The sequence below is a fragment of the Antechinus flavipes genome, chromosome 3 (genome assembly GCF_016432865.1).
Source record: "Antechinus flavipes isolate AdamAnt ecotype Samford, QLD, Australia chromosome 3, AdamAnt_v2, whole genome shotgun sequence".
NCBI classification, from domain to species: Eukaryota; Metazoa; Chordata; class Mammalia; order Dasyuromorphia; family Dasyuridae; genus Antechinus; species Antechinus flavipes.
Window position 1 is genome coordinate 394,882,406 of NC_067400.1, and position 269,287 is coordinate 395,151,692.

At 34.2% G+C, this 269,287-nt stretch overlaps 2 protein-coding genes across 3 annotated transcripts; both read left to right on the plus strand.

The window, feature by feature from the left end:
- The first annotated feature begins 66,252 nt into the window (after window positions 1–66,252).
- Window positions 66,253–196,651, plus strand: STAT4 (signal transducer and activator of transcription 4). The gene is made up of 22 exons (XM_051985988.1): window positions 66,253–66,380; window positions 67,567–67,711; window positions 123,958–124,056; window positions 131,636–131,728; window positions 138,688–138,766; window positions 141,340–141,425; window positions 146,604–146,755; window positions 149,970–150,128; window positions 150,867–150,959; window positions 156,657–156,716; window positions 157,057–157,074; window positions 157,165–157,258; window positions 160,122–160,166; window positions 173,419–173,502; window positions 176,378–176,476; window positions 181,415–181,550; window positions 184,335–184,387; window positions 184,871–184,965; window positions 185,266–185,402; window positions 185,792–185,983; window positions 187,118–187,184; window positions 187,848–196,651. The coding sequence occupies exons 1-22, from the start codon at window positions 66,253–66,255 to the stop codon at window positions 187,990–187,992; spliced, it is 2,259 nt and encodes a 752-aa protein (XP_051841948.1). The 3' UTR covers window positions 187,993–196,651.
- A 10,762-nt stretch (window positions 196,652–207,413) lies between these two features.
- On the plus strand, window positions 207,414–262,619 carry STAT1 (signal transducer and activator of transcription 1). 2 transcript variants are annotated; one of them, XM_051985989.1, is made up of 24 exons: window positions 207,414–207,618; window positions 212,139–212,267; window positions 215,798–215,942; window positions 219,358–219,456; window positions 222,204–222,293; window positions 224,093–224,171; window positions 225,299–225,390; window positions 226,374–226,525; window positions 230,704–230,862; window positions 231,394–231,486; window positions 232,519–232,578; window positions 234,766–234,795; window positions 234,897–234,990; window positions 238,701–238,742; window positions 241,137–241,220; window positions 242,307–242,405; window positions 243,045–243,180; window positions 245,473–245,525; window positions 246,486–246,580; window positions 249,762–249,901; window positions 253,200–253,385; window positions 256,578–256,653; window positions 257,718–257,820; window positions 260,762–261,283. In XM_051985989.1, exons 2-24 carry the CDS (start codon window positions 212,140–212,142, stop codon window positions 260,792–260,794), a joined length of 2,268 nt encoding a protein of 755 aa, XP_051841949.1. In that variant the 5' UTR covers window positions 207,414–207,618; window position 212,139; the 3' UTR covers window positions 260,795–261,283. The 2 variants fall into 2 exon arrangements, with proteins under 2 accessions (XP_051841949.1, XP_051841950.1); XM_051985990.1 differs by lacking the exon at window positions 260,762–261,283 and adding an exon at window positions 261,290–262,619 and having other exon boundaries at window positions 207,416–207,618.
- The last annotated feature ends 6,668 nt before the right edge of the window (window positions 262,620–269,287 follow it).

Here is a 269,287-nt window from a genome sequence, read left to right on the forward strand (position 1 = left end):
ATCAAATTATTGAGAATGCAGAGAGAAAATTACGGTCTCTTTCAGTTACCTTTCCCTATGCCAAATTGGGATAAGGCCAACTTGCTCTACAGAGCTTAGAATATTTTTGATATATTTGATCAAGCACAGTGTTTATGTGAATCAGAAGTATTCCCTTGCTTAGTCTTCAAATGGAATTACTCTCCCTGCTTGTTAGAGGATTGTTGACTTACTTAGTTTCAAGGACATTGCAGGCTTGATATCACATCCTGTCATGGTATTTTCCAAATGACTTGTCTCAAAGCAGTAGGGTTATAACAGTATGGAATTTCCAGACTGTTAGACTAGTAAGAGCTTGGAATTGAAAAGCTAGCCTTTGTTTGGAAAAAGGATCAAGAAATTCAGCTCTTTAAAATAAGGAAGAGAAACACTTGATTAGACCAGAATTATAAAGTGAGGTCTTCCAAATAGTAATTATCCTAGCTCCTATCTTATTTTACTTCAAATCCTATTTCCTCTATAAAGCCCTTTGGCTACTACATATATCTATTTCACAATTAGTTTCTTGTCCCTCTATCCTTTTGCTATCCACAGACTAATGGAATCAAACTCAAGTAGAAAAAGGAATCATTAAATTGTATGTAAGAATCCCTTTGGGCTGGACACTGATTTTAAAAAACACAGATTGGCATTATCTATGTTATATTGTATTTTAATTTATTTTGCTAATTATTCCTCAATCGACTGTGCTCAGGAGTATTGCAGCTGCATGGGACCTCAGACTTAGGTCTTTGTAGACAATTCCACATAGAAAAGATTGTGTCTGATTCCTTTTGCATCCCCATAAAGAACTAAGAAATTCCCTTATTAACGCCTAGAAAAAAGACCCAGTTGATATTCCCTAGTTTTGGCTCAACATTAGAAGGATCAAAAATATGACAAAAAAAGGGGAATTATAAGATGAGAGACAATTCATGATTATAGGAAATTCATATCTATATGATTTATTGACATTACATAAATGATGTATCCCAGGGTGATTTGCCATTTCCTTCTCCAGCTCATTTTACAAATGAGGGAATTAAGGCAAATAGGGTTATGTGACTTGCCGGGGTCACATATCTAGTTAGTGTCTGAGGCCACATTTGAACTCAGACTCTCCTGACTCCAGAGTTGACATTCTATCCACTGCACCACCGAATTGCATACACCAAAAAACAATAAGAAAAGAGACAATTCACACTTATAGGAAAACTCGTCTGTCTTTGATTTATTGATATTAAAATAAATTCTATTGAGAGGATTTATGCCAGTGTTTGCAGATACTGAGTTCCTTTTGTACTGGTCTCAAGCTATGCCACAGAATATGAGTTCTCTTCAGGAGCTACACAGCTCTGACAGCACAAAGTGTCCTAAGTGATTCCTGAATTTTGAAATTTACATTTTTTATACTTAGGAGGACAAAAGGAACAAATCCAGGTACCTAAGATAAGTGAATTTCAACATTTTTGAATAGAGCAGTCAAGAATAATCTAGATGAGAGAACATAACAGGGGTTGATAAAAATTCCTTTGCATCATAGATTCATATAATTCATTCTAGCTATTCTGCTTATGTATCCCCACCTTCCTTTTCTTTCTGTGAAAATGGGTCTAGTCTAACTATATTGCCTCAAGGGTTCTGTTATACCAGTTGAGAGAGGTTTACTTAAAAACCAGTAAAAACAAAAACCATGTCTTTCCAAGAGAATTGCAGAATAAGATTTTAAAGTTAATTTAAAAAATAAGATAGGCAAAATAATTTGCAAGAGTAAGTTAGTAAAAAAATTTTCAATTTTCCCAACTTTCCCCCAAAATGCATTTATTCATCTTTTTTTAAAATTTGACTTGTATCTTAGTCTATCACAAGTGACTCACTTATGGCTAAAATAATGGTTGATATTCAGAGTCGGCAGAATCCAAATCATTAATACATATTCGTATTAGTCTTCTTTGTTAGTAAAATCAGTCTAAAGGATTGATTCTCTTATCTCAAGAGATGGCAAACATCAATCTTAAAAAATAAAAATCTTTGTGCTCATAAAAGAATACTAGACCAAGATTCAGGAAAACTATTTTGATTCCAGTCTTGAACCTGATTCCAGCCAATTTCAGAACTTGGTGAATCAGTTTCTTCATCTGTCAAATGAAGAAGTTGAATGAAATTATCTGTGAGGTGTCTTGTACCTCTAAGCATTCTATGATTTTATAAAGTCATATTCATGGATTTAGAGCTAGAATGGACCTCAGAGAAATTCTAGTCCATGAACCTCATTTATACATGAAGACTCTGTAGCCCAGAAATGTTAAAGGCCTTGTCCAAGGTTGGGCAGGTGGCAAGGGAGAGAAGCTGAATTTGAAGGCAGATGTTAGGGCTCCAAATCTATGCATCCATCTATATCCAGTTTATATAGGCACCCTGTTTCAAACTTACCAAATGGACTATGTTCCAGGAATTAATTTTTTTAAATAGCATTTTATTTGTCCAAATGCATGTAAAGATAATTTTCAACATTAACCTTTGCAAAATCTTGTATTTCAATTTTTTCTTCCTCTCTTTTCTTTTGCCCCTCCCACCTCCCCAAGATAGCAAGCAATCCTATGTAGATTAAACATGTGCGATTGTTTTAAATATATTTCCATATTTGTCATGTTGCACAAGAAAATTCAGATCAAAAGGGGAAAAAACATAGGAAAGAAGAAAAAAACAAGCAAGCAAGCAACAATAAAAAGTTGAAAATACTTTGCTTTTTTTTAATTAAAAATTTTTTTTCAAAACATATGCATGGACAATTCTTCAACATTAGCCTTGCAAAACCTTGTGTCCCAATTTCCCTCCCCTTCCCCCATGCTCTCACCTAAATGGCAAGTAGTCCAATACATGTTAAACATGGAAGAAATATGTGTTAAATCCAATGTATGCATATATATTTATACAATTATCTTGCTGCACAAAAAATCAAAACAAACCAGTTAAAAAAAAAAAAGGAGAGAGAGAGAAGCAAAATAAGATTGTGAAACACACTCAGTTCCCACGGTCCTCTCTCTGGGTGTAGATGGCTCTCTTCATGACTGAACAATTGGAACTGTTTTGAATCATCTCATTGTTGAAGAGAGCCACATCCATCAGAATTGATCATATCATATAATATTGTTGTTGAAGTATATAATGACCTCTTGGTTCTGCTCATTTCATTTAGCATCAGTTCATGTAAGTCTCCCCAGGCCTTTCTGAAATCATCCTGCTGGTCGTTTCTTACCAAACAATAATATTCCATAATATTCATATATCATAACTTATTCAGCCATTATCCAATTGATGGGCATCCACTCAGTTTCTGCCACAAACATTTTGGCACATACAGGTCCCTTTCCCTTCTTTAAAATCTCGTTAGGATATAAGCCCAGTAGTAACACTGCTGGGTAAAAGGATGGGCACAGTTTGATAACTTTTTGAGCATGGTTCCAAACTGTTCTCCAGAATGGCTGGATGTGTTCACAATTCTACCAACAATGTATCAGTGTCCCAGTTTTCCCACATCCCCTCCAATATTCCGCATTATCTTTTCCTGTCATTTTAGTCAATTTGAGAGGTGAAAATGCTATGCTTTGATCCACATTCAGTCTCCATAGTTCTCTGTCTGGATGCAGATATCTCTTTTCATCACAAGTCTATTAGAATTGCCTTGAATCATCTCACTGTTTAAAGAGCCAAGTTCATCACATAATCTTGTTTCTGTGAACAGTGCTCTCTTGGTTCTGCTCACTTCAGTCAGCATCAATTCATGTAAGTCTTTCCAAGCTTTTCTGAAATCAGCCTGCTTCCAGGAATTAATTTTTAATTTGCATCTTTAGAATTCAGAATAATTTTATCTCAGAAATGATACATTATGAGTAGGAATTGGTTTCACTACATAATTTCATCAAATAAAATATTTAAATATTTTATATCTAAAATAAAGTAGACAGAAACAAATTATGAAAGAATATCTGTTATAAGCATTTCTGAAAAAAGTATGACATCCATAATCTTTAAAGAATTGAGATATATTTATAAAAAGTAAGCTCCAAATGTCAATAGAAAAGTAATCAAAAGAGATGAACAAACAACAAAGAAAGAAGCAAAAATTATCAGTAACTAATGTTAGTCAGATTACATTAATTACACACCTACTATGTTCCAGACAGTTATATATATATTAAACATAGAGAATACAAATACAGGGGAAAGACAGTCCCTTTCCAGTCTGATGGAGAAGACAACATTCAAACGATTCTGGAAATACAAGATATATACAGGATAGATGATGGTTAGTTTTATAGGAAAGGCCATAATATTAAGAAGGACTAGAAAAGGTTTCTTGTAGGGGACTTAGTAGTTACTTGAAGGAATCCAGAAACTCCAGGAGGTGGAAATGAGGAAATAAAGTATTCTAGACATGGAGAATTGCCAGTGAAAACACCAAGAGGTAGGAAATGAAGCATTTTATTTGAAGAATAACAGTAAGGAGTTCAATGTCACTGGATCACTGAGCTCTCAGAAAGGAATAAAGTGTAAGAAGGTTGCAAAGATATGAAGAAGCTGGATTATGAAGGGCTTTAAAAACCAGAAGACATTATTTTTGATCCTAGAGGTAATAGAAAGTCACTGAAATGAGGAAAGGTTTAAATTTTTTAATAACCAGACATATGCTAATACTTAAAGGAGTTCTGATTTTATCTCTCTCCACAGGGAACAAAATTTGGTAGATAAAATCCAAGGAGTTGCCCAAGGCACATAAAGGTTAAATGACTTGTTCAGGACCACATAGCTCATTAAGTACAGTCAGTTCTGCCATACTGTGATATATGAGTTCCCTAAAAGCATTGAACTATGCAATATTGAACAATAAAAACCATGGGCTTATGGAAAATATGGGCTTGGTGTGCAGTGCTCAAAAAATTTAGTCAGCAACATACTAAAAAAATAGAAAGGTAATAAAAAAATACATAAAATTTAAAATAAATAATGTACACTTTTGTGGTCCTAGACTGATGTTCAACCTGTGCTTGAGTTCTGGCAAAGTCTAGAGCAAATTGGGCAAATCCAAATTCAAATCTTGGCCATTAATGTTGTATGTATGTGTGCATGTATGTATATGTCCACAGCATCCCCTCTCTTATTATGCCAGAAGATAATAAATATTACACTTTGACTTCACAAAGATTTGACTTTGCTTATGAAAGGCCTTGCAACTTCTAGGTTATTATGAAGTAGTATAGCTTTCTGCATTCCTGATGCTTGTGGCTGAAGAAATCAAGTATCTACAAACTAAAAATTCACATTATGCTCAGATTTTTTTTAAGGTATCAGTTATATTCAATCAAATTCATATTTTCAAGATAAATATTCTATCAGAACTGATTTATTAAATTTGGGATTTGAACACAGATCTTATTTATTCCAAGCCCAGCTCTGTGCTATGATACCTGTAATAATTAGAGAATTTCAAAAAAAAATTTTTTTTAAATCTTAGATATTATCTCCATCAAATAGTGGTTGTGTTTTCATATAGATTTCTTTTGTACGGAGGTTAGACTAGATGGTCACTGAAGTCCCTTCCAAATCTAAAATTTTCTGATTACCTGATTTATGATTCTGTAAACTGGCAAAGATAATTTAAAATGACATAATTCAGTGCCTGGTAGGGCTGTGGAAAATCAGGTATACTGTTACATTGCTGGCAGCGTGGTGAACTAGAATAATATTTTTAGAAAGCAAAATAGAATTACATAATAAAAGTTATAGAACTATCCATACTTTTTGAACTTTTGATTCTATCACTAGGATTTAACCAACAATAAAAGAACAAACTATAAATAACAAATAGAATCCTCTTATTTATTTGTTTATTTTCTTATTTGTGTCTTTAGGTGTTTTTTAATAAAACCTTTTTCAGAGGCTCTTTCTTGCCACAAGTGCCCAGGTATACTTTAGAGAACTCTACTTTGACATGGCCAGCATACAGGAAGTTAGAATCTGACATTCCTACAGGGGTACCCATTACATTCCTCTTTAAGTCTTCAGTTCACTTGCTAAGTTGGTCCGTGCTTATTGAACATCTGACCCAATGAGATTTATGTCCTCATGATAGTTGCTTATAACATAAAAAACAAGAACACATTAAATTCAACAAAAGCTAACAACTTGATGGAATAAACTAATAGACTGCAAAGTAAAAAGTGAAAATACTATAGAATCGACTTTTTTCTTTCTTACATAGTCAAATAGATAACAAGACATTTTAAAACAAATTCCTTTATAAGAAAGAACTTCAGCATACATATTGAAATCTCTCAAATCTCTGGGCATACCCTTGATCTTTGAAATGTTTTACTTCTGTATTTATGAACTCTAAAATTTAATAATTTGATTATAATTTCATGTCAAATCTTCTTCTTGCAACCCCAGCCCTATTGTTTATCCTTATGGTGGGTGGGTGGGGGAGGGAATAATACTTTGAAATATTCTTTTCCAAGTTCTTTTCCAAGCCATCATCCTTGCATGGGCTATATTTTCTTCCCTTCTCCACCTTGACTTCTTAGTGAACCAGTTCAACTCTACACCATTTTTTTTTCTCCCATTATCCTTGCAAGCCCTTTTATTGCCAATTTTATCCTATCAAGCTTCAGACTTTCAAAATTCAAATCATCCAATACCTTTGTCCATACTCACATGCAGCTGAAAGATGCTAGGGAAAAAAAATAAAACTGTGCTGACTGGGAACATTGAAAATATATATTACACCATATAAATTTCAGGAAGACAGTTTTCTGTACCTTTCTATACCACTCACTACAAATCCTTTTCCAGCCTTTTTCATTCCTTCTCAAATTTCTCAAAAGCTCTCCTTCTCCAACTCTCCACACTGCGTATTATGCCTCATATTTGACTTTAAAAAAAGTGAGACCATTCCTTGAAAGCTCCCTCTTCTCTCATTCTCTTCATCCCCTATTGTTCTCATTCCTTCCACCACTATCTTCTTCACCCTTAGCTCTCATCAGGAAGTGGTTCTTTTCTTTGCTATGGCAAACCCTTCTCTATGTACAAGGGATCCCATTCCAATCTATCTTCTTCAATAGATTGTTTCCCTTATCATCCCCACTCTTCCATTTGTCTTCTGTTTCTCCTTGTCTGCTGTTGTCTTCCCTACTACTTACAACCTTCTATGTCTCCCCATCTTCAAAACTCCCTCACCTTTTCCATTCATCTCCTCTAATTATCTATCATTCCATATCTTTTTCCTTCGATGATTCAACTCTTTAAGAAAGCTGCTCCTTCTTCCTTTCCTCTCACTCTCATCTTACCTCTCTATGGTCTGACCTTCAATTTCAAGATTCAACTGACATTGCTCTTTTTAAAGTTACCAATGATCTCTCAAATGCCGAATCTAAGGACCTTTCTCATTCCTCCTCTTTGCAGCTTTTGAACACCTTCTTTTTGATCATCTCTTCTGTCATCTTACATGAACTGATGATAAGTGAAGTGAATAGAACCAAAAAAACATTGTACACAGCCACAAAAGATGTGATCAACTATGATGGATGTGGCTGTTTTTAGCAATGAGGAGATTCAGGCCAATTCCATAGAGTTGTGAAGACAGAGAGCCATCTGCATTCAGAAAGAAGACTGAGAACTTGAATGTGGATCACAACATAGTATTTTCACTTTTTTGTTTGCTTTTTTTTTTCTTTCTCACTTTTTTTTCTCTTTTTGATCTGATCTTTTTGTGTAGAAAGATCCCTCTCTTGGGAAAGAGAAAGAGAAAATTTTGGAACACAAGGTTTTATACATATCTTTGCATATGTTTTGAAAATAAAAAGGTATTATTAAAAATTTAAAAATAGATAAACAGATAATCTTTTCTCTCTAGGTTTTTATCACACTGCTCTTTTTTGATTCTCCTTCTCCTTCTCTGCTTACTTTCTCAGTTTCCTTTGCTGAATCTTCCCATAAGTCAGGGTTTCTTAAATTTTTTCCACTTAACAATCTCTTTTTGCCAGAGAAATTTTTACATGATCCCAGATATATTGATATATAAAATTGGTATCCAAATCAAACATTTACTGATAATAAGTCATGATTTTATGACCTCGTATATTCAGTTACAAGATCTCATATAGGATTGTGACCCACAATTTAAGAAGATGGACTTTAGATCAAGCCCAACAAAAATGGGCTCTCTTTAATACTCTCTTCTCTTGTCCTTCTGTCTTAGTTTACTTGTAATCTCATCAATTCCTATGGACTCAGTCTTCATCTTTAAGCTGATGGTTCTCATATCTAATTATTTAGTCAATAAACATTTATTATATATGCAGCCATAAATTTTCTTCTAATCTTTAGACTTGAATTTCCAACTATTGACATCTTAAACTGAATACAGACAGCTTAAATTCATAAGGTCCTAAATTGAATTCATTACCTTTCTCCTCAAACAGCCCATTTTCCCTAATTTCCTTATTTCTGTTAATGACACCACCATCATCCCAGGCACTTAGCCAGAGTTACAACCTAAATGTTATGTTTGGCTCCTTACTCTCTCATCCTCCTCCCCCATATCTAATCTATTGCTTTTATTTTCATAATATCTTTTATATAAACACCCTTCTTTTCTCTGTTATTATCAACTTCCTGATGTAGGCCCTTATCAGCAAACTGAAATAGCCCTCTGATTTGTCTCTTTGGAGAGAGCGCTGGGTTTTCAATCAGGAAGAATCATCTTCCTGAGTTCAAATCTTACTTCAGACACTTAATAATTACATGACCATGGGCAAGGCTCTTAACCCTTTTTGCTTCAGTTTCCTCATCTATAAAATGCACTGGAGAAGGGAATGACAAACCATTTGAATATTTTTTCCAAGAAAACCCCAAATGGGGTCATGGAGAGTCAGACATAATTGAAAAATGATTAAATGATAACAATAAATTCCCACTCCAGTTCCTCCTCCACTCAGCTTTCAAATTGATCTTCCTAAAACACAGGTCTGATCTATTCAATAAAATCCAGTATTTTCCCTTTTTTTTAGATCAAAAATAAAATCTTTTCTGTGGCATTCAATGCCCTTCATAACCTGGGTTCTTATTAGCTTTCCAGGTAATTGTGAGAAATTGAATGAGATCATATTTGCTCCTGGTACATAGCAGACGCTATATAAATACTTGCCCTTTACCTCTTATAGTATGCTCCCCCAACCCTCTATTTTGCAGTACATTTACACTGCCCTTCTTGTTCTTCCTCACACAACATACTCAATTCCTCAATTCCAGAAATTTTTGCTGTCTGTCCCACATACTTAGAATTCTTCATCTCTGCTTCTTGTCTTCAATGGATTCCTGCAAATCTCCCTTTTACAATTACCTTCCATTTAACCTGTATTTGGCTTGTTTGCATGTTGTCTCTCTCATTAGACTGTAAGACCTTGAAAGTATTTATTGTCTCACTCCCCATCTCCCCCTCCTTTTTTTTTTTATCCTCAGCTGTTAGCACAGTGCTTGGAATCTAATAGTCACTTAATAAATGTAGAAAATAAATGATTGACTGACATAGTTGAGAGTGCTTTTAACTGACCTGGCTCACTTTGATTGCACTTGGAATTTGGGAGGGAATGGTATTGTTGTTCAGTCGTTTGTCATGTCCAACTCATTCTTCATCACCCCATTTGGGGCTTTCATGGCAAAGATTGGAATAGTTTTCCATTTCCTTCTCCGTCTCATTTTGTAGGTGAGGAAACTGTCAAACAGAATTAAAGATCACATAGCTAATAAATAATTGAGCTGGATTTAAATTCAGGTATTTCTGATTCCAGTCAGGGCTCTCTACCCACTGAACTATAGATGCTGATCCCCTTTTCCCCAAGAAAGAGGAGCACTTCAAGTGGAGAAAAGTCTCTAAATAATCCTCAGCCCTTCCATTTCTTCTACTCTTAGTGGAATCAAAAAGTTGCCTATTCCATTAAGAAGAAAGTAAGTAAGGTTAGCAATAGAACTGAACCCTAAGAGATAACTAAATAAGGAAATACGGGGAATGCCAAGTGAGCAAGGAATATGAGTCCTTGGAACAATAAATTTATTTGAGAGAGAAAGATAAGAACTAAGATATTTCCATAAGATAGAAATGAAAGGTGGAGGACCTGATATTTATATAGGCTTCTTAGTTGGAATATAATATAGTGTAGTATAATATTGTGTGGTATAATATAGTGAAAAGAATATTGGATCAGGAACCTGGGTTTGAATTGGGGCTATATTACTTATTGCCTAAGCTCCTTTGGACAAGTAATTTAACCTTTGTGTATTTCAATTTTCTCCTTGGTAAAATATGAGAGGTAGACTAAATAAACCATTGCTTAGTTCATTCAATTGTTTGTTTACAGTTTTTTATTGCTAGAAACTATGGATAACAATTAAGGAAAATAAGAATCAGGGAAAATGAACCTTGGTCAAGGTCACAAACTAATAAGGGTCAGAGCCAGTTTATTTTCCTTTCATTTAACCATATGATATTTATTAAGTGCCTACTATGTGACAGATGCTGGGAATACAAAGATGAAAAAAATTACAAAATCCCTGCCCTTAAGAAGCTTACATTTGTTGATAGTGGGAGGGTGACTAGGTTATATACACAGGTCAAGATTAATACAAGCTCCAGAATGATACAGAAGCAATGGAGAAATATAGTTAAAGGAAACTAAAAAAGTTGGATGAAGATATTACTTTTGGAGCTAAGGAAAGGGAAATTCAGGGAAGGCTACATGGAAGGAGTGGTACTTTCATTGAACTTAAAAGGAAGAGAAGGATTCTGAAATGAGATAAGGAGGACATGTATTCCCTTGTATGGTCAGATGATTTATTTGAATGACTTAAAAAGGTACTTGTAGAGCTCTGGGGTCAGCTAGTCATTAAATTTATCCACAAGACAGGGTATGTGAAGATGATTAGTGTGAACAAAGACTGGAAAGGTAAGATTGGAGCTAGATTGTAGAGGGTTTTAAATTCCAGGAGTTGTAGTTTGTAGTTCTTTTTTTTGTCAAAATAGCACATTTCTTGCTGTAGTGTGATAGAGATGGGTGTGGGAAAAGGACCATTCCCATAGTATTGGTAGGAATTATCTGCCATTGTTACTGTTTCGTGCAAAATATTTTTCAATTGTGTGTTAGAACCTTGAAAGAACTACTTCCTTTGTAATACTTCCAGCTATTCTGGAGAGCGATTTGGAACTATGCTCAAAAGTTATCATACTGTACATACCTTTTGATCCAGCAGTGTTACTACTGGGCTTATATCCCAAAGAGATTTTAAAGAAGGAAAGGGATCTGTATGTGCAAAAATGTTTGTGGCAGCCCTCTTTGTAGTGTCCAGAAACTGAAAATGAGTGGATGCCCATCAATTGGAGAATGTCTGAATAAATTGTGGTATATGAATATTATGGAATATTATTGTTCTGTAAGAAATGACCAGCAGGGTGATTTTAGAGAGGCCTGGAGAGACTGGCATGAACTGATGCTGAGTGAAACGAGCAGGACCAGACGATCATTATATACTTCAACAACAATACTATATGATGATCAATTCTGATGGACATGGCCATTTTCAGCAATGAGATGAACCAAATCAGTTCCAATAGAGCAGTAATGAATTGAACCAACTACACCCAGCGAAAAAACTCTGGGAGATGAGTATGAACCACTACATAGAATTCCCAATCCCTCTATTTTTGTCCGCCTGCATTTATTTCCTTCACAGGTTAATTGTACAATATTTCTGAGTCCGATTCTTTTTGTACAGAAAAATAACGGTTTGGACATGTATACATATATTGTATTTAAGTTATACTTTAACATATTTAACATGTATTGGTCAACCTGCCATCTGGGGGAAGGGGGAGGGAGAAGGAAGGGAAAAATTGGAACAAAAGGTTTTACAATTGTCAATGCTGAAAAATTACCCATGCATATATCTTGTAAATAAAAAGCTATAATAAAAAATTTTAAACAAGAACTACTTCCTAGAAGAGAAAGAGGACAAATCAGCTGAATAATATTGGTTAACAGAACTTTATTTATTTATTCACTAAACTCAGAACCTGATCTTCTTAGTTTTGTCAATGGCTGTCCTACAAGATAGAAGTTTCCTTTAAATAGGCACTGGATGTATTCTTGGTCAATCCCAGGACTAGACTTTGACCAGAGGGAGAAATAGAACATGTGGAGGGAACCTCAAAGAGGGAATATATAAGGAAAGAAAATTTAAGGAAAAGGATAGCTTAAGACTATGGACGACAAGGCTACTAGAGTAGAGGAGGTCCAGGTGCCAAATGAGGGTAATAAAAAGTAGATGATGTTTATAAATCACTTTATTAACATCTGCCTAATCTTTATATGAATGATGTCATTTGAACATTCCCAGCCATTTCTGCTTTGGCCAGAAGGTTTTTCCCCTTTTCCCCAGATTCATTCATTTATTTATTTATATAAAAAATTTTAGACTAGATGAAAGAGAAGATTTTTTTCCAGGATTGCTACCTAGCCTCAATCACTGAATAGGTGCGGCCCCAGTCAAACTGAGACCTGTTGAAGACCTTAGTTTAAAAAGACTGAGGTCTCCCATTGCACCAGGACTATTTCCAGTCCTCTTGATTTATATCTGGCCACTGGATCCAGATGGGTCTGAAGGGGAAAGTGAGACAGATGAGCTTGCACAGTCCTCCCTCCCTACTTTAAATCCAACTCTCTTGTTATTCTCTCTACTGATGCAGATTATTAACAGTTTTATAATTTACAGAATTAGAGAGTTAGTACTCTGGGGAGCTAAGAGATTAAATGATTTGCAAATGACCCCACAATTAGTATGAGTCAGAATCAAGATATAAAGTGAGTTGTCCTAACTAAAGCAGACTCTCTATTCACTATGTCACATTGTTTTGAGGTAGGTGAGAGAGCATATCATGAAAAAAATGAGTTTCACAAGTTGGTCCACAGAGACACAACTTTGAGAGGTGGGATCTGAATTGAGGTCTTTAATTTTCTGCTTTGCCTGAAAAGCTGAACTAATTGTAACAACGGGCTAGAAAATGTGTTTTAGATAAATCCTCTTACACAGAGGTAAGGATCAATGGGGCTAAAGGTATGGAAATCTCCAGGGAAGGAAGTGGGATACTTCAAGATCACTAAAAGACGTCCTCAATCCTAGGGAGGCAAATCTTCAAAGTTTACATAGAAAACAACCTTTCTAGTTCAAGGAGCCAGGCATGAGATTAGGCTTCTAAAGGGTTCACAGCCATTGGGAAGGCTTTTGTTCCAATGTAAAAATGGTAAAGGGATTTTTCTAGTTTGGAAGTGTTAATTTAGATCCAAAGAGGAGTTTATTGCATTACCCTAATACCTTAATTTGTTTCGTCTCTTTAGAGTCTCCAGTTAAATAACATGGTCTTCCTTTTTTGGTATTTTTTCAAATACATCAGATAAAGAATCTATTGTTTTCAGTATTAACTAACTCCTCTAATTCTTCTTGTTCCTTTTACTCCCAACTAGAAACTTTGACAGAAATTGCTAATTTGGGGGCACAGGGCAAGAACAAACTTGTTTCATTTTTGTCTCCTAATTTGGCCATTAAATATTTGTTTGTTGAATTTAGTTGAACTTGCATCCCCTTCTCTAGGAAAATGGCAGGTGAGAGGTCAAGGCTGTGTGAGAAAGAGTAATGTCAATGGAAAACCAGTAGAAGAACTTAATGATCATTAGTTCTTTTAGAAGAAATGTAAGGTCAGGTCAGTAAATAGATGAAGAGAAAAGTGAATTTCCTGCAAACAAAATTTCCTACAAAAATTTCTTGCAAGTTAATAAATCATTATACCTGAAAGGACTTAGAAATCATTTTGTCCAATACACATTTAATTTTGTTTTTAAAATGTTTTACTGATGCTTTTTATATTTCTACCAGTTATCTTGCAATAACATATAACCTCTATAGAAATTCTCCTTATAATTAATCAATTAATAATTATTTATTAAGGGCCTACTATGTACTAGGCACTGTAGTACGTGATGGAAAAAAAACATTACAATAATAGTACATAATTAACCAACCTCAAAGGACTCTCACTTCAGTAAGGTGGTCCTTTTTGTTCTTTCCTAATTAATTCCTTATCTCACACCTCTCAAAAGATATTCTAAATATGCTCTTCCTTCCTCAGGTATCCCATATCTCCTACTTCACTTAGCTGAATATATTCCTCTTTTTCAGTACTCCTCATCTCAAAATCCTTTAACATTTTCTCTTACTTTCTTTTCCTTCCTCCCCCCCACAAATAACCTTTCCCCTGCCAATGTCAACCTTTCTACATAGATGTTTGATATCATCTCCTCCCTACTTTTCAAAAACTTTTACCTTCACCTGAACAGAAAGTATTGCTGCCTCTAATAACCTCCTAACCATATGATTGCTCCTTCTCAGCCTTCTTTGCTGGTTTATCATATATCTCATATCTTCTAACCATAGCTCTTTCCAAAGATTCAATTCTAGGTCCTGTTCTCTTCGCTGTATTTTCTCTTAGTCAATTCATCAACTCCCATGGGCTTACCTATTGTTTCTGTGCAGCATGTACTCTTCCCTCTTCCTCATGTACTATATATATATATATAAATTAAAATCAATTATATATATATAGACATCTGTTGTATACATATATTCATACATGTGTACACATATACAAATAAGTATGTGTACATATCTACACAGCATTAATGTGACATTTCAAGTTTCTCCAGAGCTTCATTCTCAAATCCCTAAATACCTAATAGACATTTTAAGCAGTATGTTCCAGAGAGACATCTTAAACTCAAAATGTCTAAAATGAACTTATTATTTTTATAAATCAACCCCTCTCTTACACTTCCCTCTTTCAAAGGTACCATCATTTTCCCATTTTCCTAGATTTGTAACTTTTTTCCCCACATTACATATCCAACCAAATGCCAAATCTTATTTTTTCCATTACAACATCTTTTGCATCTGACCCCCATCTCTTCACTTCCATAGTCCCAGCAAAGTTCATGTCCCAGGAAAGTTATTGCAACATCTCCCTAATTTGTCTCTGTCCTATAAGACGCTCGCCACTGCAGTCCATCCTACATTTATTTTCTTGTTATTAGTCACCTGAGTCATGTCCAATACATAATGATCCCATTTGGGATTTTCTTGGTAAGAAGTTGTTTGCCATTTCCTTCTCCATCTTAAAAACTATTGCTATAATAATTTTCCTTAAGAGCAACTGCTATGGCTTCCTATTGCTTCTAAATAAAATATAATTTTTTTTGGTTTAGCTTTTAAAGTCCTATAAGCCTGGCACCAGCTTATCTTTCTAGCTTCATTGAATATTTCTCCTCCTCCTGTGCTCTTCAATACAGACAAACTGAACTTCCCCATAGCCCTTAATCATGACACTCCAACTCAAGTCTCCATGCTTTTGCATGGTCTTCCCACTTTCCTGAAAAGCATTACTGCCTTAACCCTATCTCAGATTCCCTCTCTTCTTTTAAGATGTATCTTGAGTGCCTTCTGCATGTAGCCTTTCCTACTCTCCCTTACTGGCAGTGACCTTCCTCCCAAATTTCACTGGATGAAACTATTTTATACTGAAGTTTTAATAGCTTACAATATACTATGACTTTTGGGACACACTATACTTGCATTTATCAACTTTATATTTATGCCATATAATTTACATAGGTACTTGACTACCTTCATCAGGATGTAAAATCTTTGTGAGCAGGGATAATTCATTCATCACCAGCACTTAGTACAGTGACTGGCATATAGTAGAAGCTTCAAAGTTACTTGCTGATGGATTTTCAAAATACTTGACACAATTGTCATATGACATCTGATCGTGCATGTGATAATTTTATACCAATTATATATCATCTCTCTATCAAAAAAAGAGTAGTAGGTTTCATCATTCATCCCTTGGAACCCAGATTGATAATTACATTTAATAAGATTCCTGTCTATTAGCATTGCTTTTCATTTATGCTATTACAATTATTTTGTATATTATATATCTGGTTCTTTTTTATATATTCTTATATTTCTCTGAATTCCTTATATCCATCATTTCTTACAGTGCAATAATATTCAATCACAGTAATATGACACTCTTTGTTCCACTATTGTCCAACTAATAGGCATCCACTTTGATTCTCCAAAGTCATCAACATCCAGGGGCAAGACAAAAGTCAGGACATGGAAATGGCCTGGGATGCAATGGATGACCTTGACATCTTAGGTGTCTGATCAAGCTCTTAGTGCTCCACAGAGCCTAGTTGTGTCACCTTCCTGGCCATTGAAACAAATTGTTCTCATTTCCCATTCTATCACCATGTGCTTGGGTAGACATTCTCCTACCTCCGTAATGGGTTTGAGGCCTTCTGGTTACCTTCAGTCTGGTATAGCCTGTTTGTTCAGTTTTATTGTGGTGTGGATACTGTGCTTGCTACAGCTATGGGGAGCCAACGATGAATGAGCAGCCCTGGAAAGTGATTGGCAGCCTTTACATTAGAGCTGCTGGTCCTCCCTGAACATACATCCCTTGAGAATGGCAAAAGCTGATCAGATGACTGATTCTCAGTGATCAGTAGCACTGATTTAATAGCTCTTTTTATTAGACACATCTTTTTGTGATAAGTCTTTAAAAAAGAAAAAAATAAGTCCAAAATATAGAGGACCACAGATATTGGGGAACTCTGACAAAAGTATACTTGAAGCAAAGATACTTATAGCAAGATATATTTACTCAGTGTGATTGATGAGATAATGATTCTCTAGTTCATATATACTTAGTATGATATGGTGATGCAATGGTTCTACAGTTGGCACATGCTCAGTGTGTTGTAGTGATGTAATTGTAGGAAGGTATATAAGGGCTGAGAGGACTTGAAATAAGCAGTCTTGAGTGAATGTGTGTTTGAGCATGATCTCAGACTCAGACTCCAGACTCCATCTTTGACCATCCTCGTGGTGGCTCTCCTGCCTTTATCACTCCTCTACCTAAGACCAAGGCTCGTGTAGAGATCCTCCAGAAAGTAGTCTGGACACTACCTCAAAAGGCAAGAAAACAGGAAACTTCATTCAACAGAAAATTTATTCAACAGCTTTTATTCATGCATGTACCAAATGCTTACTTTGGTCTTTAGAATTTTTGGCATGGTTCAAATATTAGTTTTGATTCTGCCACTAAAAAGAATGTGACTTTAAGAAGTTTATCAGCAAAGTTTTATTAGCATCTACTATGCGCCAGACTTTTTGATAAATACAGAGGGAAATAGAATACTATTTAAAACAAGTCCTAAAGGAACTTATAGTCCCTAGAAAGGAATATAATACAGAAATATATGATAATCACATAAGAGAAGTATAAACAAAAGAGCATTAAAGATTTCAAGAGATGCTCAAGGGTCATATAACCAGCCATATTGAGTTCTTCATTTCTCTAAAAGGAGAAATTTAACTATGCAATGGTTAAACCCCTTAATAGTCACAACAAACATCAAGGTAATTGGATCAAAGCCATATCCCTTATGTAATCTGCGTTCTCAATCAGTACGTAGATTCTCTGCACATATGAATGCTATTCATTTGCCAAATATGAGACAATCTGTACCTTAGATACACATCCAAATTTTTATCTCCTCTTTTTCTTATATATTATTCCCAAGGAAATTGAAAATAAAGCTTATTTTAGAATTCCCTCACCTCTAATCTAATATGATCATAGTTTAAGAACTGGAAGTAGCTTTAGAGGCCATCTGGGCTACCACCCTTATTATATAGATGAGAAAACTGTGGCCCAGAGAGATAAAAAGGCTTGTTCAAGGTCACATAAGTAGTAAATCACAAAGACAATTTCTATCATTTCTACCAACACTAAATTAATACTCTTTCTACTGGGCTGTATGTTTGTTGTTTAGTCATTTTTCAGTCATTTCTGATTCCTTATGATTCATTTAGGGTTTGGGGGTTTTCTTGGCAAAAATACTGATGTGGTTTGGTATTTCCTTCTCTTGCTCATCTTACAAATGAGGAAACTGAGGCAACTGGGTTAAGTGATTTGCCCAGAATCATACAGATAGGTAGTATCTAAGGCCAGATTTGAACTCAGGAAGAAGACTCTTCCTGGCTTCAGGCCCAGCGTTCTGTCCACTGTATCACCTAACCACTATATATATATATAATATATTAATGCATATACAAATAGCACGGCATTTGAAACTGATATGAGTAAAGGAAGTTGAGGGTCTTCATCAGTTTATAGAGAGTAAATTTAAAAGCTGTGTATTTGGGGCGAATTGCTTAACCCCAACTGCCTCGCCAAAAAAGGAAAAAGAAAAAAATATATATTTATTGGCTGTTTTGCTGTGGTCAAGTGCTTTAAACTTTCTAAGTCTCAGTTTCCTCATCTGTAAATTAGAGATTTGACAATACCTCTAGTTCTTACCTTAGAAAATTGTGAGCATTGTACCTATCTCCCAAGGTCTGTTGTGAGCATAAAATGAGATAATAATTATAAAACACTTTGCAAACCACATGTAAAGTACTATATAATATAATTAAGCCCATTCTTAACTTAAAGAAAAAATTCTGGCCAGAAACACAGACATATATATTCATGTATATTTATATATATACACAAATACACAAATTAATTTAGTTTATTAATGTGAGCTCATCTCTGTCCCTGGGCTAAAACAATTCAAACATTTTGAGTAACAGACCCAGAGAGAATCATGGTAGGAAATAATTCAAACATGAGGTCTGATTTACAATTTAGAAATGGTACGGGCTAAAGAAATGTGTTTCTAGTAAGAGCTGGGATGAGTCACACAAATGAGGAAATGGTACTGAGAGGGGTAGATTTGCTTGAATGCAAGGATTATTATTCATAGGTTTTTTTCTATGTTCATATCCCTTGTGAATGATTACATTTTCCTCAGATCCACATTATTCTAGGCAGAGATGTTCCATAGTTGGTCTATGTCTATGTAATAAGACATACTGGATTTTGAAATTTTCTAAAGGAGTTTTATTATGTAAGTATCCATTTTGGTTACCAAATTCATAGACAGTAATCTTTTCATTTCTCTGGCAACCTCCACTAATTGAAACACAGATGAAAATAGGAAAAAATTCAAAGAGGTCTCTAAGTCACCAAAGTAGATGTCACCAGAATCCATTCATTTTATTTTAGTGAAGAAACAATCACTTAGATTCTAGTATCTTTTTTTTTTATATATACAATTTTCTAACAAACATGATTATAGAGTTGTTTACCATCTCAATCTAGAATAAATGAGCATTTTTAAACACCTGTTGTGTACCATCCATTGTGTTCAATACTGGAAATACAAATACAAAAGTGAAACAGTTCCTGTTCTTAAGGAACACCTTTGAATTTTTCCATAATCCTTGAAAGAAACAGATAGTAAAAGTCATAGGTAGTGTTTCTTTCAAGAATATCACAGTTTCAGCATGACCCCAAATGAACAAAAACGCCTTTTTAAATATCCACTATACTTTCTCTTTAAGAAGACAGAGAAGCATGTGATACACATTTAGGAAGGTTTCTATTCATACGTAGAAGGTATAACAAATTTTTAGCATGAAAGTGGTATAGTTCATTTATGTAGAAATCTCATTTAATGTAGAATGTTGAATTAATGAAGTATTATTATATAGAGTTTGACTAAAATAAAAATATAACAAATTTTCCCTTAAACAATTTCCACCCTTGGGTATTTTGTTTTACTTAACCATTTTTTTCAGTTGCTATGTATTTTTTCCCAGAAAAATCCATATGAGGAACATGAAGGTTTCTGTGATTGTACAGAACAGGACAGTACTGAAAGTGAATAATAGGTATGGGAATTGAAAATAGCAAATGGAGAGGGAACTTAGATCCCTACCTGCTCCCTCCTTTCCTGCAAGGTTTAAATATTTCTATTCAAAACATATAGAATTCTCACTTCAGTGATTTCTTATAGAAATGGGTGGGGAAAGAAAAGGATTTACAATGTAAATCTTCGAATGAGCCATAAAGGCATTTTGTTCTCTAATCCAAACTCAAGCAAATGGAAAAACCCATCCAGGAAAACGGCCATCTGCCATTTTCCAAACAAAGGTAAAAACTACAGCTAGATAAGCAATGGAAGTCAGACTTAAAGAAGAAAGACTTGAAGGAATCTTCAACATTCTTCTCTCACATACACATAACACTAGGAATTCTCCCTTTATTTTTCTGAGTTCTTAAATCTGTATTTGGGAAACTTTCAATGTACCAATAAATTTGGTGCAAAAATTTGGTCATGCCTAAGAATTGAGATGAAGAAAATATAAACCAGAATAGTCTCCCAAATTTCACACTCCTTTCGAATTTTGGAGCTAAATAGTGCAGTAGACACAAACCTAGAATCAGGAAAACAGCATCAAAAATACCACCAGACATTTTCTAGATAAGTGATTAAGTCACTTAGTCTTTGCTTCATCAATTTCCTCATCTATAAAGTGGGGGTAATACTATCTCCCTCCGAGGTTGTTGTGAGGATCAAATGAGATAATAATTGTAAAGTGCACAGTGCCTAGCACACAGTAAGCACTACAAAAATATTAACTATTGTCACCATCATCATTATTAATATTATTTATAAGAATGGCATTTACCTCCCAGGATTATTGTGAGGATAAGATAAGATATTTGTAAAGTTCTTTGTAAACATTATTGATGATGATATAAAACCAGTTATTAATCCAAAACACAAGGTTTTGCAAAGAAAGAAAAGTGAGGGGAATAGAAAATGCATGAAAGAAAAAGAGCTAGAGGATTTAAAAGACAATAAGGAATAGTTCATAAAAGCACCAACAGTTTGTATTTGTACAATATTTGAAAAGTATATTTACATCCTTTAATACATAAAGGTAAAATCAACAGATCTTGGCAAAAGATTGAATAAGAGGTGGGGAGGAGGGCTAAGAGACAGAGAGGAGTTTAGGATGACTTCTTGATTGAGAGCCTAGAGGAGTATCAAGGATTTAGGACTATGGATTAGAATAGATGGCTGTCAAGGTCCCTTGCACTTCTCAGATTCTGTGATTCTGAGACTAAATAATTTCTGAGGAGTTGCTGAACTCCATCACTAGAGTAAGTTTCCACGCACAGATGCAATCACAAGTTAAAGCCAGGGGAAAAAAATTTTTTTTTAAACTGAGGGAACCTCTCAGAGAAGGTGCTGGTTTAGTAGTTACTCTCTGAGCTATAGATTTCTACTCTTTTTGGTTCTGGCAATTTGTGTGTTCTAAGAAGAGACAAAGAAGATGTGAATGGGAAGGAGAGGATAGGGACCTCTATCTTTTAAGTCGGTATTTGCCTCTCCTGGCAAACACTGGAAGACAGTTGAGAGCCCAAGATAGTCCAGAATCCAAAACAATCTAACCCTCGTTAAGCTGGTACAATTGTGTTATATTGAAGACATATAGTAATAATTTCAATTTTCTACTTGTGCCTTAAGGACTAGTAGCCTTTCAAGCTTAGGGCTGAAGTTCTAACAGTTACCACACAGATGTTTTCTCTGTGGGCCAGTTTGGGGGCTTGTTCACTGTCAATGTAACTACATCACATTAATAACCCCACAGAGACACTGCTTCTTTCATGTATAGCAAGGCAAAGAGGCACTTTCTTGCTCTATTTTCCTTCCTCATAAAGTAATGATTATGTCAAAGGGCTGTCACTTAATAACAGCCAAATCAACAACACATGTCCACAAGGCTGCCTTTCTTGTTTGTCAGCAAATTTAATGCTTTAAAAGGTACTTCTAGAGAGTACTGCATTCTATTCAAAAACCAATGAATATTCTTAAAGAGTCTGTTCTCTTTCTCCCCTCAAAGAGAATTCAAAGGCACATGTGGCCTTCTCAAAAGTAAACCAGCTAATTTAAACCTAATTTATTCATTTTTTTTAGAGGATGGGAAATAGCTATTCTAAGAGTTGTTTTGTTTTCAATTTTCCATATAAGCATGGTCCAAATTTGAAAATTGGCTATTTAATCAATTACCAAATCCTTCTATTCTTCCTTCTGGCATGTCTCTTGCATCCATCTTTTCCTATTTACATAGGTACAATTAACTTTCATCTACACACCATCCATTATCTCTTCTCTGGATTATTGCAGCTGCATCTTTCTTGCAACCTTCTTTTCTTATCTCATTCATCCTTCATTTTATACAGAGTTACTACTTTCCTCATGTATTGCTGTACTAATGCCAGGGCCATTACTTTGAACTTAGTTTCTATAGATTTGCTATTTACTTTTCGGTGCACGTATTGTGTCTCTTTGTGTTCCCTGATTCCCCTCCCCAGTACGATGTTATCTCCTTGAAGGGAGTTTTATTTTTGTCTCTGTATCCTCAGCACCTGGCACAGTGCCTGACACATTGTAGTTACTTAATAAATGTTTATTGAAAGAACACCAGTGTGACTTGGGTAAATTACCTCCTTAAGTTTCAGTTTACTCATATTTAAAATTGAAGAGATCGCACAAAATAATGTCTGAGGTTTCTTCTGAACCTACATACATTATCTTACTTATCTTGTGAATGTACTCACTCACAATTAACTGCTACATTTCTTTAAAGCATCTAGGACAAGACTGATGAGTGCTCCTTATGATGAAGCTGATGGAAGATCACAATGTATCTATCTCTTTTCCAGGCTCTGCCTTTCATATGTCCTCCAATGGGGGGTTATACAACATGCTGGAAGGCTTTCTTTTAATATTGTCTTTTATATCTCTTTTATGTCTTTTTAATGTCTTTTAATATTCTCCTGATATCAGTGCAGCCCTCAGGCTACCCAATTGTCCTCCCTTGCTCTCACTAAGTGAATGGCCCAAATACTTTGGGAATATGAAGGTTCCTGGATGATACTCTTTGTAGTGGATACAATGTTTTGTGTATAAATTATCATTGGTTAGGTGCTGCAGACAGACTGCTTATAACTCAACATGCATCTCAGCACTGCCCCTCATGTCACCCACTATTTTGCTTCTTTGGATATCAAAGTGTTCCAAGATTCTTTGTCATATGGAATCAGTAGAAGAAGAATGATGTTATAAGATATAATTGTTAAAGTTTGGGATTTTTGGAGGTGTTGCAAAATTTCCCAGATGAAATTTAGCTTATTCCCTTTTTCCTATTCACTTCTGGACCCAGTTCATTGCTCATCTACTGGAGCAAGGCAAATGTACTAATATTTCTTTGGTCTGGAGCTGGGATTTCCTAGTTAGAAGGGACTCCCTGTGGGAACTGTATCTACTGATGCAACTCTGTACTATGAGTCTTAGTTACTTTGAGTAAGAGCTTAAATGAGTTTGTCTAAAGTAAAGTATGACGAGTTCAGATCTCTGTGCAGCCATGATCAACTCTCTCTCTACATCGGCTAACAAAAATGACTCAGCCTTGCCTTTTTAAATTTGCACCAATTATACCTTTCATTGTCACATCTTTGTCTGAGTGGACTTGCCACTGTCTCCAGGCTGATATTCATAATGTCTCCTGTAACAGAATCTGGTTTCTGTCTTTATTTTGCCTATGTGTCATTATACACAATGGTAATACTTTCCCCCTAGTTTTTATAACTTTATCTTCATGATTTCCTTTTCTTTAAGTTTTCTCATTACTTTAATAAACATTTTCCTTCTTTTCATTCCTCACAGGCTCACATTGTCTATTGTATGAGTTGCTTTGGACACTTGTATGCCACATGTGTAAGCCTTACCATTGTTCAGTATCATTGTATCAATTTACCATTGTCCTATAAATTTATGCCCATTCTTTCCACAGCTACCCTTTGTATCTGTGGGAGAAATTGTGCAGCTATTGTTCTTACTGTGAGCTATTTGTGTTTAGTCACTGATTATTAAAGCTAAACTCATTGTGGAGAGGGGAGGTGTTGTGCTTATGGATATAGTTTTAGGAGTGCAGACTAAATTTGGGAAAATAATATTAGCCACCCTTTAGGGAACTCAAAATGAAACATGTGAGGGAAGAACTGGAAAAGTAACTCTGGAAGGATATGTATTCTATATGTTTATGATAATTAAAATAAGTGAATACATGGAGAAATAAATAAAAAATTTAATAATATTTTCTTCACCCTTTCTATTGTTAAATTTGAATTTATTGTTGACTTGAAGATACTACCACTTTCCCAAAACTGGCAGTTTCAATTTTTTGTCACAACACAACTGTGAGAATTGAAAGAAATCTTAGAAATCATTTAGTCTAATCCCCTCTTTAAATTGATAAGAAAATCTTAGTACTAAGAACTTACTTGCTTAAAGTGATGCCTAAAATTATAAAGCCAGCAGATGACATAAATCGGATTTAAATGCAAGGTCAATGACTCAAGTTCAATGCTCCTAATTCACCCTTGAAGACATTTTTAAATGGTTTATGCATAAGAGGAGGAGGCCTTTATTAGTAATGTCCTCCCTGCATCTGTCTTTTCCCCATCAAAAAAAAAAAAAAGTAACAAATATGTTAACTGATGGTCAAGACAACTAATGGAATTGGAGGACTTTGAGCTACCTTCAAACTTTCCATAACACTAACCAGAGCTTTTGAGTCTCAACATTGTAGATGACCTCTAGGGTAGTTTGTGTTAACTTTGTCCCATGTGGAGTGACATGGGGACCCAGATGTGAGCCCTTTGGTCAAGGAAGATAAAACAACAGTTTTTGGATATCTTGGATATCAAAAGCATTTCTTTTAGAGGAAGAATCCGAAGACTCTTGCTTCTTACTTTTAATTTCCTTACCATTGTTTTTATCTGCTTTTTACTTTGCTGAAAAAAATTTAAACTAACTTTTGGATTACTTTTTACCTGGAACTTGTGGGGAGTTTTATTAATGGGGTAGTTTATCTAAACCCTCTGGCTCTGAGTGATCTATTGCACCAGATGTGAAAACACCACTAAGGGACAATAAAGAGAAAAAAAAACCCATCAACCCAGTTTTGAAATGTTTGAAATAATTTATTTTAAATTACCAAAGAAGCTCAGGGAAAATGGAAAAAATAGTGTTTTATAGCTTGGGGATGTGAACTACACAATACTGATAAAATATGAAGTTAAAATAAATTACAATAAAATAATGTATACTGCAGTCTCATATTATGAAATCAGAAATGACTATTGCTTTGTGTTTATTTTAATATGGAAAAGGCTTTTCTGGTGGAGAGGGAAGCTGCATGAGAGACATTTTGTAGCAAGGTCAAGTGAAGGAGAATACATGTCACAACTTCTTGAGTTAAGATTTTTCTGCTTAATTAATTTAGTCTTGAAGTTCTATTTAGGGTGCAGCTCAGATACTATCTTTTTAACTGACCCATCAACTGTTGCAGCCCTCCTTCCTGAATGACCTTATATAGACCTACCTATAAAGGTTTGTATTTTTAATTTTACATTTCATATGTTATATGTGCATATACATTGTATGTATGTATAACATGCATACATACACTCACATATGTTCTCATATTTCCCAGTAGAATGTAATTTTATTGCAAGTAAGAATTGTCTGCATAAAGTATACATTTTGTAATTTTTTTTATATAGCTTTTTATTTACAAGTTATATGCATGGGTAATTTTACAGCATTGACAATTGCCAAACCTTTTGTTCCAATTTTTCCCCTCCTTCCCCCCACCCTCTCCCCGCAATGGCAGGTTGACCAATACATAAATATGTTAAAGTATAACATTTTGTAATTTTTGTTGAGAGGTTGATGCTTTACCTTTGAAAGTAGCCCAATTCCAGAACTATTTGAAGAGCAGTTAGTCATTCCACTCTTTACACACTGTTGATGCTAGAGGAAATCTATCGCTCAGTAACAGTTAGTTGTGTCTTTAGCTTTCAATAGAGAATCAAGTTCTTTTCATCAAAAGCATTTTTTAACTCAAAACAATACCTTTCATGGAACTGAAATGAACATCAAAATCTGTCAGAGAGTCGCAGAGAGTTTGGGTAGTTTTCTTTAAAAAGAAAATACAAATAATGCTTATGATAGAATTTAAAATGTATGTTCCTATAAACTACAGTGGACACTTAAATAGCCCTTGGTGATTTCTTCCAGCTGAGTGGCTGAAGTCTTGTCTTTTTTTTTTTTTTTTTAATTTGGGAGGGGAAAGAGGGTGATCCAATTTTAGCAAAATTGTAATTGATTTTCCTGGGAATCTGGTAATTGACTCTGGCATTTCAGCAAGCTTCTGAAGTATAAGTCACCCAAGAGACCACAGTCTTCAGAAATTACAACCTCCTTACCACCAAAAGAAAAAAAAAAAAAAGATCTAGCTGGATTATGTTTCTCCAGATTGAAAAGCACTATAGCAAATTACTAATCTTTCTCATTTTCAAAATGAAGTCAATGGAACTCTATTAACACCATGACTGGCTAAGGAGTAATTCTCCTTCAAGACTCCAGCATCTGTTGTTTATAAGAACCATTGTAGGAATATCTGGCAGGGCCCAACCTTGTCCACAGTTTGAAACAAGTTTTTTTACTTTCATTGCTGAGGTGGCACTTTTACCTAGGAACACCTAAATATTTTTGTGGGGTTCTACAGACACTGAATTTTATTTTCATTTGTTTCCCTTTCTTACATAGCAATTTATCTAAGTTTGTGTGTGTGTGTGTGTGTGTGTGTGACCGGGGACAAACATAGTGAAGAAAATTTGTCAGGTAGAAAAGTTAGCATTTCCCTCCCTTAACCCTCAATTTAAAGCTGTCTCCAGATTCAATGTTTGATGTGCATCCAAACCAGAAGTGAAAACTCTCCCTTTGGCAGGATGCACCCATAGCAAGTGCCCAGACACCCCATGGTTGGCACTCACTCATGGAAATTTTAAGCCAGATAATCACAGTTTCCTCCCACGTAACTAGGGCAGCTATTCAAAGGATATTGGTGCCAGACTAATTTAAGAATTGATAGGAAACACATTTTAGCAATAAAAAAAAATGAGCTTCCCAGCCAGGAAATAAAAACAAGAAGTGGCTTTCCCTAGTATAGCCAAATGGAACATGGAATAAAGTGTGGATACAGCACACAGGGCCTCAGCTCACTGTTATTGAAAATAGGAATGCTGGAGGGTCTGGTTTCATATCCCCCCTTTTAATCTTTCAGCAGGACAAATCTGCAGGTGCCACCTGCGACCAAGAAGGTTGATTATCTCAATTTGGAGCAAGATCATTAACGGTAGGAATCTGCATGATTCTGCCAAACCTGGAATTCTGCCCAAGATTTTCACCACATTCTTTTATCAACATTTCCATTTTCAGCAGGTAGTTCTGCTCTAGATTCATGGCAATCTGCAAGATAGCTTCCTTACCAGCCATTCTAAGAACAGTAGGAATGGCTATTTTTTCCAATAGAGTTGCAGATGTAAAGAGAATGGAGAGGTCATTCTGAGTCAGCCCTTGAAAGTAGTTAAAAGAGAATATTCAGAACTTCAAAAAAAGGATGTGGACCAATCATAGAGGCTCACCTTTGCTGGTATTTGTTTCTTGTCTATAGACCGCATTTTCACGCCAAAAAGAGAAAACCTTGTTTCTGAAAATAGAGTTTTTTAATACCCACCTTTGATGAATTGAGAAAAAATACTGCTATTTTCTAAGGAATATGGGCAGAGCTATTACTTTCTATAGCATTGTATAATATTGAAAATAGATCTAGGGGGAGCTGGATTTGAATTCCACCTCAGTCACTTACTTGCTGTGACCTTAATGCTAGTGATTTCCTTCTAAGTTTGTCTCTGGTCATATTTGTTTTATATATATATATATATATATATAACATTTATATATATATGTACATATGTATAGGAAACACCCATTTAAACACATATACATACACTTATACATGACCTACAATTGTATCCAAATTATCATGAATAGGTATATACATATATATGTATATATACATATATTATAAATATGCATACATATACTTATATAATCCATAATCTATATATTATACATAGGAAACATATATATATATATGTTTTTGTATACATACATATGTATTCCCTCTAAGATTGTCTCTAGTTTCTTATATATAGATATATGATCCATATATGTATACACAGTACATATATGTGCACATAGACATGCACGTATCCTGACATGTATGTACCCTGACACATGCATGTTAATGTCTATATACCTATATGTGATACATTGGAGAAATTCTTAGAGGGAAGTCTATAGCATTAAGGTCAGTGTTAGTAGGTGTATTCATGTATATATACACATACACACATATATCTAGTTTACTTCTAATTGTTTGAATGTTACCTCTGTTATACTATGAGCTTCTTGAGAGCAGTGTCTGTGTTGCTTTTGCCTTTCTTCTTATCCCCAGTGCTTAGCACAGTGCCTGGTACATAGTAGGATCTTAATAAATTCTTTTTGACTTGATTTGACTCTCTGTGATCATGAGTGAGACAACCTCTCTAGGCTTCAGTTCCCTCATCTGTAAAATAAGAGTTAGACAGGGTGACCTCCAGAGTGCCAAATGCTCTAAATCTCTGATCTATAATCCTATGTCATTACCTCAAATAGAACAGCATATTTGTGAGATATCTGTTAGGGGAATAAACCTGAAATGCCCTTTAGACTTACCTTAAAACCGCATTACATATAAGATGAGAAAAAAGATTCTGGGGAAGAGCTAAAGACCAGATTTCCTGCCCAGAAAGATGGTAGATTAGTTGCTCCCTACAAAATTTCTCAGACATCCAACCAGCAAACAAAGAAATTAAGAGCCAGATGTAGTAGTAGAGTAACAGAACTAATCCTCCAGATAAGAAGATAAAATAGTCCTAAGAATGATGGTAGGAAAAAGTACACATTTTGTGCCTCCACATATCTCCAGAAATAAGCAAGAACTATATTGCATATTGGGAGTGATGGAATCTTTAGATTCTCAATTGTTTTCCATGATTCTGTAGAAAGGACATGGATTCTGTTCAGTCCTATGAAGACAAGGAGAATAGAGAAAAAAAATCTAAAAGCAGGCCTGGACAGGCTAATTATATGAGGCATGAGGGAAAAATAGATTGAAAGCTGAACTGGGACCAGTCCTGAGGTTAGTAGTCCATAGGTTTCTCAATGATTCCTGGGCTTTTGTGACTGCCCAAACACGCCTATCCTTCCCATCCTGTCTGCCTCCCATCCCCACCTCACCTCTTTGAAGCAGCTGATGGCTTACTAGATACAAGCGAAAGTGGTTATTTTTGCAGGCAGATTGTATAGAAGTAACAAGGATCTTCTAAAAAAATTTTTTTAATTTGAATGTCATAATGAAAAGAAATAGTACAAGAAAACTCTTCAGAAAGAAAATAAAACATCTATTGAGAAACTTTACATATCACTGCCAAGAAAGAAATCTCATGTTTCAAATTCCTTGACATGTAGAAATTAAATCATTTCAATAACAACCAATTAATATTTTTAATTGTCAGGAGAAAAACATCCTTATATAAAAGATTAGTCTGTAACTTAGAATCTTAGAAAATTTCTGTGTCACTGCATTTAGTGACTTGCCTATGCTTATATAATTTGCACATAAGAGAGAGGACTTGAACCCAGAATTCTCTGGCTACAATTTTTTGGTTGCTGTTGTTCAGGAACCCCATTTGGAGTTTTCTTGGCAAAGATACTGGATTTCCTTCTCTAGCTCCTTTTACAGATGAGAAAATTGAGGCAAAGAGGATTAAATGATTTGCTCAGGGTCACACAAATAATAAGTGTGTGAGGTCAGATTTGAACTTAGGAAGATGAGTCTCCTGACACTAGATTTGGTCCTATCCACTGTCCACTGACTGTGCCATCTGGCTGCCTCTCTATCTACAATGCAAGCTTTTTATCGCCTGTGCTATACTGACATTTAGAAATGACCTGCAAATCAACTGGCAAATCAAGATTTCCTAGAACTATGGTTTGTATCCTGAGTGATTGATTCTGAGTGAGATGAGCTGTCACAAAGAAAAGTTCAGGAGAGGAGTGAAGCCTATAGGTTGCATTCAAAGAAAGCAATCATAGCTATCTCTTTAGTAGTAAGATGCTGAATTATTTCTTTCTATGTATCCATTGGTATTATCATCCAGAAGTAGTTCAAATAAAGACCTCACCAATAGCACATTTAGCCAATCTCCATATATTCTGCAAAGGATTTGCTAGTATAAATGTCTGTCCCTTTTTGGACTAGCAAACAATAGAATATGAAGGCAAGTAAGAGAAACATTGAGATGTAAGGGTATTATTCTTTCAGATTTGAGTGGATAATTTTGCACTTTGTCAAAGATATAAGACTCTGAGTGGACTCATTTGTATCTTGTAAAAGGATATGAGGCTTCAAGTAACTGATTTGCATATGAAAAGGCCAGGAAAGAAGCTGAGGTTCAAACAGAGACAATGCATTTCCACAGATTGCCTCTGAAACCTTTCCTTATTCACTCAGTTTTGTGGATTGTCAAAAGAAAATCAGAATTTTTAACAATTGGGGAATTGAACCTCAGAAGAAAATCAGAAAATTTAACAATTTGGGAATTGAACCTGATTATTACCTAATCCTCAGAGATGAATATTTGGGAATTATACTAATCACCATAATTTAGGATGAGTTATTTCACTGAAAAAGGCCCTGGACTAGGGAGTTATCAAAAAGAAAGATCCATTTCTCACCTCCTACTTGGGAGACTATGAGCCTCACAGTTGAGATCTTAAAAGTATTAAACTAGGGAAAGCCTCTAACAGTATTAGGGTAAGAATCCTTGATTTTTCTGAAGGAAAAAGTAGGTACTCTCCTTTCCCACTTCCATAAGAATTGCAACTAGATTAAAATGGAGGTAGTGAAAATTACAGCTCTTTATTGAGTCCAAAATAATCCGTCTGAGATGTCTTTTCATCTGAAACATTGTACTTTTTGAGGAGGAAGTCCAGCTTAAGAGTAGAACAAGAAGAGATATCAAGAATTTTAAAAAGTGGAAGGAGTTTGGAGCCCTGTAGTTTCACAGATGTGGGTTGCCTTAACCATATGTATTCTTTACATTTGTGTAATACTGCTAGCATTTTCTAAGTTTTTACTCCATCTTCCCCTGAATGAATGGTATATGTAATTGTGAGATAATGCATCTTGGGTGTGCAGAGGGACTATTTTGTGACTTGTTATTTGTCATTTTCAAAAAAAAATGCCTTTGCTTTGGAAATAATTGTATTTGTTGCTTGCTTGTTAATGGGAAGCACATCAATGGGGGCTTATGATCTATAGTCTTAGGAGTATGTATATGTACCCCTAGATCTCCAGATAGCAACTTCCTTCTGGGGCTCTGATCCATAAGTATGACTACAAGTTGGGAGAGTATTTCATTCTAATGACAGGAATCATTATTACTGTTGAGTATTTTGTATCTTCCTCAGCACTGTTCATGGTTAGGATTGAATCAAACTCAATTTCTTCTTCAGTCCTCTAGACAACATGAGTTGATAATTAATTTCTAAAATTATGAAATTAGACCTGTCACACCCAGTTCTTTGCATACTTGCTAGGAAGACCATGACTGGTAGTGGGAAATAGGGCAGTAATCATACTTCAGAATCCTCATTGAGTATGGAGCAAAAAAAGGACAGAAAATATAAAGGCAAAGGGTGAAAAGGGTACAGAGTATGATAGGGTAGGGACAGAGGATAAAATGGTGAAGGCAGGCAGGGTGAAGAAAAGCATGGGAGTGAATGACTCACATAACTTTAGATTGACTTTGGGAGCATTCATGTAGTATAACCCTGAGGGCTTGGGGAAGGAGCTTAAATTCTCATTTTATAGGATTTGAGAGGGGGTAACAGACTACCTCTGAACAATATCATCTTGAATTAACTGTGCCATTTTGGAAGTAGTTCATTAACATATCATATCATCTCAAAGCCGTCAGTAAAACTTTAAAGTTAATATGTCTACATCATCTCAAAATTATCAGTCTCTTTTGGTGTTCTATATAGATATCTATTGGTCTGAGATTTACAAATCATAAGACCAAAAAGATAGCATGTATCTAGATGGCTCCTTATGATTCAGCACATACTATTAGCATATGAATATGGGTTAATATATGATACATTGTAAATTATGTTTCTTAAATCTTTTGAACAGTTTGTGATTTCCAGGTTCCCCCTTTCAATCTTATTTCCTGATGTTGCCTTTTAATTTTAGCTACTTAGAAACTTTCTTTAAAAACAACAACAGAGGGACAGAGCCAAAATGGCTGAGAGTAGACAGGTCTTTGAAATCTTTCTGGCTTCCTCAGATCAACATCAGATCAAGCCTCTGAAAAGATTTTGGAGTGACAGAATCCCCAAATATTTTGAGTATAACAAATTTACAGCACAAGACATTTTGGAAGAACTAAAGTAAAGATGTCTCAATCAGGCAGAGGGCAGAATGGAGTGGGGAACAGCCTTGCATAGGCACAGGTGCAGCACAGTGTAGAGAAGCCTAGGGTAGAGAGACCAGGGTGGGCTGGGGGAATCTAGTGGGAGGTTCTTAGCCAAAATACAGCAGAATTTGCTACTCTGTCCTGGTTCATAAGCCAGTGGATCAACTTAGCTGTTGGACTTCTAACATACTACAGAAGGCAAATAGTGAGCCCTGAATCCCAGCATAACAAGCAGAATTTAGCCATACCCAGTCAGCATGGGAAGGAAGCTGGCAACATGGGCCCCAAGGCAGCATGAAGCCATAGTGGCTTGTAGAGGAAGCTTGGGACAATCTCCCCCTTTGCCCTAAGAAGAGATTTCAACCTTTAAAAATGAGCAAAAAATCAAAAAGAGCTTTGACCATAGATAGCTTTTATATAGACAGGGACTTCAAAGTCTGAGGTCACTAACGGCAAAATGACTCCAAATGAAGCCTCAAAGAGTGATATAAGTTGGTCTCCAACTCAAAAGATTCTCTTGGAAGAATTCAAAAAAGGATCTTAAAAGATTTTGAAGAAAAATGGGGAAAGGAAATGAAAGCTTTGAAAAAGGAAACACAGAAATTGTCTGAAGAAAACATCTTCTTAAAAAATAGTTTTGGTGAAATGGAAAAAGAAAATAATTCCTTGTAGAACAGAATTTGCTAAATGGAAAAAAATTCAGTGGACAAAATAACAAAAAATAAAACCCAATTCATTTAAAAACAACAACTATATTTACTAGAATGGGGGGAGAGAAAGTGGTGGTCCAAGGGATCAGAACAAGATACAATTTTAATAAATAGCAATTGTAAGGGGATTAGAAAAGTTGTGACTCTACCCAGCTCAAAAATTTGAAAACTAGGTAACTTTAAAACCTCAGTTAAAATCCAGTCTCATGAGCTTACTAGCTGTGTTACCTTGGGCAGATTTAACCTCTGTTTTACCTCAGTTTCCTCATTTATAAAATGAGAATTATAGGAGTACCTACCTCTCAAGGTTGTTGTGAGGATCAAATAAGATAATATTTTAAAGCACTTAGATTAGCACATAGCAAGCACCATATAAGTGTTATCTATTTTTATTTTATTTATCAATTTACTTTTATTTCTTTATTTATATGTATATTTATAAATGTATCTTTATATTTATTTATGTGTATTTAGAAATTTATTTTTATTATTAGTTATGCCTTTATCACTTAATGTATTAGCATTAAGGATTTGGATAGTAAAGTATTTCAAGTATCTTAAAATTTAATGGAATATGATTGGAAAGCATACAAATTATAAAGACATGATCACAAGTATAAAAATGATTTTCTAGTGACAGTATTAGAGAAATGAGTTTGTATGATTGTGAATTTTGGCATTGTGAAAAGAGTGCTGAATTTAGTTTAAGAAGATCTGAGTTTATATTTGTGGTCATATGAAAAGGTGCTCCAAATTACTACTGATCAGAGAAATACAAATTAAGACAACTCTGAAATACCACTACACACTTGTCAGATTGGATAAGATGACAGAAAAAGATAATGATGAATGTTGGAGGGGATGCAGGAAAACTGGGACACTGATACATTGTTGGTGGAGTTGTGAACAGATCCAGCCATTTTGGAGAGCAATCTGGAACTATGCTCAAAAAGTTATCAAACTGTGCATATCCTTTGATCCAGCACTGTTTCTACTGGGCTCACATCCCAAAGAGATCTTAAAGGAGGGAAAGGGACCCACTTGTGCAAAAATATTTGTGGCAGTCCTTTTTGTAGTAGCAAAAATCTGTAAACTGAATGGATGCCCATCAATTGGAAAATGGCTAAATAAGTTGGGGTATATGAAAGTTATGGAATATTATTGTTTTGTAAGAAATGACCAGCAGGATCATTTCAGAAAGGTCTGGAGAGACTTACATGAACTGATGCTGAGTGAAATGAGCAGAACCAGGAGATCGCTATACACAGCAACAACAAGACTAAATAACGATCAATTCTGATGGGGGTGGTTCTCTTCAACAATGAAATGATTCAAACCAATTCCAATTGTTCAATGATATAGAGCCATCTACACCCAGAGAGAGGACTGTGGGAACTAAGTGTGGATCACAACATAGCATTCTCACTCTTTCTGTTGTTGCTTGCTTGCATTTTGTTTTCTTTCCCAGTTTTTTTTTTCTTCCTTCTTGATCCGATTTTTCTTGTGCAGCAAGATAACTGTGTAAATATGTATACATATATTGGTTTAACATATATTTTAACATATTTAACATGTATTGGACTACCTGCCATCTAGGGGAGGGGATGGGAAGAAGAAAGGGATAATTTGGAACAGAATGCTTTGCAAGGGTCAATGTTGAAAAATTACCCATCCATATGTTTTGTAAATAAAAGACTTTAATAAAAAATAAAAAAAGAAGATCCGAGTTTGAATGACAGCTCCTCTACTTATTACATGTACAACACTGGACAAACCACTACAGCTAAGTGGTGCAGTTTGTAGAGTGTGGGACCTAAAATCAGGAAAAGCTGAGTTCAAATCCTGTCTCAGACACTTGCTAGTTATGTAATCCTGGTTAAACTACTTAATCTCTGCTTTATAAAATGGAAATAACAAAAAAGAAAATAAATAAAAATAAAATGGGAATAATTGTCATTATTTCCCAGGCCTGTGGTGAGAATGAAATAAAATAATTTACCTAAAATCCTTTGCAAACCTTAAGAAACAATATGAATTCTAGCTACTATTATTAACCTTTCATTGTTCCATTTCCTCATCTGTAAAATGAAAGTATTGAGCTAGGTGACTGTCAATGACTCAGACTAATGCTAAAACTCAAGTCTGATGATGTTACTCCTTCCGTAATAAAATACAAATAACCTCTAGGATTAAATATGAAATTCTTTATTTGGCAATCAAAGCCTTCCTAAACTGGTCAGTCCCTCCCCCAGTACCAACATTCCAGTCTTCTCACTTACCTCTGCATGGTTTTAAACTAACCACATTGGCCCAGGGTTGCTGTCCCTTGAATGAGATTCCTCTTCCTGACTACAGGAATTTCTACTGTCTGTCCCCCATTCACAGAATGTTCTTCCTCCTCATTTGTCTTCCCTTTGTTTCCCTCAGATCTCAGTTAAAATTCCATCTGCAATAGCAAACTTTATTAATTCTAATGCCTTCTCTTTTATGGACTATTGCCAATCTAACCTGTATATACCTTATTTGTATATGGCTGTTTGCATGTTGTCTACCATATTTGATTATAAATTCCTTGAGAGTAGAGATTGTAAAGACAATCTTTACCTTTGAGTCAACAGTGCTTAGCCTAGTGCTTGGTCCATAGGGAATGCTTCATATTTATTGACTGCTCTGTAGCCAATAGATATAAGTTTAAATTCTGGCTCAGCAATTTATGCCTGACACCTTGAGCAAATTAATGAATTCCTTTTGAACCTCCATTTTCTCATCTCTAAAATAGGAAAATTATAATTAGATTATCTTAAAGATAATTTCTAATCTTAAGTCAATGCTTTTGTGCCTGGGTCTAGCTAGCAATGATGAACTGATAACCCTTTAAGTTTACCATATGTATTTGAATTTTTTTTAAAGAGAATTTATATTAATCTAAATGAATTTCTTTTTCTTGGTTAGTTGTTTCCAACTCTTCATAACCCCATTTGGGGTTTTCTTGGCAAAGATATTGAAGTGGTTTGCCATATCCTTCTCTAGCTCATTTATTTCTAAATCAACGGATTTTCTAACTGAAAACTTGTTTCACAGTGGCTAACATAATAGGAGCTTCTATAAGGAAATGACAAGAAATGAATGTAAGGGATGTTTGTTTATAGAAATTATTTATAAATCTCATATTTCTAAGTTGGGAACTGGCTATAGGCAAGCACAAGAAGTTTGATATTCTCATATTTTGAATCTTAAAGTGACACAGATTTTTTAAAAGTAAAAGGCAAGGTGGTAATATAACTGCCTTATTCTAAGAGACACAAGTCACTCAAAAGACCTCCAAAATACATTTTAGATAACCCAGTAATGAAGTATAAGAACACTCAAAATTAATTATTTTTACATAGAAATATGTCCAGAAAAGGGTAGCTAAATGGCATATTAAATAGAATACCAGATTTGAATTTAGGAAAACCAAAATTCAAATCCAGCCCCAGACACTTATTGGCTGAGAAGTCACTTTACTCTGTTTGCCTCAGTTTCCTCATTTGTAAAATAATCTAGAGCAGGAAGTGGTAAATCTGTCCAGTATCTTTATGAAGAAAACCCAGTACCAATACCAAAGAGTCAGATATGACTGAAAAATGACTGAACAACAAATACCCAGAAAAAAATGGCGACCTTTGACAGGTTTTTAATTGTAAGTTTCATTTCTTTTGGCAATGCTATGTAATTAAATGAATTTTTTTCAAAAGAGAAAGCATAGTAGCATTTATAGCCACTGTGAAATTCAGATCATTAACTTGGAATTCTTCAGTGAATAAGAATGATTCATGGACACTCCAGCAGCTTCAGAACATTTTCCATAATCCTTGTAACTTTCAATGAATTAAAAAAAAAACCCAACCTGTTGAAACTTGAATTATGTGATAAACTTTTTATCCAGTCTCATGATTCCCACTTGAGTCACTTTTGGTGTGAAATGGAAGGGAAAAGTAGGAAGTAGTTGTTCTGGGCCAGCGAAAAGAAGAAAGACAAGACTGGGCAACACATTTTCTACTACATCATTTTAAATTGAAGAAAAAAAGGAAACTAATCTCATAAGCTAGCACAGGACTGCTTTGTATGGGTGAAGAGATTCCAAGATATATTTTTAGTCTCGAATATATTTTTCCATGATACATCCAAGAATCTGAATTCAGCCAATTTAACCATTGATAAACATAAATCAGGAAAACTCAGGGAGGTCCAGTAAGAACCACTTATATATTCCAGACTGGAAAGTATTAACATTCATTGTGTTCAGGAAAGTTCACACAAGTCACTCCTTCTGGAGTATGTTTTGGGAAGGGGTTGCCAGAAAAACAAAAATGCCATCAAAGGACTGATTTTGTGTTTTGATTGTTATGCCATAAGATGCTTCTCTTCATCCTCCTTGGAGGGAACCATCTTTCCCCAACCACCTCTGCCATTTCCTGTGTTTGTCCCAATGCTGTCAGAAGCAGAGAGCCTAGTTACCAATCAAACCCCAGTTGGAGCTGTCTCCTACCAGACTTGTGTTTTTAATTTTGAGACCCACTATAAAGTTGTTCTTTCAAGCTGGGAAGGTATTGTTTGCCCGCCAATTCTACCTCCTACTTGGCCTGTTAAAAGTATTGAAAACAAGGACAAAGCAATGGGGCTGACCAAGGCCAAGGCAATTCTTTTTGGAAGGAGAGGTGAATAAGGAACAGTAGGAATGGGAATGGTTAGATGAAATTGGCTGCTCATATATTGGGGAAACATATGGAATTTACATCATTGAGAAATACTTTCTCATCAACATAGAAAAAGAAAAAAGGGGAAGGAAGGAGAGAAGAATTTATATAGCACCTACTATGTGCCGAGTGCTGTGCTTAGCACTGTACAAATATCTCAGTTATCCTAACAATGATCTTGTGGGGTAGTTGCCATTATTATCCTCATTTTATAGTTGAGGAAACTGAGGCAAAGAGGATAAGTGACTTGCCAGAATTACATGGATATTAACTGTCTAAGGCTAGATTTGAATTCAGGTCTTTCTGATGCCAGGCCTGATGCTCTATCCCTTGCACCACCTATTTGTTATATAATATCTGATCTGAGATTGATCAATTTCTGATACATCTTGGTGGGAAAGGTAGCTGATGAATGTGAAATAACAAGTTTACCGAATAGTCGTAATCTCAAGGCTAGAAATTGGAAGACACCATTTAGTAATCCACCCCTCCTCTTTCTTCTAAAACTGCTCAGACCAGAACAAAGTCTCATTAAACAACATCTCTTCTGTTCTCTTTCCCATGCAATATCAATTATCAGCCTTAATTGGATCTTAACTATTGCCCGGAAATTCTAATCTATTCTTATTGAGTAAGATTCCCAATCACATTACCTATACTATCTCTTCTTTCCTTAAGCCATCATCCATATCCCTATTTCCTTCTCCCATACCCTCTACTTATGACCAATCTGCTGATTTACTAAGATATCCCTGTTTCCCCTACTCCTTTATTCAAAACTTCTCAGCATCATTATTTATTGTTCTTCTCTCCCTCCCTTCTTCCTTCTCTTTATCCTTCCCTCTTTCCCTCCCTCTTCCCCTCCATCCTTCCCTCCCTCCCTCCCTCTTCCCCTCCTTTCTTCCCTCCTTTCCTCCTTCCCTCCATCTCTCCCTCCCTCCTTTCTTCTTTTCTTTCCTCCATCCCTCCTTCCTTTCCTCCCTCCCTCTTTACCTCCTTCCTTCCCTCCCTTCTTCCTTTCCTCCTTCCCTTTTTATCTCCTTCTTTCCTTCCTTCCCTCCTTCATTCTCTCCTTCTTCCTCTCTCTCCTTCCTTCCTTCTTTTCCTCCCTCCCTCCCTCCTTCCTTCTTTCCTTTCATCTCCTCTCTTTTTCTCTCCTTCTTTCTTTTCCATCCTTTTTCCTCCCTTATTTCCTTCCTTCCTTCCTTTGTTTCTTCCCTCATTTCTAGAGAAAGAGATATTCCTATTCCTTGCTAAGACACTCTCCATAACCTTGACCCCATCCCTCTCATCTCCTCCAAGTGCTTATTCCCACAATTATCCCATTTCTTTTATACATCTTCAATCTTTTTCCTTCTATACTGATTCTTATATAATATATGCATATATAAAATATATGATACATGTAGACATGTATATATATATAGTGTGTGTATACATACATATACATAGCATATTGATTCCTGTGCACATAAGAGAGATAGAGACAGAAAAGACACAGAGATAGAGATAGAGACAGAGACAGATAAAAAGAGATGGAGAGAGACAGAAAGAAAGAGAGAAGGACAGAAAGAGACAGAGATTGGAAAAGTGAGTGTAGGTAAGCAAAAGAATGAGAACAAGGCATTGAAGCTGGCCAAAGGATTGTCCCACCTCTGTCCTTCCTAGCCAGCTGCAGTGCTGGCTTTGCCCTTCACTTGCTCCTTCCTCTACGTCCTTCTAGATCTAGAAGCACAAAAAGCACATCATTCATTGCTCTTGAAAAGATATGTCAGTCTATTGCCCTGTGTCCTGGCTCATCATCCCTGTGATATTTTTCAGACTAAAATATCTCTCCCTGGCTACCACTCCCTTACTTGTATCTGTGTTATTTCCCTCATTGGATTGTAAGGATTTTAAAGGCAGGAACTGTCTCTTATAGTAGATACTTAATAAATATTTCATTTATTATACATTATTGTATTATTTTATTTATTTATATGTATTATATATAGACATATGTATATATTTATATATAAATACATATGTATTTATTTATTATACAGTACTGTATTATTATACATTAATGTATTCATAAGAATTCTAAATATTCAATTTAACTTCTTGAAATTGGCCTTCCATCCCGATTTATAATGATGATAGCATTATGTAGTACCTACTTTGGGCTAGGCACTGCTAAATTCTTTATAAATACTATCTCATTTGATCCTCACAATAAGGTAGGTGCTACAATTACCATCATTTATAGCTAAAGCAAACTCAAACATTAAAAAAAAATTTACCCTTTATAAGAGTACTACTTAAAGAATAAATATTATCCTTTATTCTTGCTAACATATATTTGGGATGTTTTCCTATTTTCTTTGTCTTGGGCAATAGAATTCAAGATCATTAGTCATTGGAAAGTCAAACCAAACAATTTATTCAGATAGAGAAACTGATCCATCCCTATGCTAATAGCATCTCTCCATCGATAAAAGTTAGTTCAGGACTTATCACCCATTCTGATGTGAAAGGCAGAATTGTTTTGCTTCTTTTTAAAGCAAACACCTAAAATACTCTATAAGTACAACAGAATACTAAAAGAGATTGTATGTGAAGCCATACATCTCTATTTTCTATTTCTTAAGTTTTTAAAATATAAAATATATTCCATATATTTTCAAAATTTTCCTTCTCATTTGTTCTTCCTTCCAAACATTCTTCTATTCTCTTCTGAACAAAGAAATTCCGTGTTCCCAGTGTTCCTGGAAATGAGAAGGGTGACAAATCTTGTGGTATCTCCAGAAATTCCAAAGAGTTATTAAAAACAACTAGGAGAGCATCATTTGGGGCGGGGGGACAGAAATCATCCCATAGAAACTTTCCTTAGAATCTTTCTATCCACAAATGTTTCCTAATGGACAGATTGCTTGAGATGCCTCAGATTAAGACTGAAAGAATTACCTCTTAAGCATTTCCTTTTCCTCACCACTGAGAGTATTTTTCTGGGTATTGACAACATCTGAATGGATAGTTTAGGAGTACTGACTGCCTGCATCACTTGTCATATTTACCAGGCTGTTGTGATGTCCCAAGGCCTAATCAATGTGTGTGAAGCCCAGAATTTACTCCTTTGCAATGCAACATGCATTTTCCCAAAGCAGTTGCTAAGAGCAGGCAGCTGTGAGAAAACATGATAAGAGTACTTATTAATAACAAGCTTTCATCAGGGATATGATCACAAGGCCTTCCATTGTCTGTGACCTGTTCAGGCGTATTTTTCTCCTTCTCCCGTTTAATATGCTCATCTTCATTGTTGACAATGGATAATAGATAAATATTTGGCTCCCATAGTTTTGGACATCAAACATCTATCTCACAAATAAACACAGATTCTATTTTTGAGAGCTTCATAACTACATATACTATTTATTTATCCCTTGAGGTTGGAAGTATATGTGAGCTTGTGGTATAAGAAATAAAATAACACTGAGATGAAGGTCTGGAGCAACTAGGCAGCACAGTGGATAAAAAAAACACCAGCCCTGGAGCCTGAAAGATTGAAGTTCAAAGTTGGCTTAAGACATTTGCTAACTGTGTAACTCTATTTACCTCAGTTTCCTTATCTATAAAATGATGTGGAGAAGGAAATGGCAGACCATTCCCATATCTTTGCCAAGAAAACCCCAAATCTGGATCATGAAGATTTGGACACAACCAAAATGACAACAGCAATTATGTCTACCCTTGTCCACACAGAACAAAAGAGAGCAACTCTGTGGTCACTAATTAATCTGGTCACTTTGGACAGATGGTCCAAGAAATCCTAGAGGGGAAAAAACCCTTTCATCTTAAGGATTTAAAATTTAGTGCAACTTGTTGGCAGAATGATAGAAAGACCTGAGTTCAAATCCTAATTTAGATGTTTATTGGCTCTGTGATCACTCAACCTCTCTGACCCTCAGTTTTTTCAACTATGAAATGGAATAGTATTAGGACCTACTTCCCTAGGTTATGAATATAAAATGAGATAATATTTCTAAAGGACTTGATAGACTTTAATGCATGATGTAATGCTAGCTATTATTGTTAATAAGTATTTGGAAATAATGAAGTTATTCTGGAATAAGAAAGTACCTTTAATTATTGAAGAAATCAAAGCACAAAAGTGAGAACCCTAGTGTTTCAGCTGTGCTATTCAATAAACCCAGTCAGGTGAATAACTAATCCTGAGACAATAGTCCTTTCTGGGCCAGAGTTTATACAAATACAATACCTGGCTAGGTTCTTACCTCCCTGAACTGAAGGATTCTCCAGGACCTTTCCAGCACTGTCTTATGCATCTGGCACAGCCGGGACGGGGTTTTGTCTATGGGAACCTACCCTGAGGTCTTTGCACAGGCATCATTTACAAGCACTAATTGCTTTCTACCAAATGACTCTTAGACCTACCCAACTGGCCTCCTGGCAATGCCTTCATTCTGTGTGGTTATCTCTGGACATGGATGAAAATAGAAGCACTATTGCTGAAGCTCATGTTTAAGGAATTAAGTAGGGCATGGGTGCAGCCAAGTAAAACAGATTTGGTGATTTGTCAATATTACTAGTGGAGACAATGAAGTCAGTGTAGTTCTACTACCAGGCCCTTGGCCTGAAATGAAGTGTGAGATTCTTTATCTAGGGATTGCGCCTTTTGCTGGCAGCACTGGTAGACTGGATGATCTAATCAGTCTTTCCCCTTTTCCAACAACTGTATATGATCTATTGTTCTGATGGTTAGGCAATTTCCAGTGGTCTTCTCTAGGGATAGTTTAGAAGGATGAAAATGCAAAAAGGGGATGGGGGGTGGACACAGCCTTGCCCGATGATGTCAGCTTCTGTTTTTTGTTTAAATATTTTTAACAGGATATCCCCGTTCAGCCAGACAGCTTGTTTACAATGGGGTAGTGTCCAGAGGTGGCTTTTAGCCATTGTACAGAGCCTGGAACAGGACAATACAGTTATAGTACAAGTTACTACTATGCAGTGAGTGATGTCAAAGTTTCATGTTACATCTGATTAACTGACTGGCTCTAGTATTGCAAAACATGCTGAGATTATTTGCCCTGAAAAATATCTGTAGAGTGACTACCACCTGAGAAGAAGCTTGAATAAATAGCTTTTAGGTATATCACAAGAGATCCTGACATGCAGAATTGTGAAAGTGATTTTCATTATGTCAGGTATATTTGGGGTTTGGAAGCTTTCCTATAACCAATAGATGGGGATGAGGTTCTGACATCTAAGGTGTAATGGAGATTATCATAAATACAGTAGGAAGACAACTAGGCTGAGCCCTTAGGTTTGGCTCATTCACTTTTAAGGAGAATTATGCGATATCATTGCCTATATAGCACTTTACCAAAGGATAGGTGTTCTTGTAATAGGAGATTTAATAAGAAGAGGCTCACATATCAGCACCATGAAAGACTCCAAAGGGGAATAATGTACAAAGTAAATTCATTACACAGATGCTTACTAAATATAACTGGTCTATTCACTTTAGCTTATTAACTTCTCATTCCTCAAAAATTTTCTCCTGCTTATAAAAACTTAAACTAGCTTAGTAGTACATTTATCTCTTCCACATCACGGGGGTCAGGGCATGGGTGCCTCTGTGATCTGGAAAATCCAGTTAAAAGTTTTTGACTCTTTTTACCATAAAAGTCTGAATTATTATGGTATTTAAAAATTCATGTTTCTAACCTTTTTCTGTATTGTTTGTTGGCCTTTATGTATTGTCTGTAGTTCCCTAAAATTCCCCCAAATTTCCATTTAATTTTTTATACTGATCACTGATATATCAAAACCTTAATGGAGAATGTTGCAATGTGGAAGGAATAATAGTACTATCTCAATGTACCATTAAATTTGTGACTTCTAGATGGAGTCATTATTTTCTCTACCTTCTATGCACCCCAGGCTAAAGCAAGATGTTTCTCTGTTCCCAATTCTGTTTTGGTATGTCTGTTTCTGCCTCCCTCTATCTGTCTCTGTCTCTGTCTACCTATTTTTCTTCTAAATCTAAGCTTTACTCAGATCTCTACATGTATTAGAATTCATCACATAACAAGGATTAGCAGCTTTCTAAATGAAGGGAAATAGATAAAAATGAAAAGAGAAAAAACAAAGGGAAGGGAAATAGTTCATTGGAATAAAAAGCAACCAGTGCTGGTGTTGCTAACTACAAAAGCAGAAAACAGCTTTTTCTAATTCTAATTTGTTAACCCTCGTGGGAAAAGAGACACAAAAATTAGAATAGTTGGGTGTTATGAGAAGCTGCTTTTTTCCCCCAAGTCAGGGGATATCAGAGATGGTGGAGAAGAGGATTGACTAAGGAACATTTGAATTAGCTCATCGACTATCACTTTCATCCTCTCAGTAATCACTTGACTTCTTCACAATCCTTCTGGCACAGAAGCAACAGTAGCATTGACTAATACCTGTCAAAGTTTTAGAAAGAAAGGAGAAAATCTACTCTGAAATCCAGTGAGGTTGTTATTAGAACTTGGCTTGCCCGTATGGCTCCAAGATGTTAAGACCAATTCTCAAACTCTCGAACTCCAGGCTCTCCAACTAATTCCTTCTGATTGTATACTCCACCCTCCTCAATTCCCAAGTACTCCCAGAATTCCAAATTTACATAGTCACAAGTGTACATTCTGTTTCAGTCTCTCTTTCCCATCGTAATCCAGCAATTACAATTAGTAACATCTTTTCTAAGGCAGCTGAAGAAGAAATACATAGTTTCAAATTCTGATGCTTACTAGATATGTAACCCTAGACAAATCATAACCTTTCTGGGTCTCAGTTTCCTCATCTGCAAAATGGGGTTGGAAATGTACTTGGTTCTGGACACCAGTGCCATAAAGCAACATTAGAGAGAGCTATCCTCGTATAGGAGCCACATTATGGAAAGAATTCCTAAGGCTCTAAATTTGTCAATCTCATGTGATCTTCTAGCTCTGTCATTTCCCATTTTAGTATTACAGATATATATGCTGAAAGATTAAGACCAAGTCTTCATATCCAAATTGAACTGGGTGACTAAAGCAAAGATCTGCACAATTCAAACAAATATAAAAATGCACTTAAGACTAGAATAGCAAAATAATTGAGGCGGAACCAACCTTTATATATTTTTTCCTTAAGTGAATGCTTCAGTTCTCAATTCTGTCAGAGCCCTTCTTAATCTACCCCTCCCATCTTCCCAGTTGTTTTACATTTAATGTACTGCGATGTTGGAATCCTTACTAACTGCTAAGTAATTAGAGTTGATCTAATCTTACAAGAAGTTGTTTTGGCCAGAACCTGAAACAAGGTACTAAGTAGAACTAATCAAGACAAGGCTGGTGCTCCACCCACTCTATCACACTGTCTCCTTGATGAAGGACTGCTGTGGGTGCTTCTTTCGTAGCAAAAACTGATATTTCCAAGGGTTTTTGAGTTACTCTCTCAACTACATTGGATAAAGCCAGTTCAACTTCTCTCAAGGTCTCTTGAGCTTCTTTTGTAAGCCGGCGTGGTGAATTTAAAGCAGTGTCTCCCCTTAAAATGTCATATAGGGGTTGCAATTGATTGGTAGTTAAACCTAATACTGGACGCATCCATTGGATATCTCCTATTAATTTTTGGAAATCATTTAAGGTGTTCAACCTCTCTGTTCTTAAAGACAGTTTTTGTAGTGTAAGTGCCTTAGGATATATTTCATATCCTAAATATTGAAAAGGAGCATGTCTTTGAATTTTTTCTGTAGCGATATGAAGTTTGTAGTATCTTAGTGTTTCTATGGTTTTTTGTAGACATGCTTCTAGAATTTGTTCCTCCGGTGCACATCCCAATATATCATCCATATAATGTAATAGCATAACTTTTGGAAATGCTTTTCTTATTGGAGCAAGAGCAGCAGCAACATACATTTGACACATAGTGGGGCTGTTCTTCATACCCTGTGGCAAAACCGTCCATTCATATCTTTTATAAGGCTCAGCTAAATTGACCTCCAAACATTTTGAACACTTTTGTGCACAGTATAAGATTCTACACACTACTGGCATACCTTTCAATCCTCAAGGTCAAGCAATAGTAGAAAGAAGAAACAGAGACATTAAGACACTCCTCCAAAAACAAAAGAAAGGAGGAGCCACGGGTAACCCTAGAGAACTTCTAAATTTAGTTCTCTATACCATTAATTTTTTAATCTTTGATAAAGATGCACTGGCTCCAGCAGACAGGTTTTATAACCCACCAGAAGAGCAGTGTCCAGTGCGAGCAGCTCCACTATCTTTAGATAATCGCCAGGTGATGTGGAGAGACCCAGAAAGTGGTGAATGGAAGGGACCAGATAGACTAACTGCTTGGGGGAGAGGATTTGCTTGCATCTCTACAGGTGGAGAAGGAATCAGATGGGTGCCTACGAGCCGCATTCGCCTTGTCCATCGCAGAAAGATGGAGCAGACGCTTGAAACAAAGGAGAAGACCCAAGAAATATCGGGTGGTTCTGTTGCTGATTGTGCTCATAAGAATTATTAGATTCCTGGCACATGAACTAATGGACAATGGAATCCTATTGGACTGTTTCTAGGACTTATGGACATGTGTAAATTTTCAGATTGATTCTTGTTATTTGTTACATTACTACTAGCCTGTGTTATATTGCTATGTGCTCATGTAAATTATGTATAATGCCTCCCATATTGATGGATTTATGTATACCATGTATATCTGTTACAAAGTTCTGGCCCATATTGATGGATTTATGTGTACCCCCTCAGAAACCCCCTATGTTTTAAAACAAAAGAAAGGGGGAGATGTTGGAATCCTTACTAACTGCTAAGTAATTAGAGTTGATCTAATCTTACAAGAAGTTGTTTTGGCCAGAACCTGAAACAAGGTACTAAGTAGAACTAATCAAGACACTGCCCAATATATACTCTTCAATCCAGGACACTAGGCTGTTCTATGAACAAAACACTCCCATTTTTCAGCTCTGGAAATTCTCTCTGGCTGCCACTATGCCTGAAATGTTCTCCCTTTCCCAGGAGGTCCCTAGTTTCCTTCAAATCCCAATTAAATTCTCACCTTCTACAGGAATCCTTCCCAACTCTTCTTAATTCCAATGTCTTCTCTCAATTATTTCTTATTCATCCCTTATATAGCTCGCTGTACACACACACACACACACACACACACACACACACACACACACATTTTGCATATCATCTCCCCTCTTAGATTATAATTTCCTTGAAGTCAGAGATTATTTTTTGCCATGTTTCATATCCCTTGTGCTTAGCACAATGGTTCATACATTGTTGGGGCTTAATGAGTGTTTATTGAATTAATGAATTGAATGTCAATTCATATAGCAAACATACAGCAAATTCATTTGCTCAAGCAATGAGAAATGAAGCCTTTTGTCCCCTTGAAACCAATCACTGAAATGTAACCCTCTCAGGCCATCAGATAACACTTATTACCAAATGCCTTTCATACATGGCTTGTCCCACATCCCGAATGTTGCAACTTCAGCTCAATCACAGGGGATACTGGAAGACATCCTCCTAGAACTCTACAGCATAACACAGTATTTGAAGAATTCGGTGACTGTATTAAGACAGGACTGCAGTTTCATACTGACAGGAACAAATTACTCCCTGTAGCCGAAATATAGACAGAAATATTCAATTCTTTGAAAGGCCAAATGAGTTGACAAGTTTGGAATTTAGGAATTCTTTCCATGTGTCTCCTATATGAGGAGGGCTCCCTCTAGTGGTCCATTATAACACTGATGTGTAGAAACAATGAGGAAAGCTCAGGTGAATGGAGCAGTTTATTTAGTGGGTAAGTGAGAAATGCAACGTGCCCATCATATTTAGATTACATAAATTGGGTTTTTCCCACTGTTCATATGCAGCATAGAAAGATCTTGGAAATTCATAATTAATGGTCAATTTATATAAAGACAGGTAGTAATAATAATAATGTAGTATTTATCAAGATATTTAAAGGCTAGTAAGAACATAGGATAATAGAATGAAATTAGAAGGGATCTTAGGTGTCATCTAAGACCCAGAGCCCATCACCAGGAGCCAGAGATGGAGCCCACTGGACTGGCATGAGATTTCTTGGAAAGTACCAGCCTAACTCCTGATGGTCCAATAAATAAATCAGTTTAAGTATTCACTAAGTACCACAGTCTTCCAGCTATTGTGCTAGGTGCTAGGGATACACACAATTTCCATTCATAAGGAGCTTACATTCCAATGGGGGAGAGTTACATAGAGATAAATAGATATAGATCATATGCATGTATGCATAAATATATAATATATAGAGAGATAATTTATATAAAGTGAATAAATACAAAATAGATTGAGGAGAATTTTAGCAAGTCAAAAAATTAGGAAGGCTTCATGTAGAAGATGGTTTTTGACCTATATGTTGAAAGGAGGAAGGATTCTATTAGGTAGAGCTGAGAAGGGAGCTAATTGGGTCACAGCCAAAGCAAAGGTTAGAGATTGGAGATGGGATTCCATGCAAGAGGAAAAGAAAAAAGACTTAATTTTCCAACAGACATAGAGGCTTATAGGTTACCCTAGGTACTAGATAGGTGTAATTGTTCACTCCCCTTTGATGAGAAAAGATACACAAACCATAATATTTCTGGTAGGATAGAAGATCACCAGGCTTTCCTATCTGCCTTGCTGCTGTGCCTTATGCAACACTGGGTCTTTCTATCCAAATTAGAGCTGAACTTTCCTCTCTATGATCTCTCAAAATTGAATCTAATCTCTTTAAGAATAGAAACTGTTTCCTCTTTCTATCATATTTGCAAAACTTAGCCCAGTATTTGACACATAAAAATACTTAATAAATGCTTTTCCATACCATTATTTCTAATCCAACCCTCCCATTTTACAGATTTGAAAGCTGAGAACTTAAAAATCCAGCAATTTGCTTGAGGTCACACAACTAGTAAATGGTAAAATGAAATTTAAATCTAAGTCCTCTGGCTCCCAATATAGTTCTTTTCCCTCTATTCTAAATTGCTTTAGATCTTCAAACTAAGTTTGTGTTAAAAATAAACCATCTCTTTATCAGACAAGTTTGTCAAAGATGCCTTTATTTTGGAAAGAAATACCTTTTCAAGTGAATACAGAATTCATGCAAAGTACCATAGTTGAAAAATAAACAAATGAAAAAGAACCCAGTACCATAACTGATAAAAGGATAGATTTGGAATCAGGAAAACCTGAAATTTCACATTTACTAGTCATGTATCTGCAGCTAAGTTAAACTTCTCTGAGCTTCAGTTTCCTCATCTGAAAGATGGAGACAATAATACCTGTGATACCTACCTCATAGGGAAAAATAAATGGGACAATGTATACAAAACACTTTTTGGCTCTAGATCAATGTCAATTATCAACAGGAACATCAGCAGAATTGACTAGTTATCCAAAACTCATGTAAACAGGATAACCTTTCTTACATCTGCAGTTTGTTACAGGGTGCAATAAGAAAAGTTGGGGAGGGTGGAGGGAGATAGGGAGGAGATTGTTTCTGGGCTGAGTAACCATGGGTCTTGTCTATATATGGAATAATAGGTTCACTCATTCCTCTGTTGACATTTTTTCATTGCTTCAGATATTTGTTACAGGTGTTTTCTTTCCCCTTTCATGCTTTTTTATTTTTTTGGCCTGAGGTATCAAATACCAAATGCATGAGATACTGATAAGGCCTTTTCCTGTCAAAAGTTGTTTTGCCAATCCTCAGAATGTTTTCAAGGTCAGAGTATGGCATGAAAGACTATGGTTTGACCTTCTGATGGTAAAACAAAATATAAAACCACAGCTTTAACCAACAAGCTGTATACAGCTTGCTATCTATTTAAAAAGAAAGTACAAGCTACCAAGACAAACTGTATTTACTTAGTAAACACTTGTAAACTCATAAAAATTTTTTTTAAAAAGTTGGGGGAAGTTGTTTAGGGTTTTCTTTTCGGGAGGGTGGAGGTTGGTCCAGATCTATGATTTTATGTATGTAGGGGAGGAAAAACTTTGTCCTTCAATGTGCAGACCCATAATTAATAATAATAGGTAGCATTTACATGACACATTTGTAAAGCAATTTTTTGTTGTTTAATCTTACTGTTTATAATCCCCTTCAAAGTTTTCTTGGAAAAGATATTGGAATGGTTGACCATTTTCTTTTCTAATTCATTATATAAATGAGAAAACTGAGGTAAATAGAAGTAAAGTAATCTGTCCAGAGTCACATAGCAAATTAAGTGTCTGAGAAAGAATTTAAACTCAGTTCTTCTTGTCTCCAAATCCAGCACTTAATCTAACAAGACACCTTGCTGCTTCAGATTTTGGAGATCTACTTAGGTCCCTCTAACCCTAAGTGACTTGCTTATGGTCATACAAATGTATGACATGTATCAGAGGCTAAACTTGAATCTGGAATCTCTTGACTCAAAAGGCAGGTTCACTTTTTTATTGTACAATATTGCCTCCCTCTCCTTTTCCTTTTCCTAATCTTTCTTCCATCTATTCTTTCCTTCCTTCTTCCTACAATACTTGCACACATATTTTCCCCTTTTAATAGAAATTGGTAGATTTATTTAAATATCCAATGGCATAAACTTAAGTGGACATTTGGCTAAAAATAAAAAATGTTTAAAAATTATTGAGTATAATGATGAAATCCTCAAGAATGCTGTTTGTATTCCATAGATGCCAAAGCTCCACTTCATCATTTGCCTGTGCTCCCAGACCTTGCAGCCCAGCTCCTGTTCCCAGCTTAATACTGCCCTTCTTTGCCCTGTGTTGAGTAAGTATATGTATTGGCCTACTATAAATATGTAAATTGCCTAGAAATAGACAGTTAATCCTACATAGCCCCTGTGTCTCACACACTCCATCTCTGATCTGGAAAATCAGGACCTGATCAGGGCAAGTCAATAAACAGTCAATAAGTTCCTACAATAATCATTCTGGTATGGTCAGACAGGCCTCCTCTCTATACTTAAGACACCATGATTATTTTTATGTCTCTCTCTATGTGCCTATCTCCTCTGCTTTCCCTTATTCTGCTCCTGCTTCTCTTTCCTCTTCTCCTTTCCTCATAGAAATCCTAACTGGAACCTTATATGCTTTAATAACAACATAATAACAATAATCAATATTATTATTAGCATTTATGTAGCACTTTAAGGTTTATAAAGAGCTTTACATATATTACCTCATGTTAACTCATAATAACTCTGTGAGGGAAGTGCTCTTATCCCTACTTTAAGGGGAGGAAACCTCTGAGAGAGGTTTAAATGAATTGCTTAGGGTCATATAACTAGTAAAACTCTCTGAACTAGAATTTGAACTCAAGTCTTCCTGATTCTCAGTCTAACATTCTTCCTATTATATTACTTGGTTGTCTAACATCTCTGGTCTTGTGTTTCCCAATACAAATTATACTGCAGATCAGCAAAGCATGCGTTCTCCAAAGCAGACTTATTCTGCCCTTCATAGTATATTTTCTAGAGATCTTGAGCTAGGGTAGGAGCAGCAAGACTGAGTAGGTAGGAGGAAGAGGAAGAAATAGAAGAAAAGAAAGAGTGGGGGAAAGGAAAGAAAGAAGAAAAAATGAAGAGGAGAAGAAAGAGAAAGAAGAAAAGAAAAAGGAAGAAAAAGAAAAAGGAAGGAGGAAGAAAAAAAGAAAAAGAAAGAGAAGATGAAAATAGAAAAAGAAGGAAGAAAGAGAAAAAGGAAAAAGAAAAAAGAAGGAAGAAGGAAGAGGAGGAGAAAGAGGAGGAAGAAGAAATGAAGAAGAGGAAGGGAAAGAAAGATGAGGAGGAGAACGAAGAGGAAGATTAGATGTTTAAATGGATCATTTTTGAGAAGGATTCTGGGAGTTTGTTCTAGAAAGCCAAATCCAGCCACGTTTTTCTGGCACCTGTTCTCAAAGGGCATCTTGGACACTGCCAACTTGGGCAGCTTGGGCACTGCCAACTTTGGCAGCCTCTAACAAGCTGGAAAAGCATTACCCATAGTGTTGGCAGTGTACTGTCTGTCTTTTGTCAGAGGAGCAGTCTAACTAAGTTTTTGAGCCTCAGTGCCAAACTGGCTGCAGGATGAAAAATTTCTTTAGTCACAGCAACTTTCCAAGATCATCTGTTAAGTTAAAATGTTAATATGTAATAATTCACATTCACATAGCATTTTTAAGGCTGAGTGCCTTTGTCACCATAACACTGTAGGAAGTAGGTGGTACAAGTATCATTTGTCCATTTTACTGATGAGAAAACTTCCATCTCTAAGAAGTTATGTAACTTATCTATGATCACTCAGTCATTGTATGCCTAAAGTGACAGTCAAGTCTCCTGATTCCAAGTTAAAAACTCTAGTCACCACAACATTCTCTCTCCGATTTTCCGGTCTCCCATAATTCAGACCTGCTAAAGCGAATAGGGCAAAGCTCAGAGGTATTCTCTAGATTGCTGACTTGGAGACAAATCGTCATTATTACCCTAGTCCTGTTAATGTATCTGTACCTTAAGGGCTCTGGCAGTTTGCAGGATAACCCCTATATATGGCTCTTGTCATGGTCTAGGATATCTGGGAAAATACAAACAAAAATGTGGGTAGGGTGTGTGCATGCAAGAATGTACCCATGTTCCCATATCTTGTGGACAAAAGAACTTCACTTTTCTTTTGAGCCAAACCTCCCAAAAACCTATGTGGCTTCCAAAGTGTGATAACTTTGGTTCTAGGTCAGTGAGCTTCCAATGTATAGAATTTTAAAAATTTGAAAATTTTATACATCTTATGGGGTGTATTGAGACTAAGGGTTATGCCCAACCATTCTGGAGAGCAATCTGGAATTATGTCCAAAAAGTTATCAAAATGTGCATACCCTTTGATCCAGCAGTGCTACTACTGGGCTTATATCCCAAAAAGATACTAAAAAAGGGAAAGGGACCTGTATGTGCCAAAATGTTTGTGGCAGCCTGTTTGTAGTGGCTAGAAACTGGAAAATGAATGGATGCCCATCAATTGGAGAATGGCTGGGTAAATTGTGGTATATGAATGTTATGGAATATTATTGTTCTGTAAGAAATGACCAGCAGGATGAATACAGAGAGGCCTGGAGAGACTTACATGAACTGATGCTAAGTGAAATGAGCAGAACCAGGAGATCATTATACACTTCGACAACGATATTGTATGAGGATGTATTCTGATGGAAGTGGATTTCTTTGACAAAGAGACCTAACTGAGTTTCAGTAGATAAATGATGGACAGAAACAGCTACACCCAAAGAAAGAACACTGGGAAACGAATATGAACTATTTGCATTTTTGATTTTCTTCCCGAGTTGTTTTTACCTTCTGAATCCAATTCTCCAACAACAAGTGCAACAAGAGAACTCTTCGGTTCTGCAAACATATATTGTATCTAGGATATACTGCAACATATCTAACATATATAGGACTGCTTGCCATCTTGGGGAGGGGATGGAGGGAGGGAGGAGAAAAATCAAAACATAAGCGAGTGCAAGGGATAATGTTGTAAAAAATTAGCATGGATTCTGTCAATATAAAGTTATTATTAAATAAAATAAAATTTAAAAAAAAAAGAGACTAAGGGTTATGATAACCAATGGGCATAGAAGCAAACAGGAGAGATAGGAAGAATGATAGCCTTATGAAGACAATAGACTAACTAAGTGGCACAGTGGCTAGAATTCAGGACCCGGAGTCAGGCAAATCTGAGTTTAAATCTGGCCTCAGTCACTTACTGGTTGTGTGACCTTGGCCAAGCCTCTTATCCTGTTGGCCTTAGTTTCCTAATCAGTAAAATGACCTGGAGAAGAAAATGACAAATTATCCCAGCGTCTTTGCCAAGAAAACCCCAAATGGAGTTACAAAGTATTGGATATAACTGAAATGACTGTACAACAACATGAAGACACTACTGAGGGCACCACTATGAGATGCAGAGTCAAAATAGTAAAGGGAGTAGAGCAGTGGAGACATGGGCAAACATTAAGATATTTTTCTTATAGTTTCCAAATGAGACATCAGGACTGTCAAGTCCTGCTTGCTGAGAGATGCAACATTGTGTCAAGAAGCCAACCCTCTCAAATTTAGGGCTGTGATGAGACAGTAGGGAAACCTACCAGTAGATGCACTGTTGAATTTTTAACAGCCAGCTGGGAAGAGAGATTGTACTCAGGCTACAGTTTTAAATTTAATCTGTATCATCAGCACTTTCTTAAATTGAGACAATCAACAAAACAATAAATCCATCTCTGATCTATAGCTCATTTCTGCCATGTAAATGATCACAGTTAAAATATAACAATCTTTCCAAAAAGCCAGTATGAGCTGACAGCAGTAATATCCCTGGCTTACACTACTAGATTAGTGTACTTGTATCTAATTCTACCATTAGTGAACTATAATTACTTCTTCTCTTACTATATTAGGGAGAAAAAAAATGCTTCATTCAAAAAATGAAAGATGTTTGTTTTCTGGGGGTGAGGGTAAGGAGTGACAGCCATTTGAGAATAGATTCTGAAAACCTTTAATTTTTTATCCAATTTCTTGTCATTATTTTGCTATTCTGTTTTAATTAAATGCCTTTGACTTGAATATATAGACCATCTGTCTTAGGTTGGCATAAAGATACACCAGTGGGAACGGAGGTATGAATTAGAATGGATGAAGATCTAAATTGGTCATGGCTGAAAGACAGGGACATGTGGGAATCTTAAGCTATACAAATTCTGTGAAAGCACCCAGGTAAACAGATTTTCCAATATTCTGCTGCTGTGACACTTAGGGGGTCTCTCCCTTCAATTCAATTCAATAGAATTTACTGGGTGCTAAGCACTAAATATAAAAAGAAAAACAAAACAAAACAAAATTGAATGAGCATTTTCCCTCAGGGACTTTACATTCTACTTGTTCTGTTGTCTGCTCTTCTGGGGACTGCCAGCTCTGTAGAATGTTATTTAGAAATTTTTAATTTAGCTTTTTCCCAGAAAGCTTTGAAAGAGGAAGACTAGTGAGTATCCTAGTTAGATTCCTGCCCCACAGCTCAATTATCTGACTTCGATTTGATAATCAGGAGCAGCTGGAACAGCACTGGGGGAGAGGGGCTCTCTTACCCATAACTAGATTGGGAAACAGTTGCCTACTTGGAGTGGTTTAAGAAGCACCTCAAGGAAAGGATTTGGGGCAGATGGCAGAGTAGCTCCCCAAATTTTCTCCATAGGAAAAAGAAACAGAACATTGCCTCAGAAGGATTGTAGAGCAGTGGAAATAAACAAAAGTCAGTATAAAGCAGCTGTTTTCCTAAATCAGCCTAAGAAGACTACAGTAAAGACCTGATCTCCAGGGCACAAGTAGAATTTATTTTGTTAAAAAAAAAAAAAAAAAGCAGGGATAATAATCATGATCTCAGAACAAAGTTAAAGCTACAAGAGATTTAATCAAAAGTGAAAAATGGGGAAACTAAAGCGTCCATCATATTATTCCATATTTTTTAGACCATTTAAAATAACTAAACAGTATAAAATATCTGAGAGTATACCTAGAAAAACGGACACAGGAACTATGTGAACATAAACACTAAGTTAGATCTAAATAAGTGAAATAATATTTATCGTTCATGAGTGAAAAACTTCCCTGACAATCTCTCAAAATGTGATTGGATTGAAATATTGCTGTGGAGTAGGAAATGATGAGCTGGTTGATTTAGAAAAACATGGAAAGATTTGGACTTGTGAAAGAAGATACTATCCACTATCAGAGAAACAGATGACAAATGTAAATAAACACAGCATGATCTTACATAAATGTGTATGAGTTTATATGTGTATATATGTGTTTATAGATTTCTCTCTATGTGTGTATGTGTGTATATATATATATATATACATACACACATATATCTCTATCTATCTAATCTCTATGTTTAATTGAATCCTGGTCCGAGGTGGGATAGAGGAATAAAGTAAAAAGTGTAATAGAGAAAATCCATGAGGAAGCAAAAAAAAAAGTCAAAAACTGGACAGCTTTGAAAATACGGTGCAGTATTTATTATGTAAATTTATATATTTATGTCATGGAATGGAAATTTACTGTTTTATATTGAATCCTTTCTTAGATTCTGCTATGGACATGGTAATTTTTTTCTTATTTTGTATTTAAGTTTAAAATAAATTTAAATATGTAAATCAGTAAAATTCTTCATTTTTATTTAGGAAAACATTTCTTAAAAGGGTTATTTATGTAATATGTAATAAGTTTCTTTTTATTTTTAAGAAGTACCACAAAATTTACTTTCCCTCAGTTTTTTTGCCAATATTTCCCTCTGAATTGCTCTTCCCCGATCTACCTAGTTTGAAATTTCCAATCTTAAAAATATTTCTTTAAGAAATATATGAGACACAAGCTAATGTGTGTATATTATCTGTAGAATATCAATGCTGATTTTAATCATTTCAAACTGAGTATCGACCAATGCAAATAAATTATCATAAAGAGAAAACCAAAAGAGAAGCATTTCTCCACCAATCAAGTGACTGAAAAATGCAGAAATTATAAAACTTCATCATACTTAACTTTTTTTAAGCATTTAATTGGGGCCACTAGGTGGCGCAGTGGATAGAGCACTAGCCCTAAAGTTAGAAGGGCCTGAGTTCAAATGTGTCTTAGACACTTAACACTTCCTACCTGTGTGAGATGGGCAAGTCACTTAAACCCAATTGCCTCAGGGGAAAAAAAAAGCCATTTAATTTAGTAGGCTTAAATGCAGCCTTAAAAATCTTGCTCCAATAAACTGCCTCCCAAGCTCATATCAAAATTATACAATATTCCTGGAAAGATATAACAATAGAAATATATTTATTTTATTTACAAAGGAAAATGCTTCATGATTTCCTGCTTGGCTGTTCATCTAGGCTTCATCATTGCTCCAGAAATTCATTTTCCAGCAAGAAGATGAGATATAATAAACAACTTATAGGGGCAAGGAAGAAATTACTTTTTGGATCAATGGATAATGGAAGAATGCAAGACTTAACAACTGATAGAAAGAATTACACAAGATAGGTAAAATGGACAGTTTTGATTTTGTAAAATTTAAAAATAAAAGTTAGAAGTAACAAAAATCAATATAGAAGGGAGATAACTAGAAGAAATATTTGCAGCACATTTTTCTGATAAGATTTCATCTATAAGATATATGATTCATATTTATAAGCAGAATTATTCCCCAATTATTAAATTGTCAAATAATATGATCAGGCAGTTTTCAAAAGAAGAAACAAAAGTTATCTTACAAACTATAAGAAAAAAATATGCACTGATCTTTATTAATAAGAGAAATGCAAATCAAAGCAAATCTGAATTTGCATTTAATAATCATTAGAAAGCCAAAATTAACTTTAAAAAAGAACAATGATAAATTTTATTTTGGGAAACTGTGGGAAAACAGGCGTATTAATATGTTCTTAGTGGAAACGTTAACTGACTTAGCCATTCTTGAAGTAAATTTTTCTAGAAAGTTACTAAACTTAGACTTAATAATACTACTAGTTGAGCTATGCCCTAAAAAGACTTAAAACAAGTAAATAAAAACAAACAGAAAATCCACATATACAAAAATATTTATAGCAACTCTTTTTTTGTTATGGCAAAGAACTTAGAACTGAGAATGCCCATAAATTTGGGAAATGGATAAACACATTTTGTTAAATGAACATGATTGAATAGTATTGTGTGAGCAAGGATCAAATGAATATCAAATTAGAATAAAGAATAAAAATGAGAAATGACATTGAATGTGATTATAACTCTGACCTACCATATTCAAACGAGCTGTCAATCCTGAAAAATGTTCAATTATCCTTATTTCCTACAAAATTATAACCAACAAAGAATAAGCATGATAATGTGAAAACTAAGACTCAAATGGGTACCTTAGCCAGCAAATACTTTTAGCAATCATATGAAATAGTTTTTTCAAAACATCTGGTTCTGAGTACTTATCAAATATAAAGGCAATAAAGAGTATGTTGAAATAAGCACTGAAAATCAATTCAGATATAAAGCATCAACAAATAAATCAATATAGGATAAGAATAAAGTTTGATCACTAAGAACATTTAAAAATACATATAACACTCCAATACATTACATAGAATGTTCATGAAGGATTCATAGAAAAACATAGACAAGAATTGAATTAGATCATAAAATGTTTTAGTGAAGATAGACTGAGACAAGTTTTGAATTGCCTCAGTGGAAGTATTCCCATATTGATAAAATCATGACTCCATCAAAATGGCTTTAATCCTGTTTCTGTTATGTGATCTTGGTCAAGTTGCCTAACATCTCTGTGCCTCTGTTTACTCATCTAATTAATATTAATATCAGTATCAATCAATATTAGTATTATAATAGTTTTTAAAATAGTGGGAATGAAAAGCCTGCAGAAAAGTTGACATAAGCTGCATTATACCAAATGAGATCATATGCATAAAGCGCTTGGCAAACCTTAGAATACAATATAAGTGCTATCATCATCATCATCATCATTATTATTCCAAGAGCATTCATTGATGAATTTGTCAGGAAAATAAGATTAGTAAACATAGAATTGAGCATATTTTCATAAGGACTTATTTATATCATAGAGACAATGGAACCATTATATCTCAATCTTATTGACATCCTGGGCCCCAATATAGAAGAAAAAGACAAAGTTTGGAAAAGCATATGGTATAATCTAAGTTAGAGAGCATTATGGAAAGAATACTGAACTTGGAGTGGTGTAGTTGGGGCTGGATCTAGGTTTGGAGCTTTGCTAGCATGGTCTGCACCAGGACTGCAGGCTGGACTCCCACTCGGTGTCACCTTTTCTGCTGCCCTTCTAAGTTGTCTTCAGCTGGAAAATTTCTACTCCATCTTTTTGGGTGTTCTGATGCTCTAAATTTTGTTTAGAGTCATTATTTAAAGGAATTTGGAGCAATTTGGGGGAAAGGTTGAGCAAGTTTCTACCTTTACTCTCCCATCTTGGCTCTGCCTCCAGACTGAACTTGGAGTGAGGAAAAGCTGAATTCAAATCTTGATTCAAACCTTTCTTTGCACGTAGTTTTAAGATGCATGTAAATCTTAAGCTGGTAATCTAATTTCTCTTTGCCTTATTTTCTTCATCTGTAAAACAAGGGAGTTTGGATTAAATGATTTTTAACTTCAACTCTTCCTTCTTTGATCTATAAGTATACAAGAAAATGATCCATTCTAGAGACAACACAATCTTGAAAACATTGAGGAATTATTTTGCAAATAAGTGAACTAGAGGAGAGGTAGCTATCAAAGAAGAGAGAAAATGTCAGATGACATTAGTATAAAAAAGTGAACAAAAGGGCATCAATAGCATATATGCCTACTTTCTCATCTTTATAAAATCTTTGAGAGAAAGTTCTATATGGTTAGGGAAAAGGGAGATTTTCTTGGTGAAAATAGGAGAAGGAAATTGTCAGGACCTAAATTTTCCAGTAGACAATATGTTTAGAGTCAAACAACTCCCTCAGAGAAAATAAGATCCTTCAGTTTATTTTTGTGGATTACTTATTTAGATGAAAAAAGTATGGATACAGTTACTTTTGAAGAATAAATGGATTGTATTGACTAAATCAGAATATGCATATCAAATACAGAGTTGAGTGAAGAAAAGGAAAAAGTTAGTGAACTAGAGTGAAAATACAGGAAATTACTGGTATATGGTTTTAGGTAAGGCCCAAGTCAACTGGTCAATCAATAAATATTTATTATGCTCCTATGTGTGTATAGCACTGGGAATACAGGAAAAGGCAAGTTATTCCCTGATCTCAAGGAGCTCATAGGCTAATGGGAGGAAACAGCATTAAAACAACTATATAAAGATAACATATATACAGTATATAATGGAGATAATTGACAGATTATCATGAAAGGAAATGGAAAAGTCTGCTTATTGAAGGTAGAATTTTATCTGGGACTTCAGAAAAGTAAAAAAAGAAAAGAAGTGGAGATGAGGAGGAAAAACATTCCATATGTAGGGAGAGTCAGAAGTGAAAGAATAGTTTATTCATTAATGAATTGGTTTGCTTTTCTCAGAAGCACTATTAGGACATTTCTAATTATATCATGAATCTACACATAATATCTATATATTATGTGTCTACTTCTGAAAGAACATATCAGTGCAATGAATAACAGAAAATCATTTATAACATATTCCACATCCTAACGCTATTAGGCTGTTTTGGGGACAAAATCCAGAAATAAACAATCCAAAGATAAGAATACTTCATAAAATATTTAAACTATCAGGAAGACCCTTAGAAAACCATTATCAAATAGCTGCTTTGTCCCTACAGAGTTTAATTTTCTCTCCATCTAGGAAAAACTGCTGGAAATGTATATTAGGCCAGAAAATATACATCATAAGATTTTTACATTTATGCCTATATCCATGAGTCATGAAGAAAAACTTTCCAGAAGAGCAAAGAGAATATTGTTCAGTTTAATTTATAATAAATGCTTGTTGAGTTATAGCAAATAGAAAGATAGAGCATACAATGAGCAGCACCCATATTCTGGCATTACTATGTTTATCCATATTTAAATATATTAATTTAACTTTTGCTCACTAAGGAATTAGTTTTTCTAATGCAATATTCTAAATCTAGTCATCTGTGAGGCAGCATGAGACAGTGGAGAGGAGTTGGGGAAAATCTCAGTTGAAGTCCTGATGCACACTAGCTGTATGTCTCTGGACAAGTCGTTTAATTTTTCTGTAATCCAAGCAATCCTCAGTGATTACAAATTGCAGAGCACTTAGGTATTTACATTAGTAGAGGTAATGGTACCTACACTAATGAAATCACAAGTCTAGACTTTTTCCTTTACTAAAGTTTCACTCATTCTTCAAAATGCATGGACATGACTGGACTTTGGAAGGTCATGCCAATAAATTGCAAGTTTAGCCAAGTCTTACTGAATTGGAAAGACTTCAGAAATATTGTGTGGAAACGCCTGGTCTGAGGTGGAGCTTCTAGTTGAAGGAACAGCCATTTGCTGATGGTTAAGGGTTTGAGCTACATTGGTTAAGGTGTGTATATGTGGAATGAGGAAGAGAAACCTAGTTGAAATATCTGTACCAATAAAATCACAGATCCTCAGAATGTTGAAATAACATATCCTCCAGACTAAAAAATTAATGAAGTGCTTTTTGACTCTTAAATTCTTTATTTTTTTAAAATAACTTTTTATTGACAGAACCCATGCCAGGGTAATTTTTTATAGCATTATTCCTTGCACTCACTTCTGTTCCGATTTTTCCCCTCCCTCCCTCCACCTTCTTCCCCAGATGGCAAGCAGTCCTTTACATGTTAAATATGTCACAGTATATCCTAGATACAATATATGTGTGCAGAACCGAACAGTTCTCTTGTTGCACAGGAAGAATTGGATTCAGAAGATAAAAATAACCCGGGAAGAAAAACAAAAATGCAAGCAGTTTATATTCATTTCCCAGTTTGTTTTTTTGGGAGGGTATAGCTGCTTCTGTCCATCCTTGATCAATTGAAACTGAATTAGCTCTCTTTATCGAAGAGATCCACTTCCATCAAAATACATCCTCAAACAGTATCGTTATTGAGGTATATAATGATCTCCTGGTTCTGCTCATTTCACTTAGCATCAGTTCATGTAAGTCTCGCCTTGACTCTTAAATTCAAGGATTCTGTGATCCTTGAGAAGAAGTAAGAATTTGTTAAGCTCCTTGGAGTTAAGAACCTATAATGTTTCTCAGTTGGCAATGGGGAAAGCATGTCTTTTTGCCATCTATGAGGACTCTATTTAATAGAATCAGAAATTCAAAAAAAATTGTTATTGGGCATCTACCATATTCAATATACCATGCTAAGAGAAGTTAGCATGCAAAGTCTACAAGATATGACTGCTATCCATAAGGGCTTTCAATTAAGTAAGTATACTGGACAGAGCACTGGATTTGTAGTCTAAGGACTTGGATTCAAATCCCTGCTACATACATATATACTGTCCATGTGACTCTAGGAAAATCAGTCTTCTTCCATGGCTCAATTTACTCATCTGTAAAATTAGAAGAAAAATTCAGCTTAAAGTCCTATAATACTAAAAAACTGAGATAATGAGTTATGTGCTTCTACCAGAAATGAGGGTAGTTATCATCATCACCATCACCATTTTTAACTTATTTAGTGGAGTTTAGATAGAACTGGTTCAAGGAAAAATTGTTGTCTTGCTATTATCAAAAATTATAATCATCAGCTAATATTTCTCTTTTTTTCTACTATGAAACCTTAAAAGAGTTATTATCTATACTCTTCTTTTGGAAATAATCACATACTACCTTGTACAGTTATCCATTATTTTTATGTTGTCTTAACTAAATTATAAATTCCTTGAAGGCAGGGACTGGCTGCTGGGTAAGAATTATGCCTGCCTTCCTTCCTTCCTGCCTTCCTACCTTATACCTTTCTTTCTTTCCTTTCTCTCTTTTTTCATATTGGGTCTCTCTATTTTGCCCTGCCTGGAAAAAAGGAACTACACAACCCAATCTCACTGCTGATCAGCATTGGATCTGTGACCTGTTCTATATCTAACCTGGACTATTTGACCCCTCCGTAAGTAGTCTGGTTCCCTGTCCTATCCTGCTCTTCATTAAACTTAGTACCAAACTTAGTACAGACACTGGATAAGCTCAAATCTTTCTGTAGCTCAGAACTCCCATACTCAAGGAAACCACCAGCCTCAGCATTCTTAGCAGGGTTTATAGATGGATACCACCATACTCAGCCAGAATTTCCCTTTCCCTTTGTCTGGGATATTAGTATTTTATTGGAGAACTCTTAGAAACTTGCTTCAGGTTAGTGAAATTTGTAGTGAAATATATAAGAATGGGCAACTAAGAGGAAATATGGTGGAGCCGAGAGGGGAAAAACATGTAACATACTTAGCTCTAAAGGGGAAGTCATTTAACCTTCCTAGTACTCAATTTCCCTATTTGTAAATAGAGGGATTGAACTAGATGAGGTCTGATCTGTAATATGTTTGTCAAGAAGGGGTGTCCCCTAATGTTATACATATCATTCTAGAAAGACATAGATATGGATTGGGGGGAGGGGGAGAGAAGGAGAGAAGTATATTTGTAAGGTCACATGTCCAGTATCTTAGGAAGACATGATGGAAAAGTGAAAAGAGAATTGGTTTTAGAATCAGAGGGTCTGGGTTCAAATCCCTTTTCTCATGATTACTGCTAGTCTCTTGATCTCTGAACTTCATTTAGCTCCTGAAGTCTCTCCTAGCTTCAGCTCTTAAAAATTTGGCTGCTTCCTCTAAGCAATGATCATGTTCTGTGTGAATGGCCCCCCAAGATTACCATTTGATGTTCTAAAATCCTGAAGTAGTAACCTGGTGAGTTGAAAATGACTCGATACCTTGGCTCCCAGTGCACCCTTAGCATCTTATTCTGATTCCAAAGGAATCAGGGGAGTCTGCTTCTGGAAATATAAGAAGTCATTTATGCTTGGATAACAGCAAGACAGTAAACTGCCCTCAATGGCAAGGAAGTAAATGAGAAAACTCCCCTTTGAGCAGCCTCCTTGTCCCTTCTCCAGACTACAGGTAGAGCATAAGACTACATTATGTGGGAGAGAAGAGAAAGAGCTGAGCAATAGCACCTTCTAAGCCTGACTAAATTTCTGCATTTGAGCATTTCTAGAAAAAAGAGTGGGTGAGAGCAGAACATAAGTAAAGTCCCAGAACCTTCAATTGTGACGTACAGGAAAGCCTCAAGTGGGAGGAGCAATGTAAATCTCTTTATTGAAGGAGCAGGAGCAACAGCGACTTCAGCCCAGAGAGTGAGTGTGGTAAGAGTTCCTCAGTCATCTGTCCCTGTGCACCAACTGGGATTGGAGTCAAGGGGAACTGGGAGAGAGAGAACGGAGTAAGTACTTCAGCGACTATTATCATGTTGTTTCTCAAGAGGAGGAGTTGGGGAGTGAAGAAAAGGCTCAGAGATGACCTGCCTACCAAGAGTAGGGGCCCGAATTAGCAGAGCCTGCCTTTATAGAATGCAGACATGGATGTTTTGGAGAAAGTGCTTTCTACATCTGCTGCTGCCCTTTGGCTTTGATGGGAAGGAGAGAATGGTAGAGTTGTGCCCAAACTTCCATATGAGAATCTGACTTCTCTTTCTAGGAGAGAGAGAAAATATACATTCTTCCATCTGGAGGAAGGTGTGGAACCAGTGGTCAGGGGGACTCTGCCTTAACTCCATAGAAAATTGTCATTATCTTAGTCCTCCATGGTATCATATAAGGTTCATAGGAGAGAGAGAATGGAGTCTATTGTCTTTATTTTCAGCTGCTGCTGAAGGGTGGCGCTTTTTTTATTCTCAGCTGGTTGCTCAGGGGCTAGGATTCAAACTTACTAGGAAGACACAATCAGTGACCACCAGAATTCCTGCCTTGTTATATAGTACATATTTGGTTCATTAAGGCCATGGGATATAATAGTAAAGTGGAAATAGTACTGGGTTTAGAATTTGAAGACCTGGCTTCAGAAACTGGATCTATTAGTTACTATCTATGCAAAAGATGGTTTCTAAGGGCCCTCACTGATAGCTCTAATTCTATGGTCCTATGTTCTATCGTGTATATGGAGCATCTTTAAAAGAAAACCACTAAGGCAGCTACAACTCTTGCCTGATTTTGCCTCAAATGCTGGAGAACCAGGTGGGAAAATCATCATTTCCTTTCTTGAGAAATACAGACAGAACTTCAACTTAGATCTTCCTGGCTTTGAGACTATTCATTATACCATTATATACCATTATACCATTCTCTACTCACTATACTATTCTATCTCTCCTATTTTTAAAGATACTAAATTTTAAATAGAATTTAAGTATAGAAATGCATCCAGATATATTTTAAAAAGAACAACTTGGAAGATTATGCCAAATGATAATACAAAGTATTAAATCAAAATGAAAATAGTCACCATACATTTTGGTATATGGAGAATTGAAGTAAATAATAGCAGTGAAAATATTTAGATAAAATGAACTGACAATTTAAAGGAAAAACAAGAACAAGGAAATTCTTCATAAAACTCAGACTTAGATGGGGGAGACAAAGAAAAAAAAAATACCCAGCTGCTTGTTGGATAGAATTTGATCACTTTCAAAGAGTTTAAAATCATACAGTGGGAAAAAACAGATAACTATAAAATTGATATAAGTTTATATCAGTAAAGACAATAATTTTAAATGTAAGAGGATATTAGATGGTTGATTTTAATCGCTGAAAACTTCCTGGAGAAGTTGGTAATTAAACTTCAAATTGAAGGCAGGGAAGGATGTGGTTTGAGGGCCAATAGATGAAGGCTGTTCCATGAATTTGGGTTGACTTAGGTAAAGAATCGTTTTAAAGGCTTAAGCAGACCATTCATATCTCTGTATTGAAAATATTCCTATCTAAACAAAGGAGTGAAAATGAAAAAGACTGCTGCCAAAAATAAGGATGTATGACTCTTTTCAAAATTGGGGGGTGGGGAGGAAGTAATGTGTCTCAATATTGTCAAAACTCAATCAATTAATATACATTTATCAAGCATTTGTTATATGCCAGGCACAATGCTAACATCTGGAAATACAAAAGAGGCAATGGACAGTTCTTGTCCCTAAGGAGTTTATAATCTAAAGGAGGAAACAATATATACAATACAATCCATATACAGGATAAATAGTAAACAATGAACAGAGAGAAAGTGTAGAATTAAGAGGGATTGGGAATGGCTTCTTGTAAAAGATGACATTCTAGTTGGAACTTAAAGGAAGCCAAGGAAGATAGTAAGTGGAGTTGAAGAAGGAGATTATTACAAACCTGGGGGAGAGCCAGAAAAAAAAAAAAAGGCCTTGATCCAAAATTCAAATTAAAAGATTTAAATAAAATTCTATTTACTCCCCAATTCTTTTTGAGGGGTTATTTTAAAGTTGTTTGGAAGAAAATTAGGTAGATCTATGACTATATTCTGCCATCTTGGTTCCACCTCTAACAAAATTCTATTTTCATTCTCTTTTAGATTATGTCTCAGTGGAATCAAGTTCAACAACTGGAAATCAAGTTTTTGGAGCAAGTAGATCAATTCTATGATGATACTTTCCCCATGGAAGTTCGACATCTTCTGGCCCAGTGGATTGAAGGCCAAGATTGGTAGGTTCAAACATATTTGTAGTTTTTAGAAACTGATACCTAAATGCTTTGGTCTGTTCATGGACTGTGAAAATGTAGTTTGTTCCAAGATGTAGTTTGTTGCACCTTTTCAAGCTTCTTAAAAAAATACTTATTTAGAATGTGATATATTGTCTTTTGAAAGTTTCACCCAACATGAACAGAAATTTAATAGTAATAAGATTTCCATTGTTTTAATTTCCAAAGCAAAATTGAATAATACCTTAGTGGTTTGCTTTCTGAATAGCTGAAGAATGAAACAAATGTTTTTTATTGTTGGGCACAAATGATTTGTTTGATAAGAAACTTGATAAGAAAATCAGATACTTTCTCATAAAGTACATGATTTTCCTAAAATCTGGTGCCTTCTTGGGGGGATTCTAAAAAGCAAATTTCACCTAAGTATAATTTTTGTTGTTGTTCAATTGCTTTCAGTCATGCCCAGTTCTCCATGGCCCCAATTGAGATTTTCTTAGTAAAGATACTGGATTGCTTTGCCATTTTGTTTTCCAGCTCATTTTACAGATGAGGAAACTGAGTCAAACAGGGTTGAATGAATTGCCCTGGGACACATAGCTAGCAAAATTTTTGAGGCTAGATTTGAATTCAGGTCTTCCTGACTCCAGACCTGGTATACTATCTCCTGCCCCAACTATAGCTAGCTAATTAGCAAAATACAGCACATCCTTTGAAAAAGCAAGAGTAGATCTTCATCAAATGAAAGAAAAGAAAAAATAATTTTTGGAAAAAGTGGTCAATGACTTGACATACTTTTCCCCAAAACTACTTAAGATTCTTAATATTGATTCACTGATTTTTTAATTTGCCTAGGGAAATAATTGTTTAAGAAGCCATGATTCTTATCCATCCTTAGTACATTATTATGCTAGTTGGGCTTATATCACATCCTTGATGTCAGGTGCTATAATACTTTATATAACGGTCTAGTGGCATTGATGGTCTGCTGTGGTGTTAACATAAACAAGAGATAATCAAATATAGTTAAATATTTTTTCCACTTGATATGAAATTTAAAATTCTATGAAAGGCAAGGAGCTAAGCAAATGAATTTTTCAAAAAGAGTTGATGTTTTCCTGTTGTACCAAGCACTCTATGCAAACTTAATCATAGCTAAATAATATCTAATAGTAACATCCTTTTTTAACAGGGAAGCAGCTTCAAACAATGAGACCATGGCAACAATTCTCTTACAAAACCTGCTACTGCAACTGGATGAGCAATTGGGTCGGGTTGCCCAAGAGAAGAACCTGCTCTTGATACATAATTTAAAAAGAATCAGGAAATTGCTTCAGGTGAGAGCATCTGTCCTACTTTCCTTGATAAGTGTTTGGATTAAGTGTTTTTGTAAGTTTAAAAGTCAGAAATGGTATTTTGAATGGAATTTTACTGGGATCCCATGTATATAACACACACATGGTTTGGCACGTGGCTTCCATTTTTTACATTTATTTTATTGGTTTAATTTGTTGTGGACCTAGTTTATGGCATGTGACGATAGCTAGCTAGATAGCATTGACCTGAGGTAGCACAAGGCCTAGGATAAAATAAAGTTAATATTTTCTATATTAACAGAGAGAGCTGGGGGGAAAAAATGATTCGAGGTAGAATAATGCTGTCATATGCTTATTTAGAACTTAAATAATACCTAAAGATTTATAAAATTCTTTAGAACTCTTTAGAAATATTATTTCCTCATTTGAACCTCACAGCTGTCCTGGGAGAAAGATGCTATTATACTCCATTTTACAGATGAGGAAGACAAGGCAGATAGATGTTAAGTAATTTGTTCAGGGCCACATACCTGGGAAGTATCTGAGGCTGAAGATCTACAAGGATTATTATTACCAATTCCTTTCATTGTCAAGGAGAGGAGAGTCCCTAAACTTTGACTCTTAACATCATGGTTTTGGATGTGTGTGTTGAAAGGCCAGTTAGACAATCTTTAAAGGAAACTAAGGATTTTATAAGGTATAAAAGAGGAGGGTGTTCCAGGCACAGAGAGCCTGGGAAAAGACAGGGAGGGAGATGAATGTTCTATACAGAACAACAAATAGACCAGTTTGGCTGGAATCACACAAACACCAATAACGACACCACCAAAAACAACTAGTATTTATATAGCACTTACTCTGTGCTAGGCATTATATTAGGCCTTTATAAATATTATGTTATTTGATCATCACTTGATTATGGTCATAGAGCTAATAAAGGTCTAGTGTAGAATTTGCACTGAGGTTTTCCTGACTTTTAGGTCAGAGCCACCTAGCTTAATATATCCTGTGCTAGTGCTCAAGAACTTGAATTGATTTCTTTATAACTCCCAAATAAATTCTTTGCCTGGAATTTATCACCTTTTCTAATCTAATTTCACCCTGTTTTCCCCCTACTTAACATTGTTTCAGCTCTATTCTGGTAGGTCTGCTCACTGTTCTCTAACCACTGTGCCATCCATCATTCCTATCTTTGAACCCGTGTTGTTCCCCAGTCTGGAATGTCCTCCCTTCTTCATCCTACATATCATAAGCATCATTCAAAATCCAACTCTTGTGTTACCTCATCCTTGAAATCTTTCCTAGCTTCAGTAACCAGAAGGGGTCCCCAGTGCTGTCACAAACTGAGCCCAAGCTCATAGTGACATAAAAAAGCATCCTAAAATGAGGAGGTGGAGATGTTTCCTCATGGTAAAAAAAAAGGGACCCCAATATATAGAGAAACTAACTGTGGGGAGGACCTCTCTTTCCTCTCCAGAGAAATTCTCTCCAGAGAACCTATCATTTGGTAGATAACTATTTTAGCTAATTCTTGTAAATCATAACAACTATAGCTAACATTTATAGAGCTCACTAAACTTTACAAAGAGAAGGAAACAGCAAAGTATTTTTGCCAGAAAACCCCATATGGGGTAATGAAGAGTCAGACATGACTGTATGACTGAACAATAAAATTTACAAAACATTGAGAAGTAGTTATTATTCTCATTTTACCAAAGAAGAAACTGAGATTGGAAAAGATCATATGATACCACATTCTGGGAGTATAAAGGTATATAAATGTGTATATAGTATATAAAATCCCTAAGTTTCATGATTTTAGTTAGTAAAGGAGAAGGACCTTTGGTATATCTTTGTCTCCGTTATTAAGTATCTGAGGTGAGATTTGAACTCAGGGCTTCAAGTCCAACTCTTAGCTAGTGCAACACCTAAATATCTATGTCCTAATCTAGTTATTGAATTCCACTGGGCATCAAAGAACCTGATATTTGATGGAGTAGAACTGAAGAGATAACCAACCCCCCAAAACAATCCAATCCATATTTTGTGGGAGGGGGCTAAAAGAGATATGCCATTTTAGAACTGGAAGAAACCTTAGAAATAAGGTATCCAAATTCTTACTTTAACATATAAGAAAAGTGAAACTGTAGGAAAAAAGCTAGCTTCTCAAGTTCACAATGAAAGATTCATTCAACTCTTAATGAAATTAAGTCTGAGTTAAGGCCAAATGGAGCCTGAATTTCATAAACTGACATGACTTTTAGAATTGGAAGGAATTTTATAAGCCATCTTATTCAACTTCATTATTTTACACAGGAGAAAACAGAGGTTCAGAGTTACTGTCAGAAGAGAAATTAGAACTCTTCCCCATACTTCTCATGCAGGCTCTTTTAGTCAGATTATTAAAATTCATCAACTCCTTTCACCACATTCTGGAAGTATAAAGCTATAAAAAGCCTATTCTTGTTTAAAGTCCTTCATCTCATGACTTAAACCAACAAGCTAAACAGGGAGAAGGATCTTGGGTATACCTTGGTCTCTATCCTCATCTCTATTGGCTACTCTGTTTTGGGGGGGGAAAGTTTAAGCAGTAAAGTTCTACATTTTCATGAAGAGAAAAATTCCAGGGACAGAGGAAACTGATTTATTTTAATAAAAGGTCCATGATTCTAGACTCAAGGGACGAATCCTATCCCTACCTTGCTGCCTGGATTTATCCAAACCAAGATAGATCATACTTAGGTGATGGGAAATTTGAGTTTTCCCCCTTTCCTAATTACTCTCCACAGGCAAAAGATCCCACTCTAAGGATGACCCGTAACACTTCCAAATAGGCTCTTATTCCTGCCCCCATGCAGTGAAACATGAGAAATCAGAAAACAAAACAAAGAAAGATAGGCAACAAGATTGAAATTGCAAAGTTTTCTAGTAAGTTAGAGACACTTTCTCTGCTTTCTTTCCTCCCTATTCTGGCCCCATCATAGGTGAGTAAGGTAAAGGAACGTGGAATATGGTGGAGTTCTAGTTCATTGCTATGTTCCCATCTCTCCCCAGACAGTGAGTTCTAAAAAGTAGCCTTTGGGAAACCACTTTCTCACTGAAGAGCTAGGGTTTGGGACCTGAAATGGAGCATCTTTCTATCTCACGGCTGAATCAGAATTTGGATCTATTCAGTTTAGGTAGTCTATGGCACTAACTCCCTCATACGGCTCCACCTCCATCCCAAAACCATTTTCTACCCTCATACAACAAAGCCACACCACATCACTAGGTCCCACCTCTGCTTGCTCAGAAGGACACATTTGCTGTTCTGTGGTCCTTTAAAGCCTCCAAATGAGGCAAATTTCTCACTCTGGGGCCCAACTCTGTGTGCTAGTACAATTTTATTCTTCACACTTTCTTTCAAACTCCAATTGAATTTGTAGCCAGTGCCACAAAATTTAATATTTGAATCATCTACTGGGTATTAATTTTGCTCCTCAAACTAGACCGTAAACTGCTAGAGGGTAGAGACCCACTTCTTTTTCATCTCTTAAAAGGTTTTTGTTGGCAGGAGATTTGCTTTTTCTCTGGTAATTCTGGAGATCTTGTATCATAAAAGAGAATTTTAAAATTAGCACAGTGCCTGGTACAAAGTAGATGTTTGATAAATATTTATTGACTGATGAAGTAATTTATACAAATAAGTATGATTTTCCCTTTATCAAAACATTAAAGAGCTTTTCTTTCTCTGATTTGTATTCTTTTATCACTTGGGGTTTTAAGCACAGTGTTAACTGCTCCCAGCAAAAACAACAAAAAATGGCATATAATATTGTTTTGGGGGATTGAAAATAAACAAATCTAGAATGTATTTATTTTTCTTCTTAGGAAGGTTATGCATTTTTCTCAGTATTACTAAGTCACTGAATAAACAATTGTATTGTTTAATGCCCTGTAGTTCATGTGTTTTCCTTGGGGTGGATTAGCATGAAGGTCTATGTATTTTATAGTGCCAACTATTATTTAAATGAATTATTTTTAAAAAGCAATGTTGTAAATATTAGTCAGACTTTAATTATCTTAATTCTGATCTTTTAAGGCAAAAAGAGTTCTCCTTTTTTGGGGGATAAGGGGGTAAGGCAATTGGGGTTGGAAGCTGGATTTGAACTCAAGTCCTCCTGAATCCAGGACCAGTGCTCTATCCATAAACATTTCTACCTTTAAGATAATCTCTGAGTATCTCTATTACAAAGACATTATGCTTCATAAATATGAAAACAGATGCTCAATCACTTTTTTAATGAAAAACTATGTAGAATTACTGTTATAGTTTAAAAGGGGCTTTCATCATTCAAATTGGTTGCTGATCATGTAACTTGAATTATTCAGGCATTTTTCTTCTATAAATCCTTTCAACAATGAATCTTAGATACAAATCAATCTGGGATCCCATGAATTGAATTATTCACTTTGACCAATCTGCTTTCTAGGCTTTTTTCTGACTAGTGACTTCCCTGGTTTCCTTTTAAGTCCTACTTAAATCCTACGATCTATCCAAACCCCGCTTAATTCTCATGCCTTCACTCTTTTAATTATTTCCTATTCCTCTGGCATATAGTTTTGTTGGTATATATTTGGTTGTATATTGTCTTAGATTGTAAGCTTCTTAAGGACAGGGACTCTCTTTTGCTCCCTTTTGTATCTCTAACACTTAGCACAGTACCTGCTAAGTGCTTAGTAAATGTTTATTGATTGGTTAGGAAGATCTTCAGTTCAGTTCAAAAACTTGGAGGGAACATGACAAAACAATTTAAAATCATTAATGACAATTCTCAGAACACTTTTAATTCCTAATAATCTTCTAGCTTATGATATTAAATAACTTCACTAGCACTTTGAGGTTTGCAATATATTAGAGGTAGAAATAATCTTTTTATTTGATTTACACTACAACTGAAGTAATTTCATAGAGATGTTATCTTTATTGTACAGGTGAAGAAACTGAGACTCAGGTTCTTTCTCATGTTCTTATAACTGGTAATGTCAAAAGTGGGATTCAAAGTAAAGTCTCCCCTATATCCAAGTATAGCATTTTTTTTCTTTTATGTCATTCATCTTGCTTCTCATAGAACTGTGTGTAGTTTTAAATCTGCTAAGTTGTATGTTCAATAGAATGAAAACTCCTTGAGAACAGGGTCTTTTAAAAACAACAGTAGCAACAAATAAAACAACAATTCTTTGGAGCAGCTAGATAGAATAGTGGCTAGGGCATCAGTCCTGGAGTCAGGAGGACCTGAGCTCAAAACAGGTCCCAGACAGTTAACATTTAATACCTGTGTGACCCGGGGCGGGTTACTTAACCCAATTTGCCTCACCAAAAAAAGAAAAAAGATGACAAATAATCATTCTTTGTATCCCCAATACTTAACACAGGAGATGCTTAATAAAAACTTGTTGGATTGGTTTAAGTAAGCACTTCAGTCAGTCAACAAGCATTTGTCAAGTGCTCATATCACTAGGCTCAAATACAAACTCTTCTGTTCAGATTTAAAGCCCTTTACTATTTGGCTACCTTGCCAGTTTCATTACACATCACCCCCTTCAAACAATGCTATCTAAAATGGCCTCCATGGCTAATTCTTATAGGTGACATTACCTTTCCTAGATCTCTGCCTTTGAATGTTTTTTGTACTGTGTGACACCAGTTTTAATAGTTTCACTAAAGGTGCTGTCCCCGAAGGAATGCATTAACTCCTCATCTTGGTCTCTTAAAATCCCCAGCTGTCTTCATTGTTCAGTTAAGTGACTTACAGAAAGCCTTTCCTGTTCTACTCCCCCAACCTCCCAAGGTATTAATGCCTACTCCTACTGAGTCTACAAATACTAGCAATACTAGCAATACTAAGTAGACTAGGTAGTTTTAAGCATTAGAGTTCCCCGCCTTTAGTTCATTTAATTAAAGTGTGATTGCTTAATATTATAGACGGTTTCATTAAATTCTAGTTGTATTATATTAAATTTGAGTGTTAAACATTACTTTTTGACATAATATAACATATAAAAATTTATGCTACATAATAAAAATATGTAACAGGACTATGCTGATGAATGTTTAACAACTAGCTCTCCAAAACCACAAGACATACTTTTTTTATTATAGCTTTTTATTGACAAAACATATGCATGGGTAAATTTTCAACATTGACTCTTCTGTTCCAACTTTTCCCCTCCTCCCCCATATTCCCCTGCCTAGATGACAGGTAGTCCATACATGTTAAAAATGTTAAAAGTATATGTTAAATTCAATATATGTATACCTATTTATACAGTTAAGACACACTTCAAAGACTAATCAACATTAACATTTTTTTCATCACTTCCTTAAGTTAAGAAACTACTTATAAAATAATAAACCAAACCTTGATTTGTAGTGATTGCCAATTTCCAACGTATAAATGCTTACACTGAAAATTTAACAGTTACTGAGTCCAGAACATCCTTGAAATACAGGCATACACACACACACACACACACACACACACACACACACACACACACAAACACACATATGCATGCATGCATACATACATAACATTAAAAATACTTCTTTAAAGTTATTTAGGACTTTAGATGACACCTTTTGACTCCTTTCTACAAAGCTAGAGGCTTTAGTCTTCAATATGATATTTAAGGCTAAGGGGACTATGCTGAATCTTGCATATGTCACATGTCATCAATTTATAGCTAAATGAAGCTGAATCATTGCTCAAGAGACTCCCAACAAGATGTATTTTTTAGTGTTTCCATGATAAGAAATTATAGCTTGGGTAATGGTCTTTCTATACTCATTAACAACCTTTTCTTTAAAAAAAAAAAAAAGGAAGAGAAAAACAAACAAACCCTCCATTCATTAGAACACGTGATTTATGGAGCAGTGTATTAGTTAGTTCTGTGGTTAGTAACCACAAGCAAAAGTCAAATCAAGAAGACCATCAGGAAAAACTTAAAAGGAAGGGAGAAACAATAGAAAAAAATCTCTCTATTAATATCTTGATTTCTTTCTGTAAAGACATTTTTGATTGACTGAAAATAAGAGCTGATTATTTGAAAGTAGAAATGTTTTGCTTCTGCTCAAGCCTGTAACTCACCAGCTGATTTTGAGTTCATTACCTCTCGTAGGATGCTTAATATGACAAACAATAATGCTGAAATTTGATAAAGTGGAGAATTTAAAGACACGTTGCCTTTGCAATTTTATACTGTTCTCTAAAGGTAAGAGAAGAGGGGGGAAGTTGGTCTGAATAAGTCTGACTTACTAAGAGTACTTCTGACCTTAGCTTCTTACTCAAACAACTTTCTCAGTTCACTCCTCTTCCTTCCCTTCTGCACACCACACACAAAAAGAATTATGGGGCCTGACCTCAACATAAGACTTAAAAATTATTTCATTTAGCCTCTTTGTATTAACCCTCAGAGAGCATTGTGTTGAAGGCTTAGTTCAATTCTAGTTTATTAGAAAGTATATGGGTGACAACCACATGAAAACCAATTTTTTTTACCAAAAGTTCCTATAAACCTCAAATGATTTTCTTTGTGATGATAGATTCATACTTTTACCAATAATGCAAGACATATCTCTATTTTTGTTTTGTGTACAGTTTCTTCTCATCACACTTCATTTTGATCATTAAATACTTCTTTATTTCCAGAAAGAACAATGAAATCAGACTTATCTACAACATAAGTCATTCAAAATCAGTTCTCTCAAGAAAATCTCCTTATTTCTATACACCCCCCCTCAAAAAAAATGATTATAACAGGTTTCTTTACTATGTTAATTTTCATCTGGAAAGCAAATTTCTCAGATTTAAAAATAATTTTTCTTTTATTTGGGATGGAGTTTATCCATCTAATTGGAGAGCTTCTTCTCTCTACCACAAAAATAGCAGGTAGATTAAATCCACAAAGAGTCACCTAGCTGGAAAATACACCCAAGATTCCTCCTGATTTGAAAGCTCGGGTTTCACTTTCCCAAGTCTGAACTTTCAAATAACTAGCTACAGTGGACTTGAGTTTCCCAGGAAACACTGATATTTTACATCTTTCAGAAAATGCTGGAATTTGAAAGGATGTCACCTGAACTTTAAAAAAAGAAAAGAAAACAGTACGGCTAGAAAGGTCTACTTTATCTGTGGTCATGAGGCCCATGTAAATATCATCCACATGGCAGCTCTTATTTGTGTTCCAGGTGTCTCCTGACTCCTGTCTGGATCTCCTGCCTATGATTTCCACCCTATGACACCTATTAACAAAATCCAAAAGAATGACTTGGGCCACCTCAGTCACAATGTGCATTGAAGAAACTGCTCAATCACTACCATTTTAATGTGGTGGACTGGGAGTTTGACACTTCTAATCTAGCTGAATTTGGGCAAGCCTCTGCATTTGCTTTTTTCATTGGGAAAATGGGGAAGTTTGCACAGATGATAGTTATAGTTATGGTCCCTTCATTTCCAATTTAACATGATAATTTTATCAGACAACTTTTCTTAAGATCAGTATTTTAGATTATCATTTAGGAGAGGAATTCTGGATGTGGCCTAGTAAAAAAGAAGTCAAGCATAGAAAGTCTTGAAATAGAAGTCATAGGGGGTTGAGGCAGCTAAAGGACAAGATAAAGGGACTGGTACTTGGGGAAAGGAGAAGAAAGAAAGGTGCTAAGAGCATATTTTTTGGAACCAATCTTGAATTTATCTCCACTGAGGGGCATCATGGTATTAGTTTAAATTCAGTTTCTAATCCTTACTAGTTGTGTGGTCTTTAACTTCCCAGAATATGTTTTCTCATTTACAAATTGAGGTTGATGTTTGCAATACTCACAAGATTGCTACGAAGGCAATTCTTCACATACTTTCAAGACCAACATAAATGTGAATTGCTAGTATTATCAATAGTGAACCAATTGAATTCTACATATCAATCTGTGACCTATCATAAAGCAAGAAACTCCTGGTTAGTTTGAAGTTCACAGAAAAATTATCATTTTATCACACCTTCCCATAGGGAAGAAGTACAGATTAAAGTCTACCATTGCTTGAAACAGTTTAATAGAATTAGTTTGGGGCAAGTACTAAGCTGATACTTAATTGTTATTGTTCAGTTGTTTCAGCTATGGATGCATCTTTGTGATCCAAGCTGAGGTTTCCTTGGCAGAGATGCTGAAGTGGTTTATCATTTTCTTCTCTAGATCATTTTACAGATGAGGAAACTGAGGCATACAGGATTAAGTGATTTGCCTAGGGTCACACAGCTAGTGTCTGAAGGTAGATTTGAACTCAGGAAGATGTCTTCCTAACTCCTCCTTCTTCAAAAGCCAGTAAAACACCATTTTCTGTATGAAACTTCCCCTAGTAAGAGGTAATCTCTTTTCCTTATCAGATATCATATGATTTTATCCCTCTTACTTAATTTGTATTATATTTATACATATTATCTTTCCTCCTGCATTACACAGGGAAGAAGATTGGCTTGTTTACTTTTTTATCCTTCTTCATGACTGCTACAGCATATTGCATGTAATAAGTTATATGTAATTTATTAAATTAAAGTTAAAATAATTTAAATTAAATTAATATGTTAAAATTTATTAAACATTTATTTATTGAATATTTATTGAGTAAATGAGTGAATGAATGTAACCTATTAACTATCCCTGAAAACTTCATGTTATCTACAGAAGTGAGAAGTATACTATTGTAGACATGTCTTTATAGATAGTAAGTTTGTGAGAAGGCCTACAATGATTATCCCCTTAACAATAATTTATGTTTTTTGTTTTGTTTTTTTAGTTTGATAATAGCTTTTTTATTTTTAAAATATATGTAAAGATAGTTTTCAACATTTGCTCTTGCAAAACCTTGTGTTCCAAATTTTTCTCCCTCCTCTAGACAGAAAATAATCCCATATAGGTTAAACATGTTCAATATTAATTTATTACCACATCTCTTCTTAACATCTGGAGCTCAAAAGTAATTAGGGACATGAGCTGCTTGCTTAATAAACTGGGGAAAACCTCCTTTCTCCCAAGCAATTGCTCATTCTTATATAGCTTAACATTACTAATCTTCTAGACTTGAATTACTCATGATATAATCTATTTTCAGGACAACAATTAATAACACAGGCATAAATAATTATTTACAATATTGTAATTGAGAGAAAGATCACAGTCAGTCACCTCTCATCTCACTTCTACTCTTGAGTTCTTTGCAGTTTGGAAACACAGTCCTACCATTTAGGTTCCGTGAGTATTGACTAAAGTTTCTCCAGAATCATCTTCTTAATTATTCACAATATAGTATCATATTTCCCCTTTATATTTCCTTTCTATTTACCTTTCAGGAAATGAATTCTTTCTGTTCTCTCATAGTCTTTCTCCAACCACAGAAGAAAGTCTTTTCACAGATATCAACTAAAATCAAACTTCTTAACCAAATAATTAAAACTCCATTTTTTTTACAGATAGCAATTAAAACTCAACTCACAGATTCCTCAAAGATTGCATTTAGAATTCATATTCTCCTCAGACTCCTTAAGGAACAGGAGTTACATTTTTTACTGTTCAAGATGCCATAGATCCTTAAAGAGACAATAACATTTAACTTATCTCTGTAGGAGAGGTTACTGAAACTGGATTTGCACTTACTAATATCTTCAGTTGAGAATAGTTTTTTGCACTTAGTAATGTTTTATTTTTTCCAATTACATGTAAAGATAGTTTTCAACATTCATTTTTGTAAGATTTTGAGTTTCAAATTTTTCTCCTTCCTTCCTTCTTTCACCCCTCCCCAAAACAGCAAGCAATCTAATATAGGCTATACAAGTACAAACATGCTATACATATTTCCATATTAGTCATGGTGTGAAAGAAGAATTGAAACAAAAGGGAAAAACCATAAGAAAGAAAAAAACAAATTTTAAAAAGTGAATATAGTGTGCTTCAATCTTCATTCATTACTTTCTCTGGATATGAATGGCATTTTCCATCACAAGTCTTTGGAATTCTCTTGGAATTGCTGAAAAGAGATAAGTGTATGACAGTCGATCATCACATAATGTTACTGTTGCTGTGTACAATGTTCTTCTAGTTCTGCTTACTTTACTCAGCATCAATTCATTTAAGTCTTTCCAGGTTTTTCTGTACATGCATGCTCATCATTTCTTATAAAACAATAATATTCCATAACATTCATATAACACAATTTATTTAGTCATTCCCCAATTGATAAGAATCTCCTCAATTTCCAGTTCTTTGTCTCCACAAAAGATTCAGCTGAGTTTTTGATGAGAAAGAGCATTATGATAGAGCTCCCACTAAAAATCTCCTTTTAGAGAAGAAAAGCTGTAGTGTAGTTGTTTAGGCAGTTATATCATCTAATTATATTATCCTCCTACCCACCATATCTTTTCTTTGTCTACAAAACCATCATGAAACATTTTGCCAAATGCTTTCTATGTCTTCTCTTCTCCAATTTCATGATATCTACTGTGTATAATACAGTTCCATAGTCACTAAGAATATGGTTTAAAAATGACACAATATTTGTCTTGAAGGAATTTGTAATGTAATAAGGAGAGTATAACATTTACACAAAAAAGTATGAGAAGTTTTTTATACTTATTTAGATAAGGGCAAAGGTAAGATCTAGACATGAGGCTATTAAAAAATTGTAGGGATCACAAATTGCTTTCAAATGTTATGCAGAGGTAGAACAAAAAAAAGTGTCATGGAAGAGGTAGTACTTGAACAAAACTTAGAAGAAAGAGGATTTCAACATGTAAACAAGTAGAGGAAGAGCATTCTATTCATGAAGAACAGCTTATATAAATTCATGGAGCCAGGACCAGATCAGGGATAATCTATTAATTCAATTTGGTTGTAACACATAGCTCAAGAACACCAGAGAGTTGGAAGGCAGGGTTAGAACCAGATATGAAACTTTTATTTCATGACTAACAGCATCAAGAAACCACTGAAAGTTTTTGAACAAGGGATTGACAGTTACATTATTTTGACAACCACATAAAGGATGGATTTCAAAGGAAACAGAAATTCCAGGTAGGAGACTATTACAGTAGGTTAAGTGAGAGGCAAACATGTAAACCGAGAAGAAGGCATGAGTGAAAGATATTGTGGAGAACCAACCAAAGATATTGTGGGAAAGTGACTGAACATGGGCGATAAGGAAAATGAAAGAGTCAAAAATGATTCTAATCTTTATGATAGAGAGGACAGTGGTGCTATCAATAGAAATAAGGGTGTTGTAAGTAGAAGCTTGTATGGAAAGAGAGGATGAGCTTAGTTTGAAATGTATTTCATTAGGTACAAAGGATTTTAGGGCAGAGATGCCTTAGATTGCATTGGAAATACAGCTCTGGGATCACAGGGGAGAAATTAAGTCTGAGTTTATAGATTTGATAGATGTTAACATGGGAGTAATAACTGAATCCAAGGAAATAGATGTAATCAAATAGCAAAGAGTATGGATTGCAGGGGAAAAAAGCCAAAGCCAAAGATGAAATTAGTTGTTATTTGTTCTAAGGACTCTCTACTCATTGCCTTTCCCTATAACACATAAGCTTCTTGAAAACTGGCACTATTTCAAATGTTTTTATGTTTCCAGAGTATTACAGAATATCTGGCATATAGTATATACTTAATAAATGCTTCCTGATTGACTGGCAGTGGTGCCAAGTGGATCCCAGGAATCTTCCCATTCCTAAATGCTGACCAGCTATTTATTTGATAATACATTGAAAACTGTGCTAAAATTTGGAACTATGCCCAAAGAACTATCAAACTGTGCATACCCTTTGCACAGTGTTTCTACTGGTTCGTATCCCAAAGAGATCATAAAAAAGGGGGAAAGGACCCACATGTACAAAAATGTTTGTAGCAGCTCTTTTTTATAGTGGCTAGAAACTGAGGGGAGGTTCATCATTTGGGGAATGGCTGAATAAGTTATGATGAATGGAATGGAATATTATTGTTCTATAAGAAATAATCAGCAGGATGATTTCAGAAAATCCTGGAGAAATTTGATGAACTGATGCTATATGAAGTGAGTAGAACCAAGAAACATTGTGCACAGCAATAACAAGAGTATGTGATGATCATCTGTGATGGACTTGGCTCTTTTCCGCAATGCAGGGATTCAGGCCAATTCCAATAGAGTTGTGATAAAGAGAGCTATCTGCATGTAGAGAGAGGATTATGGGAACTGAATGTGGATCACAACATAGTATTTTCACCTTTTTTTTGTTGTTGTTTGCTTGCTTATTTTTTCTCTCATATTTTTTCCTTTTTGATCTGATTTTTCTTGTGCAACACGAACAATGTGAAAATGCATTTAGAAGAATTGCACATATTTAGCTTATACTGTATTACTTGCTGTCTAGAGAAGGGGACAGTTGGGGAGAAGGGAGAAAAACATGGAACACAAAGTTCTACAAGGGTGAATGTTGAAAACTATCTTTGCATTTATTTTGAAAAAAATCTATTATAATTTTTTTAAAAGAGAAGAAAAAATGTGCCAAAAATCACTCTTTAGCTTTTTTTGAAAATTGGGGGAAAAAAAACATCATTTACCCATTTCTAATTTTCTAGCAGCTCTTCTATTCTTAATGAATCTCTTCTATCATCCACAAATCTTACGGCAATCCACAAATCTTTGATGGCAATTAAATGAGCAATCTGAAGATTCATCATCCCAATTTTTGATCCACCAGACCTAGAATTTATTTTAGGTTTTCCTTATAAATTGGATGGTAAATTTACCATCCTCTGACTTACTTGCAGCTTTAAATCCTCCTTAAGCAAAGTAACAGTGATTATATCTTTTAACACTGGCCTATTTACTTGAAGCAATAAACCTGTCCCAGCCTTGTTAAGACCTACCTAATATATAATATACATATATGAAATATAATATAATATATCATGCTTATTATCTTTAGCATTTAAAAAATATTCTGCTCATTTCAAGATTTATGCACCATTATATGTCTGTACCACCTTTTCTCTTTCTGTTCTTCCTTGTGCACAAATCCCTCATTCTATCCTTTGAATGTGTCTTTTCAGCTCTGAGTTCAATGAAGAATAACAGTTATAATAGTCTTTTTAGATGCCTCCCATTTTTCTGCCTCACTGGAATTATATCCAATCATATTATTAGAACTTCACTTCTGAGAGTCATTCATTCTCTCTTTAGTCATCTTTTAACAAATGGAGAATGGTTGGACTAGACCTGTAAGGTAGCTTTCTGCTCTAAATCTATTATCCAATGATCTTGTAATTTCAGCACATATTACTATTTCTTTGAACTCTTTGAAAACTGCGTAGGGTACAAATCTGACTATGTCAAGCACTCCTCCTTGACAACTATATACTATAAAATAATATGATCACTTTCCCCAAAATTTCCTACTTTTTCTTTACCAATCATTTCTTCCTGATCTAAATTGAGTCCAAAATAGTGTCCTACTAGTTGCAAATTTTTGGAAAGGAACTTATTTATCAGATGTTCTATTTACAGAAGAATAAGACCTCTGAAAAATATACTATTAGTTAGAAGTCCCTTGATACTATAATATCTTGCTTTTCTATCAATTTACAATGGAAAAAAATTATCCATATTCTGCATTTAACTAGACAATTTATACTAAACTACAATAAGGATATCAGTTGTTTTTCTCTTCTTTAATTCTTAACTAAATATGCTTTTCTAATAACCTCTGATTATTAGAATACATAAGCATATATTTCTTAACATATAATATTACTTTGATATCCATTCTATGAAATCTGTTGACTTTGAACAAAATGCATAGCTCTTTTCCTGTATTCTAGCCACAGTTCCTACTGAATCTCAGTAATGCTACTGAAATCATAGTTATCTCTTCATGTTAAACTTTGGAGTTCATATTATTTCTTTTTTTTCTTGAGGCAATTGGGGTTAAGTGATTTGCCCAGAGTCACACAGCTAGGAAATATTAAGTGTCTGAGATCAAATTTGAACTCAGGTCCTCCTGACTTCAGGGCTGGAACTCTATGCACAGTGCTACCTAGCTGCCCCAAATACGAGTTTCTTTTCTTTTTTTCTTTCTTTCTTTCTTTCTTTTTTTCTTTCTTTCTTTCTTTCTTTCTTTCTTTTTTTTCTTTTTTTTTTTTTTGCTGAGGCAATTGGGGTTAAGTGACTTGCCCAAGGTCACACAGTTAGGAAGTGTTAAGTCATGTTATTTCTTACCTTGGACTTTGTGCCTTGATATATTGAATTTTTGGTAATAAGTGTTGTTCTTACCTTACCAGTTCATTCTTCTTGGAATTAGAAGTCACTTCCTCTTTTTCCATTCTTCTTCCTGCGCCATATCTGATATTTCTCATTTTATGTTTTTTTTTTTTAGTTTAGCTGATCATTTCCCTCCTACCTTTCTGCTTCCATTAATGTTCTTGAATAATCAAGTCTCTAGTCAAACCAGTTCTATTCGGTCTTCATGGGATAGATTCTATCCTAGCCAGGAATTCATCAGTTTGGTACTTTAGTCATGGTTCAAAAAAAAAAAAAATAAAATCTTATTTATAGGCATCAGGAAAATTATTGGAACAACTGTGACTCTTGAGTATTTCTTACCCCCATATTCAATCTGTCACCAAGGCCTATTGATTTAACCTTTGCAACATCTCTGGAACAAACCCTTTCTCTCCTCTAACACTGTCACACTGTGGTGCAGACCCTCATTATTTCATGCCTGGATTCTTATAATAACCTGCTAATGGGTCTGCTTGATTCAACTTTCTCTCTACTCCAATCCATCCTTCATTCAACAGTCAAAGTAATTTTCCTAAACTGTAGGTCATATCATGTTCTTCATCCTTACTCCCAACCTACTCAATAAACCACTGTTGCTCCCTATTATTTCCAGGATTAAATATAAAATGGTCTGCTTGTTATATGAATGGTTATTCAAAGCCTTTTATAGCCTAGCTCACTCTACCTTTCCAATCTTTTTTCACCTTATTACTCAACATTTACTCTTCAGTCCAGTTTCTGGTTGTTCCACAAACAAGTCACTCTACCTTTCAACTCTGAGATTTTTCTCTGGCTATCCTTCATATCTAAAATTTTCTCCCAACTTTTCCTTGACTGCTGATCTTCCTTGCTTCCTTTAAATTCAAACTAAAATTCCACTATACACAAGCAGCCTTCCCTAACCTCTCTTAATACTTATACTTTCCCTCTGTTAATTACCAATATTCATCCTAAATGTAGCTTACTTTTTAGATATTTGTTTACATATTGTCTCTCCCATTAGATTGTAAACTCGTAATTTCTGCCTCTTTTGGTAACTCCAGTGCTTAGCACAATATATGGTAGGTGCCTAATAAATATTTATTGATTGATTTCATGTTAAAGTACTCAAATAGAATGACAATCTTTTGTGGTTCCCCTTGGAAATATATATTGTTAACTACCATGTTTTTGTCACAATTTTATATCATTGGTAACCTGTTTGTGTATTTTCATAGGTTGCTATATGTCACTTAAATTTTTTTTAAATTTTGATATATTTTATTTTGTTAAAAATTTCCAAATTACATAAAAATTTTAATATTAATTTAAAAAATTTTTAATTTCAAATTATTTTTCTCCCTCCATATTACTCCTCCCTATTCATTGAGATGACAAGCAATAATATGCCAATTATGTAAAGTCGCATAAAACATATTTTTTATTAGCCCATTGCAAAAGAAAAACAAAGAAAGTGAAAAAAGTGCTTCAATCTGCACTCAGAGTTGACTAATTCTCTCTCTGGAGACAGACACCCTTTTCCACCATGGGTCTACTTGTCTTGGATCATCTTGAGCAGAGTAACCATTTTTTCACAATTATTTTTACAATATGTTACTTTAAAGCTGGCCTTTTTATTATTATTCCCAATTATTTTACTGTTATTGCCAAGGGATTATGACATATTGCTTCTTTCTTTGACGATTCATGCCCCTTTTCTATAAGAAGAGTCAAATTTATGTTGATATTTGTCATATCTAGATTATTGAGAAGTCAAATTTTATTATCCTCACTTTTCTCCTGTGTCATATTTTTTCTACCTGTTAACTCCCTTGATCTCTATTATGATTTCTATTTTTCCTGATTTTCTCAGACACAAGTGATTAGCAATTAGCATGAGAATACTAATTTCTCAGCTATGCAATCACTGGATACACTTTGCTGATTGCAGACCTTCTTACTAGAATATAAATCCCAACTGCTTCAGAACTGGTTCGCTATGTATTGACTCCATCACAATTCTCCTTTTTAAGTTTAAGCCCTTCATTCTATTGGTTAGTCTTCAGTGGTATCCAAGAATAATTAGTCTCTAATCCCTGTAAAATGCTTTGCCATGTGATGGAATACTTATTAAATATTGGGGGGTTTTAGCCTTATACATAGGAGTTTGGGCTGCTATATATTCCCTGTAGGCAAACCATTAAAGAGTTCATGTACAAGGGAAAGAATTCTGGATCTGGAATGAGAAGACTCAAGTTTGAATTCAGTTTTTACCATTTACTGATTCTGTGACCAAGTAATTTAATTTCTCTGGGACTCAAGTCTCTTCATCTCTAAAATGGGATGGTGGAACAAGATGATAAGTTAGGGTCACTTCTAGTTCTAAATCTATGATGCTACAACCTGTTGAAATACATCTAGATTATATAAACAAGCCATTAGAGCAGGATTTCTTTCCCCTTTTTGCTTCTTGTACTCCTTTGGCACTTTGGTGAAGACTATAGACCCCTTATCAAAAATATTTTTAAATGCATAAAACAAAATACAATGAATTACAAAGCAAACCATAGAGAAATAGAATTTTCAAAATATTTTATGATCAAGTTCTTTCATCCAAGGTTGAGAACCCAAGTATTTGAGGTTTTTCCTTGGAGGAATAAGCCATTTAAGTAATCAACTAACAAATATTTAATAAAAGACAAATCACTGCAATGATGCTTATTACATTAAAAATCAAAGTAAACTTATAAAAAGAATACTCAATAGCAACTGCCTCCAAACAACTATTTAATGAATTGAGGAAGAACAACGAATACCAAAAAAGCACCAAATTCATCTTTAATGTGACATAAATGTGGATGGGTAAGAAATTACTATCTCAAACAATCCTTCAGCTCTAAGAAATGGATTTGTTCTTTGGGAAAAGAAGTTTCAGGTTATTAGGATTGGCAGACATAGTTGCCAAAACTGATTAGCATTTTGCTCCCCGTTTTTTAACATTTCTATTTAAAGTTTTGAATTCCAAATTTTATCCCTCCCTCCCTGCTTCCCTCACCTTCCCCCTCTCTAAGAGAACAAGTAATCAGATGTTATATATGTGCAATTATGCAAAATATTTCCATATTTATCATTTTGTATACATAGACTTGAACAAAAGGAAAAATGCAAGAAAGTGAAAAATAACATGCTTTAATCTGTATTCAATCAATCTAATTTCTTCCTGTAGAGGTGGATTGTATGCTTCATCATTAGTTCTTTGAAATTGTCTTGGATTGATTTTAGTACCTCCCTGCTTTCAATTCTGGGATACCCTGACTAATTAGCATTCAAAAACTTAAAATTTTTGGACATATCACACACACACACACACACACACACACACACTCCATTGCCACAGCTTCAATTAGATATGAAACACTGACCATTTTCATATTCTTGCTACTCTTAAGACTACTCACTTGTCTATTAATGTAAAGGGATATCAAAGTGTATCTGTCTATAGCAGAGGTCCTTGTTTCAGATGTAACAGTTTTATTAGGAGCACTAGTGACTTGAACGTAAAGTTTTTATTTTGTTCTTATGATGCTAGATTATAGATTGAGCACTGAAATTATCTTGTTCAGCCTCCTACTTTTACAAGTAAGAAAATGGAGGTTTAAGAGGAAAAGTGATGCTCTTAAGGTCACAAAACTATTGAGTGTCAGAACCAGAATTTGAACTCATATCTATCTCCTGATTTTGGGACAGCTAGATGGAATGGTCAATAAAATGCTAGTCCTAGAATCAGGGAGACTCATCTTCCTAAGTTCAAATCTGCCTCAGACATTTACTAGCTGTGTGACTCTGGGAAAGTCACTTAATCCTGTTTGACTCAGTTTCTTTACCTGTAAAATGAGCTGGAGAAGGAAATGGCAAACTACTCTCATACCCTTTCCAAGAAATCCAAATTGAGTCATGAAAAGTCAGCTGAAATAGCCGAACAGCAGCAGCATCTGCCTTCAAATATGTGTGTGTGTAAATGGCTGAGTTCCTTGAAGGCAAGGATTAGTTTTGCCTTCTAAAAGGCAAAACTTTTAGAAGTTTTTTCCCTTAGTATTCCTAGGTTATAGCATAGTGTCTGGAATAAAGTAGATGTATCATAAAAGTTTGTTAAGTAGAGGTAAATTAATGTGAAAGAATATTTATGTTGGAGGTTATGGTGCTAGTTCCCATTAGTATTTACTTTGGATTTCTAATAAATGCTCTGATGAAAAATATGTGGGTTATGGAAACAAAAGTCATTCAACCGAGAGTTAAGTTGTTACTTCCTGTTAAGCTCTATGGAGGAGGTGAGACTAGAAGAGTAAGAAAGAAACTGTTCTGAAACAATAAAATGCTTCCTTTTATTGTACTATATGTATCTATGAATACATTGTACCTATATGTGTATCTTAGATGTTGTGCGTGTGTGGGTATGTAATATGATACATAAGATAAGTAAAAGTATTTTCTAATCTGAAACTACTTAGTAATTCAAAGAGATACTATTGTATGAACATATATATACAGATGTAGGTGTGCATATAAATGATACGGTATCTAAGCAACTCTTTAACAATGAACTATAAATGAGTGTATTTGTGTGTTATGTATGTAAATTTTTACAAAGAAAACATCAACAAAACATCCATTTATTTTTTTAGATGAAATGACAGGACATACTTGTCACATAGATATTATTTCTTTTCCCAAGATACTAGGGTATAAATGTTTTGCGTAGTATGTTCAATTCTGTTAAATATATATATGTGCAATTTAAAGAAATAGTATTGATGCTTGAAGATTAAGGGTTTTCTTTATAGCTATTATGATACAGTTGGAGAAACTGAGGCAGAAAAGTGATCTTGGTTATGAAAACATTCTGGCTCAGACTGTTTTAGAACAATAGTTTTCCAAGGACTATACTTTCTCCCAGGTCACAGTTTTATTTTCTTTTCTTTTGTTTTGTTTTTAAGAAGTAATGTATTTTAAGCCACAAAGGTGATCAGTTGTCATCTTTGGGGGTGCTTCTTATCTTGACAGAAAAGGAGAAGCATTATCAACATTAAAATGGTTAAAAAATATTATCTAGATAGGCATCTGTTTTTTATTTTAAAAGACTGTTATATGTCTAATACTCTTAAAACCAATTGGCCTTTTCCAGTTTAGATCAATGACTAATCACAGACTAGAAGGGAAGAATGTGGAGAGTTTTTTGAAGAAAAAAAAGTGAAAATCGGGTGAATAGTATAGGGCATGCATTGTGTCCATGTATAATTCCTTTTCAAAAAATTTGGGGGAAGAAGGGGTGAAAGTCAAATGCAAAAGTGGAGCTGATAGCACCTAATTACATCTCCACACCTGGTTATGTTGCTATCAGTCTCAGGTTTGTTTTTTAAGCTAGTTTTCAACTGTTATACAAGACTGTAGTTCTAAAAATAAACATTTTAAGCATTCTATCAGTCTTCAATATACTGACCTAACTGCATTCTCTTCTTTCTGTTTTTTTTTTTTTGGTTGCATTTTTAAAAGTTTTGAAATGTATATGCCAATAATTACTTTGAATAAATTTCATTATATTCAATTAATCCGAATTCACTTTTCCTTTTTTTTGAAGATAATCTCTTAATGTTTGTTCCATCACTTCAGTAATCATTTTCAATAATATTTGCTGACCATTTATTCCTTGTGTAACTGCTAATTTCTGATAAATGATTTTAATTTCCTCTGCCACACTATTGACTTTTTCATGTCTTTAGTTTTTATAATCATAGTTTTCAAGTCATAGTTTTTTAATAATTTTTGATGAAACTTTTTATTATTCCAATATATGTAAAAATTAAAATTTAACAAGATATGCTCATAGTTGGTAGCTATCAATTAATTTGTTTTAAAATTAATCACTGATTTATTATCAAATACAATACTTTGAGAAATTCAATAAAAGCCTAAATGAAAAAGTAAGTTAGTAAAAAGCAAACACAAAGAAAGGAAGACCAGGCATCTATTTTTCCACAAAGGTTGGATTTTGGCATCTATAAATTTCATGAATTAATTATGTTATCTAACCTTTACTCATGCATATTAGATATTTAAAACCAAATTAGTTCAGGATGGAGTATGTATTGAAGATTCTCCTTTAGAAGCTTGACTGATGTTGAAATGATTTTTAGAATTATTTTAGTACTCAGAGCAGTCTTCTTCTTATAAGAACAATTACATATATAAACCCACCTCCCTGAAGCTCTTCACCATTTTAGAAGGCTTCATTGTTAATCTAACTTTGTAAATTCTCAATTATTTTGTCACACTATCAGCACACTCTCAAAAGATGCACCAACAAATAAGGTCAAGAAAAGCAACAAATCTTTTTAAAAGCTAGCAGAATCTGTATAAATATGTCATCAAGCTCTAGATAAGTGTGGAAAAGATTTTCATGTCATCAATATAAATGCATTAATTATTCACTGATATGGTTTTGTTACTGTCTTCAAAAATCTTTTGAATCTCCAAATTGCCTTAAAAAGCAACATTCAAACTCTTTTTCCCAGTACTGGATGCACTTCATAGACAGGTGCCTAAGATTATCTTTCTAATCATGTTTATATTAAGTCCTTTTATATACTTTATACTCCAGATGACTTGGATTATTCTCTTTTCCAAAACATACCCAGTAATTTCCTACCATCTTTCCAATGCATTAATATGCATTATAATTTACTGTACATATATTTTAAATTGAACTACACCATAAACATTGTAATGACAGAAATCATGTTCCTTGTGCCAAGATACAACTGAAGTGTTATTCAGACTAAAAAAAGGAGAGATACATTTTCAGTTTCTGCTTCCATTCTTCCTGAGTAACAACAAAATTGTATCTATGGCTAGTGTACATGAGGCTCTTTCTAGAGGCCCCTCCTGAAGGAACTTCAAGGTCATTATGGTAACCAGTAGGGCAGCAAGGTTTTGTTTGGCAGTGGCAAAAATGAGCCATAGATTATATATGAGATATATTTATCTACACATATATAAATATGGATATTAATATATGGATATATATGTATTTGTTTATGTATATAAATATGTTTTATATAAATATATAATATATATTTTATATATATGTATGTATATATTTATCTATATCCCATCTATATCTAACTACTCACTTGAGAAGTCAGTCTATTTATATCCATTTGTGGAAGAGTCTTTGGGCAAATCATTCCAATTGTGGAAAAATATAAAATGCCATTCAGGATGAATAAAATGTCAGAACACTGTAAAAAAGAGTTGTGAAGGATACAAATGTGAAGTTATCCTCATTTTTGTTGAACTCATTCAATGTCACAATGAATTCAGCTATCTTATAATCAGGCTTTGAGAACTTGGTTTAAATGATTTAGGAAGATATAAAACAAAGCAAAGAGTACAAACATTCACTCTTTAGATGAGAACTATTTTTAAAAATTTGTTATTTATGCTGTTTTCAAAAAATCAGAGCCAGCAATCCCCATAGACTATGTTTATCCACCAGTGGGCCAGTTTCTGTATACCTAGATGATGTTAAGAAGAAAGCAAAGATGATGGCAATGTTAAAAAAACCCAAACACCCAGCTATATTCACTCCCATCCCTTCTTTTTGAGATGTAATGACTGCAGGGGGTGGTTGCAGGAAAAAAAATAAAAGTTTGAGAAAGAGGGGAGGAGGAGGAACTACTGAAGGAAGAAAAGACAACATGATTAAATCTCTTAGTTTTCTCACTTCTCTTCTCTACTTGTTCCAGTAATCATTGTTTATCTATCTATACCTATTGTGACTTGATGTAAGGAAAAATTGAACAAATTTTCATAAAATACATGAAAACTCCTTTGTATTTTCTTTTAAGAGCATTTACAATCTTAGTAAGTTGACAATATTTTTCATTGCGTGAGCACTTCTCTAGATAGCAGGTGTTATCTTTGATAAGTCCAAAATAAAGCATAGCCAATCTTTGGTGACTTTCCATTGGAAACCAAGCAGTTTCTCTATACCAAGTGGAAAAAAAAAGATAATTGTGGTGGGAAAAAAGGCAGTTTTATTTTTCAGAAGTGGAAAATTAAATGAAAATAAATTGTGCTGCCAAGGAACCTTTATTAAAATTTTAAGGAAATGTCCTCAAAGTATTAAAAATTTGGGTGGTTTCCATTAGTGAATAGAATAGATAATGCTTTGATTGTGACCTTTTAGTTGATACTAACCTGTATTACAGCTAACCACAGAATTTTAATGTGACTTTTTCTCACAGTTTTCTTTGTTTGCTTTCTCCTCTCCACCCAACTATTGCTGATCAACATTTTCTTTTTCTTAAATAATTTTTACAAACATTTATTATATCTCCCTTCCACTGTCCCCTTCCAACTGAAAAATTAAAAAGAAAATAAAAAATAAAACCACCAGAAAAATTATTTATCATCTAGCAAAACAAATTCTCACATTTCCCATGTTCAAAAAATATATCTCATGCATTTTAAATCAATTCCCTCTGGCAGGGGTCTGTAATATGTTTTATCATCAATCCTCCAGACTGGTGAGTTTAATGAATAATGACTGGTGAGTCATTATTCAGGATTCAAAGTTGTTTTTCTTCATAATGTTGTCATTATATAGGTGGTTCTAATTCTGATCACTTAACTTTGTATCAATTCATAGATGTCTCAATTTCCTTTGAAACTGTCTATTTCATCATTTCTTATAGCGAAATAATATTTCGTTAATTCAACTATGATGATTTCTTTAGCCATTCCCTAATAGATGGATATCCATATTTTCTTTTCTGAAGAAAAAAATAATAGCATCTGTTCTTAGGATTGAAGCACAGAACCCTAATTTTTTTCTGCCTCTTTAATGATTTTCCTACTTCCACCTCTACCCCATCACCTGAACCTTATTTCTTTATATCTTTGAGTCCTAAATCTGTGATTTGACTATCCTAAGGAGGGGGGTGGAAATGTATACATCAGTACATTTCTGAACCTCCCTCTTTTTTTTAAAAATTTTTTTCTGAACCTCCCTCTTAAAAAATCATCAGTAAATGTGCATAAATTTCAGTATATTTTCCCTAAAGAGCTTACATTATCCCCAAAAGGAGAGATACTACACTGGTGATTTCATTGGAATGAGGAACTTCCAAGTTAGGAAATTCCCTCTACTGATGCAGGTCAACACTTTTGTTGCAGCTTATAGAGATCTCTAGAATGCAAAATTATAAGTAATTTGTCCAGGATCACATAGCCAGTATGTGTCAGACTCAGAATTTGAACCAAAATCTTTTTAGTCTTAGAGCAAACTTTCTATCCACTAAGCAATATTGTCCCTCTTCGTAAATCAAAGAATATGAAGAGTTACTCAGTTCAATAACATCTACCATGTAGATGGTAAGCAAAATTTAGATAAGAAATAATCTCTACCTGCATGAAGCTCACACTTAATCTATGGCATAAATATCAGCCACAAATACTAAATAATAAATAATAAATGCACTAGATTTAAAGATGAACTGACATGATATTCTAGAGAGCATATCAACATTTTAATTTCTAGAATATTATTTTAAAAATATTTTGTTTTTTATATCCTCTTCATTTCCAAATATATTTCCTCAACTTCCCAGAGAACCATACTTTGAGAAAAAGAGACAGAGAGAAAGAGAGAAAGCAGGCAGGCAGGCAGGAAGGAAGGAAGGAAGGAAGGAGGGAAGGAAAGAAGGAAGGAAGAAAGGAAAGAAAGAAGGAAGGAAGGGAAGGAGAAAGGGAGGGAGGAAGGGAAGAAGGAAAAAAAGAGAAAAACACTCGACAAAACTAGCCAAGATATTCTAGGAATCTGATATTATAAGCAATGTGCCACATTGCAAAGAAAGGAGAAAGGTTCATTTCTTCATGTCTTTAAAAATGTTTGGTTAGTATAATTAGTGTTTAGTTTAGTTTCTTGTTATTTCCATTTATGTGATTGTAGGCATTTATGCCTATTCTTTTTCCTGTTTCTCTACTTTGCATCAGTTCATGCTTCTCTGTGTTCTTTATTTTTATCAGTTCTTATATTAATATTTCATTATATTCATATGCCAAAATCTATTCAGCTACTCCTCAATCAGTAAATACATACTTTGTTTCTACTTCTTTGGTACCATAAAAGGTGCAGCTCTATTTTGGTGAATATGAAGCCTTCTTGGTTTTTTATCTCTTGAGATTTATGCATTATATAGTGAGATCTCTGGTTTAAAGGTAATGGATATTTTAGTCATTTTCTAAATAAAATTTCAACAAAATGACTAGACTGAGTCACAGCTATGAAAGTATATTATTACTCCTGTCTTTCCATAGCTCCTCCAAAATTGACAATTCTCATCTTTGCCAATTGGCTGGTAGGATGAAATCACAGAATTTTGATTTGAATTTCTTCTATTTTGATTTGGAGCAATATTTTTATAATATCATTAATTTGTAATTCTACTGAAAACTATTCATATTCACTGACCACATATGTCCATTGAAAAATGCTCTTGGTTTTTACATTTCTTCTAGCAAACTATATATTTTGGATAACAGATCCTTATTAGAAAGATTTGATGTAGACATTTTTCCCAATTAACATCTTGCTTCCTTATAATTGTGTCAGTTTTGTGATTAAGAGATTTTTATTTTCATATCATCAGTTATCAAATTTGCCTTAAGAGATTTGGAGAAAAAAAAATAAGGCTGTATTGTAGATGCCAATCGGAATGACCTTAATTTGATTACTATACATAAAGGCAAGAAAGATATAACAGGACTGACAGATACTGCTGTATCTGTTCTTCTCTCCTGAATTCCAAAAGGGCCAGCAGAATACGCAAACTTTTCAACTCATATATGGAAGATGATGTCCAGCAGTATGTTCTGAGAAAGCCCATTAAAAAAGAGGATCAAAAACCTAGGAACAAGGCTCCTAAAATTCAGCCACTAGTACTCCCTCTATTTTGCAGCACAACTGTAGGTACATTACTTTGAAGAAATAGTGGAATATGTTAAACTTTTTATTAGGAGAAGAAAGGAGATCAAAGAAAAAATGACAAGAACAAATCATTAAGGGATGTAGAATGTCTTCCCTGGGAGCTTCTATCATTAAAACTGAATACAAACAAAAATAAAATTTCTAAATGTATTAGAAATAAATAATTTGATCAAATTATAAAAAAGAAAGAAAGGGTTATGGGATATGGGGCCTTTGAGGTGAGCTAGAGAGAATAAGTTAGAAGCAGGTTTGATGTAATGAAGACCTAGATATAACTCATGCCTCTAATGAATCTTAGCTCTGTGATCATGGACAAATCACTTAATCTCAGATTGCCCCAGACAATTCTCTAAACCTAAGTTATGGACAAGTGATGATTTGTTTTGGTGTAAGAAATCTCCACATTGGGATTTCTCCACATTGATGAAATTACAGGAACCAAAATAAACAGATAAACTAAAAACATGAGTATGAATTTGTCAAAGAGGAAATGAAGACATTCTAAGAACAGACAATATTTTGAGCAAGGATAGAAATAGGAAAGTATAATTTTTATGCATACGTAGGTGGTTTGGTATATTTTTGGAATGATATTTTTTTCAAGTACACATAAAAGCAATTTTAACATTAATTAAAAAAAAATTTTGAGCACCAAATTATCTCCCTGCCTTCCTTCCTTGAGATGTGTAATCATGCAAAACATATTTCCATATTGTCCAAAACACAGCTATGATGCATTTTATGGGTTTAACTCCATCTTGTTTTCCTATTACTTCCTACTGTATCTAAGATCCCTAGTATCATGTGTGCTTAATGAACAATAATAACAGATTTCTGAGATCATGGAAATTACCCTTTTTATAATATGTGGGCATTCATCAAAAAAGATGATGTCTAAAGACATTCTGGGACTTCCCCATGTAATAAATATTTCCTGAAAAAGTAGGGTTTTTGTTTCCCTTCCTGTGTCTATTCCTAAGAGCAGAAGAAAGGAGGAGGAGAGATAACAATCTAAAATAAAAAAATAGCAAATCAGTTATGACAAGAATACTTCCTCTTGCCCTACATAAGCACTAGTCTATCCTACAGAATGGCCTATTGTGAACCTAATTTTAAAGACCATCAGAAAAAGCAACCACTTTTGAGAGAAACTCCCAGATGGTAGAACTTTGCTAAAAATAATGCTACTGTTTAATAATATTGGTTTAATTATGAGGATTCATACTCCTGAGAGGGGCTTAACTAGACAGAGTGAAAAAGCGCTAGATATCTTCAAGCCTAATAGTGTTTTATACATGAAGAAATGAGATCAGAGAGATGCCGAGTTTGCCAAATTATTTGATAAAGCACCAGGAGTTATATTTTAATTTTCTGATTCCCAATACTCTTTTTTTAAAAAAAAAAGTTTCTAATCAATTTTCTTGGCTAAACCATTCCCTCTCAGTTTTCCAGACGGAATTTATCCATAAGTTTATGTTCAGGTACTACCACACTTCTCCACCTATGGATGATTAGGATGCCTATAGAATCCTTAGACAGTATCTCAAAATGCTTTACCAATATCCACAAATACTTCAGAGAGGTATAACTATGAGGGACAATCTCATATGCATGTCAAAACATGAAAGCACAGAAGTACTAAACTCCATGGCAACGATCACAGGTCTAATGAATAGCCAGATGAGAATCAAGATTATTTCAAGATCTTTTCTAAGTCACATAAGAATTTCACTATCCTTAGAAGTCTTAACTAAGACTATCCTCCCTCTTCTGTGGATGTCAATCTCTTGAAAGGTTGACAAGATTCATTCATTTATTGGATCATAGATTCAATGCTGAAAAGAAATCTAAAGATGTTTTTGTCCATCTGTTTTACTCTACATTTGAGAAAGCTAAGGTCTAAGGCATTATGTGACTGACCAAAATCATTGAGATGGTGCCAAAATTTCAACCTAATCCAAGACTCTTTCCACTATAATGTACTTTATATTCCTTAATTTGATAAGAATTTTTAAGTACCTACTGTGTGCCAAGTACTGAAATATAAAAAGGAAATACTTTCTGGTCTCATTCGAGTAGATAACCATAGCTTTGCTCCAGTTTTTAAGATGGGATTTAACCAGACTTGTTAAACCCATGTTGGAGGAATTGCTAATAGCCCAGGGTAGATGGATTATATAATGTATAAAGAGAATAAGATGCAAGAATGTTAAAAGTAAGAAATGACTTAATATTAAAAACTTTATATGCCTAATAAAGCTATTTGATCATGGAAGTAACAAACAAGCAGCAAGGGTCCTTGTGGAAGAGTGAGGTGGACATGAACAATTGACATATCACGAGAGACCAATTATTTATTGCCTATTATAATAGTTGGTGTGAGAAATGCTGAAAATCTATACTAAAGTAGTAGCAGTATGAATGAAGAGAGAGATGGAAAGAAGTGGAAACAGAAATGATAAGATCTGGAAACTGATTGGATATAAGGATAACCATGAGATTATAAACCTGGGTGAATAGGAAAATAGTTCTCTCTTAGGTGGTACTTAGATAGAAGGCCAGGTCTGGAGTCTTTCTGACCTCATCTTCCTGAGTTCAAATCTGATCTCAAACACTTACTTGCTATGTGACTCTGGGAAAGAAACTTAATCCTGTTTGCCTTGGTTTCCTTGTCTGTAAAATGAGCAGAAGAAGAAAATGGCAGACCAGTCCAATATCCTTGTTAAGAAAATCAAAAATGGGGTCATGAAGACTTGGAGACAAATGAAAATGAATGAATAACAGCCACAAATTCTCTGTTTCAAAAGAAATAAAGGGAACATGGAGAAAAGATGTTCCATTTTTGATATTAAACTTTAAATACTAATTTGAAGGTCACATGGAGAGAGGTCTAGCAGGCAGTTGATAAGAGTAGAATTCAGGAGAAAATTTAAGATGTGATATGTAGATTTGGGAGTCACCTATATAAAGAAGATGACTGAACAAGGAAAGTTAAAGACACAACCAAAAAAGAAAAAAAGAAAAAAAAAGAAATGATCCTGGACAGAGCCTTTGAGAGCATCAATTAGTAGACTGGAGATAGATGATAAGGCAGAGAAAGAGATTCAAGAGTAATGAAATGGATGAGAGAGAGAGAGAGAGAGAGAGAGAGAGAGAGAGAGAGAGAGAGAGAGAGAGAGGCAAGAATGGTACATAAATCAAAAGAGGAAAAAGTATTCATGAGGAATAAGTAGTCAAATATGTCAAACATTGCAGAAAAGATTAATATAATAAGAAGTGAGACAGAGTCATTAGATTTGGCAATCAAGAGCCAAAGGCAAGTTATCATTGATAACTTTAGAGAAAGCAATAAAGTAGCATAATAGAAGCTAAAGAAAGCTAGATTAACAGGGGCTGAGAAGTGAGTGGGAGTTGAGAAAATGGAAGCAATAAATACACTTTCTAAGAGTTTGACTGTGAAAGGGGGAAGAAATATAAGGCAATAATTTGAATGGATAGCAGAGTCAAAGGAAGGTTTCTTAAAGACAGGGTAGACATGAGTATATTTATAGATAATGAGGAAAAAGCCAGTAGATCCGAATGTTTATTCTTTGTTTTTCAAAGAGAAACAATGACATGACAGAGTCAGAATAGATTGAAGACAATCAATAAAGAGGAGTAATCATCGAGACAAACTCCCTAAGGAATGGAAGGGGATAGTTGGGGGGAAAAAAAATTCAAATGGGTTCAAGTGGAAGAATTGGTTTTAGGAAGAAGACAGATCATCTTCTTTTCTTTAGAGACTGACCAAAGGAAAAAATGAAAGGAGAAGGATATAGTAGAGTTTTGATATGTTCTAATGCATAATGGATGTTTGTATTGTGCTTTACATAGATGGTTTCATTTGATCCTCGCATCAACCTGCTGAGGTGAGCAGTGGTATTATTATGGCCATTTTACTGCTAAGGAAGCTGAAGCTCAGAGAAGCTTAAATGATTTCTTAGTAGTCAGTTAATAAATGGCAGCAACAAAATTTGAACTCAAGTTTTCTACCTTCAGAAACAGTGTTCTCTCTACTATTTTGTAACTTATGTTTTTGTTCTACTTTAGTCGTTCATTCATGTTCAACTCTTCAAGACATCATTTAGAGTTTTCTTGCCAGAGATAGTAGACTAATTTGCTGTTTCCTTCTCCAGCTCATTTTACAGATGAGGAACTGAGGCAAACAGTGTCAAGTCACTTTTCCAGAGTCATGCAGCTAATAAATGTCTGAAGATGGATTTGAACTCAGTTCTTCCTGACTCTAGGCATGAAGTTCTTTCAAATCTGGTTCTGTGTCACTTAGCTGTCCTGATTTTAATGAGTACTCATTTAAAAACAACACTAGACAAAGTAAGTTACTATCTGATACAAATATACATGTAACTGGAAACTATTATCATTAGCTATTTTATAAAAAAACAGTCAAAGCTAATAGTTTCCAGTTACATGTATATTTGTATTTTTACATGTAATTTACATATAATAAAATACATGTATTGTTTATAAAAAAAAACTAGAGCTAAATTAAGTCAAGATTTTTAATACTTCAGTAGAGCAATTCTCTTTCATTCATAAAGGTCCATTTTCCATAATTCTTCTCCCTATCTTCTTTTAGTACTCTACTAGGGACTGACCAATCTACTAGGAATTCCTTGTATTTCCTTGACATAATGAAGATCCTGCTTTCCTTTTCTTATGCCCCACTTTTGCTTACATAGCTAGTTTATTTTCTTTTTTGCAACTCATATTTAGATAATACAGTTAAAATGACATCGTGATGTTTTAGACTGATGAAACTGACTACTAAACTCAATATATTTTTCCATCTTTATAATATGTCATAAAATCATATTATATACTAAAACTCAGTTTATTCAGAACAAAACTGGAGAAGGTATAGCTAGACAACAATTGGTGTGAAAAAAATTGAGAGTTTTAGTGAGCTACAAATTCCATATAACTCAAGATTGTGACATGAGAAACAAAAAGGTTAAAAGAAATCTTAAGGACAAGGATAGTGTCCAGATAATTACATTATGTTCTGCCTTGAACACAAAGAGAACTTGTTATTCAATTTGGATCACCACATTTTGGGAAAGATAGGGTACACTACTTCCATACGAGTGGACCAGAAAAGTGAGAAACTTGAAAATTATAATATATAATAATCAGTTAAAGGAATTCTTGATGTTTAATTTGGAGTAGCAAAAGCTTTCAGGAGACAGATTAGATACTCTCAAATACGTGAAAAAACCTGCATATAAAAGAGGGATTAGCTTTATTCTGCTTACCCTCAAAGGATATAACTAGTAGCAATAGGTAGAAGTTACAGAGAAGTATATTAGTTTTCAAATTGGGAAAAATTAACAAAGTTATTAAGAAGTAAAAAGGTTTTCTTTGGGAGGTAGTAGGTTCACTTTGATCACCTTTCTTGATCTGAAAGTCAGTGTTTCTATGGAAATATTTCTAAAATGTATTATATATTTTATTTCCTTCTCAAAAAAGAGAATTCTCTGCATGTTTTAGTCTTTTATTGAATTAGGATTATTATCCAATCCCACAATCATTTATTAAACAACTACTATATTCAAGGATCTTTGCCTACCCTGGGGATATAAGAACAAAAACAAAAAAGATTTTTGACTTCAAGGAACTCATATTCTCTTAGGAGGTAAAGATGTAGTTAATTATCTAAGGAATGAAAGCACCAATAATTAAGGTAGTTAGGTGCTGCAGTGGATAGAGTGTTGAAGGCCAGGAGTCATTCATCTCTCTGAGTTCAAATCTGGCCTTAAACATTTATTAGCCATGTGATTCTGGGCAAGATACTTAATGTTGTTTGCCTTAGTTTTCCTCATCTGCAAAATGAACTGAAGAAGAAAACAGCAAACCACTCCAGTATCTTTGCCAAGAAAATCCCAAATGGGATCACAGAGTTAGACACAACTGAATGCAGAAGCACTAATAATTGAGACATTTGTAAAGACTTCTCACATGACAGTCTATAAAGAAACCAGTATTTCTAAGAAGTAAAGATGAGGAGGGAGTGGAAATCAGGCAATGGGAACAAAAGGTGGGATGGAACCTGGAGAAGTAAGCAGGCCAGTTTGACTGAAAAGTTGAGTGTATGATAGAGACTAACATGAACTATGTCTGGAAAGGTAAACTTGAACAAATATGGAGGGCTTTAAATTACTAGCTAAGGATGGTATTTTATCCCAGTGCCTAAAAGATGTCACTGAATCTTTTTAAAGGAGAGGAGTAGCACATTTTGACTTATGTTTAAGAAAGATTATTTTGGCAACTTTATCAAATACAGATTTGAGAAAGGAAATACTCGAACAGTAGCTAGAAGGCTGTAGCCATAATTCAGATGAAAGGTCAGGAAGGCTTATATTAAGGGTTGTAGCTATGTGAATGAAGGGAATGGATATTGATGTAATGTTTGTTGTGGGAGTAGAAAGGATGCCTGCTAGGTTGGAAATCTAAGGAAGGATGATTGTGCTCTCAACAAAAATACATTTTAGGAAACTATATTAAGTTCTCTCTTGGGCATGGTGACTTTAAGTTACCTATGGGACATTTTATTGTAGATTTTGCACGATAAGTAGGTAATAATATATCGGATTTTAGGAGCTAAAATAGGCCTAGGTGTAAAAGTCTGTGAGTTATTTAAATAGAGATGATATTTTAATCCATAGGAGCAGGTGAAATCATCAGAGAAAATAAAAAAGAAGAGAGAGAAGAACAAAAAATCCAGGAAAAGAACTTTAAGGGGCACCCACAATTACAAGTCAGGACATGGAAGATGATCTAGCAAAAGGAGAATGAAAAAAAAGCAGTCAGGCAAGTATGAGGAAAACCAAAGAAAGCAGTCACAAAAATTTATGGAGGAGAATGTATCTAAGAAAAGAAGGGGGGATGGGGGGAAGCCATTAGATTTTTAAAATGAAGAAATTGATAAACTTGGCAAAAGCAGATTCAGTTGACTCTTGAAATAAGAAAATGATATATTAAGCCCTAGGGGTTTATTGAGATAAACAGAACTCTTTACCATTACATTCATTAATGGTATCATTTGATCAAATTTTTATAGCTTCTTTTTGTAATTTTGTCTCTTACCTTGTAACTGTGACTTCCCATCTGCTTTCAGTGTATCTGCACTTCCTTATTGTCTCTAACTTAAAATTTTTTGTGGTATGGGTCTAGATCTTAGGAAACCAACATGGCAAAAATCATATTTGATATTAGTGTAAATAAGCTAATTTATTTCCTATGATTAAGGTACAGGAGTTTGAATGCATAAATTTTTAGGCATCTATTTTGATTGCTTAGCAGCCTTTATTTTTGATGTCTTTGTACTGTTATGTTTATAGTATGATGTTTTATAATTCATTTTTTCAGCCAAAATAAACAGACTTCTGACCTGATTAGTGAGAGTCTCTATATTAAATGAATCAAAAATAAAATTTATTTATCTTGGAGGAAAAATATTATTTTACAGATGAGCCAGCCAAGAGGTGAAAAGAATAAACTTTTGCTCTGGCTCTAGATTAACTAGTGTTTCAAAACTTGATCGGTTTTAAGCTGCTGGGTTTTTTATTTTGCAGGGATAGTCTTGTGTCATGGCTGTGGAAAGTTACTGTGACTATGAGTGACAATGTATAAAGTTTAAAATAAAAAGTACAAATGTGAGTTATTTGTGAAAAGAATCTTTTTAGAAAAAAATCCTATAAATTGTGAGGATTTTAAAGATTCATTTGGAGTTCTTCTTCAATAAATTTTTCCTCTCCCTGGATTTATGTTTTTAGGTTATTCTATCCCAACAGTGGAAGTAGTGTGTAAGGTTAACCTGACCGCAATGCTTGAATCTATTATTAAAGAGGGCCCTGTGTTGATAAGTCCATAAAAAGACCTCCTCTGCCCCCCAATTTCCTCCAGTACATGAGTGTTTGAAAAATGCTAATCTGAGGGAGGGCTTGCTTTGAAATTTTTTCTTGAGGACTCAGAATTTAAATCTATACCACTGGTCTGTGATGTTGAAGATTTAAACTCATTATCTTGACTTTGGAAATAATTATTAAAAATCTAAAAAAAATTGTTTTCCATAATTATAGCTTGTGATTTGGACTTGTAATGGCATTTGAGTAAAAGTAATAAAAATTCTAATCTGACCTTCTCGAGATCTGATTTTTCCCCCAATTTTTTATTATTTTTACATTTTTCTTACTCATTACTCCCCTCTATGTACTCCAGCAATACTAACTCACTTATTGTTGCTCACATATGACATCCAGTCTCTTTGTTTTTGACTAAATCTTTTGCCTAAAATGCTCCTCCTATTCCATAACTTCCACTCTTGAGAATTTCTTTAGAACCAGTATAAATGTCACTTTCTATCAAAGCCTTTCCTGAGCCCCTAAGAAGCTAGTGCTTTTCATGCTAAAATTATTTTCCATCTTCTCTGCATGTATCTTATATTTATCTATTCATGTACTTTTTTTAAAACAAGGAAAGATTTTTTCCCCTTTCTGTCCCCAGAGTTTAGTGCATAAAAAGTGTTTAATAAATGTTTCTTGATTAAAGGTAGTGTCTGGGAGACTAGGTTTTCATGTTAACAACAGTGATTTCATATCATTTTATGTCGAATATCGAGTATTATTTTATATCAAATGATTGCATTTATCTTATATCAAGATAAAGAAAATATTAAACTTTGTTATTTTATTTAGTTATTTTTATTTTAATTATTTAGCTAGTTTGGTTACTTATTTTTAATGATTTTATTAATATATTTTATTTTATCTATATTACCAAAGAATCTCTTCATCACTCAGAGCCATCCTTCTAACAAAGAATAAAATATGCTTAAAACCCAGCAAAAATAGTCAATGCATCGAAAAAGTTTGACATTAGGTACATTGTTACATACTTTATTTGGATTTATGAAAAAGGCAAGCACATGCCTTCTCATCTTTTATTTGGGGTCAATTTTAATCATAATTTCATAGCATTCAGTTTTGATGGTCTCATTGCTGTTCTTTTCATTTTGTTTATTGCAGTCATTGTATATGTTGTTTTCCTGGTTTTGCTCATATAAGTCTATTTGAGTTTCCCTGAATTTCTCATATTCATTGTTTCTTTTAAAGTATTAATATTACATTATACTAGTGTAAAACTGTTTAGCCATTGTGAAATTGATGGGCATCTACTTTATTTCCAGTTCTGTGGCCACAAAAAAGAGCTGATATAAATGTTTTGGTGTAAAAGAGACCTTTGTTTTTCATCACTGATCTATTGGGGATACATGCCCAGAAGTGTGACTAAGTGAAATGCCTGCATTTGAGACATTTCATCCACTTTCTTAGTATAATTCCAAATTGCTTTTTAAGATACTTGACTATGTCCATGTTTTATCATCTTTGCCAATTTGTTAAGTGAAAAATAGAACTTCAGAAATGGTTTAATTTGCATTTCTTTTATTTTTACTGATTTAAAACATTCTTTTATATGATATTACTGATTTGAATTCTTTTTTGAGAATTATTTATTCATTTGACATATATATCTATTAGGAAATGGCTTTTGGCTTATATGCAAGTTGTTTCTAAAGTCTTAGTATTATGTCTTACTATTAAGATTTTTGGGTCACCCTCTTTCTTTTATTTGTCTCTATATATTAAATATCAGACCTTTATAAAAATGTGTTTATCAATCAATCACTTCCTTTCTTCACCTAGTAGTAATTTTATTTTTGAAGGAGCTTTTCAATCATCTGTAATTAAATGATCAATTTTACCTTTTGCTATCACCTCTAACCTTTATTTAGTTAAAAATTTTATTGGTTAAGAATCACATCCACTTATGTGAAAAGCATATGGCATTATTTTTTTCTCATTTTTTATTTTCTAACCTTAAATATTAAATATCCTTTATGGTATCTCATTTTAAAAATAATTTCTATTATAAAGATTATCTGAGGAAGCACCAGAATTTTGCTATTATAAATACATATTGGTGTATTATACTTCAGGTACACCATAGTAAAATCATAATTTTGGAAAGAGTTTTCAAAAATTACTTGGTCTACCTAAATTCTATTGGGCCTATAAAGTTGGGTTTGACACTAACTTTTTATTCCAAATAATCCCAATTCCTCTTAGCCACCTGCCCTCATTCTACTGTACCCCTAAGCATTCAGAATATGGAGAAAATATAATTCTCAATTTCCTGTCACAAAATGAACCATTTGTCATAGGAGTATATGGAGAACCTTACCATCTATAGAGAATCTGTGCATAGGATAATTGTGACACGGAGAAGTACTTTTGGCAATAATAACAACAATGATAATAATAATTAGATTTACATAGCACTTTAAAGTTTGTGTTTTACAAATATTAATTCGTGTCTTCTTTAAAAAATTTTGGTTAATGATGCTATGTGTGATCTCTTTCAGTTGGAATAAATATTCCCTTCTTTGAAGTATTGCTATATTGATACGTGCACCTTAAAAATTTCATCACTATTAGCATGAAATCAAATCTGCCTACCTTTCCAGTTTCACCCATTTAAATGTTATTTCAATTCCCTCTTGAATTGTGTGATGTGTCTCCTTTCTCTCCTTCCCTCCTTCCCTTCTTCTCTCCCTCCCTCCCTATTCCATCTCTCCCTCTTCCACATTGCTTGCAATAAAGTTTTGCATCGAAATGATTCCTGTTGTTTTACTTGTTATCCTCAGCAAGTTATGATTGAGATTATGATTGAGATAATAGAAATCCAAATATGGTTTTCCCACAGTATCATCAATGATGAAAACAAATCCCCATAAAAATTAGATTTGACAATTTTGTTTTAAGCTTAAATTATGGCCAAAGGCATGCAATAGATTACAAGAATGCATAGGAAAAAAAATAAAACAGAACCTGCCTTCAAAGAGTTTGCACTTTAGTTAGGTGGAAAACAGTAATGGACATAGATAAGCAAATACAGAAATATTTTTAAATGGAATATGCACTATCACTATATAAAAATAAAAGTGAATGAGAATGATCAAGAATTCTGATGAGGACTTAATGCAAGGGGGCTTAACCATTTTTTGTGTTTCAGACTCCTTTGGTAGTTTAGTGATATCAATAAAGACCCCTTTTCAAAATACTATTTTTAAATGAATGAAATAAAATACAAAAGATCACAAAGAACCCAGTTATAATGAAATAAAGCTGTATTTTCCCATCTAAGTTCATAGACCTCCCGACAGTGGATCCCATGTTAAAACTCTTGTGTTTTATGAAGGAGTCCCTCCTGGGAGAATATAGAGGTCCCCTATTTATCCTTGATTTTCACCACTGGGATCTAATCCTCCAGTATATAGCCATGAATAGGTTAAGTCCTTGTTAGGGAACCCAGTTTACATCTAAGGAAAGGCAAATGGACCATCCAAAGTCCCTAGGAAAAATAATCCTTTAAAGAGCTGGAGAATAACTTGCTGAGAATAATAAGTAAAACAACAGGAATCAGTTCGATGCAAAATTTTATTGCAAGCAATATGGAAGAGGCGGGGGGAGGGAGGGAGGGAAAGAAGACGCGAAGGAGGGAAGGAGAGAAAGGAGACACATCACACAATTCAAGTATACATACTAACATGAGAGTATAACTCAAATGATGTCAGGGCTGCTTTGGAGAGACACATGTCCTTTCATCAGGAAAAGGGCATTCCAACAGGAAGACATGCTTCTGGTGAAGGGAGGGTGAATTCTAAAGTACCTATTCTCATACTCTGATTTTGGATGGCTTCTTTTGACTTGACTGATTTGTATGTCAGGGTTTAGGGCAACATTTTATTTGGGGAGTTTGTTATCAGGGAGAAAAAACAAGCTGGTGATAGACAAAATATTATTTGAGGGGCACAGTTGTACTAACTTTCAAAAAATGCATCTGTCAGTATTTTTTCATCAGTATGTTCTATAAGCTTCCAGTCTTTATTGAGGACAGATTGTCATGATGACCTAAAAACCTTTCAGGTCTAATCTTATAACAATGGTTTCCTTATATAGATTCTATAAACTACAACTTGTCTTAAGAGGAGATTATCATAATTATCTCAAGACCATTAGACCCAATCTTATAATACCCTAACTTAGAGGGAATGACTTAAAAATTATTTTGATTCTTGACACATTGAAATGAATTAATTGAAATATAAATAGCTATCAAGTAAGTTTAATTGAATGTATCAATAATCAACATTAGTCTTTTGGCCAAACATTAAAAACAAACAGTAATTTTAATGGGAAGGTAGCATCAAGAAAGGCTTTCTTTAAGAGGTGGTGCTGAAATAGAATCCTGAAGACAACTAGGGATTAACTCCATGATGGGGAATTGTATATGGTGAAGACTTCAGCCATAGGAGACAGCCTGGGCAAAGACAGAGAGAACATAAATGGAATGTTATGAGCGAAGACCAGCAAGTAGGACACTTTTGCTGGATCATAAAATCCTTCCTCAAAAGATGTAGTTCTCTGTGTGACACATAACACAGATGGAATTCTTTGCATATCGTATATTATTTAAACTTGTCATACTCCTAATCTTTGACCTTGTAGATATTGTAGGTCTCATCAGGAGTTGATGTCACAACATCACAAGTTGTGAACATACTCCCAGACAAGAAGATCATTTTTTAATTCACATACCCATCATTACCACATTCAATCACTACTAAATATTTAAGGATCCAAATCAACATTGCCCTTATTGTTGAAGTTTATTCAATCTGCCAAGGACAACAGTACTAAGTGATGCTGATACAGAATTGTTAAATGAGGAAATCCACTCTTGGATAAACTCCAAGCCATAAATTACCTAGAAAAGAACTTCCAATTTGAAAATTGCTAGAAAAATTAAAAAGTAGTCTATCAGAAATTAGGTTAGACCAACATCTTACACTACATCCCATAATAAATTAAAAATGGACATGTGACATCAATATTAAAGATCATATCATTACAAATTCAGAGAAAATCAGATATATAACTTTCACAGATGTTGAAAAGTAGTTAAAAAGGAGTTGATAATCAGACTTTTTCTAGTTGCACTGGATGAATCCAAATCACCTGATTCAGATGAGCCATATCTTAATATTAAAAGAAATAGCAAAAGTGACTACAAAGTCATTATCATTGATGGCTGAAAAAAAATGTCAACAAAAGAAAAGATGTTATGGTTATTTTGTTATTCAGTCATGTCTTGCAACCCCATTTAAAGTTTTGTTGGCAAAGTGGTTTGCCTTTTTTAATCTCTAGCTCATTTTACAGATTAGAAAAGTGAGGAAAACAGGAATAAGTGACTTGCTCAGGGTCACATTAACAAGCATCTGAGGTTGGATTTGAACTTAGAAAGTTCAATCTTCTTTACTCCAAGCCCAGCACTTTATCCACAGTGCCACCCTGTGGCCTGTTAAAACTAGTTAAAACTAGTTAAACTAGGCCCTAGATATGAAGACAGAAAAGAACAAATTTTGTCCTAATTTTCAAGAGTGAATTTTCCTAATTAAAAATAATGAATTCTATAGATTATAGACAAATAAGCATGACTTCAATTCCTCACAAATCTATAAACTGTATCATTAAAGAGATGTTTAATAAACATACAAAAGGATAGTAGTGTTTGCAAAGTCACTTAAAAACTAATCATTAAAGGATCAACATCCATTGAGCCTCCAATGGATTGTTCTATTTTACATTTTTATTAATAATTTGAATGAAAGTATATCTGGCATGTTTATCAAAATTTCAGATTATACACAGTGGAGAAGAATAGATAGCACACTGGATAAGAGAGGGAAAATATAAAAATCTGTTGGCAGGCTAGATCCAAATTCAATCAAATAAAACTCAAGAGGGACAAATGGAAAGCCATATCTTTAAGTTTAAAAAAAAAAACAGTTTAAATAATACAAGATGGGAAAGGCATAGTTCATCTGAAAAAGATCTCGAGGTCTTAGTGAACTGCAAGAGCAGTCACTAAAACTAGTGTGCTCTAAGTGTCCTCCATTGAGAGGCATTAACATTCAGGAATAAGGAAGTGATAGAATTTTTATACTCTGTTTTAGTTAAATCACATCTGGAGTAGTTAATTTAGTTCAAGACACTTAATTTTTAAAATGACATTGAAAACCAGAAGCATATTGGGAAGATAACCAGGATAATAAAGAATCTAAAGTTCATATCTGTGAAAATCAGCTAAAGCATTCAGAGGTATTTAGCTTGGAGAAGACTTGGGACAGCAACAGACAAGATACCTGTCCTCAGGTCTAGAGTAGAAGGATAAAGCAGAAAAAGGAACAACATAAAAAGTCACAAAAAAGAAAGCAAAGGAAAAGAATAAACCTTAATGTAGCACCTATTTGTACCAGACACTGGACTAAGCATATCTCTTTTGATCTCTTTGATCCTACAATGTAGGTACTTATTATTATCCTCCTTTTATAAGGAAAAAATGATGCAAATAGAGCTTAAGCCAACCTCAGGTTCACACAGCTAGTAAGTGTCTGAGGCTGGATTTTAATAATAACAGCTAACGTTTGTATAGCGTCTCCTATGTGTCAAGCACTTCAGAAATATCTCATTTGATCTTCATTATAACCCGAGGAGATTGTGGTATAATTTTTATCTCCATTTGGTGGTTGAAGAAAGTAAAGCAAACAGGAATAAACAATTTGACCAAAGTAACATAGTAAGTGTTCAGATTCATATTTAAAGTCAGGTTTTCCAGTTACCTGACTCACCACTCTAACCTTAGGACCGCCAACTACCATTAAGAAGAAAAATTTAGTCTTACAATAAGGAAATTTTCCCTAATAATATGAACTATCTAAAAGTGACATGGCTGTTTTAGCAAGTGGTATCTCTTTCACTGGAAGTATTTTTTTTTTTGAGGTAATTGGAGTTAAGTGACTTGCCTAGGGTCACAAAACTAAGTGTTAAGTGCCTGGGAATGAATTTGAATTTAGATCTTCCCCATTGCAGGTCTGGTGCTCTATCCACTGTGCCACCTAGCAACCCACATTGGAAGTTTTTAAACAGAAGTGAGATGACTACTTATTTGGAGATTTAGTGATGTCTTAGAGGGATTTTTTTTTTTTTAGGTATGGATTAGAGTAGATAGCCTTTGGCATCTGTTCTAACTCTGAAATTCTATTATTCTACACTCTTCTATTTATCCTTCTTAGTTGGTATTCATTTTTCTCTAGCTAATCAATGTTCTTACTGCATATAGAAAATTGATTCTGAAATGGCATCCACTGTAACTGGTCATTTTCTATCAAAATTGCATCAATTTCTCTTTTTTTGTTACCTTTTTCAGTACTCATATCTGTCACTTTCTGAATCTCCTGTTAAATAAAGTATTGTCTAATTGTCTAACTTTCGTCTTTTCTCCTTTTTAACCCTGAACCATTTTTAACCTAGTATCCAACAAGAACCATTATTAATTAATTTGAGGAAGATTACCCTCCAAGCAAAACTGTGGCAGCAGACAGAATTTATCTTAAGGACCTTGTCTTTTGGGTTTTATTAAATTTGTGGCCACTAATATTCATAGATTTGTGTGCTCTAGTTCCTTAGGATGATGATTCTCTAACTTGTTGGTCTATATAGAACTTTTAGAGGGATTAAGACTTCATGAAATCGATTCCTCTTTGTTATAAAGAGGAAATGCTCTGTAGCTGAAAAAGTGATTTTTTTCTCTCTCCTTTCAACTTCCATAGCATCTTTTGTATACCTCTCCTATGCCTTGCCTTGTTTCATATTTCACTATTTGTGAGTATGTCATCTGCCCTGCTAAATCATAAGCTTCTTGATGGTAAGATCCATATCTTAGTTATATCACAAGCTCCTATAACTCAGTGAGTCTAGCACAGTGCCTTGAATATAGTAGATGCTCAATATGTATTTATTTAACCCCAGTGTAAGTATTTCTTGTGATAAGAATGTTACTGCCTTATAAAGATGCACATTTCATTTATGTTTGGTTTTAATTATTAGATTTTTCTGATATAAATTGTGTTGGAAGCAGTTGTTCAAAGATATTGCATAGCTTTTTGATGAGTTTTCTAGATTCATTCCTGATGAGTAGAGTTGGTTTCTTTAATAGAATTTCATGGATTCCCATCCTTCCTCACCCCAATAACTAAAGACATTCTAAAAACATTAATTAGCCAATTATGTGCAAGGTATTAGAGAGATTAAGATAAAGTATTGATATCTTGAAATTTACTACTAGAAAGTTTACAGCATGTATATGGTGATAGGGAAAAAAGAGATGCTAATGAAGTGCTATAAAAATTAGATAAAAGAGAATAATTTCATCTGATCTAAGCCTGAAAGAAAAAGAAGGATTTTTACAAACTCATATAAAGAAGGAACATGTTCCAGACATTGGGATAATGAGTAAATTGGGTTAAAAAAATAGTATCAAATGAGGTTGGACAGGTAAGTTGGAATTAGACTGTAGAGAGCTTTAAATTCCTGGATAAAGACATTGTGATTACAGTTTTATGATCTGGTTTTGTTCTTTTTTATATAGTTCTTCATTCAGGCCACTTAAGTAGTTGTCTATCTACTGTGAATTGAAAAGCACTGAATTGAAGGGCATTGCAGGGTTAGTTTGCTATGTAGTACCTGGCTTTCCTACCATTATTTTCAAAGTCTATGACTTCTAGAACAAATACACTAAAAACAGTAGAGTTGGGCATAGAAGATGTTATCAAAAATATTGTTATTGATCTTGTAATACTGAGTTGCTACTACCACCCAAATGCTCTTCCGTTCTCTGTGATCAAGACCTTGAGCTTCTAGAAGCATGTTCTGGCACATTAGACTTCACCAGGGAAACATGGAATATAAAAACAAAAAAACAAAAAAAAAGAAAACTGTCCAGTTGTTGCTGCAATTCCTAGGGTGGTTAAAAATAATTCAGAAAAAAATGAGAATATATGAATGTAATAGAACACTACTGTGGCATAAAAAATGAGGAAGGAGATGATTTCTATAAAACCAAGGAAGATGTGTATGAATTGATACAGAGTGAAATGATTGACTCAGAAAAATAATTTATACCATAATAATATGACAAAAACCAAACAACTTTAAAAAAAATTTAAGAACTCTGATCAGTGCATTTGGATCAGCCTTGATTCCAGAGAAGTATGGATAAAGAATATTACCCATATACCTATTAACAAAGAGATGATCAACCAAATATGCAAAATGAGATCACAGGTTTAGACATAGTCAGTGAGGGTATTATTTTGCATGACTATGTCTGTTTGTTTCAAGATTTTGTTTTTGCTTTTCTTTTTTCCCAATAGATAGTAAGAGAAGGTTTAATGAAAAAACAAGTTTAATAATTAAATAAACTTTAATTTCAAAAAAAGAAAAAATTAAAGTAGCGTAGGAAAATTGAAATAAGTAAAAACATTGTAAGGAGATTAAAAATAATCAGTAGGAGGTAAAGAGGTTATCTCAGGACCTCTGACACATAATGCTTGGAGCTATATTGTATTCACACGTTGTAAAGTAAAAATGAGGGCATATTGTCTCTGTCTGCTCTCCTCTTCTTCAACCAATTTTTCCCATACCAATTTGCAAATAGCCTATCCCCCAAAATCTCTAAAAAAATACATATGTAACCCAAGAAGTATAACAGAACGGACCATTAGAATCCAATAATACATTGGTATGGATTGATTCACCAAATTAGCTAGCTTTCAGTTACTGAAGTCTTGAGAGGATCAGACAAATTTTGATAGAAACCAGGAGGAACAAAAAGATCCTAGATCTAAATTACTGCAATGAAGGATGTTGTACAGTCATGGGCATCATAAGGATAAGAGTTAACAAGATGGGCTGCCAATGTTAAACTCAACAGAATTTCCATGGGAACATTCCTGGTTAAAGCTAATACACTTTTAAAAATAAATTCATGACTTGCATTAGGATCCATTCATATAGTTAACAATGGACAACCTAGAAATTATATCTGTTTTTTTTTTTAGTCTAAACACCATTTTTAAATGCTTTTCTTTAGTGCTTACTTTAGTGATCAGAACTATAGAATATTTTGGAGCCAAATATAGGAAACCTCTTATCTGATCTAAAAATCCTGAATTTGTTGAAGTGCTCTTCAATTTCCTTTTCTTTGTGTATATAGACAAATATATATATACAATATATATACAAAGAAAATTATATAGATAATTTTGACACTTCCTCAAGAGTTCAAATTTCTGATTTAGTGTATTTGATGGGGGGAGACATAACATTTGGGGATGTTTTAGAGACTATCCGCATAAATACCAAGACCCCTCAGATCATACTTTTATTCTGCAATTGAGAGAAGTTTGATTTACTAAGAAAATGAAAAGGAATGAAGAGGTTTTATTGTCAAATGGAACTTAAATAAATTATATTAGTGATTGTACCTTTTGAATAATACACGAGGAAAGGAAACATAAAGAATAATGTAGCTCTTTTATTCATTCTTGTAGAATTTATTTTATAATTACAACTCAATGTACTGATTCATTGTGTTTTCAGGATATTAAACTGCTTGAGAATTAGTCTTCCATATGCTATTATTTTTAAACACTTACAATTGATACCATTAATTGGGGGAGTTCTAGACCAGCTCAAACTGACTTGCCAATTGTTAAATTTTCAAGGTAAACATTTATACCTTGAAAATAGGCAAATGCTTGAAGTATTGTTTTGATGATTGTCTAGATTTAAGAAAATGATGGAGAAAATGTTATAATGCAAATTGAAAAATGTGTCCTGTGTACATTTTTACAGTCTTGTTGAACATTCAACAGCATGCTACTTCCATTAAAATCATATTGTGACATATGAAATAGAATATATTTCCTTAGTTTAACAAGAATGCATCAGGACCATTACCTACTCCTGCAAAGGAAAAACAAAATTATTGCTACCAGGGTCAGTGATGGCTCCCTGCTCTCATTAAAAGAACATAAAATAGTGACTCAGAAATCTGGGTTTTATTTCTAGATAGTCCATTAACTCCTTACATGACAGTCAAGTCATGTCTTTCCCATGTATCTTCCTAACTCAAAGAGATGTTGTGACTATGTAAGCTACACTGACAAAAATAAAAAAAGTGATTTCCAGAAATTTGAGATATCCTTCAAGTATGGTAATATTCTATTATTTTTTCCAAGGGTCTTCATGAAATGTAACATGGGAGTTAAGAGCCACCATCAGAAGCAAAATTTTCGTTGTTATGGCAACTCTTTATCTTCCACTGGAAGTTACAGAGTGCCGAATGGAAGACAAATCTAACTGTTTTCTTAGTTCTTCTAGGTTAGTAATTCCCAATTTTGATTTGGTGATAATCACTGGGAATTGATAACTTATCTTCATGATATGTCTCAACTTTTCATTGATGTTCAATTTTTTTTTCTGTAAAAGCTAAAGGCATTCACTTTGGAAAATCTGGGTATTTGAGAAGACACACATGTATATGATTATAATATACTATAAATACATATATATTTATCTTTATTTCAGCAAGACTTTTGAAAAACTCTTTCATGATATCATTATGGAAAAAGAAAAATGTGTAAAATGAGCTGGAGAAAGAAATGACAAACTACTCTAAGATCTTTGCTAAGAAAATCCCCCAAAAGGTCATGAAGAAGTAGACAAGACTGAAATGTTTGAACAACAATAAAAGAATTGCATACCACAGATAGCAGGGCTTTGCTTTTGGTTAAGAGAGTATTTGCTAATGCATCAATATCAACAGCACTGGAAGTTACTAGGGACAAGCCCTATCCATCTTGTTCCTTATTTTCATTAATTACTTGAATGAAGATATAAAAAGCTTGCTTCTCAGTGGTACTGATGACAGGAAGCTGGAGGGAAAGACAGATTCAGGGCTTAAAAACATCTTAGCAGGCACAAATATAGTGGTGTCTACTGCAATCTAATGGCTATTCAACCATAACTAACTTAGAAAAGTTTGAAAGATAGAACTGACTATGAATGTAAGAATGTAAGCTCCTTGAGAGTAAGGACGATTTAATTTTTGTCTTTGTATCTTCATTATCTAGCACACAATAGGCATTTATTCAATAATAAATAATAAATGCTGATGATTTACTGATTGATTCATGCAACCTGCCTAAATTATGTATGTGCCCATATGGATCTGAATGCCTGAATTTTATAAACTCTTTGTAGAACAGTCTGTGGGGTTTGCCTAAATGATTAAGTTTTTAGTAATAAAGCAATGCCTAGGTTAAGGAATCAGAGAGTTGATGGATGAGTGAGATTGACAAAATTTATTTTGTTATCTACTATATAAAATTTATATGGCACACAATTTCTCCATCTTTTAGTGGTTGCTGTGTTATTGTGACCAAGAATGATTCATTAATTACTTGATGGCCAAAATCATGCTAGCGAGCTTCTCCAAACAGTTTGAAAGGCAAAGTAGCATGGAAAATAGAATATAGCATCAGGAAGACATGAAAATGAATTCTATGATCCTCATAAAACTGATGGAGTCCATCAGTGATCCAATATTCATATCTTTTCCAGCTAAACTGGACCTGTCAGAGCCTCACTCTATTGACATTTATAGAAACATAAGAACCTATGGTCATCTTTTATTAACAGACTCTTAGGCTGAATTGATAGCAGCATAGTGTCCAAGTCATGGGCACTAGAATATTGTGTTCCATTTCAAGTGCCATATTTCAAGAGAAATTGCTGTCCAAGTAGAATGTGTCCTCAAAGTGTTAGCTCTATTTCAGTTCCTCTATAAATCTACAATTCCATAATCTGTTCTCCCTCCTTTCAGGACATGGTTGGATCATAGATCTAGATCTGTTAAAGATCATCAATCCAATCTTCATTTTCCTCATGTGGAAAATGAGAATCAGAGTTGTTGACATCACATGGAAATTAACAGGAAAATCTGGGATTCCAAGTGTAGCTCTAAGAGCATTGCTGTTTCTACTGCAATATTATGTATGAGATGGCAACAATTTTCAAAACTAAATACATCTCATAATTAAAGGTAGGATTGCTAGCATCCCCAAAAAAAGTAATCCCATAAGAAATATATGTGAACAGATCTCTAAGAGCCAAAATAGAAAGTAATCATTATTTGATCATTTATGTCAAATTGTATTCAAAGTCTTTAAGTATATTGTAGCAAATTACATTTAAAATGAGTCTGTGTAGTTTTGTTGCCATGTCTATTTAGTATATGGCTAACTGAATAATATTTAAAAAAAATAAGTCTATGTTTTATACATTGATGACTATTCATTGCCCAAGCAGGTAAATTATAATCACATAACATAAAACCCAGGACAATTACCATACCTTACTCTCTCTCTCTCTAAGTTTTTATTTGCCAACTAAGTAATTTACTCTCACAAAAATAGTCATACCCTCCAAAAAATAAAAATAAAAAGGAAAAATTTGAAAGGAACTACTTAGGTAATCAACACTATTTTCTGGCAAGGTCATGTCTGAAATAAGGAGCAGGCTAAAAAATGGTAGCATGATAGAGAGTGTATAGTGTGGTTGAAAGTAAGAAAAATATTTTTAAAACATTTTACTAGCAACAACTTTCAGCATTTTTAGTGCATGAACTTTCCTTGAAGAAATGATGGGAAAGTCCCTGTTCTTTATTATTTTGAAATCCCCACATGCAATCAATCATTTGTCAGGAGTTTTAAAATTTTTTTTATTTTTTTTGTTCTGTACAAATACATTTCCTGGCTATGACTCAATCTCATTTTTGTTTATTTTATCAACGGCCTCACCATTTCTGCAAAATTGTACAACAGGATTTTTGGGTTTTTTTCCCCTTATTTGACCATCAACTAACATGAACACTATCATGTGTCAATGTGAAGCATTTTATGTTAGTTAATTGTTTGTCCACCATTCTTGTACCCTAGCAATATCCTTAAAAATAACAAATACAGAAGAACAGCTACCCCTGAAATCCTTCCCTTTCTTTAAAGGCTCACCTTAGATACCACTTCCTCCTTAAAGCCTTTTTTCATCCCCCCAGTTAAAATTAATTTCTCTTTACTCACGTTATCTTACACACTTAATCTGGTTTACTTCCTTTGCCTTTCTCACGTTCTAACTCATAGTTATTCAGGCCCATGCTATATTCTTTCAAATTTTATTTCTCATGACTTGTTTATATCTGATATTTAACACTTTTTTGAATTGAATTCTGAGAAATGGTAAGTGAAAAGTAGACATGATTCTAGAAACTATTTCTATTTCTATTGGGTTTTGCAGTACAACGTATATCTCCATTTAGGGGAGCAGCTGGGTAGCTTACAATATAGAGTGTTTGATCATCTGGTCTCATATACTACTAACTGTGTGACTCTGGGCAAGTCACTAAACTCTGTTTACCTTGGTTCCTTATCAATAAAATGAACTAGAGCCCCAAATGGGGCCATGAAGCATTGGGCATGACTGAAATGACTCAACAACAACATGTCCTTATTTAATGGAGGAAACCAATGTAGAGAACAGAGAAGTTGAAGTTGACTCTAATTAGTAGGTACCTTTCTAAAATTAAAAAAAAATCATTCCAACCTAATGGCTTGGGACAAGAGAAAGCCAGAATGAGGATTACATTGAATCCATTATTTTCCAGCCACCTTGGGGTTTCCCCAGTCTTTTAAAAAAGATGGCACTATTTGTCAAGACTGACAATTTTATCATTTCTCTGTCTCAAGACAGGCATATTAGGCATTTTGCAAGCTGCCATTTTTTTATTGCAATTTTTCATTAGGAATCCAAATGTAAGGAATGCAATAAAGAGAATTAAGAATGATCACTGGTATAGAGCTAAAAGAAGGATGTATATGGATGCAAACTAAGTTGTTCAATTTTAGCTGGAGTCAAGATTCACGAAGAGCCACTGAATAAGCTCTTCTTCTTCTATTTAAATAGAAGCTTCTATTTAAATGTATATTTATATAAACATATATAAATCTTCATATCTGATGAATTTTGTGGTGGAAAAAGGAGAAACATAAGGAACAATTGTAGCTTAGGAAATAATAAACTAACAGGGTAAAAATTTCCTGGGCGTATACCTACACCTGCAGGATTGGCTATTGGAAAACTTTCAGAGTAGGCAAAAATTAATCTTTAAAACCCTCTACCCACTATTCCTGTGTCCTTTTCCTATTATCCTGTAGCTGCCAATTCATTCAATCTTTAGATTCTAGAAGGAAATTTATTTGAAAAAAAAAAACAACCACTAAAAAGTTAGTGTGACTTCTCTTCCTATATCTTCCTATATCCTATATCTCTCCCAGGACTATCTACATGGCTTAAAAAGACCTTAGGGAAAGAAACCAAAAAGAACATACTCTTTTTTCAAAAAATTAATTTTATTAATAGCTTTAGAGAGTTATTTTGTTCAATTGTATTTCATTCTGAGTCTTTGTGACTCCATGGGGATTTTCCGGGGAACAAATATTGAAGCGTTTTTGCCATTTCCTTCTCCAGCTCATTTTTACAGATGATTGCTCCTTAGTTTTCTAATAGGACCAAAATGACATCACTATGTTAGAGTTGAGTTGCAGTGTATGAATGTGGTTGATCAAACCAGTATGAGCTCAGAATGTTTTGCCACAAGTTGGACACAAATAGTCCCTATGAATATTTGGAGTGGATTTTCTAACTTTTTGCATCTCGTGTTTCTCTTTAATTTGTCTTTGCTCATAAAGCACAGCACCTTCTCTGATGAGGGCACGCCTTGCTGGGCAGTTCTGTGCCAGTATCTCCCGTGTCATACAATCCATTCTAAATTTCTTAAGAGACACGTTGAGAGTGTCCTTGAATCGCTTTTTCTGACCATCTTACGAGCACTCAACATGTGTGAGTTCTCCATAAGATAGTCTTTTTTGGCAAGCACACATTTGGCATTTAAACACTATGGCCAGCCCAACAGAGTTGTGCTCTCTGCAATAGTTTGAATACTTGGCAGTTTAGTTTGAGTAAGAACCTCAGTGTCTGATATCTTATCCCGTCAGATAATCTTCAGAATCTTCCTAAAACAATTCAAATGGAAGTAATTCAGTTGCCTGGCATGGCACTAGTATACTTGTCCAGGTTTCACAGCAATACAACAATTTTCACAGATGAAGAGCAGAGGCAAACAGGGTAAGTGATTTGCCTAGGATCACATAGCCACTGAGTGTCTGAGACTGGATTTGAACTCATGAAGATATTTTTCTGACTCCAAGCCACTAGTGTTCCATCTACTGCATTACTTAGCTGCTCCTTTATTTTTACATCACCTAAATTTCTTTATTTAAACCCTTCCCTTCAAGAGAGTTTCAAAGAATTTTAAAATAGGCAAGGGGAAGAGAAAGAAATCAGTAAAATTGATCCATGTCTTGAAAAAATAATTTACTCACACACACACACACACACACACACACACACACACACACACACAAACACACTGTTCATCCTCCTCCTCTCCTGACTTCACCTCTGCAAAAGAATGAGTAAAAGTATCTTTTCATATCTCTTCTTTGGGACCAAGACTGTTCAGAATAATTTTGGAATAAGATTTCAGTGGTGGAATTTCTGACATCAAATACCAGGAATGAGTGAGGACTCCTCCCTGACATTGCAGTCATACCATTAGCTGACTTCTCTGTAACAGCCAGCCCTAGATGAGAGAGAGTGAGTAGGTGAGATATTGCCTGCTCTTTTATTGACAATTGAACTTAGAGCTGCATATGAGAGTAAACGCTGAGGAGGAGAGGGCTTGAAGGAAAGGCAAGAAGGAGATTGCATTGTAGCAGAAATACATAAAAATAGAAATGTATTAGCAAAAGCAAAAGGGGCCATCTGTATAAAAATATGACCTCAGTCATCTCTGACACACAGAAACTATGTATCTTATAAACAAGTGTAAAAAGCACAAGATCTGAAGTCAAAAAGACACAAGTTCAAATTTGGCTTAAGATATTAGCCATGTGGGTTAGCTAGTTGGTATAGTAGGTAGAACACCAGCCCTAAGGTCAGGAGGAACTGAGTTCAAATCTGATTTCAGACATTTATCACTTCTTGGTTATGTGACTCTAGACAAGTCATTTAACCCCAATTTTCTCTGCAAGTAATAATAATAAATAAATGAAAAATATTTTTAAAAGATATTAGCCATGTGACTATTGACAAATAATTTAACTTCTCTGTCTCAGTTTCCTTATCTGTAAATGGGGATCATAATATGTGAAAGTCAGGATTTAACCTCAGGTCTTTCTGGCCCCAGTGACAGCAATCTACATGCTATTGGGTCATGTAAAATGATAAAAAATTGGCTTATGGGTTTTAAATATATTTTAAAAAGACAACAAAATCTCAAGTGTGAGGGAGTTCTCTATCCATTGCCACCTAGGAATAGCTAAAACTTAATGTGAATCACCAAGTAATCAGAGCCACTTCTTCCCAAGTCATTTTCATGCAAAATATGGCTTTTCCTCCCCTTTTCTCCCACTCAAAAAAAAATGGAAAAATTTGTCATATCTCATTAACAGCTCTAGTTTCTACTCTTATTGATTAAAAAAAATCAGAAAGGTAATGCCCAATATTGTATAGTGGATTCTTATACCCATCTAATCATACCCAAGGAACAAAACAGATATTTAGCTTATAGAAAACTTTTTTCTACCCAGAAGTCCTCATCTCTCTTCAAAATTCATAGATGTAGAACTGGAAGAGATCATGTGGTCTAAGCTACTCATTATTATTTATTATTAAGAGGAACTGTGGCCTTGAAAGGTGGAGAAATTGACCCAAAGTCCTGAGGATTTAGGTGGAAGAGCTAGTATTCCATTTCTGTTTCTGTGATCCCAAAGTTCAGCCCTTCAAGTTAAGAATGGTTTCCACCTGAACATGTTGCCATTACAATACACTGTAGAGACTATTTTCTCAGTTTTCATAAAAATTAACTTCCTCTTATTCCAGCATAATTCTTGTAATCTTGATTTTTCTAGAAGATTTTATTCAATGAAGCTTATTCCAAAATATTGATTTTTTTTCTAGTGCAATAAATCTTAACTTTTTTGGAACCATGGATCCATTTGGAAGTCTGTTGAAGTACATGGGCTCCTTCTCAGAATAATGTCTTTAAATGAACAAAATAAAATGCTTAGAATTATAAGGAAACTAATTATAATGAAATACAATTATCAAAACCTGAAAATCTGTTGTGTTTTTAAAATATATTTTAAGTGGTGCAATGCATGTTTAATCTATATCAAATTGCTTGCTGTCTTGGGGAATCAGAAGTGGAATACTATCTCTGCCAAATGTGTAGGAGAAACTTTTTTGTCTCTATTGTTCAGAGTACTGGAGATACTCAAATTGAAGAGATAGCAAAACACCTCAATTTATATCCCCAAAAGAAAGGGCCTATCAGCTTTCAATGAAGAGTATAAAATATGCCCTCAACTACCTATTTTAGTACTTTGGATCCTTCGTGACTCTCCAGCTGCATATTCATCAAGTATCCAGATTGATGGTCTTGCATTCCCTGAACAGTTATCATTATTTCTTGTATTTTGACATTTTATTAATTAAAAGTTTTGAGTCAAATAGTCCAGGAGTAGGTCTATTACACAGTGGTATAATCTTTTACACCACAAGAGCTCTTCTCTACCTCTTAGGTGACAGACATTCTACTCTCTGACCTTGTTGCTTCCTGGAACCAATCCATAGCAGGGGAGTGCTAAAATCATGGTATGGATAATTTCACCAGAAGCTCTGTCCTTGACTTAGTACTCCCCAGCCAGGTTAGGAGTGCTCTTGATAACTTGTGTGTTAGATGTGCTCCTGAAAGCTCATTTGTAAATCCTTTTTTAGGTACATCAATTTGTATTTTACTGTACTAATGCACAAACTATACTTGAAATGCCTTATCTATTTGATATCTAAAAGAATTCTGTGATGCTTTTGTGAAGCAATCATTTTGTCAAATAATTGTTACCCAATTCTTTTCTTTGAATCATTTTATTTAATGAGGTAATTCATTTTATGTACTAGCTAGCAGCAAAGTCTTTGAAGATGGAAAGATTTGGATTTAAATCCTAATTCTGATTCATTGACTTTGGACAAATCAATTAGCATCTCCAAACCAGAAAACACTTCTTTAAATTTATGAATTATAATTATCCATCTGTGTCTCTCAATCAATCAATAAAAATTTGCTTATTTAAATCAATAAACTTATTAATTTAATTTACTTATTTAATAAATGTTTGCATAAAGCTAAGTTCTCAAATTACAAAAGCAAAAATGAAGACAATACTGGACTTCAGGGGTCAAACTTCCTAATGGAAAAACAACACAAAGTGATGTAGGAATCAGAGAAAGTAATTGTGGTTGGAAAAGTTACAGAGATGGTGCAAGGAGCAATAACCTAAAAACCCTTTCCGGTAGCAGAGACAATGTCAATTTGATTATAATTCCACACTAGGAAAGATGTCAGGACTGAGGAGAAAATGGGCAGGTGATAGGGGAGGGAGACCAAAGAGATGAATTTGGTAAGATGGCAAAGCAGCTACCAAGAAGATGAAAGGCAAGTAAAGTGAAATGTGGCTGGAACAGCTGTCTAGATATAATGAACTTTGCTATGTGACATTCATTAATCAGATTTCTGGGGGTCCACGAATGGAACTGAAAGAGTTAATGTCTTCAAGGCATTTTATCTGATCTGAAAGGCAAAATGGTTGCCAAAAAAGATGGCTGTGGAATTTCTACACCAGCATTCCCTATATTTATGAAATCGTGTAGATAAATATATATATATATATATATTTCTTCAATTCAGTTTTTCTTAAACCATGGTGTACATGACCTGTCTACATAACTACATGTAAATAAAAAACATAATCATGTAATTGGATAGGATCTTGATAATATGGTTTTCTTATATTGGGTATTCATTTACAATAGTTTTTGGTATAATATTACAAAAGTGAAAAGCATTTAAGAAAAACTAGAAAGTAAGATTGAATCCTTCCCTTGCCCTACCTGGGATATTTTGGATATTTCATAATCATGATGTCAGGTTTTTAAAATAACTATTTAATCAATATAATTTTTCATTCTCTAAAAATTCACTAGCTAATTGAATTGCTTGTCCAAAGAGACAGAGGAAAACAGGGGAAGGGAGGAGGGAAACATTAAATTGAGAATCAGAACTGTATTATACTCCCGATTTTGACATGAGTAATACACCTCAGACAATCATTTTATTTCTCTGAATTTCAATTTTTTTACCTATAAAATGAAGTGATTGGATTAGATGATCTCTAAGACCCCTTCCAATATTAAATATCTCATTATCTCTAATTTATATATTTCAAAAGGCAGAAAAGCAAATTCAACCCTTCAATATCCACTAGAGTACTTGTTACTTGATTATCCCCAAATTCCCAGTCTACAATAGAGCTGGATCTAGAATCAAGAAGACCTAATTTCAAATCTGGACTCAGATTCTTTACCTCATTTCCTCACCTGTAAAATGAGCTAGAGAACTGCTCCAGTATTCTTGCCAAGAAAATCCCATGGACAAGTCCATGGCAGCTAAGCACAGTAAATAGAGCATCAGATCTGGAGTCAAGAAGACTCATCTTACTGAATTCAAATCTGGTCTTAGATACTTCCTAGCTGTGGATCATAGTTACTTATCCCCATTTGCTTCAGCTTCCTCATATGTAAAATGAAGAAGAAAATGGCAAGCCACTCCAGAATCTTTGCCAAAAAAACTAACTCCAAATGGGAACATGAACAATTAGGCACCACTGAAAAATGACTCACCAACAATAAAGTCAATCAGAGAAAGGGGCCACAGAGGTGGAATGTATTTTCTATTTGAGAAGTCTAGGGTAAAGCATTGTTTTATGAGGAGGATGCTTCTATGGCATGATAAAAAAAGAAATCCTGAGAATCAATAATAATATCTGAAAGAGAATGAAATGCTTGTTGACTTTCAAAAATACTTTCCAAACATTCAATACACACACACACACACACACACACACACGTGTGTGTGTGTGTGTGTGTGTGTGTGTGTGTGTATGAAAGCTATAAGCTATTGTTGTAGTGTTGGTGATGGTGATGATGAAAATCATGAAGTCATCTCCAGTTTGGGTTATGAACAACATTTAGCCACTTGGTTCTTCCTAATGAATTTTTACAGTAAGCTGACCATTTTTGAGTATTCGTGTACTTATCCCTTAAGAAGTCCTAAAGTTTTCTGATATTTGATATAATCAACACATCTGTACCCCGTGGTATATGGAAAGCACCACCATCAATAGAGAATTTTTCTTCTACTCAATAAATGTTTGTCAGTGGTGGTTGCAATATTTGAGTGCAAATATAGCAATATAATATAAAAACCTAGATTCATATAAAATGAATTCTTTCTAATTAATATTGGGGAAAATTGCTAAAGCATTAAATATAATAAAATGGCCTTTGAGTCAGAAGATCTGGATTCAAATCCCTGCTAGTTTCACTACTTACTATCTGTGTACTCAAGCAAGTCAATCCACTTTTCTAAATGGTATTTCTTCATATGTATCGTGAAGAAGTTGAACCAGAATACCTCTAGGGATTTTCAGTTTTAATTCCATGATCCTAAAGTCACTTGCTGTAAGGAATTAATTTAATTCCTTAATTATGGATTTTAAATGAATTTATTGTTAAATTATAAGTAGAGAAGATTCTTTCTTATGCATAATTTTTATATAATCTACTTTTTCTCAGGGAAAATACCATGGAAAATCAATGCACATAGCAGTAGTTATTTCCAATTGTTTAAGAGAAGAAAGAAGAATATTGGCAGCAGCCAGCATGCCTGTACAGGTAATGTTATCACCTTACACTCAATGTTTTTAAAAAGCATTACTTAATAGTTCTCAAACAGTTCCTCTTCTTATGCTATCATCAGTCTTGCTTCCTTCTGTCATTGCTCATTCCTAGATAAATATTTGCCTAGGCTTGGCCTTTACTACCTCACTCCATAAAAAACTTGAAGAATAGCAGGCAGACAGACTATGTATAAAGTTCTGGGCCTGGTGTCAGTAAAATTCATCTAAGTTCAAATTTAGCCTCAGACATTTAGCTAGTTGTGTGACTCTGGGCAAGTTGGTTTACATTGTTTGCCTCAATTTCCTCATCTTTAAAAGATGCTAAAGAAGGAAATTGCATATCACTTCAGTATCTTTGCAAGAAAACCCAAAGTGTGGTCATGAAGAGTCAAACGTAACTGAAATGACTGAACAATATGTTGGCCAAAATGTCAGGAGATCTCTAGTAAAGACCTCCCAAGGATCTATATTGGCTAACATTTTTATCCATGATTGAAAGACATGGATTGCATACTTATCAAATTTGCAAATAGCACTTTAAAAGTGAAAGGGATAAGTAACATCTTAGATGTGGATCCCAAAGATCTTGATAGGCTAAAGCACTAAGCTGAATCTAAGAAGATTAAGATTTGATAGTACATTTGATCAGGACATTCCATTTCTAAAAATTAGCTTATTAAGTACAAGATGAGGGAGACTTTGTTATATAGCAGAGGTATCAAATATCCAGCCCTTGAGCCATAGGAAGCCCACACCACTCCCAAGTCTGGTCTGAATCAGATTAAAAAGTAATTGGGAAATAGCCAAATAAATACAATATATAAGATAGACTCATTATGTATTTTTATGTCAATATGTAACCTAAGGAATCTTTATGTATAGTTCCATAGCCCCTTTTCTATTTGACTTTGACAAAACTTGCATATAGCAGCTACTCTGAAAAGGTTCTGAGGGTTTTAATTCAATATGGGTCAATAGGGTAATGTGACAACCAAAAAAGCTAAGGCAACCTTAGCTTTTATTGAGAAGTATGGTTTCCAGGAAACATTGTTATTCTTTTGACAATAAGTTGTGTGCAACTCTTGATGACCCTTCTTGACTTTTTCTTGGCAAAGACAGTAGAGTGGCTAGCCATTTTCTTCTTCAGATTAAGGACACTGAAGCAAACAGGGTAAACAGACAGATATATAGTATCTGAGATCAGATTTGAATTCAGATGTTCCTGACTCTAGTCCTGGCATTCTGCCCACTGCTCTATCTCACTGCCTATTTTCAAGAAATAGGGGAAATAGGGAAATGATAGTTCCACTATATTCTGCTCTCATTGAGACTTCATCTATAGTATTTGTTAGGTTCTGGGTGCCTTGATTTAAGAGCATTGCAATATTTTTGTTTTTCTTCCCGGGTTATTTATACCTTCTGAATTCAATTCTCCCTGTGCAACAAGAAAACTGTTTGGTTCTGCACACATATATTGTATCTAGGATATACTGTAACCCATTCAACATGTAAAGAACTGCTTGCCATCTGGGGGAAGGGGTGGAGGAAGGGAGGGGAAAAATCGGAACAGAAATGAATGCAAGGGATAATGCTGTAAAAAATTACCCTGGCATGCATTCTATCAAAAAAAAAGTTATTTAAAAAAAAAAGAGCATTGCAATGCTTGGTTTTCAGGAAAAGGTATCATGGATTATGAAGGGCCTTGAATCCTTGATATTTTAAGATCAGTTTAAAAAACTGGGACGAGGGAGTAGAGCCAAGATGGCAGAGAGGACACATGCTTCATTCTGAGGTCCCCTTCTACCCTCACTACTGATTACTAAATTCAGCCTCTGAAATAGTGCTTGGCTGGTAGAATCCATGACTATTGGGAGTACAACAAATTGCCAGCTGAAGATAATCTGGAAGATCACCAGAAAAAAGTCTGTCTTGATCAGGCGGGAGGAGGCCAGTGCAGGCAAGGAGGCAGAACATGGAGGCCAGTACACACTGAGAAGACAGGGGCAGGGGCAGTCTACACAGGTGGAGAATTTGCAGAGAGGACTCTACCACAGATTGGCTGCTCTGCTTTGTCTTCAAAGCAGTAGAGCAGCAGAGGAGTTACACAAACACCAAAGGTAGAGTGTACTCCAAAACGCCAGAGCTTAACAGGACCTGGCCACACCCACACAGCTACTGGGAGTAATTCAGCATGATCACAGCACAGTCCCACAATCACAATGCAGCCACACTTCTGCAGCACAGCTATTCTTCCCAGGGTAGTAACACTTCTGCAGGGAGGCCACTCTTTGCAGCCTGTTCTCAGGACAGCCACTGTTGCTCTGTCCCTGTTCTGTAGAGGAAGCTGGGAACCTCCTTGCTCTGAAGGCAGACCCCAAGGCCTTTTAAAAAATGAGTAAAAAAGCAAAGTGAGCTCTAACTATAGATAGCTTCTATAAAGAAAGAGAATAGATTTCCAATCCTGAAGAGACTAATAGACAGTCTCCAGATAAAACCCCAAAGGGAGATGTAACCCGGTCCCCATCACACAAGGCTCTTCTAGAAGAAATTTTTAAAAATCTTAAAAGAGAGCTAGAAGAAAAATGGGGAAAGGAAAGAGAAGCTCTGCAAGAGAGTACAGAAAAGGCATGTAATTCATTAAAAGAAAGATTTGAAAAAGAAAACAACTCCCTGAAATATGAAATAAAAAGGTAAAGAACTCCTAGGGAAACAGAATTTGTGAATTGGAAAAGATAAAGAACTCCCAGGAAAGTAGGATTTGTGAATTGGAAAAAGAAAATAACTCATTAAAAAAAATTTGTGAAATGGAAAAAAAATTCCATAGAGCAAAACAACTCATTTAAAAATTCAATTGAACATATACAAAAAGAAGTAAAAAAAAAAAAAAAAAAAAGTAAATGAAGAAAATAACTCATTAAAAAGCAGAATTGAACAAATGGAAATGAATAATTCATTGAGATATCAAGAATCAGTCAAGCAAAACCAAAAAATGAAAAAATTGGAAAAAATGTTAAATATCTACTTGGAAAAACAACAGACCTGGAAAATATATCTAGGAGAGATAATCTAAGGATTATTGGACTCCCTGAAATCCATGATGAAAAAAAGAGCCTAGATACTATTTTTCAGGAAATTATCAAAGAGAACTGCCCAGATATAATAGAATCAGAAGGTAAAATAGGCATTGAAAGAATTCATCAAACACCTTCTGAAAAAGACCCCAAAATAAAAACTGCAAGGAATATTGTGGCTGAATTTCAGAACTATCAGACTAAGGAAAAACTATTACAAGCAGCCAAAAAAAAAAAAACAATTCAAATACCAAGAAGCATAATAAGGATCACTCTGGATCTAGCAGCTTCCACATTAAAGGATCAAAGGGCCTGGAATCTGATATTCTGAAAGGCAAAAGAACTTGGAATGCAGCCAAGAATAAACTACCCAGCTAAGCTGAGCATTTTTGTTCAGGAAGATGATGGATATTCAATGAAAGAGGTGACTTTCATTTTTTCCTAATGAAAAAACCAGAGCTAAACAAAAAGTTTGACCTCCAAATATAGGACTCAAGAGAAGCATAAAATCTAAAAAAGAACTCTTGAGAACTGCATTTCTGTTACGGACATACATAAAGAGCACATGTATAATTTGATTTTACTGTTATAATATAAAAAAAGGGAATTAGAAATGGAAAGGGGATTGTATCAGAAAAAGGGGAAAGTGGAAGGAAAAAGAGGGAAATTACATCTTACAAAGAGGCAAAGGAAACCTATCATATCTGAGGGAATTAAGGGAGGGGAAGGAACATTGTGTGAATCTTACTCTCATCAAATTTGGCTCAAAGAGAAAATATTAGACATATTTGGTTTACAGAGAAATTTCTCTCACCTCATTAAAAAGTGGGAGAGGAAAGGGAGAAGGAAAAGAGTAGTCTAAATAGAAGGGAATACAGAAATAATAAGGGAAAGGTATAAGAAAGGGGGAGGGACTCAAAGGGGGTGGGAGGGATTCTAAAGTGGGAGAGCTGCGTGAGGCAAGTAATTCCTCTAAGTTTAATACTGGGAAGGAGGGTAAAGGGAAAGGAAAGAGAAAAGTATAATCTGGGGATAATAAGATGACAGGAAATACAGAATTAGTAGTTTTAACCATAAATGTGAATGGGATGAACTCTCCCATAAAGCAGAAATGGATAGCAGACTGGATCAAAAGCCAGAATCCTACAATATGTTGTTTACAGGAAACACATTTAAAGCAGGGTGATACATACAGAGTTGGAGCAGAATCTATTATGCTTCAGGTGAAGTTAAAAAAAAAAAAAAAAACCAGGGGTAGCCATCCTTATCTCAGATCAAGCAAAAGCAAAAATTGATGTAATTAAAAGAGATAAGGAAGGAAATGATATCTTGCTAAAGGGTAGCATAGATAATGAAGCAATATCAATACTAAACATATATGCCCCAAGTGGTATAGCATCTAAATTCCTAAAGGAGAAGTTAAGAAAGGTGCAAGAAGAAATAGACAGCGAAACTATAGTAATGGAAGATCTCAACCTTGTACTCTCAAAATTATATAAATCAAACCACAAAACAAGTCAGAAACAAATTAAAGAGGTAAATAGAATACTAAAAAAGTTAGGTATGATAGATCTTTGGAGAAAACTGAATGGGGACAGAAAGAGTACATTTTCTTCTCAACAGTTCATGGAACCTATACAAAAATTGACCAAATACTAGGACATAAACACCTCAAAATTAAATGCAGGAAGGCAGAAATAGTAAATGCATTCTTTTCAGATCACAATGCAATAAAAACTACATTCAACAAAAAGCTAGGAAAAAAATAGACCAAAATATAATTGGAAACTAAATAATCTCATCCTAAAGAATGAATGGGTAAAACAGCAAATCATAGACACAATTAATAATTTCACTCAAGGGAATAACAACAATGAGACAACATACTAAAATTCGTGGGAATGCAGTAAAAGCTGTAATGAGGAAATTTTATATCTGTAGAGGCTTACTTGAATAAAATAGAGAAAGAGAAGATGAACGAATTGGGCTTGCAACTTAAAAAACTAGAAAAAGAGCAAATCAAAAACTCTCAATAAAATACTAAACTTGAAATTCTAAAATTAAAAGGAGAAATTAATAAAATTGAAAGTAAAAAAAACTATTGAATTAATAAATAAAACTAAGAGTTGGTTTTATGAAAAAAACAATAAATAGATAAACCTTTGGTAAATTTGATTAGAAAAAGGAAAGAGGAAAATTAAATTGTTAGTCTTAAAAACAAAAAGGGGGAACTCTCCACTAATGAAAAGGAAATTAGAGCCATAATTAAGTTACTTTGCCCAACTTTATGCCAATAAATTTGATAACCTGAGTGAAATGGATGACTATCTTTAAAAATATAAGCTGCCCAGATTAATAGAGGAGGAAGTAAATTGCTTAAATAGTCTCATTTTAGAAAAAGAAATAGAACAAGCTATTAATCAGCTCCCTAAGAAAAAATCCCCAGGACCAGATGGATTTACATGTGAATTCTACTAAACATTTAAAGAACAATTAACTCCTTTTTTTTCCTTCTATCTAAATATTTCCCTTCTTTCAATGCCCCACTTGATCTTCCCTTATCTTACTCTTCTAGCCTTCATCAATTTTCTTTTTTCTAAATTTCTATCATACTTAGCATATAGAGTGTGGGCTGTTTGGGATAATCAACTGTGAAAGTTCTAACCTTATCCCTAACCAATGAAAATTCTCTATAAAAGTGACAAATCCAATATCAAAAAGATTTCATAAAAACATAAAAGCACTGTCAATAAAAAGGGATGATAAAATAGAAGAATTATATACTATTTCATGCACAAATTGGTTCAGTTCTTAAGGCTCCAATCCCTAAAATTGATCCTCTCAAATCTCCCAGAATATCAGAAGATGAATACAGTCGCTTCAGGACTCATATTCCAGTCACAGAACACAAAGGATTTGGTGCCTTCAGCCTCAAGAAATTCTCATGAAGCGAGTGATGGGGATGGGCTAGTAATACAATGAAGCTTCTTTTTCTGACTCCAAAATCAATGTGATTCTTCCAGGACTGGCTTTGAAATTCCTGTATCTGTTCTGCTCTCTTTCCTTGTTTATACTCTTACCTGCAAGTCACAGCTTGTCTCCCCATGTCTATGCTTCCCCAAAACTGGCAGCCATAAATTTTAAATTTTCTTCCCTTCAGAAATCACCAATAAAGTCTTTACCTAATGATGTTACTTACCACTTTGCAGCCCAAAAGACTTGCTGGAAAATGTGTCCAGAGAATTTTTTACAAGGCTCTGTGGGCCCCACAAATTCTGGGCAAGAAATCCTGAGGATCTTTCTCCCAAACCATGTTTACTTCATTACTGATTAATTAAGTCACATTCTTGTGATCTTGTGAGAGGGATGCCCCCCCTCAAGTCACTGAATGCATTAGTGATTTTGTGACAATGAAATTATAACCATAAATAATTATTACCTTTGTGATTTGGGGTCAATTATTTAACCTCTCTGAGTCTCAATTGCTTCTTCTATAAGACAAAGAGTTTGAACTAGGTGGGAAAAAAAGAGAAATAGGGAAAAGCATTTATTAAGTGGCTACTATGAGGCAGGCTCTGTACTAAACTCTTAACAAACATTATTTTATTTGATCCTTACAACAATAGAACAAAATAGGACCCATTATTATCTTTATTTTGCTATTGAGGACACAGAGGCAAACTGAGTTCAAGTGCCTCAGGCCACATTTGAACTCAGGTCTTCCTGATTCCTAAAGCAAGGAAAACATATAGAGTGCTGAGTCTAAAACTGGGAAGACTTTTTCTCTTCCCGAATTTAAATCAACCTCTCAACAGACATTTACTAGCTGTGTGACTCTGGGCAAGTCACTTAATTGTGTTTGCCTCAATTTCTTTATTTGTAAAGTGAGCTGGAGAAGGAAATGGTGAGCCACTCCATTGTCTATCCAAATAGGGTATACACCTTCTGGCAACCCCGTACTAAACATTAGAGGAATATAGATACTATTCTTATCTTCAAGGACCTTCTAGTAAGGAAGATAAGATATAGCCAACTAAATAATATACAAAGCAGGCTGAGATGAGTACCATAAGTATGGCACTTATGGAAGGGGATTTTAAAAGTTCAGGAAAGACAAACTAAGATTTGACTTGCATGTCCTATACTGGCAAACCTTTTCTTATTCCAACAATCATAAATGTGTTATTCATCACATGTACTATTAACATAGTAGATAGAATGCTGAATGTGGAGGCAGGAAAACTTGAGTTCAAATCCTACATCTGATTTTAGCTCTAAGATGCTGGCCAAAATTTTTTTTTTTACTTTTCTGAGTTTTCATCTTCTTATTTGTAAAATGTAGATAAATATATCTGAAATACCTATTTTTGTAGACTATTGTAAGATTTTGAAAAGATAACTTATATAAACAAATTTTAAAGAGCTATAGAAATAAAAGTTGTAATTATTACCAAGATGCTATACCAAAATTTCTAACACTGTATGACTGCGCTATTCTTCTAGGGGCCCCTGGAAAAGTCCTTGCAGAACTCTGTGGTTTCAGAAAGGCAAAAAAATGTGGAGCACAAAGTAGCTGCCATCAGAAACAGCGTACAGGTAAGTAAGACACCTTTCTTATATGACAAAACTTGAAGTTGTCCGTGTATGGCCAAATATATACTGCATAATAATTTTATAATTATTCTGTGGCAAGATAAACCTCCCTCTACTATGTAAGCATATAGACCAATTCCAAAGAGATTTTCTAAGGTATAAAAGAAAGACTGGCTTAAATTGCTTATTCAAAGTAGAATTTATTTGTTCTTTAAAGAAGTTAGAAATTTTCTACAGTTGCAATGCCATAATTAAGAAAGAGGTTACCAATCAATAAACATTTATTAAGCACCTACTATATGCCAAGCACTATGCTAAACACTGAAGATACAAAAAAGAAACAAAAACAGTCCTTGCCTTCAAGGAGTTTATAATCTAATGGTGAGAATGCTTCCTCACCTAAAGTAGTTCTAAAATTGTTATCCCAATCTAAATAATGAAGACACAAAGCAGGGATTTACCCAACCAACTCCCAAATTCCCCTCCAAATAATATCAAGATAATGCCTCAAAATGAATTCTGGAGTGGCAGGACCAACAAAAGGACAGGATAATATAATTCCATCCCAACAATACATACAATATGTTGAGCAAAATCTATTCTGCTTCATCTGAAATTTTAAAAAATCATGTAGGCATAGCAATCATGATAGCAGACAAGTGAAAAACAAAAATATATCAAATTAAAAGAGATAAATAGAGAAACTATGTTTTTATTTGTTTATTTAATATTTTTTATCAGTTGCATTCAAAACAAATTTATTTTACATTTTTTTTAACTTTTTGAGTTCTAGATTCTCTCCTTTGTTCCCATCCACAGTTAAGAACCACGTGTGAAATTATATGGAACATTTCCATAAAAATCAAATTGTGAAAGAAAACATAAATCTCCCACCCTAATGAAAATAAAAACCCTCAAGAAAAATTAGTAAAAAAGAAAGAGACAGAGACAGAAAGAGAAAGAGAGAAAGCTTCCATTTGAACAAAAGCAGTTCATTCTCTGAGTATGAATAGGATTTTTCATCATAAGTCCTTCAGATTATATGTGAATGATTATATTACTGAGAATAGCAAATTTATTTACAGTTGGTCATCCCAGAACATTGCTATTACTTTGTATATAGTACATTTCACTTTGTTTGAATCCATGGAGGGCTTTCTGGATTTTCTTTTTTTACTGAGAGCTTCCTGTTCATCATTTCTCATAGGACAATGTTATATTGTATTTTGCATTTGTATGCAATATATTTTGCTAAAAGATACCATATACAATGGTATAATATAAATTCTAAACATGTATGCACCAAATCTTATACCACCAAAATTCTTAAAGGAAAAATAGCAAATATTTTCTAGTAAGGTACATCAACTTTCCCCTTTTAGAACTAGATAAATCTAGCAAAAGAAAAAAAAAAAGAAAGAAGTTAAGGAGATGAATAAAATTTGAGAAAAGGATAAATCTATGGAGAAAATCCAATGGAAATAGGAAGGAATATATAGGAATATAGCTTTTTATCAACAACACCTTACCTACACAAAAATTGATGATGTATTCAGATATAAAAACCTCACAAACAAGTGCAGAAAAGTAGAACCATTAAATATATCCTTTCCCAGTCATAATGACATAAAAATCACATTCTATAAAAGGAAATGGAATCATAGATTAAAAATTAATTGGAAATTAAATAATTTAAGCCTAAAGAGAGGATCAAAAGACAAATAACAGAAAGAATCAATAATTTCATTAAAAAGAATGGCAACAATAAGGTAATATACCAAAATTTATGGTATGCACCAAAGCAATATTTAGAAGAAATTTTATATTTCTAAAATTGCTCTCCCTCTGCAAACTTCTTTGTATGGTCACCTCTAGAGCTTCTTTGTCAAAGCATCCCTGCCCATTTCCCTTACTAGCTTTTTAGAGATAGAAGTTAGTTTCTCTGGGGACAATTATATCCATCTTTAGACTTTCATATATTATCACTATACCTAACTAAGGTGGAAAATATAATGCCAGAGAAACTGAGGCAGGAGAGAGATTAGAGAGTTTTTTAATATTATATTAATTGGAGAACATAATTGACTGGACAGGACTCTTATCTCAAAGTATCCAGTGATGAATGGAAGAATCCCAAATCCTTATATACCTTTACCAAAGAAGGGGACAGAAGCGGGAAACTTGTTCACAGACCCATTTGGTTCTGTCAGGATGGGGGGAGGCCATAAATTCTTACTAAAGGCCAGAGTCAGGATGTCTGAATAAACAGAAGTAAAGATGTCAATGAGGTATCTGGGATAGTCTTATTTCTTGGAATATTTTAGAGGGATAGTGTCATAAATTCTTGCGGACAGAAGGAGTTAGGAGTCAGGAAGTCTGATCTCCCCCTTATCTTGAGTCTCACAATGACAATTTATAACCTTAGAGCAAATGGTCCTCAGTCTTAATGGACCAGAGGGGGATTTTACAACTAAGGGGATTGAGGCAGAACAGTTAAGGAAACTGAGATAGAACAATTCAGGGAAACTCAGTCAGGACAATAAGGGAAACCAGTACAGGGAAACTGAGGTAGAACAGTTCAAAGAGACTGTGGCATAACAAAGGTTTCTTAGTTGATTCAGTCATTCCTAGTAATATCTCTATATACTTCTCTATTAATTATAGGAAATGTTTAAGTCTATCCTGTATCCAATTCTATCCAAGATAAAGTACAACCCGTAGGCAAAATTCTAAATTAAGTGATAGCTCTGGATTTTTAAAATTCTCTACAAAAACAGGGAAAAAATGCATCAGACATTGAGATACCCTCGAGGTATAATATTCTGACATATCATTATACAAAGTTAGTTTTGAAAAAACAAGTTCTATTTGATCTGTCTCCACAGGTATTATAGAAGTGAAGAAAGAATTCTAAAAAGAATATTTAATCATATTTATCAGTCACAAAGATGAAACTTGCATCCTACATAAATTCAATCATTTTTCAACCTACAAAGTTATAAAAAAATTGGCACTTCTCTGTTTTCTGACTACTTACACATATCAGGTTTTTAAATGAAGTGCTCCTCAGACTCCTATGACTCTAGAGAAAGCTTTAGCAAGGCTACATAATATCTTATCTTTGATTTTTTCAATTATTTACCATAATATTGGAGTTTTCTTTTAATTACTGTCCACATCATTTTATGTATCTGCATGATATTTTCTTCATTTAGCTTTTAATTAGCTTTTTGAAACCTAGTTGAAAATACTTGCATACAGATATCTGGAAACTGGTTTGTTCTGTTTTAAATATATTAAAAATTAAAGATTCTGGGAGGGAGGTGATAGTAGACAAAGGCAAAGACTCTTCAAAAAACAGTTTGGAGAAAGTTAAGAGATATGTTTAAAATCATTAAAGTAATTCTAGTGAGTTTTTCAGGTAAAACCAATGTTTTTATATAAGCATTACTCTAAGAGCCAGGGAAGAGAAGAAAAGTCAACTGGAAGAAAAATTATATTCCAGATTGGAAGAAAATCAGGCTTTAAGAATGTGCTTACTTGTGAATGGATGGAGGCATCTGGCCACAGTTTTTCTCTTCTAGATAAGAACAGATCATGTGTAGCATAAAAAAGAGATCCCAGTAAAATAGTGATTCCTGCCTTTTGGAAAAGAATAGAGTTGATTAGTTAGAACTACTCAGGATCCTATCCTGATGGGGAATGAGGAAAAGGCACTTCACTCTGATAAATTATATGCAGATAATTAGATACTAGGGGAAAACCATCTGTAAGAGTTGAGAACTTGAAGTGTCAGAGCTTATACTTAAGTACCAGAAGGCTTTTGACTGTAAGGGGGAAAAGAGGAATTTTATCTAATTAGCTTTGAGAATAATAGTCCAGCATTAGATTTGTCCTTCAATTGTCTCCAACTCTTCTTGCCCCCATTTAGAGTTTTCTTTGCAAAGGTACTGGAGTAGTTTATTATTTCCTTCTCCTGAAGCAAACAGGGCTAAGTGATTTGCCCAGTGCTAATAAATGTCTGAGGCCAGATTTGAACTCAGAAAATTGAGCCTCCCTAACTTCAGACCTAGTACTCTATCTATACTGTTCCATCTAGCTTTCCAAGGGGTTAGATTAGGCAATAATTAAAAACAATTGAAATTTAATGAAGATTCCAAATTATATTTATTACAAATTTGTCAATTTTCAAATAATTAATATATAACAAAAGGCTTTTAACATATTGAAAGAAAAATCATTAATAAAATTGGTAACTAGCTAAATTAATATTTAAGTTTTTAGAGAAAGGCATAATTTCTCAATAAATCAAATATTTCTGAAGTACTCACTAAATGCTAAATACTTTGCTAGCCCTAAAGATACAAAAAGAGGCAAAAGACAGTGTCTGATTTCAAAGAGCTCACACTCTAATGGGGTAGAGAATAACACATACAAATACAATATAAGATAAATGGGAAATAATTAAAAGAGGGAAAGCACTGGAAATAAGAGAAGTTGGGTAACGCTTATAGCAGATAGGCTATAAGCTTATAGCAGATAGGATTTTATCTAGGATTTAAAGGAGGTCAGGGAAGCCATTAGTGGAAATGAGAAGAGAATTCTGGCCTGAAACACAAATCAGAGAAAATGCCTGAAGCTGAGAAAGGTGGTGTCTTGTTTGTGAAATAGCAAGGAGGCCATTGAACCATAGAGAAAAGTACTGGAGCAGGGAGTAAGACGTTAAGAAGACTGGAATGGTAGGAAGGAGACTAGGAGATACAGTAGATAGAGCCCTATACCTGAAGTCAGGAAGACTTATCTTCTTGATTTCAAATCTGGCCTCAGACACTATTTGGATGACCCTGGACAAGTCCTTTAACCCTATTTGCCTCAGTTTCTTCATTTGTAAAATAAACTGGAGAAGGAAATGGCACACCACTGTAGTACTTTGCTAAGAAAATCCCAAATAGGGTCAGAGTCTAATAGGACCAAACAACAAGAAGAAAGCCTGCTTTTATTTTGGATCTTAACATGGTCAAATTTGAGTTTTAGGAAAATCTGTTGATAGTTGAATAGAAGATGAACTGCAGTAGGAAGAAGTATATGGCAGAGAAAATCCCAATAGATTATTGCAGTAGTTTAGGCTGAAATAATAAGGACCTGAACCAAAGTTGAGAAGAGAAGAGAAGACAGATTTTGCAAAAGTTAAACCGACAGAATTTGTCAGCATATTAGACATGGAGAGTAAAAAATAATGAAGAGTTGAGAATTACCACCTACATTATAGGACTGGGGTGATGTGTTGCCTTCTAAAGTAATAGGGAAGGAAGCAATCAGGCTAAGATTTAGTGCTGTAGAGGTGGAAGGAGAATTATAAGTTCTATTTTAAACACATTGAGTTTAAGATGACACAGAATAGCTTGTGTATATGTAACATTTTATAAGTATTACCTTATTTGGCTGAATTGTAAAGTAAATATAATTTTACCCCATTTCACAGATGAGTAAATTGAATTTTAGTTTAAATGAGTTATTCATGGTCATACAACTTGTAGGTATAAGAGGCAAAATTCAAAATCTCTCCTGATTCAAAATCTACATAATCACATTTCCTCTTAATATAAACTGAAGCAAATTGAAATGAGGACTTAAACACGTGAGATTTGTAACTAAAAAGTGAGAGAAAACCACTGGAGAAATTAAAAAATGGGAAATTAATTCTGATTTATGGGTGAAAATGATGACTCTGGAAGTAACATTTAGAACTGGATTAAGTAATGAAAGTATAAATCCAGTGAGACCAGAAAGAGAAATGATATGGACTGATGGTGATTCAGGCAGCCATTATTACTATGAGAAAGGGCAGGATCATTCTGAAACAGTCTATATTAAAAGCCTATCATGGTTATAGTCAATAGTCAAAAGTCTCTGGTTCTGTTCGTAAGAGAACTTATGAATTTCCCATATAACTCATCTAAAACTAGTCTACAGTCTTTAGAGAGTTTCCAGAGTTAAAGTAACTTGTCCATCATCACACAGTTAATAAATGTATTAGCTGTATTGTCATCAAGTACATCTTGATAGAAAACACATAATAATGTTACACCATAGAAAATAAACTTTTTGAGATCAGATATTTTTCAGTTAATTAAATCAATTTGCACTTATTAAGCATCTTCTGTGTGTAATGTGTTAAGTCAATCCAGAGGTTATGTTAAGCTTCAAGAGGCAAGAGACAACAGTTTACAGCATAAGTTACAGCCAGAATAGATTGGAGAGAAATCAAAGGCACTAATAATGTACACTGTGTCCCCATTGATCTTTGGGGTGGTGGACTTGGGTTTGAGAAACCCTAAGAACTCAATCCCTCCTAGCCCTGGGAGGAGCCCCATCCTCCTGTTCATAGAGGAAACTCTCAGATGGTATTCTCCTCCTGTAATTCAATTGGAGATCTTAGCCTGGAGCATAATCACCATCCTTTATTGAATTGAAAATTAGTCCCTCAAATTCATCTGGAGATTGGTCCCTAGCTCTGGGCCACAAAAACCCAATATAATCAAAGGCTAAAACCCCAAACTTTTGCTAAAAATCCTAATAGGATTTGGCCTACTGAGTTCTTTCTCAGTGTAATAAAACCATTTTTGCCACAAACCTCACCTTGTGGGATTGCAAATTCTTTCATAAAACCTGAGACACTGGCCAGGGGACCCCAATGCTGTCTGGGTACCCTCATTTTTCATCCCTCAATACTAACATTAAAGGAGATGAAGAAAAAGCTTCTTGTAGATGGTGAGTCTTGAGCTGGGACTTGTGTTTTTGTGTTTGAATTTCCAGCATTTAGCTTAGTACCTTATACATAGTACATGTTTAATAAATATTGTTTGAATTGAATGGAACCAAATTGCCTGAGAGGCACTTAAAATGCTGTTTCTTGAAATCACTATACTGCAATACTAGACTGAATGTATTTTTCTTTTAAGATGACAGAACAAGATGTCAAGTATTTAGAAGATTTACAAGATGAATTTGACTACAGATATAAAACAGTACAGACCATAGGTAAGTTTTTTTTTTAATAATTCTATAAAACAACACTGTGAATAGGCCCAAAAATACCTTATATGTTACTGAGATTACAAAAAGTCTACTATCCTATGTACTTTTTTAGGATGTGGGAATCAGAGGCAAATGAAAATATTTGGAAGTGCTGACACTTCAAAGAAATATCTCTGATAGTGAAGAAATACTTGCCAAATTTGTTACTTCCTTGGTATAAATACTGCCCCTACCAGTAGAAGTTACAATCCTTTTACAGCTTAGTAAACATTCTTTGTAAGTTGATTGTATCAAAAAAAAGTATCATCTCTACATGGCCAACTTGGAGATGAAACTCTGAATTTAGATAGACCAGTCTTCTCTGCTTTGGGCCTAAATCTTTTCCATTTAGTAAGAAATTCTAGAGTTTGTGACCATAGCCTATAGGAACCTAAGTCACTCTATGTCATGAAAAAACATCATATCAGGACTTTAGTGAAAGCTCAAGGTCATACAGCTAGTAAGTGGTAGAGACAAGACTGACTCTTCACTCTTTCAACACTGTTCCTTCATCCAAATTCAACCACTTGAAGGAGATTGTGAGCAAGCTCTGGGAGTCTCTGGGCTCTTGTTGTTTGTCCTTAGTTCTTGAAGAGAACCATGACATCAGGGAGATGATGCCATGACATGCAAGTGACTTGGATTTAAGTGAGGGAGGACTGGGCAAGGTTACCTGTCTCACTTTCCCCTCCAGTACCATTTGGGTGTAAGTGGCCACATATATAGATCAAGACAGCTGGAGACAGCTCTGGGTGAAATGGTATACCTTGGCCTTTTTTTTTTTTTTTTTTAATTTTTATTTAATAATTACTTTATATTGACAGAATCCATGCCAGGGTAATTTTATACCTTGGCCTTTTTAAGCTAAGGTCTTCACCATGTCTTAGCTTGACTGAGGCACCCATTCAGTGATTAAGATTAGGTTGTACCTTTCACTTAAGATTATAATAGTTTCCTAAATGGCCTCCAACTTCAAGTACCCTCCATTCCAATTCATCTTCCACCCACCTGTCAAAGTAATTTTCAGCAAATAGAATAAATGATCTATTTCACCAAGAACTCTTCTAGGATAGCATAGAATCTCCTGAAGTCAGTTACAGTAGCTTCCTTGTGTCTTTTTACTTGCAATGGCTACTTTCTTATTCTTGCTTCAAGCTAATTTAAGATCAAAATGAGAGATGGATTCCAGAAATGTAGAAAGAAGGAAATAAACTATCTGCTAGCAGATAAGTCCCCTCCATAAATGTAATGCTGGAGAAAGTGAGGCAATATAGAGATTAGAGCATTTTTCATATTTTATTTGGATTTCTGAGAAGGAGAGATTGTGCTGGGGCATGCTGCCCTCAGGACTGATGTCCAAAGCATCCGGCAATTAATGTGAGTTCTCAGTGACGTATATATACACATACATGGTTCAGTTACAGGGGTAGACTGAGGCAGGGGTGGAGTCAGAGCATTGAGACTGGAAACAGACTATCAATCTGGTTCTGACAGGATGGGGGGAGGCACCAGATATTCTAATAAGATAGGATCAAGAACAATGACAGGATAGGAGGTAGGACCATAAATTCTAACAACCTGGGAGTTAAAGAGATGTCCAGCTTAAAGCCAGGAAGTCTGGACTCCCCCTTATCTTGAGTTTACACATTGACAATTTATAACCTTAGAGTAAATAGCCCTGAATTATATCAGTGTTAATGAACCAGAAGTGGGATTGCAACTAAAGAGATTGAGGCAGAACAATTAGGGAAACTGAGGCTGGACCAATTCAGGAAATTGAGGCAGGACAATTAGGGAGATTGAGTCAAAACAATTAGGGAAAATGAGGCAGGGCAATTGGGGAAACTGTGGCACAATACATTAAGATTCTAATCACTATCCAAGTTGAACAGAGCAAAAAGTCAGTTTGCATTATGTAATTTATAAGTAATTGGTTTTTAAAGCTTCAGAACATAATCAAATACACTTAGTAAAATTCAATGCAACCTGATCTTTATTTTAAATCAAGACATTTCAGGATTTTTAGCTCTCTTAGTTATGTCACATCAATAATTACTTATTAAGTAACTACTGAGTGTCCTGAACTTTGAGTGGTGATATGAAGGATACAAAGTGACTATACCATCCCTCATTGCTGGAAAAGAGTTACAAAGTGCTGGCTTGTGGAAATTTCCCTCTCTCCCTTTTTTTCCTTCTTCCTCCCTTCCTCAAACATTAAATGGACAATAAGTGAAAATGTTTCTCCTTATTTATCTCTTTTTTTATCCTCCCCATCCGGTTTCTTTCCACTTATTCTCACATTTCTAGATAAGAGAAAAAAACTATATAGACCATAAGCATAGAATAAATATAACACTGCTTCTGAATTTTTACTCTTAAACCAGAACTTTTATTAGAATCCACAAATAAGTATTGCAAATTTAGACAAACTTAACCATGCCACAGGGAAAGTTTACCATGGAAAGGATTCTGTTTTTTGTTTATTTTTTCTCTATTTCCTGTTTGGTTTTGTTTTTCTTTTTTTTTTTCTACCACAGACCAAGGTGATAAAAACAATGTTCTCGTGAAGCAGGAAGTTTTGACATTGCAAGACATGCTCAATACACTAGACTTCAAAAGAAAGGTTAGTAAAGAAGATTTTGCAGGGATTTTGGTTGTTACTTCCTAAACCTCTACTCCACTTAAAAAATGGTTTATCTAGATTCCATGTCATAGGCAAATCAGTTTACGTCTAGGTATAGTATTCACTGCTTGACATTATTTTTTGTAAGTTTAGGTTTGTTTTCAAGCTAATGCTAATGCATAGTGCTTTAAGGGTTCTACTTCGCACATGTTATTTTATGTGATCCTTGCAACATCCCTATGGGGTAGGTCCTATCATGGCTATTTTCCAGAGACAATAGGCTTGACTGAAGCTGAGAGTTTTAGTAACTTATCAAATATCACACAGTCATTAAGTGCATGATTTAAATTTGTCTTTTTAAGCTAAAATCTAGTATTCTATCTACTATGTCACACAGCTACTTTGCAATATTATTAACATCAGGCATAGAACCCAAAGAGGTCAAAGGCAGGAAGAAGCCTAGCACACTGAAATATTTATAGCAGTGCTTCTTGTGGTAGCAAAGAATTAAAAAGCAGATCCTTATTAGCTGGTAGATATCTGAACAAATTATGGTACATGAACATGGTGGAATATTTTTCTCCATAAATAAAGAGCAAATACGAAGACTTCAATGGAACAGAGAAAGAGACATAAACTGAAAGAGAGAGAAATAAGCAGAAACAGGAAAACAAATCAAGTTAACAAACATTTATTAAGTCCCTACTGTGTGCCAGGAAACTGAGAATATAAAGGAAAACAAAAACATAGTCACTGTCCTCATAGAACTGCCAAACTAAAGTGGGAAGAGAACATGCAAACAACTATGCACACATAGGATATGTAATAGGATAAATTGGAACTAGTCACAGAGAAAATGTAATAGAAGAAAATGAAAATGGTTTCTTGTAGAAGGTGGAATAAAAGCTTAAGATTTGAAGGAAACCAGGAAAGCCAGGGGGCAAAGGTGAAAGAAGAGAGCATTACTATTATACCAGTGAAAATGAATGGATTTGGGAGATGGAGAGTCTTGGAGGAGGAGGAGCAATGGTGCCAGAGTCATTAGAACATAGAGTACATGGTAGGGAGCATCCACTTATGAAGAACTGGAAGGTAGGAAAAGGCAATTATTAAAAGGTAAACAGGGTTTTATATTTGATCCTGGAGGTAATAGAGAACTACTGGAGTTTATTGAATAGGAGAGTGACATGGTCAGACTCCCTCTTTAGGAAGACCATTTTGATAGATGCATGGAGGATGGACTGATGTGAAGGAAGATTTGAAGGAAGATGGCTTTACTTCTAAAATGGATATGGGACATCCAGTATGAGATGTGTAATAGACATTTGAAAATAAAGGGTTGGAAGAAAAAAGTTAGGACTGGATAATAGATTTGACAATCAGCTGCAAAGAGATGATAATTGAATACATGGGAGCTGATAAGATCACAAAGCAAAATAGAATAGAGGTAGAAGAGGGGAGGGCTATGCACAGAACCTGGAGGTGTCTCTGGATTAAGAACCAGAAAAGGAGGCAGAAACAGAATGGTCATAAAAGTTAGAGAACAAAGAGAGATCAGTGTTACAAAAGCCTAAAAAGAATAATATATCAAAGAGTGATTAAACCTGTTAAAGAATACATAGAAGTCAAGAATGATGAAGATTGAGATAAGGCCATTAGATTTGGCAATTAAGAGATCATTGGTAACTTTGGAGATTTGTTTCAATTTAATGATGAGATCAGAAGCAAATCTTCAGAGAATTAAGAGAGTGAGAGGAAAGGGATTGGAGACATTATTATGGATGACTCTTTCAAAAGTTTAGCATTCTTTTCAGCAATGAATGATTCAGCCCAGTTCCAACGGTCTTGTGATGAGGAGAGTACACCTAGAGAGAGGACTGTGGGGACTGAGTATAGATCATAACATGGTATTTTCACTCTTTTTGTTGTTGTTTGCTTGGATTTTGTTTTCTTTCTCATTTTCCCCTTTTTGATCTGATTTTTCTTGTGAAGCATGATAATATATATACAAGAATTGTACATGTTTAAAATATATTGGATTACTTGCCAAATAGGAGAGGAAGTGAAGGGAAGAGAGGGAAAAAAATTGGAATACAAGGTTTTGCCAGAGTGAATGTTGAAAGTTATCTATGTATATGTTTTGAAAATTAAAAACTTTAACAACAACAACAAAAAAAGAATCCATAAATAAATAAATAATGGTGGGGAAGCGTTTCGCCACTCTTGGGTTAATGGGGGACAGATATGATGATACGTTGTTAAGGACCATGCCTAGGTGAAGGGGCAGGTCAATTCTCTAAGAGCCTCCATAGCTATGAATCTTAAACTTGAAGGAGTTGCAAAGCCTGTCTTCGCAGATATTCTTTGTGGATTGGGAATGAAATAAATTGGAGGCAAGAGGAGAGAGGTCAGAGAACACAATTGACTCTCAGTCTCCTTGTATCATCATCATCCTCTCACACGAAGAGATATACTCTGCAGGTCTGAGTTAGACCTCCAGCAGCCACTGGCAGGTGGCTCCCATATCACAACAATAGGTGGCAAAGACAGACAGATCACATTAGGGTTTTTTTTAAATTTAAGACCAGGACATAGACAAGAAAGAAATTAAAGATTAGTGAGTGAGGAATATATAGGTGGAGAAAATTAGATGGAATGGGATTTTTTGTGCATGTAAAAGAGTTTGTGTTGGAAAAGAGAAGGGTTACTCTTCACATGAGTGAGGGGTGAAGGAGAAAGTAGTGGCAGAATGCATCTGAATATTGTGAGATGTGGAAGATACGAGAAGAATATTTCATGAATAGTGTCAGTTGTTTCAAAGAAATATGAAATAAGATTATAAATTAAGCAGATGGGAAGTGAGACATAAGAAAACTGTGGAGGGATGAAATAATTTGAAAAAGAGTAAGAGAATTGTTTTGTAGTGAGAGTTCAGTTGAGATTGTGTAACGTAAATTTGGAGTAGACTTAGCACAGTTTCATGATATTCTCCAGCTTAATTGTTTAACATGTGAATAGGAACAAAAGCAGAGAATAGTAGGAGTAGTCCACAACTAAGGTTTGACATGTCAAGATTGGCCTTAGGAAAAGGGAGCAAGGGATTTGAGGAAAGAATAACAAGTTGAGTTAAACAGTGTTACACAGACCTAGAAAAGAACTGAGGGGGTTAAGGAATTCAAAATTATGGTGTGGACAAAGAATAAGGTTAGAGGTTGAAAGATAGAGAAGAGGATGGAATGACAACAGATCATGATCAGATAAAGGAATATCAGTATTCATGAAAATGGAAATGGAACAATTATGGGTATTGGCAAGATAGATTGGGGCACATAGGAGGAACTTAAATGTATATTGACTGATTAACTATAGTGTTGAACAAGGTGAAGTAAGTAATGGGAAATTAATAAGTTAAAGAACTAGAAGTTAGGATGTTTAAGGAATTATCAAATATATACATGTATATATACATACATATACATATTAGACAAACTCAGTATATATTGTTAAAGATGGATCACTTCTCCCCAGTGATATAAAAGTGATATAAAAAATCAAAAGATATTAATAAATCAATATTTTAAAAAATTACTAATGCCACCAAAAATTCTTTTCTTTCAAATTTTAGCAAATCTGTCTCCATTTTTTTCATGAAGGATTATGAATGAAAAATTTTAATCACAGATGATTTTATTCCCTTTAGATAGCTAATTAATTGTAAGCCTTTATACATCATGTTTATATTCCATTTTTTAAAAATGAAGACAGCCTCAAGATAAAATAGTATATTACTTTGCACCATATTTTTAAATGGAAGAAAGGTAGTTCCAGACCTATAACTTCATCTGTTTATGGAATTCCTGACTTGGAAATTCCTTTTCTCCACCGATGTAGATAGACAAAAGGTAAATGTAGATAAATAAGCTAGTTTGCAACTTAAAGTCTTGAGTATCTTGAAATCGCTTTAGTACTGAGAGGTTAATTGACTTGTTTTGTCCATGTTTGGATGTTTGGATGTGTTGAAGACAGACTTAAATCCAAGACTTTCCAACTCCAGAATTGGACATCTATCTCATTCACTTATTGGTACCATTTATTAATAATCATTCTATTATATAAATGTAAAATATGCCAGTAGGTTCAGTATATATTGACTTGCAGTACATTATTTGCACTACAAGGGCAGCTAGGTGGCACAGTAAATAGAATACTGGTCCTGAAGTCAGGACATCCTAAGTTCAAATCTGGCCTCAGATATTTAATACTTACCAGCTTTATGACCATGGGCATGTCAAGTAACCTAAATTTCTTCATACCCCAAAAAATATTCACTTGTAAAATCACAGACTTTCAAAACTGTAAAAAATTTTCAAGATCATGATTATATATAATAGCTAAGTCAATATCTTTACAGATAAGAAAGCTCAAAGAGATGGAATAAATATTTGTCCTGATGGCACAACTTTTTAGTGGAAGAAACCAGGACAGGAAACCCAGGGCCCAGATTCATGATCTGGTGTTTTTAACACTACATGACTTTAGTAAAAATATTTTGAAAAGTTAGCTTGTAATCTAATTTCAATTTATATATATATATGCATTATGTTTATATTCATTTGAAATTTATTAATTATTTTTATAATTTATCACATCTACAATTAATTTAATTTATTGCAATTGAGTGCAATTAAATATTGATACAACTAAAATAATCATAATATTCACTTTATGATTTAATGACATATTTACAAATAAATATTTTAAAATAATATTTGCTCTATTTTTAGTAGTATGTAAGAGACTATTGAAGAAATTATTTTTTGCTTTTTTTCGAATTCCCTAGTGACTTTCACATAGTAGATACTTAAATATTTGTTGGTTTGGATTGGATTATATTTATCTAGATGATTTTCTAAGATTCCAAATCATTTTTAGCAAGGAGTTGCAATATTGTTAGATAGTAAGATTATCATAATTATGCATTTTCCCCAAGGTAACATATAACTGTAAGTATAATGCAAAATTGGTAGGGAGTAGAATGTAGTATTTAATAGGAAGGAGGCTAACAGTAATCTTTTCAGACATCTAGATCTCTTGTCCAAAGTAGACTAGAAAAGTTTTCATAAATTGGATGACCAGTGAATCTGATTTCCTCTGTTAACCTATTGCTCTTCCTTTCAGGAAGTCCTCAACAAAATAACACAAATAATAAGTGAAATTGAGACCCTGATGAATACCATGCTGCTAGAAGAACTGCTTGATTGGAAGAGGCGTCAGCAAATTGCCTGTATTGGTGGTCCATTGCATAGTGGCCTTGATCAGCTTCAAAACTGGTAAACTTCTACTGCTTTTAGTTTCTAGTGAAAACCACAGGAAGTCAAAAACTTCAGAATGGCCCAGCCCATGAGAAACTTCAGACTTAGCCCAGAGCTGTGAATTCATTCAGCCTGTTGATGGTCTGTTAATAACTAAGGAGCATTATAATCAAAAACATAGAGCCAGAATGTTTCAAGTACTTTGGGTAAACTTTCAAATACTGTATAAATCTAAGCTAGTTTGCAATGATTCTTCTGCACAAATCAAAGCATCATATATTGTTGATTATATGAAAGATTAATTAAATTTGGCTCCTAAAATATCAATACTGAATGTTTCAAAATAACCTTTGAAACCAGTAAGAATCTTTTCTCTGACACATACCTTCTTCCATCAGCAAGTTCTTACACTGGGGACTTTCATGAGAAACAGATTTATTGATCTTATTTATGTGGGTACTTCCTCCAATTATTCCAAGGACAACTATCCCTACCCATGCCTTCTTGTCACATGACTTGCCCACCACCTTCACTGGTCATATATCTCTCAGACATCCATTATATAGTTTCTCTCATACAATTCTTCATTAGTAATATGGTGTCCCAAAAGTCTTAGAGCAGTTCTAGCCTTTACTTAAAGCTTACACTAAACTCTACATTAAGACAATAGGACTCTGTGTGTTGTATCATTCTCATACCCACCACGTACCCACATTTTTCCATAATTATCAAAAATTAAGGGGCATTCTTCTCCCTTAACTCCACCTACCAACTTTTCTGGCTTGCTTTTAAGTCTCCACTAAAACCTCATCTTTTACAGAAAACATTTCCCTCTGAATTCTATTCCTTCCTTTCTGTTATTTCTGTTATCTTATAAATAATTGATTATGTGTCATATCCATTATTCCTTGAGAGGCTGTCTTGTTGCTTTTTGCATCCTTAGTACTTAGCACAATGCCTGGTATGTAGCAGTTGCTTAATAAATGTTTATTGACTGAAATTTAACTCTACAGCCTTAGATAGCAGAGTTCAAAATTTTTACAAGATATTCAGTAGATGTTGCTTTTTAAAAATAATTATAACATTTTATTGACAGTACATATGCATGGATAATTTTTTACAACATTATCCCTTGCACTCATTTCTGTTCCGATTTTTCCCTTCCCTTCCTCCACCCCCTCCCCTACATGGCAAGCAGACTTATATTTATTAAATATGTTATAGTATATCCTAGATACAATAGATGTGTGCAGAACTGAACAGTTCTCTTGTTGCAAAGGAAGAATTGGATTCAGAAGGTAAAAATAACCTGGGAAGAAAAACAAAAATGCAAACAGTTTACACTCATTTCCCAGTGTTCCTTCTCTGGGTGTAGCTGCTTTTGTCCATCACTGATCAATTGGAACTGAATTAGATCTTTTCTTTTTCAAAGATATCCATTTTCTAGATGTTGTTTTTTTGCAAGTAAATAAAAAATCCCAAATCTATAATAACTGCTATCCTATATGAAAAACTATACACTTGTGTGCACAAGTACACATTGCACACATGCACATACTTTTTCTCTGCATTAGAAAGCATCAGTGAGAGAGGTTTTTTCCTAGAAGTATAAAATGTAAGTATCCAATTGAAAGAATTGTCAAAAGATGTAATAAAGAAGAAATGAAAAGCTCAGTCCAACCTCCAAATTTCTTCCTAACAGCACAATCCAATAAGATTGAAAGTATGAGTGCCAATTCAGACAGCATGCTGTTAAGAGCTCTGACCTGCTTGCCCTGCTTGACAGAAAGAAAGAATTGGGCTCATTTTAAAATGTATTGATTTTCCTTTTAGAGATTATTTTGCTTTTCTAACCTCTAGATGCTTCTTTTGATAAGAAAACAAAGTAAATATCCCCAAAAAGCAGTAGGAGACCCAAACATATGCTTGTGCTTGTCAAAAATCTATGCCCAATGCTAAGTGCATTGGACTTATGACTTCTCAGAGATCTATGGGAAGTGCAGCATTGTTTAGACAGAAAGGTCACAAGAATGAGACTTGTTTCCCAAGCTTGATAAGCCCCCTCTCCTTGGTTTTCTATATTCAAAATATTTTAGGAAGCTTCTCTGGAATAAGAGGTTACTTTGGGATATCATCTACAGTCATTTCAGTTCCTTTCTATTCTTCATGCCAACCTTTTAGCTTTGAGGTTTGGTTATTTTTTAGTCCCATCAAGATCACAATAGATAGTACTCACCACATGTTAAAAACAAATCAAATTTGAGGAGAAAATATTTCTAAATTCACCTTAATTTTCATGCATTCTAGTGAGTCATACTTAAGCCTTTTAAAATCATATTTTTCTGAAAATCAAATGCTGTTTGCTGAATATACCACAAGTGACAAAGATAAGATGGTTTTTATTATATTTTATTACTAGCAATAAATACATGCAATACATCACATAAAACTTAATACACACATTACACTCTTTGGATCATGATTTATATGGTTAAAAATAATAGAATCATTATGGATTTTACTGGTCTTAGACTGAATATTAAATCTGCCAAGTGCGTATCTGAAGGTATTTACAAGTAATTTAATTAAGAAAGAACAAAAGGGATTTGATCTATTAGAATTGGTGTCAGATACTGATGAGATTTTTTTTCCTCTTATAAAATGTAAGTCATGAAGTAGGCAACATTTGACACATAGATTCATAGATTTGTGTGTATGTATGTAGACACATATATATGTATTATATATACATAAATGTGTGTATGAATATATATCATGTATATGCATAGCCTTTATATATATATATAGCATTTATAGAGTACCTTAAAGTCTACAAAGCACTTTGTATATGTTGATTTATTTGTTCTTTACAATAATTCATTGAGGTAGGTGCTATTATGCCCACTTAACAGATGAATAAACTAAGTCAGACAGAAGTTAAGTAATTTGCCTAGTATCACATATCTACTGAGTATCTGAAGCAAAATTTGAACTCAGGTCTTCCTGACTCCAAGTTTAGCCCTTTGTCTCCTGTACCACATATCTGTGTGTTGATTAATTAAACTTATGAGTATGTTTATTTTTATATAAATTCTGTGTATGTATGCACATATATGTTATGATAAGGTAGATTTATATACGAATTAATGCAAAGTAAATATGGGGAGATGGGGCAAGTCAATTGTTAAATGGAAAAAAAAAGATATTTTTATCCTTCTTTGTTTTTCAATAGTTTTACCCTGTTGGCAGAAAGTCTTTTCCAAGTCAGAAGGCAAATGGAAAAGCTAGATGAGCAATCCACCAAAGTATCATATGAAGGTGATCCTATTCCAGTGCAAAAGTCTCATTTGCAAGAAATAATCAACTTCTTGATCTACAACCTTTTCCGAAAGTACGTAAAGTATCTTAAATGCCATTCAGCTTTCAGGTCTTATGAAATTGATAGTATGTTCTTCCTGGTTTATTGGTCATGATTTAAAGACTGGGGTTGGAAAGGTGGGGAAACAAGGGATTTGTCAAGTGGAATAACATACCAATGACTTGTAGAGGACAGTTAGGTAGACCTGCATCAGAAAAACTGTTTTCTATTCTGGAACCTCTGCTGGTGACTCATTCAGTGTGACATCAAACAAGCCAACAGATCCATCACTGGCTTGGTTTTTACCTTTGAGAAAAGGGGATTCTAATGGTTTCTTTTTGACTGAATGCCATGAAAGTAAAGAGAAAACATGTAAATGCAATGTGGTACTGTACAGGGAGTACTGGATTTGTAGTCAGATGTGAGTTTGAATCCAGACTCTGTAATTTACCACCTGGATGACCTTTAGTTCAGACACTGAACCGTCTACAAAATGAAATGGTTGTGATTGTTATAATTTTATTTTTTAAGAAAGAAAAAGTTTATTTGAATTGGAGTCAGGAATTTTCTGATACTTTTATTTTAGATTATGTACACTGTTCACATGTGGTGAGAACTACCTATAATTAGAATTGATTTAGAAGATGACAAGATTGGAACTTGACTCAGGGTATATCCTCCTTCAAAAAATTCAAACTATTCATCTATAGTTTTCAGTTTGCCTATAAACTTTGTATTTTCAAATAATGCCTGTATTTTCTTTGCTGTTAGCTCATTTGTGGTTGAACGACAACCATGCATGCCAACTCATCCCCAGAGACCACTAGTACTTAAAACCCTCATACAATTCACTGTGAAACTAAGGTAGGTTAATGTGTTATATCTCTAGAGACTGATGTATCATATGTATGTGTGCATGTTTATAGAGATAGAAAAATTTATTTGAAGGTTATCCCCCCCCAAGTTATTAACACTCTCTCCCTGTCAAATGAATTTATGTTATATTATATATAATTAATATTTACTGATTTGTGAACATGTTGTATCCTACCTCCACCCTCCAATGAAATGAAATTTTTTCTCTTTGTACTCTTACAGACTAATTAGCACAGAGTTTTTTAATATGTATATTTAATAAGTTACAAAGTCAAGTAAATGGAATTTTAAAAGACAAGGAAAATTTTTGTCTCTAAGGGAATATTTTAAATAATAGAATTAAAGAACCCAACTCTTACTATGGTTGTAAGTAGAATGTTTAGAATTGAAAAAAGAAAAATAATGTTTAATATATTTTTCTTCCTTTGAAACATTTTTCTCTGTTCAAAAATATATTCACCATTTTTACTTCCTGCTTCGTGTTTTCATACTTATTCCAGATGTTTATTAGATTTATAAGAATCTCTATTGGGATATTATCCCTACATGGAGATAGGAGGGTCTATAGTATTAAAGAAATCAAATTGATGGGAGTAGCTTATAGACTTTGATTCCATTGATGCAGAGAACTGTTGTAGAAATTCCCTCTATCAATGCAGCTAGATGGCACAGTGGATAAAGTGTTGAGCCTGAAGTCAAGAAGATCTGAGTTCAGATACGGCACACTTACTAGCTGTGTGATTCTGGGTAAGTCACTTAACCTTGTTTGCCTGAGTTTCTTCATCTGTAAAATGAGTTCGATAAGGAAATGGCAAACCATTCCAGTATCTTTACCAAGAAAACTCCAAATGCAATCACAAAGAGTCAGACATAACTGAACAACAACAACAACAACAATAACAACAACAATGAATATTGTAAATTGGCAACTATCTTTATCTTGCTCTTTAAAGAGTTGTCTGGGGACACTGGAAGGTTAATTGACTTCCCAATAGTCAGTCATACAACTAATAAGTATCAGAAATATGATTTGATCCCATTACCTCCTGAATCCAAGACCAACCCTTATCCACAATACCATGCTATTTCTCAATCAATCCTTCCCATTCTTTTGAATTTGTATTATTGTTAATATGAAGCCCTCGATTGTCCCTTGGATACTATATTGTTGAAACCAAGTTCTCACTGTGAGTCAGTATAACCCAACACTAACAAGCTCATGAGAAATCTGTGCTACCCTTACTGCTGATAGCCCTAAGAAATAACAGAAGGGGAAAAAAAAGAAATAATAGAAGAGAAAAAAAAATAATAGAAGGGGAAAAAAAGAAATAATAGAAGGCTCTACTGCTAAGAGGTTTTTTTTTTTACTAAAAATATGAAGTGTGAGGTAATAGACCAATTTCCATGAGGCGAAATTGGTCTTTATAATTGTATCTTATATGTTCTTCCCAATTTTCAGGTATTATACTTATTATAATATTTTCAGGCATTATATTATAGTTGGGCTTCAGATGATTTTCTCTACTCTGACCAGTTACTCTTAACCATATTCTCCTATCTATGAATCTACCACTTAATTATAATGATAAAGTGGATGTTTCAATAAACTTCAATAAACTTTCTATTCTCCAGGATTTTATTAGTCATAATTCTATATTGTCTCCTTATTTACAATATGATGAAATTTGACATTTATAATAGTGGCCCCAGGACACTACAAAATCTTTTGATGACTCCAAAACATTTCAAGATTTTGCATCACCCCAGAGCCTTCATAGAAAAATTCAATTATGTTTAGATTAATTTTAATTTTAAGTATATTTAAAACTAATTTTTCAAAAGTTCTTCCATTGACGTTCCCCTCTAATGCTTCATTATGGTTTGGACATTAATTCTCAAATGGAATTGTAGCAGAATTTAAACTCTTAGCAGATCCTACTAAATTGGACTGACTTTGAGTATGGATCTTAGGGTGGGCTGCATAACCAAAATTCAAACAAGGACCAATTTGGCTAGATTGAAAAGGCTTATCATCAGGTTAGCAGTAGACAATTTTTTTGGTCAAAGGGATTCTTGAAGACCACTTACTAAGTAGTGGGGTATTGCAATCTATACTAATATAATAGGTATCTATTTATATTGGTGAAATAAAAGTCAAAGAAGATGAAAATATTATTGGAAATTAGTGATAGGTGTAAGATATTTCACTATAAACATGGATGGCTAAGAGACAGTAGGTCCCTTTATTTTCTAAAATAAAATATACAATCCTCAGCCTAATATTTAAAGCCTTCTACTATATGGCTCCCATCTGTTTTTAGTCTTATTTAAATTATTCCTCTGCAGACACTTTCTATTTCAGTCAAACTAATTCATTAGTTGCTATCCTTCCATTGTCATTCCTCCACTAATTTGTAGACTCTTTGGAAACTAAATGTACAGTCCTTTTATATTTCTCACAATGCTCACTATTTAATATTTGGTCTCCAGTTCAATTCAACATTTGTAAAGTACAATGTGAAAGACACTGTGCTGAACTTTGGGGCCCCAGAGACAAAAAAAAAAAAAAAAAGGCAGAGAAGTATGGGTATCTCTTCTACATTGTGTGTGGGGGATATGGTTAAGAGTGTGTAAATTTTTTTTTTACCCTCCCTCTGTATTAGAGAAGAAGACTGATTATGGTACTAATAGATAAAATATACTAATGTTAAACAATACCACCCATGTACATTTTGGAATTTTAAAACTTTTTCTGTGTCATCTGCTGGCCTTTCTTGTCAAATATGGTTTCTGCAAAATTCCCCCAAAATTCTAATTTAATTTCTTGTGCCGACCTCTGACATATATCAAAAACCATGATGGGGAAAAATCACAATATAGAAGGGATAATCATAGGCATAAAAAAAAGCTTTGATAGCTGAAAATAACACTGAGACTTCTAGAAAACCAAACTATTTATGCAAAGTTTATACAAAGTAATTGCAACATGTAGACATACAATTGTAAAGATAAGGAATGGAAAGGTAGAGGCAGAGGCATCAGGAAATGAGAGGGTAGAACCTCATCTGTGCTTTGAAAGAAGCTAGGAATTCGAAAAGGTGTTGGGAAAGTAGATTTCAGACATGGGGGACAGCCTGGGCCAAAGTATAGAAATAGAATAATTCAGAAAGTCTCTGTGAAATAAATAGGAATTTGGGGCGAATTTTGCAGAAGTTGCAGATAACCCACAAAGAATACATAAAGGCCAGCAGATGACATAGGGTCCATGACCAAATACTTAACCTAAATTTTACAATAAGGCACTATAAACATCCCATAAAAGAAAAAGAAAAAATTCAGACTTTTCTGGTACAAAGAGAAAGCCAAAAAGTTTTAGGCAGCTTTTCTAGATTGGAGAGGCCCCTGAAATGTGGAAAAGATAACTGTTTAATTTGTGTTCAAAAAGTATATTTTGTTCCATATTCCTCTGACAGAATATAAGCCCTTAAAAGCAAGGACATTTCATTTTGGTCCATAGTACTTAGCACAGTGTTGGGACATAGTAAGCACTTAATAAATGCTCATTGATGAGTATAGTAGGCAAGGACTCTCCAGCCCTATTCCACTGACAATTCCCCTTTAGGAAATTTTAGATTATAAAAAAATACCACCTGGGATTAAATATTGTCCTAATATAAGACCTTTAATCCTAATATACGAGCACTTCTTGGTCTTCTGTTTTTATCAGGAAGTTTTGAAGTTCCTTTGCGTAACAAGCTAAATATGAGATATTTCTTGATTGACTTTTTTGGGGGGAATGATAAAACATAAATATTAACAAAATTAGTATTCTAGATCATAGCAAACTGGATAGGTCAGTCTTGGACTCAGGAAGACTTGCCTTCAAATCTTACATTTAACCTGCATCTAATTTTCTTGTATTATTGTGGCAAAATACTTAACCTCATTTACTTCAGGCAATTTCCCAAGACCATGTTACCGATAAATTGCCAGTCTGAATATCATTAAAGGAAGTTTCCACAGCAGGACTTCTCTACACTGATGAAATCATAGGTCTGGACCATCCTGTGAACTGAACCTGAAGTATTTTCAGTCTCATTTAAGAACACGATTAGCAATGCCAATGAATAGCACAATCTGCAAATGTGGAACAAGTTACAAGGACATGAAAGATATGTATAAAAACTGGGTAATAATTCTAAAAAGTCAGTAGAAAAGCATTATGGGAGGAAAGGACAATTAGACTACCTTATATTATTATTTTTATGCTGCAGTTATGAAAGGGAACTTACTTAGCTAAGAGCTTCTACCTTTTTTCTTTAAAAAAAAAAGTGGTTTTTGAATTTAACAAACACCCAATAAGGTAACATTTGCACATACAAATCAAAAGAGGAAAAGAACATTGGCCACACAGCTGCAAATATGCATCATGCTCAGTAAACTTCTCCCTCCAAGTGTATAACACACTCAATATGGAAATTTCAAAGTTGTCCCACTTGGCTGTGTTTCTCACTGACCTTCTTCTGTTCTTGTCTGCCTGTATTTTAAAATGTGTGGAACACATGCATGGTATTAGTTGCTTCATTAGTGTATGAAGTTGTGTTTTAAAAAGAATGTTTAAATTTCAGGCAACTAAAACTCATCACCAGATTCCAATCTCAGCAAGGATTTGCATATGCAAGGATTTCTGATGAAAGGATAAGGTTTTCCTTAAACAAATATTTAGTTTTGGGGGTAAGAAATGTAAACAGAAAAACAATTCATTAATTTTTTTACAATCTTCTTCCTTGTTTAAGACATTAAGTTGATTTTATCACACACATATATAGAGCATGGGAGTGAACTTGAAAGAGCAATAGGCTGAGTATGAGAGAATCTGAGTTCAAATTCCCTCTCTGTTAATTCTGTTATATAATTTAGGGAAAGTCACTTAGATTCTCTGAGCTTCAGTTGTCATCCTTTATATCAAGGCTAAAAATCAGATTTCAGGTAATATAGAATTATTTTAGCATCTTCATCATTTAGCATCATAATGATATCGCTAGGAAGGATACAGTTACTTATTTTTTTAAAGTTGGGTCTTCTAAGTTTGTTAAAGTTTTTTCTTGTTGCTAAGAAATTGCACACTCTGATCTTATAAGTACCCATTTATTGCACAATCTTATGTTGCCTACCAGAAGCCTGGGCAACATCACTGTTGTTATCAAGACATATGGATACAAGCCAACAAATGATTATTTTTCTCAGTAAAACTACAAAGACTTTATTTAATACATTTGTTAATAGTTAATTCTTCTTCAAAGATATTTCCCAAGGTCTAAAGCCAGAATAATACACATAAAATTGAATTCCCAAACTGACCAATGTTGATATTATTTTGTTCATTTTGATGAAGTTGGCTATGCTAAAACAATATTGAGAAAATATCTTTTCCAGATGTTAGCCATATAGCATTAAGACTAGCTAAATGAATGGCATTAAACTGGAAAACTAAGTGTGTAAACATTGATTTTCAAAACACTTGTTGGACACCTATGAAGGCAGGTAATTCTGACATTAATTGCATTATAACATATATATATATGTATATATATCTTTATAACCATATCTATTTTTATCTATTTTAAGGCATAAAAGGAGATTGTATAGTCTGACTTGTGGTCATTTTTTATTAATTTGTTTCAGACTTCTAATTAAATTGCCTGAACTGAACTATCAGATAAAAGTTAAAGCAACTATTGACAAGTAAGTGGATATTTAAAAAGAAGTATTAATGTTGACATGTATAAGATATAAGAATATACAAATGAATATGATTTATAGATGAACCAAGACTAATATACGCTAACAAGTGAGGAAGTTTATGATTCAGTCTTAAAAATTAAGTATTAATGAAATGAAAACATTTAACTTTTAAATATGAATATGTAGATAGGGATCTAATAAAGACTTGAAGAGTAATTTGATATAAATAATTGAAATGGCATGCTAGTTACTCTTTTTAAGTATGTCAGTATGTCATATATGTATGACAACATATAATAAACAGATGGTCTTAAAGAAGAAATCTTATTTGGTTTTGCAGGAATGTTTCAACTGTAAGGTAAGAAACCCCCAAAGACAATTTTTGTTAAATAGTTTCTGAATTGTATTATATCTGCTACCATGTAAATAGCAAAAATCTGTTTTCTAGCAACCGTAGATTCATCCTTTGTGGAACACATGTCAAAGCCATGAACATTGAAGAATCTTCGAATGGTAGTCTCTCAGTAGAATTTCGACACTTGGTAAGCTTGATAGCTAGTGTTATTTCTCTAAAGTACAATGCACAATGCTGTTCTTCATTGATCATTGAAAGAGATATAGGCTATTTATACTTTCACTAGAGAAAAATGCTTTTGCAATAGTTATCAGAACACCAGGCACTTAGTAGGTATTCAGTACCTATTATGGTGATGAGGAGGATTAGATGTTGTTGCTGATTAGATTATCAATTTTAGAAACACAGAGGTTCTCTGTCATGATTGCTAAACACAAATCCATCTGGAATAGAAGCCAGAAGGCTTCCAATTAAGTCCTCCTTTCTGTTTATACATCAAGAACTCAATTTCCTTCTCTTCCTTTAAGCTAGATTTCTTTTCCTATTATTGCCTTTTGTTCCCTTTTGTTTATTTCCTAGATCATTTTCCAAAGACTTTGCTGCTTTTCCTTAGGGGTGTATAATTCACAATTCTAATTAATGATATTCAGGATATACCTATTCCAGGTGTCCTGAGCATAATCTGATGTGGTCTCTGACTTCCAGAAGTTTCAATCCTGTAAAATCAAAGAATTCTAGAAATAGAAGGTACTCCAAGACCACCAAGTTCAATTTCTCATTTTATAGAAGAGGAAGCAAGATTCAGAAAAGATTTTAAATGCCCAAGAATACTAGATAATATATATCAAAATATGTATTTGAATTTGGGTCTTCTAATACTAGCAACAATGAATCAGCACTTTCCTTCCTTACCCCAGTACCACACTATTCTGTCGCCTTAACTGATATATATGTCTGTGTGCATATATGTGTATGTGTATATATGCAAACATATAACATATGTGTATACACATATATGTGTGTATATGTTTTAGAGGGGAGGGAAAGACAAAGAGAGAGAGATCAGTATGGCTCTTTGCCAAATCATGGCACTTTGTACAATATCAACTTTGGTTTGGAGTTTTGATAAATGGTTTGAGTTGAGTTGTTTCTATGGAAATCAAATAGCTCAGTCCACTTAGCAGAACACCCAACAAATATAGGTGCTTAAGAAATTTTTGTAATCAGCATCAAATATTTATTGAAATATATATAGATTTCATGTCACTGAAGTGTCACCCAGGATTTAACAAAGTTTCAGTTAGGTTTAAGTCTTGTTTTCAAGGAACTGACAAGAAGTTTTCATTATTTGGAAACATAAAGACAAAAAATTAGAGACAAGAACATGGCCTGGAAGGAAGGAAAGTTAAAGAAGTTATCTGGGATGGACAAAAGCTGCCTAGACACAAGAAAAGGAATAACAAAATAGATCATCAGGTTTTTATTCTTTCTAATCCATTGAACTTCATAATTAGTGAGTTACCCCGAAAAGGCTATATGACAACTTATCAGAGACATCACAAAAAGAGGGATATATGTTTCTGGTATAGGTTGGCCCCTTCCAACTCTGATATATTATTCTATTTTATTCTATCACATATAATATATAAACATGAATATATATATATACATATATATATATATTCTACATGTATACAAAGTAGCTGTCTTTCTGTCATTAAGTCATTTCCTGACAACATTTCTTCCTTTGAATCCAAAATAGATGAAAGATTTCACACCAGGGTAATAAGGAAGGGTGAACCAAGAAGGAAACAAAAGTTTATGCATGCATAGATTTTAGAGATTTCAGTTGCTTAGAAACCATCAAATCCAATAACCTAATTTTCCTGTGGCCCACAGAGGAGAAATGATTTGTCTAGCATCATATAGCTAGCTACTGTCAAAGTGGGGAACGAGAACCCAGATCTGCTAATTAGTCATCCAGGGTCCATTTCCTTTGTAAAGAAAATATTGTCTCCTTCATTCTATTGATGATTTTGCTCTATTGCTACTGTAGTCCAGCTAATCTTTCCTGCTTTGTTCTTCTGGTGATTGGTTAGGTACATTTGGGGCTACTGATTGATAACCTTTGACAAGAATGGTGATATGGGAGCTACAGCTCCTCAGTGACCAATAGAAAAGGGAAACAGTTGCTACCTGGATGCCATCTTTTACCTTGTCCTTCTGTCCCTACATATATTATCCTTGGAATTTCCTCTGATCGGCTCTTCATAGTCATAAAGCAAGAAGAAAAAAATTTTATTGATATTGAGAAATATCTATTCATGTGTACTGTTAACCCTTAAAGCAATAGAGGATTCTGGGAGACCTAGCCCTGCAAATTATCTACAATACTGATAATCAAATTCAGATAGAAATGGGGGCCACGAAACCATACATAAGGATTGTATAGGCTGCATTCTGACTTAGTTTTAAAATTAAAATTTACATTTCTTTTTGCATATTTATGTTTTTTGTTAAATAATTTTCTATCACATCTTAATCTGGTTTGAGCCATACTCAGAAGTTTTTGGGGCCATATGAGGCCCATGGATTGGATGCCTGACACCTCTGTTTTACTGTATCATCCATCTACAACAATGTGACTTTTTTTCCAGACAGGGAAAGTTTATTAGTAAAGTAGTATTTATTAGTGCCTACTATGTGCTAGGCATGTGCTACATGTGTTCTAAAAGTTTTTGTGTCCATATCTTTTCTCCAAACTTAGTTTTAGAGAATGCAATCTTAAAAATATCTTCATTTCACTCAATCATCTCAGTACAATTTTGGAAACCACAAATAAACCATTTGGTGACACAGGATATTGTACTAAGTTGTAGAATCTGGGCAGATCTCTAAGTTTATCCTGTGGTAAAAGTGCAAGATACATTTAGGTCAGTGCTTTAGTGACAAAAAAAGATTGCAAAAAAGAAAAAAAAACAGTGTAGCATGTGTCATTAGTGGGTGCTCATCTTCTTTGTCTAAATACTCACTATGTTTTCTTTTTCAAGCAACCAAAGGAAATGAAGTCCAGCGCTGGAGGCAAAGGAAATGAGGTATGTCAAGCATTGTAAGAGAGCTAATAAATAGACACTTTTGAGAGGAGTAATAGAGAAGAAGTGACCCTGTGGTAGTAATGACATTGACTAATAATGACAAAAGCTAATTTTCCTACAAAATAGAAATTGTTATAAAAATAATGAAACGAATTTCATAAACATACTTTACACCATGAGATATTAATTACTTTAAAAAAAATCAATGATTTTCAGGGAAGAATTCATCAAAGGAATAGATGATGAAGAAAAAGGAAAAGAAACTATATGTTCTAAAATGTTTATAGCAGTTCTCTTTGTGAGAGAACTGGCAAAGAACTGGAAATTGCTGGAATACCCATCAAAAGGCAAATGGTTGAACTATGTGACTGTGATGGACTACTGGTGCGATTTTAGAAATTATGATCTCAGTGATCTTAGAAAAACATGCAAAGATTTACGCAAAATAATGAAGAACAAAATGAGTAGACCCAAGAGAACATTGTATACAGTATAAGTGTTACTGTATACAGTAACAATAATAGTGTTTAAAAATGACTTCAAGTGAATAAGTTACTTATAATAAATACTCAAATTGACTATAAAGAACATGAAGAAAAACACAATTACATCCAAAGGAAGAATTGATAAATAGAAACATATACAAAATAATTTTACATATATACACTTGTATCTAAAGGTGGCAGTGTTTAGTTTGGGGGAGAGGAAAAAAAGAAATTTACATGATAACTTTATTATATAATCAAAATATATAGCAAGTTACACATAATAGATGTGCATTTCCATGTGCTATGATCTTTTTTTCTTATACTTTGTTATAAGATTGCTTGTTTTATTCCATAAAATAAAATAAGTAAAAAATGATGTATTAAAAAACATAGTCAACATATACAATAACACAGTGGTTCTCAAACTTTTGTTCTCAGTATCTTCATGTTGTTGTTCAAAGAGTTTTTGTTCAAATGGGTTATATTTATAGTTATTTACTATATTAGAAATAAAAAATGATTTTGAATTTATAGACCTTCTGAAAGGGTTTCAGAGACCCCAACAATTCTTTGGACTATACTTTGAGGACCACAGAAATAACATGTGGAAAAAATGTTTTTAAAAGCATTCTGCAAACATAAGACTTGCATATATTAGCATATGTGTATAATAATCTACTGGGATTTATCATTGTTTGATAAGAGGCAATTACAGTTGGACAGTTAATGTATTTAGAGAATCTCATGCTCACTCTTCATTTTTTTTCAATTGACTTAATGCATCAAATTGTGAATCTTCTGGTCAAATATCCCATATATTTAAACAGAAGAAAAGCCTGTATATGATTCTTTCCATGGCACATGGGGTGTTGCAAGCTTCAATTTCAATGCTTTGCTCTTCGTTGTAGACTAATGTAACCTAGGATGGGTAACATTCTGGAGATGAATATCTTAAACTTGAACTTTATGGAAAAATCACATGTGTATATTCAAAATATGAAACCAACTATGCTATAATATAATGAATGTAAGGATTGTACAATTCAATAAGCCAGGCAATGTAGGGGCTAGGAATACACATGCACACACACACACACACACACACACACACACACACACACACAGTTCTTGTCCTCAAGAAACTTGCATTCTAACAAGTAATAACATGTAAATAAATAAATACAAAGTAAATGCAAATAATTCTGAGAGTAAGATACAAGGAACCTTTGGTGGAGATAGAGGTAGATCTGGAAAGGCTTCATATTGGTGGTAGCACTTGACTTATCCTTTAAAGGAAGCAAGGGCTTCCTTCCTTCCTACATTTATGAAGTAGAGGTGAAGAAGAGCAGCATTCCAGGAATGAGCGACAGTTTTTGCAAAAGCGCAAAATTAAGAGATCAAATATCGTGTGCAAGGAACAACAATTAGGCCACTTTGCCTCAAACATAAAGTTTGTGAATGAGAATGATTTCCAATCAATCTGGAAACATATACTAGAATCAGGTTATGAAAGATTTTGAATGCCAGACAGAAGCCTAGAAGCAATAGGGACCCTCTGAAATTTCTTGATCAGGAGAGTGACATGGTCAAATCTATGCTTAAGGATTATATCAATTTGGCAGCTGTTTGGAGGATAAATTAGAAATAGTAAAGACCAAATAGAAAACTATTATAGTAAACTATCCAAGAAATGTTGAGCACCTGCACCAAGTATATTTGCAAAAGTGAAGAGAGGACTGATCCAAGGTATTGTAAAGGTAGAATTGACAAGGCTTTACAACTTTTTGGATAGATAACAGTGGCGGAGAATAAAAAATAGGGATGACTGAGCTTGTGAAAGGAAATCAAAATCATCCAAAAAGATGATGGAGCTCTCAACAAAAATAGGAAAGTCAGAGGGAAAAAATGTATGGAGTTTGGAAAAGATAAGGTATTTTTGGGAAATGGTGAATTGATAAAAACGTTACCATTAAGAAATTAACTGCACATCCTACTTTTGTCTAGTCTATTTTGTGTCAATAATATCATTTAGTCATTCAGAATTAAGAAATAGTTTCTAGTCTTAGCTTTGATACTAGCTGAATATTTTACTCTGGTCAAAACATTTAGCAAATTAATGATGTAGTTTATCTATCTGGAAGATGAGGAGAATAATGGTGACACTCCCTACCTCACAAGAGAGATAAACATAAGGGTTAGTGGGAAATACACTAGATTTAGGATAAGTGTTTTGCAAAGCTTCACATGTGGTTTCTTAATTATGGGTGGAGACAAGAGAAAGAAACTAGAACTCAAAAGTTTAAAAAAAAACAAATCTAAAAAATTTTTGTTTTGAATGTAATTGGGGAAAGTATTTAATTAATTAATTAATTAATTGCAGATTTAGGATACGAAGCCTAGATTTGACCTTGTATAAATCACTTAATTTCTCTGACCACCAGATTGCTTATATGTAAAAAGATGATGATAATGGCCTCTGTCTCTCAGAAGTGTTGTAATGATCAAATGAGATCACATGTGTAAAGTCAGGATTTGTGATACAGTGGATGGAATGCTAGGTCTCAGGTCAGGAAGAGACCTCATGAGTTCAAACTTAGTCTCAGATACTTACTAGTGTGTGAACCTGAATCTTAGATAACTACTAGTGTATCATCCTCTTTGCCTCAGTTTCTTCATCTGTAAAATGAGATGGAGAAGGAAATGGCAAACCACTTCAGTATCTTTTCCAGGAGTTTTCTGATAAATGAATGGGGTAATGAAGAGTTGGGCATAACTGAAAAGTGACTAAACAATAGTAAAAGCACTATATAAATGTTACCTACTATTATTCTTATTAATTATTATTTGGGTTCTTTAGGTCTATATGATGAATTAGAAAAAATCTCTTAGTTGTCTTTAGATTCTAAAATCTAGAAATCAAAATGCAGTCTGACTCTAAGATAACTGGCTGGTTCTTTATTATCACATGTATACATGACTTTCAGATTCTTTGGAGGAAATGTACAAATCACTATTAAACCAGAGCCCTACATCAAATGTCACAACAGGGGCTACCAGGATCGGTCCAATATTTCCTTGCTGTTTCCTCTAAGATTATGCAGCAACTTAGTCATCCCCATAAAACATTGCTTATCCAATGCCAAGAATATATTTCTTACATCATAACAGATGAACAATTTTTCCTCTATCCTGTTTTTCTCAACATTTATTAAGGACCTATTATATTCACGATACCATTCTAGAGATTAATGATAGAGAAATTAAAAGTTACATAGCCCCTGATCTCAAAGAGTTTATAATCAAATTGCAATATTAGATATGAATATAAATAAGATATTATACATTTCAGAGGGTTCGCAATGCTTATGTCACTCCCCTGTTTTCAAGAAGCTTCAATAACACCTTGTTGCCCCTAGGATAAAATAAAGCCTCCTCCACTTATTATTTAAAGCCTTTAACAAACTGCCAACAACCTCTCTTTCTAAGCTGAATCCAGTTATTTTATGCTTCATTGCCAAACTATACCAATGTGTGTTGCCCTACAGACAATTGCTAACTCCTGCTTTTGTACTTTTGCAAAGATTGTCCCCCATGCTTGTTATATTCCTTCTTTTCACTTCAGTTCAAGTGTCACATCCTCCAAAAGGCTTTTCTTAATTCACCTCCCCCATTATGAGAGCTCTTCTTCAAATCAACGTAACATGTGTGTGTGTGTGTGTGTGTGTGTGTGTGTTCTGATTTGTGAACATATCACATTCTCCTGGGGAGGAAATGTTTTTTTGAGAATAGGAATTGTCTCACTTTTGTACTTGTATCTTTGGTACCTAGCACAATACTTTGTCCATAGTAAATGCTTGCTGATGTGATTAATTGATTGACAGAGGTACCAAAGAGTCAAAATGAAGTGAGAATGAAATTCAAGGAAGAAGAGATCAATCCCAATCATGACAAAGTTTGATCGGGGAAGAGAGCTGGTCTGAGACTTGAAAGAAATCTTTGTGTTTTTTCAACAGGTAGAAATGTGGAAGAATCTGTTCTAGGTATAGTGGAAAGCATGTGTAAATATAATAATGTGTAAATGGAGAGAAAAGAATGAGATTGGCAATTGATAAATAGTTCAGTATAGTATCCATTAAGAGTAATTTGAAATAAGGGAAGATTGAAGCCAGATTGGGGGAGATCTTAAATACCAGAATATAGAACTTGAACTTTATTTGGAAAGCACTGGGGTGGGAAGAGGCAGGAAGAGGGAGAATATTGGCAAGGAAATGAAATAACGAAGATTTTTAAAGCCTTAAATTCTTACTCAGACCTCCACTTTAAAAGGATGGGGGGTTGAGTTTTGTTTAGTTTTGGGGTTGGAATTTTCTTTTATTTTCTTTTTGCAATTTTGTGTGGGAGAGAGAGAAGGCTGAGAAACATCAAAGAAAGTTTGAACTAGGGCAATGGGTGGGGACATGAGGGTATGAAGACAAAAGGCATCACGGCTATAACATCAATAGGAATTAATTGGATAGATTGGTGAGGAAAGGAAAAGATTCAAAGAGAAAAGAGAAAAGGATCCTGAGATCTTAATGCATATTTCAGACTGAAATTACTGAAAACAGAATAGCCTTCATATCACTAGAAGGAAAAGTATAAAATAAAGGATTTACTGTGACCCATGAACACTACCAGAGACCTATGCAATCCTCTAGTACACTGTGTCAAACAAAATGAAAATGGATCCCTAGAGCCCACCTATTGAACAGTGAGTTTGACATCTCTGCCTATACTGAAGGGCTAACCTACTTAGAGTGCTAGCTTGGAAGTGAAGTTTTACTGGAAAGAAAACATACCTGGGACTGTGAGATGGTTAACCTCTTCCCAATGGATCCATTGTTTGTCTTCATAATTGACCATAGTAGTGAAGGACAAGGATTTCCAGGTTTGCTTTTTCAAACTGTGGCCAGCTCCATGGCCCAATGATTGTTCATTTCTTTCCAGGAAGCCTTATGGGAAACTCTAGTGGAAATCCTCTACTTGTCCAGAGGCTACTCCAGCACTGCTTCTGGCATTGACCTTTTTTGTAATCTTAAAGTTTGTTGGATGTTCTGAAATTTCTTCTCATTTTTGTAGTTAAGAGGCTCCCCATAGAAAATCATCCTATGAAAAAGACCCAAGATTCTTCACCATGTTGGCTGCTCTCCTCTAGAAACTCTCCAATTTATCTGTTTTAACCAGAACAGAACCCAATAATCCAGATTAAGTTTGATGAGAACAGAAGGACTTTTATTTCATTGTTTCTAGAAGTTCTGCCTTCTTTAATGCAACCCAGGAATGTGTTAACTTTTTTAGCCAGCACTGATGACTCTAACTGAGATTGCAGTCCAGATAGTTTACAGACGAATACTGGCCAAGCAACCCTCTTTTTTTATTTGTGAAGGTAATTTTTGCACTCAGGTTTAAGGTTTTATGTTTATCACTATTGAATTTCATATTATTAGATTCTGCCCAGTATTTATCCTTTCAAGATCTTTCTTAATTCTGACTCAGTTAAATGTATTAGCCATCCACCCTCCACCTTTGTCCACAATAATCCAAATGTAACACCTGTTTATTTTCAATATTTGTTCCATCACCTCCAGGTTTTCTGAATCAGACCATTTCTGGCTTTTCTTTGGGCTCCCCCTGTTGATAGAAAGTGTCCTTTGGCTGTATTTGGGGGGAAAATCCAGCAGCTTAAAGGTTTCAATATTTTAAAGTTTTGTTCTTACATAAGATATCAGCACTATATTATTGCAACTTCAAAAGTTACAAGAAAAATTGAGAAACCAAAAAATTAAGGGAGTAGGGTTTAGAAGAACTGTGAAATGAAAATGAGGTGAATAGAAAATAGTCAGCCAGGCAATGAGCATTCAGAAAGATTAGTATCAGAAGACTAGGACAAAGGTGCTATGGTCAGGGTCAGCTTAAGCAAAAGATCCTCTCTGGACATTTCAAGTTTCAAGGCTTTGACAAAATCATTCCATCTTTCATTTGAATATTTATTCAGGTACATGTGACCAGGATGCATAATCATACAGAGAAGGTGTCCAAGATGAGGAGCAGGGCCACTTCTCTGATACATGTTTTCTCTTTGATTACTGATATTTCAGGTGAGGAGGAGATATTGTTACTCTTTCTTTGATGAGGATTCAGCCCCTTCCTCTCCACTACCCTAGAGGACTCTATTTCTATTAAAGGGATCTAGCTTCAAAGTTATGAAAAAGAGTTCCTTTTCAAAAGTAAATAGGGAGCTTTAGACTACAGGGCTTTGCAAATCTTAAAGTACTACATAAATGCTGGATATTATCATTATTATCTTAGAGGTGACCCCAAATCATTAGATCCCATTGCTCTTACCCAGAGCTCCCTCTGGAAATTTTCAGAGAAGTTGATAAGATTTCCCACCTCCATATCCCATGAAAACACTTTAGATAACAAGTATATGTCAGGTATAGAGTAGCCTTAATTTCATCCTATAGAGAATATATAAAGGGGAGCCTCAACCATAGGTTGAGAATTGTAGAAGTCTCTGGGAGAAGAAAATTGTCTTGATTGTTTATGGGATCCCTTCTTGGGATGAAATGAAGGGTGTCCTGTTTTCACTACTATCCATCTGAAGGCTTTTCTGGGGAGCATAAAGGACTCCCAGTAACGAATAAGTAATCCATAAAATTTTCCTCCCTCTCCAGTGAGCCACTATGTGGTGTAGAGGACAGAGCACTGGAATCAAGTTTCAGATACTTACTAGGTATGGGACCCTGAGCAAGTTAGTTAACCTCATCTATAAAATGGAGATAATAATAGCACCTACCTCCCAGGCTTATTGTGAAGCTCAAATGAGACAAATATTCTAAAATGCTTCTTAGCACAGTGCCTGGCACCTAGGAAAGAATATATAAATGATGCTACCCATAGAATCTTCTTTTTATAGAAGACTGGATTCTAGGATGACATTGCCCAAGAAATCCCTCCTCCTCCATACAGAAGGCAAGGGTTCAGGAACATTCAAAGTCCTCCAGAAAACTGCTCTTTAGGCATTCTCACCACTCTGATCATGTGGTTTTATTCTCTATAGCTGCTGCTCCTCAGGTTAAGAAGTTATACCACATTCTCTCTAAAGTTGGATCCAGGAATTTGAGATCCAAGAAATCTCCTGTCAGAACTTTTGGGCCAAGGAACATATAATTCTGGTTTCCCAAAGCAGCCAGGAGTTCCAGGAGATTGCCAAGATCCATTATCTTTGAACTATTCTTAGAAAAGGATAAAAGCAAAACAAACAAACAAACAAAAATAGTAAAAAGGAAAATATTTTAATGAAGTACACTCTTTCATATCACAAAAGAGTATATCTGGATAATAACAGTTAAGCAAATCAAATTATCCCTAATGCCCAGGAAACATAATTAATCCTCTGTAGAAATTGTCAAAGGGCATAGGGAAAAAAAAATTCCAAATAAAGATTCATCAATAGATATGTTTATCAATTAAATATATATATGCTTTCTGAAGATTATAGAATGTTAGTTTGGAAAGGAACTTCAGAGAGGTATAGCCTGATGTAGGAATCTCCTAGTTGGGGTAGGAATTCTTTCTATAAGATCCTAAAATCAAATAAACAGTAGAAAATCAGTTTCAAAATAGTTGGGAATGACTTTCTTGGAGGGGGGGAGGGAGAATGCCATCAGGGGAGTTGAGAGGAATTATCTCTTTTATTTGATAAACATATATATTGATGAGTCTTTATTTGGAATTTTTGTTTATGAATCTACCCACTGATGTAATGGTCCAGGGGATAGAGTGCTAGATTTGAAGTCATGAAGATCTAATTCAAATCTGTCTTCAGACTTACTGGCTAGATGACAGTGAGCAAGTCATTTGAATTCTGTTTGTCTCACTTTTCTCAAATGCAAATTGGTTGTTGTGAGAATAAAACAGGATATTATTTGTAAAGCACTTAGTACAGTGACTCACACATTGTATAGATTTAATAAAGACTTGTACCTTTCTCTTCCTTAAATCTTGCCTCTAATATATACTCACCGTGTGACACTAAACAAGTCACTGGCCCTCTCCTTGCCTTATGTAAGACTCAAAGACTATAAATTATAGTGCAAGTACCAAGCTGGATCTGAGAATGTGGAGGTGTGTTCCTAATCATAAGTTCTCTATAGCCATGAAATCACAGGTCTAGTCTCACAATAACCTTTGGGTGGCTCATAATTTGGGTTCCTTAGAAATAGTGGTATTTCATGATTCACAGACATAAAAAATCATGTAAAGAAGAACACCAGTGAAGAAAAAAATAAGATTTTATTTCAGGGAAAGCATAGTATTATTGAAAGTTCTATAGAATCCCCCAAACATAATATAGCCTAGTTTTCTTCTGTTCAATTCTGGCCAAATTCATTGTTCATCTGCAGGGTTTGTCCAAAATAAAGATATTGATGGACCAGCAATATGGACTAGTCATTAAACTGGATATCAGAATTTGTACAAGAGACATTCTTCACACACTTAGTTTTTCCTTTGTGGATAGTTTAGGCCAAACTCTTTTGAATGATTTTAGGCCTCATTTAGGAGGCTCAGAAATGTTAGAGGGCTTAATGAAGTTAAAGCAATGTTTTTCACCATCTGAAAGACCTCATTATCTTTGGGGGATCCCTCTTCTGTTTGGTCTCTTTGCTGAACATCCACCATGACAAAAAGTCATAGCAACATGAGATCATAGGTTTAAAAGTGAGAGGGACCTTAGTTATCCAAGACAGCAGCTTTATTTTAAACTTTAAGAAACCAAAGAAGTTAGATAATTGTCCAAAAATCACATAAACATCAAATGATTGAAATGAGATTCAAGGCCAAATCCTCTGACTCCAAATCTAGCATTCTTTCCACTGGACCAAAGGGCAATCACCTTTCAATAGCTTATAGGTTTCTACTGTATACCAAACTACCACAAGATATTAGTAATCAGGGAAATGTAAAACAAAATTATCTCCATGGTTGCCCCTTTATTACAATCTTACATGTTCTTAATATTTTCATAAGGCACACACTTTATTGGAGAAGAGCCTTAAGGCTACATTTCAAATTTTAGTCAACAAATAGGAGGATCTTGATTGCCCTATACCTTTTGTCCACTGTGTGACTGTTAAGATATGGTGGGTCGTAGAAGGTCGCTTGTAAAAGCTTGTTTACTTTCTTCTTACATAGTTATCAATAATACCCCAAATAATCAATAAACATTTTGTGATAAGTGCTATTCGACACAGGTACGAATAATGTAATAATTTCTACTTTGGAAGAGCTTACAATCTAGAAGGGGATATAAAGCATAAATAGAACATGAATAAATACAAATACATGCATCATAGTTAAATACTAGGTAGCTTGAGAGGAGAGTACTAGCAGTTGCGAGAGGGATCAGAAAGTGCTTTGTGTTTATGTTACATTTGAAAATACTAGAGAGACTTTATATGGTGGAAATATTTTAGCTATTTGGATTTATTGGTGTTGGAGCAGTTTGGTAGCACAGTGGATGGAACATCAGACCTGGAATCAGGAAAAGCTGAATTCAAATCCAGCCTAATTTACTAGCGATGTGCCTCTGGTCAAGTCAATTAACCCTGTTTGTCTCATTTATAAAATGAGCTGAAGCTCATTTTATGGAGCTGGAGAAGGAAATGGCAAACCACTCCAGTATCTTTGCCAAGAAAACCCTAAATTGGGTCATAAGGAAATATACAGGATGGAAAATGACTAAGCAACAACAAAAAAAGGGGGAGCATTTCAGCCATTTGTCAAAGGTAATGAAAAATCGCAAAGATGGAAGATGGAGTTTTGTGTGTGAAAAACAGAGAGAAAGTCAGTTTAATGGATGACAGAATGAGAAAACGACAGTAATGTTCAATGAGGCCGGTAAGATAAGTTGGGGCCAGGTTGTACATGGCTTTCAAAACTAGACAAAGAAGTTAATTTTTAATCTAATAGACAATAGGAAGTCATTGAAGTTGATTGAATAGGGCTTTGAGAGAGTGAAATTTGTACTTATGGAAAATTATTATGATAGCAGTGTGTAAGAAGGACTAAATTATGGACAGACATGAAACAGGGAGAACAATTAGGAGAACATTGCATTAATCTAAGCAAGAAATCCTGAGGACCTATCTCAGGATGATAGTTGTATGAGTAGAGAAAAGGAATCGAAGCAAAGCTGTTGTGCATGTTTTCTTTCCTATATGTTTATTGCATGACTTGGGCAACTAGGTGGATAAAGCACCAATCTTGGAGCTAGGAAGACATCTTTCAAAAATTCAAATCTGGCCTCCCACACTTATTAGTTATCTAATCCTGGGCAAGCCACTTAATCCTGTTTCCTCATCTGTAAAATAAAATGGAAAAGAAAACGGCAAACTACTCTAGTATCTTTACCAAAAAAACCCAAATGGGACCAAATGGAGTCCAGAAAGTTGGACAGAACTGAAATGACTGAAACAATAATATTATGTGACCTATACAAAGTCCTTTCTATATAAATCTATGCTCCTACAATATCTTTCTGATTTTTTTTTGAGTAATGTCCATGATTTTTTCAGGATCTTCCTCTCTTTCATATGTCTTGAGAATCAATCTCTCAAAATTCTCAAAATACATGACAATTCACATAGAATTTTCAGAAAGTGCTATGGATATATACTTGTAGGGCACTGAGCATTTTAGGATCATTTAAAGCACCCATTTCCTAAATATAATCAAACCCAACCCGATCTCTTTCTATTCAATTGTCAGTTCAGATTCTCCCACCACATAATAAAATAAAACAAAGCAAAACTATTACCTATACAGATTAAAACTAATTCAATTTCACTTTGTTTTAAGAATTTATTTTTGGAACTCTACAATATTTTTCCACCTCAGTCCAAGAAAACTGGATATGGACATAAATCCAGGTTTGGATATCACTGCGTCAAATTGCCTAATTGTTCTTTTCTTGGATTTTCCATTTGAAGAGAAATCTCTGGTGTCCTATCGGCCACCTAGTCAGGCATCCCCAGATCAGGATCTAGCTTTGAGTTAGGAGGCTTTCTCAATTGGGAATAAATAAGAGGAACAATCCTTATGTCGTGTGCCCCATTGAATCATCTTTACCAGACTTCAGAGGTGCTGATTTAGTAGGAAGCCAGCTAAGGCGCAGAGACTGAAATGTGAAAACTACCTCAAAAGAGACATTTGAATTGTAACCCCCCTGTACTTGCTCTTTGTCAGCAAGCCTTGGCTGATAAATAACAGTTTTATCCACAAACTAGAGGTGTTGGGTATTCCTGTTTATGTGGTTTATACCTTAAGTTATAAGGTATAAAAACGTTATTAGCCAAGGTAGGGGGAGGAAACAATTCAGAACTTAAAATGTAACTGAAAAAAATTTAAATTTAATTTTAAAAAGATGCAATGAGTAGTTTGTGGATGACTCAACTTTCATTTAACAAATACCCAGATTTTTTTTCATAGCCCAATGTTCTTAAACATAGCTCCAGCTTTGACTTCCTAGCTTGTCTAAAGATTTCCTCTGTAATCATGGTTCCCTGTAGGTTGAAAATTGGGGGAGGGGGGGAGTTAAGTAGAAGATGGAACATGAGCTATATTAATAAGTTTTCCCCTATTATAACATACAATGTTGATAACATATTCTTTTATTTTGTCAGAGGTGCTCCTTGCCCAGCATCACATAGCTAGAAAGTATCTGAAGTCAGATTTACACTCAAGAAGATGAGTCCTCCTGACTCCTGCACTGTACCATGTAACTGTCTGTTGGGAAAATACAGCTTATATTATAGCTACACCACGTTGTCATCAAAAGATCATAAGAATTAGGCCCAGAGAACTTGGAATTTACCCCAAATAGCACAACTAATAGAGAAAAAAATATAGCACCAAAAGTCAGCTGTTGTTTAGGAAACTCTTCCTTGTATCAAAATCCTATTTTGAATATGTTTGTTTTTTCAATAACTTTTCCTCTATTTAGCAAACATGAAAAACATCTTGTATTCATAGATTCAGTATTGTGTATTTCTTTAGCCTTCTTGTTTCCAAGACAAGTGATTCCTAGTTTCTTTGACTTTTCACAATAATTTTATTTTAAAAACAGTTTTGCCCTCCTTTTAGTTCTTAGGACTTGTCTCCTAAAAGACAATGAACTTAAATTGTACTGTTGCTGAGTAAGAAGGTGGTGTAGGCTGAAGAGAGGAGACCAAGCTCACTTCCCAATTTCCCCATGCTAGACATCTCTTAATTCATCACAGGCTTATTACTATAACAAATTCATTAATACTAAAAAATCTCTTTCTGCTGTACTTATAAAAACTAATAAAGGAATTTATAAATATATAAAGAAATCTTTATATAGGAATTATATATAATTCTCATAAAGGAATATGTACAATAACTGGATTTCCAGCTGATATGTTAACCAAAGATGATATCTGTTTATCTTCAGGTAAAGTCTCCTGCCAAAAAATAGGCCAGAAAATGGAAAAAACTTGAAATTATTATGTTTTTAAGATTTTGGTACCAAAAGATCAATAATCATTCTTCTTAAGAAGTATATACACACACCCTCACCTTCCTAAATAATTTATAGAAAGGTCTTTTTTAGGTTATACATTTAACTCAACCTGTGTGTTTTATGTTAACAGACTAAAATATACTATGTTTATAAACTTAAGTATGTTTTTCTCCCTCAGGGTCCTCATATGGTAACTGAAGAGCTTCATTCTATAAGTTTTGAAACACAGATTTGCCTGTATGGCATGACCATAGATTTGGAGGTGAGTATTTGCAAGGAATATTTTTCCAACAAACACAGTCATAAAATTTGGGGACTTGGTGCAATTTTAGAGAATACCTGGTCCTGCCCTTTCATTTTAAGAAGAAGAAACTGAGGCCTAGAGAGGTAAAAGTCATATATATTTTGGGGAACATTTTTAGAATTTGTTTAGAAGGTCAGCTGGGTGTCTCAGTAGATGCAGGGGTCCTCAAACTACGTCCCGCAGGCCAGATGCAGCAGCTGAGGATGTTTATCCCCCTCACCTAGAGCTATGAAATTTCTTTATTTAAAGGCCCACAAAACAAAGTTTTTGTTTTTATTATAGTCCGGCCCTCCAACAGTCTGAGGGACAGTGAATTGGCCCTCTATTTAAAAGGTTTGAGGACCTCTCAGATAGAGCATCAATCAGCCCTGGAGTCAGGAGGACCTGAGTTTAAATATAGCCTCAGATACTTCATACTTACTAGTTGTGTGTCCCTGGATAAGACACTTAACCCAAATTTCCTCATCTCCCAAAAAAATAGTTTAGAAAAATGCAATCCTTGTTAGAAATTTTGAATCTTCTTTAATTTCGGCTACTATATGTACTTAATCTGTTCCACCAACCAACTTCTCTATTTTTTAATTAACTCTAAATCATTTTGATGATGATTATTTTGTATTATAGTTTGAGATCTGAATATAATTTGAATACCATTAGACCCCTTCCTTTCCACTTTGTTCATTATTGCTATTGAAATTATTAACTTTTTATTTCTCCAGTTGAATTCTGTTTTGTTTTTTTTTTAGCTCTCCAAGGTGATCCCTGGGTAAAATGATTGGTACAAACCCAATCTGTGACAATTACTAGCTGCATGACCATGTTTATGTACGCCCAAAGAACTCTGTAGGATTTAACTGTTAAGTCAGAGAAGGGTTTCTAAATTGTATTGATGGAAGGAGTTACCAACTGAGAGTTCACAGCTTATTCACATATTTAAATCCTCCAAATAGTCTATGCCTATTAAGTAAATATTTATATTTTATATTACTGAGTAAATGGAGACTTGCATTCATATTTTTGGCTTTGCTGTGATACTAACAGCCTATTATGATGGTTCTTTAGAGATTTATTTGGCTCATAAAAGTTCAGCCAAAGTAGAGGGATGGATATCCTTAAACAAGGTCATAAAAAAATGGAGTCTTCATTTTTATAACTAAGACTCCAGAGTGATCTAAGGATTCTATAATGAACAAAGTCATATGACAGAAAAATTCATGATTCATTGTTCCTAATCTTTGTAATTTTCTTCATTTAAAATTAATGAGGAAAGAATTAAGAAAAGTTTTGAAATGTAAGTGAAAAGGAGAGACTTAACTTAGTCAAGATTTTATGTTTTGGGAATTTTATGTATTTATCTTGGAAGCACCACCTTGCAACAGGAAGAATCTGCTATGATTTGTTTTCTTTTTACCAGTATGTATCATACACACATTTATTCCTAAGATTTACCTCGAATCTATTTTCAAATACTAAAATGTTACTTTAATATGTTATAATCATTTTTTTCATTGGCCTTACTTCTGGTAGAACAGAGAAATACCTTAAATATAGCTATCAACAACTCACACATATAGTACTTTTGAGTTTTAATGTACTTTCATATATGTTATCTCATTTGATTCTCATTGTATTATAAGGTGAAGTAGTGAAAGTATTGTTATCCCTTTTTAAAGAATCATCTACTGAAGGAGGTTGTGACTTGCCATAGAGACATGACTAGTAAGCCAGCAAGGCATGGATAGACAGAAGTTTGTTTGGAAAAAAAAAGATCCAGAGTATTTTATAAATTGCACAATCAACATGAATCAGTGATGAAAAAAGGATTAGTTCTGCAGTCAGGAAGATAGGTCCAAATCCAGCCTCACATACTTACTTAGCTGTGTCACTTAATCTCAGTCTACCTCAGTGTCTTCAACCTAAAAGGGGGAATAATAATTTATTTGCTAGGGTTGTTGTAAAGATTAAATGATATGTATAATATATAATGTAAAGATAAAAAAAGATAAAATATTTGTAAAGTTCTTTATAAATCGTAAAGTATGATATAAATACTGAATATCATTAAGTAGCTAAGAAAACTAATGCAATTTTTGGTTTCTAAATCATGGTCAGTGTCTAGGACTAGAGAATCAATAATCCACGCCTGCCCCACTCTAATCAGACCACAGCTGGAATGTCGTATTGAATACCTGGCACATTTTTACAAAAACATTAAACTGGAGAACATCCAAACATGGGAACAACATGTCATATGAAAATAGATTAAATTTACAGGAAATTGTTTGGAAGAGAGAAAATTTTAGGAGGACATTATAACTGTCTTCAAACATTCAAAGAGATGTCACATGGAAGAAATATTTAATATCCAGCTTGATCCCAGAATGTAAAATTCAGATCAAAAAGATAAATTTAGAATAAAAGAAAAAATTCTCTAATAATTAGAACTACCCAAAAGTGGGATGGTCTGCTTTGGCAGGGCTCTTCTTCCTTGGATATTTTCAAGCAAGGACTGAATTATCCCTTACTAAATGTACTCAAAAGGGCATTCCTTATTCAGGTATGAGTTGGAATAGATGTCCTCATTGGTCCCTTTCAATTCTGAGATTCTATTACTCTAAGAAAGACAAGATTTAAATTTCTTACTGGCTGACACCTATGCCTTCAAATTCCTAGTGAAATGCTCTTTGGTGTATTTTTTTTCTCCAACAATAATAAATATCAGATTATGGACTCACTTGGCAAAATTTTTTGAGAGACATCATACTAGCAGTTTATTCAATATCAATAAATGTTAAATCCTAATATCTTTCTTTACATGTCTTCTTTTTAACAGACAAATTCATTACCTGTTGTGATGATTTCCAATGTTAGTCAATTACCTAATGCTTGGGCTTCTATAATTTGGTACAACTTATCAACCAACGATTCTCAGGTAGGAAGATGCTACGTATTTATATTCCTTTATTTCTCTGTAATTACAATGTATTTCCTTTTGTACAGGCAGTCTGTCAATGTTTAAGTACCTACTGTGTATCAAGCATTACATACAGAGCCAGAAATACAAAGACAAAAAATAACAAACAACCACAACTAGTTTCTGCTTTCAAGGAGCTCACAATATAATTAGGAAAATAGTATGTAAACAACTATGTACAAGCCAGATATGTGCATGTGTTTATTTATAGACTATACATATATACACATATATAGATAAGGATATTAGGTTATCTCAAGGAGAGTGACTAAGATCTAAGAGGATCAGGGAAGAATTCTTGCAAAAAGTGGAATTTAGAAGAGAGTACAGAGCTGGATAAATAAATCTGAAAAAAATAAAAAATAAATCTGAAAGTCATCTGCATAGAGATGATCTTGGAAATCATGGGAGCTGATAAGATCACCAAGTGAAATAGAGAAAAAGAAGAGAACCTAGCAGAGCTTGGAGGACCTTCACTTATAGTGGATAAAAATTTTATAAAAGAGACTAAGAATTGTTCAGATGGACAGAAGGAAAATCAGGAGAGAGAGAGCAATATCATAAAAACCTTGAGAGAAGAGAGGATCAAGAAGAGGGAGATGCACAAGGTCAAAGGCTGCAGAAATGTCAAGAAGAATTAGCAGCACATATATATGGAAAGAAATGCTTTCAATATAGGCACTTTTAAGGGATTTCCATATATGTAAATATATGTGTGTATATATAGGTGTGTATATATATATAGTATGTATATGTATACATATAAATATTTGATTGCACACATTTTCTATAGTTAAATTTTTATAGTTACTTATTTGTAGTTTGATTTCTCAGGACTCCCAAATATTTCCAATAATTTATAGTATGAATGGACTGTTTCTGTTATTGTTCAGTCATTTCATTCATGCCTAATACCTATTTAGAAGATTTTCTTGGCAAAGATACAGAGTGGTTTGCCACTTTCTTCTCCAGCTCATTTTACAGATGAGGAAACTGAGGCAAACAGGATTAAGTGATTTAGCCAGGGTCACATAGCTAGTAAGTATCTAAGGCCAAAATTGAACTCAGGAAGATGAATCTTCTTCATTTCAGACCTGGTGCTTTATCCAACTGTGCTACCTAAGTGCTCCTGAATGGACTGTATCTACTGCTTCTAAATAGTGATCATAGTATCTATGTTGTGCCTTGAGTGTTGCTGCATGATCCAGTCATTTGGAGGGAGGACTTAAGTTCAAATCCAATTATGCCTTGGATAAGTCATTTAAATTCTCTAGAATTTTCTAGATGACACATGTGCTGTAAGTCTGTTTTCATAAGAACTGACCTTTCCTTCTGGATGAAGCAGATCATTTTGCTCCATGCTTCTGGCACTAGCCAGAGAATGACCTGCAGATAAGTTCCATACAGCACAATTTCTTTGTACTTATAGGTTGTTCCTCCTCCCTATGGTTCATCACTAGTCTCAATCCCCCTGCTCATGCAGCCCCTGGAAACCTGCTGAGTTTCATAAGTAGCTGTGAGGATCACTTATAATTCTCAATTAGCCACTGAAGTCAAGGGGTGGGGCTCTACAAGCACAGAAAATCAAGAGATCATAATACAGGTAAATTAGGTCCATACTTCCTGAGTTTTTCTGCCATCTAGTGGTTATCAAGGATTTCTAAAAGATAAGTTAAGACTAGTAAAGCCTCAGAGGCCATGATGAAAGGAATTGCTGATTACTCCCTTAAAAGAGAAGAGATAAGAAGGGGTGACACGTCTATTACTCCTTTAAAGGAGTGACATATCAGTTCTTTAAGGATGCATTTTTTCTGTCTCTTGACTACTAAATAATCAGATTTATTTATTTTTTTTGCTAACTTCAAATAGTTTGTCTAGCTGAATTGAAATGAGAAATCCTTTGTAAAAATAAGAACTATTTAATTTGGGGAAGATGCCATTTATTATGGCCCTCCTTCCTATCTTGGTCTAATCACTGAAGATAAATTTTTGAAGAAAACTATTTTTATATTTTCCCACTCTCTACCTATCTGTACAGGAATTAGAGATAGATTAGAAGCTTATGAATGAAAAAATATTTATTAAATTTTTACAGTATATCAGACACCCCAGGGATACGGATGCAAAAATTAAAGACTCCCCCAAGAAGTTTTTATTCTAATGGAAGAATTAAGACAGTCAATCAGTAAACACTATTTAAGGCTTACTATACCAGAAGTAAAAGAAGCACTTGTGAATATAAAGAAAGACAAAAGGCATTGTCTGCTTTCAAGAAGTTTACAACCTAATGAGGGAAGTCAATAAAAGGAAGAGAGGGTATCGAAGAGGAAAGGGAAGAGTACCAAAGGGCCTGATGAAGTCCTACAACCAGTTGGGAAATCATGAGTCCTGTCCTTCATTAGAGGATCTAGGAAGAGGAAGATGCCCTCTACATCTATCCTTAATCTTCTCCAATCATGGAGGATGGGGCCCAAGGGATTAGGGCACATATAAGGGTAACATATATTAGGGAATATTGGCTAAAGAAGGCAATTTCAGTCTGAAAATCATAGTACTGACAAGTAGAGTCAAGATGAGATGCATGAGTCAAAAAAAAAAAAGTCTAAAGGAATGCAGCCTATAATTATAATCTGTAACTTAAATATCCTTTCAGTCCCTAGGAAGAATAACAAGACTCCCAGGGTCTGACATTTAGATTAAAGGGAATGGGGAGTACATTGTAGACCATGTTAAGTACTGTTAAAATAAAATTTTAAGTTATCTGCCCTATCCCACCCTCCAAATAAGCTAATCCTTATGTTCAATAAACTAAGGGGATTTAACAAAGGATTTTTTTTTCTCCCAATGGCCATGTGTAAGGCAGAGTGTTAGACCCTTTACCCAAATTGATTACTCAGAGGCATTTTCAGATACAAACAGGAAGCATTGATTGGGTCTTTGCAAGGAAAGCTCCAAGCACTCCATCTGAGCAGACATAGAGCCTTTCAACTCCCATCTCCCAGAATTCTGCCTAGCCTAGCCAGCCAGAAATGTTGAATAGTTTAAATAGCAAAAAATTTGGGTTCATTGGATGGGCTGAAAAGGAAGTAATCATTGACCAATGATCAGCAATGCTGTCTACTTTTTGTGGGGTAACTTCCTGAAACTTAGGCCTAGGATCTGACCTTTTCTGCCCTGCAGCCCTCTAAGAATAGGGATCACATTGACTTCCTGAAACTTAGATCTAGGATGTGATCCACTCTATCTTTTTGAGAAATCTTCACCTGGTCCCATTCTGTCATATAGATATAATTTTGGGCTTAAGCCAAATCTTCTGCCCCTAAGCTCATTATTATAACTTTCTTTGTTCTCATATATAAAAATCTTGCATATTAGTATCCTATCATTTAATCCATGTAAAATTCAGCAAATTATGCTATTCCAGTTGTTGATCTTGATTTTCTTAGTACTTCCCTCCTTATTTTTTTCTCCTTAGTCATAACTTTCTTTCTTGCTCCTCAGCTTTATTGTTTGTTTATTCTACTATTGTTATATTTCTTTTCTTTGCTGGCAGAAGCACCTGGACACCAATAAGTAAATATCAGATAAATACAAATGCAAAATACAAATATAAAGATATAAATAAAAACTAAGTAAAAATAAAAGTTATTTTATGAATTACACACTTATAAACTATTTATAAAATGTTATTTTATACATTTTTGATATTTACTTATCAGTTTACATGTGCATTCCTCCTCCTGCAGTGCCATTCTCATTTAGCTTTGAAATCTGGTGTCCTATCTTGGTCATATCTTCTGCTTTTTTGTTAGTGAGAATGAAACAGTCCAGAGACATTTTTAACCAGAGGTGTGTCAATCTCATATAATTAAGACATACAACAAGCCAATATTGTATTCAATTGAGATCACCACTTTGCTGGACAAAGTTATCCACTTACTTGAATAAACTGATTAATAATAAAAACAAAAACAGAAAAACCTGTGATGACACAAGCATTTAGATGTTGGGTGATAAAACTCTGGGGTCAAGGCACTTTCCTGGAGGTAGGTGAGTTTTTTAACCACGGCTTTGTAGATGAGGAAAGAGGGAATGTTGTAGTATATGATTGTGATGGAATATTATAGTGCCATAAGAAATGATGAGCTCATTGATCTTAGAAAAAAACATGGAAAGACTTGCATGAAATAATGAAAAGTAAAATGAGCAGAACCAAGAAAATATCACATACAACAACAGCAATATGATTTTAAGAATGACTTAGAGTAAATAAGTTATTTTTACTATTATAAATGCCGAATTAATTATAAAGGACAAAAGAAGAAAGATGATATCTGCATCCAGAGAAAGAACTGATAAATTAAAGTATATATAGAATAAATAAATATATATACACACACACACATATATGCATCTATTTGTGTCTTATTGTGGCCATCTATGGAGGAAGGGGAGGGAGAAAGAAAAAAAGAAATATATATATGATAACTTTAATTATATATTTAAAAGGAATAACAGTGTACATTTGCAGTTTCATTACAATCCTCTTTTTATACTCTTATAGAAATGCTTATTTTATTATAATTATAGTTATATAACCATATAACTATAATTATATACTTATGATTTTATGCTTAAAATAATTTTTTAAAACTTTTAAAAGAAAGAGAGAAGAGAGCATAACATAAATAGTCAGATAAAAAGAGAGGAAATGAAGCTGTATTTTCCATTACTGCATTGCTGTCAGGAAGCCCAAAGATAACTGAATCTTGAGGTCATACTTTTTGATGAGCTTGTTAGGAAGTGTTGTTATCATATGTAACTTCCATTTTACAATTTAAAAATTGCAATATTTGGGGCCTGTTTAACATTGGTATAATTATAACTCTGTTCCAGAATTTGGTTTTTTTTAATAACCCTCCAACTGCTGCTTTGAGTCAGTTATTGGAAGTACTGAGCTGGCAATTTTCATCATATGTTGGACGAGGTCTCAATTCAGACCAACTCAATATGTTGGCTGAGAAATTGGCAGGTAAGTTGTTTGAGATAGAAGAACCTCATTTGTTTTTGATGCTTGGTGGATTAAAAATCTGGTCTATCCTGGGATTCTCATATTTGTGCTATACCCAATGAAGTCTAGGAGGAAGCAAATAACATGACCTGCAATAAGATAGATGGCTGCATTAGTTGCACAAAATATATTTGTTATTTAAAAGAAAAAACTACTCGGCAGATAATTCAGCATAGGAAGAATACTTTTCCTAAATTTTAAAGCTTAGTTGTGAGTTTGATCCACTTTACAAACTTGCTAAAAATCATTACCAGTTTGTATAATTAGTCTGTTATATATAACTCTGTATAGAAAGATAAGTTTTCAAGCCTCATAAACACCTTCAGTTTTAAAATTGAATTGGGACTTCAGGAGTAGTTAACATGAAGTAAAGCTCAACATGGGAATCCAAATCCATATGAATTAACAATATTGGAAGTAGCAAGATAGAAAACTATTTTCACCAAATAGTAACTTTCCTTTTTTTCTTAACTTTTAATTTAACTTTGCTTATAGTATTATAGTTGGAAAGTTCTTTGTAAAATTGAGCTGTTGCTGCTACTTTTGTTATTTTTAATCTTTAAACTGGGTTACCATATCCATACAAAAGAATGTGGATTATTTAAAGGAAAAGGAGTTAATGGGAACATATTTCTAAATTATATATGTATGTATAAGTGAGTGGATATATATATACACAGATGTAATACATGTATGTATTGTGTGTATATATATCTCACCAAAAAAAAAATCATTATCCCACCAAAGAAACCCAAATTAATGAAGTTCTGAAATAAAGTTCATTATCAATTAATCAGATGTTTATTAAGCACCTACTATACAATACAAGTACAAAAAATGAAACAATCCTTATTAGAAATGCACTATAGTGTTGTAGACAGGAAGCTATCTACTTGGAGCAGAGTAAAGATCTAGACTCAAATTCTACCTTAGATATATATACTATTTACATGAATATGATCATTCCACTTAACCTTTTAAGTATTTAAGACAGGTTTACAGATAAGTTCCTGAATATACCCTCTTCTCTTATTCCATCGAGGAAGTTTACAAATCAAAAATATTCTATCATGATAATATCACAGGTCCAGGATTTCAAACTTTGTTCCTATTCATATGATCAATGAAATGTTGATACAATCTTGGAAGAATGAAAACATAATTTGCAGCTTTATTCAGAAATCTTCCCCTATTAGATTATTAGATTAAGCCCTATTTTTAAAATTTTTGATTTAAGATGGAAACCTTAAATGTAGAAATTTATCACTGTCACATGTGAAACATGAAATAACTAAGTGAACAAAGACTTGAGTTTCTGATTATATCAATTTATTAAGCAATAGATGCCAATTGCTTAACAAATTGGAACTTGTTGCCTTCTTCAGTTTTGACACTGGATCCTGAATGCAGGAGGAGAGAGGCTTTTATACATTAAAAACAATTAATCAAATACATTAATTAAAGTTCAATTAAATTAAAATTAAATCAAGAGAAAACAATTATTAGGATTAAAAATCAACTAGGATATACTGCAACATATTTAACATATATAGGACTGCTTGCCATCTTGGGGAGGGGATGGAGGGAGGGAGGGGAAAAAACGAAACATAAGCGATTGCAAGGGATAATGTTGTATAAAAATTATCCTGGCATGGATTCTGTCAATACAAAGTTATTAATTAAATAAAATAAAATTTAAAAAAAAAGGATTAAAAATCAAGTAATCTGATTTCTAAATGAAAGAGAAACATTAAGGAGTTTCTCATTTGGGAGGATGAATAAGTGCAGTTCCCTAAAATCCTAAAAGGAGGTACCTCCCATCCCATCAAATATCTGTATTCAATCAAAGAAACATGGAAACAATAAGTGATGGACTAGTATGGGGCCAGTTTTCAGATAAGCCTTATGGTTTGCCTGAGATATAAAATTGCTAGAAAACCTTGCATCAGTTTTTGGATCTGAGTAGGTTTCTGATCAGCATAGTCTAGGCTCTTTCTTGTTAAGGCTCTCCAAGCTGCAGGGAGATCCCAGTCATGTTGCAATCACATTTTCTCACAATTCCTGCAAAATAAAGTTTTCTCACATGACAGAAATTGGACTAGATCCATAATTCCATAGAAAAGGAAGCTAGCTCTGGAATTGTCACAAAATAGAATCAATGTGGTTCACTCAATTCCCATTATCACTTGCTGTTCTAATCCCTCATCATTAACATTTTCTAATATGAACTCTCATCCACAGCTCAGAAAACTAAGTTATTCTTGACACTGTTCCCCAGACAAGCCTTAGTCATTCCCACCTTCATACTTTTCCTTAAACCATTTATCCTATTCCATCTGGAATGCCTTCCTCTCTGCCAATACAAATGCTATCCATTTAGTAGTTATTCCATAAATGTTTATTGATTGAATTATATTAAACACTATGTCTCACAATGGCCTTCCCTTTCTCTGAATCCTAAGACCACTTAAAGTCTCTACCACATAATTTAATATATGAGTATGCCCTGTTTCATGTTCTCTTTTTCAAATGCATTATTTTCATCCCTCAAGCTAAATAGTAAATTCCTTGAAAGTTTGAAATTCATATTTCTTTGGCTTTTAGCATAAAACACAAGTTAAGTTCTCAATAAATTCTCAACTCTGTAGGCTTATTGAAATGAAGTAAAAAACAAGTTTAGAGAAAAAAAACAGAAGTATTTCATGAACATGAAAATTTGGATTATTTTCTCTTCTTTAATTTTAGTGCAACAAGCCAGCTACAGTGATGGTCAGCTCTCTTGGGCAAAGTTCTGCAAGGTATGGACAGAAGGAAAAGTTATCTTAGAACTGTACAGCAAAGGGGAGGAGGTTGGGGTTGAGAGATGGGGGTGAGGAATGGGGACCAGAGCAGGGAAGGGGAGAAAAATTCAGTCTTTGAATCAGAAGCTCCTGCTTTTAAATGTGGCTCTAACATTTTACTAGTCTTATGGCTCAAATTAATTAGTTTCATTGGGGCCAAGATTCTTCAGTAAACAGGGATAATTACAGTTTATTTTACCACCTCCATGATATTGTAAGGAAAATATTTCATCATCATCATCACAATCCCATACCATGATATGAAGTTTTAAGAATTCTCTAGATAAACATATTTTAAAGAGAAACTCTAAAAGATTCTCCAATTTAACAAGAAATAAAATATAAACTATCATGAAATAAAATATGATGATTTATGTCTTACTAATGATTCTTATAAAGTGATCATCATATCCCTTATTTATTTGTTTTTTATGAAAATAGGAGCACTTACCTGGCAAGGCATTTACCTTTTGGGGATGGCTTGAAGCAATCCTGGATTTAATAAAAAAGCACATTCTTCCTCTTTGGATTGATGGGTAAATCATGTGCTTTTAATATCTCTATGAATGTCATTTTTTTCTGAATGTTATGTTATTTGTTCTTTGACACGTCTAAGCCTAGTGAAAAAAAGAATTCTTGATCTCTTAAATTATTTAAATTAAAAACCTATTGATAGTAATGTTCATATGTATGCTTAAGAGAATTTTAGTTGTGAGCTCTGTTGAATGTGTTTAAAACACCTTAAACATTTGGCTTCATAGATGCAACAGATGATGTACCTAGGTAGATGTCATGATTTTTCATCAGGTAAACCTATGAACTAATTGTTCTTTCAGGTACATCATGGGCTTTGTAAGCAAGGAAAAGGAACGGGTCTTGCTGAAAGATAAGATGCCAGGAACGTTTTTATTAAGATTCAGTGAGAGCAACCTTGGAAGTATTACCTTCACGTGGGTGGACCAGTCAGAAAATGGTATGTCACATGTTTTCTGGTATTACCTCCTAATATATCATTAAAATAGCATTTTCTTAGAACTCCACTGTTAATATTTGGGAATTGAAGACTACTGATTGTACATATATGTGTTTATGTGTGATGATGATGGTTTTTAAAATAGCTACAGTGAATTTGTGTATCACCTACTAACTATTCTGATTTGGATAGGAAAACATGAATTTATAATTGTCCAAGTGAAAACCCCATATTGGTGCCATCTGTAAAATGTCTCGTCTACAGAATGTCTGGAAAAACTTTATATCCAGTGATATGCAGATAATATGAGCAGAAAGAGCAATAATCGAGGACAATGTGTGCATACAGATGGTGTCTTGATTAACTTCACCTGCTTTTTTTCCTTTCAGGAGAAGTTAGATTCCATTCTGTAGAGCCTTACAATAAAGGTCGTTTAGCAGCTCTGCCATTTGCTGACATTCTTCGAGACTACAAAGTTATTATGGCAGAAAATGTTCCTGAAAACCCATTGAAGTATTTGTATCCTGACATTCCCAAAGATAAAGCATTTGGTAAACACTACAGCTCTCAGCCAAATGAAGGTTAGCTTCTATTTATTTTTTCTTACAAATTTGAAAGATAATTCATGTCAATGGAAAGCAATAGAAACATCTTTCATGTTTGCTTCAAGCTTTTTAAGACCAAATGGAAAAGTAGATTTTTGTTTTCATTTCTATTTAATCATCTTTACAAAAATATGATACACCTAAATATTGAAAACTGAAAATAACACCATGGCCTCTTCCATAGGGATTTCATAGTTTGTGAAAAATGGAAGGAATCTTTAAGATCATCTAATCCAGTCTCTTCATTTTACAGATGAGAAAGAAATGGGTTCTTTGAATTGTACAGACATTTTTTATGTAGGCCAAAGCAACATATACAATAGCATTGTAAAGCTGAGGCAAAGTCAGTATCAGCAGTTATTGTTATGAGGGAGTTGCCTACACTGGTAATTTGAGTTAAGGAATAGCAACCAATAATATTTGAACTGCCACCAAAGTTGCCTATAGAGTTTGAGAATGCTCTATAACAACAGTCCTCAAACTTTTGAGTTGTAAGACTTTTTTATATTGTTAAAAATTATTAAATACTCCAAAGAGCTTTTCCTTATATGAAATATATGTATATATACAAACATCCATATAATGTATATGTACATATATCAGTATTTACCTTAATAGAAATTTTAAGTTTTAGTATTATGGTAAACTTGAATTTGACCTCATGGAACCTATAATAGAGTCTTGGGGGTTCCCAGAGATCCAGATCACATTTTGAGAATTGCTGATCTATAACATGCCTGTACTCAATTTCCTTCTATGTAACCTTGATGTTATATGAGTCTATCTCACAGAAATTTTCAGAATGACAAAGTGATGATTATGAAAGTTTTGAAAATGTAACCAGAAGTACTGGGGCATGTTTAAACCTGGGGGAAAAATCCAAAGTCTTTGAATCATGTACTTTATTTTGGTAGTTGTGATTCAAAACTATTCTGAAAGTCAAAGTGATTGACTATTAGTTAACCGTTCAAGTGATATCTAAGGATTAGCACTAGAAATTCACTTTGTTCCATTAATCTAGTCATATGACTTCGTTTAAATTGTTAATGTCTAAAACTGTAAATTTATTTCCATGTTTTTTTCTAATGCTGTTTCTAATTTTGTCCCCAGTTTCAAGACCCACTGAGAGAGGTGACAAGGGTTATGTTCCCTCTGTATTTATCCCTGTCTCAACAATGTGAGTCATTATAATAATCACATGTTAAATATTTACCATTGCTAAAAAAATAAATAAATACTTTTCCTAAGAAGCAACTGAGAATAGAACTATATCTATAGCTATATTTATGGACATATCCATATATATCTATAATTCTGAAGAAAACATTTTATGCACATTATCTCCTTGTAATAAATGCCTAAAGGTAAGGCCTGGGGTGGAGAGAATCAGGCCAAGATTTCATCTCTCAGAATCTTTTAGAATATATTCTATGTTATCATTGTTGGTCATGAGGGTGGTGCTTTATTCTTGAAGAGAACCAATTCTATCTCATAATTAGGGTATAAAGTCATCATTCCATATGTCATATATTGTCATTTAAGTTCTATGCTCTAATATAAATCTAGAGGCAGCTAGGCATGCTGGGTAGAAAGTCTTGAAGCCAGAAAAACTTGGATTAAAACCTTTGAAACATACTTGTTAAAAGTAGCCACTTGAGCATTAAAAACAGGAGTTTCCTCACATGGAAGTTCCCTGTACTGATGAATAACAAACCTATGTCAAGTGATGCATTGGGCATCTCAGTGTTAAACATATATAGAATCTGCCAGATAACACTTCAGAATAAAATACAGTGAACATTTAATTTCCAATTTTTCTCTTTTTTTTTTTTCCTCTAAGCCGAAGTGATACCACTGAGCCGCACTCTCCATCAGACCTTCTTCCTATGTCTCCAAGTGTATATGCAGTGCTGAGAGAACACCTGAGTCCCACAGTCATTGAAACTGCTGTATGTTGTCAATTTCTCACTTCTGAAATGCAGTAGAATGTTCAAAAAAGGGTGGTTGAAATTCTTCCCCGGGCAATGCTAAAGTCTAAACCTTTGAACAAACTCATATGCATGGTATGAGATATGAATCATGAATAGGCTATAACCCTCTCCTACTCAGTTGCTAAATTTTCAGTGGGAGCATTTACATGTTGGAGATCCACAAATGTTACAAATCAGGGCTTAATTTTTTATTTTGTTGATTGATTATATTTAAGGAAGTGAGGGAGAAAATGTGAATAAATGTAATAAACTTAAAAATGTTTTATACATACACTTTTCTGGATTGACAGTTGTTAAACATATACCAGCACGTCAAGGGATGTGACTAATTCAAAATCAGTTTCTGTATCAAAAACAGAAATCTCTTATTTCCTTTTATTTTGGTTATTTGAAGTCCTTAACTTGAAGGCCACCAGAGGGCAATATGCTCATTCCTACCATGCCAGCCCGTCCTGCTAACAGAGTACTCATGAGATACTAGCCGAGTATTTCTAAATCAAGATTGAATCTCCATTAAGAAATTTAATCAGCAGGATTGGAGGCGGGAGAGGGATTGGGTTGTTTTGTTTTTTTTTTTTTTCCTGCCCCTGGTCATTGTGTTTTAGGTCCTTGAATTTAATACACTAATGCCACAATATAGAAGCTCAATAAACAGCACTCTGGAGCCTGAATAATATATTCTTAACACTGAATTAATTATTAGTCAATCAGAAGCATTCATTAAGTACCTATTCTGTGCCAGACACCATGCTACATGACAGAGATACCAAAAAAAAAAAAAAAAAGAAAAAAGAAAAAAAAAAGAAAGAAAGAAAGAAAGAAAGAAAGAAAGAAAGAAAAGAAATAATCTCTCATCTAATACAGGACAAGTCTTCTCTTGCTATTTTCCCCCCATATATCCCAACTCTCCTAAGATCACCAAATTCTAATGTATCTCAATAGGATACATCTCTCTAAGACTAAATATTTCCTAACAGTTGAAGTTAGAAATTTGTCATGTTTGTTACGTCAGATAGTTAATGGCCATAAAATCTAAGAGACCTTGATTTTGCCTTGTTTTTATCTCTGCTCTCAAGGTGATATATAATTAAACCATTCAGGAACATTACCTGGAAGAAACAGTCCACATTATTTGGGTCTCACTTTCCTCATGTGCAAAATGAAGGGATTGGACTTAGTCCAATTTTCAGTGTCCCTCCTAGCTCTAAATTTATGATCCTATTATTTGTTCAAATACTAATCCTTTGTTAATTTTTCTTGCAAGCATAAATTCTCTTCTTTAAAAAAAATCATTTTAATCATTAGCTTGCACAGAGAATGCAAACCTCAAGAACAACAGCACAGATTTAATATGAAAAACAAATAAATCATTTTTAACTTCCCACATAAAAATTTTAGATTTTGTCTTGAAATTTCACAGGATTAAAATTCATGTAAGCAAAATATTCTCCAACATGGAAATGGTCTCAGATAACAGATTCCAGAATCTGTTATTAAGAATACATCTGTTTGTTTGAGAAACACAAGATTTGTTTCACCTGAGGTCTTATCTCAATCCTACTTACTATTGTTATTGCTTACTGTATTTTTCTCTGCTAAAATTTACATCTATTTTCTCTTATTCTTTCCTTTATGGAGAAGAATAATTGCTTAGCATGTTCTTTTTTTAAAAAAAATTAATAGCTTCTTATTTATAAGATATATGCATGGGTAATTTTTCAGCATTGACAATTGCAAAACCTTTTGTTACAATTTTTCCTTTCCTTCCCCTCTCTCCCTCCCCCAGATGGCAGGTTGACTAATACACAGTATATATGTCAAATACAACATATGAATACATGTCCATACAGTTATTTTGCTATACAAAAAAGAATCGGACTTTGAAATAGTGAACAATTAGCCTGTGAAGGAAATCAAAAATGCAGGCTGACAAAAATAGAGGTTTTGGGAATTCTATGTAGTGATTCATACTCATTTCCCAGAGTTCTTTCACTGGGTGTAGCTGCTTCAATTCATTATTGTTCTATTGGAACTGATTTGGTTCACCTCATTGTTGAAGAGGGCCACGTCCATCAGAATTGATCATCATCTAGTATTGTTGTTGAAGTATATAATGATCTCCTGGGCCTGCTAATTTCCCTCAGCATCAGTTCATAGCATGTTCTTTAAAAGGGTGGCTTGTATTCAAAATTACCATAACAATTTTTTTAAAGCTAAAGACCTCGATTCCTTTTATAAATTGTTTCCAGAAATTTTTACGGTGTTTAAAAGAAGGCCTTTATTAGTTTCATGAAATGGTTTGAAAAACACGATTTTTTTCTGTGAAATGATTCTCTGAAAATTAACAATTTTTGTTTTTCATTTCTAGATGAACTCTCCATGTTCTTCTGACTGATGAGATGCTTTTTGGTGCCTAAGAGAACAAGGAAAAAATTTTTTTAATTTTTTTTTCTAAAATGCATCTGCATATATTTTGAAAAAAACAAATTTCAGATAAGCAAAGGAGATAATACAACTTTAAGAAACTAGAGTGTTAACACTGTAAACTGTTCTCAGAGTAGTATGCCATCCACCACTTATTTCTGCTTCTTTTTTCTTTCATTGACCAATTAGCAAGCATTTCTTTTTTGTAAATAGTATCCTTTTTCAATTACATGAAAACTATCTTTAGTTTTCAACATCCACTTTTCATAAGATTTTAAGTTTCAATTTTTATCCTTCCCTCTGTCCTCTACTCCTTCCTTAAGACTGCAAATAATAATGTAAATGTACAATCATGTAAACATATTTCCATATTAGTCATGTTGTAAAAGAAGAAACAGAATAAAAAGGAAAAGCCACACACACGCACACAAAATGAAAATAGTATGCTTTGACCTCATTCAAACACCATAATTCTTTCTCTGGATGTGGATAGCATTTTCCATCATGAGTCCTGAAATTGTCTTGGCTTATTATGTTGCTAAGAGCTAACTCTATCAAAGTTGTTCATTGCATAATGTTGCTGTTTCTATGTACAATATTTTCCAGGTTCTGCTCACTTCACTCAGCATGGAAGTTTTTCCAAATATTTTTAAATTTATCTGTTCATCATTTCTTACAGCACAATAATATTCCATTACATTCATATATCACAACTTGTTCAGCCATTTCCCAATTGAAGGAGATTCTCTCAATTTCCAATTCTTTGCCACCACAAAAAAAAGAGCGGCTATAAATATTTTTGTACATGTAGGTTTTTTTTTCCTTTGTTAAGATCTCTTTGGGATACAGATCCAAGGAGTAGTATTGCTAGTTCAAAGAGTATGTATGCACAGTTTTATATGCCCTTTGAGCATAGTTCTAAATTGTTCTCCAGAATGGTTAGATCAGTTCTCAACTTCGCTAACAATAAATAGTGATCCAATTTCCCAATATCTTCTTCATCATTTATCATTTTGTCTATTATATTAGCTGATCTGATAAGTGTGAGGTGTACCTCAAAGATATTTTAATTTGTTTTTCTTTAATCAATAATGATTAAGAACATTTTAAATACGTGTCAAGATATTAGGAAACACAGTCTTTTCCAGAGCTAATCTCCAGCAAGTAGTAAATAAAAAAAAAATTGGCATAAAAAAAAATTTCTTTGCACTCACCCTCTGGATGATCTCAGCCACAGCAAAATTTCAGAATTGTTTCATGTAATTATTGAATTACTTTGATCAACACTAAGTGTTCCCTAAGATTGGAAAAACACCTGTTATATCCATGTTCTGCTCATGTAACCTTCTTGTGAATCAAGTTTGTCTCATTGTTGCTGTCATGCCTCATTGTCAGAGTTAACAGCTCACTGTGCAACCATCGATATAAGTATTGATATTTGGCCATAAAGCAGCCCCCCCCCCACAACCAACTAGGGGCAGAGCCCTATCATATCTTCTTGCTTTGCAAGCCATTTCCTTCACTTTGAAGTTAAATTTTTGTTTCATTTCTTGAGAACCCTCCATATACCAAGCACTGTGCTAGACACAGTGAGAAAAAAAAGAGTTATATTACCTTCTTTTCAGTACACCTGTTGGCCCAGGGGTGCTAACATTAATTTGAGATGTATACTATTCTCTACCCTACAAGAATTTCAAATATTAGGATTTTCTTTCCTAAGTCTACATTTGTCATGGTTTTAAGACATCAGAATGGGGACAGTTCTCAATGGCTTATTCTCATGTTTGTTCTGAACCAGGTTACAGTTTTTATTTATTAGAGTAATAACTACAACTACTAGTTGTAGGGTAGAATAAATATAGATCATAATTCAACCCTGGTCTAAGATGAATTTTTATTGTGTCTGGGTTCAATTGTTCAATGCAGTTGTATTTTTAATCCCAAGATAAAGAACCATTTGTTAAAGGGGTACTTTCCAAAATCTAAAAGTGCTCTATGGGATCTATCAGATAACTTTATTGAAAGAGATTGTTTCAGCAGCACAATTAATGAATTAACTTGGAATGTGATGGCTGACATTTGGCCCCCATTTTTTCCAAGCCCTATCATGATCTTTTTTTTCTAAAAAATTAAATATGGGGGAAGTGTTCCGTATCAGTCATTTCATTTGTTTGGAAGGATTTGAGAGAATGAAAAAGCATGAAAATGAAGTTTATATTTAAAATTTTTATCATATCCTCATCTATCCAGCTATTTTTTCATTTATTTTTCATTTATAGAATACTTGGGAAAAATGTTAACCCATTTTTGCATAATTATTGCAGTTGGAATTTCTATGTAGGGGATGAGGTATAATTTTTCTAGGAATTCATGACATAGACATCAATGTACATATTTTTCTACTGTTTGTAATATATATTATTTCAAATATAAATAAATATTTTTGTTTTTAGAATATGCTATGAATGGTGGAATCTTTTTAAAATTAAAAAACAAATCCCTCTGACTAATTGATCTGAAAATCAGTCTGCTTTCCATTCAGGATATCAAATTCTTAAAAGAGAATGTAGGCACATGGATCTATTCAAGAGTCAAGATAACAAAGGAGGCCCCTCTTAAAGTATAGTTGACTGAATCAGCAGCATTTCTCATTTCTGACAAGACCCTATATCTCCTCCTTATCCAACACATTTAGTTCTGTGTAGAAAGAGATTCTCTCTAACACACTGCAGTGTCAGGATTCCAAACTGTAGCTGGAGACCACTTCAGCTATGGATCATTGCACAATCTGGGTATAAGGTAGCTATTCTGCTTCATTAAATGCTTTATATTCATTAAATAGAGTGGCAAGATTTAATAATGCCTCCTAAACATCTATGCTATTGATTATTGTTGATAGTAATTCTAGATCATAGGTTTAAACCTGAAAAAGACCTCAAAGACCATTTAGTTCACAACTCCCTCCATTTTTCAGATGAAGAAACTGAATCCCATGTGTATTAAGGACTGAAGTCACATGGGAATTAAGAAGCAGGTTGGAGGCTCAAATCAATTTCACTCTTCCTATTGACTCTTCAATTAATTTGTTATTAGTATAAATTGCAGCTAGGTGACTCAGAGGATTGACCACTAAGTTTGGAACCAGGAAGACCTGAGTTCAAATTCAGCTTCAGAAACTTACCAGTTGTGTGACATTGGGCAAGTCATTTAACCTTGTTTGCTTTAATCCATTGGAGAAAGAAATGATAAACCAGTATCTTTACCAAGAAAACCCCATGAACAGTATTAGTTTGATATGATTCACAAAGAGTTAGACATGACTGAACAATGTAAACTCCAGAACTCTGTATAAAATGCAAACTCCAAACTTTAATCAAAATATTAGTTGTCAATCCATTCTACAACCAATATTTTCATTTTCCTATTCTTTAGACCATTATCTTATTGTTCTCCCAAGTCACTCTTTAAGTTGCCACATTTGAAAATTACTGTAAACTGAGAGACTCATAAGAGAACTAATGATGTCATACTGAGTGATGATGTCTTGGCTTGTGGGTGAATTAGATTTAAGTAGGCAGAGTTGTACAGAGTAGTCAACCATTCTCTTCCTCAGTCATTGAAGATCCAGTGGCAAGACAAAAGTTAAGATGTCTGTGATGATCCATAATGCAATGAATGATCTTGGGATCTTCAGTGTCTGGTTAAGCTCAAACTACTCCATAACATCTTCTTCAGCTATCCTCACAGCCATTGGAACAAATTGTTTTCATTTGTCCATCTGCAATGTGTTCAGGGAAGACTAGCACTTCTGGTATGAAGGTTTGCCAAGCCCTCTTCAGATCAACTCGTCTAACTTTGAGGCCCACCTCTCACCCAAATCTCAAGTGAGGCTCCAAGAAGCTGTATTATGTGAACCAATCACACCCCAGCAAATGGGCTAAACCAGGTTGAGCGTAATTGGTAGGCCTCAAAACAGCCAGTGAATTAAGGATATGTCTCTCCTAAGAAAGTAATGACTTGGTCAAAATTGAAATTATTTCACTTGGACCTCCCCTTCTGAAACCCTGTTAGTCACAAGCCAAGACATAAGTTTTGAGTCACAAGACAAAGATTACCAGGCAATGGGAGTAGTCTTCAAGTGATGGGAGTTGCTACAATTTTTCAAAATGATGAGGTTTGGTCTTTAAGGTTAACCAAGTTTCTCTAGAAAGAGAGTGATGGGTGAAATTACAAGGGTGGAAATAATCATAAGATGAAAACTTGACTTTTAGGCAAGTTTTTCCCCAGGATGAGGGTGGTGGGTGGTTTATAAGGGGAAGAAATCTGGGAAAAGGATATAAAATTTAGCTTGACTGAGCCTTAAAAGTAGAATTAAAATCAATCTTCAATTTTACAAAGTTATCCCAGTACTGATTCAGTTACTGTGGGGGGAAAAACAACCCACAGTAGTGTCTTCCTTTCATACTCCCATTACATCTAATACTTCCCTGATCAAAATATATGAACAACCTACATGTGAATTTAGCAACTTGATTTGTTATTATTTGTTTAATATTGATGCAATCCAAATGAACTGCTTTCATAGATTAATCAGCAACAAGGGCAAGCATGTGAGTCTCTACTGTGCAAGACCACCTTTGACACATATATGCTGTATGACTTTGGGAAAATCCCTTATCTTTTCAGGACTCTGAGAAACTCTAAAGTCCATGATTATGAATTACAATGACAGTGCTAACCTATCCCTGGGAAAATTTCTCACCTAAGAATTCCTTCTATCAGTGAAATCACAGTCTCAGTACATATCCCTTATTTGAAAGAGGCTACTGGGAAGAGTACACAGATTGCTGGGCTTCAGATCCCCAAGATCTAAGTTCAAATTCTGCCTCAGACATATCTGTAAGAGGAGAGGCCAAACTCAATGACCTTTAAGTTCCTTTCCAGGTCTAAATCCTATAATCATATGAATTGTGCTTAACACAGAACTTGTGCTTCATTCTTCTTTCCTTCCTCCTCCTCTTTTACTTCCTGCACCTACTTTTAGGACTTAAACCTAACCTTTATATGTGTTTTTTTTCTGCAGGAAAAAAAAAAGGGGAAAATAATTCACACATACAAAAAATGTATAGTTTGTTTTGGTGGTAAAAAAAAATGGAAATTGAGGGAATACCTCAATTGGTGGGGGAATGGTTGAAAGATTTGTATTATATGAAGGTAATGGGATATTATTGTTCTACAGAAATGATGAGCAGGTACATTTCAGAAAAACCTGGAAAGTCTTAAGTGAACTGATGATGTAACAATATTGTGCAATGATTAACTTTGATAGATTCTGTTTTTCTCAACACTACAGTGATCTAAGACAATTCCAAAAGATTCATGATGGAAAATGGTATCCACATCCAGATAAAGAATTATGGAGTCCAACTATAACTTTTGTTGTTGTTTTTTTTCTTTCTTTTGTTTTTTCCCCTTATTCTTCTTTCACAGCATGACTAATATGGAATTATATTTATAGTATAACCTATATTGGATTGCTTGACATTTTGGAGAGGGGAGGAAAGAGAGATAAGAAGAAAAAAAATCAAAATCAAAATCTAATAAAAGTAAAATTGGAAAACTATATTTCCATGTAACTGAAAAAAATAAAATAGTAGTGAGTTGTGGAGAGAGAAGAGAAAAAAATAAAAATACAAAAAAATTAGAAAAGAAAGAAAGAAAATACTATCCACATCCAGAGGAAGAACTAATGGAATCTAAACACAGGTTGAAGCACACTATTTTTACTTTCTTTTTTCTTTTTATAGCCTGTTCCTTTTGTTCTGTTTCTTCTTTCACAACTATGGCTAATATGGAAATATGTTTTACATGATTATACATATACAATCTATTTCAAATTGCTTCTATTTCAGGAAGGGGGAAGAGGATGGAAGAAGAGAGAAAAGTATATCTCAAAAAATTAAATAAATGTGAAAATTGTCTTCACATGTAATTGGAAAAAATAAAATACTATTTTTAAAAGTCTTTTCTCATTGTGTTAAGAGCACAATTACTTAATACTGCATATCCACTTGAGGGAAAGTTGGCCAAATGTTGGGAGAGGAGGAACACTGGACTTCTAACTTCTAGTTTCAGGAAAGGACACATATACTTTCAAATTCACTTCAGAGAAGTCCTTGGAGGGGAAAAAAAAAACTCTGAAAGGAAGCTGACATGTAGAATGCCAAACTTGAGCCCAGATTATATTTATATATTGCTTTGAGATTTGCAAAGTGTTTTGTAAATATTGTCTCATTTGAGCCTTATAACTACTATTTTTTATTATCTGCATTTTATACATGAGGGAAATGAGATTGAGATTGTGACTTGCCTGTAGTCACACAGTAAAAGTATAAAGCCAGATTTGAAATCAGGTTTCCCTGACTCCAAGTTCATGATTGTATGCACTGAGATGATTGGGTGATTTTGTCTGAAGCATCCTGGAACATAGTTTTCTTCCTTTATTTGAAGTTTACTATAGATACTCTCACAGAAATAGCAATATTTCATCAAAATAGTGATCAAACATAGGTTATGTTTATATCTTTAAAAATGTTCATTTGATCTGAAAATATTCTGGGTTATCCAGAACTCAGAATTGGTTAGAACACAGAAGTCATATGAGTTTTCTCTTACTTGGGTAAGAATCCCATGTAATGACTTCCGGCCAAGATGGCGGAGAGGAGGCACACTGCTGTGTAACCTCTGAGCTTTCTCTCACTATCCATTTCATTTCATAACTCTGAATTAATGCTCGACTGAAAAAAACCATACAATTAGTTACCAAGAGAAACCATCCTTGAGACTCGTCAAGAAAGGTCTGTTTTTGCGTGAGGGCGGGGACGGTTATTAGATCGGAAGCAGTCTGCGGGCAGCAGCGGCAGCGAGAGCACGGAAGGCGGCTCAGAGCCGAGCAGAGCGGAGAGGGGGTGGGGCGTGATCGCAGCCGTCTCTGCGGGGAGAGCTTTGCTACAGGATTAGATACTTTGCTCCGGCAGCAAGTCAGCAGCCCAGCAGAGAAGCTAAAAACACCGAGGATGAAGAATACAACCCCAAACAGCTGGAGTCTCTCGGGACCTGGCCACCCCTCCCCCACAGTGTCTCAGCGCGCTCTCGGATCTCAGAGCGCAGGCGCAGCACAGTAGGACCCGTGCCTCACAGCTACCCTGCCCCTCCCCCAAAGAAAGCAGCCTCCATTCAAGGGTTTTTTTCTTCTGTTTCTTTGATAGTTTGTCTTTGATGACAGAATGAGCAAGAAACTGAAAAAGACTTTAACCCTTGACAGCTTCTATACAGATAAAGAGCAGACTCCGAATCCTGAGGAGATTAAAAACAAACAGTCCCCAGGTGAATCCCCAAAGGAGGAGATCATATGTTCCTCAGCACAGATGAATCTCATGGAGGAAATTAAAAAGGCTCTCACAAGGGAGCTAGAAGAAAAATGGGAAAAAGAGAGGGAGGCTTGGCAAAAGGAGAGGGAGGCTTGGCAAAAGAGCCTGGAGAAGTCAGTTAAAGAGAGAGTGGATAAAGAAACCAAATCCTTGAAAAATAGGATTGGTGAACTGGAAAACAAAATTGGCAAAATGGAAAAAAATTCCATAGAACAAAAGAACTCAATTGGACAATTAAAAAAAGATCTTTAAAAAGTGAGTGAAGAAAATACTTCACTGAAAATCAGGGTCGAACAATTGGAATTGAATGACTCGAGGAGACAAGAAGAATCAGTCAAGCAAATCCAAAAAAATCAAACAATGGAAAAGAATGTGAAATACCTTCTGGGGAAGACAACAGACCTGGAAAACAGATCCAGGAGAGACAACCTGAGAATCATCGGACTTCAGAAAAGTATGATGAAAAAAAGAGCCTGGACACTATTTTCCAGGAAATTATCAAAGAGACCTGCCCAGAAGTCTTAGAAACAGAGGGTAAAATAGATATTGAAAGAATTCATCAATCCCCTACTGAAAGGGATCCTAAAATCAAAACACCAAGAAATATAGTGGCCAAATGCCAGAACCCTCAGACAAAGAATCCCATGTAATGTAAGCCATCTAGTTTCTTTTTTAAAATGTCCAATGATGGAGAACTAACAACATTCTCCTGGCAAAATGGTCTTTATTTTTAAAACATATCCAATCATATGTTTTTACATTAGGGTGAAATCTTTCTACTTGGACCTCCTATTCACTGCTCCTACTTCTGATTTAAGAAGTTGATCAGAATCAATCCAAACATTCTTCCATCTTGTTACATGTGACACTGTCATATGTCCAGTGTTAATCATCAAAAAGTCCTTCTCTAGAGACAGTAGTTGGAAGTAACCGGGACCATAAAACTATCTAGTATTATGATCCAAAAAACTCCAGTATAAACTTTTAAAATATTTTATACTATTCTATACAGAACATCACAAAAATTTTAATGCAGATTTAAATTTTATAGCTACCAAACTATTAGATTTTTGAGATATACGATATATGTGGGTTTATAATAGAAATGTTTTAATAAGAATCCTTTGAACTAACATTTGAGGTTAAAATTGTTGATTGAATTGCCTTCCTTTGGGAAGTACCCAAAATTTCTTCAGTATTTTCTTTTGCAGGGAATTTCCCTTCCTTAAAACTTTTCTGTGATCTTGGGCAAATGAATTAACCTAATTTGCCTTAGTTCCTGATTTGTAAAATGAGATAGAGAAGGAAATGGCAAGCCATTCTAGTATCTTTGGAAAAAAAAAAATCACCAGATGGGGTCATGAAGAGTAGGACATGACTGAAACAACTGAACTACAAATGGTTCAGCTCCACATTTCTGCCCCACAAAAGTTTCTACTGGGAAAGCAAAAACCTGGAGAAATAGAAATTCAGGTCTCTAACTTTATCTGTTCTGCTCCCCTACTCCCCTTAACTCTTTTCCAGATAAAGAAGGTGCTGATAGTCAGTTTTATGGCTGTCATTTAATTTACATTGTAAATTATTGTAGCTAAGTAACCCCAAAGGACTTTCTGAAAGTCTCATTGTCAATCCTGGAAACAAATGTGAAAGTGGAAAACAAACTTCTTGTGTCTACAAAACTACATGTAACAAATAATAAAAGCTTATAAGACTTTCCTTTCCTTACTTTCACTTTGGTTAAGCACATGGTAACATTTGTATCATTCTGATTTCCTTAAGCCCTTATCTTCTTTGAAGATGTCTGGAAACTATTGCATTGTTTAAATCATGGATTTAATCAAATTTTGTTCAACATTTAGAGCTACTACAAATAGATGAATAATATGACCAGTGACCTGACTTATTGTATAGGACAACAACAAAATGGAAATCTGATATTACACAGTTAGCCCATTTCCACTACAATCTTCCAGTAATCTTCCAGTAATGTTGAATGACTGAACTGGGTAATGTAATTGGGGGACCTAAACACATTTCTAAAGGTTTGGGAGAATGGACAAATGAAAACAAATTGAAAATTAAACTATATTAATATTATTTTAAAATCAAGGGTAAAATGTGATTTGATTTAGAAAATAATTTGTTGTAGAGGACTGCAGATAGTGAGGGAACTCCAGGAAAAGTATACTTGAAGCAAGAATACTTATAGCAGGGTGTTTACTCAGTGTAATTGATGAGATAACGGTTCTCTAGTTCCCTATATTTCCTGTGATATGGTGGTATAATGATTCTACAATTGGCATGCTGTGAGGGGAAAATAATTGCGTCTAAACAAAAAACTTGGAATTACTAAGGACCATGCCTAAGTGAAGGGACAGGTCAATTCTCTGAGAGCCTCCACAGCTGTGGATCATAATGTCTGAAGGAGCTGCAGAGCAGCCTTTACTAACACAGGTGTTGCTTGTGGACTGGAATGAAATAAATTGGAGGCAGAGGAAAGAGGTCAGACAATGCAATTGCCTCTCAGTAGAGAGGTCAGAGAACAGCAACTGCCTCTCAGTCTTCTTGAATCATCATCATCATCCTCTCACATGAAGAGATCCATTCTACAGGTCTGAGTTAGACCTCCAGCAGCCACTGGCAGGTGGCTTCCGTATCACAACAATTTGTTTCTTCATAATTTTTTTAAGTACAGGCCTATTGCATATAAAAGATATATGTATTATGAAACTTTTGAAAATATCACTTTAAAATTTATTAGACTTTTTATATTAAACCTTTGTTATTTTTTAACTGATCATTAGTCTCTATACTTGGCCACCACAACTCTGAGTGAATAAAGACTTTCAAAGTAAAGCCTTTTCAAACAAGACTTTACAAAAAATAGAAAAGTATACTTCAATGTTTTCTTTTCTAGGGTATTAATGTTATTCACCTCAGTTTTCTTACATACCAACTGTGTGACCTTAAAAGTGATTCAACTTTTTTGGGTAGAACCTTAGCTTAGTAGTAGTAGTATTGCACCAGAGCTTTGAGTTCAAGTTAGTTCCAAACAATTTTGACATTTCATATGTAGCATCTTCCTGGTACTATTTCCCAACTCCTGCTTCAATCAGGGATTTGGATTTCCAGGTGATAGCTAGCTGATCTTCCATTAAGTGTTATAGATGTAACCCTAAGGAGTTAGAGTTTCTAATACTATCAATCACAAGGCCCTATGCAGCATATACCCTTAATGTTATTTAACCAGTTAATATTTCCTCTAAAATCAATAAACCAATTAACACTGATTAGCTTTTATAAAGGATTGTTTACCAAGGACATATGCCAAATATTGAACTTCACCAAACTTGGAAGCTATCTTCTGTATATTCCCCTTCCCTCTGGAGAGAGTAGACTCAAAATGATTGCTACAAAACATTCTCCTCCTACTGGATAAAATGTACTTTGTCAGGGAAATCCTTGTCTCCCTTTGTGGAGTCTTCACTTTAGGACTTTAGGACTGGGTATAATGTATCCAAGAGGTGAAACACTCCCTTTCTCAGCTGGACTGCATCAAGCAAATTGATTCTCATAACTGGCTCCCCAACAGACTTGATTGCTGCAGTTCCCAGCAGCCTCTGCCATGGACTCCCTTTGCTAGTTAACATACAAAGGTCACAAGGTCATAATCTATCATGTTCTATCTCTGGATAAGCATTCATCTCACTTGCTTCTCATAACAACCCTGGGAGGTAGGTGCTATTATTGTATCGAAGGCACAACTGAAAGGATCAAGTGCCCAGGGTCACACAAGTAGGATCTATCTGAGGTGAGTTTTGAACTCAACTCTAACAGATTTCAGAGGCAGTGCCCCATCCACTGGACCACCTAAACTGCCTTAAGATGCTCACTGAGCAAACTGTTAAATCTTGTCTGGGGGAGATATTTAGTAGTCATGTCTCTCTGAGTACCCTTCATTTCCTCATCTATAAAATGGGGATCATGCTATGCTATCTCAAGGTATTGAAGATTATGAGGATCAAATGAAACAATTTATGTAAAATACTTTGCAAATAAAATAAACTAAATGCGCACAAATCAAAGCTTACTGTGACAATTACTCAATAAACCAAAAATGTCTAAGCAAGGGTCACAGAGAAAACATTCATTTTCCTTTCTCTATTAAGCCCCGACTCATTATCACACACCCGGCTTCTGCTTTCCCCCTGCTCCAGTCCCTACGGCTCCATCCCAACTCCTGCCTCCCACTAGCCTCTAGCTCTCGGTAGCCTGCACGTAGCATCTGACAGCTCATGCCAGGCACCATGGGATACTCTGGAGGACTAAGTTAGTCAGCCCGACAGACTGAATGTAGCCGAACCCAGTGTCAGGGATGGAAAAACCCGCCCCCAAACGTTCATGCGCACCTGCTCTCATCAGAGGCTAACTTTCGGTTTCCCCTCAATCTCCTGCCTTCTCGCTCCCTAGCTTTTTCTCCGAAAACACGTGGTTATGGCTGTTCCGAGCACCCGGCACTCCCCTGCCAATATCAGGATCACAGCTGTATCCAGATCTCCAGGAAACCACAAGTTTGTTTTTTTTTTTTAACTATTTACCCTTATACCAGCCCTACATATGATTGTTGGAATAGAATTTGTTTTCTTCCACACAATAGAGTTGATCCTTCAAAGTAAAACATAATAGGAGGAAGAGAAATATATCACATATCTTTAACATTTCTATCAACAGGCACATCAGATCTGCTAAAGATGGCAAATCAGAACAGAAAATTTTTGCCTATTGGAATTGGCCTCTACGTAACGAATAGATAGATCACAGGATTTGGGGCCAATAAACCTCTGGGCTAAAATCCTGTCCCCAAACACCCACTAGTTGTGTGCTTAGTATCTCTTTACCTCAGTTTCCTTAGCTGTAAAATGTAAACGATAATAATTGCAGGTCTCTCCCAGGGATGTTGTGAGGATTGAATGAGAAAATAATTTTAAAGTATTTAATACAATGCCTGGCTCATAATAAGTAAGCCCTATACAATATTAGCCATTATTATTCCAACTCTAAGGGTTTTAAGGAATTAAATCTACAGTTGCTGTAAAGTAATTCGCTTCACTGAGATTCGATTTTCTACACAGTTTGTAAACTATAGAATCTAACAACTGGGAAGGACTTCATAAGAAACATTGCCCAGTCTTATAGTGCTTTATGTATGAGTTATTATTGAATCCTCCTGTTGTTTGTCCTGCATCATCGAAGAGTTCTATAACAGGATATATCATGCCATGACATGCAAGTGAATTGGATTTAAGGAAGGGAGGATTGTGCAAAGTCTCACTTTCCCCTCCAGAGCCATCTAGGTCCGGTGGCCAGATATAGATCTAGTTGGGATGGTCCTGGAAGAAATGGGAGACCTTGACCTTTTTTAGCTAAAGTCTTCAACAGGACTCAGTTTGACTGAAGGCTCACCCATTCAGTGATTAAAGTTAGGTAGCAATTGAGGCAAAGAATCTTCTTTTTCATCTACTCCAAAAAAATCTAAATAAAGGAATAAATGAATGAATTTGAGAGGGGAAGACCTGAATAGAAAAGATGTGACCATATAGTAAATGATGTGCAAAGATTGAACATAACATCAACATTGTGATCTTACTACCAGAAAAGGTATTTTTGATTTTAGACTACATTAACAACTATATGCTATCCAAAACAAGAATAATTTAAGTTCCTCTGCACCTTGCCCTAGTTCAAACCATATTTTGAATGTTTTGTTCTACTTTTAATTCTACTTTTTGAGGACAATAATAAATTGGAGTGAATCCAAATGTTGTTGACTAAGAAAATAAGAAATGATAAATGATGTCATGAAGAATACATGAAAGAACTGGGGATGTTAAGCCTGAAAAAAGAGAATACTTAGGGACATAAGCTAGGTATTTTTAAAGTTTTAAAGGTAACTTATTAGATTTGATTCCTTAAAATCCCTGGAGCTGGAATAATAATAGCTAATATTTGTATAAGGTTTACTTATTATGTCTTTTTTTAATCTTTTAAAATATTCATATTGCTTTGTAGTCTTATTCACATAAGATATGGTCCCTATCCAGTTAATTATAATCTGTTGGGGAAAATAATACACATTTTTAAAAGCAAGGCAAGGCAGTATAGGTTTCTATATTTTTTCCTTTGCAGTTCAGATTTCTGGGAAGAAAAATGTACTCTCAGCACCTGAAATCAGTACTCAGATGTGCAAGGTAAAGGAGTGAGAGATGTTAGCATTCAGAAAAAAAAGAGAGAACACTTCAAGTCTGGGAAGTAGTCTGCAAAAGACAAGGTGAGATTCAATCTAGAGTTTGAAGAATCAGAACAATTAGTGATTCTGACTCCAATGGCAATCCAGAATAAATAATTCCCAATGGGGTAATCAGTCTAAAGAGTCACTCAAATCAACTTTCTAATTCTGTGAAAATAATACATTAGGATTAATCTTGTCATTTCATTAGTATAGAGAACTTTTAAATGAGAACCTGTTAAATTTATAGTCTCAGTCTCTTAGAGCAAAGAGAGATCAAGTGACTTCCCTCAACAGTTTTTACATATCAGAGTTTGGATTTATATCCAGGTCTTTTTGCCTTCAGAGCCGGCTCTTTATTCACTATACCACACTGTCTCTTAGCAGCATCAATGTAGTATAAGAAATAATTAAACCAAATTCAGTAGCCTAGGATGGATAATTATAGATCCTCAGAGTTGGAAGGGACCATGGCAGTAGTCCAACTCATAGAATGTGGGTGCCTATGCTCTATCCAGTGTACTAAAGAGATCTCAGTATAACTCCTTTCTTTAAAAAAAAAAATAACATTTTATTTTTCCCAATTACACATAAAAATAATTTTAAACTTTTTTTTCAAATTTCAAGTTTTAAATTCTCTTCTTCTCTCCATTCTCCACCACCACCACGAAGAAGACAATTTGACCTAGGTTATACATGTGTTGTCATGCAAAACACATTTCTGTGTAAGTTATGCTATGAAAGAAAACACAGATAAAAATAAAAGAAAAGAAAATAAAAGAAAAGAAAAAAGTATCTTCAATTTGCATTCAAGCTCCACCAGTTCTTTCTCTGATGATAGATAGCATCTTTCACCACAAGTTCTTCAGAAGTGTTTTGGGATCATTTGTGTTGCTGAGTGTTGCTTTCTTCTACATGATTCTTGGGCACCAAGATTATTTTCTTTACTAGAAGGAAATGTTAATATATTCAGAGGGATGACAGAAAATAAGCTAGTCCTCCTAATAAGGGTAGAGGGAAAGGGAAGACTTAGGGAAAGGAGGTGGGGGAGTAGATTGAGAATTTTTTACTGGATGAGGTCTGGATAGAGAGAAGAGACAGAAAGTAGCAAATTGTTCTAACACCTTCTCAGAACCAAATTTATTTTCTATTCCTTTACCAATCCTCTAAATTTTCAACCTTAGAGTAACCTCACTGGCTTTTCTAGCTACAGTTTTGAGGGAATATAGGATTTCTATAAATGAGAAGAGAGAGAATATTTCACTATCAGGGAACAGTTTGAATAAAGTATAGACGTTGTAATGTGCACAATGGATTCAGGAGTCCACGAGTAGATCAATTGGCTGGATCAGGGAATTTCTGTAGGGACATCCATTCACTCTGTAAATCAATCATTCATTTAAAAAGTATGTCTTGAATGTCTAGGCAAAGTGATAGTCTTTACTCTAATGTAATTTAACATCACAGAACCAGAGAAACAATCCATACTTGAACAGATACTCTATCACATTCCCAACAAATAGTTATCTAGTCTTCACTCAAGAGTAACAGCAAGTCTAGTAACTACTAAGGCAACTCATCCCACTTTTGGATGGCTCTAAAATTTTTATGAATATTTTTCTTATATTAAGCCTAAATCTGCCTATCTACTCTTTGCTCCTAATTTTGCTCTCTGGAGCAAAACAGAACAAGCCTAGTCAGTGTTCCAAAAGACTTTTCAAATGCATGAAGACAAGTATCATTTCCTATCTCCCCGACCATGGAATGAGCTTGAGGCATTTCACCATAGTACTCTGGACCACCATAATTCCTAGATCTTTTTCAAAGGAACTGCTATGTAAAATTCATTTTAAAGATAAGGAAATAACTACAGAGAAGATGAAATGAATTGCTTAAAGTCACAAAAAGAATTAATAAATAGTAGTCCAGATTTTAACCTGAGTACTCTGACTCCAGATCCTCATCTCGCTATACTATACAGACTGCTTCTAATCAGGTAAGTGGCACAGTGGATAAAACACTGGGCCTGAAGTCAGGAAGCCCTGAATTCAAATTTGAACTGAGCCACTAACTAGATGTGTGATTTGGGACAAGTCAGGTAACCTCTCTCTTCTTCAGTTTCTCTAATTATAAAATGGGTTCTACTAACAGCACTTACCTCAGAGGATTTCACAATAGCAATTAATAGATAGATGCTTGTTTCTTTTCCTCCTGTTCCCACATCCCTAGCACTGTGAACCATAAATGCAGGCACATTGCAAGAGTGGTCATACTGATCATTCTATTCATATCTATGCAAACTAATGCCACTACCAAATACTCAAACTCCAGTCAATATTCCATAAAATTGTGCCTGGCATGGTAGTCTCAATTATCATTACAAAAACATTCATTCTAAAGTCACTACCCACTGGCAGGTCCCCTGTTCCTACCTGATCAGTGAAGTCCCTTTGGGTTCAGTTTAAGTCCACTATTATGAATTTATAGTCAGGAAGAAGGAGATTCACATCCTGCCTTAACACTTTGTAGCTCCCCGATTTGCCATTTCGCTGAGCCTCAGTTTCTTTCCATTTACAAAATACATGTTAATAAGAACATCTACTTTTCAGGAACATTATGAGGATAAAACAAGATCAAAAAGATAAAGTAAATATCATGCTTTCTGATGTATAACATAGGGAAAACGTTGTTGTACTATGTTAAAAAGTATTATGTAGCTGTGAGCTTTTATTACTAGAGAGGATTATGGTCTTTGCTTCCCACACTCCCTTACATACAACCCCTAGAAAAGAAAGATAGGTTGTGTTTCTTCTGGCATGGCAGTTGTGAAACATGCTGCACTTTGGAGGTTGGCACTGAAGACAGTTGAGATTTCAACAAATATCTGTAAGTTAAAAGAGTGGTGCTATATTCTGAGAATGTTATTTTATATATCCAGATTCTGCTGAAAGGACTTAGTTAACAATATACTAACACAAATCATTTGGTACATCATTTTGCTGCCAGCCACGAAAACATAACCTTAAAGGTTTCGTTTTCAACTGCAAACAACGTGTAAGATCCGCCCCAGACTGCACTATAAAGATTAGAAAAAGACACTCGAAAGACTCGTGGCACATTGAAGACAAAGCCCACTTCCGAGCCAGAGAATTAAAAGGGATTAGGTGAGAGCTCTAAATGTCGGAGGGGAGTTGGACGCAAGGAAGGAACAGCGAGTTTTGGTTGGCCTGAAGAGAATGATCTGGTTCCGTGATTGGTCAGGGAGTGGAAAGTGAAACTGTCGGGTTCTTTGCCAGTAGCATTTTTCCTGTCGGGTTATTTTGCTCTCCTGCAGACAGACCCCAGCAAACAGTCGAACTTGCTAACCAAAAGATCTCTGACAGCCCCTAGGGAAGAGTTGTAGTATCAGCTCTGATCAGGGGAGTGACAGTTGACATCTAGCCTGTTCTGTGCTATCCCGGCTTCACGGCTCTGCAGAAGGTGGGTACTTGCGAGGAGCTCGAACCAGATGGTTCTGGAGCAAGTTGGACAGACAAGTGTCTTTGCTTTGGGAACCCGGGATCGATCAGTGTTTGCAGGACATTCCCTAAAACAGTCTTGGGGGCTGTCAAGACTCTTGGGAAGGGGGGATTCTCTCAGCTACATCCTTTATCCAGAAAGAAGGAGTATCTTTGCATGTGTCCAAGGAGGAAGCAGGTTACCCTACTCCCCTCAGTTCAAACTTCTTATCTTTAAAAATGAAGAAATTATACTAGTTGGTATCAAAGGTCCTTTCCAGCTTCAAAGTTTTGTGATATCTAGGTAATTAGTTGTCTAGCAACCTAATGCTAACAGACTACATAAAACATATAAGAAGAGAGAAAAAGAAGGGGATGGGGAAAGCTACTAATAAATGAGAAGACTTTTTTTTAGGGAAGACCACAGCTGAGTTGCTCCTTAATGGAAGATAATGCAGTGGGAGAATGACTGATTTGAAATTCGAGGAGTTGGATTCTAACCTCCATGATATTAACTCTGTCACCTTTGGCAAAATATTTGACAAAATCTTTTTTGTGTCATGAACTACTGCATGATCTCTCACATTCAATCTACTCTGCTACCAAACTGTTCTCAACATAGATGGAGTTTTAACTTTATCTAGAAGTCTTGGATTTGTTCCCTATCATTTAGCTTTAATTTTTATATTCCTTAGCCTAATATTCAAGGCCCTTCACAGTTTGGTGGCCCTTTATATTTCCAGCCTTTTCTTGTATTATAATCCTACATTTTTTTTCCCTAGCTAAAACCAGATTATTCTCCAAAAAGCCTGCATATTTTCTCAATCATAGAATTTCCCCTGTGTGTAACATCTTTCCTCATTGAATTTATCTTAATCTTACTTTTAAAACCTATATCAAATGCTACCTCCCTTGGGATACTGCTTTCTGTGTATCTAAGTCATTAATGATTCTACTTATCATGGATTGTTATCAATACTTTTATTGTGCTGTTAAAAAAAATCTTAGGTACTACATTTGTTTTGCAGTTATATTGATATTATGAATTCCATTGAAATTGTAAACTCCCTGAAGTAAGGGACCATTTCTTATCTAAACTTTGTATCTTCTTAAGCATCTATCATTGTATCTATAAATAGTAAAGACTTGAAAAATATCTCTCAAGATATATCTGGGTAGCCAATTATACTTCAATTAATTTATAGCATTTGATATGCTGCAAGTGATCAGTTGCTATTAGAATTTGATAGAAAAATTATTTTGCCTTCAACATTTTGTGTGTGTGTGTGTGTGTGTGTGTGTGTGTGTGTGTGTGTGTGTGTACAATCATAGGTTGCATTAGAAAGAACCCTGAGGACTTTCATGTTTGAGTTAAAGAAACTGAAGTCCAATGGGAATGAAAAGATTTTTCCTAAAATCAAGCAGGGAAAGAAATGGGACTAAAAACTAGGTTTAGTGACTATCATTTCAGCCCTTTTATTTCTAATTTTTACCATACCAAGTGCTTCTGTGATAATGGCAGAGTAAAAGACAGAAAAGGCTAAGAATTAGAATTTTTAGATTGTTTATAAAATTGACTTTCTTGTAGGTGCTGTCAATGTAATAACCTTTTGTAGGAACCAGTAAGTGAACATGCAACTAGAGCAACTAAATCATAGCAATTTTAACATTTTTACTATAAATGATGCCAGAAGAAAACATTGTGTCTCAATAGGTTTGTCCACAGATTATCCTTGGAGAACAAATGATGCAGCTGACAGAGTTGGTTTTATGATGCATCCAGAGGCAACAAGAAATACCATTTCATGAGATCCTTGATTAACTATTTTATTGGGATTTTCATTTGTTTGTTTTGCAATATTCATGAATAGCATGATAAACATGAAAATAATTGAAGCTTATGATTATTTCTTATCTAAACTTTGAAAACTTTTCTATACAGAATTGTTATAGGTAAAGAGAAAGTAAAGAAATTCTGGATAGAACTTAATAAGGCACCTTCCCCTCCAATTAAATCAACAAATACTTTAAAACTCACTTACTCCAATACATATGTCTAGCGTGATAGAAAACATACAGTGGAAAACATAGTTTAGGAGTAAGAAACTTGTAGACAATATTAAAACTTCCCTGATATATAATAAATGCTACTTGGGAACAGACAATAAACATGATGAACACCAAGTAACATCATAAAAATTGAAACTGGTTATATTTTAACAAGCAGATGATGACTAATTATTGATGTGATGATTTTTTTCTGAATCAGATATCTATGTCATCAGACTTGTTGGAACAAAGATCAAAAGCAATATCAAGCTAGAAGAAAAAAATAAGACATAGGATTAAGGCAGCTTCAATGTAATCCATTTAAATGAGCTATTGGCATAAAAACTGGAAATGGATTTTTAAAAAGCCAACATTTATGTAGGCTATTATTATTTCTTAAAGAAATATAATCAGTATAAATCCGTAACATAGAAAGTGCCTTTTCCAGCCAACACTTGATTTTGCCAAATGAAGAGATAATGGCAGAAAAAGACACCAATTAAAGTGTAAATTTGTTTACAAGAGTTTAGTGGAGAAAAGTATGGTGAAAAGGGAAGAACAAGTTTAAAGTTTGGTGAGAGACCCAACTAAGCAAAGTCATCCCAAAGGGATGTAAAGATTAAGCTGGAAGATTGGAAAACATATAACTAAAAAATGGAAAAAATTCCATAGTAATTTTTTATAGAAAGCACTTATTATTATGGCATAGCTACTATATTTGGATTATAAAGTCATAGTTCCCAATGTGCTACACAAAGAAGGAGAAATGCCCCTGAAAAAAAAAAAAAGTTTAGGATGAGAAGAGTAGTTCAATTTGACATAGAAAGAATATATTGTAGATAAAAGCAGTGAGAGATTGATTTTCAAGGAAATTGAAAGAAGGGAAAATAACAAAAGGTTTATTCTGACCTTATTATCCCTCCAAAAGAAAACCAAGAGAATATTACTAACTACTACTAAGTACTCCTACTTTCTTATGTCTATATCATTTTTTAATGAAGATGGGGTACATGTACATTGAAATAATCCTCAGGTGTTATATAATAATTGAATAAGCAGACCTCTAAAAATAATATTTTAGAGCAGTAACACTATTGATTAAAAGGTATAGTAAATACAGCATACTACTGCATATAATAATTGTTAACTATAAAAAATTTTTTGATTTTGGAGAACAAAAATGCTATTTTAAAGTTTTTCCTCCAGTAAGTTGTCTTCTGTGTAACTTCAGAATCATATAAGATTCCTTGAAAGAGGGAAAAAAAAGATAACCTTGTTCAACAATTCTGATACATCCAGTGTAAAGTCCATGTCAAAGAAGGAGTGAGATTCTCCAGATGATTCTGTTTGTGGATGACAATGAACTGATTGCATCAAGCCCTATAATATTGTAGATCCTACTAAATAAGATCCAAATTGATATAGAATATTTCAGGCTTAACTATCCAGAGAGGAAAAACCAAGTGGAATAAAAGCAATGTTTTAAAAAGATCAATTATCTAACATCAAAAACCTAAGAGTAAGCACCTCACTTTGCTAGACTCAGCAACTATTTGTTATTCATGTACTAAAGGCCCCCAAAGACATAGATAACAGTCAGTTTAGTGTTAAATGAAAAAAAAAAAAAACACATTCACTTTCCTTTTCCTATAAGTACAAAAGAAAAATAATTTCCAAGGCAAGCACTTTATCTTTTCGTTAGCTAAATAGATATTAGAGATCAGTCTGCAGTGTTTTGACAAAGATTCTATAGATGCCAAAATTTCTGCTGTTGAGCTCTTGGATTTTGAAATGTATTATTAATGTATTTTGTTCTCATATCCTTATTACTACCATTTCATCCTCTTCAGACCTCATAATAAAATTATCTAATACAGTGACTGTGATATAGTCTATCACTTCTACTAGAAAGAAGTTAGAGGATTTGGGTTTTAGTCATCTGGAACCAATATTGATCACTGTATTTGATGTGATTTTGTTGTCTTTTAAGATTATTTTCATTTGCATCATTTTTGTCATCGTGTATATTGTTCTTCTGATTTTTTTAAATCTGTAACAGTTCATAGCAGTCTTACTAAGTTTCTCTTATTTATCTTGAGCTATTATTCTTTTTTTAAATTTTTTTTCTTTTCTTTTTTTTTTTAATTTTATTTTATTTAATAATAACTTTGTATTGACAGAATCCATGCCAGGGTAATTTTTTACAACATTATCCCTTGCACTCGCTTATGTTTCGTTTTTTCCCCTCCCTCCCTCCACCCCCCCCCAAGATGGCAAGCAGTCCTATATATGTTAAATATGTTGCAGTATATCCTAGATATAATACATATTTGCAGAACCAAACAGTTCTCCTGTTGCACAGGGAGAATTGGATTCAGATGAGCTATTATTCTTAATACTCAGCTTTCTTTGTCTGCAGAATACTATAACCTTTAATTTGTTTTCATACTATAGAATGTCTCAGTGGAGTGAGCTACAAAGACTTGACCCCAAATTCCTAGAGCAAGTGCATCAACTTTATGATGACAGTTTTCCTATGGAAATTAGGCAGTATCTGGCACCTTGGTTGGAAAAGCAAGACTGGTAAGGAAACCCTGGCATATAGGAATAAATTCTGTCTGCAAAGTGTGGGTGTGACAAATATGTTGTTGATTCAAGTAATTTGTTGATCTACTTAAAATTGTGTTGACCAAACAATAGTAACATGTTCATAAAAGCCTTTTAAGGCATATAAAACTCTTTTCTCATGACAGCCTTTTGAGGAAAATAATACAAGATTATTAATAACAATTTTTTTTTACAGATGAGGAAGCCAAAGTTTAGAGATGAAATGGCCTGCCCAAGGTTAAATGGAGTTGGGAAGAAAACTCTAACTTTGAATCTAGTGTTCTTTATATCACAACACATTGCATTTCAGTTCCTGAAACCTAGTTTTCCTAATCTGTATAAATTTGTACAATATTTCATAAGATTCTCATTTGTTAGAGATCATCTAATTCAACCTCTTGATCAAAGCATAGATAGATGAGAATCCCCTTTGGTCTTCCATAGATAGACCACATCTGGAGGAGTATGTTCACTTCTGGGTACTATAGTTTAGGAATAATATTGATTCATTGAAGAACATCCAGAGAAAGGCAATGATAATGGTGAAGAGCCTTAAGTCCATGTGATATAATAATTTGTTGAAGGAACTCAAGGTGCTTAGCCTGGAGAAGAACTTTGGGGAAACATGATAGCTGTGTTTAAGGGATTGTCATATCATAGAACTGTTCTATATAGTTTTAGTAGAGGAACCAACATCAGCTGGTGAAAACTTCCTAACATGTATAGCTATTCAAAAGTAAAATGGGCTGTCTTAAGAGACCATGGTTCCCATTCTCCAATTGATAAATGGTCAAAGGATATGAACAGATAAAGAAATGCAAATTAAGACAACTCTGAGATGCCACTACATACCTGTCAGATTGACTAAGATGACAGGAAAAGATAGTGACAAATATTGGAGGGAGTATGGGAAAACTGGGATACTGATGCATTGTTGGTGGAGTTGTGAATGAATTTAACCATTCTGGAGAGCAATCTGGAATTATGCCCCAAAAGTTATCAAACTGTGCATATCCTTTGATCCAGCAGTGCTACTACTAGACTTATATCCCAAAGAGATACTAAAGAAAGGAAGGGGACTTATATGTGCCAAAATGTTTGTGGCAGCCCTGTTTGTAGTGGCTAGAAACTGGAAAATGAATGGATGCCCATCAATTGGAGAATGGGAGAATGGCTGGGTAAATTGTGGTATATGAATGTTATGGAATATTATTGTTCTATAAGAAATTACCAGCAGGATGAATACAGAGAGACTTGAAGAGACTTACATGAACTGATGCTAAGTGAAATGAGCAGAACCAGGAGATCTTAACAATACTGTATGAGGATGTATTCTGATGGAAGTGGATTTCTTCAACAAAGAGAAAATCTAATTCAGTTCCAATTGAACAATGATGGACAGAATCAGCTACACCCAGAGAAGAAACACTAGGAAATGAATGTGAACTACTTGCATTTTTGTTTTTCTTCCCAAGTTATTTTTACCTTCTGAATCCAACTCTTCTCATGCAACAAGAGAATTGTACAGTTCTGAGCACATATATTGTATCTAGGATCTACTATAACATATTTAATATGTATAAGACTGCCTTCCATTTAGGGGAGGGAGTGGAGAGAGGGAAGGGAAAAGTCGGAACAGAAGTGAGTGCAAGGGATAATATTGTAAAAAATTACCCATGCATATGTTCTGTCAATAAAAAGTTATATAAAAAAGAAGGTTGATAAAATGCTCATGCCCTTTGACACAGAGATAGCACATATAAAATGACTGTACCCTAACATAAGTACAGAGAAAAATGGGAAGACTTATATGAACAGATACAAAATATGAGGATTATAGTAAAATAAACAGCAAAAAGACAAATAAAAATGAACCTAATATTTTATTTAAAATTTATTTTTATTTACTTTAATTAATGAATTAAATTAAAATGACCACACTTGACCAAAAGAAAAAAAGAGAGAGGAAAAAGAGAGAGAGAGAGAGAGAGAGAGAGAGAGAGAGAGAGAGAGAGAGAGAGAGAAAGAGGGACCACCTCTCCTCCTCATAGGAGATCTTCAAAAAAAGGCTGAATGACTAACTATTGACCGGATATTTTATAATAGATTCCTATTGGATATGAGTTGAACAAGATGGCTATGCCATTTAACTCTGAAGTGCATGGAAGGAAGAGTATTTGTCATCATAGAAAATGGTACTTTGGTGCAAAAAAGGCTTAAAATACATTAGATATAAATTTGTTTTTACAACTTTCCAAATCTTGTTATTTTCTGTATTTCCATTAAATCCATTAAATTAAAGCTGAAAGCAATGAAGGAATCTATCTTCAAGTCAAAATGCAAGATAGAGTTGGACAATTAAAAGAAAATCAAAGCTATATTAGAATAAAAAGTTTTTGAGGCAATTGATTGTTGAATTAGCTTTCTTTTGTGTAAAAAGTAGTGGGTTTTTTTTTTTAACATTGCTATCATTACTAATTGCCCACCTTCAGAACTCTCCATTTTAACAAAATTCAATTAAACAAAACAAACTGACACATTAATCATTTCTGACAACCATGCCTGACTCTACCATCATCTGTATATGTCTCTTCTACTGAAAGGAAGAAAATATGTTTCATCATCATATCTATTGGGCCAAACTTCATTGTTTCATTGATATGAATTTTCCTGTCTTTTTGGAGTTATTTTCTTTTGCATTATTGTGATTATTGAATGTTTGTTTTCTTGGTTCTGCTCATTGAGTTTTTTATCAGTTTAAAGAAATCTTCAAAATATGTCAGATTTTAATTAGCTTTCAGAGTGTCTTCATACAAACTTTTCTTTTATCTTGTGAAATATGGGAAAGGTGGTAAAATTGAAAGTAATATTCCTTGTAGAAAAATAACCATGACAGTTAACATTATAGAGAGCTAGTATCCAAGACAGGAAGACTTGAATTTAAGTCTTCTGTGACATATTCTGACCATAACTTTTGGCAAATTAGTTAATCTCTCATTGTAGAGATGGTACCAACCTAAATTATTAGAGGTAATCTTCTCATACAGGAGTTCCCTCTATCAGTGAAAACATGGATTTAATCACCCATCCCTTTCCATATGACATCATAGATCAAATCCAATCCTCTCATTTTGCAGATGAAGAAACTGGAGTATAAAAGAAGTTAAGTGGGGCAGCTAGATGAGTCAGTGGATAGAATACCAGCCCTGAAGTCAGGAGGATCTGAATTCAAATCTATCTTCAGACACTTAACACTTATTGTCTGGGCAAATTACTTAACCCCAAGTGCCTCACCAAAAAAAAAGAAAAAAAAATCATCCAACAAACAAAAGTGATTAAGTGAGGGGATAAAGACCCAGAGAGAATAAGTGGCAGAGTTGGAATTTGAATCCAGGTTCTTTGACTTCAAATGCAGCACTTTTTCCAATGTACGTTATGGGCAAACTTTCATATATGCCATTCTAATATTATTTGGAATTAATAATTGTCTGTTTTGAATCTCCCAGGGACTATGCTGCCATGGATGTCTCCTTTGCCACAGTATGTTTTCATGAACTTCTCTCTCAGTTGGATGAGCACTATAGCCGCTTCTCTCTACAGAACAATTTTTTGCTGCAGCACAATATAAGGAAAAGCAAACGTAATCTTCAGGTATGTTTATACCTTTAACAGAATCTTTAATGTTTGACAGAAATGTTGCCATACTGTCATTTGGAAGATCACAGAGATTATGTGGTATTAATTTACAGACAGCTCCCATTTTAAATAAACTAATGGTAAATAATTTTTAAATGTATGTGAGCCAAGTGAAACAATCAATTCATTTCAAAAACTTTAGTTTCACACATATTATAAAACATGCATTTTATATCAAGACCTTTTACAAAAAAAAAACAATATGCTGCAATGAAAATAATGTTGGATTTGGAGTCAAGGAAAATTTATATTTAAGTCTTAGTTCAAACCCATGTACCTTTATCTTGCTTCAATATCCTGAAAACTTGGGGTTAAATTAAATGATTTCTAAGACATCTTCAAGCTCTAAATCAATGATAATCTTATAAAATACTGCACCAATTTACATGGATTAGGAAAACTAGGTTTCAGGAACTAAAGGTGTGGGGATATAGAAATATAGACTTTTTTAGGCATGTGTGAGTTATAGAAATCAAATCCAAATCCATTATTTTTCAGATGAGGACCAAAAAGATGGAATGATTTATCAAAGGTCTTGCAATAATTGGTGTCCAAGGACACCCTCAGTCCAAGGACTGAGGACAAGGTCTCAGTCATTAGCTGTTAGTCCAGTGTTTTCCTCATTAGCTTGTGAGCTCCTTGAGGGCAAAGACTATCCTTTGCTTCTTTTGTAAAAGCAATTTATAACATTAACTTTTAAGACTAAAAGTTTCAGATTCTTTTTTTTCCTCCTTTCTCACCACTCCCCTCTACCTTGAAAATGCGAGTAATTCAATATACATTATACATATGTCAACATGTAAAACATTTTCATATCAGTCATATTATGAAAGAAAAATAAGAAAGTAAAAAAAAAAAGTATGCTTCAATCTGTATTCTCTTCTTTTTCTGGGTATGTATAGCATTTTCCTCCATAAATCCTTCAGAGTTGCCTTGGATTACTATATTGCTGAGAATAGCTAAATCATTCACATTTGATCATCTTCTGATATTGTTGTGACTTTGTACACAGTATATCATCTTTTGTCTCTTTTTGTTTTTTTAATAATAGCTTTTTATTTTTCAAAATCCATGCAAGTATAGTTTTTAACATCCACCTTTGCAAAACCTTGTGTTCCAAATTTTTCTCCCTTTCTCCCCACCCTGTTCTCCCTTATAGAACAAGTAATAAAAAATAATTAAACATGTGCAATTCTTCCAAATATATTTCCATGTTTATCATGCTGGTTTTGCCTCTTTATGTACCTTCAGTATGTAGCACAAGGCTAGATATATAGTAGACACAATGAATATTTATTAACTGACTGATTAGATCTCAAATCACAAAGGAAATTCTTATAGTTTAGGAGGAAGTAAAGGATGTGATGGCAATAGGAAGATTCTAGAGTGATACAAAGTCTTGAAACATTCTACAGAAGTACTCTGAACACTTACACACTTAGGATGCCCTAGACTTGACCATCATTGGTCTCAATACCATGGAGACTGGAATGTGACCTTAGAGAATATCTCTTCCAATCGCCTCACTTCACTAATTAATGAATTGAATCCTAGACAAGTTAAATGATTTATTCAGAATTAAACCAATAAGTGAACCTGTTTACTAATGGGTAGAAGTCAGAGGTAAATTTAAATGATATAACAGGAGGAAAATCCTTCCACTTAAAACTTCTTGAGAATAGAAGAGACTACCTTAAGAGATGATGGGTTCTATTTCATTGGAGGTCTTCAAGCAAAAGCTCAATGATAACTTGTAGAGTTTTTATAATAGGAATTTTGTTGGTGGGTAAGAAGGGCAGGAGTTGGACTAAATGTCTACTGAGCTTCCTTCCAATTCTGAAATTCTATTATGTCAATTCTCTTTCTTCTGTACTTTGCTGCCTATCATTTTAATTCTTGGACAAACAGTTTCAACCCAGACTATTGGGAGGTTTTGTTTTCTTTGTCCCACATGACCATTGTTACAATTTTATAATGGAAATCAGTGGGGAAATAGGATTTGTTTAATAAACTTGCTTTGTTACTAATTATGTTTTACTGGATTTCTCCAATTTAAAAAAAAAAAACAAAAACAAAAACACAAAGGATACCTGAATCTTGATATATGGGTATGTGTAATGTGTGTGTGTGTGTGTGTGTGTGTATGTATGAGAGAGACAGAGAAAGTCAGTCAGACAGAGAGTCAGACGGAGAGTCAGATGGAGAGACAGAGACAGAGACAGAGAGAAGATGGAGAGACAGCGAGAGAGAAGGAGAAACAGAGAAACAGAGAGAGACAGAGGGAGGGAAAGAAGAAGGGAGAGAGAAGTAGAAAGATAGAAATTCCAAAATCAAGGGAAATATATATTTTTTCAAATTATGGAAAATGTTCAGCTAGTAAATGAAAGCACTATAAATATTTCCCCATTATTGTAATAATTTTGAGGATACCATTTATAGTTTTTTTTTTCTTTTGGATACTTTATTTAAAAAAAAAACTACTCTAAACTCAACTTTAAATAACAAAACCAAATAAACTTCCATCTACAACTAAGTAAACTTTTAAAAGGCTGACAATAAACAGACATTTATATTAATTTGCTTGTTACTCATTCTTTTTCTGTTCTTTTTCCATTCTTTCTTTGTTCACCACTGTGATTGCAGAAATGTTTTCCTTTTACAAAATACTTTTTTTTTTCCTTTTTGGCCCTGTGATTTTATTTGTCTAGGGAGTTCCTTCTACATCTACTACTGTAGCACTATCAATTGTTCTGCAACTTCCACAATCTTAGAAAGACTGTCTGGGGCATCAATAAATAAATGATTCACCCAAGAGCATACAACCAGTGTTGTTTATCCAAGATAGGTAATAAACTCATATCTTCTTGACTCAGATTCTAGTTCTCTCTATCTTCCTTTTTATTTTTATTTTTATTTTTTTAAATTTTTATTTAATAATTACTTTATATTGACACTCGTTTCTGTTCCGATTTTTTTTCCCTCCCTCCCTCCACCCCCTCCCCTAGATGGCAAGCAGTCCTTTATATGTTGGATATGTTGCAGTGGATACCATTTATAGTTAAGAAGCACAGTATTTTTTCACATGATGGCAAATGGTATAACATTGATACAAAATAGAAGAGTGGTAAAATAATAAATCAAGAAGATGTAAATGATATATGGGATTATGTTACTTGTTCTAATAAGGAAAAGTAAAGAAATGTACTGATATAATTGAAAGGAAAATGATAAAAAAAAAGTTACTAAATTATAGCCAATATAAATGGTGATAAAGTGAGTACAAGTGCATCTCAGAAACTGGAACTGTTTTCCTAATTCCAATGATAATTGCTTTTAATTTTTAATTTTGCTTTTCATGCCATGCACCTAGGATAATTTTCAGGAAGATCCAATACAGATGTCTATGATCATCTCTAACTGTCTAAAGGAAGAAAGCAAAATCCTGGCAGCTGCCCAGAAATTTGAACAGGTACTTTTTATGCTATTAGAACATGTGTGAAGAATTATCTTTTTAAAATGGTCTCTGTACTGAATGAGAAAGCTGTGAAAATTGTAGACAAATCATATCTACAACATTTCTTTAGTTCAAATATCTAATAATTTGTCTAAGGAATAAATAAGTTTATTCTGGAAGTAATTGTTCTTGATGAAGCCATACTGCCTCTTGGGGACACACTCTTTTTTTTTTCTTCATAGATGTTCACTTTCAAAATGTAGTCAAAAATTGTAGTTGAGCTCTCTGGCCTACCATATGAAGAAGACTCAATTCTCTTTCTTTGAAGATCAGGGTAACACTTATCTAGCTATAATTCTGCAATACCTTTCCTTTTCTCCACAGTCTTTCACAGATAATTGACAGTGGCATAGCAGTCATATCTCTGACATTTTTTAGTGCCCTAAGATGGAGTTCATTTAGGCTCACTGACTTGAATTTATCAAATATAATGAATTGAGCTTTTTTTTTCCTACTTATCTTGGACTTAAGTTCCTTGTTAACTAATTTGCACAGGTTTGACATATATTTGTTTACTTGTCATCTAAGGAAAGAGAGAGGGGGAGGAGAAGGAAGGAGAAAAAAAATTTGGAACACAAGGTTTTGCAAAGATGAATGTTGAAAACTATCTATGCATATGTCTTAAAAAATAAAAAGCTTTAAAAAATAAATTTAAAAAAAATTCAAGTTGTTTGGTGAGTTCCCCGTGTAGCCACATAAGATTCTTTAGCTCATGTCCTTTTTTCTCTCATTTGAATTAATCATATTTGCACTTTAAAAATGTTGTTAATAAGAGTTGTTCATTTCTCTTAGGCCAACTTCCTTTGTAGAATTTTAGACCATTGGATTTTTTTTGGTATGCTCTCTTTGAACTATTGAATTTTATACTCTAAATATAAAGAATGTATGTCATATTCTTCCAGGCTTTCTTTTTCCATATCATAGATTCTTAGAAGTAGTCACTTCCCTCTAAAGTTCTCAAGATTTTCACCTCAGCAATTACTTCCTCCTTCTTGGTAAGAATTAAAATCGGAACAGGAATTTCGCATGGTATCTTTTCCTCTTTTTGAAGGATGAAATTTGGCTGGTCAGGAAATGATTAGTTGCTGTGCTTCTTCTAGGGAGAGTTCCAACAGATGTTCTATTAATTGAGCCTTCATCATTATGTAATTACTTCATGCCACACTTGTAAAAACATGTCTCGATTTCTCATCTATTTCCTTTTTCCTGTTTCTTTTTATATGCCCTCATGACACTGCCTTCTCTGATCTTTGCCCAAATGTCCTCTACCAAGTTCTCTTTCTTTGGGTCCCACATTTTCTTCCACTCCTAAGTCTATACTCCAAAAATATTTTAAAATGAGGGAAAGGATTCATATATATACAACATTATTTATAGTAGCTGGTTTTTTATTGTAACAAAGAACTAGAAACTGATGGGAGGAGCTCACTAAATAAAATACAGCTAAACAAATTATTTTATATGGATGTAATGGAATATTATTGAGCCATAAAGATGATAAATTTAATATTTAAGAGAAATATGGAAAGACTATATGAACTGATATAAAGTGAAGTGAGCAGAAATAAGAGAACGATTTATGTTGTCAACATTATAAAGAAGAACTTCTGATAGACTTTTGATAGAACTTTTTGATAGATCAGTGAAATAAATAATCATCATCAAAAAACATTTAGTAAATTCTACCCCTATGGTTTAGAGTACTACTACATGTACATAGATAAATGGACATAATCCTACAGACTACCCAATAAAAAGTCGAGTTTTCCTCTCCTTGCAGGATCCTCTGTGGTATAGTTGGGAAGCCCCTCCATGAACATTTGAATTTAAACAATAATTTGCTCTATAGCACATCTGACATGTGACCATCCAATATTTGTTTAGAGACCTCTAGTAAGGATGATCTCATTTACTTTCCTAAGTAGCACGTTCCACTTTTGGAACCTAACTTAGTTCCTAACTTAGAAAGTTTTTTCAAGTCATAGTCTGTCTATGTCACTGATAGAAATATTTTTTGGAATAGAGCATAATATGTCTAATTTATCTTCCATAAGACATTTTTTCAAATAATTGAAGTTGGCAATTGTATTCCCACTTAAGTTTTTTCTTTCTTCTCCAGGCTAAATAATTTCAATTTCTTCAATCTATAGTCAGTTGGCATAGTCATGTGGCCCTTCACCTTCTTGGCCTTCTTCCTTTGGAAGGCACCTCTGATATCCAGATATTCACAAGCTGAAATAAATGACACCACCAATGGATATCTAGAGAATATGTCCAAAAGGATCCTATTATTATTACCATTTTTCAGAAAAGTTAGGAGGATACCTGAGACAATTCTAAATCTGTATTTATTACTGAATTAATTATAGGATCAATGAATAAAAGCACTATATATATACACATATATATATGAATACATTTCAGTATGCAGAATTTAATAAAGTAAAAATTCATGGTTGTAGCTGTACATGTTTTGCTTTTTCTAGGGTTTAGAATGAAGCTTGGTCTAGAGTTTGCCTTTGATTCTGATTTCTATAAGAGGTATACTAAAGTCTTTTTCTTATGCATATCATACTTATGGGAAGGCCTGCATATGACTACAGTGTAGATGTGATTTGTGAAATATGTCTATGATCTAAATTTCAGTGTAAAGAATAGCAAACATCTAGGAAATCTTTTTCTACCTTTTTTTTTTATAACAGGCTCAATCAGGGAATATTCAGAATGCTTTTACTTCAGACAAACATAAGGAGATTGATAAAAATGTCAAAAATGTGAAAGACAGAGTTATGGTAAGTATAGAGTGAATATTCTCTATTAACAATTGTCTTTATTGTTTTTGGTGAGAGAAGAGGCTGGGTTCAGAGTTGTGACTTCATTTATTGAGGGAATGCCCTTTACAAAAGCATTTTGACAACTACTCTAAATTTTATAATTTCATAGAGTCATTTAAGTGATTCATCTGGAATGAGGCAGAGTAGGACAAAGCTAGAATGTTCCAGAGGACTGAATTGGAACCTGGGTCTCCCTTATGCAGTGAATGATTCTCTTTCCACTATACCATTATTATGTAGAAGGAAAAGAGGTTTTAATTGTTTTTAATTCAAACTCAAAAACTTTTAATTGCAATTTTGCAATAGCAGTTTTTGTATAGATGAACAAGGAATATTATCTTAATAAGTCTGTGACTTCTTTGAACAAGATGGGCTGAGAGTACTTACCCAGTAAAGTTCACAGGGCTATAAGGAAAACACTTTTTGTTGTTTGTTATTAGTCATGTCCTACTCTTTGTAACCCCATTAGGGGTTCTTTCATAAAGATACTGAAGTGGTTTGCCATTTTCTTCTCTGGTGGATAAAGGCAAACAGGTTAAGTGCATTGCCCAGAATTACACAGCTGTGTGTCTCTGAGATTGGATTTGAATTCAGGGTAGCCCAGTTGTCTAATTTACTGAGCTACTTAGCTGCCTCTTTATAAACTTTATTGTACTAGACAAAGATGAATTCTCATTGTGAGGTAAAATTGATTTTTCTATTGTCCCCTTATCCTCTGTAAATGTGCTTAAAGTTATCATCGGAATCACTCATTTACCTCTACGATATGTCTTTTATTTGTGACTACCCAATAAAAAGTCATTTTCCCCTCTTCCTCCCATGTGATTTATTTTGACTTTCTAAAAGTCCCTGGATGGCCCAGGTGATTTAGCTGACAGTTATTCATTGCCTGTAGCTACATGGACAGAAAGGTGAATCATAGTCTTTTCATGGGCTCAGGCACACAATAAAAGATTTTCTTTCTTGTTTCAGAGTATTGCTCATGTCTTCTTCCAGATTTAAGTGGTTGACTTTATAGTCCCTAAAAACCCAAGGAATAACATCGTAAATGAGGAAGGACAACTCCCCTGCTCAGCCATTTGTGTTGTATAGTGCTGTGTGAAGAAACACAGATTTGGAATCAGAGATCCAGAATCAAATAAAAGCCATTTACTGTGTGTCATTGGGCAAATCATTTAACCTGTCTGAAATGTCAGTTTCCTCACCTGAAAAAGCAGAGTACTGGAATAGATGGACTCTAAGATTTTTTCTGGTTCTAAATCTATAATATCAGGATAATATGAAATGTGACTGGAAGTAGGATGCATACACTGTATTTTGTAAGGAGTGAATAAGTCATTAGTACGTTTGATTTTCCTGCTATGCCCTTTATAAAATCAAACCTCATTACACAGGTAGTCCTTTCTAACTACTTTCTGGAAATAGATTGAGAAGAACTAAAATCCATGGCACCAGAGAATAATGTTGTAAGGTCCAATATACTGTTTTTATTGTGGAATTAAATTGTTTTCTTGTTTTTTTCCCTTAAAAATAATATCAATATAAGTATGTTAATAGGAGCTATTTACTATCTTTTCATTTTATGTGCTGAATGTATCTTTAGGAATATAAGAATTGTTTTGTTGGAAAAGCATATTAATGTAACAAGAACAATTAGGTAACATGTTTTCTGACTGCCTCATTGTATACCAGAGGAAATATATTGTTAACCATATTTCCAATACCAGATTAAGTAAATACTATATCCTAATTTTTAGGACATAGAACAAGAGATAAAGGTACTAGAAGATTTACAAGATGAATATGACTTCAAATGCAAAACCTTTAGTAACAGAGGTAAGAGTTTAATAATTCAGAATGATTTGCTCATTTGTTCATTTAAAAGTTGTGCTTGTCACACAATCAAGCTTAGAGACATGAGTGCTTTTAAAAAAAATTTTTTTTAAATATATACTCATAATTTCATATTTTCACTGTATTCTTTCTTTCTGAAGACTGGAGCACTTTACAAATATAATTCTGCTCTCTGTGCATACGTTTAAACACATTTTTTTCCCTTACATTTTTGATGCTCCTTCACTTGGTTGCTTTAAAAAAAAAAAAAAAAAAAAAAAAAAAACACAGCAAATGACAACATCTTAAATGCACAGATTTTGTTGAATGGCATGTTAAGTACTTTTACTTGGAAATTAATTATACATGAGATGATAGAGTCAGCATGCTTGATTTGGGGTAAAAACATTCTATAAACAGTAATTGGTTAAATTCACTAAATCACAGAATCTCAAAGTCTGGAGAAACCTCAGGACCATAATCTTTTCTGCTTCGTCTCTAACAAATGGTCAGCCAAAAGCTTTGTGTAGAAAAGCCTTTAAAAAGAGGTGACTTATCTCTATACAAGGAAGCCCATTTCATTTTTGTATAGCCTTAATTTTGAAGACATTTTAATTTCTTTCAAACTTGAATGTGCTTCTTTTCCATTTTCACTCACTGCTCCTAATCCTTTCCTATAGAATCAAACAAAATAATTCTAATCACTTTTTCTTATCTCAGCTTTTCAATGTTTATACACTATTAATTTCATACACAAATTGATTTCATTTGATTTTGACAAATTTTTTTTAATTTAGTAATTGTTCTGTTTGTTGCTTGTTAGAGTAATGTTCAATATACCATCTAAAATGTTAATTTTAGTCCTGACCTATATAGTCTTTCAGAAGAGAACACTTTCATGTCAGGGTATCAAAAGAATTACTCTGACAATAAATATATTTGGCCATGGAAACAAAAGTCCCATTTAATACTTAAAATTTTCTTGTTCGACTTTTAAAAGGAAGACTAATCTTTGGAAGCATTGAATTGGAGAGAAATTTAGACTTCTTATTCATTTTTAACATATTCCTACTAATTTAATGAAAAACTTTTATTTCGTGCTTATAATTCTGTATAATTTTCATTTGCAGAGCATGAACATGCTAATGTGGCACCAAATGAATATAAGCAGGAAAAAATGTTAATGCAAAAGATGTACTTAATGCTGGATCAGAAGAGAAAGGTAATTTCCCTCCCTCCCCTTTTAAAGCAACCTTTTGTTTTAAAATCACTGAATGTGAATAATAGATGTCTTGAGACTAAAATTAAGGAAAAATTGTTTTGTAGGGTATTAGCTTAGATATCTTTTCAAGACTAAAGGAATAATTGGCTAGTTTAGGAAGTTAGAATGTATAAATAGTTCTTCAGAATTTGGGGGGAGAGGTTAATTATTAAGAATTTTTTCTCCCTCTCACCTCCCCCATGAACTGAAAAGGAAAGAAGAAAGGAAGGAAGGAGAATTAGAGGAGGGGAGAGAGAGAAGAGAAGAGGAAGTCAGGGAAGAAGTTTATGAGAGAGGGAAGAAGAAAAAGTGAGAGACACAGAGAAGAAAAAGGAAAGAAAGAAGAAAAGGAAGAAGAGAAGAAAAAAGAAAGGAAAGAAAAAAGGAAGAAAGAAAGGAAAGAAGTAAGGAAGGGGGAAGGAGGGAAAAAAGGAAGAGAAGAAGGGAAGGAAGGAGGGAGGGAGAAGGGGGACAGAAGAAAATTTTTCACACTAGCAGAATACAAAAATGCATTATTCTCTCTCTTTCTGTGTGTGTGTGTATATATATATATATATATGTATATATATGTATATATATACATATATATATATATATATAAAATCTGTCATGAGTTGGGCAATTTTCTCTTTTATTAGTCCTTATCACTTAGGTGATCAGAGCTATTAAGTCTATCAAAATTATTCATGTTTGTAATATTGATGTTATAGTATGGATCATTCTTCTAACTCTATTCACTTCACTCTCCATCAGTTCACACAAATCTTTCCACATTTCATTGGAACCATCTTTTTGTTACTCATTTCTTATAGCCCAATATGATTACGTCACAAATACTAGTTTGTTCAAAAATAGTTTCACACATGAATTATTAGTCAAAGCTACTATAATGACAAAGAAAAAATTTTTGATTCTGCTTTCTTTCTATGTCTTTTATTCATTAGGAAGTTGTGCAGAAAATAATAGAACTTTTGAATGTGACAGAAATTGCCCAAAATGTTTTGCTTAATAAGGAACTGGTGGAATGGAAGCAAAGACAGCAGAGTGCATGTATTGGAGGACCTCCCAATGCTTGCTTAGATCAATTACAGAACTGGTAAGGTCTAAAATTAACCTCTCTTGGCAAAAATGCACCACTTATTCAATAAGCATAATAATCATTCAGAGTTCTCATTCAACATTTGAAATATCTTAATGGACTCTGTTGAATTTTTAATTAAGGACTTCCCCTACCCCCCAATGATTCTTTATGTCCTGAAAACATTCACATTTAAATTATTGTATCTTTGCATCAGCAATTCATAGTGAATTTTTGTTGGCAATTTCCATATTTGTCACCCTTGCATTTTTCATATATATATATGTATGTCTAGGGTATATATATATATATATATATATGTCTAGGGTGTGTGTATGTGTATATATATATATATATATATATATATATATAAAGTCAAGGGTGTATTGTACCCCATATTGGAACAGTTACATGACACACCAAGAGGTTGTGCTAAAACATTAGTGAGAAGGACACATTTCTTCATTTTAGCTTCTGAAAGTCAATCACTCCCATTTCTGTCCTAAAACTTTTGAGATAATATCTTCCCCATAAGTTTTAGCATCAAAATGTTACCCTGATTTTCAAAAAAAAGGAAGCATCTCTTCCCTTTATAGACACTCTGTTTAAGTGTATAAACAATAAGTGAGTGAATTTAACTTCTCATTCTGGCAAAATTCTAGAAGTTAAAAGTAGTAATTAGACAAGGGCATGAAGTCCTTGCATATAAATGGTGAAATCTGTTTCCAGTTATTGTTATTTAAGTGAAATAGCAGTGGTTCCTAATGAAACAATTCATATGTTATGAACAATTTAGGGCTTTTGACTGCTTTAGGGGTCAGTATCCTGTGTACTGAAGCATTTCTAGCTGCTAGGGTATTGGTATTTCTGATTTGTTCTGGATTATTTTGTAATTTTATATCAGAACACAAAGGAGTGCTACCCATTAAGCTGTCCTCTATGTCAACCTAATCATTGTGACTGTTTTGAATAGGAATATTCTATAAACCACCACTTCTATTTCTTGCACTCATAAGGACAGTTTCATCATCACACTGGTCAGGAGGCTAACCCAATCTTGGTATTGCTAAAGTCCAATTAGTCAGCATTTCAGAGTTCTTGCCAAACTGTCCCAGCTGCTAGAGTGACATTGAAACACAGTGTTATTGTTACATATCTCTCAGACTGGTATGCTTTGTTTTTTTGGGTTTTTTTTGTTTTGTTTTTTGCTAAATAATGTTTTTGATTATTTTCAATTACATGAAAAGACAATTTTAACATTAATTTTTAAAATAATTTTTTGAGTTCCAAATTCCCTCTTTTCCCTTCTCCTTGATAAGGCAAGCTACTCTGATAGATATATTTATACAAGTTCATTCAGCTATAATAGGCTGTGGGATCATATCAAGCATGCTGCAAAAGACAAAAAACAAAAAAATGAACCAAAAAACCCCGCCAGAAACATAAAGTAAAAAAAAAAAAAAAAAAAGATTTACTTCAAACCGTATTCAGACTCCATCAGTTCTTTATCTGGAAGTAGGGAGCATTTTTCATAATAAATCCTTTAGAATTGTATCAGATCATTGTATTGCTAAGGATAACTAAGTCATTCAAAGTTGATCTTCATATAATATTGCTTTTACTGTACAACAATCTCCTGGCTCTGCCCAGTTCATATAAGTCTTCCCAGATTTTTTCATGCTTCTAACTTGATGCTGTCCCCTATCTTAACAACACAGATGATAAGTTGGACTTTAGGAGGCATTTTTGTTATTATTTTTGTTGTTATTATTATCATTATTAAAAGTATCTTCTTTGAGAGTTCTATATATCAATGAATTCACAGATCCAATTACCATATATCTGTTCAAAGACCTACAATAACTCCCCATTTTCTACTATATCAAGGCTAAATTCTTTTCCTTGGCTTTCAAGAACTTTGCAAGTTTATTTCACCATTTCTACCTCTTGTATTATTTTCTCATTGCTTCCTAGAATAAATTCTAGTCAGACTGCTATCTGTATTGTCTTCTACACACATTGCATTAGATTGCACTCAAACTTTTGTTCACTTTATTTGCCTTGCTAGTAATGTTCTCCTTGATAGCTATGTGGTTCAGTGGATAGATCACTGAGCTTGCAGACAGAAGGACCCGAGTTCAAATTTGACCTCAGATACTTATTGGCTGTGTGAAGCTGTGTGACCCTATACAAGTCACTTACCCCTGTTTGCCCTAATCCATTCCAAAATCTTTGCAAGAAATCCACACATGTACTATTGGCATGCTATAGTCCACAGGGTCACAAAGAGTCAGATAAGATTAAATAAGTGTTTAGATTAAATGTTATTAAATTTAAGATTTAAATTTTAAGATTAAATTATTAAGATTAAAGATTAAATAAATAAAAGCACAAATGTTCTCCTTCCTCTTTTTCATCTCTTCTAATTTTCATCTCTCTTACAGGCTATCCAAGTAGTACAATGGATAGAATGCTTGACTTGGAGTCAGAAAGATCCAAATTCAAATTCTGCCTCAGATTCTTATGAGATGTGTGAACCAAGACAAATTATTTCACTTTCTTCATCCCATTTTTCTCATCATAAAATGGAAATATATAAATTAATATTAATATAATTATTAATAAATATATTAATAATAGCATCTACCTCAATGCTGCTATGAGGATCAAATAAGATAACATATAAAGCACTTTGCAGAATTTAACATGTTATATACATGCTAGCTATCATCACCTCCTTTAAGCCTACTTTCTCTAGCAATTCCAGCCTGCAGGAGACTTTTCCACTCTTAAATTTTTTATGAAAAAAAAAAAGCATTTAGTTAGCTACTGCTTTATAGAATACTGCCTCTCATTACTTGGCATTTGTTATTCCTATTGTCCCAATTCATAGCCAAGCATACCCAACAAAGTAAAGAGAGAGTTGGACTATTGTGCCCCTTTCAAAAGAAAATTTTCACAAATATTTTGTGTGAAGCTAGCTGTCATTTTGTCTCTGTATACTATTGCTCCCTTCTTGGCATTGTCACCAATCTATTCCATGATGACCCTAATTTTCCTGTTGACTCTGGCTTTTAATTACTTCTTAATGCCTGCTCAGAATTTATTTGAGTTTATTAGCTCTATGAAGTCTGACATACCTCATCATGACACTATGTTTACTTGCTTACTCTTTTTTCAAGAAATAGATGTTCCTTAGGAATTATTAATTGCCCTTAGTCACCAAATGTTAGGTGATTAAGGTGATACACTTTTCAACTGGATTTTAAGTTTGGAGTAATTTTAAAGAATCTTGGAGATATTGGATTGAAGAGATTTTCTATCCTAGACCCCATTCTCTATTCTTATTATCACTTTCATTTTCACAGTCTGGCATGTAATAAATTATTAATAAATGCTATATCTCTCATTTAGTAAGTAAGGCACCTAAGTGGTATAATGGCAAGAGAATGATACTTAGATTCGAGAAGACTTGAGTTCAAATTCTGCCTCAAACTCTTATTAGCTTTGCAGGTCTGGGTAATTCACTTAAATTCTATTTCAGTTTCTTCATCTATCAGATAAGAATAATTTTGGCAACTACCTTATAAGATTGTTGTGAGGATCAAATGAGCTAACATTTGTAAAGTACTTTGTAAACCTTCAAGCACTCCATAAATATTTGCTGTTAATAAGCCATCTAATCTTCAGAAAAGTTAAATGATTTGCCCAAGTTCATTCAAAAGTTGTAGATTTGAAAGTGGAAGGGATCTTGAAGTCATTTAGAGTATATTCCCCTCATTTTACAGGTGAAGAAACTGAGACCCAAAGAATTAAAATGACAGGATCATAAAGGCACTGAGTTAGTTATGGAAGGGATTTCAGATGCCATCTAGATCCAACCTTGAAGTAATTGAAGTAGATGGATTGCCTTGCCCAAGTTCACACTTGCTATAAATAGTAGAGCTGGGTTACAACTCAGATTCCTTGACTTCAGACCAAGCCTTCTCCCTTGCTTCTTCTAGCTGATAAGTTTAGAGGGGCTAGATCTCCTGTCTCATGATTCAGGGCTGAGAGAAGGGACTATGTTGTACAATTTCTTAATTCCCTGGGATGCCTAAGATAGTGGAGACTCTCTAATACATTGATTTCATTGTTGTATGGAAATTTGTATAAATGGAAATTCATTCTGAAATCCCCCATATGTCTCCTTTCAGGTTCACCACCATTGCGGAAAGTCTTCAGCAAGTTCGTCAACAGCTTAAAAAGCTTGAGGAATTGGAACAGAAATACACCTATGAGCTGGACCCTATTCCCAAAAACAAAGACATTTTACGTGAACAAACTTTGAATCTTTTCAAGCAACTAATTCAGTGGTAACTACTGACTTGGGAGGCAATATTTGCCTACATGTTTTGCAGTTGGTAGTCTAACTAGTAAAAAAAAAATTTAGTTGAGAGTATATTAATTCAATTTAAGAAAATAGAGCAGTTGATGTCAATCATCACTTTTCTTTAATTAAGCTGATATAATTAATATGTTTTCTTAGTGTTCTATAATGAGCATTTCACCTGTTGGAAATTTGACCAACATATATCAATGACTGAATTTCCCATTGCAGCTGTAATCTTTTAAGAAAACTTGTAGCAAGTAGATGACAAGACTTTTATCTTTGAAAAAATTCTCCCTTCATCATTCTCCTTCTGTTTTGCTTGCTTGGGTAAGGTTTTCATTTTTATTGAATTTTGAATTTATAGAAGCAAGTTCCTAAAAGTGATTAAAACAGGAGGAGCCATTTTAGTCTTTGTCTTTTCATAGTTTTTTTTTTCTTGATAGAAAGATTATGATTTCTGCATCACACAGATATAAATGATAATTTGTTTTTTTACTTTATTTGGTCATTACAGCTCATTTGTGGTAGAAAGACAGCCATGTATGCCAACTCACCCACAGAGACCATTAGTCCTAAAGACAGGAGTGCAGTTCACTGTGAAACTGAGGTAATAATGAATCAAACTCCATAATCTTACTTCTTTGCAGTTCTGACTTTCTGTTTTGAAAGCTATTGCACAGAGTGCTTTGGGGGGAAAAGATAATGCAGTATTTATTTTTTCTATTAATTTTCTTCCTCTAGATTGTCAGTCAGCCTCTTTTAAACCATATGCTAAAGTCCCTTAAAACCTGCAGGAAACTCTTGAGACTGAGTCATTATAATCAAATTGAAAGAATGATATGTGCTATCTTTAAGGACTTTATTCTGGCCTTAGAGTCATAGAATATGAACAACCAGAAAGTGACTTTGAGATCCTCTAGTCCAGTATTCTTATGTAATAGATGGCAAATTTGAGATCCCAAGAGATTGTCTTTTGCCTAAGATCACAAGGTAATTATTGAGAGATCTTAGACTAGGATATGAAGAAGACTACCATAAAGAATTAATTTAATTTATATTTGTATTTATATTAATTTGTCCTAAAAATAATAATAAATTAATTATATTAAATTTGTATTTATAATAGTCAAAATGACTTAGTCATTCAAAGTTATTCTTAAAATAATATTGTTACTGTATACAATGTCCTCTTGGTTCTGTTCATTTCACTCTTCAGTGTTTCACGGAAGTCTATCCATGTTTTTCTAAGATCATTGTGCTCATCATTTCCTATAACATGGTAGTATTCCATCATAATCATGCTAAGTGCTAGGGATACAAGGAATCAGAAAAACAAAAAATAATCCCTGTCCTCAAGAAATGTATATTTTAAAAAGGGAGGCAGAATATATAGGGCATCATATAAGTCATATCCTACAAAATAAATACAGAGTGGATGGAAATTGAATTTAGAGGGAATGGAACTGACATCTGGGGCTACCAGGAAAGGCCTCTTGGTGGAGCTAACACCTAAGCTGGAGCCTAAAGACAACCCAGGATTCTGAGAGTTGAAGATTGGGAGGAAGAAAACATTAGGCCTCAAAGTATGAAGGCATGACATTGAGAGAAACTAATGTATTTTTTTTCCTTTTCTTTCCAGGTTGCTGGTGAGATTACCAGAACTGAATTACAATTTGAAAGTGAAAGTTTTATTTGATAAGTAAGTCAACTTTCAAAATTTCTTGATATAACTTAAAATGAAATATATTTTATTTTATAAGTCATTTTTCAAAATGTCTTGATACAACTTAAAATTAAATATATAATTAACATTAATGATAAGTAATAATGGGTTATTAATATTAATAATCACTACTAGTAATAAGGAATTTACTAATTACAACAGTATATACAACATAGTTTTCAGGCTTTAATTTCTTACATACACTCTAAATGTAAATGAATTATTTTGGACTTGTGTTATTGTATCCCATCAATATGTATGTTGCTGATGAGCTTGTCTTTCATACCTACAGAAAGTGAGACACATAATTCAGGCAAAGTTAAATATATAGGGGTCTGATATTTGAACTGGCTTCTAGGCCCATTAATGTTAATATAAAACTTTGCCTTTATAACCTCTTAGTAAACTGAAAAATAATTGAACATTGAAAAAAAGAAATATAGTAGAAACACTAATGCAAAGTAGACACGCTTAATCCCTCCCGTAAATCAGTTTAATTCCTAACCATCTCCAGAGGGTGGAGTCTTTTATTGTTTTCAGACAAGAGGAGACTGAGACAGCTTCAATTCTTGGGACTAAGGATAAATTTACCCCCAAGACCACATCAGTTTAGGTAACCTTGGTTGTCTTGGACCTTAAATTCCAAAAAATCAGCCTTAGAATTATTCTATAGTAGTTGGCTTTGGGTAAGAGTAATCTAGAAGTGAGGTGGTTCACCTCTACCTTACATAGAGAAGGCCCATTGAATTTTATGCCTACAACTTTAGGTCTAGGATAAAATTAGATAACTCAGGGAGAACAGGAAAATGAATTATTCCCAGGTGTATTTTGTCACATTTTTGGCAGTTGAAAGAATTCTAGTCTAGGAAAGATTCTATAAATGAGGGTTTAATAAGAATCATAATCTTATTCTCTTTGCCTTTATATCTCTTCATTTCCTAGATGTTCCATATCTTTATCTTTCTGCATTCTATCACCCTTGCCTCATCTTAGTTTCTTTTTTCCAACTCACTTGTGGTTCTAATCTCTGACATTTCTCTGTTTTCATCGTGACATTTAGCACTTAGCATTTGTGAGTTCTCTAACTCAGGGTTTAAATTTTTTCTATTCCTTTTTGCCTTAGACATTTTATGTGACCCTAGGTTTATAGATATATAACATAGCTATACAAAGCAAACAATAACTGATAATAAATCATAATTTTGCAAACCCCCACATTCAGTTACAAGACTCCATATAGAGTTGTGAACCTTAGTTTAAGAAGCTGGGCATTTAAACAAGCTCCACACCTCTGTACACATATCCCTTCTACATCACAACTTTCTCTGTCATGGTTTTGTTATATCATGTATCAGCATAAGAAATCACTCTAAATAAGAATTTCAGCAAAGTTCTATAGAAGCTACAGTGCTTTTTACTTAGCATTTAACAACAGATAATCTCTGACCAATTGCTTAACCCACATTTTAAAATAAGGTACTATAAATACCTAGTAAAAGAAAAAGAAAAAATTCAGATTTCCTCTCTGGTTCAAAGAGAGAACCAGAAAATTTTATGTCGATTTTCCAGACTGGGAGGGAAGAAGGGAAGGGGCACTAAGTTTCTAACCTGTGATATGATTTTTGTGTGTTGTATGTATTTTTACTAATTATTTTAGTTGGAGAAGTCAAATGGCTTTTCTACTCAATAATGCCTCATCACAAAAATACAACTTTTACTTGAAAAAGAGGGATATAAGGGGGAAAGAAGAAGAAAAGTTATCTTGTCAGAGGACTGAGATCTAATTTTAAACCTTGACAATGTACTGTTACAAAGAAAAATAATTGAGTTTTTTGATGAGAAAAAAAAGATGAGGATATTATTGTTAAAGATAAATTAAAGTCTGAAAATTTAATCTGCACACTTGAAACTCATGGTTGCAAATGGCCAAAATTAGTTGATTCTACAATGATTATTTTATGAAAAAATTAAGGCTTTTGAAAAGTAAAATTGGAAAAATCTCAATAAGTTTATACTGGAATATTTTCCAGGTGACAGAGGAAATGTGTATAAAGTTCCTTTGGATCTATTTCTTATTTACATATATGCATAATTTTCTTTTGGCTAAATTATTTTGTGAAACTTGTTTCCAGTCTGAAGTATCTATTTGGTTTTCTTTTATAGAGATGTGAATGAGAAGAATACTGTAAAGGGGTAAGCAAAACACTTTTTGCCAAATTCCACTGTTGTTTTTTTTTTTTTTTTTTTTTTAATAATTCTAAGTCTCACAGATCTTTCTAACATCTTCTGTGTAGGTTTAGGAAATTCAACATTTTGGGAACACACACAAAAGTAATGAATATGGAGGAATCTACTAATGGAAGCTTAGCAGCAGAATTTCGGCATCTGGTAGGATGATTATTTAAAATTCTTTTTATGTATTTTTTTTCTTTGTTTTATCTTACAGCAATATGAATAACACTTTATGATGAAAAAAATAGTCATGGCAACTCCAGAATTTTCTTTCTGTATAACCTTTCTTTTTATGTTTTTTATAATAATTGTTTTTTATTTTTCAAAACATATGCAAAGATAATTTTCAACATTCACCTTTGCGAAACCTTGTGTTCCAAATTTTTCTCTTCTTTCTCTTAGTCCCTCCTTCCTCCCTCTTCTGGAGAGCAAGTAATCCATATAAGTTAAACAAATGCAATCCCTCTAGACCTATTTCCATATTTCTGATAACCTTTCGATATGATTTACAGTGATTGAATGTCAGGCTTGGAATCAGGAACACTTATCTTCCTGGATTCATATCTGGCCTTAGATATTTACTATCTGTGATGCTGTGCAAGTCACTCAACCCTGTTTTCCTCAATTTCTTCCTCTGTAAAATGAATCAGAGAAGGAAATGACAAACCACTCTGGTATCTTTGCCAAGAAAACATCAAGCACTGAATAAATGAACAACTATCATAGACCTCTCTATCCTGTTTCCATCTTCATAGTTATAATTAAGAATAGCTAACATTTATTTAGCTTTCTAGGTTTTGCAAAGCACTTTCTCTACATGTATATTTCTTTCTCATTTGATCCTCACAACAACCCCATGAAATATGAGTTATTACTATCCTCATTTTGAATAAATGGATAATTGGATTAGATGGAGAAATCTGAGGTGAGAACATTTTAGATCACTTACTCAAAGTTATAAGTGTTAGAGATTGTAAAGGTTAAAAAGCCTCTAGGAGCAATAGCCCAAAAGGGGACTCTACAGAGATGGGATTCAAACGCAGATATCTCTGATTCCAAATCAATGTTCTTCCCAAGTACGTGAGGCTTCCTACTGCTGTATTACCATTCAAGATAGTATAATTTTCCTCTTCCTTAGATAATGACTACAAGTTAGGTTTTCCCCCCTTAATTCTGCCTTTACCTACTATAGATCACATTCTTAGTCAAACATTTAGGAAAGGTAAAAGTTACTTTTAGTTAATCAGGAGGAAAGTACAGTGTTCACAGTATAAGTAAATAGTTTAGACTTAGTGTCTAAACTCTCATTCCATTGCCCTTTAGTTTAGCCTCTACCTCCCACATGCTCTGAAAAGACTTCTATTAGTCTCTCTACCTTTAATTTTGCTTCTTCAATTTATCCTACCAAAAGGGTGAGATTAACCTTACTCAAGTATATCTCTATTCATTTCACTTTCCACTTTAAAATGTTTAGTGGCTTCCCCTTTGCCTATTGAATAAAAGTCCAAATTCTTCAACCTCCCTACACATCATGGTTCCAACTACCTTCCAAGACTTATTACCCCACCATTTTCCTACATGTACATATGTTCAAGTCAAATTAGGTTACATACCTTGCCTTTTTCTCAGTGCTGGGCCTTGGCTTATTTGGTTTCCTTTATATGGAATTCTTCCTCTGTGTTTTATCTAAGTATACCCATCCTTTTGTTGCATGAATTTTTAAGATCAATTTGACTATCTAAAGCCAATAGGCCAGAAGTAATCAAGAGACAAGCTTTATGATGCTCAAAAGTATAAGATTCTCTTCCCACAATTAATGAGGATTGCATCATCACAATTCAGTGAGCAACATTTATACGAAACAAACAAAAAAAAAGTTAAGTTAGTTAAAATGAAAGTGATTATCAAAGGGAAAAAATAGTATTCTTGTTAAAGGAAAATATACATCATTTGCCATAGGAAATAGATAAGGGAATTATTTTTCTTAACAGCTTGTTTTTACTAAATCAAAGAGAACTGTCCTTCTGATCAGATAAGGAAGAGGACATTCCAAGGATGCTGGAATCCTCCACCTTCAGCAACTAGTTATTTTGTACTGCTCAGAAGAAAGAAGACACTGAAAGACACTAATTGCTACCACTGCTTTCAGTTCATGAAGAGTTGATTATATCAAAATGACTGAGACAGAACAAGATGAAATCAATTGTGTTCTCCCCAATAATTCTTTCAATAATTCAAGCCCCAAGTTAAGTTCTATCTTCTTCCGGAAGCCATCTCTTCCTCCATTCCTGGAAAGATTTCTCTTTTCAGAACTTTACAACTCTTTAGGTTGTACCTTTCTTATTGAAGAAATGACAAGATGCTAACTAATTATTCATGTATTCACATGCTTACTAGCTCTGTGACCCTGGACAAGTCACTTAATCCCATATACTCAGTTTTCTCATCTATAAAATTAACTGGAGAAGGTAAATTACATCAATATTTTTGCCAAGGAAATTCCAAATGGGGTTGGGGAAAGTTGACTAAAATAAATGAACAAATTCATATACTTGTCACATTCCCTATTAACTAAAAAAAAAAAATTTTAAGGCAATAAATATGCCTTTTATGTCTTTCTATTTCTAGTTGCAATTAAAATGGGATCTTGTAAGAATTCTTTCCTGATACAAAATTCTATTACTTTATGTAGAAACACATTTTTTCTTTTTAAATAGTATTTTATTTTCCCAAATACATCCAAAGATAGTTTTCAACATTCACCTTTGCAAAATCTTATGTTCTAAGTTTTTCCTCTCTCCTCTGCCCTCCCACCTCTCTAAGACAGCAAACAATTTGATATAGGTTAAACATATGTAATTCTTCTAAACATATTTCCATATTCATCATACTGTATAAGAAAAATCAGATTAAAAGGAAAAAAACACAAGAAAGAAAAGAAAAATAAGCAAACAAACAACAAAAAAAGGTGAAAATACTATGCTTTGATCCACATTCAATCTTCATAGTTCTCTCTCTGGATGTGGATGGCACTTTCCATAACAAGTCTATTGGAATTGTCTTGAATCACCAAAAGTGGCAAATCCCCATCACAGTTGATCCTCACATAATGTTGTTGTGACTGTCTACAATGTTCTCTTGGCTCTGCTCACTTTACTCAGCATCAGTTTATTTAAGTCTTTCGAGGTTTTCTGAAATCAACCCACTCATTATTTCTTACAGAACAATAATATTCCACTACATTCATGTACCATAATTTATCACAATCCAGGGGTAACATACTGATTCTAGTACAATCCCAGGGGCTCCATCCATTATGAGGCTAATACAAATTTGGTTTGAGTCTCATGGGCCTGCCTTAGAGCAGAACTAATCTACAGAGAAAAGGGGAACAAGAAATCCTTTGGATTAGGGATGATATGGCGCAGAATTTCTGCAGTCAGGCCAAAAGGAATTTTTCAGAAATGAAAAAGATAGAAACTTTTAACCTACTATCTCATGATATTTGGCACAATGTTACTCTATTAGAAATGTGTAGTAATACATTCATTCATTATTCAACTATCATTTATTAAATACCTTTCATGTGCATTGGACCATGCTAGATGTTGGGGATATTCAGAGTCTAATTGGGCATGGTCCCTTCCTTCAAAGAATTTTAAGTTCAGTAAAGGAGTTTATAATTTTTTAGATTAAAATGCAATATGATTATTTTATATCCATTACTCTATTAAATTAAAATGATAGCATTTATTCCTTTTGTAATTTTCTGTATGATTGTTCCTGCTTCCATTTTTGTTTATGATTAATTTTAAAAAATAAGTTAGCATGACACATATTAAGAGGATTTTTGGTTTCTCTTATAGCAATTGAAAGAACAGAAAAATGCAGGTACCAGAACTAATGAGGTAAGAGAAATTTCTCATTTTTCTATCATGTCCATCAGCCTCATTCTCCCTCTTTACATATTTCTAATCACTTGTCAATTTTTAATGTTTTTCTCTCATATTTCTAATAAGCATTTGGTCCAAATGAGCAGCAAGAGTTAATGATGACAAAGTTCACAAAGTGCATCTGGTCCATTGTGGATATCCACTCTGGACAATTCATGGGAAAATATGGACAAGAATTGTACAGGATGAGTAGGCATAGATCACATCTCAAAAGATAGTTATCTATATCAATAAAATTATCTCTCCACTAAAGTAACTTCAGTGTGATTTTGGGCTCATAGCTGAAGAGATGTTAGATTTGAATGTTCTGTATATTTGGACATAGTTATTAGGATGCTACCAACTCTAAAATCAAAGGACTGTGAATTCAACTCCCATGACACTTCATGAGATGTGGGTCTCTCTGTTTCCCTTAATTTTTCTTTATAAATTGGGGATAAGAACAGTAGTTCAGTTTAGAGAATTGCTGTTTACAAAGTACATTTCTCAACAACCCTTTGAGATAATTCAGAAAAGTACTATTACCTTCATCTCCTCTCTGAGGAAATTAATTAGAAAGGTAGATTAATTTACTATCAGAGATGAGACTTACACCCAAGTCTGCTGAGTCCAGTGTTCTTTCTACTTCACCCTGATGTCTGCTTATCTCAGGAAGTTTGTGAAGATTAAGGAAATAAATCATGCAAACAGAAATGAAACACACAAAAATTCATGTACATTCAGTTGATACAGAAAAGGTTTAATTTTTCTCTTTGCATCAAGAAATTATAATCAGTCAATCAATAAGGATTTATTAAGCAACATCTTTAAATCAGACATTATACTTGAGCTATGGGAATATAAAATGGATGAAAGTCCCAATTTGGAAAGAACTTATATTCTAATGGGGAAGAAAATAAATATGTGTATATGTATACAAATAATGTACAAGGAGAATAAGTACAACTAAATACAAAGTTATTTGGGAGGGAAGGCATTAGCTTTGCAATATATTTCTCTGTGGAGGGAAAATAGACCCTTCTAATACCCCACTTTCACTACTTTCACATACTTTCACTCTCTGGCCATGTGTAAGAAGAAAATTGATATTTGAACTTCCTGTAGATATTGAAGACCATGTGATTTGTTGGAAAGATCATTAATCTAAAAGTCAAGAGACCTGAGATCTAATCTTGGTATTGATGGTCAGTGGCCATCTCTTAGTCTTTCTTTCCTCATTTGTAAAATAACAATTACCCTAGCTTAGTGCAACAGTAGTTACAAGATAATAGATATAAAGATAACAGACATAAAAATGTTTTGTAAATCATAAATCTCACTATTTATTCAAGGTTTGGAGGTGTTTTGTACCTTCCACTAAATACTTCATTCTATTTGGGAAACAAAAAACAGTCTTTAAGAGAGGGTTTTGTGTGTGTTTGTGTGTTTGTGTGATTTTATTCCCTTAGGGAACTTTTGGTGAAGAAGTATCCTCTACCAATGCATATTGGCAAATTATATACATATTGTCAACTGTTATTAAAACTTATAACTTTAGAGAGTTGTTTCTCAAATTTTCATATAGAAATAGCTATAGACTTTTTAGGACTAGACTGAGAGCCTTGAAATGATAAATGGTCAAAGCATTTAATACAGTCTGTGTTCCCCTACTGACAATGATAGTTCAAGTTTATTGGAAAGAAATTCAATGTACTATCTGCATTGGTAACCCATCCCTGTTCCTCTTCCCTATTTCTTTCTTCTTTCTATAAACTGTAACTCAAGTTTTTCTTGTGATGGTGGGAGTATTTTTTCATATTATCTCAGAATTGGAAGAGCTCCTACTAGGTATTTAGTCCATTCTTTGCTTAAAAACAATAATTACCTCTGCAATATACTCAATAATTTAATAATATCAAATTTAGAATGCTAGACATTACCTCAGAGAAATCAGCTGCTAATTCAATTTTCTAATTTTGCAGCTGAGAGGCTAAGTGACTTTCTACAGTAGTAATTATCAAACAAGATATTTGAATCCAGATCTTCTAAGTTCAGAGTCATAATCCTTCCACTGCAACACAATACTGTAGTCATCATATCATCATTTTAAAAATCCATTTTAATGAATATACCCAGGAGGTATTATTAGATAATATCCAATCTTTCATGCTTTCAAGCTTTCATGGTTGAAAATTTGAGATGAGGTTATAATTTATGATATTTGGGTTTTATTTCCTATGCTGAAAGACGTGATGGTTAGGCCTCAGTTGCACCTCTTAAAAGGTTATTTTGACTTATAAAAAGTTTAAAGTATATGAATTAATTGATTTGAGATTTTTAAATAATTCTGTGCATGCTTGGTTTTTTTAGGGCCCTCTCATTGTTACTGAAGAGCTTCATTCTCTAAGCTTTGAGACCCAGTTGTGCCAGCCTGGCTTGGTAATAGATCTAGAGGTAAGTCTTAGATTTCATAGAATCTCAGAATTTGAAAGCTGAAAGATCTTAGTGACCTATCTTCTTACCTATTCATGAAGGAACTCCTCCCAGGATAGGGGGTGCAGCTTCTGCATGAAGAATGTCAAATACTTGTCAAAAATAGAAGTAATTGTCAGTTACTATTTTTCTCCCATATATTTTTATATTCAGTTTTTTTTTTTTCCTCTAAAGACTTTTCTCCTTGCTTTTTGGTTGTGGCTGTGCTGCTGTAAATTACTATTTATGGATCCAGCTCTTTGGATAACTGAGTGTTAAGTTTACCACTAAATTATTGAATTATTTCCCCAATGTTTTTGATTTCTAATATTGTTCCATGGTATTGATTGGGGATTTTTCTTTAAATTAAAAAATGTTTCTTAGTGCTGAGTTGAACAACAATCCAAACAAATATCTTAAAATAATTTTCCTTTTAAAAGTTGTACTGTTGTGCCTTTGGGAAGTCAAGATCCTTGCAAAGGCTTGAGGATAGTCTAGAAATAGACTTAGAAGATATTCTAAACAACTATGGGATAATGATTCCCATGAGACAGAGTGCTCTCCCTTGATAGGACTACAAAAAGCAGCTGCTCAAGTTGCCATAACTTTTCCCTAGAATGATTGACTTACAGCTTTCTTACTAAGTTCTACCAACCATGTTTACTTATCTCCTTATCTTGTCCATTCCTCTCCCAGAGTTGTACTGCTTGCTCTCTAAACCCCATTTATCTTTCAACTTTGTTCCACCTTATTTATTCCTTGTCTTCTCAACTCAGTTGTATGATTATACATTGGTCAGCCAATTTCTAGTTGGTTATAGAATAAGATTGTGAGATTTGCATCTGTTTTTCTCTTGTATACATGAACGAAAAAAAAATTCTTGAACAAATTGGAGGGGAAAGGATATAAAACATTATAGATAGATAGATGATAGAGATATCTCTATATCTCTAGGTAGAAATGAAAGTATATTTTGTTTGCACACATTGAGTAACTAATATGTTTGTGAATAGGTAAGGATGAAATGCTTTTAATTTAGAATGCCTCAAAGTCTTTTTCTTCTTTTAGACAACATCTCTGCCTATTGTTGTGATTTCCAATGTAAGCCAGCTTCCCAGTGGATGGGCATCCATTTTATGGTACAACATGCTAACAACAGAACCCAAGGTATTGAGGATCTTCTGTTATTAAAATAAAAAGTTAACTAAAGGCCCCTCTTACTCTAGCTTAAGAATCTTTAAATCAGGCTGATTAGTCAAATGAAACTTCAATGAAAATCATAGAACTTATGCAGACAAATGTGTAAAGATTATGAGGAACTTTAAAAAACTGAAACAAGTATAGGAAAGAGATCTGTAATTTTCCTTCTTTGCTGATAAACTCAGATCCACTTGCATTTGATTTAACTGAGATTTTATTAAAAAATTTTTGTGTGCCAGTGACCATCTTTGGCAATGAGGATATACAGACAAAAAGAAACAGATTATAATTTACTTCATGAAACCTTTGTGGCCTTTACTTTTGTTTACAAAATATAGATCAACTAAATAAACTTTGAATTTTAGAAAGTTTGACCAAAGTTAAACCTTTAATTGCTCATTATTTTATTTTTCTTTCCACTGGATGCAAAGATTGCCTTTCTACTTTCACTTTCTTCTGCTTTTGACTCTTTATTCTGGGATTGTATGATACTGTAGAAAAGAATTTGAAAATTTAGACCCTTCATAAGCATGAGTTTTAGCACCCAGTCCATTTTTGATGCCTCTGCATTTGTTCTTAAGGATTTTTGTATTGTTTTCTCTTTAGAATTTATCCTTCTTTCTGAACCCACCATGTGCAAAATGGTCTCAACTTTCAGAGGTGTTGAGTTGGCAGTTTTCCTCTGTCACAAAAAGAGGACTTAATTTAGAACAGCTGAACATGTTGGGCGAGAAACTCCTAGGTATGAACATATGGACTTTTTTTTAATCTATAAAAGATTCTTGGTTCTTAAAAATAATTTTCTGTTTCCTCTTTCCTTTTCTGAGAAGTTAATTTCCTATTAGATATTTAAATTGTGATAAGTGAAGGAGCAATGTGTTCTAAATGAAAGTGAATTGCAATCAGAAGACATCTTTGAATCCTGGCCTACATTTATTAATTTGACACCTCCTCAATCTATTGCAAAGAATGGTTCTTATTTAAGCTCAGTTCCAGAACTTGAAAGAACTTCAGAAGCCATTTTGTCCAGCCCCTTTATTTTTCGGCTGAGGAAACTGAAGTTATCTGGACCACTCTTTAATAGTTTTAGAAAAATTTATCTGTTTACCTTGTATGAAGTTATATATACCAAATGAATTTTCTTTCAGTACTATATTAAAATAAACCATTCTTCCAAGATCTTTGTTTTATGGAGACTTCATACATTTTTTTGGAGTTATTTTGCTAATGATAAAGAAACTTTTGTTTTCCTTTTTCCTTATTTGGGGAAGAATTGTAATTTCTTTTCATTTGTCTGTGCTATAACGAAGGCAAAAGAATGGTCTAAGTAAACTCTTCAAGGCTTCAGTTTGTCCTTTGGTTTCTGTAGCTACTACATATTGTGATTTCATGTGCCTGATCTTTTCCAAAAGGATAAATGTTCTCTATAATGTAATGCCTATGGCAACTTTTCTGGGGGTATTATGTAAGAAAAGAGACTAGAAAACCTAACAGCATCTGAGTTGAGTATTGAAAACAAATTTTAACTTGGGAGCAGATGTACTCTCAGTTTTGTAAGGGACTTAGAAAATATTGTATGATAAAAAATATTCAGAGAAAAGTGGAAAAATAATAATGAGGAAGAAGGAAAATTTTTGGTAGTTTCCTAAGTGCAACTTGGGGGAGGGAGGAAGGAAAAGAAAAACATTTTAAAGTCCTAGGATTGCAAGAGACTTTTAGGTATCATATAATCCAATTGATGCATTTGGAAAAAAAGCAATCACCCTTTTTTGTAAAAATCTCCAGGAAAGGTAATTATAAAACCTCTCTTGGTAAAAGAGTCCACTAGTTTTCATTCTGCAGAATTTGCCAAGGGGCCCGATTAATTATCAGTAATAGAAATGTGGGTTTTTTTTTTCAAAAACAAACAAGAAAAGATATTTTTTACAGATTTCCTTTATATTCTGTATACTTTTTATATTCTATATTTATATATAGATATGTAGGAAATATGTAAATATTCTATATTTATATTCTATATACTGAGTATATTCTATATATTCAATGTGCTCTTATAGATTTTAAAAGGAAAAACTTAAAGCAGAATAGCTAATCAATACAACTACATTCTGACAGTATAAACAGTATTTGACACCTATATGGTCCTACTTCTGCCATTTTATTTTTAAAATTTAGATCTAAATTCCTAAAATATAAAACAAAGCATGCTACCAAAAGTCATGGCAGCACAGGGATTTGTATTGTACAGGTTATAAGCAGAGGTGTAGAAATCATTGAAGGAAAGAAAGACAGTATCAAAGGAAGAAGTGAACTAAAGGTTTTTTCTTCCTTAAAATACTTTTAAAAATCATTTCCCCATTCTGTATTGTCTATCCATTTCTCTTATTAAAATCAGCCAAATCTCTTTTCAACTATGAGATGATTCAAGGCAATTCCAATGAACTTGTGATGGAAAGTGCCATCCTCATTCAGAGAGAAAACTATGCAGATTGAATATGGATCAAAACATACAATTTTCACCTTTTTGTTATTGTTGTTGTTGTGTTCTCTCTTATGTTTTTTCCCCCTTTTGATCTTATTTTTCTTATGTAGCATGACAAATACAGAAATATATTTAGAAGAATTGCACACGTTTAACCTATATTAGATTCTTTGCTGTCTTGGGGAGGGGATGGCAGGGGAGAAAGGGAGAAAAATTTGGAACACGGGTTTTGCAAAAGTGATTGCTGAAAGTTATCTTTGAAAGTATTTGGAAAATAAAATACTATTAAAAACTCAGCCATGTATATGAATTATTCAAGAATATTTGCTATTAACATCATATTATTATTAGAGGTAATGAGCAATGGTGATTATATAAATAACCTGGATCATTTCATTCTATTTGCCTTTGAGTTGTATCAGATTAGTAGATCCTTCAAAGAAAAACTTTGTATTTTTTGAGAATGTATACAAAAGCTTTTAGGCTAAGTAAAATGTTGTAATGTTATTTATATCCTCTGGAGAATATTGATTTTGTTTGTTTGTTTTTTAGGCCCCAATTCCTCTAACTCTGATGGTCTTATTCCTTGGACAAGATTCTGCAAGGTGGGTTCTTCATCTGTTTGAATTAGTTAGAAAGATCAAACTAAGCTTCTATTCTCAGTTTTTGTTTGGTCACTTCCTATCATGGTAATCCTTTTGGAGTTTTTCTTCCACCCAAGGAATCTGTAGGAAGAAAAATATAAGTTTTATGGTGTAATCCATAAATTTGGTATTCTAATGTGAATCCAGACAGGAAGCATCCAGCTGAGTGATAATATCCTGTTACTTCCTTAAAATCTTTTCACTCCCCTTAGAACTCTCCCCTGAGAATATTTTATTCAATTCTGTGTGAAGATCTCTACAGGAATGTACTACCATTGAGTAATCTCCTGAGTACAATAGATTAGGGGGGAAACAAGATTTTTTTTTTTTAGAGAAGATTAGCTTATTTTATCTCTCCAAAAATTACTTTAGTCCCCTTTTTTTCTCCAAAGAGAAGAAAGCAAAAAGCTTATACATTGGGAAATCTCTAATTGTAAAGTTTTTCTCTGATTTGGTAAGGAAGTAGAATCATTGGGAAAGAAATAGGAAACTTGGTATCTGAATATTATTGAGAATGGAAGATTTGCATTTCCAGTTGCTTTTATCTTTGAACTAGAATGGATAAGATCTATCTCTGATAGATATCTGATTTTTCCTGCAAGAACTCTTTAGCTTTGTCAACTATGCAAAACAAATTCAATTCAGATGTGGATTTGTGAATTCACCATGAAGAGGCAGCATATTGTCAGGAAGATATGTACTCAAGAGACCTGGTCTTCAATCCTAAATAGAATAACTTAGTCCTGAGCAAGTCAGTTAACTTTTCTGAGTCACAGTTAAGTAGAGATAATAATATTTGATCTACTTACCTCACAGAGTGACAATGAGAAAAGTGACTTATAAGATTTTCTTCTGCAAATATGTTATCATATTAATTTTTAGATTTAAAAAAATTTCTAATGCATGGATTTGTCATTTCAGGAAAATCTAAATGACAAAAATTTTTCTTTCTGGCTTTGGATTGAGGGCATCCTTGAACTCATTAAAAAGCATCTAATTTGTCTCTGGAATGATGGGTAAGGGTGACAGATGTTTGTTTTCTGACATATTTTGGATAAAAGACCTTCTGTTGCATCTGTAGGGAATGATTAAGCTATAGTTACCATGTTTAATTATTCAATTAGACTATTCCCAGCATTGCCTTGTTCCTAAAATCTCTTCTTATGGAACATGCCTATGGGCTTTTCCTTGACCATTTTATCATACTAGACATTAGTCAATAAATTCAAATGAGCAATCATTTATCATGTACTTACTCTGTACAAGGCACTGCCTAGAGATACAAAGACACAAAAATTAAATAGAACCTGACCTCAAGGAGATTACATTGTCTTGGTGAGGATATATAAACATGTATTATATACTCACACACTAGGGAAGTGGAAGAGAGAACAGAAACAATTGACAGGGTTTAAGAAGACTTCTTTGAGATGGTGATATCTCAGCTGAGCCTTGGGGGAAGATGAGGATGCTGATAAATATTAGAGAAGTAAAGACTGGCCATATTCCAGCATTGGAGATGTTGCCTATGTAAAGGCAGTAAGACAAAATGGAGTCCATTTAGTACAATGCTTAGCACATAGAAAGAGCTTCATAAATGCTTCTTAACTTGCCTTGCCTTAATTTAACACTCTCCTATGTTTTATGTGTCTGCTTTCTCTGTCTTCCTAAATGGCTCTTCTAGATCATGACTTCTAAACAAAGTGTCCCTTAGGATTCTGTCCTCAGCCCTCTTGTTTTTTCCATCTCTACTCCTCACTTGGTGAAATTAGATGGCATGGATTTAATGGCCATTTCTATGTGGACAGTTCTAAAATCTACCTATCCTGTGCCAATATCTCTGCTGACCTCCAATATCACATCTCTGATTGCTTTTCAGACATATTGAACTGGGTGTCCAATCTTAAATTCAACAGATCAATAATAGATACACCGTTCCTTCCATACATACACTCATCTATTCCTTGTCACTGTAGAAGGCAACACCATCCTACCAGTCCAGTCAGCTTTAAATTTAGAAGTCATCTGGCCTCCTCACTCTCTCTTAATCCCTCCCCTTCCCAATCCCATATGTTAACAAGGCCTGTCAATTTTACCTTTGCAATATCACTTGAAAATGTCCCCTTCTCTTCTCTGAAATTTCCACCAGTCTATGCAGGCTCTTATCTCTTCACCTAGACCTTTACAATAGCCTGTTGTGAATCTGCCCATCTCAAGTTTCTCAGAATCCTCTGTTCAGCCTCCAAAGTGATTTTTTAAAAGCACAAATCTAACTATGTCACCCACCACTTACTCAATAAATGCCAGTTGCTTTCCATCACTTACAAGATCAAATACAAAATCATCTATTTGACATTGAAAACCCTTCCTAATTCTGCCACCTCTTATCTTTCCAGTCTACATCTCTCTCCATGATACATGCTCTTCAAATCAGTGATATGGTCTCCTGGATGTTCCACAAATAAAATGCTCCATTTTTCTGATCTTGGCATTTTTTTTCTTTCTGTCCCTCTTACCTTCCTCATCTTTACTTTCTGGTTTTCCTGACTTTCCTCCAGTACCAACTAAAATCCTACCTTTTACAGGAAACCTTTCTCAACTCCTCATAATTCCATAATTCCTTCTTTTAATTACTTTATCTTTATACTGTTTGTATTTATTTGTTTGTTTGTCTCCTCTGTTAGATTGTAAACACCCTGAGAGAAGACTCTTTTGCCTCTTTTTTAAAGCCCAGTGCTTAGCTCAGTGCATGTCACATAGAAAGCACTTAATGAATGTTGAATGATTCACTGATTTGAAGAGGAAATCACAGAAAGCTAGAAGGTAGATAGAAACCGGATTGTGGAAGGGTTTTAATGTCCTCTTTTACCTTAGAGTCTATGGGAACCAGATGCAGGTTTGGGAACAGTGACTAAAATATGCTTTTTTGTCACTTTTTCACAGATTTGGTTTTATGTGAATTTGACAACTAAGAAAAAATGAAAGATAATTTTCATAATGAATAAGGAACAATAAAATATTTCCAACATATTCAGGATTGTTTTGAGTTAGCTTTCTAACTTACAATAGTTTCGTAGATGAGTACTTAGTGGAAAATGTTTAGCCCCATATTAAAGATTGCTTGCAGCTTGGCAGACACTGGGGAAAAATTCACTTATTCAGGAAAGCATGGGGTTAGATTCCCATCACCCCTATGACACCATTCTAAGGGTATTCCATAAAATGTCACTAGAGGGGGAAGTAAACTCTTTTTTTAAGTAAAGAGTTCTTCCTTGAAACAAGCTACTAGAACAGGAAAGTATATTTGCTGATCTGGATGTCCCATCATAAATCATAACTGTGAAATCTAGACAATCTGCAACTTTTAAAATTATGTTGTAATAATAAAAGACCTAACAAATTTAATCCAGTAGATAGTGGGAAGCACCTAACTGGTATAAGTAGATAGAGCACTTACTCTAGAGGAGAGAAGACCCTTGTTCAAATCAGACTTTAGATATTAAGTAGCAGTGTGAGTTTGGACAAACCATTTAATCTTTGTCCACCTCAGTCTCCTCATCTGTAAAGTGTTTTATAGATCCTTGTCTATGGATTAGTTGACATCCCCCTCCCTTACCCTCTTTAAGAGTGGCTAGCTGGCACAGTGGATAGGGCACTGGTCTGAAGTGGGAAAGACTCATCTTCATGAGTTCAAATCCAGCCTCAGATACTTACTAGCTGGGCAAGTCACTTAACTCTGTTTGCCTCAGTTTCTGCCTCTGTAAATTGAACTGGGAATTGCAAAGCTTCCCTTTATCCTTGCCAAGGAAACCCCAAATTGGGTCAGAAAGCATTAGACACAGATGAAAAAATGATCAAACAAAGCAGAATTTCTATTTAAAACAGCACTGTGTTCTACTTTAATACCACCTTCCAAGGTTGGCTGAGGGTTTGACTTCCTTGCCTGGCCAGGATCACCTAATCATTATCCATCAGAATCAGAAGAATTCAAATCTTATTTCCAACTCACTTCAATTCACTATGTGATGCTACTTCTTTCTGAATTTTCTATATTATCTCTAATACATGATTGTCTCTATGCTGTCATTAATTTTTATATTTTCATAAGTCCCTTTTAGATTGCCATTTTCTTTCTTTGTATAAACTATCTATTAATTTTACTAGATAACCTCTTGTAAATTCTCTTTCCACATACAGATGTATAATGGGCTTTATAAGTAAAGAACAAGAAAGGGCATTACTAAAAGATCAGAAGCCTGGGACATTTCTGCTGAGATTCAGTGAAAGTAGTCGGGATGGAGCAATCACTTTTACTTGGGTTGAAAAGTTACAGAATGGTAAGTGTCATGTTGTGTAGACAAAATTCATTCATGTGAGCTTGTATAGTTAAGACTATGAAAATGGGAAATTGTCATTAGGAAAATCTCTTGCCAGCAGCTGTTTAAATGAATTCACTTTTGTAAGATATAATAAAACTGAAATTGATGGAAATAAGGACGATTAAAAGAGTCAAATGTTGTTTATTATTGCAATAATATGTAACAGGTTGAACATCAGTCTTTATATATATAAAGACTGATGTTCAACCTGTTTTATATATATGTATGTATCATTTGCAATGGATTCATGGAAGGAGAAATTTTTCTGTGAGCAAAAAAGTAAAATTCTATGCTCCCTTAGAGTAATATTCAGTAAAGTATAAATGAATAGCCACTGGGATGTGATGAAATCATTTAAAAATTTTATCAAGTTTTGAGTTTTAAATTTTTTTGACATATTTGTATATAAACTTAGTTTTGTAAATAGAACATTTATCAAAGGTATAGATGAAGGTCTTCAAATGGGATCATGAAGAGTTAGATATGACAAAAATGATGGAACAACAACAGATTAGGAAGTAATCAAGAATATGATTGTTGTTTGTTAATAATATATTAATTAGAAGAAGGAAAACCTGGCAGCAGTGTGAGTAGGCAGAACAATCTGTCATAGGTGCATTTTATAATAAGAAGGAAATCTAGTATTCATTCTTACATTTATACTGCATTATAATGTTTCCTAAAATTAAATTTCAAAGTATTATTTTGGAACAATGCCTTTCCTAGGTTGGAAAATAGCTCTAAAAATTAAATTTCTGAATTTCAAAATTAAAAAAGCAAAACCTCATCAAGATTAGATATGGATTCCAAGAAACTTCCCCTATGAATCATACAAACATTTATCATGCTACATTTTCAAATTTCATCATTAGAGATTCATTTCTTTTATTCCTGAAGTTTGCAGTTATCAAGAGTATCCCATTAAGATGTTAATACTTTTATGAGTAAGGATTACTTTAACTGGTCTCATGAAATCTACAGAAATAACAGAGAACCAGGGTCCTGAGAAGCTAGTTGCTGTTGTTTGTACTTTGTTGTTGAAAAGGACCAATAGCATCAGGATGGCTAAGTCATGACTTGCAAGTGAGGCAGGACTATGCAAAATCAGTCAGCCTCATTCTTTCCTGCAGTCATTTGGGTCCAGTGGCCAGATACAGATCAGGATGACTGGAAATGGCCTTGGATACAGTGAGAGACTTTGGCCTTTTTAAGCTAAGGTCTTTCTCAGGTCTCAATTTGTCTGAGGCAATACCCTTCAATGATTCAGAGCTAGGTAAGAAATAAGGTTAAAAAATGGCCTAGTTTGCCTACTCAAAGGAAAAAAAAAAAAAAAAAATTTGTACGGGAAGTCTCTTAGGGTTTCTGGCCAGCACAGAAACAATTGCTATTTACAATCACTCTGATGCGTCAGAATCTAAACAGTCCCTCAAATGATGCTTGGTCTGGGATCTATTGTTACCCAATGAGATCCAGAGAGATTAAGATATGGTCCATACAAAAGAAACCTAATGAGTAAACCCAAGATTTCTTGCTAAATTTCAGCAACCAAAATTTATATTCCTTGCAGATTAGAGCATACTGTTTTCACTTTTTTCGATTGTAGTCTCTTTCTTGCAGTTTTTCCCTTTTATTCTGATTCTTCTTTTACAACATAACTAATATGGAAATATGTTTAATATCATTGTACATGTATAACTTATATCTGATTGATTGCCATCTTGGGGAGGGGAGAGGAGAGAGGCGGAGGGAGGGAAAAATGTGGAACTCAAAATCTTATAAAACTGAATATTGGGAACAAAATAAAATACCATTTTAAAAAATAAATAATAAATTTTCTTCTTGTTATAAGATGCACCTCAAAAAGGTCTTATTTTTAAATAGGTAAAGGCTAGTGAGATACTCAATTGTCCATAGGTTGTTGTTTAGTCTGTCTTACTCTTCATGATCCTCTTTTGGGGGTTCTCTTGGCAAAGATACTGAGTGATTTGCCATTTCCTTCTCCAGTTCATTTTACAGATGAGGAAACTGAGGCAAACAGGATTAAGTAATTTACCCACCATTATAAGTGTCTGAGATTGGATTTGAACTCAGCCCCAGTGTCCTATCCAACTAAGCCACCTAGATTTCCCCAAAATTGTACACAGGCTTGTATTTAAAAGCAAGCATTTTTATATAACCATTAACATATCTGGAGTAATATTTTTTTAAAATAGCTTCACAAGTTTAAAATAGTGTACCCACAGGTAAAAGATAGCCATTAATCTGAAAAAGATCAAAGTTTTAGTGAACTGCAATTATGAGTTGATAAGATTGTATGGCAATGAAAAAAAAAAAAAAAAGCTGGAGGGCAGAGAACCATATAGGATCAACTGAAGGATTTGTTAATGGTTAGCCAAGAGGAGGCAATTCTGAAGGGGAAAAGGGAAGTCAAAGAAGTATTATTTGAAAACCTGATTTTCATGTTGTGGGGTAGCTAAGTATTTTAGTGGATAGAGGTCTGGGCCTAGAATTAAGAAAAATCTTCTTGAATTCAAATCTGGCCTCAGACACTTACCAGCTATGTTACCCTAAGCAAGTCACTAAATCCTATTTGCCTCAGTTTCCTCATATATAAAATGAGTCAGAGAAAAAAATGACAAACTGTTTCAGTTTCTTTGCCAAAAAAACCTCAAATAGGATCACAGTCTGAAAGAAGTGTACAATACTCATGTTGTTGTGAGATTAAGTTATGAAGCAAATTATGAAGCAAATTTAGAATTGATTTAAGGACAAATTTCTTATCAATTAGAGCCATCCAAAAGTGGCAAAAAAAAAAAAAAAAAAGGCTGCCTCAGAAGTTACCTTTTTTGCCTTTCACTATTATACTTCCTTTGTTGGATATGTTTATGAGCAATTGTGTCAAATTCTTCGGGCACATTGCCTGCATTCCAGTGCAGCCTGAATTACCCAAACCAGATTAAATCAATAAACAAAAAAATAAAATGCAAAATATAAACCAGATTAAAATATATAAAATAAACAACATGAAAAATAAGTAAAATATAAAATAAAATATAAAAAAAGTACAATACAACCTAAAAAAATATTAATTTGTGTTTTCCAAGACAATATATGACCCACAAGGGTCTGTTTGCATATGACACTACTGTTCTAAAAGGGATTCTTGTTCACTTACATGTTGGATTAGATAGCCCCAGGAGGTTTTTTCAATCCTGTGACTCATATCTTTCTTCCTTTCTATTTTTTTTTTTTAAAGAATCAGTATTTCATGCAGTTGAACCATACACGAAAAAAGAACTCTCTGCGGTTACTTTTCCTGATATCATTCGGAATTATAAAGTCATGGCTGCTGAGAATATCCCTGAAAATCCTCTGAAGTTTCTATACCCAAACATTGATAAAGACCATGCTTTTGGAAAATACTATTCTAGGCCAAAGGAAGGTAAGTGGAGAGAATCATTATTGAACCTCTGACTTCTGACAGTCATATATTGAAGAATTTGTCCATTACCACTAGCACTACCAAAATCCAACAGTAGCCATGATTTTCATTCCCCTTAGAAGATGTACATGACAGCTCTCTTGTACCACGAGTTGAGTACGTGACAGGAGCTGCACAGGTAAATGTGACAACCCTCACATAGAGAAGCTGCCCTCCGTGTCAGACCAAGAGTATAATAGCACCCATGCTTTGAGCCCCTTTAGAAATCTGTTTCTTAAGTGAATTGTAAAGATGACATTGGTGCAATATTGGCCATCCTCTTTCTACTTTTAACCCATCAGAATTGATTTCTCTTCTTAAAAGTTTGTCTAAAATGCTAAAGTGGCCTGAGCTCGGCTCAGGTCCATACAATGCTCATGCTTTGTATGTAAAGACAAAATCCTTTTGCTATGTTGTTTTTCCTGAGCCTGCCTGTTATCAGGGTGAAGTCCTAACCAAGATTTTTCCTTTCAACACATGAACCTGTTGAAATGCAGATAGCTGAGATCAAGTTTCCCTCAGAAATAAAATATAGGTCAGGTCTCTGGAGATGCATCAATGAGAGATCAGAGACCACTAGGATCTGAAGGGACTTGAGAAACCAATTAAACCTAAACTGGAGTCTTTAGAACTGCCCCAACAAGTGGCTTTCTAGCCTTTGTTTGGAATTCTCTGCTCTTGCTTTTCAGAAAGGAAAGATTAAAAAAAGCGGTGAAGAAACCTTTACCAACTGATAAATTCTCTCTGTCAAAACTTGTGAAGGAAATTTTTCTAAAAAATGCATGCTTTAATAACAGAATACAATGTTGAAAAACTAGGAAAGGTGCAAGAGTTTTGAAAAGCAAAATTGCATATTCATTTTCATAAACATGGAAATCATCCACAAATCCCCGATTATGGCATTTATCTGTAGCTTCTAGTTTTTAATTGGAGGATTGGTGGTAGATTGATTTAATATAGTAGGTTTCCCAAAGATTATGAAAGCACATTATAGTTTTAAATGAAATTTAATGCAGATAAGGAGAAAGAGTAAATTTCTCCTTTTGTAGGGGAATATCACCCCAATTCCTTTTAAACAAGTGTAGTAGTAATAATAATAATAACAACAATTAGCATTTATATAGCTCTTTAAGGTTGGCAAAGCACTTCACAAATATTCTCTCTTTTGGTCTTCATAGTAACTCTGGGAGGTAGCTGTTTTTTTTTTTATTATATGTTTTATTTTATTTTATAATAACTTTATGTTGACAGAATCCATGCCAGGGTATTTTTTTTTTTTTACAACATTATCCCTTGCACTCGCTTCTGTTCCGATTTTTCCCCTCCTTCCCTCCACTCCCTCCCCTAGATGGCAAGCAGTCCTATATATGTTAGATATGTTGCAGTATATCCTAGATTGGGAGGTAGCTGTTATCTCCAACTTGCAGATGGGAAAACTGAGGTTAAGCAACTAGCTCACAGTCACTGAGCTAGTGAGTGCCTGAGATTACATTTGAACTAGTCTTCCTTATTCCAGATCCAGCTCTCTAGCCATTGGGCCATCTAACTGTCCTGATAATACTAAATGGAGGAATTTGGGCGGGGCTAGACCTACAATTTCATTGATGTAGGAAATTTTCTACCACAATTCTTCAAATTAGTCTTAAGAAAGTTGACTAGAATGGAGGTGTTGGGGAGAGGGGAAACTGGCCCATAGAACTCCAAGTGCACCTAAACCAGATTAAAATGTAAATAAGAAATATTTGATACAATAAATAAAAAATTCAATAAAACATAGATAATGCTAATATGTAGCCTCTAAGTCAATTTGTTGGTGACAGAAATCTTTAAGTACATTTAGTGTCTTTCATTTCTATTTGAGTCGGAAACTACAACTGTAAGCCACTCTTCCTCTTTCTCCTCCTCTTCCCATTTAACCAAAGAGAAAATTAATTCCATCTGAGGTTCTAAGGTGGCAATGATTTGCTTAACATCCTATAGCTAGTTAGTGACAGTGCCAGGCTGGGACGGACACAAGTCTCCTGAATTTCAGTCAGTCTAGTGTTCTTTCCAATTGTGACAACTGAAAAAGTTCCAAGAAACCTAGTTTTGGGGTAAATTAAATTCAATTTTATTGACTAAAAACAGGCTTACAATTCCCTCTGTAGACAAAGAGACCAAATCTGTTGAACCTTTTGAAAAAGGGGTGCACCTGGGGGTAAACTGATCAACAAATAAAAAGTTGGTAGATGACTATATTAAAATGAGGGTCTTTGGGGTACTGGATTTGTATCATCCACATCTAGATCAAAGAGATTTAACAATTTCCGTATCACCTGTCTAATAAAAGGGAGGATCCACATTTTCCCAGAACTGTCTGAGCAAATATAATGAGCATGAATGCACACATTAGCCTAAATTAAGAATCTCTTTCATTGTCTTTGATTAGATCTCAGCCATGCAGATTGGGTATGTCTTTTAGAAAGATCTCCCATACCCATTGATTTCTGGTTGAGAATGTTGGTTGATGGTTCTTTTGTTGCCCTTCATTCTCTAAGAAGACCAAAATGACATCCTTATATTAGAGAGAAGTTATAGTGTGTCTGACTGTAGGTGCTTCCATTTAGATGAGGAAGCAGAAAAGAGGGAAGAAAAACCTTGATCCTAATATAGTAATTAGCTGCTCATATCAGAAATAAACGATCATTTCTCTTAAAATATACCACACTGCTTGCTCATCTTAGAATATGCAATTAAGAAAAGTCCTGTTTTGTAGCACTCTTATAGATCATTAATTTTCCATTGTAAAATCTCAAAATAGGCAGATTGGTTTAAAACAAAATTTCCGCACTTTCTGTACATTGCAGTTGTCTTCTTGTAAATGTGGGAAACACTCAAGGCAGATGTCATTTCCCTTTCAGGGCCTTCTAGCTCTTAGCAACTCTTCCCAGTATCAGCTTGGCCACAGACCATTCTCCTCCTTCTCTTCCACGTACTTTACACAGTAGTCCCTTTGTACTAAACCCCTTAGTGATTTTAGTTGACAAAAGCAATGGGGGTGAGAATGTGGGCCTTCTCTGATCATCTAAGAAACAGATTTGATTTTTTAAATCCCTGGCTAAAGTATATTTACATTGGCTAACTAGATGTGCATTTGGTTTGTTTGCTTTCTAGGGCCAGAGCCAATGGAAATTGATGGCCCCAAAGGGACTGGCTATATCAAGACTGAACTAATTTCTGTATCTGAAGTGTAAGTGAACACAGAAGAGGGTCCTTTTTAGAACCTTCAGTCTCTTCCCATAGGGGAAGGGGGAGAATGGGTGGACCTCAAACATACTTGTAATCTGTTACTCTACTGTCAATCTAACATGGGCAAGATAACATGAGAAGATGCTAATTAGGAGTTCTGTGAACCCAACCGTGGTGTAACCCTAAACCAGTTCTGTTTTTTCTTCAAAGCTACATTTAAGCTCTGCAAGATCCAGAAACATTGATGTTTTGAAATAAGTGTAAATAAAATGAAAAAAAATTTATCAGTGGGAAAGTAGTTCTTTTCAATATAGAGTAGGCCAAAGTTGCAACTAAAATACATTTTTTTTCGTCTTGCTTTTTATTCTTTGTTTCATTTTGTAAACAGTAAAAACAAACAAACAAACAAACAAAAAAACTCTTGGAAATGTCATTGTCAATTATTTGCCCTCCTGCATTGTCTTGGGGTGAATGAATGGATCTAGCCACCATGTAATAAAAAACCCTTCGAACTGCTCAAAGTGGGATGAGGGAGTCCCCAGACATGGTGCTCCTCTGGCTAGGCTTTGCACCTCCAGGGCAACACAAGTAAGTGCATGTAGCCATGATTAGACTTCTTAAGGACTGCTGGATACTAGGTGGGCTGATTGATACTCATTCACACATACAGGGGTTAGAATGGGTGGGGAACCAATACTCGTAGATGGTAGACTTTTTCAAATATATTTGACAAGTCTGTTTATTTCCTAGAGACAACCCATATGGTAGAACAGGTGTTCTTAAACTTTTTAGTGTCATGGACCTTTTTGGCAGCCTGGTGCAGCTTATGGACACCTCCCCTGAAGAGTGCTTTTAAATGCGACAAATAAAATACATAGGATTACAAAGGAAACCAATCATACTGAGATATAGTTATCAAAATATTTTACCAAAAAAAAACAAGTTCATGGAGCCCAGGTTAAGAATCCCTTTTTGAGATTAATGAGGTAAGGGCTGAAATGTCAGTTTTCCTCTTGAATTTTAAGTGTGGTTATATTTTTTCCTTTCATTTTTCTCCTACTTTAGTCACCCTTCCAGACTTCAGAACACAGACAACCTTCTACCTATGTCTCCTGAGGAGTTTGATGAGGTTTCTCGCATAATGGGCCATGTAGAACTCAGCAATGTGGTAGGTACATCTTCTAGAAAATGTCCTTAGGTCCCTGGAATTGATTCATTTTCTGAGGCAGGAAGTGGATATGAGCATATGCTACTTTTCAGGGAGACTGAACAGAGTCTGGGATATCATTTAAGGAGTGGTGAGTGGTGTGGAGAGAGGTTTGATTTTGTTTTTCGTGGGGTTTTTGTTTTGTTTTGTTTTGTTTTTGGTAAGGTCATCCGAGGACAAGCTACAGACAATTATGCTTTAAAAGGTTACATTTTTGCCCAGGAATTTTGGGCTTTTTAAGAGATGCTTTCACAAAAGAGCCAAACTTTTAAAATTTCAATAACTCGCCACAGTCCTTTTCTCTGTTCTCCACAGGGGTTTCAGATAATGAAGTTCTAAAAATTTATGGAGGAAAATGTGACTCCTGATTGAATTCTTTTATAAAGAACTTTAGAGAATTATTTAGAGAATTTTAGAGAGTTATTTTTTGATTGCTATCATAATCTGTTATTGCCCTTGCTTGGGCACTGCTATGCAGACCTCAGCATTCCCTGTACCAGCCTGTGCTACCAGTGATGATATCTGTGGCTACCTGCTCAGCATTCTGGGGCTCAATTGGGAGGGTTAAACAATTTAGAGAATTAACTGAGGGTAGTAAGCAGAATATGGTGGTTAGTCACCGGACATTACTCAAAAGGAGCATTCTACCTTTAGAGAAATCTTTCCTAAGTATATACACCAGGTGGCAGTCCTGAATAAGGGCAAAGATTTCTGTTAATTTGGGCCAAAGGCTTTTTTTTCTCAAGGTTTGGGGGATCTTTATTGATATTGTTTGGTTTTAAGCTAATTCATACGGAATCTGTCCTAGAATCCTATGTTGTGAATTTTGATAGGTTAGAGAAAACCTGTTAAATGTAATGGTGTAACCCCTTCATATCTTATTTGCTCTCATGTGTGTCTAATTCTTTCAAATATGTACCAATTCTGTGTGCATGAGTAAGTGGCTAGGGCTACATTTATGCGTAAAGTATTTTGTGTCAGTTTAAATTGTCAATTTCTTAAGGTTTCTATTTTCTTAGGAGTTAGCCAGATGGCACAGTAGATAGAGTACTAGGCTTTGAATAAGGAAGATTTATCCTTGTGAATTCAAAACTTACTTCAAATACTAGTTCTGTGAGCCTGAACAAGTCACTTACCCCTGTTTACCTTAGTTTCCTCGTCTGTCAAATGAGCTAGAGAAGGAAATGGCAAAACACTCCTGTATCTTTGCAAAGACAACCCCAAATGGGATCACAGAGTCAGAAATGACTGATCAAGAACAATAACAAATTTTCTCAATTTCTGAAGTGAATTAATTTCTGATTCTATTTAGAGAACATGCTATCCAGCATTCTCCTTGACTGAGGCTAAACACAAAATTGTTTATATGGCCCTTGGGGGAAAAAAAAAAGGCATTGTATTCAACCTGCTACCTTTTCTAAAGCAACATAGATAGATGCATGCAGTAACAGTAAAAGAACAGGTATAAATGACTCCCAATGTGCATTCCCATATTCCTCATTTCCAAGACAATTATAGGCACCTTAAAAAATTCTGAAAATAATATTACATAATATTATTATATAACAATATTACTTATTACATAAGTAACATCATTGATTTTGAGACTTTACATATGTTGGCTATTATTAAGAAATATGCCAATATAGATTAGTCTCTCTTCTCTTGCACTCTCGGTCTTTTTGGATTTGGTGAAATTGAGACTTAAGAAGTTTATTTGTATAGAATCAAATATACTTTTTCAGAGGTTCTATACTTCCTGATTGATACAAAAGTGATATGGCCTTCATAAATAGTGCCAGACCTGGCATCTGGAAATTACTGCTCAAGTACTATTAATATTGTTCTCCTCCTGCTCTCAAGGATATTGTAGGCTAGAACTGCAATAAATTGCAAAGCATTTTAGTACTACTACCAGGGATACTACTATCAGGACTAATTAGAACTGTATACATACATGTCCATCAGATTTTAGGCATGTATAATAAATCTGAAACAAATCCAAATGGAAATTCTAGGAGCACGAGAGAGAACTGCAGATGCCGAGTAATTGCTCAGAAATTGGTAAAGAAACATCATAAAAAGGATTGATCTCCCCCATTGCTTTGCTCATTCCTGTCCCTATAAAGGGTATGAAGTGAAAAAAAAAAGTATACAAAGTATAAAGCCATTTTGTATGCCTCTTTAAGCTAAGGGGGTGATTTTATTTCACTCAAGTTTCAAGGCTGCAGGTCTCCATTGGGATTGATCCATAGATGGCTGATTCCTACCAAGAAGGTCTAAGTTCAAGTTATGCCATGGGCTCATTTTGGCATTTAACTTTTGAGTGCCCTGGCCCAGAGCTGCTTAAACTTTTTTCACTTGTAATCCCTTTTTGCCCAAGAAATTTTTACACAGCCTCAGGTATAGAGGTATATAAAATAAGTATACAAATCAAACATTAACTGATAATAAATCATAAAAAAATTTTATTTTAAAACTATTCTTTGGCACACATATAATTTTATTATTTATTAAAGATGAAAGCAAATTTGCATACTAATGAGATAAATTGCTTGTTTATTTTTACATAAAGAATTAAATCTTGCCAGAATATTTGATACCTTTTACTGTTGCCATGTTTTTCACTATCTCCACATTCAGTTAGGGGTCATAAGCAACAGTTTAATAAGTTTTGTCCTAGGCAACCCTCTCAGATTCTAAATTACAGAGAAGATGCCCATCTGTATTGGTAGAGATAGTTCTATACTGTGTACACCATATACCAATCAAATCATAAGTCTACTTGTCGTTGTTTAAAATGGGTAAAAATATAAGGCTCTGAGAATAAAGTGATGTGCCCATGATCACATAACTAGTTAAGTGTCTAAGGAGAGATTTAAACTTAGCCTCTTCATTTCAGGTCCAGCACCCTATCCACTATGGAAGACTATAAGAAGAAGAAAGTGGCATCTTAGCATGTTTGAACTCTTGAAAAGGGAAGGGAAAGTGTCCTCTCCTGTCATACACACCCTAGCTTAGTAACTATCCCACTGGGATTTAGCAGGAAAATTCAGTGTTCCTTTTGTCCTGTAGTTGGACAATTCAGCATTTCTTTATCCTGGGTATTGCAATGAGCAGAAGATTTGTACAATGGAAAGAAAAAAAAAAGCTTAATACTGTCTGGATAAATTCAAAGAACTAAACCAGCAAGCTGCAAGGTGAAAATCCATCAGCTTATGAGCTTATGGGAAATAAATGGTCAGGGCTTACTGTGGCAGTGAGGATGATCCAGGGTTGCATACAGAATGCTTTCTCTCGTCCCTATTTGAAGTAACAGGTAGATAGATGCTTGTTTTTTCTTCTCTAAAGGGTAGTCAAATTGTGTTAAATATGTAAACTCGCCTTTAGATTCATGGAACAAAGTTAATGGCATTTTCTCTCTTTACAGATGAATGTACCTTTTAATATCTGAATTTTGTTCATCTCTTCTGAATCAGACTCATCTGCCCTTGGCTCACATCTGCTTCTCCCAGACTAGTTTTTTAGAGAAAAGAAAGTTATATTAACAACTTTGCTTCCAAGTGAATTTTTTCTTATCTCAAAACACCTATTTACTCTGAAGGTCTGCACCAGCCTCGCTGAAGGTAAAGCTGATAAGAATATACATTGGATATGGAGGAAGGGTAGAAGTCTTTTTAAGGGAATCTATCAGTGTTGTGCACATTGGGTACCTAGTACAGATTTTATTAAAATAATAGGTCAATATTTTTATAGGAATTTTTGGTGTGGGAATTATGATTTTCCATATTGAAAAAAGTTTTAATGGTTGAGACAATTTCCATATTGTCAATATGGCAGATCTGTCCTCCTCTCCCTCTCATCACATCTCTTCCCCCATGTTACTAAACGCAGCATCTTACATAGTAAAAGATAAATTTTGGACAAATTTCTCCTAACCCCAAATTCTCATTAAAAATTGTCATATATTGTATGTAGTTTGCCAGGCCAGGCATTTAAAAATAATAGAACAAATAAACATTTATTGTGGAATTGGCTTAGTATTTGGGTTAAAGTTAGTGAAAAGTTGCTGGCTAACGTCCACAGAGACCAAATGCACATAGTAAATTTATAAATAGTATTTCTCTTTATCTCATTACAAAGCTTTTCAAGAGCTTCTATCTTCATTACAATTGTCAGAAACAAAGTTGTTTTTACATTACTAATCAAGTAGCTAAGACTCAACAAATATTTTAATATCTCAGCACTTGTAGACAGGGCCAAAGCTGACATTGACTAAAAATGTAGATATAAACAAATTAATAAATTGAATAGGCAGAAGCTTGTATTTTATTTCTCAGTCATAGTGGATATAGATTTAACTTTTCATGGAAAGACTAATTAGTGGAAAGACTAATTTCACGGAAGGACTAAAATTGACAGTATCTAAATGGGAACAATATACAGAAATTGGCTAATATTTATTTTCCTTTTTAACTGAAAATATTAAATTAGCATTGTTTTCATTGTCTGCTGCCTCTGCACTGAACTACACAAGCACTGAAATGAAAAGCTATAGTTTGGGGGAGGGAGGCAGGAAGAAAGGCAAGAGATTTTTAACCTTGTGAAGTTATCTGAAAGAAAATGCATTTGTTTGACCTATTTAGCTGTATCTCATTATTTTTTATTGTCACTTCAATTGTATTTCTTGTGGTTGTCAATATTTCTTTAAATCAATTTAAAAACAACAAATGAATGATAAAATATATTGAATTAGGAAACTTCCTGCTTTGCTTGCTTTCCTCAGTTAAATCATTGCTGTTTTTCTAACTCACAGCTGTTGTGTCTTAAAGTTTGCAAAATGCTTTCCTTACAACCAGTCATCCTCACAGTATTATTTATTGTTCTACACACATTGTTCCAAATAAGATGTCACAGACCAGAGAGGGATTTGGGTTTCTGATCAAAAACATGAAAGAGGGAAGGAAAGCATAATTTTAAGAATTTTATACATGTGTGTTTGCTACTCGTAGTTCTGTTATAATATTTGCCCTCAAAACAAGAACAACAATGAATTTTAATGAATCGAAGCCATAATGAAATATTGGTAATTCATAGTGCCAGTTACTATTTAAAAGATAGCAATGTGTATAGAGCATTATTTTTCCCTTATTTATTCTTACGCCAGATTAAGTGAGAGGCAGCGTGTTATATAGTGTGTATAGGACAGCCTTGAAGCCAGGTCCACCATTGGTCCAGTCCTGCCACTGTCACACACTGGCTGTTGGACCCTAAACAAGTCCCTAAGCTGCACTAGACTACCTTCTAAGACACAAAGTGCCGGTTTACATTACCAGAGGAACACCATTTTCTAAAAACTCTGTTAACTTGCCTTGTAAATCAAGACTGGAATCAAAGACAAGGGGGTCAATAATGACAGCCCACATGGAGATATTGCTGATTTAGAGAGCACTTTCCTCACCACAACCCTAGAAAGCTGGAAATCAGTCCATCAATCAGCAAGCATATATTAAACATCTATTAGGTAATAGATACTTTGCTAGGTGGATCCTCATTTACAGACAAGGAAAGTAACATTCATAGAAATTAAAGGGTGTCATGGCAAAGACACAGTAAGGAACTCAGAATAGACATTATTCGTACGGACTACGAGTTTTTAAGGTGTGAATAGATTCAGGGTATCTGTGAAACTTGAATGGGCAAATTTTGGTTTCTTTGGTTATCCTTTATATGTAAAAACATTTCTCTGAGAAGGGGTTCATAGATTTTGTCAGCTCACTAAACGGAACTATAACACAGTAAAAGTTAAAAGACACCTCTAGACTTTCTCAGAGATATGATATGATAACCACTACTAAAAGATCTCTGGGCTCCTTGATACACCATTTGCTTCCAAAGCTATAAATTATTTTCATTTTTATTTGGAAATAATTAAGACATTACTTTGGCATGTTTTTAAAGATAAATATAAAATTAAAATCTGTCCTTTCTCCAAGGCAGTCATCTTAAATTCACATTTTGTAATTATGTCTTGGGTTATTGAAAGGCTATTATTTCCTCAGAAAAATCACAGAGATTTAAATTTTTCTCAGTAATTAGAAAAGGGAGAGAGAATAGTATTTATATAGCACCCACTAAGTGCTAGACATCATGTGTTAAGTGCTTTTTGCAAATAATAATAGTAGCTAGCATTTATATAGTGCTTACTATGTGCCAGGCAATGTCCTAAGTGCTTTGCAAATATTATCTCATTTGTCTTCAAAACAACCTAAGCTAGGTTCTATGATTATCCAAGGCAAATATCAGTTAAGTGACTTGCACAGAATTACACAGTTTGTAAGTGTTTGAGGTCTTATTTGAACTCAGGTCTTCCTGATTCCAGACCCAGCACTCTTTCCACTTGCTTTATATTATCTAGCTGCTTATAGAGCCCAGCTTCTTAAACTGTGGTTCACGGCTCATAATTGAATGTAGAGGTTGTGAAATTTTGACTTATTAGCAATAAATGTTTGGTTTGTATACCAATTTTGTACCTATATACTGAGGGTTGCATAACAGTTTCTCTGGGGAAAAAATTGGCACAAGTGGGAAAAGTTTAAGGAGCACTGCTATCAAGTAATTCCTTTCTTAGAATTAAGGTGAAGGTGAAAATGGAAGTTGACAGGGAAAGAATTAAACATTAAAAGTTCTGTTAAAAAAAAAAATCACCAGTAAACTAATTGTAGAATGTAGGAGTTGGCAAAGTAGAAAGAGACAGGATTACTTCATATTGAAATAGAGAAATCAAATCAAATATGTTACCTTTGACAGCATTATTGAGGGATATCAAAAGAGTAAAACTGTTATCATAAATCTTGTTATTCTTCTAACTATATATGTAGATTTCCTCCCTCCCTCTCCCTGCATAAGTTCTTCTAGTGGGAGGATTTTTATATCTTTCCTTTTAAGAACTAGTCTAACGAACTATGGGGAGGATCGTCATGAGAGAATTTTTGGCCATGGCAATGCAGAAAACAAGCTAAAACATATTAAGTGGCTATCTATCCTGAGCAGTCCTTCTTCACTTACTTAGAGATGAGAGATTTTAGAGCATCCATACTCGTTAATTTAACTGATGATATTCCAAATGTGAAAGTCTTATCCAGTGATAAACAAGTGCATATGGCATTTGAAATAAATTAAATCAAGCTTGGCATTCTTGCTGTAAATGAAACTAGAAAACAAAAGAAAATGGCAAACAAGTGGAAGGAAGGTTCCTAGTTTTTCCATGCAGAGGGGGGAAAAAGGATGGAAAGTTGGCTTTATCTTGTCTCCAAAGCCGAGAAGAAACCTCATTTCATAGGGTGACTAAATCTAATATTACAATGCAAATTACATATTTGCAGAAAGACCCCCTTGAAAATTAACTGGAGCTTTAGCACCAGCATCTGGAAAAGGAAGCAAAAAAGCAAAATCTGCAAACAACTTGACAAGACTCTCTAAATTTAAATAACCTCTACTTTGCTACTTGGTGACTTAAGTGGGAACTTAAACGAGATTAACAATAGAATGGTAGAAAATATCCAGAAGCAGTAAATGCAATAGACTGAAAACTTGTAAACATCATGGAAACCTCATGCCAATATTAAATTAATATTTTCTTTGAGAACTGTAAGATTGTAGACATGATGGGTGCCAGATACCATCTCTCTCTCTCTCAAAAAAAGAATTTGATTATATTTTATTAATAATAATAGCTAACATTTATATAGCACCTATTATATTCCAAGTGCTAAGCACTATATTATTATCTCATTTGATGCTTACAACTCTGGGAGATAGGTGCTATTATTAACTCAGTTTTACTGATGAGAAAACTGAAGTTAAATGACTTGCCCAGAGTCACACAATAATTAATGTCTGAGGTCACGTTTGAACTCAGATCTTCCAGACTCCAGACTTGGCACTATTCACTGCACCACGTACCTGTTCAACAAATAGGAAATGGCTTATTAATTTAGGAGTCATTCCTGAATTAAGATATCTTTACAGTCACACCACTGACTTGTAATAGCAAGGAAAAAATTAATATTGAATTGGAATAAATGATAAAAAATGGGAACAACTAAAACAACCTCAATCTTATCTATTTAAAATAGTAGACAGATCGACCAGTAAGCATTTATCGTCTGCTACATTGGCATGTATTGGAATACATTCCAGCGAGGTGCTAAGAATTACAAAGACAAAAATGAGCACCTTCCATTCTATTAGATGTAAATGGAGAGAAGAAAGGACATTGACACAGGTGATAGCAATGTCCTACAGAAATATAGTCAATATATATCAATTAAAACAACCCAAAGACCAAAACAGCCTGAAAGCTTCTTTAGCCAGTAAGAGGGAAAATGTGGCAGCCAACTCTTGTTTTTCAAACATAAACGTCATTTATAAAATCTTTGAAAGAAGGGTGGTGGAAGATTCTAAACAGTTTTTCCTAATAAAACAGCTGGAAAATATGGAGAAAAAATAAAATTTTTAAAGGTGGGCAAAGAGAGGTTAATGATATCATTACTGCTGCTTAGTTGTGTCCAACAAACACTTGTTAGAGTTTTCTTGGCAAAGATAGTGAAATGGTTTGCCATTTCCTTCTCCAAATTATTTTACAGATAAGGAAACTGAGGCAAGCAGGGTTAAGTGAATTGCACAACTAGTATCTCAAGTCAGATTTGAATTCAGGGAGATGAGTTTTTGATTCTTGGCCCAGGGTTCTATTTCTACTGAATCACCTAGCTGTCATCAGCAACATGATTAGTTGTTATTATTTAGATGACAATATATATATGATGGTGGCATCATGTCCTGAACCTTATGGAGCCTCCTGGAGGAGATCCATAAATTTCCCCTCCAAAAAAGAATTTAGTCATTCTCTGCACAGAAATAACTAAATTGATGAAAACACCTATTGTTCAGGCTGTGATAATGTTCTTAATGAGGTCAATAAATTTTAAAAAGTAGTAAATATTCCTGGCAAGGGGTAAGCTTTCATATTTATTATCTCTATTGGGAGATCTATTCCTTTCTTGTCAAAGATCACTCCCGTATAATTCTACTGAATATTAATTAGAACTCCTAGCTTACTGTTTGGCTCCAGACGCTAAGGAAATAATCCAAAATCCAGTCTCAAATGTATAAATAACCACCCCCATCCCTTCACATTGGACTGCCTCGGGGTAGGAACAGAGATGATTAGATTGACTGCTGGGCACTGAGTCATAAAGCCTCCTGCAGGGCGAGTAGCATGCCAGCGATTTAACTGTGATAGGGCTGCCTTGCAAATAACATGAATTTCGGGACACTGCAGCCATTAAGTTTTTTTCTCTATAAGTTTATCAAACGAGTAAGAATATGTCTCATGCATCTAATTACACCTGCTTTCCCAAGAGGCTGTCAGCTTCTGGTTTATGAGTAGTTTTGGGGGGTTTGGGGGTGGTTTTTTTGCCTCTAATATATAAGATTTAATGAATCTCATTGAAATTTGTAGAATAGAAAATAAAGTGTTTTACATGTTAACACACTATAGAAAACTGTTCAAGGCTTCAGGGAGCATTCTGGAAGATTTTTTATATTCGACCTGCAATTTGACCTTTTAAAAACACTTCAGTGATAGAGACCACACAAAATATGCCATTGACAACCCTGAGAGATAAGGCTTTCTTTACTTGTCAATAAAATTTTATTAAAAGCTTACTATGTGCTAGAGAATGTATTAAAGCATTGAAAGACTCCAAAAAATGGAAAAGAATTACAAAAATTCAGTTCTATGCCTTTGATTAACAACTGTTTTGACTCCTACTCCCAGTCCCTTGATCAGCAAATTCCATGCTTGCACTGATGCATGCATACACACACACACACACTGCTCTCAGGAAAAGTTGGTGACTCCATCTGGTCCATTATCTGTGGCCATGTTTGCTTTCTAGACAATTTCTCCCTGACCTCTGGGTCCCTTCTACCCTTTTTTCTTCTAATAATAGTTGATAGGTGGTCAGGGAATGTAAATGAGCTGTAATATTGAAATGTGTTGACCCAAATCTTATGAAGTGAAAGAATTCTTAGATACATGTCTAGTTTAATTTTGGAATGACTACCATTCCCACATAACATTAGCTGGTGTTCATTAATGCCTTACAGTATACATTGTGGATATATGTATGTATATGTGTGTATGTATGTGCATATACAGAAATGTATGCACACATGTGCATACACATATATTATGTGTAAATAGGCATATATATGTAAATATATCTTATTTGACAGAATTAGCAAATTCTATCATTGCTATATGCTATCATTTCTATATGCATTACATGCATATAAAAAATAGTAGGATTCACAGTTAGATCGTCTGACTCCCAATTCAGTGTTATAGAACAAAATATTCCAATCAGGTCATTAAAAGTCTCAGCTGATGAATTGTAGTGAGAGCCACTTCCACACACCCCTCTCTACATGTATTTCTTTTCTTTTTTTTTTTTTTTTAAGTCTTTTATATATATTATAATATCTTTTTATTGACAGAACTCATGCCAGGTAATTTTTCACATTATCCCTTGCACTCACTACTGTTCCGATTTTTCCCCTTCCTCTCTCCACTCTCTCCCCAGATGACATGCAGTCCTATATATTCTACATGTATTTCTATCCAGGATGAGGGCCTGGCTGATTTACCTCCTCCTCATCACAACCTTACCTCTATGCCCTTGGCCTCCTAGGGCCTTCACGGTCTTGGGCTAATGATTTCAAAGAAATTTAAGTTATGTTTCATAAAAAGCAGGAATCTGTGCTGTGGAGAAACATAAGGTAAAACATAGCTCTTGAGAAGAGAAAAAATTATCCTACACCAATTTTTTTGTATACTTGTTTATTATACTGAAAAAAAAAAAGCAACACTATTTGATTTCATGTAAAATAAATATTTCCCAATTTCTCAACACTTACAACTTAAGTCATTTTAAGGTTAGATTCCATTATGGGAAAACTGCTAGAAGCAAATACATTCATCACAGCACATTCCCCACAAAGAATCTAAATCATACATCGAGCCGCTCAGTCCCAGTCACTGATGATCTTATCAAATCTTCATTAGTAGTCCAGCTCTGGAGCAAAAGGGTTATAATAGAGGGATAACACAGTTTTCATACAAAGATGATATAAGTAGCACTAAAACTAGCACATTTCAGTTACAAAGAATTAAACTAGCATAATTATATCTATCATGATACAGAAAACATACATGATACTGAAAACAACAACAAAAAAAAAGGTCTTTGGAGTATAGAGATGGCAGCAACTTAATAGGGAAAAAAATCAAATCCACATGTCAGTGCTAGTCAAACCAAAACTTTGCAGATATTTTAAAATAACGGACTGAAGAAATCAGTGC

What these genes read in the sequence shown, in the direction of transcription:
- STAT4 (XM_051985988.1), top strand. Translation starts at nt 66,253, where the DNA reads ATGTCTCAGTGGAATCAAGTTCAACAACTGGAAATCAAGTTTTTGGAG. An exon ending in TAAAACAGTACAGACCATAG is followed by an intron (nt 138,767 to 141,339) that starts GTAAGTTTTTTT and finishes TTTCTACCACAG; the next exon opens with ACCAAGGTGATAAAAACAAT. An exon ending in CAGCTCTCAGCCAAATGAAG is followed by an intron (nt 185,984 to 187,117) that starts GTTAGCTTCTAT and finishes TTTTGTCCCCAG; the next exon opens with TTTCAAGACCCACTGAGAGA.
- STAT1 (XM_051985989.1), top strand. Translation starts at nt 212,140, where the DNA reads ATGTCTCAGTGGAGTGAGCTACAAAGACTTGACCCCAAATTCCTAGAG. An exon ending in TGGTTGGAAAAGCAAGACTG is followed by an intron (nt 212,268 to 215,797) that starts GTAAGGAAACCC and finishes TGAATCTCCCAG; the next exon opens with GGACTATGCTGCCATGGATG. An exon ending in TGCTGGATCAGAAGAGAAAG is followed by an intron (nt 225,391 to 226,373) that starts GTAATTTCCCTC and finishes TTTATTCATTAG; the next exon opens with GAAGTTGTGCAGAAAATAAT.